The 244379-nt window shown below is 38.9% G+C and overlaps 5 protein-coding genes across 15 annotated transcripts in view; 3 read left to right on the top strand and 2 right to left on the bottom strand.

The window, feature by feature from the left end:
- Positions 1–1834: 1834 nt before the first annotated feature.
- Positions 1835–25981, top strand: LOC116518611. Of its 4 annotated transcripts, none has more exons than XM_032232126.1 (12): positions 1835–1914; positions 3505–3587; positions 11974–12049; positions 13685–13816; positions 15980–16103; positions 17935–17995; positions 18083–18129; positions 18863–18938; positions 19339–19440; positions 19967–20815; positions 24213–24308; positions 25454–25981. In XM_032232126.1, the coding sequence occupies exons 2-12, from the start codon at positions 3559–3561 to the stop codon at positions 25764–25766; spliced, it is 1905 nt and encodes a 634-aa protein (XP_032088017.1). In that variant the 5' UTR covers positions 1835–1914; positions 3505–3558; the 3' UTR covers positions 25767–25981. The 4 variants fall into 4 exon arrangements, with proteins under 4 accessions (XP_032088017.1, XP_032088018.1, XP_032088016.1 ...); XM_032232127.1 differs by lacking the exon at positions 1835–1914 and adding an exon at positions 2972–3008; XM_032232125.1 differs by lacking the exon at positions 1835–1914 and adding an exon at positions 3136–3321 and having other exon boundaries at positions 19970–20815.
- Positions 25982–31561: 5580 nt separating this feature from the next.
- Positions 31562–106852, top strand: BTAF1 (B-TFIID TATA-box binding protein associated factor 1). Of its 2 annotated transcripts, none has more exons than XM_032231657.1 (38): positions 31562–31845; positions 50263–50386; positions 52380–52494; positions 53377–53523; positions 54339–54487; positions 55297–55433; positions 57711–57822; positions 58699–58767; positions 61134–61223; positions 62223–62318; positions 62406–62582; positions 64845–64985; positions 65091–65215; positions 68014–68134; positions 69011–69115; positions 70311–70460; positions 77147–77289; positions 77400–77574; positions 79696–79899; positions 84149–84575; positions 87046–87236; positions 88436–88589; positions 88673–88782; positions 89513–89714; positions 90738–90886; positions 91649–91801; positions 92159–92280; positions 92379–92546; positions 93214–93291; positions 93517–93646; positions 95037–95178; positions 95297–95427; positions 97129–97254; positions 99333–99485; positions 100963–101174; positions 103083–103242; positions 103677–103847; positions 105329–106852. In XM_032231657.1, the coding sequence occupies exons 1-38, from the start codon at positions 31832–31834 to the stop codon at positions 105476–105478; spliced, it is 5523 nt and encodes a 1840-aa protein (XP_032087548.1). In that variant the 5' UTR covers positions 31562–31831; the 3' UTR covers positions 105479–106852. The 2 variants fall into 2 exon arrangements, with proteins under 2 accessions (XP_032087548.1, XP_032087546.1); XM_032231655.1 differs by having other exon boundaries at positions 54339–54502.
- A 10956-nt stretch (positions 106853–117808) lies between these two features.
- CPEB3 (cytoplasmic polyadenylation element binding protein 3) lies at positions 117809–201139 on the bottom strand. Of its 6 annotated transcripts, none has more exons than XM_032232068.1 (11): positions 200923–201139; positions 190128–191044; positions 161778–161937; positions 155761–155817; positions 146959–146982; positions 137586–137753; positions 134248–134337; positions 130330–130448; positions 126428–126542; positions 122992–123173; positions 117809–121450 (listed from the first exon to the last, which is right to left on the bottom strand). In XM_032232068.1, the coding sequence occupies exons 2-11, from the start codon at positions 191031–191033 to the stop codon at positions 121223–121225; spliced, it is 2049 nt and encodes a 682-aa protein (XP_032087959.1). In that variant the 5' UTR covers positions 191034–191044; positions 200923–201139; the 3' UTR covers positions 117809–121222. The 6 variants fall into 6 exon arrangements, with proteins under 6 accessions (XP_032087959.1, XP_032087958.1, XP_032087963.1 ...); XM_032232067.1 differs by lacking the exon at positions 200923–201139 and adding an exon at positions 193394–193690; XM_032232072.1 differs by lacking the exon at positions 200923–201139 and adding an exon at positions 191280–191426.
- Positions 201140–201441: 302 nt separating this feature from the next.
- Positions 201442–221897, top strand: MARCHF5 (membrane associated ring-CH-type finger 5). Of its 2 annotated transcripts, XR_004256568.1 has the most exons (7): positions 201442–201810; positions 212608–212810; positions 214011–214141; positions 216165–216348; positions 216705–216871; positions 218599–218786; positions 219913–219999. XR_004256568.1 is itself a non-coding variant. In XM_032232073.1 (6 exons), the coding sequence occupies exons 1-6, from the start codon at positions 201767–201769 to the stop codon at positions 220027–220029; spliced, it is 846 nt and encodes a 281-aa protein (XP_032087964.1). In that variant the 5' UTR covers positions 201446–201766; the 3' UTR covers positions 220030–221897. The 2 variants fall into 2 exon arrangements, 1 of the variants encoding a protein (XP_032087964.1); XM_032232073.1 differs by lacking the exon at positions 218599–218786 and having other exon boundaries at positions 201446–201810; positions 219913–221897.
- Positions 221898–236267: 14370 nt separating this feature from the next.
- LOC116518366 (insulin-degrading enzyme-like) overlaps positions 236268–244379 on the bottom strand; it is a 34203-nt gene continuing 26091 nt past the window's right edge. Inside the window, exons 13-17 of the mRNA XM_032231699.1 lie at positions 243469–243741; positions 242704–242765; positions 242026–242098; positions 240852–240919; positions 236268–238944 (exon numbers count right to left, since the gene is read on the bottom strand). Coding sequence (XP_032087590.1) covers positions 238849–238944; positions 240852–240919; positions 242026–242098; positions 242704–242765; positions 243469–243741 — 572 coding nt within the window. The 3' untranslated portion in view covers positions 236268–238848. The remainder of the gene's footprint in view (positions 238945–240851; positions 240920–242025; positions 242099–242703; positions 242766–243468; positions 243742–244379) is intronic.

Below are 244379 nucleotides of genomic sequence, written 5' to 3'. Positions count from 1 at the left end.
AAGCTGTAAATTTTGCAACTGTTTTTGCATTTCCTCTATATGGAATAATCTAAAGATAAATTTATCTGACTTAGCTTTTGCTGAAAAAGGTATAGATTTAAGTTCCATGTTTTCAATAACATTTATCTAATGAACCAGATAAATCAAAGAGACAGTGGCAGCAGGCTAGTGTCTTGTGGTGGAATCATGCACAGCTGCACCAACAAAGGTAAACCCCCAAAATGCTAGCGTCCCCTGTGCATGCAGTCCCCCACGCATGCACCCCATTCCCCGTGCATGCGCCCTATCCCCTGTGCATGCGTCCTGCCCCACGCATACATGGCAGAGACTCAAGACCAGCTGGCTGGCGGGAGGCACGGGCACATGCATGGTGCAGCTGGGCTGGAGCAACCGCTGGCGTGCCCAGAGAGCGAGCTCTACATGTCACCTGGAGCACGTGTACCCTAGCTTCGCCATTACAGATCTAGCCCCTGTAACGTTTTTGCCTGTTGCTGCTGTTATATATGTTTCTCTCTTCTGGATGTCTGCGATCTGTTTCTTAATTTTTAAGTCATTTGAAGTTGGCTGACCTCTAAAATATACTATGAGTTAGATTTCAACGTAATGCGATTTCACATGTATACTGTTTCTCTTTAATTTCTCTGTAAAAATAGGACAAGCTGAACACATTGACATATAGTAGAAATACACCAAGGGGAGGAGGAGTGGGATAGAAGAAAGACAGGTAGAGAGGGACGGGAGAGAGGATGGGAGGGAGGGTGAGAAGGAAGGGAGGGAGTGTACCGGGAGAGAGAGGAGTGGTAGAGGGGGAGGGGAAGTAGGGTAGAGGGGGATGATGGAGGGAGGATGGAAAGTTGGAGGGTGGTGGAAGAAAGAGGTGTATGGAGAGGGGAAGAGGTATATTGGGTTTGTATTTGAGTTTGAGTTTTATTTTATTTATATTTCTGGGGGTATTGTTGACAAGAGGAATTGCTGTGATTATTGTTTAATGTTATATGGCCCCGGTTATGCACAGTATATATGTGACTGTATGAAAATAAAAAATGGAAAATAAAAACATTTTAACAATAATCTGCTTTTCTCTGTTTGTTTTTAACCCTTCTTTTAAATTTATTTTCTGTAAGCCGCCCGGAGTCCTTCGGGATTGGGCGGCCTATAAATTTAATAAATCCAAATCCAAATCCAATCCTTTGCAGCACTTTTTTCCCCAAAGATTATTATTATTTTAAAAGCACTCCTTTTAAAGGCGAACTTGTTTATTTTTTTTTTTGTTTATCTTGTCTGGCCCCCAATTTATTATCTTTTCTGGGTTTTCTCAAAACACTTAAATGTGTACAAGAAAGTTATTTCCTCAAATGCGCGCAATTATTTTCTGTCGAAATAACCGCATGTGGGAAGGTGAAGAGAGATGAAAAAGTTACAATTCCCCCTCAGAAAACAGGGGCGATTTCTTGTCTTGCTGGCCCTGTATCCCAACAGCCAGCGTCGCTAGCTGCCTGCCTCTTCGCCGAGCTTAAGCGAAACTTAAAATTGAGTCGGTTTCTAGTCCTTTTTTCCTCTCCTCGCATCACCTTCGCCTACATTTTTTTAAAGCTTCTTCCCCCACAAAGCTAAAAGTCCCCTCCTGAGGTAGCTCCCGCCATCTTTGACGTTGGCGCATGCGCACGAGGCTCTCCTTTTCCCCCCCCTGAAGGGGGCGACGCCGCCCTGACTCGAACGTCGTCCCGCGCCGACTCGAGAGCCGCGCGCGTGCGCAGAGGGCCCCCCGCCGTCGCTTTAAAAAACAAAAAACAAAAAACGCCAGTGCGCGCGCGCTGACGTCAGGAGGCGCATGCGCAGTTCCAAAAAAAAGCATCGTGTGAGGGGATTTCGGTTTGCCGGCCCCGGCTTGCAAAACAAACTCCCCGCCTGAGGGTACGAGATGCCGGCTTTCCCTTAACCGGCCCGCGGATTTCGCTCCGCTTCTGGTTCTCCGCAGAAGCTGCGGCTCGGTAGCTTCCCAAATTTCGGGTAGCGGAAAGCTTGCCCGTCGCCTTCACCGCGGTGGGCCCAAAAGCCATCCTCTCTGTGGAGAAGCTGAGGGGACATGAGGGTGTCCCCCTGGCGCCGCCGCCGCCGCAACGGGCAAGGGCTGCTGTAAGGCCTCGCCGTCTCTTTGGAAGTCGGCCGCCCGGCGAGCAGTTTTGCTGCGCCGGCGGCGAGAGACGGGCCCTTTTATGCTCTCCCAATGGTACTTGGTCAAGCCGTAGGACAGCTGCCTTCCCCTCCCCTCATGGCTTGACCCCCCATTGCTCTTGTCTCCCCATCCCGTCGGCTGCTTGGCCCATGAGGGCAAATCAAAGAGGAGGTAGAAGGCCCCTCTTTGGTTGCTGGGCCTGGTTTGCCGAAGTGGTCTCTTCCTTCCACCCCCAAAAAAGTAAAATAAAATAAAATTGGCTGCTTTAAGACGGCGGACCACCTCTCTGAATTCTCCAGCTTGGGAATTCTGGCGGTTAACAGACTTAACTGGGGTTGGGAAGGGACCTTGGAGGTCTTGAAGGGACCTAGTCCTACCTCCCCTCCCTGCTCAAGCAGGAAACCAAGTCTTAGCAATAGCAATAGCAGTTAGACTTATATAGCGCTTCATAGGGCTTTCAGCCCTCTCTAAGCGGTTTACAGAGTCAGCATATCGCCCCCACAGTCTGGGTCCTCATTTTACCCACCTCGGAAGGATGGAAGGATGAGTCAACCTTGAGCAGGTGAGATTTGAACAGCCGAACTGCAGATAACAGTCAGCTGAAGTAGCCTGCAGTGCTGCATTTAACCACTGCGCCACCTCGGCTCTTTTTAAGATAGATGATGATAGATAGATAGATAGAGCATAGCAATAGCAGTTAGACTTATATACCGCTTCATAGGGCTTTCAGCCCTCTCTAAGCGGTTTACAGAGTCAGCATATCGCCCCCCACAGTCTGGGTCCTCATTTCACCCACCTCGGAAGGATGGAAGGCTGAGTCAACCTTGAGCCGGTGAGATTTGAACCGCCAAACTGCAGAGCTGCAGTCAATAGCAATAGCAGTTAGACTTATATACCGCTTCATAGGGCTTTCAGCCCTCTCTAAGCGGTTTACAGAGTCAGCATATCACCCCCAACAATCCAGGTCTTAACTGGCCAAGTTTGGGAGGGAAAAAAACCCCACTGCTTTAAAACAAAACAAGTGCTGGTTCATTCAAAGGAATTTTAAAGCACCCTTGCTGCTGTGCTACTTTTCTCTCACTTTTGCGCCTCTCCAACAATGCCAACCATGAAAGGAAGGACCTTGCAGATGCTAAGCAGCAATGGTGAGAAAAGGCTTGGCCTTTGCCTTTGTTTCAAAAGCTGAGTGTTTCTAAACGAGACTTGGGTTTCTTAAAACAAAGCCGCCTGAAACCCCATCTAATGTGGTCCTTCAGGGCGATCCTGTAAGACTTCAAGAAAGAGATTGGCACCGTGTTAACTGCGCGGTTCTCTCTCATTTGCTGCAGTGCTGCCCATTTTCTCTGCTGGCTCCTGTTCTCTTGTCCGTTCCAGCATTGAGCATGGTAAAGAAGAATACTATCCCTAATGGGTAAGTATCGCACAAGTACTGTCTAGCCTATAGAGAGATAAAAGGGGGAGAGGGCTCTGACAGCCCCACCTGCTTCTCTCTTGTCTCAAAATCATCTTTGTAATCTCTACTGCAAGACAAGGTGAGTATGATAACAGGGGCATGCAGGTTACCATCCCCCCAGGTAAGTATTTTATCCCACATTTTATAATGCTCCATCAGCCTTCAGTATCTCCTATTCCTCCTGTATCCTCAACTTTGGACTTGGAATAAATTAACTCTATAATCACAGTTATGTCAATGGCGTGGCATAGAAGGTTGATATCAAGATTACTTCAGTAGCAATAACAATAGCATTTAGACTTATATACCGCTTCATAGGGCTTTCAGCCCTCTCTAAGCGGTTTACAGAGTCAGCCTATCGCCCCCAACAATCCGGGTCCTCATTTCACCCACCTCAGAAGGATGGAAGGCTGAGTCAACCTTGAGCCGGTGAGATTTGAACTGCTGAACTGCAGATAACAGTCAGCTGAAGTGGCCTGCAGTACTGTACCCTAACCACTGCGCCACCTCGACTCTATACTGCGCCACCTCGGCTCATATCTAGAATAACATGATACCAAGGGATGGCTCAGGTTTATTACATGCTGTTCAGTTTACCTTGGATTAAACAAGAGTGCTTTCTGTAATTTCATAGAACTGGTCTTCACTTGGACATGTGATTTAGTTTTCTTTTTGCAAGATTTTTGTCCCAGTGGCAATTTATTTTATTAATGTCTGATAGTGTTAACTTAGCCTGCAAATATATTACATTATTTCTGTTCTTCTGACATGCAAAATACCTGAATACATTTTAAGCTTAATAAACTGAAAAAGATGTTTAATGAACTTGCTAGTGTGACTATCTTCAATCTTCACTGAAGTTTTGCCGGAAATGATATTATACGACAAAACATAAGTGATATTATCAAGCAGTATTACTTGAAATTAGTTTTATTACTTCCTGAAGCAAAAACGTGTTAAGTTTTATTGCTTAATTATTTCCTGCTTCTCCTCTATTGCCTTCTTACCTTGTCCATTATTATCAATGTTGCTAGTGTTATTTAATTGAATTTTATTAATAATGCAGATTTTTAGAAAATCTCAGTATGGTAATATTGAACATTGAAAGCCGCATTGCTTATTTTCAGAATCAGTTTGAATAGTCAATTAACTGCTGAAAAGATACTTAGTAATTAAAATGGATATAAACTGATCATCTTAATAGTCCCAACATTTAGTAAAATGTTGAATTGGGAATAATAGCTTAACATGAATAGAAATATTGCAAAAACTATTAGCCAAAAATATAAATAAGAAAAAAGTGTAGGATTAGTATTTGTTATGCTATTTATTAAATTTCAAGGTGACCAGATTCTAGAAAGATTATAACTTTAAAAGAACACATGGTATTTAAAAAGTGGTCTGTAAAACCACCTAAATAAAAACCAAAACATTGCTGTGAGTTTCACAAACACTATCGCCCTGGGAACAGATCCAGGTTTTCAGAGACTTACAGAACTTTTGAAGAATAGGAGCTAGATGTATCATTGTGCAGATTCTACTCCAGTGGGCAGGAACTGTGACAAAGAAGGTCTGCTTCCTTGTTCCCACAAGTTACAAATAACAATAGCAACATCTTACTTAAGAGAGCCATATTACAGCCAGTCTGCCTGATTGCATTGAATTGGCAGGAACAGAGAAAGGCACTCCCCCAAATAACCAGGCCCTATTCCATGAACGGTTTTATAAATGACAACCAGCACTTTGAATTGCACCTGGAAGCCAACTGGTAATCAATGAAGTTTGTGAACCAGTGATGACCTGGGTAGAATGCAAGAAGGCTATTACTTGCCTGTGCCACTGCATTTTGAACCAGATAAACCTTCTGGATGGTCTTCAAGGACAGTTCCATGTAGCCTGCATTGCAGTAGTGATCATGAGATAATAAGACATGAGTAACTTTCTGAAGAACTTCACAGTTAAGGCAAGGAGGGTACAGCTATTGCATAAGATGAGCTTAGACAATTATCCTCCTGGGCTTTTTCAGTAGTAGCTTGCAAATCCAGGAGCCCCCCCCCCCAAATATATATATATATTGCATGCTAGTTTCAAATGGGGGAATGCAACCCAAGACTAAAGATGAAAATGCCCCAAACCTAGGGGGCCTAAATAGTCCCAGCCACTCAGTGAGATTAGGATCGAGTCTCAATCTGTTCCTCACTATTGAGTTCCAAAGAGTCTCCCAAGAGTGGTTAGTACAGTGACAACTTCATAATGCAGTCCAAATTGAAGCTGGGAAAGACTGCTATGGAAGGATGTAAACTCTACAACACAGTTCTTACAACTCACACAGCCCAGTGCAAGAGGATACCGTGATTGACAGATCAAGAAGCACAAGGATGGTGACACTATCTTCATTTCAGCTCTGCTAAACATCATCAACAAGTGCAACCAATACTGTCTTAGTACTCTCCCCTGGCCTGAAATCTGATTAGAGTGGGTCCAGATAATCTGCTTCCTCCAGACTTTCTACAACTGCTTCTTATCGCCTTCTTAACCACCTTCATCACAAAGGGAAGGTTGGAAGGTGGATGGTAACTGTCCACAATGTAAAGTCCAGCAATGGCTCCCTAATAAAGGGTATATCCTCTGCCTCCTTCAGCACTGGAGAGACCATCACTGTCATCAGAGAGATTAACTCAGGAAGAACCTAGATTAAAAAAAACAGGTTACTGAATTCACAATCTGGAGGACTTTGTCAAGAGTCACAAAATTAGGGCATATAACATCACATCTGTAAACCAGGCAATGCTAGGGTTAAGGTTTACATAGATCTGTTTAAGTGAATGAGAATGGCATTATCTGTAGATAGCATGAATACTTGTCACCATAGCTCCTGATGTTCCTGGGATGTTTCTCTCCCAGTAAATAATGGATCACTCTAGTCAAGGCAGGCATCTGTAAACACAAAAAGGACAGAGAAATATTGGTTTGCCTCCCTCACCCAAATATGGGCCGTTAATCATGTTTAGTGCAATTAGAACTTTGTTTGCCTCCACCACCTCTGGCACGTCATCTCCAGAGTTCCTAAGGCATCACCACTCGGGCTACAAAGAAGCTACGGATGCAAGGCCTCAGTCACTGGGCTATTATTCCAGGCTGCAACCAAGACTTTGGCTTAGCTGCCTACTGGATCTTCAAGGAAAATCCCAAACTACTCTGTAATCAGAATCCATCCAGTCAACTTGGATGCATCACTGAACAGGCCCTTATCACCCTGGAGTGATTGGCACAGTGAGCAAGAGGGCAACCATGGAGTAATCAATCATTGCCAATGGACTGATAGTAATATCCTCCAACACTAGAGCATAATTGTCCAAGACAAAAACCAACTGTAATGTACAATCCCCACTATTAGTCAGGCCTCACATATTTAGGATTGATGCATCATAGCTTGCAAGCCAAGAGCTCTGGATTCAGTGTCTCCAAGGAGATGAGCTAAAATCCCTGACAACCTCAGGGACTGCGTCCCAACCCCAGCAATGGAATTCAGCAACTCAAGCAAAGATGATGCTGTGCAGCAACGAGGGCTGTTAAGTAACAGTAATTTCTGGAAGCCTTAACTTCAACCAGAAACTCTCACATTTGGTCATTCGCAGAGCAGAGCCTCTTCTGGGCCCACCCAGGTCTTGGTAATATAAACCATGTTGATGCCCTCACCCACAATTAGATTATGGATGAGGGCAGATTAAGTATGGTAACTTGTTCAAAAATAATAGCTGTGATGGTTACTATTGTACATTGAGCTACACATAAGTTCCGCATGGCAATAATTATAACGTGTCAAATTAAGCTCAGTATACATTGCTGATATTCATATGTATCATTTTAGTGCACATTGAAGCTTGGAAATCATTACTGTTTGAGGTTTGTGGTAGCAGCATTTAAAGAGTTAAATTCAGTTGTCTTTTTTATTTATTAATCTCATACTTAGCTGTTCTCTATATTTCTAGTAGATATGTGCAAATAATAGCACATTAGTAAAAAATACACATTGAGGACATGAAATTTTGATGCTATTTTAAAATATATATTTGGTCTTCTGTGAATTGGGTAAATCAGACATCAGTATGCTTTGAATTTTTGATGGTGGATTATTTTCTCAGATTTTAGGATCGCTTGCAAAATTATTATTTTGTCAAAAGCCAATCTTATAAAACATTTCTATGAATGCAGAGGAATTTGCTTGAAGAAATACTTACCAGTTTCTTTTAAAATTTGCTTTTTTTGCAACCAATTCCAAAAATATCTATCTGTGAAAATAAAAATTTAATGATTTCAAATATCTGGCATTGTATATAACATGTTTTTATTGTTTGGCATTGTTATATGAGTTGTTTATGTTAATGATCTGGTATCATCATATGAGGTGCTAATTGTTTTATGAACAACCATTGTTTTGTTGTCATTTTATATAATAACCACACATAGAATCAAATGCATACACATTTTGTCAGACCACCCTTCAGATCTGGAATTTAACTAGCTTCAAGGCTTTGTCTTATTTGTATTTCTGACTTGAGTGTCCAATAATTTTTTTTGATTGTTCTATGTGTTTCTTTATTTCACCAATCAGCTATAGTTAATCAGTTCTGAACAAATGTTTATAAGCACATCCGAAAAATAAGAGTATTAAAATATTTTAAATAATAACTTTTTGTCAGATAATACAGTAGAACCTCTGGTCACGAACACTTCTGACCACGGCCAAATCGGGTTCCGACCAAAAAAATCACATTTTTCCCCAGCCTATTCCCTTCCACACCATTGTTTTGGAAGCACCAAATTTCCAAAATTAGTTTCAGGTCATGACCAAATCAGTTTGCGATCAAATTTATGGAACAAATTATGGTTGTGACCAGAGGTTCTACTGTGGAGAAAAAATGAGGGGAAAATAAATTATATAGTACCTGGTTTCATAGATGTGAATTCTGGGGAATTCTGGGAGTTGAAGTCTGGACATCCTCAAGTTGCCAAGTTTGGGAAACACTGCCATAGGGGTTAGTGGAAGGATCTCTGAAGAAGAGGAAAGGAAACAAACAGGCACCACGACTGGAAATTGGTTCAGGTGTTTCCCAGGTAATTAGCATCAAGATCCCTAAGGGAAAGTTCCCTGGAACTTTTTTTTAAAAAAAGAATTCTGAGACCCACAAAAACATTCCAGAAACTTGTTCAGCTGAAATCATTTTTGCCTCGCCTCTTACAACTTCAAATGTCAAAACTTCAAAAATTCACGAAAACTTTCATATATACAGGTAGTCCTCACAACAGCAGTTTGTTTAGTGACTTCAAAGTTACACCGGTACTGAAAAAAGTGACATAACCATTTTTCACATTTACGACCAACGCGGCATCCTCATGATCATATGATCAAAATTCAGAGACTTGGCAAGTGACTCATATCTATGATGGTTGCAATGTCCCAGGGTCATGTGATTCCCTTTTGCGACCACCTGACAAGAAAAGCCAATAGGGAAGGCAGAATCACTTAACCACGTTACTAATTTAACAACTGCAGTGATCCACTTAACAATTGTGGCAAAGAGGTTAATAAAATGGGGCAAAATTTACTTAAATGTTTCTCTTAGCAACAGAAATTGGGGCTCATTTGTGGTCGTAAGTTGAAAACTACCTGTACATGCTGAGATGACTAGCTCATAATCTCGATCAATCCACAGTCATTTATTCCAGCCATAACCAGTAGAGTTTCTAATTCCAAATTATTTCCAGATATTAGTTTCCAGGCAGATTGGTGCTTTTATTTAAAAATTCAATATTTGTGTTATGCGTATGTGATATTGCAGGATTTCCATATATCTTGATAAAAAAACATTTTGCATTATTATGTTAGTTTGTGGCTGCTGCATAAGATCTCAGTTTGCAATAAACATGCTAGAACAGAATGACTCTTCATTTGATAATGCATGTTTTAATAGGTTTCTAAATTGACCTACTTCTTGCAGTTTCAAATTTTATAAATGTTTTATGTAATAATAGTTTAGACTAATCAAAAGATAATCTTTTTCAGGAAAGAAGTTGTTATATGTAGTATGTTAAATAATTTCTGCAAATCATTCTGTATTTCCTCAAGTTTAATTTAAAGAATGAAATGTACAATATACATATACGTTTCTTAAAATTTATTTAAAATAAGGAGCATCTCCATTCTGTTGAAGCCAATGCTAACAAATGTTATACTAGATTCCACTCCTGGAACATATTTCCTTTCATTGCCTTTGTCCCCATAAAACCCAAAAGAAATGAAATATCGTAGAAATAAATATATGGGCCAGGTGTAGAAGTTGATGAGACCAGGCACAAATCCCTTGTCTTCATTTAAATTGAATGTAATTTTTGTGTATTTAATCTTTTCCCTGATTTGTCCCATTAAAAATTTGAAGTTGGCAGAATTCTTGGTGGGGCTCTGAAAACATTAGCCAAGATTTAGGAGGGCTGCTTGTAGGCCCTGGGTCTCAGATTGTGTATCTCTGTTGTATATCAAGCAAAACGTTAAGGACAAATCTCCTTACAGTACTCTAAACGGGGCTGAAGTTGGTGGAGTTCACAAGTGGTTGGGTCATGTATTAAGATTTCATTAGATCCAGTGCATTTTTCTATTTACAAAGATAAATAAACCATACAGCTATGCTTCCAAAGGCTGATATACGAACCTCACTAGTTTATACCGTGGTCAAACTACCGTTTCCCCCCGAAAATATGATCTACCCCCAAAAGAAGCCCTAGCCTGATTTTCATCCATGCGCCTAATATAAGCCATATCCCCAAAACAAGCCTAGTTAAGTCCCACTCGACGTCTGGTTGTATGAGGTGGAATGAGGCACATGTGTAAAAATCAAGCTGGGGTGGGGGTGGGGGGGGTGGAGCTACCCCATGGGCCCCGCTCCTGCTTAACTTAGGACCACCACAGCCAGGCCTCCCGTACCCCGACACCTGTTGCACTGCTGCCTGACTTCTGCGACCACTCGTGGCCAGACGCCACATGGCTTGTTGCGCAGCCCATGCTAGCTGTCTCTGAACTGTAAAGCTATCTCCAAACTGTTTTTCAGCTGATTAAAACAGTTTCGATCTCTGGATGATTTTTTTTTTTGAATAAATGTTTTAATCCTTTTCTTTTTGGCTAAACTCTGCTAAGTTCACTCCAACCATTTCCACTTGACTGCGCTTTCTCTCACTCTTGCTTCCCGTCTGAGAAGGCAGAAAAGGATGCGAGCCAAGTATACATATGGTATGCTGCTGCTTGCACACACAATGACACACGTCAGGCCTGGCTGCAGTGATCCCAAGGTAAGCGGGTAAGACATCCCCCCAAAATAAGACCTGATTCTTATTCTGAGGCCTAAAAGAAAATAAGATTGGGTCTTATTTTCAGGGAAACGTACTTTTGCTTAAGAAGTGAATGAAACAGTGGTGGGTTTCAAAACTTTTTTGAACCTACCCTTTGGGTGTGGCCTCCTTTGGGGGAGTGGCTTGCAAGCCATGTGACCTGGTGGGAGTGGCTTGCCGCCCATGTGTTTTCTTTCTCTCTCTCTCTCTCTCTCTCTCTTTCCTTCCTTTTGTCTCTCTGTCCTTTTTTTTCCCCTTTTTTTCTTTCATCTCTCACTTTTTCTTTTTCTTTTTTTTTCTTTCTTTCTTCCTTTCTCTTTCTCTCTCTGTGGTGTGTGTATGTGAATGATGGGTTTCAAAAAAATTTGGAACCTCTTCTGTAGGTGTGGCCTGCTTTCCGGGTCCACTGGTGGAACCTCTTCTAACCGGTTCGGTAGGTTTGACGAACCGGTTCTACCGAATAGGTGCGAACTGGTAGGAACCCACCTCTGGAATGAAACCATGTCTAGTTGGGGTGGGAATGTTTGTTTCTTTCATTACTGTCATTTCCTGAAAACTTAAAAAAGACCGTAGTATGTTGAGAATTGTTATTTGGAGTGAAACTCCTTTTGCCCAGCATAATAGCAGTGAGGAGGGGAGGAGAATTGATTAAAGATTTTTGCATACTTGCAAAGAGCTTGGCAACATTAAGAAATGTATGTAAATGATTTTTTTTTTAAATTACCAATTTTAGCAGAAACTGTCATTTTGATTGGAGACTTAAGAGGTGGATGAACTTAAGAGGTGGATGAATCCAGTTCAATGTAGCTTCTATAGATTCAGACTCCCAAGTTCTTTTCCCACAAGTGATTATTTCAGTAATTTGAATTGCTGTATCAGAGCAGAACTGTTTTCTATAAAGCATTGCAGTCGTAATATTTTTAACATTTCTATATTTAAAGATATATTTTCTTTTTATTAGATGGAGGAATGTATCACCAGTTGGAAAACCTATACCAGGAACTCGATTCATTGCTTTTAAAGTACCCTTAAAAGGGGTATGTATAAACACTATTTCTATGAAGTTATATTAACTAAAAAAGAAAATCAGTAAAGTGAGATTCATTTTATATAATCAGTGTTTGACTATAAGTAGAATCTATGCAATAATTCAGATTTAGTTTTAAAGAGATGTTTCAGAGTACATTGGCCAAAAATATAGCACCCGTGTAGTTAAGTTTGAATTTTTGGATAGCTGACTATTAACCTTCCCTTCAAAGGATAAGAGCCTTTTGTGTACTATTAAATAAGACCAATTTCACACAGTGATAGTATGGTCGGCATTTACTTTAATGAAGGAATTATATCTTCCCTCAGTTTTTAAAAATCTAATAAACTTACAAGTACTTGTACACTGTACTTGTACTTTTGATACTAAACAGCTAATCTTCAATTCCATAATTGCACATTTTTCTGTGATCAAATTCATTCAGAATATTGCACAAAATTTCCCCTAATTCACCTCCTGCTTCTTCCATTATTGTCTTACACTGAAACATAACATGCAACTGTCACCACGCTGTCATCAAACAATGGATTTCTACTTTCAAATACACCCACAACGACCTCAGTGACATCAATTCATATTTTTCACATACATTATAAACCTTTCCATTAATAATTAAACCTGTACTTTCATGCACATATTCATCAACTTCACTTCAACACTTCAACAACAGGCTACTTTTATTTAGATCTTATTTACATCTGTATTCTTCCCGATTTTATTTTTACAAACATATTTATTTTTCTTTTTTCTTTCATTTAGTTTGTATATATGTGTGTGTGCGTGCTCGCATATACATACATACACACACAGACACACACACACACACACATGCTGTAAATTTGCTCCTCTTATATTTTTATTCATGTAACTTAGCTTTTGCTTGCTCATTAAACCTAATGAAAAGGTTCACATATGAATTAATTTGAAAACATAATAGGTGGAGCAGACATTTTTTTCCAATTTGGACAGCACTGTTCCTAGTTCTACTATGGATGGTATTCCTCAATAATGGAAAAAAGGGTATTTCTGTTTGCCATATATTTATATGCCTCCCATCTTACTGTTGAAGCAACTCTGTATCTGATAAATAGTAATATTATCTAAGAATATAGAGTTCTAAATTGTGAAATATACTTCAAAAAGATGGAAATGCAAAGATAAAAGATGTTTACTTCACAATTACCTACTCCACCCAGAGACTGCTTCCTTACTCCTCTGTAGAACAACAAGTAACTTCACTTATTCATGGTTAATTCAGAATCATGGCTTTGGACAAATGCTTTCAGAGTCTGCATTTGTTGAGTCTGGAGATGTAAAATATAAAATATTTATTTCATGAAAATATTAAAATATAAAATATGAAATATTTATACAGTATCACCCTGTAGTAAAAGAATACATACAAGTAGAGCAAAAAGAAAAACAACTTCAGTCCTTAAAGGACTGTTAGCTGTACTATTTATTTTTAAATAATTATTTATTTACTTAGCAACTACCTAGTTGTTCTGAATGCTTTTGTTTTGAGTTTTATTTTTATTTTTTAAATTAATGAGTCTAGATTTTTCTATATGCATAAGAATATCTTTCCATTCTGTACTTACTTTCTTTTTTTTCTCCATCCTAGGCAATCAATCATCGACTTACACCGACACAAAAATTTACACCTAAAGATCTCATTGCTGCAGTGAAAGTTTTCAATACGGAGCTTGGTTTAATCATTGATTTAACATATACAACAAGATACTATGATATCAAGGTAATAGTAAATTAGTATTTGCTGGGGATAATAGAAGGAGGGGATGGTGCAATGATCATTGGTGTGGAAAATGGACATAAATCACTTTTTTTTCATTGCTGTTGTAACTTTGAACTAAATGAGTTGTAAGTCAAGGACTTTGTATAGGCTTCTATTGTGAATATGGAAGTATCTGCTGAGTGCATAAATTTGTATTTACAGTAAGGAATTATTCTCAAATGCTAGCTCATCTAGTATATCAATATATTACTATGCATTTTGAAGAACTAAAAATCTTAAAATGTATTCTACTCTTTTTAAATGAAAGTGTTTTTCATAGTTCCTTTGCAATGGAACGTTAGAATTATATGTTTGGTTACTTTAGTGGAATATTAGTTGACAGGGAGATTGGCAGCACAATCCTACATGTGACTCCTCTGAAATTAATCCCACTATTCAGTAGAATCTGGTAAACAGTGTAGAAGTTTTTATAGTATAGAAGATTTATCAAAAATATTCATTGGTTTTAAATCAAACTTAGCTGCTTGATTCCAGATATAATTCAAAATGCTGGTTATTACCTTTAAAGCCTACATGGTTTGAGATTGGATAACTTGAAGGACCATCTTTCCCCAAGGGTTTCCACCTGTCCAATCCAATCCAACGGATTGGGCATGCCGCAGATCCCACCAGCCAAAGAGTGTTGACTAGTGGGAACTGGAAGACGGCCTTTTTCTGCTGTAGCCCCTGACTTATGGAATACTCTCCCCTTGGAGATTAGAATGGTCCCAACACTTTTTTTGGCTTTTCACAAAACTTTAAAATCTTGGCTGTGTAACTGGGCCTGGGGCTTGGAAAGGGTTAAGGGCCCTATTACTCACGCCCTCGTCACCTCAAGACTGGATTACTGTAACACGCTCTACATGGGGCTGCCCCTGAAGAGTGTTCGAAGACTGCAGTTGGTCCAGAATGCAGCTGCGCGAGCGATAATGGGTGTACCCAGATACACCCATGTTACACCTATCCTCCGTGAGCTGCACTGGCTTCCCATTGGTCTCCGGACCCGCTTCAAGGTGTTAGTCGTTACTTTTAAAGCCCTACATGGTATTGGACCTGGCTACCTGAAAGACCGCCTCCTGCCATTCACCTCCCAACGACCAATAAGATCACACAGGTTGGGCCTCCTCCGGGTGCCGTCGACCGGACAATGCCGGCTGGCGGCCCCCCGAGGGAGGGCCTTCTCTGTAGCTGCGCCGGCCTTATGGAACAAGCTACGCGCGGAGATCCAGACCCTTACCACTCTCCCGGCCTTCCGTAAAGCGACCAAGACTTGGCTGTTCCGGCAGGCCTGGGGCTGTTGAGAAATAATCCAGCCCCACGTGATTGAATGGTGATTTTATTTAAAATAATTGTACTTTTATTATTCTATGTCTTTGCTTTTGTTGTGAGCCGCCCAGAGTCCCCAGGGAGTGGGCGGCATACAAATTTTATTAAAGTTACAAAGTTACAAAGTTTACTATGAGTTGATTAAACATCACAGCTGCTATTTGTACTTATTTATTTTACAGATGTTTCATTATAGTCTTTTTGAATCGTTAAAATTATTTTATAGTTTTAGAATTGTAAGCCATCCCAGAGTCACTTAGCTGAGTTGGGCCAAGAAACGTAATAAACAAACAAACAGGGATAATTTGAAGATTGCAGACATCCCTTCCAATGGTCATGGAGGCACTTACGCAATGAAATATCTATTTTTAAGTAACCTCATAAAATGTTACTACTAAAAAAATGTTAAAAAAGTATTTTCAAGTGACATCAGAGTGTGACCATGATAACACTTTTAAAACCAATAAACTAGTCATGCTGTTACATGCCACAATACAACAATTTGGCTTTATTCACAGGTGTTCTCACTACCAGAATTTCTATTAAATATTTTAATGTAGCGAGGAAGAAAAAATTGTAAAGATCTTCATCACAGAAGTTACATTCAGTTTTGTGTCTGGAGGTCAACTTGTACCAAAACAAGCTGAAATTGCGGCAACATACAAAAATAGGATTGTTCACTTAATGCCATTATGCACTTAATTTCTTTTTAAAATGAATATTAAAATACTCGCTAAAAAGATATTTGGTAATCAGTAACTATATTAACTACGGTATTGTTCATCTTTTCATTGCTAGGATTTGCCCAAAAGTATGGAGTATAAGAAACTTTTTACCGTAGGACTTGAAGTCCCAGATGATCCTACTATTCTACAGTTTAAAAAATGGGTCAGAAAATTCCTATGGGAAAATGCAGACAATGGTAAATAATAGCCTTTATCATTTCATTCTAGAGATCTGGAACAATTGGAAGTTGTGTATTTCTTTAGATTCCAACCATCATATAAGAATAATTATCCTTCTATACACATACTAGCTGTTGCCTGTTTCCCAGGTATTAATTTATCCTAATCCTGTATTAGACAGGAAAAGGAATGAATTATATCTGTAGTGTCGCTTGGCTTCCCCCCCTGCCCTCGGCACATACGTGCATGACATTTTGGGCCTAGTACGCCTCCCTGCAGCCTCCTGGGAGCAAAAACGGGGCATGGGGGGCACCCTGCGCTTGTGGGGCAGAGACTCAAAAATCAGCTGGCCAGGGGGATGCGTGCGCACATGTGCAGTGCAACTGAGCAGAGCTCTGCATGCCACCTGCATGCCAGGACACACACACACACACACACACACGCACCAAGGGGTATTAGGGGTGTCTTACCCCCACAGTATTTTTCTCCAGAGAGTAAGTCATCTGTATACCAAGTTTGGTTGAAATTGCTCAAGGCATTCCAGAGTTACGCTGGACACACACAAATTTATATAGAGAGATTATTCTAATTAAAAAACATCAACCATAGCCTGAGATAGATTTCTACATTCTACACAGAAGGTGGAATGGTATGTCTTGCACCCACACTTGGTTACGAAAGGCTGCTACTTTCTACATAATATACAGGTAGTCATCAACTTACGACCTGACAATTACAGTTGTAAATCATAAAGTGGGTCATGACCAACCTGAATGGATGGCTCTTTTTTTGCAGTGGTCTTTAAGCAAACATGGCAGTTGTAAAGCTAACATTGGGGACGTTAAGCAAACCCATTGTACTCTAGGGCAGTGTTTCTCAACCTTGGCAACTTGAAGATGTCCGGACTTCAACTCCCAGAATTCCCCAGCCAGCGAATGCTCTAGGGGATGATTTTTGCCAGTAACCAAGAGTAACACCAGTTTATTGCAAAATGGTCATAAACATGGAGTGGTTCAAATGGCCGTAAATGCGGGCCAGTTGCCAAATGCCCAAAATGTGATCACATGATTGCAAGTTGTAAGTAACTTTTGTGGCATCCATTGTAATTTTGAATAGTCGTTAAGTCAAAGGCTACCCAAACTGCAAGTGGCTCAACAAAGCTGTCATAGACCCGTTAGATCGCACAGGGTCTGCCTCCTCCGGGTTCCGTCTACCAGCCAATGCCATCTGGCTACCACCTGGGGGAGGGCCTTCTCTGTAGCAGCTCCAGCCCTTTGGAATGAACTCCCCGCGGAGATTCGGACCCTCACCTCTCTCCAGGCCTTCCGGAAAGCCGTCAAAACCTGGCTGTGCCGGCAGGCCTGGGGTTGATGGGTTCCCCTCCCCTCTCGACTGGTATGGCTGTATGACTCTTGTGTATTTTAATTACGTGTATTGTGTTTGTATCCCCTTTTCCCCTTTTGAGTTGTTCGCCGCCCTGAGTCCCTCCCGGAGAAGAGCGGCATACAAATAAACTAAATCTAAATCTTAATCTCTGGTGTCAACTTTAATAGCATAAAACACCTGTAGACCAAACAAAAAGCTGGCTTAAAACTTAAGACCACCCCTCTCATAATCTAAGAAGTGTTTAGTTCTATCAGTTTTGCCTCTTCTTGATCACACTTAGCAGGAGAGGTCATACAACCTGCTCCCGAATCCCCATTTTTTCCAGTTCTGAATCAACGTTTCAGAGAAATGTAATTTCACGAACCCACTAAAGAGCAATATTTTTTTTTTAAGCCCTATTTTTTATCATGCATTAACATTATACGTTTGCGTTGTTTAATTTTCATTTTGCTTTTCCAATAGAGAAACTCATTGGAGTACACTGCACTAATGGAATCAATAGAACAGGTTACCTTATATGCAGGCAAGTGTCACAACAAACATTAAATTAATCATTATTTTCACTGCAATGAAAGTTGGGTAAGCCATAACTGCATTTGTGTTCCTTTAGATATCTTATTGATGTTGAAGGTTGGGATCCAGAAACAGCAATCCAAGGTATTTGCGTGCCTTTTTAACAGAATCCCAGCTTATGGAATATTGTTTGGTTGAATTAGCTGTTGTAACCGAGATTCAAAAAAACCACTTCCCAAAGTATCACATGTGAACTGAAGAGTTTTCCCCCCTGCTTTCGCTCTCAGGTTCATATCACAAAAATGAACTTCATGGAATTCCAGCAGGAAATTGAAAAATGGAATGCCCTCCCTTCCTATATGTACAAAAGCACATCTATAACAAAGGATAAATGTTTCATATAATGTCTTTAGGTAGTCGGTTATGTTAGTGACTTAATCAATATTGTACAATCTTAGCTTGTGCTTAAGTAGAAAAAATACTTTTTGGGAGGATGAGCTGCACAGAGTCTAGGTCAGTGTTTCTCAACCTTGGTGACTTTAAGTCCTGTGGACTTCAACTCCCAGAATCCCCCAGCCAGCTGGCTGGGGGATTCTGGGAATTGAAGCCCACAGGACTTAAAGTCGCCAAGGTTGAGAAACACTGGTCTAGGTCCTGATTTGCTAACCTCCGCTGACAGGAACATTTATATGAGAAGCATCCTTTTGCCGTTGTGGTTCTGAAAGAGTGATTTCTATATCAGGATATTATCAAAATGTAAAGAAAAACAAGTCAGATTCTTGAATTACGTGCTATTATTGAACTTTTCCTCAATAGCTTGTCCATTTTTCATCAAGAGCCCTGTTTCACATAACTCACGTTCTTGCCATCTGTTTAGCTTTTGGAGAAGCGCGTGGTCACCATATGGATGGTCATATATATCTGACAGATCTTAAAACTCACCCAATGAGAAGGTGAGTCTAGTCCTATTCTCGTAGAATATGTTCCTTTTTCTGTTCCGGCACATTTTAAATAAGCTTCGGTGTTTATTTTTTTTCTGAAATTGATCACAAAAGGTAGAATAATCATTGCCTTTTTAATATTCTATAGATAGACCCCAAATTGAGAAGGTGGAAAACAAATGGTGAATCCTAAAAGATTTAGGTAGTTGATATGCTGATAGAAAATACAAGAGTACAGCCATTTCGGGGAGAGACTATAGAAAAGTATCCTATAATCGTTAGATTTATGCTTATATCCTCCTGAGAACTTCTCCCTTCTTTCACTAGATTAAGTGTAATCACACAATTTTTGTCTTTTTTTCATTGTATCCTCAGCAGAAAATGTGTTATATTCTCTTTTGAAATTCCTTAGCAACCTGGGGATGAATATGTGGGATGCTGATGGAGATATTGTGCCACCGCCAGATGATATAGACAGACATATGGATCGATTTCCAAATGAAGAATATGCTAGGTAACTGTCAAAAATGTATTTGTCATCATATGGTAGGAGAATTGTATAAATCTAACTTGTATAACTTCACATACTTTATTCACCCTGAGGGACAATTATTTTTGAACATGTTAAAAATACTAATGCACTCATTGTCAAGCTTTATTTCGTATTTTCACACTGCTATTAGTAGTGCAGAAAACTGTAAGTAGGCAGTCAAAAGTAAACTTCATTCCTACATTTTTTTGCAGTTTCTTTGGTTAGCTGGAATCCTTACCGACAACCTCACCAGCCTTCTTGCTGTCTCAACCTCAGCAGGAAGCGAGGTTTTCATAGCCAAGTTCAAAGTGCTTTGCAGGGGAGTGAGAATTAGACCCTACGCATAAGTGTATTTACATGTACAATATGGGTCAGAGAAGATGTTCATTAAGGGCAAGCTAAATTCTAAACGATTTTGATAAATTTACATTTGTCCCTTTAGAATTAAGTTTTTGTTAGTGTATATTATCGCTTGATTTTCTTACAAAATAATACTCTTTTTCCCTAGCAGGCCTGGTAAAAGACTAAGAGTTTATGATGATGGCCCCAATGACTTACCGGAACAGATTCGATTGAGAGAGTTTGATTTTATTAATAAGGGTCCTGGGCAACGTCGAAAACCATATCATGCCCACCAGTTTCATGATGACATGCAGTCACCCCAGCCACAAATAAGACCAAGGCATTTCCACGACCACCAGTTTCATGATGACTGCCAAGAAGAAATGGAGATTAAAGATTTAAAATTTAGTACAAGAGAACCAGGGCACAGATTTCAACCTTTTGAAGACCACCAGCTTGATGATGACTTTCCAGGAAATGTATCAGGTGGAGACATTAATATGAACCGTAGTCAAATCCATAGACATTTTGCTGACATTCCTGCTTATAATCATAGACCGACAGAGAGCCAGCTCAATGGAGGCCGAGGCGAAAGACAAAGACCATTTTACAATCGACAGCCTATTGGTTTTCAGCCACCCTCGCAGGACAAAAACCAGTTGTTCCTGAACAAGAGACCTGTGGAAAGACTAAGGCTGTTTCAGAACTGTCCTGTTCGTGATTATATCCACTCACCAGTGGGAGATTTTGAGTACGTGACTAGGGGATGTGGACAAAGAACGATACCTTTCCTTGACCAGCAGCCTCACAGTGAATTACGAAGAAAATTGTCATTAGAAGATTTTGATGATGAAGATTCCAATAGAAGAAGTAGACCATTCCTTGATAACCAGTCATACTGTGATTTCAGTGAGAAGTCACAGCTGAAAGATTTCCAAAACAGGGAACAAAGGCTGAATTTTTTTAATGATCATTCAACTCACATTAATGAGCCATATGAGGACCATTCTGAAAGGTGAGAAGAATTATTGATTAGCTTCAATAATATTATATTATTTGTTCATTTTTTCTTTTAACTAACAAAACTGAAGATCATATAAATCAATAAAACAGGCTTTTAATTGGTTACTAATAGTTTGAATTACGTGTTACACAAAACCAGATGCAATTTTTAAAACGCATTTCTGTAAATCCATTCATACTAGCCAGTTTACATTTTTGATATATGATTATATTAATGGAACTGGCAGCCATCAGTTGCCAAGTGTTTGAATTTGATCACTTGACCATAGGGATGCTGCAACGGTCATAACTATGGAAAACCGTCATGTCACTTTTTTCTGTGCCATTGTAACTTTGAACAAGTCACTAAATGAACTATTGTAAATCAAGGACTACCTGTATACTGTAGATCAGGGGTGTCAAACTCACATCACGGCAGCATCTCATGACGTATCAGGACTTTTCCCTTCCGCTAAATTGGGTGTGGGCGTGCGATGCATCCAATCCGCGACTTTGATACAATTTTTTTCCATCTTCTGATCTGTTTGTTCTGTTTTTGTTTCGATGTTCTGGGTTTTCTGTTCGTTGATCGCTAAGGCATTCTGTATCCTTTCAATTTTGTCCTCCACGTTTTTGATATTTCCTTTCAATTCTCCCATTTCATTTTTCATTTCTTCATGGTTCTTCGATGTCTCTTCATGATTTGTAGCCGTCACTTCTTGGCTTTTCGTCAATGTCTCTGGTATCGTGGCACGACAAAACCGCGCTCCACTAAAGCGCGCCCGATTAAACCGCGTCGCTGACGTCATCAGCAGGGCGACAACAGTGACCGCGGAGAAAGAAGGGCGCTTTAAATAGCGCTTTGAAAGCAAGCCAATTCAAGTTAAGATAAGGGTTAGGTTTAGGGTTAGGTTTAGGTTAAGGATTAGGATTAGGTTTAGGGTTAGGTTAAGGGTTAGGTTTAGGGTTAGGTTTAGGATTAGGTTTAGGGGGGTTAGGTTTAGGTTTAGGGGTTAATTTTAGCTTTAGCGTTCACAGCGTGCTTTTTTCGTCGCACTGTGATGACGTCAGCTATGCGGTTTCATCGAGCGCGCTTTAGTCGAACGCGGTTTTGTGGTGGAACCCTCTTGTATCATCTGGAGCATCAATTGCATACTCTGCATTGTTGGTGCTGGTCCCGTTGTTCCTGCCATCGTTCCGCCTTTCTCCCGCCCCAATGCACTCTCAATTGATCTTTGATTCGAGGAGGGAGTCAAGCTACAAGTACCCTAACAATTAATAGATTAGATTGTGATCAATCAGATTACAAGTACAATTCCTATCAATTAATAATTGTAATGTGTTAAAATTCCATTGTTGAGAATTTCTGAGCCCAGAATCATTGGCTGCGTGTTCAACAAGTTCTCACTTGATGGTGCTGTTTTAATTCTTTTTTTTTTTCCTTAATCACTTTGAGGTCTGCTACGGAAGGTCCTGGGAAGTTAAAATAGATATTACTTTAGCTTTGTTTTGAGTTCTGATGTCAAATTAATTATTTTATGTAAAGATTGTTCTAATAGAATCCAGAGGAACATTTCTGGAAGATGATGGCATATGGGTATGGATAGGATAGATACAGATGGCATAACCGAAGAAATCTTTAAATATGAATGTGCTTTGCTTACAAAACCAACTGTGCCTGGGAATTGGTTTCATTCTAATATCCTGCCAGAGGTTTGAACCCTGCTGTCCTTTAAACGAGCCCGAATGTCTTGGCTCTTTTCCCAGACTTTGGGCAAAGGTGGGATATGGCTTCCCTGTGTGAAGAGTTTTGTGTCTGATCTATGTTCATCTTCCTTTTTTGTTATCTGGGGTTATTCTGTTTCTTTGTGCACCACCAGAATCACTGGAGTGCAAATTACAAAATCTAAATGATTTATAAACAAATAACGAAATGAATGTAAGAATAAATTCAATACTTAGCACAAACTTCAGCATCAAGCAGAGAATGTCTCTTTGGTTGTGTCACATATTCATGGATTTATAAGGAATGCTTGTGATGATGCAGAGATGTGCTAATTGGGGACATGAATTACGATAATTTTTATATGAAGAAAATGCCTTGTTGAGATCCTGTATAATTTGTAGCTAATGATAGGTAAATAGTATGATTGCAACAAGATGTATCCAAAAATTAAGGTATTAAATACCAAGTAAGTTTTGGAATGAATGACTGCAAACTACATCTAAATGTGGAAAAAATTCAGGTAGATGAATTTGTAACCTTTGCTAGAATGTTTTGTAAAGATAGGGAAATGGAGAAATTTTAAGACATGCAATTACTAGTAGAAAAGTGATAGGCACTGTGTTCTCTGTTATGAAAATATTTCCTGAAAACTGTCTAAAACACAAAATTTAAAGGTTGAATGCAATGAGAATAAGTTACTAAAGTTGCATGACAAAACGTGAACAGGAATGAATGGGTACTGAATGAATGTTGATTGATTACTAAATTAAATTACCAGTATGAAAAAAAAACATATTGAGGAAGTTTGATCTTATGGAAGGAAGGAAGGAATTGTGAGCAAAATATATGAAAGAAGACTGAACAAGCCACAGAATAAGTTGTGTTGGATGAAATTAATATTTTTTAAAGGTGGGAAGTTTATTAATTTGACTTTTCTCCCAGGTGTAGTACTTTATAAGTAACTTGGCAGCATACATACATACATACATACATCTTCCTATTTTCCCCACAACCACTGAAAGACTGACTGGCTCAAAGTCAGCCACACAACTTTCACGCTTAAAGTGGGACTATTGTTTTTCATTACTTCTAGCCAATGCCTTAACCACTACACCAAACTGCCTTTCTGGATCAAAGTTTAAAGAATAAATGACAGTGTATACAGCTGTATATAAATATTATGGAAGCAAATAAGTCTAGAGATCTAAGATGATATTGGCATAAATTAGAGGTACTAACTTTCCTTTTCATTTCTTATCTCATTTCTTTGCCTTGTATTTTCTTACTTCCCAACCACAACTGCAGTGATTCACTTAACAACTGTGGCAAGAAAGGTCATAAAACGGGGCAAAACTGTCTCATTTAGCAACAGAAATTTTGGACTCAATTGTGGTTGTAAATTGTGGATTACCTGTATAGTATCACACCTATTTTTTCTTCATTACATAAATTCTTTAAGAATTTATTCTTTTGGGTCCTTGGATTTCTCTAAGCTTGATGGTCTGCTTGTAGAAATGTCATTACCCAAATAGGTAACATAATCAAAGCTAGTGAATGTGGGATATGCTCCCTTTTTATAGAGTAGCTTCTCAGCCAGTGTGGTGGAGATGTGATTTTTCCCCCTTGGTAGTTTATTGATTAGAGTATTATATTCTGCTGAAAAGGTTTATTCTTTTCCTTTCAGAAGCTATCGTTTTCCTTCTCATGAGTACTACACAGAATCTCCCTTACTTCGGAAAGATTATGGCCCCGATAAAGATAATTATAGTAGAACTTGCAGGTAAAATTGTGATTATCAAAATTTATTATTATTTTGGTTCACTAACTAATTAAAATTGGTTCCAGGTATGCTATTTAAAGGCCTAATGTAGCCCAGTCCTGAAAAATGACATGCATCGTATGATCATAAAACTGTATATAGTTTTTCAACTTTAACAAGAAGACAGTCTTTTAAGAAGACAATACATCATTTGAAAGGTTTATTTCTGGTTATATGAAAACCTTAGCTAACATTCAACTGTTGAGTTCCGTTTTGATGTATTCTTAATTTAATCCGAGAGTGCAATATTTATTCCTAAAAGAAGTGTGATCACAAAAAATGCATAACCCCATAACTTAAATTCTAGCAACGCAGTCATATTCATATCGGCATTTCATAATTAGCACTTCCCATTCCATTTTTTGCAGAGGCCACTAAGCAAATCATCATGTGAGTCTGGGATCATTAAGTCAATCCATTGTTCACTATGAGCCAGTTTTGCCGAAAGTAGGAATTAAACAGGTTTTTTTTTTTAGCAAAAAGTTGTAAATTGCAGCCATGTGACATTGAGATGCTGCAAAAGGCCATAAATGCAGACTGGTTGCCAAGCACCCAAAGTTATGTGATTGGGGGGGGGGGGGGGAGCAGCTGTCAGAATTTAAGAACCGGATCATAATTAACTAACTCTTGGAACAGTCACTAAACAACTGGTTGAAAATTGTGAAATACTTGTAAATTGACAGTTCTGTTTGAGTAGATTTAAGGAATGTTTTCCAAGACATACTGTACATGAAACACATGTCCCATGTTATTAAAAAGATTAAGAATCCTTCTAGAGAGGATACGGGGCAAATTGGAATCTTTCCATACTTGAGCATCTGTCCCATCACATATTTCAGTAAAACAGCTTGAAATTAGAAAGCCAATGACAAAGGATTATCACACAGAACCTGTAATTAGTATAATTTGAAAAAAAAGGCATTTTCTACATTTATTCTGAAAGACTCTTTCTCTAAAGAATATCCAGTGAAATCATGTACATTCTGATATGTTTCTTTGAATTAGGTATTTGTTGTTTCAATAAAGTAAAACCAATGTTTGTATGTCTCCTTGCTACAAATTACTTTGCTCACAACATTTGATTAATAATTGTTTTCATATTATAGATCTGATTGCCCTGACGATTACAGGAAAATCCATCCTTCGGAGGTAATTAACAGAGGAGGAAAAGCTAGATTTGTTCCATATTCTTCTCACCCAACCCTTCACTCTTCATCTTCACATCAGGAACTGAGTTCAATCTCATTGTGCAGTGGAAGGGAATATGAGTGTGAAATTAAGAGAGAGGTGAGCCAGGGGAAAAGATTACCGGTTGTAACAATTGATTATAATTATGGCTTGCCTTTAGACTATGCTTCTGAAGAGGAACACAGAGCTCATTATTATTCACATGCAACAGAGCACTACATTTTGAAATAAATTGGATGTGTACTTGCATGCATTATTTTATAAACAACTTCCTGTATATTGACAAAATTACTTCTGAAGTTAAAAAAAAGCTTCATTATCATTCAACATTACAAAAAGTATCTGTAACAAGTCTAGTTCTGTTTTTTTTATATTTAAATGATAAATAATTGGCGAAAACAATGCCTTTTATGTAAAATCAAAGTAGGTTCTCACTCATGAGATTGAACAACCGTAACCATGAATAACTGCAAATTATTCTCCCTGCTTTCCTCAACATGACATGTATGAAATGTTTCAGCTAAAATGTAAGAAAACAATTGAATTACTGATTTTAATAGAACGTTGCTCTAAAATAAAGAAGGTTTTGAAAGGAATGGAAAATATATAAAGATTTAAAAAAATCAGTTCTAGTTAATGTGGTTTATTCTTTTGATAATCTAGTTTTTTCAATATTTCTTTTGGAAAATGTGCATGTAAATATTGTTTCAGGGGGGAAAAAACTGTCACACTAGAAAAGACAATAAACTTGAGATTTGTGTTCAGTTATTATATCTATATTATATCAAGAAGATTTCACTTTTTAGTTGAGGGACCAGATCATTAGAAATCAGCTCCTTCCTTCCTTCACTCCACTCCATACACCCCTGGCCCATGCATGCTTTTACAACATTCTGAATTGCTGAATTCAGAGTTTACTTGTCAGTTTTTAAGCACAGTAAAAATAACATATTACCATTCTAATTTCTCAGGAGGTGATAAATTAATTAGTTTCTTGGATATTAGGAAAAAAAAATCTCAATATCGTGTTTCACATCCCAGCCACACGTAGGGTGCATATGGAATGTGTGATTTGAAATGTCTGCTCTGCAAATATTATTCTACAGGGGCACTGTTTATTCCCCCTGCACTACAAGGGAATTCAACTCAAGGGTGGGCACAATTATTATTTAGCTCTTATTTGCATCCATATTCTTATTTTGCCCCTTTGGAAAGAATTCAAATTTAGGACTGTAATTCAAGTCCCATAATGCATCTCAAATGTGATCCTTCGTCACAATGCTGGAATCACCATGTAAATTCAGGGCCTTGGTACACATTTTCACATATCAGGTTTAAACTGTTCTTTTCCTTAGCAGGTCTAACTTCCTAGGTTCTTTCTGATAATTTTATCTCCTCATGAAACAAGACAATGCGTGAAAAAACTGAACACTTAAGTTTTTAATTCAAATGCTTACGGTAGGAACAGGTAGTCCTAGACCTATGATTCAATTGAGCCCAGAATTTATATTGCTAAGTGAGAAATTTGTTAAGTGAGTTTTGCTTCATTTTATGACTTTTCTTGCCACCTTTCTCCGGTTCTGCCGAATAGGTGCGAAGTGGCAGGAACCTACCTCTGGTGCTGATAAATAAACAAACAAATAAATAAATAAAGGGAAGCAATATGCTCCTTCCCATATTTGAGCATACCAGGTGCTTTGACATCACACACACACACACAAAATATATATGCTTCTCTTTGGCTCATACACTTAAAAGCCATGCTCACAGACTTAGTAAGCAAGGCACAATTTAAAGTGCGCGTATGTTTTATGTAAGTCCTATTCATGCATGAAAAGCTGGGGCAGCTTTTCCATGAAGCCCGGATCCGCCCCACGTGAACAAAAGATTAAAAAAAAGTGAACATGCCTTTGTCATCAGGCAGATAAGAAATAAACTTGACTGCTGAATAAACAGGATCAGAGATTACGCATCGAATTCAGCTCTTTCCCCCAAAGCCGTTGTTTTCAAAAAGAGAAAATAAATCGACAGACGTGAGCTTTGCAGCATAGATTAAACAAACATTCTAGATTAATATAGTTCACCGAGGCAACATCAAGCTACAGGGTTGGGTTGATTCTGTTTGAATAATTACAATTAGCCGCTCTTGTTTTTTTGTTATAACATCCTCTCTGTGCCATGTGTTCAAGTCACAGATGTCAACTTCCTTGTGAACACTTCTGTATAAGGGATCACTTTCCATTCTATAACTGATTTTTATTTTTGATTTAGAAACTTCTATATTAAAAGGGAAATGAGAGCGCTGGAAAAACCTTTGTGAGTAATCCATTTTCCATGAATGTTTCTGGGCCTCATCTATAGAATCCAGGAATTCCTACGTAGGAAATATAACGGGGAGGAGGAGGAGGAGCACGCTTTTTTTTTCTATTTTCCTACTTAGGAAAAAAAAAATACAGTGGAACTGAACAGTAGAAAATATTTTGGGGAATCCTAACGGGTAAAACTGAACAATCTCATTTTCTTTTGCAAGCAAAAGGGGGGTGGGTGGTGCCTAATCGTATCCAATGCAGAAAATGCATAATGCAGTATGTGATTTCAATCCAAAAAGGAAGTGGATAAAACTTTGTCTTTGTGGAGAGGGAAGGTGAGATCAAAAGACACACGTCATGACATTGCCATGTGATCTTGGGTGACTAATTCGACATCAGGACTCGGGAATTAAAAGGACGGAGTTTGAGCGAATGGCATCAATGCAGGCATGGCGTTGTTTCTTCATCACTGTGGTTGTCTGAGAACGTCTATTGGCAAAGTTTAAAAAGTGCCAAAAAGAAAAAGGCCACAATTTCATCAAGAGTTATTTGATGGTGTAGGAAGTTAGCACCCATCCCTCCCTCTTCTAGAAAAAATGAAATATTTTAGGAAATACTAAAAAGGCAGAACCTTATATTTCCCCGGATGAGAAAAGGAGAAACATGTTTTTTAAAGACAAAGCAGCTCACTGCAGCTTCCTGCCCCCCCCTCCACCTTTGTCAATGGGCCATTAAGGCTTGAGCCGGTCTATTCTACATAACAAAGGTAGGGTTAACCCTCTACCCATCTCACCACACGGCACATGGGAAGATTACATCAGACAGCAAGGCAAACTAACTTGGGTCTCAGGACAGCCTACGAAGTTAGCTAAGACCCTCTGCTCCTGGGAGTCTGACAACCGAGAGTACATTTCTTAACACAGGGACAGGAACAGGAAGTGGGGCCCCGTAGGTCCGTTTTTCACCCTCTGGAGCCTTCAGGGAAGCTCCTGAGGCCTCCGGAGGGCGTCAAGGGGGGGGGGAGGCTGTTTTCGCCCTCCTCAGGCTCCTAGAAAGCCTCGATTGACCCTTGTGGGAAAAATCATATATAATCTCTAACTAGAAATAACCAACAGTGTAATGGGTGAATTGTGCAGTTTGTGTTATTGTGTATGTGTTTAATGTTTGCAACAATAGTGAATTGGTGTAGTTCAAACTAGAGGTAAGGATGGTAACTTTTTGAAGAAAAGGTTAATTTATCAATTTTAGTTAGAAAGTACAAGATGATGCAGATTTTCTTCAGTACTATTTTGCTTGTGGTGAATTGAACTATTAAAGATAGGTTTCTAATTAATAATGGTTTTTTTGCCAGCTTCTATACTAGTTTAAGTTTTTGCATATGGCGGTTTAAATATAAGAGCCGAGGTGGCGCAGTAGTTAGGGTCCAGTACTGCAGACCACTTCAGCTGACTGTTATCTGCAGTTCGGCAGTTCAAATCTCACCGGCTCAGGGTTGACTCAGCCTTCAATCCTTCTGAGGTGGGTGAAATGAGGACCCAGACTGTGGGGGCGATATGCTGACTCTGTAAACCGCTTAGAGAGGGCTGAAAGCCCTATGAAGCGGTATATAAGTCTAACTGCTATTGCTATTGCTATTATAGTGCAGTACTGCAGGCCACTTCAGCTGACTGTTGTCTGCAGTTCGGCGGTTCTAATCTCACCGGCTCAGGGTTGACTCAGCCTTCCATCCTTCCGAGGTGGGTGAAATGAGGACCCAGACTGTGGGGGCGATATGCTGACTCTGTAAACCGCTTAGAGAGGGCTGAAAGCCCTATGAAGCGGTATATAAGTCTAACTGCTATTGCTATTGCTATTATAGTGCAGTACTGCAGGCCACTTCAGCTGACTGTTGTCTGCAGTTCGGCGGTTCTAATCTCACCGGCTCAGGGTTGACTCAGCCTTCCATCCTTCCGAGGTGGGTGAAATGAGGACCCAGACTGTGGGGGCGATATGCTGACTCTGTAAACCGCTTAGAGAGGGTGGTTTGCCCTATGAAGCGGTATATAAGTCTGCTATTGCTATTGCTAATATTACATGTATTAAAATGATAAATTGATAGTACGCCATGGCATTCCCCACTTCACAAAAGGATATTTAATATTTAATGGTTCAGGCAATAAGAATGCAAATGCATTAGTCACTCTCTACAGAAACTGCTTAACGATTAACCATTAAACTTGAGGTTCTATTACTTAAAAATTTGGCCAGACATTTTAATGATGCACATCTGGACTACCTAATAAAGTTCTGTCTGCTTTCTATTTCTGAAACTCCTGCGTACAGTATTAGTATGCCTACAGTAGTGAATTGACCCAGAAAAATAGATTTGTATGAAAAGTGAGTTTCAGGCATGGGAACAGAATATTAAAGAAGCACAAGAAAAAGAAGCAAGGCAAATTCCCAATAGAATCAATTGCCAATTTTAGGATTCATACATTGCAGAGAAATGTACTGCACTGTGTGAACCCATGGAATTAGCAACAAAATCCGTGTTTTTGCCTAGCAGAGCTGTCAAAGACTACCAGATGGCAGCAAATGGATGTGGCTGCAATGTACTGCTTGCAATTCAGATTTAGCTAGCTCCTCTTGCTCAGTTGCAAAATCCAATTCGTGGGATTTAAACATAATTCAGCATAACGTGCAACCCAGGGACCCTATCTTCGTGTAAACTCCCATTCAATTAACCCTGGATCGGCTGTGCAAATGCAGACAATGATCTGGTGCGGGTGGCGCTTGTCAAATGCAGCTTTTTTCCGAGTCCCTCTTGGAAGGCATCCTTTGCATCATTCAGATTTGGGTAAAGTAGCCCAGAAGTGTTTCTAAATTGCACGGTTTGTCTGCACAGTCCTTTAAAAAATATGTGTTAGCTTGCTATATAAAATTGCAGACGAATATATAGAAACGCGCCACCCTTATTTCTTTCGAAAACAAGAAACGTCAATTTCTTGAGAAGTTGGCCTCAAAAGACTTCGAATTACCGCAAAGAGTTTTTTACTCCGCTTCCCTTTATGGATGGGCAGAAGAAGAACCATGGACACTTAAGTCAGTGTTTCTCAACCTTGGCCACTTGAAGATGTCCGGACTTCAACTCCCAGAATTCCCCAGCCAGCATTCGCTGGCTGGGGAATTCTGGGAGTTGAAGTCCGGACATCTTCAAGTGGCCAAGGTTGAGAAACACTGACTTAAGTGCCGATGCTGCAATGGACGCTGGGAGATGTAGTTCTCCAACTCCCCACTCAGGCAAATGCGTTTGATCATCCCAACCTTACGAAAAAGGGTCTTTCCTATTACACAGGCTCGTAGGGGGGGGGGTTAAGGTGTTATTTTCCTCTTGGTTTAAGGCGTTTATCACTTCACTGTATAAATTAAGCGCACTGTGCGGCCGGAAAAATGATTCCTTTTCTCCTTTCCTGAGGCTGAAGAAACCCGACAAGCCCGCGTGACTTCATCATCTTTCCATTCAACCTGGTGCACTTGGTACGGCCCTCTCCCCGTAATGGCGGCAAAGCGCCTCCTCCTCCTCCTCCTCTTCTTCCAACTCCTCAACGGACTTTTGTGAACTCTTAATGGTAGATTCCTATTCAGCGCCCGCCCCCGCTCTTTCCTTCCAACGGCGCCTCCTATTGGCTGCCGCCCGGCGCCCATGCCAATCAGGAAGCGGCTTCCATGGAGGAAGGGAATAAATACAAGATGGCTGCTCGTATAAAACCAGGCGTCGGGCTTCTCCCTGGTGATGGAGGAATAGAGGCTTTAATCCGCGCGGCCCGTCTTTGTAGGTCGCTGCTACTCGGAAGGGCGGCCGAAGAGGGGAGGCCGACCGCTGGGTACAGCCGGCTCTGGTCGCCCCCCTCGGCTTGCGGGGGCCGCGGCGTGCTTTCCTCAGGATAGGCCGGGTCTCCTCAGACTCTCCCTTGCTGGGCCGGGCTGTAGCTCCATCTCCTCCCGGCTATGGCGGTCTCCAGGTTGGTGTCAGAGAATAATGGACTTGAGGGGAATTGGGGAGTCGCCTAAGGGGGGCCTCAGGACCGTCGGCGAGTGGGGTAGGCCTCGTGGGGGGGGGGAGGCTCCTCATGGAGGTGGCAGCCCGGCTTTCCTCACGCCTTGAGTAGCCGGGAAATGGGTTTTTTTTTTAAATTAAAATAAAAAACGGGCTTGGGGGCCCTGCGCTTTTATTTCATCCCTTTGAAGGACCTCCTAACTTTGGGGGAAAAGGGTCTTCTAGGGGGGGAAAAAAGGACTGAAAATGGGATGGCTGGTTGTGGGGGGGGGGACTGTTCATTGTCATCGTCGTTGCCCCTATCTCGAATGCTATGATCGTTGCGCGCTTTTTTAAACTATGTATTGTTTTGTGTTTGAATGTGAATTTGTGGTTTTTTTTTTTTTTTTTTAGCATTTTATTGGAATTTATAGGCCGCCCTTTTCCCTGAGGGGGACTCAGGGCGGCTTACAATCAAAAAAAAGGGGGGTGTGTGTGTGCAAAAACAAAAAAACAGTAGGTGAATAAAATAAAGACAATAAAAACACAACTTGCATTCAACATTCAACACTTGGATTTGTGTTTATTTGTACGCCGCCCTTTTCCCTGGGGGGGGGGGGGACGACTCAGGGCGGCTCACAATCAAAAGGAAGGGGGGGGGGAAACAGACTTTTGCCTATAGACAGGACATGATTAAATGTTGTTGTCAAATTGTCTGTATCCCCCCCCCCTTCCCTTGTTTTTGAGTTGTGAGTCCCCCTTTGGGGGGGGGGGAAGGGCGGCATACAAATGAAATAAAACAAATTTAAAGCTGGTGGTGGTGGTCTTGTGTGTATGTCCCATCCTGGTTTGGTGAGAATACGGTGGGAAACGACAAACGACGGTGGTCCGGATTTTAAGGGTGGGCAATCTGTATTAAAATGTTTTTATTTTTCATTTTTCATACACTCACATATATACTGTGCATAGCCCGGGGCCATACAACATTAAACAATAATCACAGCAATTCCTCTTGTCAACAATACCCCCAGAAATATAAATAAAATAAGACTCAAACTCAAATAGAAACCCAATATACCTCTTCCACTCTCCGTACACCTCTTTTCTTTAAGGGTGGCAATCTATTTCCCCCCATACACACACATATAGGTGAGAATTATCTTTTTTTTCGGTCTCATCGAGTTGTGTTGAACTGAACTGGATTCCCTTGGGATCTTATTTTTCTTTTAAATTTATTTATTTATTTTCAAAACAAACATATATTGTAAAAAGTGCATCAGCTGGTTACAAAAAGCTTTTGTGCACCTTCCACCGTCATCAAATATAATTCGTATTCATTCAAATACCTTAACTCGGATATTTACTATATTAACATCATTCATACCTCCGCTTTTATTTGACTACAGTTATTTAAACATCCTTCATCCTTAAGTATACCAAGATTCAATACATAGCCACATGCTGGCATTTCATTTACTTATTTGCAAAATCCTCCATTAACATGAAGTCCTCATATCCTGTTTTAGCTAAACACCCATAATATTTAATACCAAAGTTTTCTAATCCTCCATGTATATAATTTATTATCATTATCCTTTCTTTATTTAACTATGTCCTATATCATAACATTTTCCCCCTATTAGTTAAAACTTAACTGTATCTAGTTTTGTTTTTTTATTATAATGATTATTGTTATTAATAATCTTTATATATAAGTCCAAAAATATTTCTAACCTTCCCTTCTCATATCCAGTCATTACTTATCATAACAGCTCAACATTGTATACATTACTATCATTATCAATTTTTATTTGACTATACCTATTACCAATGGATCTAACTATGTCCTATATCATAACATTTTCCCCCTATTAGTTAAAACTTAACTGTATATAGTTTTGTTTTTTATTATAATTATAGTTATTAATAATCTTTATATATAGTCCAAAAATATTTCTAACCTTCCCTTCTCATATCCAATTATTACTTATCATTACTTGGAATCTTTTTCCTGCTGCAGAATGTGGTGGTTCATCTCTCTCTCTCTCAGCTGCTGAAGTTTCAGTTTCATTCGGTTTGCTTATGCCTCTTTTTTGAGATTCCCAAGCCAACAATGTTTTTATACAAATGAAGATTATTATTATTATTAGTAGTAGTATTATTAGTATTATTATTATTTTGCCACTTGTGTTAACTCCTGCTGCTCTTCCTATACTTTCCATTTATATTTATATTTCCATTTTGTTTGCTGGTTGTAACTGTCCATACTATAAGTTCAGAGGGGAATCTGAACTGCTTTCTGCTTTGATACATCCCTTAATGTGAGTTGACTTAGCTGGCAAATAAGGATACCGTGAAGCTGATCACGGAGGAAGGATAATTGTGTCTTCATTTGTGAAAGACAAAAATTGGGAGTCTTGCAGCGCGTACATCAGTTTAGCCATTCCTTGCATCTGATTAAAAGAGAGCTGTAGCTCAGACATGCTCGCGCCTTCTAATGAAGCATGTCAGTTGGAAAATAGTCTTACCAGACTCCTTTTGATATATAAATCTGGTAAATATGCCTGGATCCAGGCAGCAATGTCAGCTCCAGGGCAGCTTCAGTGTTGCAATTTAGGTTCTAATATAAAACCAATATTTTGTTCTGTCACATGAGCATCTGAGCATCATATCTCAGGTAGAATCTTTGTCCTCGGTCCTCATTTACTTACAGTCTGCTCTGAACATTGGTGTGCTCCTGCTTGATTACATATGCTTTAAAAAAATATGCTCTAGCAAACCCCCTGTTTGAAAATAGGATTTTTTTTTCCTGATTAGTTATGTTGAACCATAAGGCTGTTTTCATAGCTTTCCTTCATAGAGTTAATTAATGAAGTTTGTTTCTGGTCATTTAAATTCTTCTTATGCTATATTTTTGTATGATCATTAGCTGACAGTTATGAGTTCCAGGTTTTTTTTTACATTCATTATTATGCGGTTGTTGTAGCTTACAACAGAGACATAACTTCAGAAAATTCATAGCTGAATGGCATTAAGTTGTTAAATTCAATCTCCTAGTTTCCTCACTTACTCATAAAAAGAGGGAAGATCATTTTGAAGCCTGTAGTGTCCTTAATTGCTAATATAGACAGGAAAATGGGCTGCACTATGTGGGTTGCACTATCAATTGCCCTTGTCTGTTTCAATAACCGAAAGTGAAAATAGTGATGACTTGAGATAGGCTAAGGCAGTGGTTCCCAAACTTGGCAACTTTAAGACTGGTGGACTTCAACTCCCAGAATTCTCCAGCCAGCTCTGCTTGAAATCCACAAGTCTTAAAGTTGCCAAGTTTGGGAACCACTGGGCTAAGGGTACATCATGCAGGTTTGAGTTAACTAAAAGAAAACATTCTTAGCATTTTAATATTATGGATACAGAGACTATATTTCATTAAAGGTTTGTGTTGACTAAACCAGAGCAGGTTCTGTTGAAGATAATTTTCAAGGTAGAATGACTGCAATTACACATTTTTGTCTTAAGCCTTTTCACTTGTGTAATATTTCATAATGAATAATAGGTTGGCTGAAGTTCTTTTACTTGCTTACAAAGTAACAACTTGTGTTGAATACTGTGTTTGGTGTAATAAAGCAGAATATTTCATTATAAATTTTAATGCGAGAATCCATAGTGCAAAATTCTGAACACCTTTACAAACACTTCATGTGTTATTGTATTCAAACTTATAAAAAGCAAGATTTAAAACTACTACAAATGAATGTAGCAAAAAGGAATTAAAGAGCTAAAATGTAAGAAAAGCAAAGAAATAGAAAAGGAAAAGTGACCTTTGATTTTTCACAGTATTACGATTGTATTTCAACCTCTCTCAAGTCATATCATGATTCTCTTCTTCCTGTAAAACCATTAATCACCAATTCATTGTTTTTTGTTTTTATGCAAAAAGTTTGTAACAGGTTTCCAGTCACCAATAAATGTCGACAATGCTTTTTCTCTAAACAAGTCAGTTTATTTTAGCAAGCTTTGCCAATTTTTCATAGTAGTTATTGTTGAATCTTTCAGTTTTTGTGTATATGATAATCTTGCGAAAGTAATGCTGAAATAATCTTCCATGATTTCTAACTATCAATCCTAAAAGGAAAAGATCTAGCAGCAATTGAAGATTAATCTTTAAAAACCTCTGTATTAGTATATGTATTTGAATTTTAGTTCAAATTAGTTGAATTTTTAAATGTAAGTTCTTTATTGATTTTTTTATTTTTTGACTGTTAATTTTTTTATTTTTTTACTTTACTGATACAGACATTATGTCTGTAAGCCCCTTAATGACGAGATGTGTGGCATACAAGTCTCATAAATTCAAAAAATATTTTAGCTTCTTTTTATATATCCACCAAGCATGACAGACTGTCCTTATTTTTCATATTTCCAATATTAATTTGAACTGCCTTTATAGAGAGCCAGCTTTGTATAGTGTATAGCACAAGCTAGCAACCAGGAGACTCTGAGTTCTAATCCTGCCTTTAGGGATGAAAGCCACCTTGGTGACTTCAATCCAGTCACTCTCAGCCCATGACTTTAACCTTAACAAAAAGCCATTGGTCAATTCCTGTCACAACCAAATGACCAATGTTCATTTGATCCAAAAAAGCAAACTCTGCAGTTGCAGGAAAAATGCTTGGGCGGGGGGGGGGGGGGGCGCATTTATATATTCTATATGTTCTCTGGAATATACCTCTTGTTATAAAAAATTATCTTTAAGATCATGATGATAATGTTATCCATTCAGCCATGGCTGACTCTTGGCAATTCTGTGGCCTAGATCTCTCATTTGCCTTTAATTCTTTAAAATTAAAAATTATCAAGATCATAATATAATGTAAAATTTATTCTGTAAACCCTATATTTTCTTGTTTTAATTTTAAATTCCCCTTGATGGTTTTTCTATCATTCCCAGTATATGAACCATCTTTGCCTCTGTTTCTCTTTTATGATATGCTTCTTGAGTTGAGATCCACAAAGATGTTTTGGGGCACTATCTGGGTTAAAATATTACATATTTTCATTATGGAATATCTAATAAAATGATTTTAAAGTCCCCTTGATTTTACTTTAGTGTGCCATAAATATCCATGTCATACAAACCTCAGGTCATAATGTTCTAACTCAAAGTCTCTTGTTTCTCAGCAACATCCATTCTTTCATCCAGCTGCAAAATACAGTTTCAAATCCGGTAAACCCAGTCTTCCTCTTTCCTTGGTATTTTGTAATATAATTAACTTGTGGGTTTTTTCCCCCCTTGCTATATAAATTTAGATATATCTTTTTGAATGGTGTGTCAGTTGTCAAAACATATTGTCTGAAACAAAAACGTTCTTGGCAAAACATTCATTTTTATCCGAGATTCTCTATAACAGTTTTAATTTCTCCCATCTTAAAATCTCCTTAATTTCATTATATTACAAGTTTGTTCATTCTATAATTGTTTATAGTTACATTCAAATATTTTACTTTTTTCACTCTTAAAACCAATTTCTCCATCAGTTCTATTCAATCTTCTAATTTTATATTGCCTGTTAATATTTCATCTGATTATTATTCTTAAAAGCTGCTAAGTCCTTTAATTTTCCCATTAATGCTTCTATTTTCTCTGTTGGATCATCCAAAACTAATATCAGGTCATCTGCAAATGCCCTTAACGTGTACGTTTCTTTTTAAATCTTAACTCTCTTGATTCTCTCTTTAAAATTTAACTTTCTTGATTCTCTTGATATGTCTCTATTGCATACGTCAAGAATTAAAATAAACAAGAATGGAGACAGCTGGCATCGTTCCTTGACTCTTTTTAAATCTCCTTATAAGATTTTTTATTTTTTGATTACATTTGTATAGCCGTCCATGTCACCAGAAAGTGTATTTAACAATGAAATAAAACAATAATATAAAAATAGTCATTGCAAAAGTAATCATAAAATATGAACAATCATTAGTTACCATATTAAAATATACAGTATCACAAACATACATGATAGTAAGTATGCACATCAGCCACAGTGTGGGTGTCACCTTAAAAAGTTGCTGGTTTTCTGGAACCCCTAAGCTTCATCATGTAACCAAGTCTTGAGGGACTTCCTAAATATCAACAGGGATGGAGTTAATCTAGTTTAGGTGGGTGAGAGATTACCCATAAGGCAGGTGGCACAGCAGAGAAGATCCACCGCCTGGTACCCATCGAACATAGTCCCTTGTGATGCTACCCGCACGCAGCATGCTTTTCCTGTCTGATTTAATGGGATGGGCAGATGTAATCAGGGAGAGGCAGTCCAGTGCCATGGAGGGCCTTAAAAGTCAAAACTGGCACCTTAAATTACACTTAGAAACAAACTGGCAGCCAGTGGAACAGAGGTGGAACATGTGCCATTCTAGAGGGACACATAAACTGCCTGCGCTGCTGTTGAAGTTTCCGAATATTCTTCAATGCAGCCCATTAGTAATTCAATCTGGACCTGACTAGAGCACAGGTGACTGTGAGTAGAGCCCCCGATCTAGAAAAGTTGCATCTGGCACACAACAGGAAACTCTGAAAGGCCCTCTAGCCATGAATGTCACTTGACGTGTGGTGTAGTGTCCCTGTACGCCATAAGAATTTACAGAGGACAAAATCTCTCTCTCTCTCTCTGTCTCTCTTTCTCTCTCTCTCTCTCTCTCTCTCTCTCACACACACACACACACACCTGTAGAGTTTCAGCTGATGCCATACCCAAACCCTAACTGGGCATATCTCCAAAAGGATCAACTTCCCCCTTTCTGATCCAACCAGGTCTGGTGATGCATGCCAAATTGGTCTTCTCAACAGTGATTACATTACTAATGAGGAAGGCCTTATTACAGACCATCCTGGCATTTAGAAGCAATAGCCAGAACTCCTCCTGAAGGTCTGCTTTCTGGGCCGTAAGGCTGAAACCGATAAGCTAGAAGGTCATAAGACAATGGTCTCGTATTTCCCAGGAATGGTCCATTCCTCGTCTCCCTCTGTATCTCCTCTTGCCCATCACAACCATAACGTCCACATACACCCCATGGCAACTCTACCCCATCAACACCAGGAACGTCTCCTCTTCATTTACCTCTGGCAGGGGAAGCTGGACATCCCAGGGCCACCTTAGCTTCAGTATCTCTCAGTGCCATCAGGTTACCCAGCTATTGCTCACCCCCACTTACCAAAGTACATATATTGGTGCACACTAACTCTTGTAGGAACCCTCACCTGATTCCCCCACTACCTGGTAGAGCAGCGGGTCTGAACCTTCCTGATGCCGCGACCCTTTAATACAGTTTCTCATGTTATTTTATGTTTTCTGTACTTTTTCGAAAATATGTGTTTTCCGATGGTCTTAGGCGGCCCCTGTGAAAGGGTTGTTCGACCCCCCCAAAGGGGTCCCAACTCACAGGTTGAGAACCACTGTGGTAGAGGATTCCCTTCCATTCACTAATTACCAGTCCCACTCTCTGGGCTCTCACCCAAGAGGAGGAGTCAATTTTTCTTAGTTCTCCATTAACAACACCCAGCCTATGGGAAACCATAGCCGGTCACAAGCCCGGATAAATGGGGAGTGTTGGTTCCCGTGGCGACAGAACCGTGAAACAAGCTGAGAATCCAATGGCAGGACAACACACGGATAAACAACTCTGTAATCCGTGACGTTCTGTCTTTGGCCTTCACAATGCAACGGTCACTGCCTTGTGGACGTTGACATTTACGAAGATTAAGTCCAAGTAAGTCCATTAACAACTATTTGTACTTTTTGTGAAGTATAAATCCATCTTACCATTTAATGAAATTATCTCCAAGGTTCCTGTGCTCCAGAACTCAAAACAAGAAATTCAATTCAAATTGACAGAGACCTTCTCTGCACTTAAGTATATCACTGCAGCTTTGTTTTTTTCCTTATGTAGCGTTGAGTACTACAAAGTATTCCAAATTTTTCTAATAACTCATAATTGTCTTGTCAAAACTGATACCGGTCTTTTAAGAGTAAAGTTCTATAAAATTCAACCTTCCTGGCAAAATAACTTATAGCCTTTGTTAAATAAGGATGTTGGACAATAATTTATTATTAAAGTCAAATCTCTTAAGTTTCTCTTAAGTATTAATCCTATACTAGCTTCTTCCCAGCTATCAATCTGTTGAATAATATCACTTGTTCTAAAGGTTGTAAAAACCTATCCTCAAAACATTTATAGTAAGAAGCTAGCAGCCATCTGGACCAGGTGCCTTTCCTGTTTCACACTATTAAATAGTTTCACACAGATCCCTCATTGTTATAGGTCCATTCAAAATTTGATTCTCTATAATCATAATTTTTGTTTATGCAAGTATTCATCCTATTTTTCCAAGAATATTTCTTGACCTTTGTATGTAGTATAATACTGATGAAACACATTTTGTATATTTGCCTTATGTGTTATTACAGGCTTTCCTTGTTGTAACTTTAATGCCGCCTTCTTTTTTCAACGTATATATCACCCATTTCCCTATTTGCAAATTCAACCTTTCTTTGTTTTTGCATAGTTCATCTTTATTTCCATCTTTCTCACTATTAACAAGCTATAGATAATTGCCTCTTTAAAAGCTTAGTTTGATGAGTAATAGTTGTTATCCTTGGAGATTATTAAATTATTCTTCCTTTTTGTATTTCACACATAATCATTTGTATTTTATCTTGCCTTTCTTTTTTGAATCTACTGTTACATTGTATAAAATATCCTCTTGCAAAATCTTTACTGCATCCCAAGCCATTCATTCTTCTGTACCTTTATTGAGATTGTTATCAAGAAAATCCTTTTCATTTTTTTTTACAATCCTCCACTACCGTATCTTTTGGTAACAACATCTCATTTAGTCTCTACCTAAAAGATCCATTCTTCCTTTTAAAAGTTGAAGTCACTGGATTGTGATCCGAAAGTCTTTGGTAGCATGTCCAGTTTTTAAACTTTAATAGCCAAAATCTTAAAAATCCAAACCATATCCGTTCTTGAAAAGGGTATTTTGCCTTTCAAAAAAACAAGTGCATTATTTTGATCCACAATTTTTATACCTCTACTTATCAAAAAGCTCTAATTTATCCATTAAATAATAAACAAATCTATTTTCCCCAAAGTTCTTCTTCTTTTTTTTTTGGTAGACAAACCATTCTGCTCTCCCAGAAGGCAACCATTTTCATATGAAAAATCCATTCATTTGTCCATAAGTCCTTTATAAAATGCTGTTTTATTTTCATTTGGTATATAAATTCCTAGTATCAAAATCTTGGCACCCTGAGATTAATTTGTGCTCTCACATATCAGCCATGATCATCAATTGTTGTTTTGGATTGATTTTATTTCATTCCTGCTGAAATAAATTCTTCACTCAGATTTTTGCGACTCATGTTTTGTATCTCCCCCCCCCCAATACATGTGTCTTGTAAGCAATCACATCCTGTTTCGTCTTTTTAAAATGTTTTTTTTTCTTTTTTCAGAAGCAATTGTTCCATTTATATTGCACGATAAGCATTTATAATCTAAAGTTAGGCTAAGGCTTAGAAAAATCAATACCTTTAGAATCCAGAATTGACTCCTTTTCTGTGGCTTTCCCAAAGGTGTTTTTTCAGAAGGCAACTGGACTTTCTTGTTTTTTCTTTGAAGATGTTTCGCTTCTCATCCAAGAAGATACTTGAGCATCCAAGAAGCTTCTTGAGCATCCAAGAAGCTTCTTCTCATCCAAGAAGCTTCTACTGAGCCGAGGTGGCGCAGTGGTTAAATGCAGCACTGCAGGCTACTTCAGCTGACTGCAGTTCAGCTGTTCAAATCTCACCGGCTCAAAGGTTGACTTAGCCTTCCATCCTTCCGAGGTGGGCAAAATGAGGACCCGGATTGTTGTTGGGGGCGATATGCTGACTCTGTAAACCGCTTAGAGAGGGCTGAAAGCCCTATGAAGCGGTATATAAGTCTAACTGCTATTGCTATTGCTATTCTTCAGCTCTGTCAGGATAGTGGGGAATGTAAGGATTTATATTCCTTGCAGACAGCTGGTCATTTGCATCATTTTAGAGGGTCATTGAAGCACCTGAGTCCTCCGGGATTGGGCGGCCTATAAATAAAATTAAACTCAAACATTAAACTCAAATCTGAGGTTTACTTGTGTCCTATGGGTCACCTGAGTAGTGCTCTTGATTCCTGTAGTCTGCAATTTTTTCTCTGGAAATCCACTCCTATTCCCACACCATTCAAAGTGTGTTCATCCCAAATTGTATAGCTAAAAGTCTTTAGCGATTATCAGTTTTCCAGATCACAGTTGTCCCAAAGGTGCTTTTTCAGGAGGCAACTGGACTTACTTGTTTTTCTTTGAAAACGTTTCGCTTCTCATCCAAGATAGTCACTGTTCTGTCAGAGCTGAAGAAGCTTCTTTGTACAAAATGCCTTTGTAAACAGTAAAAAATAATTAGGTTAACCTTCCCATAAAGGTCTAATGATTATAATCATTAGACCTTTATGAGAATGCTGATTGTTTATTATTAAGGACAGTAGGTAATTGATGGACTTTTAACAAAATAATGTAAGGATAAAATAAGCTAAACTATGGGACTGTAACTAGAGGGAGCAAATTGGGACCCAAAGTGTTTCAGAGAGGCAAAAGCAAAACAAAAAAATAGGAATCCATTTACTTTCACTGTTGTAATTGACATACTTTCACTTTCTTGAAACCACAAGAAAAACTGCCAAATTAGGAGAAGGACAGAAAGGTTCACTAGAACAACTAGAGGATTTCACCAGATTTGTTGCAGAAAATGTTTGAGGAATTTGGCAACCCTTGCTTACAGTTCCAATGTTTTTTTTAAAAAAGGACATGGATTTGCAGGAATAAACAAGATATGAAAGAAGTAGTTAAGAAAATTGGAGAAGGTTGGACAATTGGCTGGAGAATAAAACAAATACTGACAAAGTAATAGTTTTGAAAAGTAAGCCAGAGTTATAAATAGAGAGAAAGATTTGGACAACTTGGCATTACATTACTGGAAATGAGAAAGGAATTTTGTTTAAGACTACAGAAGAACAAGGAATGTATATTATACAAAGGTTTGTTAACTCTTAATTTTACACATTGGCATTGAGATGGAAATTGATAAGTTTAAGAATTAATACATTTACTTAAGGAAATTCCAATCTCTCCATGCACTGGGTAGCTTCAAATAATAGGAAATAGGAAAATAAAAGGAATGTAAACAGGAGGGGTAAAATAATAAAACAGTAAAACGATGACAAAGGAACATAAGGAGAATAATACATCAATATGATAACCAGAAAAATGGATGGGTGGAGAGCAGAGAGCAAGGGGGAGGGAAGGGGAGTCGGGCATTAATCCAGCAGTCACCTCCAGGATGTGTTTCCCCTACTTGGTCCCCAGGCAAACTGACAGCCATGTCTCTAGGCTCTTGAGGAAGGATAGGAGCGTGTGTGTGGGATCTTACCTTAGAGGGCATGATGTGCCAAAGGACAGGTGTTGCAGAAGAGAAGGGTTTTCTTACGGATCTTGAGAGTTGTAGTTCTTTGACTGATGGGGCCCAAAGTAGGCTCTCCCTGCCAGCATGAGTAGGACAGGCTTGTCCTCGTCCCGTGCTGATGAACCTATGGCACGCGTGCCACAGGTGCCACGCAGAACCCTCTGCGGGCATGCATGCTGTCGCTCCAGTCAGCTCCACCGTGCATGTCCATGCGCCTCCCGCTTGCCAGCTCATTTTTGGGTCTCTGCCACACATGTGCGAGGGGGGTGCCGCATCCCCCCTCTGTGGCCTGTGTTTGGTCCCAAGAGCCTGCAGGGAGGTTTACTAGGACCAAAATGGGGTGCGGGGGGGCATGGTGTTCCCCCCACTGCCTGTTTTTGCTCCCAGTAGGCTGCAGGAAGGCCTACTAAGCCCAAAAGAAGGTGCGGGGGGAGGGGGGTCATGCTGCATGCACGGGCGATCACATGTGCGGGCGAACACACGTGCATGCGTGGGGGTCATGCGTGCAGGTGCAGGGGGATCATGGGGAGTCACACATGCATGCACAGGGTACGGGGGGACTATGGGAGGGTCTTGGGTGCGTGTGCAGGAAGCAGGAACCTGGTGGATGTCGCAAAAGGTTAACCATCACTGTTATAGCAGGACAAGTCAGGTAGCCTGGACCAATGCCATTCTCTAAAGGTAATAACCAACACCTTGAACTGCACTCGGAAGCATACTGATAGCCAATTAAGCTGAGGAGCAGAGGTGTAATATGGGCCATCCTAAGAGACCCAAAGACTGCTTTCAATTCAGCCTCTAGGACAGGTGTCAACCTCGTGGCATCACATGATGTGTCACAACGGCTGCCAGTTTGACACTCCTGGCCTATAGGCATTGCAAGAGGGCAGAGACAGCATCACTTGGGTCACCAAATATAGAGATGCAGAGCTATATCATCAGCATATTGATGACACCTCAACCCATGGTGATGGACAATTAGCACACTCTGTTAGAGCAGTGTTTCTCAACCTTGGCAACTTGAAGATGTCTGGACTTCAACTCTCAGAATTCCCCAGCCAGCGAATGCTGGCTGAGGAATTCTGGGAGTTGAAGTCCGGACATCTTCAAGTTGCCAAGGTTGAGAAACACTGTGTTAGAGAAAGGGTTTTTTGCTGATAATCTTAAACCTTTATAAACATTTGTCATCAAAATAAAGTTATGCAGTTCTCATAGGTAGTGATAGGTACAAGTAATTGTTAATCTATGTATGTTACAAAATAGTTGCAATTATGGTCCATTTGAATAAAATTGAGTTTTATGGGACCTTTGGGTTGGATAACATTAATCCTATGATCAGAAAGGGTAGCACATGAAAGAGGAACTATAATAAGGAAAGGTTTAAAGAAGAAATAGTTGAGATAAGAAAATATAATGCTACAATTATAAAAAATATAATGTTACAAGCAAAAATTTAAATTTATAAATAAGAATAGAAATGGTTGTGAACTTATAGCTAAAGAGTGGAATAAGATAGGAGCTTAAATTTTGTCTGATAGAAAAGTTTTGTGTGAGAAAAATAAATGCAGTTTGGTGTTTATGTTTTGTACTATGTTAAGAAAAGTAACCTGATTTCTATGGAATTAATCAGAAATAAATTGCTTTTTTTAGGTTCTACTTCCTATGCAAACTGCCTAAGTTATTAAAATAGCATCATAATTGTTAAGAACTTGAATAAAAAAGTCAGTTTAAAATGGGATTGATTTTGCAAATTTGAACAACATAACCCTGAAGTCAGTTCAAATGCTAGAGATTTTAATGCTTTTCAAAGCTATTTTATTAATGCTATTGTTTTATTAAGTGATTCACAAGCCTTTATAAAATCTTAACGTCTTTGTGATTGCCTCTTCAAAAGCCTTTCAAAGGTTATTATAGTCAGACACATCACACTTAACTATTATTTGTTCTGCCCCGTAGTCAAGTAACATACTTTCTATATACTGTTAGATTTTTAAATTTTAGTTTGATAGCATAATAAGTTTGGGCAACATAGTAGGTAGCTAATTGTTCATATATACATAATAACAGGGAAATTAGTTCTCCATAGTGAGGGGAGGAGTATCCAGGATGGGTTGACCTTATCCTCTCGTTGATGTCTGGGGAGCCAGACGGTGCCTTGAAGGTGGAGGAGAAGAAGGCGGACCTCACCTAGCAGAAGGGTCATCAAGCCGCGTAGTAGTACTAATCTCTTTTGTAGTACAGCTTGTCTTCACTGAAGGAATGATATTTAAGCGTGATCCCGGAAGTTGTTTTAGCTCCCCTACAAAATTCTGGTACCTGCCCACCCACACTTAGCACCACAGGAATACTTCCAACTTCCTCCACCCCTAATCTTCCCCCGTCTCCTCCCTTTTGACCACCCTTGCACAGTAGCACATAATTCCTTGGAGGGGGTAGCATTGGGATTGAAATAGGGGCCTGGGAGCCTCTGCAGTCTCAGCTGGCTACTTTGGGGCCTGGAATGGGACAACTCACCACAGCCAACTCACCATGGGGCAGCTTGTTGCAGGACAATTCAACAATTCAATTTAATCATTCAAAATATATATATTTTTTAAATTCTTTGTCATTCACATTTTATTTGTCCCTCCCTTGGCATCCTTTCTTTAGTGTAACTCTCGTCCTGCGGTGAGTTATTCCATGGCAAGGGCAGATTGCCCCACAGGGAGTTGGCTGCGGCGAGTTGTCTGAGACCCAAACCAGCCTTAGCACTGCTGCTAAGGGGTGCCATCTCAAGCTCAGCGCTGCAGCCAACTACCCCAGCAGTGACAGTGCAAAGACATAATGCTTTCCCCTTCAGTCAGCCTTTTTCGCCCTGCTCTCTGATGGCCTTGCTATCCTTTTAAGAGCCGAGGTGGCGCAGTGTTAGGGTGCAGTACTGCAGGCCACTTCAGCTGACTGCTATCTGCAGTTCAGCGGTTCTAATCTCACCGGCTCAAGGTTAACTCAGCCTTCCATCCTTCTGAGGTGGGTGAAATGAGGACCCAGACTGTGGGGGCGATGTGCTGACTCTGTAAACCGCTTAGAGAGGGCTGAAAGCCCTATGAAGTGGTGTATAAGTCTAACTGCTATTGCTATTGCTAATACAGGACTGCAAGTCCAACAGAGGTGGCAAACTTATAAGATGCCCAAAAGAGCAGAAATGGGGGGGGGGGGGAATAGGTGTGTAGGTGGGGATTAAAGAGGAGGCCACCAGTCACCTTTACCTTTTACTCCCAGTTCAGGGCAGGAAGGGACCAAGTCAATGGTAGTCTAATAGCTGGTGGGATTCAGTTAATGACAGCAACTGGGAGTTTTGGGGTTGCTATCGCTAAGCAATATTTTGTAATATGCTTTATAACCACATCAGTTAACGGTGGAAATTCTGGTTCTCATTACTGTTGTAATTCAAGAATTACTTTTATGGAGCTTAAAATAAGATTCAACTGTTTGTTTCTATAAGTCCAACCAAAAGCCTTCTGGCTAAAAATCTATATGGTGTTCCTCTGTGATGCCTTTTTTTTTTTTAAAAGAATTTGGGATTAGAGCATCCAAGCAGTGGAGTATTTAGCTTTGTCTCCTGTTGCACTCCTTCGTTTCTTTTAGGGAAGCAGAAATCTTTGGTAAAATTGCAAGTCATGCTGGTATTGAATGTGTATAATTCTTCAAAATATTACTTTATAAATATTTTCATCTGCTCCTTTAAGCCTTTTCTGCTCTTGTAAATTTAGACCTTTTATTGTACAATGAAATTCAAGTTATAATAATACTTAATGGAAACATTTTTATAATGTAAGCAAGTAAGGATCACTACTTGGAAAATAAGCACCCTTTGATAAATGTAACCAAAAAACAAGTCTTTATTCCAATACACAGGCACAAACTGTTCCCCATAATAAGCAGTTGGCAGGTGATACGATAGATAGAGAATACAGCTGTCCAAATCTTCCCAAACACTTGCTTCAGAATGTAGAATAGTACATATGAAGAATTTCTGTTTAAACAGTTGAAGTAGCCACGTATTTTTTCTGGGCTAATAGTTTATGGATGCATTTTTAATACATTTAATTTGTTTAAAATATTTGTTTATTAATTGTTTGCCTTTCATTGAGCAGTTCAAGGCAGCATACACAGTTTTCCCTCCTATATGACTGGGTCTTTATTGCTTCCCTAAAATAAAAGTGATTGTGTGGTCTGTTGTTTAATACAGCGTTTCATTGTTCGTTGAGATTGTGGATTGGATTGACATAATAGGCCTATTGTAAACATTTGAATAATGCATATTTCAGCATCTTATCTTTTAAAACTACGTGATTCTAAATTGCACATGCTTCTGTTTCTTCTGTAATAAATATTTAATTTTATTTGTATCCATTCTATAAGATCTACTCTTAAGCAGTATGTAGAATCTAGTTTCTGGGTTTAATTTTTCCTCTACATTTTTTTCTTGTGTGGCCACAAGAAATTTTTTTATAAAGAACTCGGTATCTAATTTGCCTACTTTTCCATTAAAAAAAAAACCTATTATGACATGATTTAAAGATAGTACGTCTGAAATTTGTCCTTAAGTATATATTTTCAATTTCTGTTGGGATTATAGTACTGTATACTTCAATGGATGTATGAATATGAGATATAATATTTATGCAATGAGATTTCAAGTTACATGAATGTTGAGTTTCTTATAAAAATGCAATAACACTGAAGTAATAACTAGTATACGAAACCAAGGACCAATATATTTTAATAATATGAATTCAAAAGGCTCTCAAAAGTCTGTTAAAAAAGAATATATATTGCCAACCCCTGTTTTAGTATATAATTGTTATGGTATGTTTTTTTCCGGTGTCTGGAACAAGCAAACTGTAATCCTTCCTCACTTCTTATTTCCGTTCATGACTTGTTAATGTATGTAAGATTCTTTTTAACTTCCTTGGTAGCAAAGAGGAACTGAGCATCTCCTACCAAAAAACCATCCCAATCTTAAAATATGTCAGAGCCAAAAATGGGAAATATTTACCCCTATTTAAAAGTAAATAGATTCCACAGGAAGGATTTAAAGAATTTGGAGGAGGAACAGTAATTACAGTAATTGCATTTCTTTTTGTAAGAAATGCAAAAGAATATTGAATGCAAAACTAAAGTAAGCTTTTAGTCTGCAGAAATTACATCACATAGGTAATTGATTCTTGAAATTTGAAACTGACAAACAACATTAGTACCCATTTAATTTTTAATTCTTACATAATTTTTGCTCTATGTAAGCTTTTATTAGTCCAACCTGTTAAAAAAGACTAGAAAAAAATGGGGAAAGAGAAACAGTATTCAAGTTTTTTAACTTCTAAAGCTTAGAAAACTGGAAAGGTTCAATTTATTGCACACTCCTCTGCATCTATGCATTTTACTTCTATATGAAAAGGTCAGGCCAAATTTGTCTTGAAAACTTTAGAAAGGAAATACGTGAAATAATAAAATATATCCCACAGACCTTCAACATGTAATAGCACCTGGCTAAACATGTCTTGAGTTCAGAAGCGAAACAGGCTTGGGTTTGGTTAGTATTGTGTTGGGCAGAACTTGGAGAATTCCATGCTTGTAACTGACTGGAAAGTAATAGGTAGGTAGGCAGGCAGGCAGGCAGGCAGGCAGGCAGGCAGACAGACAGATGATAGATAGATAGATAGATAGATAGATAGATAGATAGATAGATAGATAGATAGATAGATAGATAGATAGATCCACCTCAAAGTAAGAACAGGAAACTATAGGTGGTCCTTGAACAATGAGGACAATTGGGATGAATTTCCATTGTTGAATGGCACATTGTAATATTGCCACCTTTACATCATGTAATTCCTATTTGTGACCTCCTGTCAGCTTCTCCATGGACTTTGCTTGTTGGAAGCTGGTAGTGAATGACCACAAATGACTACAGGATGCTGCACTATTGTGATTGTAAGCCAGTGGCTGAGTGCCTGGGATCATAGTCACTTGACCAAGGAAGTTTTTACAACTTTTCTCGCCACCTTTGTTAAGTGAACCACTGCAGTGGCTAAATTAGTAACACGGTTGTTAAGTGAATCTGGTTCCCCATCGACTTTGCTAGTCAGAAAGTCACAAAAGAGACTCGCATAACCCCAGGACACAGCAAACGTCATAAATGTGAGTCAGTTGCTAAATGTCCGAATGTAAATCACGTGACCATGGGGATGCTGCAATGGTCATAAGTGTAAAATGGTCATAAGTCACATTTTTCAGTGGCATTGTAACTTCAAGCGGTCAGTAAACGAACTATCTGTAGCGGCAAGTATTGTCTTATTTATCCCCTTTCCCTGTTTTATTGTAAGCCGCCCGGAGTCCTTCGGGAGTGGGCGGCATGCAAAACCAATAAATGAAATGATAAATGATAATGAGGGATGGAAGGATTAGCTAACCTCAAGTCCTGCTGCCCACTGGGAATAGCACTTGTCAATTGCATGTGTCCCAGTATCAACTTTAGATATTAGATCTCGTTATTGCAAATAAAACATTTCCTCTAAAGCTATTTCTGTGCAATAAGCTGGAAAGAGAGATGAAATAATAGAAAATGTGCTCTATTGTATACCGCCACTTGATGATTAAACATGGAACAACAAAAAAATGCCCTTTGACTTGAAATACCGTGAGCTTTTTTTCTCACAACCTTTCAAAACGATACTTGTATGAAACATAAGAAAAACAACAACTGGAATTCTTTCAAACTCTGGTTGGCAGTTGTGGTAGATTAATTAAACATGATTGTATTTTTGTTTTAAGATCGATGAGACAGAACATATATTTTATAGAGTTTATCTTGCCCCTCCTCTCAGGCTCGATCGCCTCTTTATCTTATTGGACACTGGAACAACACCCGTAACAAGGAAAGCAGCCGCCCAGCAACTTGGGGAAGTCGTCAAGCTTCACCCACACGAATTGAATAATCTCCTGGCTAAGGTAAATGCTTCGGACGTTATTATAAGCAATATAATATTGGTGCTGACCGAGCTGGTTTGATGTGGTGGTTTGTCCTGGTAGCATTGAGAATTGGACATGATTGAACAGAGGAAAAACAGTGTTGGGTTTATTCCTCCCTCTCAAAGGCCAAATTGTATTTTCTGTAGCATTCTATCACTGAAAGAGCGTTCTAAGCATCGAGATCTTAATGAAAGTATTTATACATTGGCCTTATTTATTAGATTGCCGAATTTCTGTAATTTGAGGGCTGTGTTAGGCCTTGTGAGGGCTTGAGAGACTGCCTGCTGCCAATTACCTCCCACAGACCCATTAGATCTCACAGGGTTGGCCTCCTCCGGGTGCCATCTACCAGCCAATGCCACCTGGCTATTACCCGGGGGAGGGCCTTCTCTGTGGCAGCTCCGGCCCTCTGGAATGAACTCCCCACAGGGATTCGGACTCTCACCTCTCTCCAGGCCTTCCGAAAAGCCGTCAAAACCTAGCTTTGCCGGCAGGCCTGGGGGGTGAGTTGCCTCCCCTCTCGATATGTATGGCTGTGCGACTGTTGTCTACTTTTATTATTTGTATTTTGTCTTTTATGTTCCCCCTTTTTTTCCCCCTTGAATTGTTCGCCGCTCTGAGTCCTCCCGGAGAAGGGCGGCATACAAATAATACAATACAATACAATACGATGTTCTAAAATGGATGGGATTAGTGTCTGTTGGGGAGCTAGATTCAGAAAAACCAAAGGATCATGTGGGTGCTTTAAGCAAATATTATGGCATTATTTTCTCCATAAATGTTTCTCAAAATATGGAACATTCTGCCCCATCCATTTGAGAGCGGGGGGGAGGAGACATAATTTTTTAGACACCATGCATATTTGTCTTGGAACTGATATTGAATGTGCTGAAATTTACCTAGAAATTTTTATTGGGCTACTGTGTTTTCATTTTTGAGTCATTTCTATTGCTAATCAATAGTAGTATCTGTGTTCTTAAACAACAGTGATTCTTCTTTGGTGGTACATCTATAAATCATTAAAAGATTAAGTTGATCAAAATGGTTTTTGGCAAAAAGTAATATGAAATGCAGAAAGCCATATTATAATTGATGATAATCATGAAATGTTTAGGTTTCTGTAGAGACTTTTGTACAAATAATTAGAAAAATGTCTTATTAAATTTAGTAATCAATATTGACACTTCCAATCTAGCATTTTATATCCCATTTCCGGAGGGGGGGATGACTCCAAAAATAAGACCTAGCATGGTTACCTGTGTTCCTAATTATAAGCCCTATCCCCAAAATAAGCCCTACTTAAGAGCTTGCACAGCTGGCCATCTGCCCATTCCATCTGGTTGCTTGCAATGTCGCAGCCATGAGGCAAGGCAGAGGTGTGGTGGAGCTGCCCCACGCACCCCACACCTCCTTACCTCAGGGCCCCCGTAGCCAGTCCATCCATGCCCCGATTCCTGCCTTGTGGTGGCAGCACTGGCAGCCATGTGCAGCAGGAGCTCATGTGGCTATTGGCCCACTTCTTCTGCTTGCTCACAGCTACCATGGAGCAAGAGGCCAAGCAGTGTGTTGGTGCCGTGGCCATGTGGTGGGACAGGTGTTCGGGAGCGGGTGGACTGGCTGCGTGGGGTTGCGAGGGGCAGCTCCAGCCACCCTGCCTTATGGCGGCAGCCACACGGTTTGTTCATCCCTTCCACGAACAAGCCGAAGAAGTGAGCCTCCCGTACATTGGGGGTGGGGTGGGGGGGGAATAACACTCCCGAAAAATAAGACCAAGAGCTTATTTTGGGGGCCAAACATGGATAATGCCAACTTATGGGAGATATTTAAAAGTGGTTTGCTGTATATTTATTGACCCTTTTTTAACTTATTAGCTTTTTGTTCTTCAGAAATTCCACCAATATTAGTCAGGAATTAAATGAAGTGCATTTAAGATAAGAAATGTGAATAACCCTTTCTAAAAAATTTCTTCAAGGTATTGGTACACTTAAGGAGTACAAACTGGGATTCCCGCATTGCAGCTGGACAAGCTGTGGAAGCCATAGTAAAAAATATACCGGAATGGAATCCGACCCCACAACCAAAGCAAGGTGCTTTAAAGAGAGCTATACAAAATTCTGCTTATTTATGTATATACTGTGCATATGGATTTCAACTTCGAGAATTTTCCTAGACCTTGCTTGTAACATTTCTTTAGCTATGTAACATGCTTGCAAGTCAATGAAGAACACAATACAAGGGACCTCTTCTCTTCTATATAATAAGGGAGCTTTTTTCACTCTGGGGCAAATTGGGAATATGGAGAAAATACTATAGATCAGTGTTTCTCAACCTTGGTAACTTGAAGATGTCCGGACTTCAACTCCCAGAATTCTGGGAGTTGAAGTCCAGACATCTTCAAGTTGCCAAGGTTGAGAAACACTGCTATAGATGCTTTCTCACAGAATGACTGACCTAATGCAGGTGGCTAAATTCAGCCTCTGTTTATCAGAAAATAAATCACTAAGGTTGTTCCCTCAAGCCTCCTCTAAGCTCTCCTGATGCTCTGCACCATCTTGATATGCCTTTCTATTTTTTTTTCTGAGCAAGTGGGCATGCTCTCCCCCCCCCCAAAAAAAAAGCATTATGATACAACCTGACGCTTTCATTTTCTAAGAACACCTTGGGTGTTACGTGAGTCCCTAAAGCTTTATTGGGAGCACAAGTGCAGTGCTTTGCTGTCTTTCTATTTACTTTAAAAAATTTAATCAATGAAATCAATTGGGCAGGAAGTGTAAGCAAGTTCCAAAAATGTTCTTTGGGCATAACGTATTGGGTAACTAGGAGTTATATGATAGGAGCATTATCTCTTTCTTTGCTGTGCTTGCATATTTAGTTCTTTACAATGTTGGTAAAATAGAAAACGCCCGAATTATGTTTGGTCCATGCCCTTTACTCTGATCCCATTCTAAGTTTTGTTCACTTTTATCTAGAACGTGGCTGTGAAAATCAGGTGGAAGACGCCGCTACTTCTGATCGGTTGCGTTTTGACAAATTTGATATTTGTCGACTTTTAAAGCATGGTGCTTCTCTTCTTGGATCTGCTGGCGCTGAATTTGAAGTTCAGGATGATACATCTGGTATTTGTTCCCTTAATACTACAAGTTGTCCTGTATACTTAGCAATACTCTTTTTTTCATGTATTTGTCAAAAAAAAAACAATCTGTTCTTGTGATTAAATATATTTATTTACGTCCTCCTACAGCTAACTGAATCATTATCTCATCTTTAATAACTCAGATATTAATTATTGTGACAACAGAGACGGAATGCTACATGTTCTGTATAAAAACCTTTCTGTCATTGGAAGGAGACTTTTATTTCATAGAAGATAAGAGTCCAGTGTTTCTCAACCTTGGCAACTTGAAGTTGTCCGGACAACTTCAAGTTGCCAAGGTTGAGAAACACTGAGATAGATTCTAAACATAATCTTCTGCCTATATCTTTGAATTAATTAGTTGGGTACATTTTGCAAGTTTAGATGCACATGAATTGGCGAAGAAGCTTTTTCAGATCCGTTTTTCTGTAGTAGGTAAGCTATCGAAAGTTAACAATGGAATAAGACCTTGAAAATGTTGCCTGGAAAATATAACCTAGCAGCAAAGTAAATTATTGTGCAGATGTTCCATAATAGCACTTTTAAAGAGATAAGAGTCTTCCTTTTCAAACTGTTCTAACAATAAAAGCTGAACATAGTTTTCAAACCAAACATAACAATAATCGGGAGCTCTTTGGTGTGCTTTGCACGAAATTCCTTTCTTGTAAAGATCACTGGAGGGAACTAAGCCATTAAGGGTTATTTGGGGGCTTTTAGATTTAAGATGTGATCAGAACTTTTCATTTCAGGAAAATATAGATTTGCTTTGTTAGAACATAGGCTGTTATCCTTTTTAAGGTGAAGTGGATCCTAAAGAAAGAATAGCCCGACAGAGGAAATTGCTTCAAAAGAAACTTGGCCTCGATATGGGAGATGCGATTGGAATGAATACAGAAGATTTGTTCAATGATGAGGATTTGGACTACACACCTGCTTCATCAATTCTGGTACAGAAACAACCTGTAGGTAAAACTTCAGGTTATTTGACTACCTGGACGTACGCAGTGGATTTTATTTTTTATTTTTTTGTTTCGTTTGCACGATGCCAATAAATGCTGTTTTAGAAAGGCCAATCACGATTATCATTAGAAATGATTTTGCAGATTGAGGGATATCTGTTCTCCTTTTGAAGAACAGGTTGGGTGGGATCAAAGCACTGTTACAAGCTTTAGTCCAAGGGTAATTTTGAGTTGAGTTTGAGTTTAATTTTATTTATAGGCCGCCCAATCCCGGAGGACTCCGGGCGGCTTACAACGAGGGGAAAAAGAAAAGCAATAAAGAAAATAAGAATAAAAATAGACAAGTTAAAAAACAACACAGATACATTCGTTTCGGTCGGGGCTGGACCTCAATAATGAGGTCAGCAGCCCCAGGCCTGCAAGAATAGCCAGGTCTTGACAGCTTTTCTGAAGGCCATGAGAGTGGGTGAGGTCCGGATTTCAGGGGATAGTTCGTTCCAAAGGGTCGGAGCAGCCACAGAGAAGGCTCTCCTCTGGAGAGCCGCCAGCTGACATTGTCTGGCTGACGGCATCTGAAGGAGGCCCACCCTGTGGGATCTCACCGGCCGTTGGGAGGAGTAATTTTGCATCTCAAGCTCCTATTCTTCTAAAAAACTGTACAACTTCTTTGGTGGCACAGCAAGTTTGGGAGAAATATGAGTAACTGCGGCAAATGATGGAGTGGAGGGAAAGGTTTTTTTTTTTCATGAACAGAATGAAATTCTGCTGTTCTCAGATTTGTCTATGAACTTTTTCAGACTCTCCAAGCTGCGGAATTGATAGATTCGGAATTTCGAGCTGGAATGAGTAGCAGGCAAAAGAATAAGGCTAAAAGAATGGCCAAGTTGTTTGCAAAACAAAGATCGAAAGACGCAGTAGAGACCAATGAGAAAAGGTACTGTAAATGGAATTTCAAAAATTCAAGAGTTGGACAAGATCTTAGAAGCTGTCTAGTTGAACCTCCTTAAGTCAAAACGCATCAGGGGGAAACATTGTTTAATCTTTTCCTGACAAACATAACCAGGGACATATGATTCTGTGTCCAGAGTTACAACTGTTGCAGCAATGCTAGACTCACATGATTGTGATCTGGTCACTTGACAACCCCATTTGCACCTATGACAGGTTGCTAAGTGCCCCGTGATCATGTGACTTGCATTTGCAATCTTCCCTGCCATCTTTTCCCAAAATTGGGAAACCAGAAGTGAAGTTCACAAGCCACTGCTGCCTGCTAAAACAATCTATTTTGTCTTTTTTTAAAACAAATACTATGTCTTAATTTCTAAATGTTTTTTTTAAAAATCACAAACATTTTTTATTTGTATTTATAAAATAAATATCTAAAAATAAAAACGTAAATCCTTATTATTTTAAAATTTATTAAAGACAGCTTCCTCTGGTCTTCTGAGAGATGGCTGAAAAAGGGTCCATCCCGAAATCCAGCAGGATTTTTAACATATATGGGGCATTTGCAGCCATTCTGCCAGAGACAAGAGAACTCCCTCTCGTTTCTGGGGATTGGCTATAAATGCCGCGTGCTGCTGGAAATGTTCTCTGTCAAAATCCTGCTTGGATCTTTTTAAGCCAGCTTTTTTTTTTTTTTTTTTTACTTCGGTCAGTCTAAATGACCCGGGAGATCATTTTAACAACCACAGCTGGGATTGCGATTGTTGAGTGAATCAGTCACATGGACACCTTACTTAACAACCAGTTCACTCACCAACTGAAGATTCCAGCCTCGGTTATGATTATAAGTCAAGGACTATCTGTTCTTCATTTTGTGTCTTTAAAAAATATATATTATGGAAAACTGTCTTGTATATTTACTTTCATTGTTCTCAATTCCACGTGTTGCCCTGCATCTTATTGTTCTGTTTTAGTCAACATGGTAAAATTCTTGATCTGTTCTCAATTTGCCTTTTTTTCTCTGGCCCTTTTTCCCCTGATACTGGACAGCCACTTGTTTGTAGTTCTATATTCTTTTTTGTTTCAAAGTTTTATTTTTTCTTACAAATGTTGACATATTTTATAAACAAAGTATTGTCTGGGTCTTTTTTTTTACAGCCTCTCATATGCATAATCCATTTTACATCATAGTTCTGTTTCCAATTTCAGCCATATTATTATCTTTCCATATTTTTCATCTTATACTTATTTTCCTCTTAATACGTAAGCAATATCACTAATTGCCCCTTCAAAGTTAAACCAAATTATCATTTCATATTTCATCTGTTGGTCTATTTTACTATAAGCAACATATATCCTCTCATTCAATTTTAACATAGAGAGCATTTAATTTAATTAATTATCCACAATTAACAATGTTACTATAATTTCCTTATATCTTAATTAACTACATAACATTAACAATGTTACTATTCCCTTTAATCTACTAATAATATAGCTCTTCTTTCTCTTCATCCTCTAACCATTTTCTCTTGGGCTCTCAAAGATTCCACTTCTTATTAGTTTTCTTCTGTAGTTTTCTTCTACATTCTAAGGGTCTCCTGCTTGAGCGGAGGGTTGGACTAGAAGACCTTCAAGGTCCCTTCCAACTCTTGTTATTCTGTAAATAGTATATACATCCAGTCACTGCATTTAATAGTCATTCCATTAACGAAGCAACCTCCTATTCTGTGTATGTTTTTAGCATAATGAATCATCCATCATAACCTGAATCCTTAGTTTCCAATAGTGTTGTTTAATTTTCTGCAGTAAAATATTAAGAGTATAATGATAAATCATAAATTGAGTAAAGCAGCATGTAAGAATTATTAGTCTTGTTGCTGCCCTTATTGCGATAGTTCTCCTTTTTCAGTTTTTAGAAATTTCTGATGTTGGAATATTCTCAGTAATTATATCTGATTAATCCATATTCTGGCATTTGCTAATTATAATTTAATGTCTTTATAAAAGATACCTTCCCTAATATGAACCATTTTAATAGCATCATAGCAAATTTGTTTGGAGTATAAATACAGACAGTGTAATACAGGGTTGTTCAACCTTGGCCACTTTTAAGATTTCTGGAGTTTAATTCCCAGATTTTCCTAGCCAGGAGAATTCTGGGAGTTGAAGTTCACAAGTCTTAGAGTTGCCAAGATTGGACCCCCTGGTGTAATGTGATCATCATTATGGAAGTATTTGAGAAATATTTCAATATCTTTTCTAGCAATGACAGCACTGATGGTGAACCAGAGGAAAAAAGAAGAAAAATTGGAAATGTTATCATCAGTCAACCTGCAACTGACTCCAAACTTTTAGTTGATAATGTTCCAGAAGAGGTACAGGAATTCTTCATAATGGATTTAATTGACAGAAAATCTATCCTCCTTACTTGAAATGAAATATTTTCTTTTTAAAACATGTAACGCTCTCCATTAAATCCCACTCATTGTAGACATTACATTTCTCTTTAAAAGCAATAGTAATCAAAGCCAAACAGAAATTTTAAGATGCTGAAGTGTGGAATGCAAGCTTTCTCAGTTTGAATGGCTCATCTTAATACCATGCCAGTTCAGATCCTTTAAAGCTTGCTTAGCAACCATTTGAAGTTATGCTGGATCCCCCAAAAGATACTTACAACTCAGTTCTGGAGTTCTGCTTGACGGGGACACACACACACACACACACACACACACACACACACACACCTGGTTGCATGATCACATTTTGGGTGCTTGACAACTACTTCTCATTTATGACCATTTGCAGAGTCCCACAAACATATAAGTAAAATTTTCAGCTTTTTCCCCCCCAGTCACAAGTATTAACTTCTGTTGTGAAACAGTTGTAAAATTAGTCACATGGTGACCTGCTTAATGACTGCCGTAACTTAACCACCCTAATTTCAGGCTCAATTACAACGTAAGTGAAGGGCTGCCTTTTTGGGGCTCAGGAAGGAAAGTGGGGAGCAGACAGATCTTGCTTCAATTTTCCACTTGAGGTAGGAATAGGTTGGGACTAGAGAAGGATTTTTAAATCCAAAGCATATCATAAATCCTTACATTAATTACTTTCATTTTTGAATAGAATTGCTTTTTTCCAAATTATGCTCAGAAGATTATACCAAATGTAAATGATAATACATCACTCTTCCAGCTCAATGTTTAAAGCATAGCTTCAATTACAATCATAAGTCATATTTTTTTTCCCTTTAGAGTAATGAATGGCCTTTGGAAAGTTTTTGTGAAGAAGTGTGTAATGATCTCTTTGATCCATCCTGGGAGGTAAGTGTTTCTTTCTGTCCTTGATAATAACTGTATTGTAAGGAAGAGATGATTTTACAGTATGATTGCATTCAGGCTACTAGACGAAGCCCATAAAAAGATGTTGTCAGCACCTCTTCATTGAGTAATTAGGAAAGAAAACCACGAGACTCCATAGGTAGAAATCAAGTGTACTTTTACTAATTATAAATGATTAGAAGCATAGCAAAGCGAAGACTGATTATTTAGGCGCGAAAGCGATTGATATATAATATAACCCATTCCCCACCCCTTGGCATTCCCGTTACAGTCCAATCATAATTCTCCTAAGTGTCAGGTGTGAGATAACTTCGAAAGGCATCACCAAGATGGAATGTCGGTGCCGTTAGCCTTGGCGGGAACCTCCTCCGCATGCGTAGTCCGACAGGCAGCAGAACTCCAGAATCTTCCTCCAGCACAATTAGTAACCCCTCCCAAATACCATGCCCCCCCTCCCCGTTTCATGGCAGCCGAAGCAGCAGCAAAGCAGAGGCTGACAGATGTAAACTTCCTCCCAGAGGAAGACTTTCCTGAGAACAGGCACACGTATCCCTTCTTTTAGCACCACAGCTGGGAAACAACAGCCTATAACAGTGATGGCGAACCTTTTCAGCACTGAGTACCGAAAACGGAGCACACGTGTACACATGCGGCACCAAGTGCCAAAAAGGGAGCTCTTCGCATGTGCTCATCTGAAAAAGGAGCTGCCCGCGGGCATGTGCGCGCCGTAAAATTAACATCTAGTTTCCGGCGTGCACCTACATGCTGGACAGTAACTCTTCTGGTTACTGACATGCTTGCACACATGATGATCGCCTGGCCGGCGTGCATTCTCATGCTGGAAAGCAGAAGGCCAGCTCTTCCCATTTCCAACACTGCTGCGTGCACAAAGGCCAGCTGATCGTCATGTGCACCAGAAGAGGAACGGGGGCCGCCACGCATGCCAGGCAACATGGCTTTGCGTGCCACAGGTTTGCCATCACGGAGCTATAACTTGTTTATACTCACTGCCTCATCAATCAATAATATAGAAATACTTGATCAAATCTAATTTAAAGTAGGTGGGGATTGTTGTTTTGCTCCTTTGCATATTTATTGTAGGGTGAGTTATCCCCTTAATAAACCTAGGCATATGTTTATAAACATAGGTATCCCTTTCTAATTACGATGACCATAGAATGCCAAATGTGCATAATTATGTTAAACATATTTTCCCTTTAGTATCTGCATTGCATTGTTTAATGTGAGTACTTAAGGGGAGGACATTAAAAAGCAACAGCAGTTAGACTTATATACCGCTTCATAGGGCTTTCAGCCCTCTCTAAGCGGTTTACAGAGTCAGCATATTGCCCCCAACAACAATCCGGGTCCTCATTTTACCCACCTCGGAAGGATGGAAGGCTGAGTCAACCTTGAGCCGGTGAGATTTGAACCGCCGAACTGCAGATAGCAGTCAGCTGAAGTGGCCTGCAGTACTGCACCCTAACCACTGCGCCACCTCGGCTCAAGAAACTATGGAACAGCAGGAAATGTGCATTGGCTAATTAGACAGCTTTAGATAAGAAAAGGATTTATAATTTGAGAAGAAATACAAAATAGTCTTCTAATTCTATCTCATAAAGTCTCAAAAAATTACTGCAAATCAGGTCACATGGAAGGTAAGATTTTGGGTAGGGATAATCAGTGTTCTCTCGATATCATAGCAAACTCTGGTTAGATGCTGCCAGAGCAGAAAGAAAGAGATGGGGTTGTATATATGTATATTTATATATGTTTGTGTTGTATTTGTGCTGGTAAATAAATAAAGGGAGACTAGTATAGATCTATTTCAAGCTATTTAGCTCTCATCAGCTAGCCATATCTTACTGGGATTCAAACCTGGGCTGTATTGCATATTAGGCAGATGTGTTAACCACTAAGCCACAAGGTTCTCCTCCTTTATCAGCTGAGCCAGGGAAATAGGTATGTATTTAGTGTCACAACCCCTGGTATGCCCAAATATGGGAGGAAGCCTACTGCTTCCTTTCTCTGTCTATCGGCTCATCACAAGAGACCATCCAGACAGAAACCCAATATTTTTACTGTTGCCTTTGTTACATTTCTGTTGTATTTGTGCTGATAAATAAATAAAGGGAGACTAGTAGATCTAGATCTATTTCAAGCTATTTAGCTCTCATCAGCTAGCCATACCCTTACTGGGATTCGAACCTGGGCTGTATTACATATCAGGCAGATATGTTAACCACTTATATATGTTTGTATAAACATTGTGTGATGAAAAATTCTCTTCTTATAATTCCAGAATCTTAATATATTTGGGGGTGGGGGGGGCATCGGTGTTTTTTTAGATCCGTCATGGTGCAGGTGTTGGACTGAGAGAGGTACTGAAAGCGCATGGGGAAAGTGGCGGTAAAATGGGAGACAGCACTGTAGAAGAGGTGAGCTCGAAACAGAATTTGTTCACTCATAGCGCGATGTCTTCAACTTTCCAAAAAAGTAAATAGGACATCTTGTTGCATGCTTAAGCTCTGGGCATCAAACCCAACATTCCATTGTGCTTGTTAAGATCTTTATTGTTAGTGGAAAACAACGTATAGGTTTGTTCTGATCTTCAGAATGTTTCTGTATTAATGGAGTTTTTCATAAGGTGATTGAACTTGATACAGATTCTGTATCTATTACTTGGTTTTATACATGAAGTACAATGTGTTGGAGAATCAATTCTGTCACTGTATATATTGGGAGGTGAGCAGATGGTAAAAGTTTTATGCTTTCCTTTCATGTATTTTAGTAAACAGGTTTTAGGAAACAAGTTCAGATAGAAGCTAGCATGGCAATGTGAAAGCTGTACATAGAAGACCTTTTCCTCTTTGTTCTTTTTCTTTTAATTTGGGAAATATAGTTCTTTAACTAGCATGCTATCTAGTCTTCACCAGAATTGCACTAATTCTCTAGCACTGTTCATCGATGGAATTTTTAAAGTATCTTTTCTTATAGCAATAGCAGTTAGACTTATATACCGCTTCATAAGGCTTTCAGCCCTCTAAGCTGTTTACAGAGTCAGCATATCGCCCCCACAGTCTGGGTCCTCATTTCACCCCCCTCGGAAGGATGGAAGGCTGAGTCAACCTTGAGCCAGTGAGATTAGAACCGCTGAACTGCAGATAACAGTCAGCTGAAGTGGCCTGCAGTACTGCACCCTAACCACTGCGCCACCTCGACTCTGATATAGTATAAACGCCCGTATCTTTTTAAATAAATAAAATTTCCCAGGAACAGAGTAATCTTTTATGGTGCACCTTATAATAAAGCAGTCTAATAGAAAACCACAGAATTTTATTTTCCCTGCTTCATTATTGGTTACCTCTAACAATGCTTTCATACCAAGGGGAAATATTTTAATTTCTCATCCATTTAAAATCTCTTTTGATAAACAGATGATTCAACAACACCAAGATTGGCTGGAAGATCTGGCTATCAGGCTTCTTTGTGTATTTGCTTTAGACAGATTTGGTGATTTTGTTTCAGATGAAGTAAGTATGCGCCTTCAACGTTTCTACGCATATCCTAATTTTTTTTTTAATCGCACCTATAAGAGTGTTGTTTTCCTCTAACCTCAGGTAGTGGCACCTGTGCGAGAAACCTGTGCTCAAACTTTGGGAGTTGTGCTGAAACACATGAATGAGAGTGGAGTCCATAAAACTGTTGCTATCCTGCTAAAATTACTTACACAGGAGCAGTGGGAAGTCAGGCATGGAGGCCTCCTAGGGATAAAGTATGCTTTAGCCGTTCGTCAGGTAACTATTAAAAGTTTCTTCAAACTTTTGTTGCTTTGCCCCTGTCTCGAATGGTATGACTGTTGTGTGTTTTAAATTATGCATTGTTTTGTGTCGTTTTAAGTTTGTATCCCCCCTTCCCTGGTTTGAGTTGTGAGTCGCCCTGAGTCCCCTTCGGGGGGAAAGGGCAGCATATAAATAAAATAAACATTCAAACATACATGCTTGACTTTTGCAGTTCTGTGAAAGGAACCCATTTTTTAAAAAAAATACATGTGAATTTCTTGATAGCAGATAAATGCTAATGCGAAACATTGGACATGGAAGCTTTAAACTTGCACCATCAAAACTGAAGTAACAAAACTTAAATTATAGGTAGTCTTTGACTTATAATTGGTTGCTTATGACCAAAGTTATAACCCACATGAAAAGGGGGACTTGTGGCCCAGATCTGAAGTTCTGGCGATTTGAGAGGCGTTTGTGGTCATGTGACCACACTTCAGGCCCTCAGTAACAGCTGGCATTTATTTGCAGTAGCCCATGGTCACGACCTCATTTTACACCAGTTTTGCCCAAAAGCAGCATGAACTTTGGTTTTCAGCAAAATCCCACCATAGCAAACAGTGGATTCACTTAATAACTACCACAAAAGTCGTAAAATGTGACCATTACAATTTACAACCGTAACTCAAGGACTACCTATAATGGTTCTGAGTAATATGGGGGAAAAAGAAAGCGTGAAATTAAAGAGTGAGATCCTAGGAGGAATATATCAAAATAGGGTGAGGAGGTACTGAAAAACATCATTATTCTGTATGTAATAATTATTTTAACGTGTGGCTGTTGTCCATGGAAGGACATGTTCCATTGACTATTGAGATCAGCAACACATGTAAAGCTTTATAAATCATAAGCCATCCTATGAATTTGTTTGCAAACAAAAAACCCTGAAATCATCCATTTGCAGGAACATTTTACCGTCACGTGTGAGAATTAGAACAGTTTACTTTCCATGTATATTTTCACTCTTAAAATCCTTTTCAAAATTTCTTTTTAAATTATGAAAAAGACTATAATTGGCCTAAAATGTTCGTTTGGGATGTATAAGAGGAAGAAAAAAGAAAATGTGGACCTTCTACTGCGATCCTTTCACTTAGTTTTGAAAACAAAAACATGACCACTTTTTGCTGTTAAATTTTAGAGATACAATGTGAGGAGCTTGGGGGTCATATGTGGAGTGTCCTAAACGTTTCTTTATTTCACAGAGGGGAATAATTATGGTGAAAATCTATTTTACTTGAGAGCTTCAGTTTGTTTTAAAATTTTCTCTCTAATATTCCAGATGATCCCATAAATCATTTCTAACCATATATTAATGGTTGCTTCATTAATAATAATAAATAAACAGGTCCAACTGCACAATTTGCACAATCATGTATTTGCACAATCATGTATCTCTAGAGGAAGTGTTCTTGTTAAGAGCTCAAGTAACTATGGAACAGCAGGAAATGTGCATTGGCTAATCAGACAGCTTTAGATAAGAAGAAGGTTTATAATTTGAGAAGAAATACAAAATAGTCTTCTAATTCTATCTCATAAAGTCTCAAACTGATTCCATATTTGAGGAATAGTTTACACAAAAACAGAAAAAGTTCCCTATTTGTTTTCCTATTGCAACTTTCATCTCCCTCGCATTCTTCACTTCTAGGATATTTGCTTTAAATTCTTAGGCTGATGCAACAACTGGTTTGCTTTCTTCTTTTTTTTTCAGCTGATGCTCTAATATTTTGTCTTGCTATCAGGCACAGAGCAAGTTTTTAGACTGGCATAATCTGAGTTTTCTTTTTTTCAAGTCTTTATTTTTCAGTTTCCACTTTACTGCCACAACTAATCTACTGTAAACCTAGTTGACATGCATTTGTCAAGGAGTGGAAAGGAAGGAGGGTATTTTTTTAATGAATAAGCTACTGCCTATATATATATAGATCTTTCAAACTGTATTTTGAGGTGGTTCCCCCTGTCTGTACCCCCTTCCCTGATTGAATCGTGAGCCGCCCTGAGTCCCCTTCGGGGAAAAGGGCGGCATATAAATGTAATAAATCCAAATCCAATCCAATCCAGTTTACTCTTAATGATTGGCCTATCAGTTTTAAGATGCTGGTTTCATTCTTGAACAGAAAGATATGAGCATGAAAGAGGACACGATTGGAAAATAATTCTCCCCACAGGCTCAAAATCTCTTTTACCCTTGGATCCTAAGCTTAACAGATCTTATTTTTATAGGATCTAATTGAAACATTACTACCTAAAGTCTTGCCTGCAATCACTGAAGGACTACAAGATTTGGATGATGACGTTAGAGCCGTTGCCGCAGCATCTCTGGTGCCAGTTGTAGAGAGCCTTGTCCATCTCCAGCCGGAGAAAGTAAGTAGAAAGGCTAATATTTCTGTACTTGTTGGCTCTGGAGAACGTCCCAGTTGTGCCATATTTGACCTCATTGCATTTTTCATTGCTCTGCTCATATTCTAGGTACCTTTTATTCTTAATATACTGTGGGATGCCCTTCTAGATTTAGATGACCTGACAGCTTCCACAAACAGCATCATGACCCTTCTTTCATCCCTTTTAACTTACTCTCAGGTCCAAAGATGCAGGTAATCTGTGTAATTTTTCTAGTTGAATATCCTTGTTTTATTTTGCTCACCAGCGTTATTTATTGTTCAGCTGTCAAAATGGATCTTGGTATATTTTTAATGCACTTTGCATAGGCCTGTATTACCTTAGCTGTTTTGAATTGTGTGATAGAAACAATAATGATAATACATCACTATACATGATGGTGGCGCAGTGGTTAAATGCAGCACTGCAGGCTACTTCAGCTGACTGCAGTTCTGCAGTTCGGCTGTTCAAATCTCACCGGCTCAGGGTTGACTCAGCCTTCCATCCTTCCGAGGTGGGTAAAATGAGGACCCGGATTGTTGTTGTGGGCAATATGCTGACTCTGTAAACCGCTTAGAGAGGGCTAAAAGCCCTATGAAGCGGTATATAAGTCTAACTGCTATTGCTATGTGTATAATACATGATGTCATGCGTTCAGTCTCTCCTCCACTTCATCTTCCTATACTCGGCATAACCCACGATCATCCAAAAGTATTTAAAATGTAATGTTTTTCTTTTAAATTACGTGGATTCTTTGGGAATGTTTTGGGCCTTGCTGGCATCTCAGAAACCCTTAAAAACCTGGCTGTGGTCCTGAGGGGGGAGATCAGGAGGTTAAGGAGTCTCATCACAGAAATGTTATGGTGTTGCCCTCAGCTGCGATTCAGCATATATCTTTTTGTTTGAGGAAGGTTGCATTGTCAATGGTTCATTTTTTTTCAGTCACTTTTTTTATTTTGTCAGTTGCTCAGAGTCACTGAAAATTGATTCAGTAAAAAAAAATAATAATAATAATAATAGACATGTATTGCACCATGATATAAACTTTTGAGTACTGAGGGCTTGTTCAACAGAATGATTCAATAGCAATAGCAGTTAGCAATAGCAGTTAGACTTATATACCGCTTCATAGGGCTTTCAGCCCTCTCTAAGCGGTTTACAGAGTCAGCATATTGCCCCCAACAACAATCCGGGTCCTCATTTTACCCACCTCGGAAGGATGGAAGGCTGAGTCAACCTTGAGCCTGGTGAGATTTGAACAGCTGAACTGCAGAACTGAAGTAGCCTGTAGTGCTGCATTTAACCACTGCGCCACCTCGGCTCCCTCAAGACGGTAACCCTGCTGCTAGCTCTAAGATCAAGATAATTTCTGGAGGACATTTTGTGGTGGAGAGATAGAATCCTTTCTTCCACTACAGGGAGAAAGCGGCACATGTATATAAAAAAGTGAAACTCCACAAAATGCTAGGAAGCATAGAATTTTTCCTCACAATCATTTCACACAAACACACACACCAACATGAGATAAGTTACCTCCATTTTTCATTTCCTCCCTAAAGGTCAATTACTTTTGTGACTACTTAATACATGCAATTTTATCTGGCGTATTGGGGGAGGGGGAGGGGGGATTCACCCTTAAATGCGTCTCCCAACTTTTTATATCTGAGTTAAACACAAGCTCTCCGCTTAGTAATTTCATTCTTCATAAACATTGGGAATCCAACTTGAACACTTCTTTTTCTCCTGTAAATCTCTGCCCTATCAAGTTTTGTTCAATTAAATGTGCAATCCAATTATTTTTACATTTTTCGGAATGTTTTTCTTTAAAAACTTACCGTGGCTAAATGGAATGGGTGCAAAATTTTATTCATACTGTTTTGAACACAGTTCCTGTGATCTGCAGTTGCTCTATTCTCTATATCTTTGAACAATATAATAAGTACTCCCATTTTGGTTTTACATAAAAATGTACTCATTGTTAATTAGATATCCTGCCTTTCATCCAGACATTCAAGGTAAAATAGCACTCTAGTCCAGTTTTTCCTCCAGAACAACCAATGTGTGGGATGAGAGCGATCCCCAAATCAAAAAAGCTTTCATGACTGAAAGTATGGACTGTCGTCACTTATAAAGCCCTTTATGGTATTGGACCTGGGTACTTGAGAGACCGCCTGCTGCCAATTACCTCCCAAAAACCCATTAGATCACACAGAGCAGGCCTCCTCCGGGTTCCGTCTACTAGCCAATGTCATCTGGCTACTACCCGGGGGAGGGCCTTCTCTGTGGCGGCTCCAGCCCTTTGGAACGAGCTCCCCGCAGAGATTCGGACCCTCACCTCTCTCCAGGCCTTCCGAAAAGCCGTTAAAACCTGGCTGTGTCGGCAGGCCTGGGGTCGATGAGTTCCCTTCCCCTCTCGAATCGTGTGGCTGTTGGTTGATTTAAATTCCCTGTACTTTTTGTTGTAGTTCTTGTGTTTCTCTTCCCCTCCTTGGGTTTGTGCGCTGCCCTGAGTCCGCCCAGGAAAAGGGCAGCATATAAATAAAATGAACCTTGAACCTGAAGGTGAATTAGGACCTAGTTCTCCTGTGTGCTGCTTGGAGAATCTAAGCATGGGTTCAACTTCAGTTTGTCTGCCCGGTGACTGGGTTAATTTTAGAGTCCTTTTAGCCATGCTTCCCCTCTTGACCTTCAGTTTATCAACTCAGTCAAGCCCATCAGCATGAATTTTGACTCCTTTCCTTTACATTTCTATACATTTTTAAAGTAGGTTTTTTTTTGGCGGGGGGGACCTTCCCAAGGCATAAAATAGGCTTTTAAAAATAATAATAGGGTAAATGTTTGAATTGCTTATTGGCAGTTGGGTAGATATTAGTAGGCTACATAAGCTGACTTGTATCACCATAATGATAATGTTTTCAACCTGAAAATATGAATATGCATTGCAAAATGTATTGACTAATTTATGGACTCATATATATTTTTTTATCTTTATTGCTCCTCCACCATGTTTCAGTATTCAGCAGTCACTCACGGTTCTGGTACCACGTGTGTGGCCATTTCTTCATCACACAATAGCTTCTGTCCGAAAAGCTGCATTAGAAACTTTGTTTACTCTGTTGTGTACACAAGATCAGGTGAGTAGTTGCTATCATTAGAGTAGTGGCTGTCAACCTTTTGGGCACCATGGACCGGTTGCATGGAGAAAGGTTTTTCCGCGGACTGGAGGTGGTGTGGATTTGCATGCTGCCTGCATGTCACGGATGGGGTTTCGCTTGTTTGCACGGGCCAGTTGTTGGCATGCAGCGGGTCAGTGCTGGATCCGGGATTGGGACCCTTGCATTACAGTACAAGGGCAAAGAAAGTTTGGTTGCACTTGATTCATCCTTCGAGACCGCCTACTGCCACATACCTCCCAGCGGCCAGTAAGATCCCACAGGGTGGGCCTCCTTCAGATGCCGTCAGCCAGACAGTGTCGGCTGGCGGGCCCCCGGAGGAGAGCCTTCTCTGTGGCTGCTCCGACCCTTTGGAATCAGCTACCCCCAGAAATCCGGACCTTACCCACTCTCATGGCCTTCAGGAAAGTTGTAAAAACCTGGCTGTTCCGGCAGGCCTGGGGCTGCTGACCTCACTGTTGAGGTCCAGCCCCCGATCATAACGAATGTATGTGGTGTTGTGATTTTAAACTGTCTTTTTTTTCTCTCTTTTTTGTAAGCCGCCCGGAGTCCTTCGGGATTGGGTGGCATATAAATTTTGATAATAAATAAATAATAAATAATAAATAAATAATTCATGATTATGTAGAAATCCCATTTTTCACTTTTGTTTTTCTCTATAGCACATTCAAAGCATTTTTCATTATTACAACAATCCCAGTATTTAAAAATACAACTAATGTAGTGCAGATGAGTCATTTAAACTTGCCGTATTGCAGTATGGTAATTCTGACCTGTTTCGTTAAAGCAATTTGCTGATAATTAAAATAATTTTTATGTATTCCTTTTTGTTGTTAGACTTCTGCAAGCTGGCTAACTCCCATTTTGCAAGACATGTTAAGACATATCTTTCAGTTCTGTATTTTGGAAAGTAACCAAGAAATTTTAGAATTAATACATAAGGTATGTGTCCCATTAGGCCTTACATTTGCATTACCTTATTAATAAATCTGTGTATCTTTTCTGATGGTTGAGTTTTAGCCTTAATTGTTTGATTTTATGAGCACCATGCATGAAATGAACTGAAATTGGAAGGGTCTGTATATAGTTTGTTCACTGAAGAACAAATAATATTCTACAATAATTTTACAACATGCATTGAATAACAAGTATGTTTTTCCCCTCTTTATTATAAATCTTAGTACATTTTCCTATTTCCACATTGAAGCTTCTGTTATTTGTTTAAAAATTAACAACATTTAAATGGCTTAGAATATTGAGAATAAAAAAGTGAAAGAAAAAATATCCATTCAATGTTAATTATAATTTAGGATGATGGTATTACAGATATAACTCTTAGCTTTTCTATACAAAGTTGACTATTACATTGAAAAAGAATTGCTACGACTCATATCAAAATAATTGTTGTATGCTAGAGCAGGGGTGTGAAACTCGATTTCGCTGAGGGTTGTGTTTGATCTAGGGGGGCGGCGGGGCATTGCCATGTTGGGTGTGGTCAGCTCAACGTCACTCATCGAGACTCTGTTTTGAGCCATGACAGCCTCTTGCAGCCCTCGGCCAGCGAAAACAGAACTCGGGGAGGCCACACGTGACCCTCCCGGTTCTGTTTTAGTCCACGACAGCCTCTTGCAACCCCCCAAAACAGAGCTCAGAGAGGACTTGTGTGGCCCTCCCAAGCTCCATTTTCACTGGCAGAGGCACCACAGGCCGGTCCTTCGCTGTTTTCACAGCGGACCCACGAGCCAGATCCGAGCCACAAGAGCTGAGGTGGCGCAGTGGTTAGAGTGCAGTACTGCAGGCCACTTCAGCTGACTGTTATCTGCAATTCAGCGGTTCTAATCTCACCGGCTCAGGGTTGACTCAGCCTTCCATCCTTCCGAGGTGGGTAAAATGAGGACCCGGATTGTTATTGGGGGCGATATGCTGACTCTGTAAACCGCTTAGAGAGGGCTGAAAGCCCTATGAAGCGGTATATAACTGCTATTGCTATCTAAGCACCTCACAGGCCGGATCTGGCCCGCAGGCCTTGAGGTTGACATCCCTTTGCTAGAGGTTCTGTTCATAAGCTACTGACTGATTAAGAATAGTAAGTATCTTTAAATTGATTATGTATGCTTTCTTTCTTTCTCTTCAATAGGTGTGGCTTGAATTGTTGAGCAAAGCTTCCTTACAGTATGTGGTAGCTGCCGCATGTCCATGGATGGGAGCTTGGCTCTGCCTGATGATGCAGCCTTCTCATTTGCCTATTGATTTAAATATGTTGCTGGAGGTGAAAGCCAAACTGAAGGTTAGACTTGAGGAAACAAAGTATTGCTTTAACTAGTATATGCCTGTTTGAATGGGATATTTGGCTTCGTTGTAGAGATCCCCAATTTTGCACCGAAGAGTCCCGTATGACAGTATTTCACTAACAGAGAAAAAATACCATTTTCCTTTCCAAGGCCTAAGGTAGTTGTTTTTCAAACTTGGAAACTTTCAGATTTGTGGACAATTCTGGGAGCTGAAGTCCACCTGTCTTTAAAGTTGCCAAGTTTGAAAAAAACATGGGTCTGATGCTTGGACGTGTAAGAGACCGCCTGCTGCCAATTACCTCCCAAAGACCCATTAGATCACACAGAGCGGGCCTCCTCCGGGTTCCGTCTACCAGCCAATGTCATCTGGCTACTACCCGGGGGAGGGCCTTCTCTGTGGCAGCTCCGGCCCTTTGGAGCGAACTCCCCGCAGAGATTCGGACCCTCACCTCTCTCCAGGCCTTCCGGAAAGCCGTTAAAACCTGGCTGTGTCGGCAGGCCTGGGGTCGATGAGTTCCCTTCCCCTCTCGAATCGTGTGGCTGTTGGTTGTTTTAAATTCCCTGTATTTTTTGTTGTAGTTCTTGTGTTTTCCCCTTCCCCTCCTTTGGGTTTGTGCGCCGCCCTGAGTCCCACCGGGAATAGGTATAAGCGTCTAGGACAGGGGTGTCAAACCCGCAGCCCGCGGGCCAAATGCACCACGCACTGGCCATGCCCACTCCTGTTTTAGTGAAGGGGAAATTGTGATACATTCACGTGATGACAATGTCTTGACGTGAGTTTGACACCCCTGTTCCGGGAGCTACACTACCTGGTTTTGTTTCCTCTACATTTCTTTAAATTGTTGACATTATATTGAATGACTTATTTTTTATTTATTTGCTGCTGTTATTTGTATTCATTGCAAGCACATATCTTTTTAAAATACTAAGGTTTTCAAATTGTGCTGGACAACTTTCAAATATTTTTATCTACCAGAAGAAAATACAGTGTCTTTCATTGTGTGCCAAGTGTTTTTTTCCTCTTTAGGTCTAACAATGTGCAATCACAGAGAATAAGACTAAGTCTCTTGTACTTTTGAAAATTGAACATTATTTTCCCTTCACAGCATAGCAGAGCGTAAAGAAACAAGTATCTTGTCCATAGATAATACATCTTATGAAAAGCTTCTTTTCAAAGGCACTCCATGTTTTTTTTCCCCCCTTCATCTTTTGGGCTACTCTGTTCTGTCTGAGAGTCAGTCACATTCTAGAAAACCAAGTGTTTTCTTCTTCCTTTGTGTCAAGTTAATGTCTGAAGGCTGCCTGTTGCAAGCGACTTAAGAGTTTGGAGAAAGATGGAGGACAAAGAACAAACAGAATTGTCTTTTGTTTATTTTGCTTCTAGCTTGTTAGACTGTAGCTAGTTTCCTCCTTTTTCAAAAAATAAATGGCTTGAGATGAGAATGAAGTTTAGGAACTTATTTACTAGGAAGTATTGGAAGTGAGGGGAAAGAATGAGAAAAAACGAGAATTAATATTTGAAAAGAAACAATCCCTAAATTTGGGGTATTTTGCCAATTCAGGTTTTTTTTAGAAAACCTTTCTATTTTCCATGTTGTATTTAATCCATGTTGAGAGAGCCGAGGTGGTTAGGGTGCAGTACTGCAGGCCACTTCAGCTGACTGTTCAGCGGTTCAAATCTCACCGGCTCAAGGTTGACTCAGCCTTCCATCCTTCCGAGGTGGGTAAAATGAAGACCCAGACTGTGGGGGCGATATGCTGACTCTGTAAACCGCTTAGAGAGGGCTGAAAGCCCTATGAAGCGGTATATAAGTCTAACTGCTATTGCTATGCTATATCTATCTATCTATCTATCTATCTATCTATCTATCTATCTATCTATCTATCTATCTATCTATCTTCTGTATCTATCTTATCTATTATCTATCCATCCAAGGCTTAAGGTTGACTCAGCCTTCCATCCTTCCGAGGTGGGTGAAATGAGGACCCAGACTGTGGGGGAAATATATGCTGACTCTGTAAACCGCTTAGAGAGGGCTAAAAGCCCTATGAAGCGGTATATAAGTCTAATTGCTATTGCTAACCACATTTTTGGTTAGAAGTAAACATACATGTGTGCATATGTATACAATATACACAAAATTTACAATAAGCACAAACAAACAAAAAATAATAATGAAATAATTGAAATAAAAAGCCAAATCCTATGAGACTGCACACCTCCTGACTTCCCTGTGGAGACTCGCAACCACCTGTTTCTCTCCTTCCTTCCCATCAGCCTGCCCAGTTCCATCATGGCAGCCAATCTTGATAGTCCTTCCTCTCCCACCAGTCTTCACTGCCTTAGGCACTTCCTCTCAGAAATACAGATTTTTTTCCCCCCTAAACATTTCATATCCCCTGTTGCCCACCTGGGAGTTTTTTCATGCAAGTCCAATGAATTTTGAGTAACTCTGCTTCATTTATATGACTGAATTCAACAACATCCTTGATAAACACATTGATCTAATAGGAGAGAAGTAATATACTTTATCATATATGCATCCTGCCTTTTATTTAGGATCTCAAAGTATACACGATGTTCCATCCTGTTTTTTTTTCCTATGAAATAGGCTCAGCTAAGAGAAATTGACAGGTCCAAAGTCAGCCAGTGAGCTCCTGTTGCTGATAATAGATTGGAATCAGGATGTCCTGCTTCTAATCCAACAGATGAATCACAGCCCTCCATTGGTTCTTAGTAATATACTCTTCCTCCTGCGTTCTTGCCACAGTTATATAAATTGATCGCAATACCCTGTAGGATGTAGGAATAAAATTTGACCCACTGTTTCTATTTTTTGACGCACCCAATGGGAAGCATTTTGATGACTAGAACACTACTGACCTTCCCCTCCGGTAGAATCCAAGATCAAAGGATTGAACAACAACAATAAATAAGTGTACATTTGACTTACACCTGTAAGGATAAATGGCTGACCATTTGCAAGCCTCTTTTATCTAAACTCTTGTCAGGAGAAAAGGCACATTCTGATCAGTCATATATCTGATCTCTGTCCTCTGATGATTATCCCAGCTCTGTATAGGCGAAATGAAATCGAAACCTTGAAAGAAAATGGCAGTTGTATATTTCTCCCCCCACCCCCCCACCCCAGGATAAATTAAAACCACCACAGAGGTTAGAAATGCCAGGGGTTGGTTGAAAAAAAAACTTAGTTTATGTGAGTAACTTAAAGAATATAGGTAGTTTTCTGATCTCAGTGGATGGCATTCCCAAGTTCATGGAGGTTTGAAATACAACAGGGTATGTAAAATTGCTTGTATAAATATGGGCTGGAGAGTTTGCCTAACCAAATAAACACATTTGTAAAGAGAAAAATGTTTGGCACTAAATTCCTTGGTGGGAGGGCAACTAGAATGCAATAGCTACTTATTGTTCAGGACAAGCGTTATACCTGCCTTTCTGTGGCAGCTTTAACTTGCATTTCACATTTTTGGAATATACGTTTCTTTGGTCTGCCAGGTTTATCAGTGGAATTGCATCATCTGGATACAGGAGTGTGCCTAGCTCACTTAAACATTCTTTTTTTGTCAGTGTTATTTGTATAAAAAAATTAAACAGAAGAGAAGTTAATGCATAGCCTTGCTTAACCTTTCGGAGTTGAGATCTGATTAGATAATTTACATAATATCTAAAGTGCCTGGAGATATTTTTGTACAACATCTTAATCCATAGCAACTGTCATGCTGCACCAAGACTGTTATCTGAACTGGAAGACTAGTAGGCAAGAGAATCAAGGATATGCAGCTCTTTAATAAGCCAATTTATTATTACAGATAACAAAGAAGCCCCAATAAAGCAGAAAAGCAGCAACTATAAGCTTTGTCAATCTTAAAATTCAAATATTCTCTCCTGTGTATCCTAAGAGACCGAGAGAGGGTGACTTGCCAGTGGGAAGGGCAGATGACATTGGTTAATTGGTTGAAGAGCCGAGGTGGCGTAGTGGTTAGGGTGCAGTACTGCAGGCCACTTCAGCTGACTGTTATCTGCAGTTCGGCGGTTCTAATCTCACCGGCTCAAGGTTGACTCAGCCTTCCATCCTTCCGAGGTGGGTGAAATGAGGACCCAGACTGGGGGGGCGATATGCTGACTCTGTAAACCGCTTAGAGAGGGCTGAAAGCCCTATGAAGCGGTATATAAGTCAAACTGCTATTGTTATTGCTAATGGCTTGACCTTATCTGGTACCGCCGCTAACCGAAGCCCATCAAGAATATCCATTTTCTTTTGCAATCCAAATCTATGCGCAGAGGCCCCTTGTGTGGTATTTGACTATTTTATAAGGTACTTGCCATATGCCAAATAAATAATACATAAAACCGTTAACCTCCTGCCCTAAAACCGGCTTATTTCTCTGTCATAATGCACCATTTTTTTTCCATTATCCCAGCCTATTCACTAGATTCTTAGATTTATGTTTTGCATCTAGCTGACTTGTAGTAAGTAGCAAGCAGATGGGCTAATAATTAGCAGATTCCATTTCTTTCCATTCCATTACTTCAGATTGGTTAGGATTGTGACTACATAGCCCTTAACTTCATAGAGTTTGCACTATCTGATCTATGTGAGTAGAGGCTCCTTGTAGAAGACCACTAGGCTGCATGTATTTTAAATAGTTTAGGGAAATCAAATAATAATTTGGCTTCCCATTTTGCAGCTACCCAGCTAAGGGGCCAGTCTGATGGATTATCTCTGTTGACCTCAAGAGCTAACTGCTACAATGGCCTGCTTTAAGTCACTGCCTAAAAGTATTCTGGGAAATCTATAGGAGGAATAGGTTTTCATGTGTCTTCAGGGCAGAAAAGGAAAGGGAGGAGAAAGAGGATGGGAAACCTTACCCACACTGTTTACATAGGTCATAGGATAAGTTAAGTACACTGACATATAGTGGAAATACACCAAGGGGAGGAGGAGTGGGATAGAAGAAAGACAGGTACAGAGGGATGGGAGAGAGGATGGGAGGGAAGGTGAGAAGGAAGGGAGGGAGTGGATCGGGAGAGAGGAGTGGTAGAGGGGGAGGGGAAGTAGGGTAGAGGGGGATGATGGAGGGAAGATAGAAAGTTGGAGGGGTGTGGAAGAAAGAGGTGTATGGAGAGGGGAAGAGGTATATTGGGTTTGTATTTTGGGGGGGGGTATTGTTGACAAGAGGAATTGCTGCAATGATTGTTTAATGTTGTATGGCGCCGGCTATGCACAGTATATATGTGAGTGTATGACAATGGAAAATAAAAACTTTTAAATGTAAAAATCTATTTCTGTATATCTTTAGAAAGCGTATGCCATTAATTACCATGTAATTTCCCTCCTGATGGTCCTTGTTTATCCAATCAGAAGCTTTCTCTGCTTGCCCCTTGGTTGAGTTGGCTGAGGAGTGTTTACATTTCTTTGCTATCTTGTAATACCATTGGGTGCACCCACCACTCTGAGATGGTGCTACCAAAAATTCAGGCTGACGACACAATTTGGTCCAGTTTTTGGTTAGTTACAAAGATTTATTTATTATTTTATTTATTTATTTAAAACTTTTATATGCCGCCCAATCCCAAAGGACTCCGGGCAGCTTACAAACAGAATATTTAAAAAAAACACATAAAAACAATACAATTTAAAACAACAATCATCCATCATAAATTCATTCTAGTCGGGGCCGGACCTCAATAGTGAGGTCAACAATCCCAGGCCTGCCGGAACAGCCTAGTTTTTACGGCTTTCCTGAAGGCCATCAGAGTGGGTATGGTCCGGATTTCCGGGGGGGAGGGAGCTGGTTCCAAAGAGTCGGAGCAGCCACCGAGAAGGCTCTCCTCCGAGATGAGACTTAAGAATGGTTTGAATTGAGATACCCCCTGGCCCCCTTATCACTTTCCTCTGAAATTAACTGCAATTATACTATATTTTCTAAATTATATAACATATAGTATTTTCATTACTATATTTCAATACTATATTTTCATTAGGTTACATAGATTTTACTCAAATGCATATCCAAGTTAAAAATCTTAGCATTTGTTAAATTTTAAGCTTCAAACAGGAAGGAAAATAGGTTTGTTCTTTAGCCGTGGGATTAAACAGTTAAAAAAAATCAAGCATCACAGCTTTTATTTGGAGTCTGAAGCATTTGCAATTATTAAGAAGGAAATAATAAATGCCTCAAATGGGCAAATGAAGCTTCACCTCTCTTTATACTGTGAAAATGGAAAGAAAATCCATATTTGCCTTTTGTCTGATAATGTTCTTGTGCCTGAATTTCTTTCTCCATTGTGCGCATCAGGACAGCATATAAGTGCCTTTTAGCCGGCAATTGCAGTTGAATAACAAGTGCTGTTTTATAATTTCAGAGCATTAGAACAGAGGTGGGAATTGGAGACGGCTAATGTTACATGCCTATTGCTCTTACAGATCTGCAGGCGTACGCTTGGGTTTGAAATTATCCTCTCCAAAATCAGAGGCAACGAAAATGTTTATATTATATTTAATTTAGGACCCTGTGCTATATTCCTGCATAGGTTTCATCCGGGGTTGAAATGCGCATTTCAAATATTACTGTCCCAAATATAAAAAGAAAAGCTGTGCATAAAATATATAAAAATGTAGATCCTGTCTTAATAGCAGATGTGTTGTTTCCGCAGGAAAAGTCAGGAGGGAAGCTGCGTCCAAGTCAACCCCAGACCAAAGAAGTGGTCCAGGAATATATAGCCGGTGCCGAAAGCGTCACTGAAGATCCAGCAACCAGAGATTTTGTGGTTATGAGAGCTCGAATGATGGCCGCAAAGTCAGTTTATTCTTGAAAACCTTTTATGTTAAACAAGGCAGAGCTTATAGTAAAGATACAGGATTCGAATTAAACACTGTAACCCAACTAACAGAAATGTGTCATTCCAGGTTGCTTGGGGGCCTCTGCTGCTGCATTTGCGATCCCAGCGTGAATGCTGCTTCCCAAGAAATCAAGCCAGCAGAATCACTTGCCCAACTCTTGCTTTTCCACCTGAATTCCAAGTCGGCTTTGCAGAGGTTTAGCGTTGCATTAGTAATCTGTGAGTGGGCTGCCTTGCAGAAGGTAGGAGAACCAGTACAACGGTTAAAAACGCATACCGTATTTTTCAGACTATAAAACGCACCGCAGTATAAGACGCAGCATGATTTTGAAGAGGTAAATTTTTTTTTTAAAGTTTTTTGCACTCTGCGGGCCTCCCAAAACCTCTGCATGCTTCATTTTTTTTTTAAACAAAAAGGAGGGGGGGGAAGCAGAGCTTTAGGAGGCTTGTAGAGTGCTCCTGGGGGATTGGGGGGGGGGGGGAACAAGCAAAAAAATGGCCCTTTTTTGTAAAAAAAAAGGGGGGGGTGCATGCAGAGCTTTGGGAGGCTGGTAGAGTGCTGTTGGGGGGGGGGCAAAAACAGCCCATTTTTTGCTCATTTTTGCGCCCCCCCCGAGCACTTTGCAAGCCTCCCAAACCCTCTGTGCGCCCATTTTTGCAAAGGGGGCAGAGTGTCAGCTCCTCTCCATTAACTAATTAGGAAAGAAAGACCACGAGACTCCATAAGTAGAAATCAAATGTACTTTTACTAATTAGGAATGGTTAAAGGCAAAGTGCAGCGAAGTCTGAATAATTAGGCGCGAAAGCAATTGATATATAGAATAGCCCATTCCCCACCCCTTGGCATCATACCCCCAGTCCAATCATAAGTCTTCCAAGTGTCAGGTGTGAGATAACTTCAAAAGGCATCACGAAGATGGAATGTCGGTGCCGTTAGTCCTGGCGGGAAACACCCACGCATGCGTAGTCCGTTCAGTCGGTGAACTCCAGAACCTTCCTCCAGCACAATGAATAACCCCTCCCAAATACCATGCCCTCCCTCCCCGTTTCATGGCAGCTGAAGCGATAGCAAAGCAGAAGCTGACACAGAGTTTCAGTAGGCCAAATATGCTGTATTCAGTGTATAAGATGCACTTAGTTTTTCACCCTCTTTTTTGAGGGAAAAAGGTTTGTCTTATACTCCAAAAAATACGGTATTCTCCAACTTAAACCATTTCTGTCTCTGTTTAATAAAGCTTATGATTTTCAGATATAACACCTTTTCCTATCAGCGGATAACAGTCCATATGCAAGATAATTTTGAAATTGACTGGAATTGACAGAACTCTTTAATTCATGGTGTCTCTGGAGATTCTCAGTCATCCTGGTCATGGTTGTCCCAAAGGTGCTTTTTCAAGAGGCAACTGGATTTTCTGTTTTTTTTTCTTTTGAAGACATTTCGCTTCTCATCCAAGAAGCTTCTTCGGCTCTGTAATTCATGATCTTAGTTTTAGAGGCTGAAAATACCCAGTCTGCTAAGAATACGCATAGCAGCATTTAAATTTTTTGTGTGTGAATAGACTTTTCTGCCACGTTACCACGTGCTTTCAAAACTTGCTTGAGATTTAAAAGCCAGCAGGTGGCTATTTGAAACATTGCTGCTTTTTGGGGTACATAGCTGGTCGTCCTGTTTTTTTTTTTTTTTAATTTAGATGTAGATTAATATTAAGTATTCAGCTCCATAACATTTATCGCATTTGCACTTTTATTTTAAATCATGAAACCAAATAAACACCAGTTCAACCGCTTAGAGGTTTTTCAGCGTGGCACGACAAAACCGCGCCCGATTAAACCGCGTCCCTGACGTCATCAACAGGGCGACAACAGCGAGCGCGGAGAAAGAAGGGCGCTTCAAATAGCGCTTTGAAAGCAAGCCGATTCAAGTTAAGGTAAGGGTTAGGGTTAGGTTTAGGGTTAGGTTTAGGGTTAGGTTTAGGGTTAGGTTAAGGGTTAGGTTTAGGGTTAGGTTAAGGGTTAGGATAAGCGTTAGGTTTAGGGTTAGGTTAAGGGTTAGGATTAGGTTAAGGGTTAGGTTTAGGTTAAGGGTTAGGTTTAGGTTAAGGGTTAGGTTTAGGGTTAGGTTTAGGGTTAGGTTAAGGGTTAGGTTTAGGGGTTAATTTTAGGTTTAGCGTTTACAGCGTGCTTCTGTCTCCGCGCTGTTGTCGCCCTGTGATGACGTCAGCTACGCGGTTTCGTCGAGCGCGCTTTAGTCGAACGCGGTTTCGTGGTGGAACCGTTTTTCAGTACTTGTAATAAGTTAATCCCCTGTGCACCGTTAAGATCGTTTTCATTAAAAATGTGAAATTTTGGTGGTTTTTTTGCAGGAAAACAAAATAGTGGCCGATGCTGTCCTGTCCCGCTTACTTGGAGTTCTCTCTGAGCATCTTTATTATGATGAAATTGCGGTTCCCTTCACCCGGATGCAGAATGAATGTAAACAACTTATCTCTTCATTCAACGATGCAAACATTGATATTCCCAGCAAAGCAAACTGCAGCGTATTTACCATAGATCAAGCTAATGAATTGGTGAGTAGATTAAATTAAAAATAAAGATCCGCATTCACACTTCCATTGAAACCACTGTGGTGGCAAAGCGTTCCCCAATCACTTTTTAAAATAGGTCTGTCTGTCAGGACAGCCTCCCTCAGTAACCACTCAACTCCATTTTGCAGAATTAAGAGTACTTTTACTGGCCATGAGTAGATAGCAGCTAAGCAAAGCAGGATCTGAGGCAAAAGCGCGCGTAAGCATAGATATCAATATGTGACCCAACTCCCTCCCCCCCTGGTAACCCCATCCCGTAGTCCAATCCGCACATCCCTCAGGTGTCATGTGGGTGTCATCTTCGAAAAGCGTCATCAGGTTGGTATGCCGGACAGTTGGCCTTGGCGGGTAAATCCACTATTTGCAGCATGCGTAGTAGATGGTGAGAACAAAACTCCCTTTTTACAATCACTCCTGTACTTAAAACTTCCCCTCTCAAATACCACGCCTCCCCCTCCCCGTTTCAATGGCGGCCGAAAGCAAGTAGCGAAGCAGAGGCAGACACTGTCAATCCTCCAAAATAGGTAGGATGTTTTTGCATACAGGTAGACCTCAGCTGACAGCCACAGTTCAGGGCTGCAATTTGGGTCACTAAGTGTTGCAGTTGTAAAGCAACATGTCGGTGTGGCCACATTATTTTGCAATCCCGACAATTAGCTGTCCTTAAGTAAATTTTATTGGTCATTAGTTAAGGGCTCACCCCAGTCCAAGTCATTCCAGTCTTGGTCCCTCACAGACCTGATTCCTGGTAAGGTAAGGGGCTAACTAACCCACCTGCCTGTCTCCCCCACCCCCATTTCTACCCTTTTGTGCCCCCCCTCTTCACCCTATCTTGTGGTTCATCAAGCAGCTCCAGAACTGTATGGCCTCTTTTCCTTTTAACCTATGATGAAAAACATCTGTTTCTACCTTGGAAATGAGAAGGGAAACTTTGAGATGCAAAGTGATCTCCTACAGGGGATGTGACTATCAGCCATAATGAAAGTCCTGATTTTGATAGCAATGATACAGATGAGCAAAATAAGATGCGGTCTATTTTTAGTACAGATGATCCAGTTGATAGTTACAGCCTCTCTTAAAGAGTGAAAAGAGGACAGGCAAGCAAGCAGTTACTTTTAAAAAAAAAATAAGCTACTGCAGCTATTGATGCTTCTGTTATAAAATCATTTTTCATGTAGAAATGTAAGAGTGGACCTAAGAAGTTCAGATTGTGACTATTCTGCTTTAAAATATGGTTATGGAGCCTGTATTCCATTCCTGAGTGAGGAATTAAAGGGGGAATGTTCTCAATTACAAATAGTGTAGGACACTAACATTCTGCTGTGTAAATTTTCCATTCGTATTTTATGTTTATGTCTAATAGTGTAAGGAATGCCCAAGGAGTGGTTGGTGGATTGCAGAAATAATCTAGGTGGCACTCAGAAGTGTGTGTTCTTAGATCTTACTCTAAATATTAAATATAATACTAGCATACCTATAAAATCAATAATCTTCTCTGAATCCAAAGGTTTTTTTTTCTTTTAGAGTTTCTTTGATATAAAATTTTATAGGATATAGAACAACAACAAAAAAAACTGTGAAACAATCCTACTTTAAAGAGTTGCAGTTAAGTGCTACATTCATACATCACCAGTTCCAAAGCTTCTTTCTGAAGCACTGTGCAGCCCAGGGAAAAATCTTGACCAGTGTATTGAGCAGTTTATATCCCCACTGAAATTGTCAAATCACACGAGTACGTAGAGGATTCATTTGGTTCCCAGGAGGCTTTTTGGAAGTTTCATGAGTCTCTGGCCATTAGCCCAGTCAAAGTCTTAAGTCAACACTCAGAGTGAGGGGAAGATTGGATTGCCTTCTCCCAGTATGCCAATTCTCAAGCTGGTTTTCAAGAAGTTCCAGGAGATGACGTGACATAAGAGGTTTCTGGAGGGGCATTGAAAAAAAGAAGAGTAAATCTCTCTGGAGATACGTAAAAGCCCATTATACATAGTGATGATAAGTGGCATTATCATTATCACTACTCTTCACAAGAGCCACACTTAAGTATTTGGTTAGCTCATTAGAGTCAGAATAACCATCTGAATCTTGATGTCACTCACTGTTGCGTTTCAAAGAAGGTTACTCCAGGATCCTTACACTTACAAAAATGCACCTGTTTCCTCAAGTTGATTGTCTTTCTTATCAATCGTGAAGCAATTTTGTCTTCACACCTGATATCCATATGATTTCTCTGCATGCTCAAATTATCTTTGGACAATATGCTCCATTTAACTATAAATGTGTAGCTTTCCTCTCAGCTCTTCTGGATGCATGAGATTAAATGCATTTATGAGTTTAAAAAATATTAAATGCTAATTAATTCCTCTCTCCTTGTTGCCATTTCTTGCAACAAATTATTTTTGGTAGGACTGGGATGCTGATGGTGCAACTGTCCTGGGTCTTACTTTATGTCTTAATGGCTTTGAATACAGAGTGAACGGATACTGGAAGCTGGGAGGCCACTAGGGTGTTTTTTAATTATCTTTATTACATCCCTAAGAAAGAAATTATCACAACTACCGATGGATGCAACTCAATATCTTCTCATAAGAGAATAATAATAAAACATTATATGCAAATCTTGGTGGAAAGAACAAACTTCATGATGATAAATGCGACATGGAGTCTGGACATTCTTAGCTGTAGGACATACCTTCAAATAGTAATAGCAACAGCTAGGAGTTTCATTCTCTTCCTAGATATGTCAGTCAACTAATCCTAAAATAGCTGCTTTATAATTCCTGGTTGGGAAGAATCTGAAGATCTGTAGACAAGCAGGACAGTGAGTTAAAATGTCAAATGTAAGATAAAGAATATTTTTATAGCATGAATCACAGATTCATCTTCAGTATTTGAGCCAAATACAAAGATGATCCTGGTAAGGAATATTATTCTAGTTTTCCATTATCATTATAAAGGGCAAGGGCCGGATTCTTGCTCATGAAAATGCCCCCCTGCGTGGCAGTATGAAGGACGTTATAAGAATATCCAGTTATTTACCATAGCTGACAAATATGGTTCAGTTTCTAAGATACTCATCATACCTTTCCCAGCATGTGAACTGTTGAGATTTCAAAAGCTTTGGGTTCGGTAAGATGTTACAGAAGGCTGTGCAATGAACCGAGAAAAACATATGTTGTTAATGTAACAAAATTCTTTTAAATTCCAAAATTACAAACACCAAGGCTGAGCTAAACCTGTATTGATTTGCAGTTTTTCACTTTATTGGGGACACCCCCTGTTTCACAGGTTCTCCTTTCTCCATGCCTGGTTTTAGTCTGCCTTGATGTGGAGGAGAGAAAAACCCAGGGTCTTGCTTGGGGGGAGGGGGATGTCCTCAGTTTTAATACTCATCGCATTTCTATTTAAATTCCATATGAAATTGCTGAACAAAGTCATCCATCCACATGGTGGTGTGATATATCATCGATATATAAAGGATACCCAGCTGTATATCACAATTCTAGGCCAAAGAGGCCGGGTGTTGTTATTGTTTAACAACTTTTCCTGATGCCTGGAGGCTGTTGCAAGACACAAGTAGCTTTAGATTCAAGGACTTTCCATCTCTCTGGATTTTCCAAATTTAGTTACTTAACGGGGTTGCACTTTCCATACAGCACTCGCATGTAGTTTAAGAGTAATTTGTTAACTTGTTTTGCTTTTCCTTTGTATAATAGTTTTTGACTATTTGTACTTTATAAATTGAATTACAACGGTTGCAAGCCAGAAGTCATTTGATTAGGGGGGCGAAAGAAAGGGTGTATGGAGGGTCGAAGAGGTACATTGGGTTTCTATTTTGGGGGGTATTATTGACAAGAGGAATGGCTGTGTTTATTGTTTAATGTTATATGGCCCCGGTTATGCACAGTATATATGTGACTGTACAAAAATGAAAATGGAAAAAATAAAAACACATTTACAGAAGTCACTTGATTAAATAAAATTTTTAAAATGGTGATTTAAAAAAAAAATCTGGAGCATTGCATGAATGTGTAAATATTCTTCCTACAATTCTTTTTAATCTGGTAAGTGTAGTTTTATTTTGTGTTTTTCGTGTTCATTTTTGATTACTCTGAGCACAGAGACCAACATCTATAAAAATAAACATGGGTTTGTCCCAGCTTCCAGTGATTTTAAAAGCCTCCAATGTCACAAAATAGTAATTATTATTTTTTTTTACTTTTTTAAAATTAAGGTTACTACTGTTTTCAATGAAGCTACGTCGTCTCCAAACCTGAACCCCCAAGTTTTACAGCAATTAGATGGCAAGCGGCAGCAAGTTCAAATGACAGTCACAGAAACGAACCTGGAATGGCAAACGCTACAGCTGAGAGTGCACACATTCACTGCTTGCGCTGTGGTCAATTTGGAGCAGCTTCCAGAAAAAATAAACCCGGTTATAAAGCCTTTGATGGAGGCTGTGAAGAAAGAAGAAAACACGCTGGTACAAAATTACTCAGCTTTATGCATAGCGAAACTGCTTCAGCAATGCATCGCAAGATCTCCCTGCCCCAATTCGAAAATCATTAAAAACCTCTGCACCTCGCTGTGCGTGGATCCGCACCTGACTCCTTTAGCGTCGTGCCCTGCACAGCCACAGAGCAGCCATGAAAACTCAAAAGGTACGTTGACCAACTGCTAGCCCTTCCGTTTGCTGCATGGAACCATCTTCACGGGATCGGCATACTTATCAGGAAGTCTTCCAAGGAGTTGGTTAGGGCCTTTAAAGCTCTCCATGGCAGGGTTACTCGATGAAGCGTCTTATCCCTCAAGGAAGGCCCGTCCTATTCGTGCTGGCAGAGGAGGCCTACTGCCAATCCCATTGGTAAAGGAATTCAGTCTGGTGGGATCCAGGAGGAGAGTTCTCCTCTGCCGTAGCACTGGCCTCTGGAACATCCTGCCTCCTAGGGTGGGATCTGCCCCCACCCTCCTGTCCTTCCCTAAGGGCCTGAAGGCCTGCTCTGCCAGTTGGCCTGGGGACCGACCCCATGGGGGAGTTATTGGACTAAGAACTTCCCCATGCATATCCTGCCCGCTACCTGCCCATCTTGTATTTTCATTATTTTTATTGCTTCAGTGATTTAGTATTATTATATTTACATTTTTTATAATGTGTTCTACTGTTGTAAACCTTCCAGAGTAGCCTCATAGAGCAGTGTTTCTCAACCTTGGCAACTTGAAGATGTCTGGACTTCAACTCCCAGAATTCCCCAGCCAGCGAATGCTGGCTGGGGAATTCTGGGAGTTGAAGTCCGGACATCTTCAAGTTGCCAAGGTTGAGAAACACTGTCATAGAGGGATGGGTGGCAAAAAAAATTAAAAACAAACTTACTTATTTACTTACTTTCTTACTACCTTCCTCCCCCTCCCTTCCTTCCTTCCTTCCTTCCTTCCTTCCTTCCTTCCTTCCTTCCTTTCTTCCTTCCTTCCTTCCTTCCTTCCTTTCTTTTTTCCCTCCCAACTTCAGCTATTTGAAGATGTGTAGATTTCAACTCCAGAAATTGCCGGCTGGGGAATTCTGGGAATTGAAGTCCACACATTTTCAAGTCGCCAAAGTTGGGAAACACTGCTATAGAAATTGAAACAAGTTCAGATGATGTCATCTTACTGTAAATTCGTTATTGCATTTTATGCTTTCTGAAGCATTTTTAGTGATGTATGATTTTTTAAAAAAATCTCTGATGAATTCTCACCATTTTATTCCAGCTGCTATGGAGAAGAACCTCACTTTATAATTGCTTATGGAGTTTTTTCTGTATGATTAGGCTCCATTCACCAATACAATACAATAGCAGAGTTGGAAGGGACCTTGGAGGTATTCTAGTCCAACCCCCTGCCTAGGCAGGAAACCCTATACCGTTTCAGACAAATGGCTACCCAACATCTTCTTAAAGACTTCCAGTGTTGGGGCATTCACAACTTCTGGAGGCAACTTCTGTTCCATTGATTAATTGTTCTAACTGTCAGGAAATTTCTCCTCAGTTCTAAGTTGCTTCTCTCCTCCTCCTCCTCCTCCATCTTGCTAAGCTGGGAGTTGTGGCATAAGTTGAGATTATTTTGCTATCTGAGCCAAAACCTGAAAAATCACATTGTTCCTTAGCACAATCTGTGAATCTAGGATAAGATTACAATATCACAGACGTTCGGCAAGTTTGGTTAAGTAATTTGTCCTTTCAACATATTGGTTCATCATCATAACACTTTCATATAATGTATGTCTTCAGCATTTAGAAGTGTCACTTTAAAATATGCTTCATGTTCCTCAAACATTCACTGAGTTCTTCTGGAATATTATTGGCTTTTGTGAACCACCATTCACTATAGGATTTGAATTTGAAACTGCTTACTTTTACTCAGACTCCCAGAAAAATAATCATTATTTTCCAGATCCATCATCCTGTGAAATGAAAGCCTTTACATGTTGAGGCCTTTTCTAATCCCTGTGACTTCATTATTAACTCCTCTCTGATAGAAGCAGCAAAGATGGTGACAAAAAAGTGGGAGAAGTAAAGCCAAAGAGAGAAAAAAATAATAATACATTACTGTACTTATTTGTACCTCCCACATTTTACCCAGAAATACGCCTTAGTTTATTTAATCTCTCTACCACATCCCATCGTAAAGGATTAGATTGAGCTATAATAATTCATCCAGTGACTTTAACAAGCAGAAACTTGAATTTGTGTGTCTCTTTTGTTGCAGCAGTCTTAATTATTGTTCCATACTAATTTGCTAAGTTTCATAAGTGTTTCCTAATTCTATGTCTGTCTCAGAATAATTCAGATTGATCTTTCTCTCTCTCTCTCTTCATTCATTCATTCATCTGTTCATCTCACAAAACAAGTGACTCTGTGCCATGTACATTTCCCTTGTTATCCTGCCAGCGTGTTGCTCTGAATTTCAAACCAAATATTCTAGTGATCATAATCCCTTAGAATTTCAAGTTTGGGTTGTTGTTTTTAAAGAATTAATATTAGGGATTGATTTTTCTCTCTTAATTTCCTTTTCCATTACAATTTGGGAGAAGGGAGCACGTTTGTGACCATCCCTGCTGCTTCCATCAGAATTTTTTTAATTGCCACCTTTTTATAGGGTCTAATTCTGAAAGAGATGGGATGCATCATACAGTCACCAAGCACCGAGGTATAATTACGCTATATAGGCACCAAAAAGCTGCATTTGCCATCACAAGCCGACGGGGTCCAACACCGAAAGCCACCAAAGCCCAAATCGGAGATTTGCCTGCAAGCACGAGTGGAAATGTAACAACAGAGCTCGATGAAGTGGGTACAAAGTTTAATTTTCAGTTTTGCAAACATTACACGGTTCGCTGGCTGGGGAATTCTGGGAGTTGAAGTCCGGACATCTTCAAGTTGCCAAGGTTGAGAAACACTGTCCTATTTTCTTTCCTTGGTCATAACATTCTTCCCTCCCACTCCCTCTTTTCTTTCTTTCTTTTAATGGAAACGAGGGAAGCTTTTGTCCATGCTTAGACTGACCTCCTTCTGGCCTTCTTTTCACACTTTCATTGCTTCTGAGAAAACGAGACACGTTGATTTCTTAGACTTGTAGGATCAATTTTACAAAAGAACAAGAAAGGCAAGAATGGAAGGAAAGAACAAGGTTGCTAGCCAATATTGTTGTGTTTCTTTTTTTAATCCTGCTAGCCCCTTCACAAAGAATCATCTGTATGTGTTATTCCCAGCTTGACAACTTGAAATCTTGGAAATTAAATGTACCTTTTTTTAAATAAAAAAAGCATTGTGATTTGAAGCAATTATAGTTCTTTTACTGATCCCTTTTCTCATCATTGTTGAATTTCCATTATAAAAACATCCCTACATTTCGCTGAATTTTACATTGAGTTTGAAACATTTCAATTAATTTTAAATTACTCGTGTGTGAGTTAAAAACAATGGGAAACAAAATTTTAGCCGTCATCCTGATATTGATTATACCATATTAATCTACTAAGATATGTTATGCAGTAGAGGTCAGTTTTAAAGTTGAGAGAATTGATCACTGACTTTTATGCTCCCCCCATGTTGGTCCTTTTTTTGGATCAATATTTGATATTTTGTAGTTTAGGTTTAGGTTTATTCGATTTATATGCCGCCCTTCTCCCAAGGACTCAGGACGGCGTGCAACATTAAAAGAAACATATAATAAAAAAGTTAAAAAGAAATTAAACAGGATATCCCAAACCCAATTAAAATTGACAATGACACTTTTTTTTAAAAAAAGAATTCAAATTAAAATTAGCAGTAATCAATAATTTGATTTGTTTTGTTCAGGCCAGGCTGGCTTGCTGGAAAAGCCAACTTTTTAGTAGTATACTTCCCACTTCAATTTCTCTTTATCTATTTGATAGATGGAAACTCTGGGAGAGCACCCTATTTTTTTCCTGGAGTAACTGCATTAGATACTAACATGCTATTTTATTTGCCTTTATTTGCTTTTAAATTATCTTATTAAATTCTAGGCTCAGAAGCCCTACATTGTACAGCGGAGAGGAGCAGAATTTACTTTATCCACTATAGCGAAGCATTTTGGAGATGAAATGGCAGTAGGCTTGCCACATCTTTGGGATACTATGGTTGGGTCCTTAAAGAACAGTATCGATATAAATAACTTTGGTAGGTGTATTTCTTAAGGCTTGGCTAATTTAAAATTTCAATGAAAAAAAAATATATATATCTAATACTAGTTTCTGTAATAGATCGAAAGTTACTCTTGGAGAAAGGAGATGGACCAGCTCAGGAATTGGTGAATTCTCTACAGGTTTTTGAAATAACTGCAGCTTCTATGGATATTCGGCTTCGCACTCTGGTACTAAATTTTGTTTAGAAATAGTTAGCATTTTCACTGGGGTTCAATAATATTTGTTTTTGCTTTTTCTTAAATTTGGAATAATGGTTAGAACTGCCAACTGCAATTAAAATGTTATGATTTTTATGTAAACTCACAGGATTCTTTTTTTTCCCCGCCATGTATGTGTGTACATTCGAATTAAACTGTGATGTTTCTCTCTCATACATAATGTGTGTTTGTGTGGGTATATGCATATTGCATAATGATTATCTTTTGAGAGCTGAATGCAACAAAATTTATTTTTAATGTATGTTGATTAGTACGTTTAAAGTGACAATAGCATTTTTATTCTATTTTTACATTTAAATTGACCCTATTTTCTTTTTTGAAAGAGATTTCTAAGAGTTGTTCTAATACTTGTTCTAAGAGCTTAAAAGGCAACCATTCTTGAAGCTATTTTAAAAGCCGTTCTTCCTAGCATAATAATGTTTGGACCACATCTTTAAAAATAAGGCTCTAGATAACTGTGTTGCGCACCATCATATGCCTGTGTCTGTTTCTGATTGTTCAAACACACTTTGACATTTCCCTGTCCTTGTTCCATGGCAGGTAGATAAATCATGTATTCAGCATCGTGAATAACTCACACTAACAATGAACTAAAATAGCTTCGTCTTTTGATAGAGTATCTTCAGTAACCTTTGCTGTACCTGTGACTGATCCATGAGTTTGTTTGTTTTTTCCCCAGTTAATACAGCACTTGCCTTATCTTTGTATGTGCCTTCAACACCCCAGCACTGCAGTGAGGCACATGGCTGCCCGTTGTGTGGGTGTAATGAGCAAAATAGCTACCGTGGAAACCATTCATATTTTTCTAGAAAAGGTTCTTCCTTGGCTGGGAGCGATAGATGATAGTACCAAGCAAGAAGGCGCAATTGAAGCTCTCGGCGGTATCCTTGCTAAATTCTTTTTGTGGTCTGCCTCTGTGGGAAAGGCTAGCTTTGTCTAAATAAAACCTAATTCTGAAATTGGCTGCTTGAAAGCAATAACCTTCCAAGGTGGATAAAAGAAAGGAATGTTCTCCTTTTATCTTGATTAAGTAGATAAACCGCAGAGCTCAGCAGGGGAGGTGCCTCTCCTTGGTCAACTGGAACCCAGAGGGGCAAAAGTTTGTGGGGTGGGGAGGGAAATGATAGAATAGTTTCTTTTTTTCTTCTTTTTTTTTAATATAATCACACATTTTATTAAGATGTACAATAAACTCTATTATTCAATTTTTAAAATGTGATTATTGAATGTTATCTGCTAGAAATTGCTATGGGTGCAACTGAAGGAGTTCTGTTTTATGTTTTGTACGCCAGGATTCTCATAATTCGTACAATTCAGAGTTAAAAGGCAGAACTTAAACCTAATAATTGAGAACAGAAAAATCAAATCGAAGAAACCAAATCTAGCGGATAAGGAAAACGTGGGGACTTAAAGAAATGACAGGAATATGAAAAGATCCTCTGAATGATATTCCTGTTGTTGTTGTTTTTTTAAATTTTATTTTATTTTTGTTACATAGACAACATAATCACATAACAATAGAAAAAAAGGAAAAGGGAAAAGGAAAAAAGGGGGGGGGAACCCATCATCCCATACAGTATGTCATTTGATTACAGGTGCATCCCTACTACGTTTCCCCCCATACACACACCCCGTATCTCTCTGTTATATATTTAATAGACACCACAATAACCTAGGGTTTAAAAAAAATAAATAAAGGAAAAGACCCAAAAAAGGGGAAGAAAAAAGGGGGGGGGGAAAGCCATCATCACATGCAGCATGTCGTTTGGTTACAAGTGTTTTAACATCTGCATCTTCAAGTATTATTTACCGTCTCAAATGTTTCATCTGATAGAATCGTTTCTGGTGTAAAAAAAAAGTTTCTATTGCTAATAAGAAAGAAATCCTTAACAACGAATCTGCAGCTATAATGGAGCAATTAGATGTTGGAATTATTCCCTATATAGTCCTGCTTGTGGTTCCTGTCCTGGGCAGAATGAGTGATCAGACAGACAGTGTCCGTTTCATGGCTACTCAATGCTTTGCAACTCTGATTAGATTAATGCCGCTTGAGGTAAGTCAAGACCCCCTTTCCTCTTGTGTCTCAAGATGGGTCACCTTTCTTTGTCCCCTGAATTGGTGCTTGAGCTGCAGGAAGGACTTATAGCCACAGCTGGAACCAGAATTTCCACTGCTGAGCAAGGCATTAAGTGAGTTGCACCCAAGTTTACAGCCACGGTTAAGCAAATTGCTGCAGTTGTTAAGCGACTCACGTGATTGTTACGCGAACCCGGCTTTTCCCCCGCTGACTTTGCTTGTCGGAAGCCAACCAAGAAGGTTGCAAAATGGTGATCACATGACCATGGGGATGCTACAGTTCTGCATTGTTTAAAGAATATGTTTTCTATATAAAGCTTTATTTCATTTAGAGCAGTGTTTCTCAACCTTGGTGACTTTAAGTCCTGTGGACTTCAACTCCCAGAGTCCCCCAGCCAGCACAGCTGGCTGGGGGATTCTGGGAGTTGAAGTCCACAGGACTTAAAGTCGCCAAGGTTGAGAAACACTGATTTAGAGTTATCATTTTGTCAGTTCTCCATCATTGCTTGGCCTTTCAGAACACCCCTTTTTTCATTCTAAATTACAAGCTATTCTGATAGTAAATTACTATGCAAGTTTGCTTAAATATTTGACTAACGTCAAGGTTTGCATTTTGCAAACTCTTAAAACGGTGTGACTTTAATTTGCCTTTTTAGCAGAAACCAGATCCTAATAGATACACCATCTTGGCCAAACCAAGTATTCAATTTTGAACTTGTACTTCTATCTTTTCTTTCAGGCTGGTATTCCAGATCCCCCAAATATGTCTGAAGATTTAATTAAAATAAAAGCCAAAGAGCGCCATTTCTTGGAACAATTATTGGATGGGAAAAAACTAGAAAATTATAAAATCCCAGTACCAATTAAAGCAGAACTCAGAAAATATCAGCAAGTAAGTTTTGATTTGTTAAATAGTTTGAGGCCTTGGGTTCTCATCTGGTTTTTTTTTTTTTAATGTATCCTCTATTATAAAACTTCTTCAGATACGTAAGATGAAATAATCCATTTGAAGAAGGGTGCTTTAGATTGGCAAGTAAGCTGTTCACATTTCATTGGTGTTTTTGAAATTTTTTACTACTCAACTCATTTTTCAGTTTTGCCGCGTTTTAAATTGTCAAAATCATATAACTTGGAAACCGCTTCAGTGGTCTTTATTGAGAGGGAAAGGCATATGTAAATATAACAGTAAATAAAAGAAGACCAGCTCTTTCAGCTCCCACATTATTAGGATCTCTGTCATATCTTACAGGAAGGTGTGAACTGGTTAGCTTTTCTCAACAAATACAAACTTCACGGTATCCTGTGTGATGATATGGGCTTGGGAAAAACCCTGCAGTCCATCTGCATTCTTGCAGGAGATCACTTTCTCAGGTAGACAACATAGTTACTCCTGCTCAGTATTTCTCCAAATGTTTTTTTTTCCGGTACAATAAGTGAACGAATGAATATTCTTCTACTGTTCTCCAAAGGGCCCAAGAATACGCAAGAACTAAGATGGCTGATAGCATTCCACTCCCATCCTTGGTGGTGTGCCCGCCCACCCTGACAGGTCATTGGGTGGATGAAGTGGGCAAATTTTGTTCCAAGGAGTTTTTGAATCCTTTGCACTATACTGGCCCTCCAACGGAACGGGCAAGGTAAGTGACGCATTTAAAAATGTTACGTTTGGTGGTTTGAACCGTTTCCTTTTTTCTTGGAATTATTTGAATTTTTAAAATCTTTTTTGTAGCTGGTAGGGTTGACACGGGACAAGGTGGCTCAGTGGCTAAGATGCTGAGCTTGTCGATGAGAAAGGTCGGCAGTTCAGCGGTTCGAATCCCTAGTGCTGTATAATGGAGTGAACACCCGTTACCTGTCCCATTTTCTGCCACCCTAGCAGTTCTTTATTGTAGCTTGTAGGGTTGATAGGATGCGGTGACTCGGTGGCTAAGACAGTGAGCTTGTTGATCAGAAAGTTCGGCGGTTCAAATCCCTAGTGCTGCATAACAGAGTGAGCTCCCGTTACTTGTCCCAGTTTCCGCCAACCTAGCAGTTCGAAAGCATGTAAAAATGCAAGTAGAAAAAATAGGAACCACTTTTGGTGGGAAGGTAACAGCGTTCCGTGCGCCTTTGGCGTTTAGTCATGCTAGCCACATGACTATGGAGATGTCTTCGGACAGCGCTGGCTCTTCAGCTTTCGAAACGGAGATGAGCACTGCCCCCTAGAGTTAGGAACAACTAGCATATGTGCGACGGGAATCTTTACCTTTAGGGTTTTATGCTGTAATATAAAAGCTTAATTCCTTTATGTTTTGTCTCTCTCAGATTACAACACCATGTAAAAAGACACAACCTAATTGTAGCTTCTTATGATGTTGTGAGAAATGACATTGATTTTTTCAGGTGAGAGCTATTTTTAAAAAAAATTATGTGTTTCATATGCTTTGAAATAAGCCTGTCAAACTGGCGGCCCACGGGGCGGGTATGGCCAGAACAGGCCACACCCATCCCAGCTCCGTGAAGGCAAAAAAACATTGTGATACATCACAGTATGGCCCGTGATGCAAGCGGGTTGGACACCCCTGCTTTAAAGCAACTAAAACCAATTAATGGCATCTTCTTTCCTAGAAATATTAAATTCAATTACTGTATTCTTGATGAAGGACATGTCATCAAAAATGGGAAAACGAAGCTATCAAAAGCTATAAAGCAGCTGGCTGCCAACTACCGAATAATTCTCTCTGGGACACCAATCCAGGTAATTCATGTCCAAGAGGGCTCATGGTACTGGAGAAACAGATTTTTCAGTTTCTAAAAACTACTTGTTTAGTTCAGCCGAGGGGATATATTGAGGGGCGAGATTAAAGACCTTGGAATCACTTAGTGTAAGTCAGGAGTGTCCAACAACGTTTAAGACTTGTGGACTTCAACTCCCAGAACTCTGGGTGTTGAAGTCCACAAGTCTTAAAGTCGCCAAGGTTGGAGACCCCCTGATGTAAGCCTCCCTCATGAGAGGATGCTGGATATCCAATTTGTCAATTTTGTCAATTTTAATAGATTTGTAGGCCGCCCAATCCCGAAGGACTCCTGGCAGCTTACATAAAAGCAGTTTAAAAATATTTAAAAAAAAGATTTAAAAATACAAGACAGAAACTTAAAAACAAAACACAACACACACTCAGTTTTAATGGGGCTGAAGTTCAATCAAGATCAACAGCCCCAGGCCTGCCGGAACAGCCAGGTCTAAACAGACTTACGGAAGGCCGAGAGAGTGGGGAGGGTCCGGATCTCAGAGGGTAGATCGTTCCAAAGGGCCGGGGCAGCAACAGAGAAGGCTCTCCCCCGAGGAGCCGCCAGACAGCACTGCGTAGCCGACGGTACCCGGAGAAGGCCCGCCCTGTGAGATCTTATTGGGCGCTGGGAGGTATGTTGCAGGAGGCGGTCACGGAGATATCCAGGTCCTAGGCCATGTAGGGCATCCACATGTTTGACTGCCAAATTCTAGGCATGGTGTTGATTACTAAGTATCGCTGTGCAAAGCATGTCGGCATGAATGAGACACCCTTCCTCAAGAGCTGGTAGAGGTGTTTGGGAAGTTTTTCCCAGCTCTGCATGTTGCACTAAGAGTCCTGGGCCTCCTCAGTGGAACAACTGTCACTTATGCATTCAGGCAGCGAGGGAAATCTTTGAAATAGTTGTACCAATTTTTCCCCAGAGATTGTGGTGGCCTTTAAATTTTTGTGGAGGGGTGCCATTGCTATTTCTGCAGAGTGCACCTTTCGGATGCTTTGATTTTACAGTTTGAATTTATATGGACTCGTTTTTTCATGCGTGTCTCATAGCAATAGCAGTTAGACTTATATACCGCTTCATAGGGCTTTCAGCCCTCTCTAAGCGGTTTTACAGAGTCAGCATATCACCCCCAACAATCCGGGTCCTCATTTCACCCACCTCGGAAGGATGGAAGGCTGAGTCAACCCTGAGCTGGTGAGATTAGAACCGCTGAACTCATGCCAGAACATTTGTGGAATCAAGTGGGCAGTCACCATGAATTTCTCTATTTTGCTATAAATTCGCTATAATTTTTACTGCAAATGGCCAGCTTGCTATTGTTTACATTTTTCCCCTATCTTATCTTTTTCTTTCAGAACAATGTCTTAGAATTGTGGTCACTCTTTGATTTCCTTATGCCGGGATTTTTGGGCACCGAGCGTCAGTTTGCAGCTCGTTATGGCAAACCCATATTAGCAAGTAGAGACGCCCGGAGCTCTAGCCGAGAACAGGAGGCAGGTAAGAAACACCGCTTAGTAAAATTCCTTTCCTTTTGGAGGAACTCATGACTCCTACTCTGGGGTTCAGTGGAAGAATGTTAAATGTTTCACTCACATTTTCTTACGGGCCTTTGCAGGTGTCCTTGCAATGGAGGCCTTACACAGGCAAGTCCTGCCCTTTTTATTACGAAGGATGAAGGAGGACGTCTTGCAAGATCTTCCACCAAAAATCATTCAAGACTATTACTGTATTCTCAGCACCCTCCAGGCAAGTTACTTAATTTGAATCACAATTGACATTTAGAACAAGAAGAGAAGAATCATTTGGGGGGGGGGGGGTTTCCCAAATCCTTTGCTTGCTCTAAATGGATTTTTTCACCATATGGTTGAAAGTGTGCCGGGAAACTATTTACCCCTGAAGTAAAAATCTGCTATATTTATTGATTTAAAAGGTAAAAAGTTTGCCCTGACCATTCGTGTCCGGCTTTAGGGGGTTGGTTTGAGTTTGAGTTTCGTTTTATTTATATGCCGCCCTATTCCCCTGCGGGACTCAGGGCGGCACACAAACCCGAAGGAGGGGAAGGGAAAAACACAAAAACTACAAAATACAGGGCATTTAAAAACAACCAACAGACACACGATTCGAGAGGGGAAGGGAACTCATCGACCCCAGGCCTGCCAACACAGCCAGGTTTTAACGGCTTTTTGGAAGGCCTGGAGAGAGGTGAGGGTCCGACTCTCTGCGGGGAGCTCGTTCCAAAGGGCCGGAGCCGCCACAGAGAAGGCCCTCCCCCGGGTAGTAGCCAGATGGCATTGGCTGGTAGACGGAACCCGGAGGAGGCCTGCCCTGTGTGATCTAATGGGTCTTAGGGAGGTAATTGGCAGCAGGCGGTCTCTCAAGTACCCAGGTGCTCATCTCCGTTTCCTTGCCAAGGAGCCACTGTTATCTGAAGACGCTTTCGTGGTCACGTGTCAAGGCACACGGAATACAAACCCAGCATCTTAACTCCTAGGCTATTGTGCCCCTATTTATTGAAGCAGTTGCCTCCAAAGATAGATTGAATCCAGTATATTTTTCTGACAAAGGGAGGAGGCTGTGATTTTTGTCCCTTCTTTTTGCAGCCCCATATCTCATTTAAGAGTTTAATTGGGAAAATGGAGAAATGTATGAAATAGAGATAGGTACCAGCAGCGAAAGTGATGCCTTTTGTAAAGGCAGCTTCTCTTGCTGTTGGAAAATTGAAGTGGTGACTTCCCTGCATTGGCTTTTCCCTTGGAAATACAGTAGTGTTTTGATTGAAACTTGATTTCACTCAATCCTACGTGTAAGTAACCTGTAGGATACAATAGAATCATTTAGCAGTTTTAATTTAGCTTATTAGAGCCACTATAATGTTGATGTAGCATTTGGTTGCTAAACTAGGATTTGACATTTTCCTAGTGGGGAGGATACAGCCAGTTTAGCTTTTTAAAAGACTCATCCGGTGACAGTTCATCTTTTTTTTATGCAAACCGAAAATGCTTCTTGTAAAAAAAAAATGGTCTGATTGAGCAGGTCTCTTTAAAGTGGTGTTTTTTGGGGTAGTAATAATAATAATTTTACATTCCCTGCAAATAAATTAAAAGCAAAGTGTAAAGAGATTATTAACCCATAGTATGCAAGTATTTCAAAGAGTAGAGATTGCTGCAAGTGTTAAAATATCAATTTGACCTTCCCTGTGTACAGCTTTAGGGGGTGCCCGTAATGTTGTTATCCCTTCCTTTCCCTCAAGAAACCCCCTGTGGGCGGAGGGAGAGTGACTGGGCCAAAGGCCCCCAAACGCCCTTTTGGTAGCACTCCCTCTGCCTGAGGGAGAAGGGGAACTCGTGATCTCCTGCGTTTTAGTCCAGCCGTCCTTTAATCACTACACCAACCAGGCTCCCAATTGCTGTAACTGTAAATAATACGTACATTTGTTTCTTTTGATAGGTTCAGCTTTATGAAGATTTTGCAAAGTCTCGTGCCAAATGTGATGTCGATGAAACAGTTTCATCAGCTTCGCTCACCGAAGAGACTGAAAAGCCAAAGCTTAAAGCTACAGGACACGTATTTCAGGTTGGAAATGCATTTTGCTACCTCATGAGATGCAAAACCCTGAACTCCAGCCTCTCAGCACAGACGCATTTCCCTACTTAGCGCCCCTTTGCAGAGAAACATAGCTGATCTAAATTGCATCCTGGCCCTAACAGTGCAGGTGGGGAGGCTTTGTAAGCTAGCTCAGTGTTTCTCAACCTTGGCGACTTTAAGTCCCGTGGACTTCAACGCCCAGAATCCCCCAGCCAGCATAGCTGGCTGGGGGATTCTGGGAGTTGAAGTCCATGGGACTTAAAGTCGCCAAGGTTGAGAAACACTGAGCTAGACGTTCCTCAAGTTGGATCATTAAGCCCTGTAAATTAAATATAACCCTATTTTACCTTGCTAGCTAAACCAGGGGAGGTTCAGTGAGACGAGGATCTGCTTATCCAAGCATGTGACAAGAGACTCCGGTAGATTGACCAGGTTGGACCATTGAAAGGCCAAACGGTCATGAAGCATCATAGAATGTGAAGATCAGGACAAGGCGCAGAAGGCTTCCTGGTGTCCTGACTCTGCCTTGTTACCGGACTCAGGTGGGAATTGAGAAGAGAGGATGAGGCTGACTCTGCACAACTCCCTCTCACTTAAATCCAAATTACACGTTAGTCCCAGCAATAGCAATAGCAGTTAGACTTATATACCGCTTCATAGGGCTTTCAGCCCTCTCTAAGCGGTTTACAGAGTCAGCATATCGCCCCCAACAACAATCTGGGTCCTCATTTCACCCACCTCGGAAGGATGGAAGGCTGAGTCAACGGTGAGATTAGAACCGCCGAACTGCAGATAGCAGTCAGCTGAAGTGGCCTGCAGTACTGCACCCTAACCATTGCACCACCTCGGCACCATTAGATATTGTATTTATGCACTGATCCTGTGAAGTGTTCCCTTGAGCCACCAATACCATTAAGGGGGACTAACTTTTAGATCAGAGACTGCAAGGTATCACATCCTTTGGATGGAGATGAGGTCTCCCCTTGAATGGCAATGAGTCTTCTAAACTCTTGGGGATGGTCTGGCTCCATAAGAGAAGGAAGTAAAAGAGGAAGCTGAGTGTCCACCTTCTAAAATTCAGAAAAGGCAATAACAGGTTTGAACTAAAGCTTCGAAGTTTGATCATAAATTATTTAACGTCTCCGTTTTAATACCAACGGGTGCTGATTTTGCTATTATTTCCACAGCGTGGGATTTCGGAGACATGCGGCTCTTGATTTCAAAAGATGATTATCAAGATAAAGAGAGCTATTTTCATGAGATCCCCCCCCCCCCCCGGTTCAGCGCAAACTGAACCGGCCTCATGAAAATAGCTTGAAACCCTCCACATTGAATGAAAAAGGCTTGACAAAACATATTAAAAGGAATGTAAAATTGAAGGTTTAAAGATAAAATATATTTATAAATGTGAGCTTTCATAGCACCTATGAAGGGGAAAAAAGAAAAGCATCTTTTGATAGAATACTTCAAAAAGACATACTTAAACAAGAGGTTTTTTGCAAGTGTGTGTAAGTGTAAAATTCCTTAGAACTGCAGAACCAACCAAACAGGATAATAAACCTGTTTGAAAAGAGCTCTTAGGAAAGATTCCCTACGAAATTGCTCAGCAACAAAATATCCAAAAATATTTTTGTTATCTATGAAAGCCATAAACACATCTGCGTATAGTAGTTTGTATCCTTAGAAAAAGAATCATATGGGATTAAGAAACATTTTTGATAAAGGGGTAAAAGAGCTCACTGGAATTTCAAAGATTCTGGGCCACTTAACAAGCTCAAATACAGGATGGAAAATAATGCCATGAACAATAATTTACTACCTCTGCTAAAACAACCCCTTTCACTTAAAACTTCCAACAGCCTTTCTCTTTCTCAGTGTGAACACTAGTTAATGATTAAAATCAGTTGTGGCTGGCAATTGACAAACCAGCCATCTCCTCTCGTTTCTTTGCAGAGGGTTTCACATTTAACAGCCGCCTCCTGTGTTCTGCCATGTAGGAAGTCAATATATCTTTGAAAATCTTTATGCTCATTTGATTTCTTGTTTTGTGGCTTGTTTCTAAAAAGGCATTGCAGTATTTAAGGAAATTGTGCAATCACCCAGCACTAGTTTTAACCGCTCATCACCCAGAACATAAAAGGATCACGGAGAAGCTTGCAGCGGAGAATTCTTCTCTCCGGGACATCCAGCATGCGCCTAAACTCTCTGCTTTAAAACAGGTGGACAAATCTTTGATTGTGCATTTGATTTATTAGACAATAACTCTTCCACATGTATTCAGAAAGACACTTCTGCTAGCTTCTAGAACAGGCGCATCAAACTTGCGTTGTCACGTGACGTATCGTGACCTTTCCCCCTCCCCCTTCGGTAAACCGGGCACGGCCAGCGGGTGACACATCCGGGCCCTTGGACCCAGGAGTTTGACAGCCCTGTTCTAGAACCTTCACCGTGTACTAATTAATTGGTGGTTAAAAAAGAATATCTAGAAATGTTAAGAAGATGAAACCGTGGAGAAGGCAACATGAAGCATACAAAGTACATTTTTGTATGTGTAGCATTATGTGTAACTAACAGAAAACTTTGTTGCCATCTTAAGTTTAAAGGTTCTTTTTTTAAATGAGTCAAACTCCTTGGGCTACCAGGAGATTAAGAGTCTCATTCCGGTTTTGCCATAACTTTGTAGTAAATTTTTAGTTATTTAAAAATAGCAGCTAGGTTTCAGTTATTGGTGTTCACCAAATTTGAAGTGGTAATTTATTATTTGGTATAATTCTCAGCTAGTATTTAGTATCAAAAAAATGCCAGAATTTGAGCCTGCTGTATAAGATTCAGTGCAACTCTTATTTCACAATTTGGTGTAGTAGAATATAAAGATGTCACTTTTTATTTTTTTCATTTAGTCCAGTATTATTATTATTGTTTAGTTTCAGGTTTCTTTTTATCCCGCCTTTATTATTTTTATAAATAACCTAAGGCAATGAACATACTTAATACTGCTCCTTCCTCTTATTTTTTCCCCCCCTACATCTAACAACTCTGTGAGGTGGGTTGGGCTGAGAGGGACAGACTGGCCCAAGGTCACACAGCTGGATTTCATTTAAACTGTGTCTCTGGAACCTCCGAAGCTGAGATTTTTTTCAAATCTCCTGGTCCTTAAATAGCAAGAATGTGAAGGGGGAAAAAATGCTCTCATTAAGCTACTATTCCACAGTCACAATGTAACTTCAAATGAATTGTAATAGTTCAGATCTTGGACTGAGGCCAAGTGCCAAATGTGTGACGTTGAGTCCATTTCCCTGTAAGCCAGGGGTGTCAAACTCAAAGCCCTTAGGCCGGATCTCGCCTGCAGGGTGCTTAGATCTGGCCCACAGGGCCACCCAGCAAGATCGGTCCGCAGGGCCTTTGCCAGCAAAAACACAGCCCGGAAGGGCCGTGTTTGGGCTGCAGGACGTCAAGCTGTCCATGCCCAGCCCAGACACATCCACTCCCCCCCCAAAGGTCAAACTGATGTGGCCCTCAATGAAATTGAGTTTGACACCATTGCTGTAATCCAAACCAACCTCAAAATGAGATAGAAATACAATAATCAGTACGTGAAAGTTTCTTGGGTGCTCTTTTGGGGAAAAGGCCTCGAGAAGCTGGCTGAACTGATGGTTTCTTTCTTGTTGGTTTGTTGTTGTTGTTTTGGTCTTCAAGCTATTACTCGACTGTGGCTTAGGAAATGGCGGCTCTTCAGAGAGCGGCACCGAAACGATAGTTGCCCAACACCGAATTCTCATCTTCTGCCAACTGAAGAGCATGCTGGACATAGTAGAACATGACCTTCTGAAGCCTCACTTGCCCTCTGTGACCTACCTGCGATTAGATGGCAGCATCCCGGCTGGTCAGAGACACTCAATCGTCTCACGGTAAAGCCAACATTGTTTGTTTCAATCTATTCAAAGCCGTGTTCCCCCAGCCCTCTTTTTGGCTGACATAGATGTGGTTTTGCTGTTAACCTTAAAGTGTTCACCTCACCTGGCCCCTGTATGTGAGTTCCCCTTGCCCATCAGCATATGTTCCATATGCCCCCTGGTATCTAATTGGGAAATCTTTCCTCTCCACTATCTAATGTAAAGGTATGTATAAATGGGGCCATTCGTGCGGAATGTAGATAAGACAAGTCTATGCTCGGTACGACCCTGAATCTCAGGGACATCCAGATCAGTGGTGGGTTGCTCATCCTGTTCCAACCAGTATGGTTGGGACGGGTCTGGCGGCGTCCTCGTTCACACGTGCAGTTCACGCATGCGTCTTAGCGCCTGCGTGATGCTCCAGCTGCTCGCGGAGAATCGCGCAGGCACTGTATGTGCCAGCGTGGAAGCGCAGAAGCCTTCAAAGACCGGTAAGGAGGGTGGGCGGGTGGGCCCTTCGACGTTCCCGGAAATTACTTACTTCCGGGTTCACCGACCAACTGGTCCGCGGGGACCACCACGAACCGGTTGAAACCCAGCCCTGATCCAGATCTGTGGCTTCTTTGACTCCATGTTTGAGATGTAGAGGTATTTCTTTCCCAAGAAGGGGAAAAATGCTGATTAATGAAGAAAGAACAACACATTCTTCGTTAAGGAGAAGAAAAAAAACAAATCCCCTCCTTGTCAGAAGGAAATCCTGCTGTGATCCTTCCCAGGGTGAGAAAACAGCCAGCAATGCTCTATCATTGAAGCCTGCTGCTTTGCTCTCTGTAGTAACCCCTCATCACAACCAAGATTTTCACAGTGCAATAGCTGTCTTTGAAAAAACGAAAGCTCGTCCAATGGAGGTAGACAAGTTGAGGCAGGGGAAAAAAATGTCATGTCCTCATGTTTTCCTACTGAGAGGACTCGGCTGAAATTTCATGAAGCTGACATTTAATTAAAAGTGAAAGATTGTCTTTAGCCACCCGTGTACGATGGCGGCACAAATCTTTGGATGGCAGTTTCCAAACAGCTGAACGTGTTTTATATCATTGCTCCTAATCTGCAATGGATTTGAGCATCCCTGGGTGAAATGTCTTTTTGGATAACTTTTCCGTCTCCGAAGTGGGGCGTGGGAGGAGTCACAGCTGGGTATTGTCACGGCCCATCTGCCCGGAGACTGAGGCCACACCTCTACCCCTCCTCTGACTCCCCAGATTAACTTCAGTCTTCAACCCAGAAGGAGCTAAATACCTGGCTCTCCTCGGCGCGAATTTTTTTCCTTTTTTTCCCCTTTTCCTTTTTTCCTTTTTTCCCCCTTTTGAGTTTTTACCTTCGGAAACTTTTTCCTTTGGACGAACTTCGTCTTGTGCGCTCTGCGATCGGCCTGGCACAGGAGTCAGAGAGCAGAACTTGTAAATGTTCCTTATTGAAACTTCAAAAATCTTCACTGGTGCCAGTTGATTTCTTTAAAAGTCTAATTACTACATTTGGGGGCAGGGGTGATTCCTGGGGAGGGAAATGGTAACCTTTCTTCCCACCCGACCAAAATTCTCCTATTCTTAATCTTCTGGATAGTTTTCTGGCTATCTTCCATATATGAAAGTGTCCAATTAATTCTTCACTTATTTCAATAAACCCGTTAATCTTTCATTTCGCAAGGGGAGCTGTTGTTAGAAACGATGCACCGCAAAACGAGTGATTCAATTTCACCTTTTGTATTTGTAGGACGATATAATAACAGCAACCCGATAGAACATCAGTATTTTAGATTAGATTGGCTACAACTTAAGCATTGTAGCCAGCAACAGTAGGATGGAAGTAGAGAAGTGACATCTTCATTCCAGCTGCCGTCATTGTTGGGTTTATTTTAATTGACAGGTTCAACAATGACCCGTCCATAGATGTGTTGTTGCTTACTACTCACGTTGGTGGACTGGGCCTTAACCTGACTGGAGCTGATACCGTGGTATTCGTTGAACACGATTGGAATCCAATGAAAGACCTCCAGGCGATGGATCGGGCACATCGTATTGGCCAGGTAAAAAAAGATTAACCCAGATCGTTGAAGATAAGCTGACATTTCTGAAACCAATGCCGTATACATGGTGAATCATTTAGGCTTTTGGTTTTTCTGTTTTTGTTTCTTTTAATTTGTTACCAAAATACTATTTAATTTGATTTATAACATTATGTTATAAAATACTAAATCAAACCTGAAAGGTTTTAGAGTAAAGACAGGAACTGTATTTTACAAATTAAATGATGAGTCTGAAAAAAACATTTCATTTAAGCACGGTTTGTGTTCTTACTGCTCTTACATTCAAGGCTTGTGAAATGTCACGTGTGCATCATTTATTTAATTGTTCTTTGTTCCTCTAATTGGACGCCTTGTTTTGCTGTGCGATTATTTTTTAAATAGCTGCCATATGTGTACGTTTCCACTAAACCCCATAAATATTAACTATGTTGCAGAAACGTGTTGTTAATGTTTATCGCTTGATAACGAGGGGAACCTTGGAGGAAAAAATAATGGGCCTTCAAAAATTCAAAATGAATATTGCAAATACAGTGATCAGTCAAGAGAACGCCAGTCTTCAGAGCATGGGAACAGACCAGCTTCTTGACCTCTTCACTCTGGATAAGGTAAGATACAGATTTATGGGGCATCATGGGGCCCTCTATAACCTGTGCATGAAACTTGGGGAAGATCATCCATCAAGATGGGCTCCCATATCATCAATATGGAAATATACCCAGATACACATCTTGAGCCGAGGTGGCGCAGTGGTTAGGGTGCAGTACTGCAGGCCACTTCAGCTGACTGCTATCTGCAGTTCGGTGGTTCAAATCTCACCGGCTCAGGGTTGACTCAGCCTTCCATCCTTCTGAGGTGGGTAAAATGAGGACCCAGACTGTGGGGGCGATATGCTGACTCTGTAAACCGCTTAGAGAGGGCTGAAAGCCCTATGAAGCGGTAGATAAGTCTAACTGCTATTGCTATAGGGGGGGCGGGGAGAGGAGAAGGGATTATATAGATCTGGAGTTATTCCCTTTAGCCTTGGCTGCACTTTCCCATTTGAGACGGCTTTGCAATCTGGGAGTTGTCGCTGCACAGCTGCTTGTTACATGCCATTTGCCTCGAGGTTTTTTTTGTTTGTTTGGCAGCTGGCCAAATGGCTGCACATGCTTTAGTGACCTCTGGCTGGACTGTCGCAGTGTGCTCTACATAGGTCTACCCTTGAAGACCATTTGGAAGTTGCAGCTGTAGCAGCATGGATAGCCTCAGTATGAGACATCTCTGTGTTCGAAACTGTAGGTGCTAGCAATTATCTCCCATGTGCAATCCATGGTGCTGGTCATCCTGCCCATCCCAAGATATTGGGTAGAGTTGATGCACTTGCAGCCCCGTCAATTAAACCATACGTTGGAAAGGAGGGCGTGTGCCTTATCTGTTGTACTGCTTGCCCCCCCCCCCCTTGAAGATCCATGGTTCCCATCCTCTTGATGTTCCAAATGTTGTTAAAAACCTGCCTGGCCAGCACGTGACACCCCCGGCCCATGGACCATGTTCTTCTAGGGTAGTGGTTCCCAAACTTGGCAACTTTAAGACTTGTGGACTTCAACTCCCAGAATTCTCCAGCCAGCAGAGTTGAAGTCCACAAGTCTTAAAGTTGCCAAGTTTGGGAACCACTGTTCTAGGGGTAGAATAGTTAGGCTCGGTTTGTGTTTTTGTAAGATATAGAGTGTGTTCTGTCTGGACATACGGTTTCTTCTGTTCTTGATATTTTTACTCTTAAAAAATATAAGCTGCCCAGAGTCTCCCTGAAGTTAAGCAAATATAAAAACCTAACGAGTCGAATAAAATAACGTTCCTAATAGATCTAAAAATGAGCAGCAAATAATGAGAGGTATTTTGCTTCTGACCACATTCACTTAATCATTTAAGTTCCCTCTCCATTGAAGTTTAAATGATTCCATTGAAATGCTCAAGTTTTAAATTATCAATGTGTTGCATAAGTAATGATTTCCAATATTTTCATGTTGTTGCCACACCGAGAACATATGCACAGATTTTAACACGTGTTTTCTTTTTTCCTCCACGTTGTTCCTCCAAATCTTTTAAGGATGGAAAAACTGAAAAATCAGATGGTGCCACTTCTGTTTCTGGGAAAACCACCATGAAGTCAGTCCTTGAAAATCTTGGAGAACTCTGGGATCAAGAACAGTATGATTCAGAATATAGCCTGGAAAAGTTTATGCACTCACTCAAATAACCATCCTTATGGTTTTTGGGTTTTTTCAGCTGATATTCAGCATATTTCAAAACATTTATAGTGGACTTCCCGCATCACATGGAAAAAACAAAACGAAGACTGATGTTCTGCATAAAGCCAACATATTCTGTTGGGATAGTTAAGTCTTAAATACTTACATCGTTAAAATTCTAAATTGCAATTTAGCTTTCCAGAATAATTATAAATTCTTATAGTTTTGCATATGTTGCTAAGTATTACACCTTCATTCAAAATAGGTTCGCCATTTCCCTTTTCCTGAACCTTTCAAAATTTCTGCAGTTTTGAGTATTTTGTTACTTTAAACGTAGCTTATTTTAATGGTACACTGTAGGAATGTTCGGTTTAGCTATTCTGAATAATTTGTTCACTTCAGGTTGCACATTGACATAATAACAGCAAAGCGTACTGGAAGACACTGAGGATTTAATTGAGCTTTGCAAAAGCTACAGTTCCCACCTTTATATATTTAAGTATGTGGTGCTCTTCGGTCTTCTGACATTTTGAGAGCAGTTGACTTTTTAATAAAATTACCGAAAATGGCTAACAGGCCATTTCTACATCCTGTTTAGAGGGTGCTATTTTTATTAGTGTTTGTGGGTGTATATAATGGCAAGAGCCTAGTCAGCTCAGAGATCTAAAGTATGCAGTAGGTTTCGATGTTATATTTTTTTGTAAGAGAGCAAATATATAAATAGAGCTTTTCCAGCAGTAATTCTTATAAAATAAAGAATCCACGCTGGAAAAATAACCCAAATGCACTAGTGCACGATCCTCTTAAATAAAAAAGGGCAAGGTTTTATTTAGGGATATAGCTTAAAAAACACCCCTTAGAAATAACCTGCATCCAAGAGAATAAAATGTTGAACTGAAATCATGTAATAATACAGATTTAAACAGGCTGTAATAAAGGAGAGTAAAAATAACTGTTGTACATTTTTTTTAAAAACGTATTCTTAAAGGGAGTCAGTGGTGACATGTCTTATGTATAGATGTCTGTACCAAATGCATACACCGTTTTCTAAATATTTTAAGACAAACCTACATAAACACTTTAATAAATAAGTATATGTATAGATGTCATATCTAAGGTTTGAGCATGCGTGCACTTCGGCTTCAGGGCTTGAAGAGCTGTGAGGCCTTTGAAATGTTTAAGTCATTGTTTTATAAACATTTCAAGAGGAAAAAGCAACAATAAAAAGGCTTATGGAGCAATATTGTTTTTCAGCACTCAGATATGAATGATGAACCTGTGTCATATTTCAGCAGATATACAAACTGCCATACTGTAACATTAAACTAGCATTCCTTGGCAAAAAAAAAAAGAAAATAAAAAGGCAAATTGGCATTAATTGATCTTTTATACATTTTGTGACATTTTTCTTCCTGCATCCTGGGTTTATAAATGTTATACGTCCATGGAAGGAAACAAAAACACATTGTCTCTCATTGATAAATAGCTTGTGCATGTTTCCATAGCAGGGAACACTTTTACAACTTGAGCGATCCAACTTTTCTACTCCCATGTTGTATGGAACAGTGCAGTAGGATAAAAATGCATCTAAGTTTAGGTGCCATTAGTAGTAGCAGCGGTGGGTTTTAATGTTGTATTATGCTTTTAATATTTTAATGCTTACAGAATGTTAAAATGTTTAAATATAGTAGCTGGAGCAGTGGGGTTGTGCAGTGAGCCAGAACACACAGTTGTAACTGATTGGTTGAAGAGTGCGGGCTCCCGTGTGAGGCGATCTGTGCTGTGATTGGCTGCTGTGGGTGTGGAGGGGGCGTTTCCCTTTTTCCCCGGCTCTTTCTTCCGCGTGCTCCGTGATTTACCTCATGGTGTTCCTGCTTTGTTGATTTACCTCAGTGGTTCCAAAACTTGGCAACTTTAAGACTTGTGGACTTCAACTCCCAGAATTCTCCAGCCAGCCACTGATTTACCTGATGATACACTGTTTGCTTGACTATTATAATTGTTGTATTATAATACTTTGCTTAAAGAAAAATTACGTTGCAGGAAACGCGAGATACGTTTTGCTTGACTTTGTATCCATAGTTCTGTTAATCAGGATTTTACCACTTCTTGTTTTTGGAGGAACTGATCTTCCACGATGGGCTAGAAAGAGGCCTTCCGTTTTGCATTGCCATCATTGGTGAGGGCTGGCAAGTTACAACACAAACCTCCAGCTGACACTTTCTACACAACCTACCGTTGTTTGAAGTTGGCCAATATGTGGGTAGTAATTTTCTAGTTCTTAACCAGAGTGGCTGAAAGCTGTAGCCTCTTGTACGTGAATAACCAGTTCTGTTACTTATAATTTGCACATCATTAATATTCAAAATGGAATATCTGTCTCCCTATAAAAAGAGGTATTGTTATGTTGCCTTATTCAATGGACGGAGATGTATAATTCTAAACCGTTCACAGTCATTTGCAGCTGTTCTCAATTAATAACTCTTTTTGGTAGCTTTCTCGGTTTCTGTTTTTTCAGTTGCAAAAACTTTTTCTCTGTGTGTCTGTGTGCCTCCTCTACCTCTTTATCCCAAATTGTCATCTAAACTCCACCTTCAAGGCAGGAAACGAAGACAAATACAATGACGCAGGGCATACTTGAGAAGAGGCATTAAGGCGGCTAAATAGAAATGCAAACGAAAGGTAGAGAAGTATCTGGAAGTTAATAGCTCAGTAGAGGAGCTCAACAGCTTCTTCGCCCGCTTTGAGGTCAAAAGACCAGTCTCTGTTGCTCTAGACCAAAGGTCCTCTAACCTCCAGCCACTCACCCTGGATGAACATCAAGTGAGAGCTGAGCTGAAGGCTGTAAATCCCAACAAAGCCGCAGGTCCTGTCGGGGTGTTGGGGGAAAGTGGTAGAAACCTGTGCTGACCAATTAACGGGGGTCCTGACAAGGATTTTTAGCCTCTCCCTGCAACAGGCTAGAGTCCCATCATGCTTGAAAGCAGCCACAATTATCCCATTTCCGAAGAAAGCAGCCATAAAAAGCTTGAATGACTATAGACCCATTGCACTGACGTCTATAGTGATGAAGTGCTTTGAGAGACTGGTCCTACAACACCTCAGGTCCTGCTTCCACCAAATGTTGATCAACACCAGTTTGCTTATAGGTCAATAGGGGACGCCATCACCACTGCTCTACGTTTTGCACTGAGCCACCTTGAGAAATCTTGGAATTGTGTCAGAATGCTTTTTATAGTCTACAGCTCGGCCTTTAACACCATCTTACCAGGAATTCTCATTGAAAAGTTGACTGACCTGAATTTCCCACCCCTCACTTGTGAATGGATCAAAGACTTCCTGACAAGATCGTCCACGAACAGTAAAGGTTGGGTCCTTTACATCTTCCATGCTGAAGCTCAACACAGGCTCCCCTCAGGTCTGTGTGCTCAGCCCAATACCTGTACTCGCTGTATACATATGACTGCATATCCTCTGCACTCTACCCACTGCGCCACCTCGGCTAGATGAATCTTTAAGAATGTTTTGAACTTTCTTAAGGCAGCGGGAACTATAGAGCTCTTCCAAGGAGGGGAGAGCCAGTGGTTCTACCACAAAACCGCGGAGGACAAAATCGTGCTTGACGAAAGCGCGCATTTGACGTCATCACAGCACGACGAAAACATCGCGCTGTGATTGAAAAATGTAAAAAAAAAGCGAAAACCTTACCCTAACCCCCCTAAACCTAACCCTAAATCTAACCCTAAACCTAACCGTTAACGTAATGCTAAACCTAACCCTAACCCTTACCTTTATGTGAATTGGCTTGCTTTAATTTTAATTTTATTTCAATTTTTAATTTTTTCCGTCGCGCTGTGATGACGTCACATGCGCGCTTTCGTCGAGCGCGATTTTGTCCTCCGCGGTTTTGACGGGTCACGGAGCCAGTTTGGTATAGTGGTTAAATGCATTAGGCAGGAAACCAGGAGAGAGTTAAGTTCTACTTTCTCTCAGCCTTAAGAGACAACAGCTAACTAATTCTAAAAATCCTTGCGAAGAAAACCTCAGTGACCTGTCTTGGCCCTCTCCTCAAATTGGTCACAATTGAACAGAAGAAAAGGCAGCAATTAAAGCCGCTGGATTAAAGCGATAGCATGAAGCCTCCAAAGGTGGAAAGCCATTACCACTTTACTCATCTTTCCCAGAAAGTGAATACAGTAGTTGAGACTGGCTTGCAATCAACAGCATCCCCAAGAATTTGAAATTGCGAAAACTCTGGGCTGCAAACTCTTCCCCTCCCATATATCCGGCTGCTCGTAATTAAATGATTCTCTCTGAAGACAGTTTCTTCAGTTGAAGTGCAATCATGGCTGCTTTGGGGAGAAGAGAAACATTTCCAATTACACAAGATTAGATCAGACACTGATTGCTTCCTATAATTATCGGACCAGGAGAGGACAGGTTTGTGTAAAAGCCTGATAGATCTTGGATGCAAAGATTGCCACCCTATTAACGCTCGGCCAAGATCCCTGAGATTTATAAACCAGAAATAATCCAACATAAAAGTGGAATTTGTAATGTTGATGCCTATAACCTACCCTTAATGCTGATACCTAATTTGAGGCAGATCCAATTGACTGCAAGGAAAGATGCAAACTGTTTACTACAACACTGTTCTGTCTCTCACCCGCCTATCCATCCAACATCTCAACGAGGAAAATGTTTCTCCAAGCAGAAAAATGATGGTGGTTTTTTTTTTGATAGCTAGGAAAGCAGATACACCCAAAGGGTTTCATACAGAAGGTAAGTGGTGGCAACTTCAGGAAAGGATGACAAAAGTGGCATTGCTCCATTTTAAAAGAGCCGAGGTGGCGCAGTGGTTAGGGTGCAGTTCTGCAGGCCACTTCAGCTGAGTATTATCTGCAGTTCGGCTGTTCTAATCTCACCGGCTCAAGGTTGACTCAGCCTTCCATCCTTCCGAGGTGGGTGAAATGAGGACCCAGACTGTGGGGGCGATATGCTGACTCTGTAAACCACTTAGAGAGGGCTGAAAGCCCTATGAAGCGGTATATAAGTCTAACTGCTATTGCTATTTTGGTGCCAAAGCAGACCTGCATGTTTAACTACGGCTTGGTGGAACCAGTGTGATGTGGAGAAACTCTGATCACAAATATAAGATGCAGTGCAAATTCTCATCTTGCAAACCAGGTTCACTTAACAACAGTGTTACTAATTTAACAACTGCAGTGATTCACTTAACAAATATGGCAAGGAAAGTCGTAAAATGGGACAAACTCACTTAGCAACTTAAATTTGGGGCTCAACTGTGATCATAACTTGAGGACTATCTGTATTACACATACATCCCTAAGATGTAGGTGGAATCTGCAGTATGTGGGCTAAATCTAAACATTTACTCTGAGTACAGGTAGTCCTCATCTTGTGACCATAATTGAGTCAGGAATTAAGATTGAAAGTTTTGCCGATCATTAAGAAGATCACCATGGGACCACAACCAATTTTACCACCTTTTTTGCAGCAATTGTTGCCCTGATTATCAAGCTGGTTGTTAAGCAAACATTATTATCCACATTTCTGTTTGCCAGAAATAGGAAGAAAAAGCGAATTTCTTGCGGGGGAAAAAAACCCATTTGTAAATGGTGATTTTGTGACTTCGGGATGCTGCAAAACCACCTTAAATGTGAGTCAGTTATCCAAAGCAATAAAACAGGAATTAAATAAGAATTGCCAAAGCTGGAACTTTAAAGGCAGTTTGTAAGTAGCAATGGGGAGGTTGGTGATTATTTTGGTCATTAAGCAACTTGCCATGTTGAGGAGATCAGTATAGATCAAGGGTGTCAAACTTGATTTCATTGAGGACCACATCAGGGTTGTGGTTGACCTCGGGCGGTAGGGGGCGTGGCCAGAGTGGGCGTGGCCAGCTCGACGTCAATTGTGTCGGGAGCCCCTGTGGTGGCCCAAGCACTCTGCCAGCAAAAACGGGCTCACGAGCTCCGTTTCCAGCTGCAACAGCCTCCTGCAACCCTCTGCCAGCGAAAACGGAGCTCAGGAGGCCCACATGCAGCCCTCCCGAGCTCTGTTTTCACTGGCAGAGACCCTGGGGTGGTCCTTTGCTGTTTTCAGGGCATCCCACAGGCCACATAATAATATCTATCCTTGAGTACTCCCCTCTATCTCAAGCCTATTCAACTAGTTATCCCTAAAGCAGTGTTTCGCAAGCCTGGAAGCATGAAGATGTGTGGACTTCAACTCCCAGAATTCTGGCTTGGCAACTGGAGAATTCAGGGAATTGAATTCTTCCACATCTTCATGCTTCCCAAGTTTGAGCAAGATTGCTTTTGGTAACTGCAGTTCACTCTGTGTAGGTGTGCGTTAGTTGCAGGACCTATATACAGCAATGGTGGGATTCACTTACCTTCGCTACCAGTTTGCAAATGTGAGCACACTCACGCATTCGCAGAAGGTTGTGCGTTACTTTGGGGCGGGTGGGTGGAGCCTCCAGCAGCCGCTACTACTGGTTGACCTGAACCGGTAAGAGCTGGCTGAACACCCCCTCTGATATACAGTACATTCTCTTACCTACAACTGATGTTCTGTGTGTGCATATAAATATAAATAAAAATAAATGCGAATTCCATGCTCCCTTTAGTTTGCCTACCAGATTGCTCCCCATTAAAGTCAATCTATTTTAAAGCACCTTAATGGGATGGCATCCATTAGAACGGAATAGTCTTCTGTTTAAATGATTTATTGGTTAAGAATGCTATAGACCAGTGTTTCTCAACCTTGGCGACTTTAAGTCCTGTGGACTTCAACTCCCAGAATCCCCCAGCCAGCAGAGCTGGCTGGGGAATTCTGGGAGTTGAAGTCCATAGGACTTAAAGTCGCTAAGGCCGAGAAACACTGCTATAGACATTTAAGATCTAATGTACCGTATTTTCCTACCAGTCCCTTGAGCTGTAGTCAGCTACTTTAATTGAGTGGATAACAACTGTGCCTTTTTAAATATATTACGTGAAACAGAACAGGAAGTCCTTACGACCACAGTTTCCCTTCCTAAGCAAACTAGTTGTTAAGTCACACATGGTTTTACAACTATGGTTAAGCAAATTACTACTGTTGCTAAGCAAATCTGGCTTTTGTAAGTTTGGTCACTATGCAGAGAGTTGTAAGTTGAGTACTACCTGTATTTTCATAATAAATAGCTGAATTATTCCCCCACCCCCCAAATAGGCAATCTTTTTTCTCCTGCTGCCCAAACAGCTGATTATGCCACTAAAGATGGTTCTTTGAAGGAGCCGAGGTGGCGCAGTGGTTAAATGCAGCACTGCAGGCTACTTCAGCTGACTGCCGTTCTGCAGTTCGGCTGTTCAAATCTCACCGGCTCAGGGTTGACTCAGCCTTCCATCCTTCCCAGGTGGGTAAAATGAGGACCCGGATTGTTGTTGGGGGGGCGATATGCTGACTCTGTAAACCGCTTAGAGAGGGCTGAAAGCCCTATGAAGCGCTATATAAGTCTAACTGCTGTTGCTATTGGCTTAAGCTCCCTGGATTCCAATGGGAGCACTAGGAATGACCCAGAACAATCCTTGGACGATAGTGTACCGTCAAGAGGTGGCACGACGGCCATTCCTCAAGTCAAGCTTTGCAAAACCGACAGTCTGACATTAGCGGGGAGCGGGGAGGGAAGAGAATTGGAATGAAAGGAGTAGATGGGGAGGAAGGGAAGGGAAACCAAAGCACACCGGCCGAGAAATGAGGAACATCTAACCAAGGTCATCCATCCGAAGCAGAAACGGAAGGCTCGCTACTCAATAATATACCAGCACCTAATTGGTCATTTGTTGGTACTATGGGGGGTGGCTTTTGTGAGAACCAGCTTTGCTATTCTTCTGTAACCATTGAAAGTACTCCGTAAAGTATATTCTTGGCAAAACAATGGCCCAAAAGTCTTTCTTCACTGGATGAATGAATGGGATCTTGATGACCGTAATTGTCAGTAGGAGTGATTGAGTCTCTCTTATCATCTCTTCCCTTCAACTATTCATTTTGCCAAGCACCCCTGGTTTTAATTGCACTCTACAAAGCTTTTCTTACTTTTTTTAAATCTACATTTGAACTGACTGGTTGAAGGCTAATCTATTCTATAACCTCCTTGCTGGATTTTTATAGTTTTCCTGCTTTCTTAACTGTTTACTTTGGAATTCGGAGCCATTTTCGCTCTTTCACAGCAAGGAAGCCAGTGGTGAGAAAACTCAACTCTCTGATTTACATCTCTATTCCATTTGATTTACATCTATATTGGATTTTACTATAAGGGTTTTTGTTTTTATTCGTTTTTCAAAAGCGATGGTCTTTTTTAACGTTTGATGGGGAAATTCCTTTTTCTTTCTTTTCTTTTCTTTCCCATTCTCGGCGAACATTCGCTGGCTGGGGAATTCTGGGAGTTGAAGTCCGGACATCTTCAAGTTGCCAAGGTTGAGAAACACTGTGCTAGGCAGATTATCAATTAAAACAACTAGAAAAGACAATTTCTCATTCGGTCACTGTCTTCCTTCGTTTCTACATTATTTTAAAATATAATCACTACAATTTGACCTACACACAAGTATCTTAAGTTCAGAATAGTTGAAGAGAGTTGAGATATTGTTTTTCAACTATAGGAATTGGTAGACAAAAGATTCACAACCTTTTCTCGCTGTTATCACCTCAATGGTCCCATTTATTAATTTTCTTTATAACTCTTGCTTTTAGGCAGAGGGCTGGCAATTTGCTACTGAAGAAGCCCTGTGATCTCAGTGATAAAAGTATAACACAAGGAGCTATGAAACAAATTCCAAAGAGGAAATAAAAGTTGTGTTATGAAATTTTGCTGAGGAAGAACAGAATGCTGTTTCTCAGCAATTGCAAAACCGCAGTATGAATCTTTCTCCTCTTCCAACAAACACACTTGGTTTTTGCCTCAATGTACAGAATTCATCTGACCCCCAGAAATGACGACAAAATGATTGTAATCTTGACAGTGAGAGACAATCTCTTAGGATCCTACTAAGTCAGTGGTTCCCAAACTTGGCAACTTTAAGACTTCAACTCCCAGAATTCTCCAGCCAGCTAGCCATACCCTTACTGGGATTAGAACCTGTGCTGTATTGCATTTCAGGCAGATGTCTTAACCATTAAGCCACAAGGTTCTTCTCCTTATCAGCTGAGCCAGGGAATAGGTATGTATTTAGAGCAGTGGTTCCCAAACTTGACAACTTTAAGACTTGTGGATTTCAACTCCCAGAATTTTCCAGCCAGTTCTCTTAAAGTTGCCAAGTTTGGGAACCACTGTACTAAGTAGATACTATGCCTCTTGCACTTGTGCACCTATGCTTTGGCGTCAAATGCGCTGGATGAATTCTGGCGATATGTAAAACGAGAATGAAAACACTACTTAAATGTGTGCTCTGTTAAAGTATAACGTGTAGCCCGACGTGGCACGACATAACCACGAACGTCAAAAGCGCGCCGACAACACCGCAGCGCTAAAACCGCGATGTCAAAAGCGCGCCCACAACAGCGCGCCGACAGAAGCGCAATTTAACTTAAGGTAAGGTTTAGGGTTAGGTTTAGGGTTATGTTACAGCGCGCTTCTGTCAGCGCGCTGTTGTCGCGCTGTTGTCGCGCGGTTTTGACGGTGCAGTTTTGTCACCGCGCTTTAGTCACACTACTTACTTTAGTCTACCGTGGTTTTGTGGTGGAACCGTAGCCCGAAGGTGTGTGTTCTTTAAATTTCCAATTTCTAATTCGGTTGTATCTCCCCTGTTGCTTTTGTTTTAATATTCAAAGGATGACAAGTTTCCGTACTTCATACAACTAGATTTAATAAGTTATTACAGAAAAAAAAATTAATTCCAAACTACAAAGTTGAAGCAGTTGTAAGCAATAGCAGCGTGGAGCTTCATGTTTTAGTCACAGTTCCATACAAAGCATTAGTCCAAGCCAAAAAAAGTAAAAAATAAAAGGTTAAAAGCCTTTTAGGGTTACTAGCAAAACCAGTTTAAAGAGAAACATGTAATAAAAGATATGGTACACTGGAAATTAGTCAGTTGAAAAAAAAAAACGAACAAGTACAGAGATCTTAGCTGTGAACACTCATCTCCATTATTTTAGACAGCAGATTACAAACACCTAATACTTTATACCCCAACAGAACAACATCCAGAAATAAACCGGCAAAAAAATAAAATAAAAAATAAAAGCAGAAATGATTTTCCTGTATTAGCACCCTGGATATCTATTTGTTGCTAAACAACGTTAAATAAATTTAAAATGTGCAGAATAAAATAACAGCTCTTGCTCTTCTCCTGTTCAGGAGTAAAATCATAGCATGAATATTAGAACAGATTCTATGGTTAAAGACAGAAACACTACAACAGTAGAAATTAAGAGAACTTTTTCAGTGGGGAAAAAAAAGGAATGCTGACATTATACAAACTGGTGTAAAAAGCAGCTCTACACAAAAAGGCAGGTTTAACAAAATAGTTTTTAAAAAAACCAATCTGTGACTAATCTTTCACTCGTATCTTGCAAGTAGAGATGTCACAATACTGAAATATTAACGTAGGAGATTTTTCTCCCAGTAAAGCACTGTATTTTTTTGTACTACTCTAACAAAGATAATGAAATCTGTAATAACTGCATATTTGTAATACGGTTGTCTTTTAACCCTGCTTTCCTACAAGGCAAGTGTGTAGGCAGGAGTGTAAGCACACACTCAACCTCATCCCATTCTTGCAGGGGGAAAAAAAATTCTCCTTCACTTCTACTGTATTATGCTTTTACAATTTGTGTATAATTCCAACCATAGAACCTAGAGTCTAAATGTTACTATTTGAAATTGCCTGTACATTACTTACAAAGAACTCACAAAAGGCCAACTCCAGATGTTTCCATAAGAGATCGTGGGGAACAGCTTCCCTTCAGCTGAAGTCCTCATAAAAACAGATAGAATCTGACCATGGATGTATCTGGAGAAGGCCGTTGTATTGTCTGTTTATGTAACACCATTGTGAGTTTGCAGGATCTAAAGCAAGGTTTTTTCAAACTTGGCAACTTGAAGATGTCTGGACTTCAACTCCCAGAATTCCCCAGCCAAGCTAGCTGGGGATTTCTGGGAGTTGAAGTCCACATACAGTATTTTCAAGTTGTCAAGTCTGAGAAACATTGATCTAAAGCAGTGTTTCTCAACCTTGGCAACTTGAAGATGTCTGGACTTCAACTCCCAGAATCCCCCAGCCAGCATTCGCTGGCTGGGGAATTCTGGGAGTTGAAGTCCAGACATCTTCAAGTTGCCAAGGTTGAGGAACTCTGATCTAAAGGAAGGGATAACGGTATCCAGCTTCCACGCAGAGGTTTTGCTAGTATTTCAGTAAATGGTAGGACAGGCAGAGGTGGAGATGAACTACAAAAAATGATGCAGTGTTATTTTGTTTAATAGCAGCAACGGATGCTGTACTTATGCTATAAGAGGCCTAACACAAGAAAGGGAGAAATATACAAGCAGCTTGAAAAAAAGTGCTCAGATCAGGTAATAAGGATTCCTATACATGCGTTGGGTAGCGCTAACTATGAGAAACTTACACTGTATGGGTTACACTGTTAACATTATGGAGATACTATACAATTTCCTCCATTTGTTCTGAATTACCATGTCAAGAGGCGCAGGGAAACGCAGCGTGAAGGACAGGTTTAATAAATAAATAAAAAGCGTGGCAGATCACCGAGAAGCCATTTGGGAGAGATTTAAAAGGGAATAATAGTTCAAAATAAAAAAGGATGGATGGATGGTTGGGTGCGGAGGAAGGGACTTAGCCAAGCCTTAATGCTGCGTAGTTCCATTGCTATTTTTCACCCGTTCACCCATTGTGCCCATGGTAATAATGGTGAGGATGCTAAACAGCCGAGATCGTAGACCTGCTATTTCTACAGATTGGAGTGAATTACAACAGCAACGGTGTTTTATTTAACATTGGTGTTGTACGAATCTAGACAGCGAACTGGTACTGTGACATCCCTATTGTCTTCCTAAATCATTCTGATAAAGGAAAAAGCTTCTAAAAAAGTATCACATCATTTCCCTGCTTCATTCTGTAATTTTATTGCCCAATTATTCATTACAGTTTTTTCAATCATTTCACATATCCAACCATTTTCACACCATTGTAAACCACATCAGCAAGTTAATACATAAAGCTTTGCATTTCAAAAAACTAGACACTTTAGTAACAATATTACAAAGGTTTTTTTTTAGCTTCAAAAATAACTGAAAATGAAAAAAATAAACTTTTAAAGAATTAGCATCATAAAATTAATTTATTCCAAGTAAAAATACAAAATAATATTAATGACATTGACCAGATATGAAAGCCTCTCCCACAAACGACTATATTAATGGTTGAGAAAGCATTCCTTAAAGAAAATCCGAAATAAAAATGAAAAATATGTCAATGTTTAAATTTCTCTTAGCAAAAAATCTTTCTAAAAATAACAATGAAAATCTGTCTCAGTACAAAGGCTACGTTACTATTGAAAAAATACCAGCATGAAGAAAAAGGTACATATTTGACAGTAGAAAAATGATCTTCGTGAATCACAATGTCTAAAGTTTGCAATGAAAATAAATTTGCAATAAAGATTTATGCCTTTTTTCTTTTCTTTTTCTTTTTTATACAAAGAGTACAAACAGTATTGCACATAACAACAAATAAGTCGAGGTTAAGTTGCTTTCAAAAAGAAAACCGACTAGTTCAAGTCTCGCACGGAGGGAAGGCCACGCGTGGGCCGGTGGTACCCAGGGGGGGGCTCCTTCATCCAGTTGTAGTTCAGAACACTTTTGTTTTAAAAAATAACTTCTTTTCTTGGAAGGACCCTCTTAGAATAACGGGGTAAGATATATTAACAACCTGGGGGGTGGGGGGGGGCACATTCATTTACAAAACAAAAGGGGACCTTGTTATAATTTAATAAACTAAAAATTATCTTTAAAAAAATACAAACAGAAGAACTCTCACAATTCTGGTCAGTCGTGCATAATCGCTTGATTATAAATATACAAATTAAGGGCAAAACAGGTTTTCCACCTTCTGTTCACAACTTCCAGCACCAAAGCAGTTGTTTTTTTTTTTAAATCTCCTCGCTGTACTCATTTTAATCTCATTGTTTTACATAACTTCCCCCCTTTTCTCCTTTCTTCCCAGCTATGTTTGTATGTGGAAAAGGGACATTTCTTCATCAATGTTTAATTGTTTCACATAATTAGGTAGACTTCGGTAGGATAGCTATGATCTTCAAACACAGTTATAAAGCTCTAACTTCTTCATTTTCAAAAACGCAAATAAGCATGAAAAAAATAAAGTTACCCATCTGTTAAATCATTTCCTCACAGAATTAAATTAATATATATTTTTTTCTGAATAAACTTACTTAGAAAATATTTTCTTTCCTATATTTCAAAATTGAGGTATTGCAAAAGATCATGTCAGTCAGAAAGCATGCCTTTTTTTTCTTTTAAAAAACAATAATCTGCCAACTATTGAAAACTGTCTAGTTACAAAAAGTAGTGCATAACAAATCTTGTATAGATGAAAAAAAGAAAGGGAAAATAAGAAGAAAACCCCAAACAAACCGAAATAGATTGCTGGGCTAGATAAAGCAATATCAGAAAAATGCCCAGGAGAAATTGCAAAAGGGATACCAAGAAGAATGAATATTTTTAAACCAGTAAAAAACTATTTTTTTTTTCAACAGAGAAATATTTTCTCCCCCTCCCACCCGCAAGCCAATAATTCCAACCGAATACAAAAAGAAAATGTAGAAAGTTACAACATCAACAAGGCCATCACAACACTCAAAATGGGGACATTTCAACACCTACTCGGCGGCGCCATATCCAGTCAAGACTGTCCCCAGACTTCCAAAACTAGGGATGGGGTGGGGGGCAGAGAACAAACCCACAGAAAACCCAGAAAAATAATGTACACATTCTCACATTTTCATAAATAGCACACCAATATGTGTTTATGTGTTTGCCTTGTAGCCCCATATTATATGCTAAAAAAATGTCCACTGTTCAGGTTAGATTTCAAATATATTCAAGCTTCACAGGATACATCCAGGATTTAAGAAATTAAATATCATACCCAAGTTAATTTTTGTACGCAGACATTTCTTTAGCACCGCTATTCCCAATCAAAAACGTGCCCCCGTTTTATCAGACGCAATCTAAGCTGGTAGTTTACATATGCTGGCGTGAGCTCTTTGGTTCCCTGGACATGGAGCCGCAGCTACATAAATAGTGCCAGCCTTTATGAGATAGGAACTAAGAGCTCAACACTTCTTTTGTGAGTGTGCATATGTACTTGTGTCTATGGTTGAACTTTCAAGAGAGTGTGAATGGTAGACATAGAGGCTTAAACAGTTAAGTTTGATCACAGTACTAGACATAATCACTTTACTATATATAAAATAAATTGCACAATATAGAGCAGAGCACCGCAAAGTACTTCGTCTATCATTCACAAATCTGTTTTAAGGATATTTCTACAGCTATTCTTTTTTTAAAAAAATATCTTGTTGTAATATAGGTGATACGGCTACGGGCTGATTTTAATTTCAGAAGCATCTATATAGACTTAGTCATGCCTTCCTCCAGTCAGTAACCTGTGCGTATGTGTCTGTGTGTGTGCGTGTGTGTGTTTTAAATTATTTTATTGAGTACTTTGTAGCCTACATAGAATCTTAATTGGTACGCTGTGGGCAGGTTTTTGTATTCGACATCTATAAAAAAAAATTATTGCATGCGTCAACCTGGTTATAAACATGCAGTCAAAACCATTGACCATCCTTGGAAGCTTTCTGAATGCTCCACTGATCTTCTTTTCAGCAGCCATCACTGTTTTAAATCACACACTTATCTTTTTTTCAACGATATACCCTAGCTTGAATAGAGTAATGTGGTATTAGTAATACCCTCTTAATAGCAGCAAAAGCTATTGCAGCATACATTTACATAACACTAAAAGGCCTAAACAAATAGGAAACCCTCAGCAAAACAGAAACGGGGTGTGGGAGGTGGGGGGTGGGGTGGAGAAAATGCGATCCGGCTTATGAGGTATCATCCTTATCAGTAAAAATAGAGAGCAACTAAATATCGTTTAGGGTTATTCCTACTCTGAATGATTGCTGAATATCCATTGTAAGTTTTTGCTACATCTGCCACCTCCTTGCGAGTGTTACCTTTGGTAAATCATGTGCTAGGGGGCAAATCAAAGTTTCTGAAAATAAGTGCATGCTCCAGTTTTAAAATAAAAGTACATAATTTAAAAATAAAAAAGTCTTAATCACATATACACCAACCCAATGGAGGCTGATGAACCATAGATAGCAGTCTACTCATTGTTAGCCGTGACAAGTCTCCGGTAAGAAATTAAGGTACCAAGCAGATGTTTGTGTGAATCAAAGTGCAAAATCAGTACAGTTACACTCTGCTAGGCTTGTATTATACTGGACGTAGCGTTCAGTAATGTGACTGTAAATAATCATAATCATCATCATTATAATCATAACCATCATCATAATAAAAAGACCCATCTCTTCATTAAAGTCAAGGATGAATGCACAGATTTCCAGAACACCAAAAGCCCTGAGGCAGCACTCCGTTCCCCCTTCAATCCAGTTGGCTCCAGTACTGCTGGCCTTCGGCCCGGGCCTCAGCTCCAACGGAAGGGCACGTGGCGGGGCCGGTCGCCTCCTTCCTTCACGAGCGGCTTGTGGAACTCCCGTCCAGCCCGAGAATGAATGCTCGCCCAACAGTATTCACAGTAATACTGCAAGCAGGTAACATTGGCACAAAAGAACGGGGCAAATTTTCCGCCACAGCGAGTACCCTGGCATTCATCACACATCTGATCATCAAGCACGTATGGCTTTACTTCCACCTGTAAAAAGAGGCGGGTACAGAGTCGGTCAGAGTCGGCATTTGGGAATGAGCCTGGCACGTCAGAATTGAGCAGAACGCCATACAACCTCTAGCGCAACCTCTCACAAAGTAGAGAAGAGCCAGAACACCCAAGCTTTAACGCAATGAGAAAGGGCTTTTCAGCTTTCAGACATCACATATATTGAACAGGAGTGGTAATTTTAATTGGTATATCTTGTCCTATCGTGCTGTTGCAAATTTAAAAAGCTGTATCAGAAAAAAAATAACTAACTTCACTCTTCTCATAAATTGTAAGCCTGTTTATGGCACAGAACTGTAGACATAATCTGGTGGAGATGGCAGTGGTGGAAATACAGTAGTGTCAGCTGATGCTACACTTTAACACAGCCCATTGAGTGAAAGAGGGAGGCTTTTCATTTAGAAGATATAAAAATATAAATATAAAAATATAAATTATATCTTCATTTAGAAGATATAAAAATAGACATGGAAAAAGGGAGAGTTATCAGGGTCATATATTATTGCAATTATCTCTTGCAGATCAAGAAGAATGAATGGGTAAGAGTTCCTTGTTATCAGTCCTGCAGCAAATCTCTTGGTATCAAAATTCTAGTTATTGATTCCAGCAATTTGAGCTCAGGATCACAGCTACATTTCCGTATTTCACAGCATTTGTAGGAAAGCTTGGTTTTTGTTACGTAAATTACCAAAGAAATTCTGCCTTTAATTTAATCATTGATAAAATATTACTGTCATTTCTTTTCCTATTACAAGGAATGTTTAGCATCTCTTTTTTGTCAAGTTTTAACGTCACTAGAGATTTAGAACAGAAAGGCCTATACAGGTATTCCTCACTCACTATTCCTCACTGACCACAATTGGGATTGGCAACTCTTTTGCTAAGTGGCGCAGTTGTTGTGTGATGGCATGGACTGTGCTGATTTATGACATCAGTTTCCGCTATGGTCTTTAATTGAATCACTGTGGTTCCTTAAGCACAATGTTATGTGACCATAACATGTGACCTCTTCCAGCTTCTCCATTGATTTTGCTTATTGGAAGTTGGTTGTGAGGGTCACAACAGGCAATCACATGACTGTGGGACCCTGTGAGCATCATAAATGCAGGGAAGTTGCCAAATGCTGTGATGGCCACTAATCTGAGGACCGATTGTAAGACTAATTTTTACTGCCATCATAAATTCAAAGAGATGCTGAACAAATAATCGGGAAGGGCGAATCAGGCATATATGAGTATGTTCCACATTAAAATATAATTAACCTTAATTTTCTAGTAGAAGTTCTATCTTTCTCACACTGCTTTATTTTTCTTGTAAACATATTAGACACTCTGATCAAAACATGTACTCCTACCTATTCTAACACACTTTTGAAAAATGTACTAATTTATATTATAGCAACTGTAAAGCAACTTTCAGCGACATAATCCTGGATTATAGATCAATGAATGGTCCAACTTCACCAGGCATCTGTGCAACTTGTCCGCAGAGTTAAGCCAACCAAAGGATGCTTCACTCACCCGTTTATCGATGTCATTGTGCTGGAGCTGGACAAAGCGTGCACTAATAGCGGCAATATAGCTCTGCTGATTGGAGAAAGCCACTCTGCCAGCACCTTTGGGGTACTTCAACTCTGGGTCTGTATCAATGCCAGCATAGCAGACTCCTCCATACAAACGATCCATAATCATAGCTAGTTCAACTATAAGAGATTGAGATTGAGATTTATTAGATTTATATGCCGCCTTTCTCCCAAGGACTCAGGACGGCGTGCAACAATTAAAAGAAACACATGATATAAAAGTTTAAAAAAAATTAAATGGAATATCCCAAACCCAATTAAAATTGACAATACATTTTTAAAAAAAGAGAGAGAGAACATGAATATGGTAAAATGGCCATAAATTTAATCTTCAGAATCTCCGGCAATTCTATACTGTTACTATTTTTACTTATTTCTTAGGACGCGAATCCCTCAATTGTCTTCCATTAACTACAAAACATTGAGAGCAGTGGGGAGGGGCAAAAGGAGTTAGAAAGACCTTCCTCAAATTGAACATGGAGTCAACCCTCAAAAAATCTAATAAAGGACACCTCTCACCTATCACACAAGAGACAAATTTATACAGAAAAATTTGATTAGCCATAAGAAAAGAATGCCATTATCAGCACACTATTATAACTTAAAAAAACCAGTTACACTGCAATTTTAACCATTAAAAGTAATAATAGGTAATATTTCAAAGTATTTTCTAGAGTGTATGTTTACTTGAGATAATGCAAATATCAAATATACTTTGGATACCAATTATCCAAAGGAAGAGATTATTACCACCACTTCAAAAATCCTCTCCCTAAACTTAAAATTGAAACCATCAGATACATGCCATATCAATAAAAATAGAATAGATACATCAAAATCAGTATTCCGTATTTTAAAAAATCTTGAGTTGATTTTAAGTAATCAAATGGAACTAGAGTAAAGCAATCTTGATATCAGCTATGGTTAAAAAGACCTATTTAAAGTAGAAGAAAGAATTAAAGGTACGTCTGAGAAAGCAATATAAAAGGATCTAAACATTATTAAAATTATTTAGGACAAAATGTAAAAGAAACAGATAGAAATAAAGTAGCAAACAAGGCCACTAATTAAACGTATTACAAATATTGAGGCAAAAGCTAAAGTATTGGCCAATGCATAAGAACAGTTTCTCTTTTGGAACATGTTGCTTTTATTACTGGATTATAGTTTAAAAAAATCACATTTCAGTGAGTCTATCAATAGTTAGAGAGTAGTAGATGGTTGTATACAGCACATAATCTAAAGAAATAGATATAATTAATTATTTGAAAGAAGTCTCAGTTCAACCTGTTTTAGAATAACAGTAGAGGTAATTCTCAATTACTGACCACAGTTGTGACTGGCAATCTCATTGCCAAGTGATGTGGTCATAATGTAAAAGTCATGTGACCATACCAGATTTACAATGTCAGTTCATCAGTTCCAGCTGTAGTTATTAAGTGAATCACCACAGGCTGTTAAGCACATTACTGGACAGTGTATTGACTTCCTTTTAGCTTTCCTAATGAAGGTGACAAATGACCATGTGTCAATGGGACACTGTGACCATTGCACATGCATGCCAGTTGTCTAAGTGCCCAAATTACAATCACATGACCACAGAGAGGTTGTAATGGCTACAAGTTTGAGAACAGATTGTTTGGTGTGCTTGTAAACTTCGAATGGTCACTGAATGGATGGGGGATAAGGGAGGAATATCTGTAGTCATTCCCAAAGACAGGAGGTATCATACAGGCATTTCCTGATATACATCTATCCAATTAATGAACCAATATGATAAAATATGCATGTCAATATTGGTCAATAGATTATGATTGGTTACTATATTAATCTGGATTAAATTGGATTTATCAAAAGTAAGTAAATTGGAAATCCAATTCTTAATCCAATATTCAAAATTCTTAATCCAATATTCTTAATATTCCACGTGGAATTTTTTAAAAAAAGGGCTTTTTATTCTAGATGCTTACGAAGTCTGCAATATGGGCAGTAGGTATAGTAATAGTCACGCCTTTTTAAAAAGGTTTTAAAGTGTAAAAAAATGCAAAATTCCAATGTGATTTTTATTCCCAAGAATGTCTCTGGGGCCACCAAATGTCTCTAAAAACGCTCTAAGAGAGAATACAAGCTAGTAAGTGAAATATATATACTTTGGAATTGGACTATGGGCATCTGAAAAAGTGAGGACTATTTGTTTCTTATATCAGTGGTTCCCAAACTTGGCAACTTTAAGACTTGTGGACTTCAACTCCCAGAATTCTCTAGCCAGCAGAGCCCACAAGTCTTAAAGTTGCCAAGTTTGGGAACCACTGTCTTATATCATTATACAAATGACAATTTACATTCTTATACAAGACATCATGGGACAATTATATAGTCTCATCACTTGTACAATGATGTCATAATACATATGCTTATTTTAATGTCTTTAGGGCCTATTACAGATGCTGCTGAACCTGTTACATTCCCTGGCAGGCATTTTGTAAATGGAAATCCCTTTCCTAAGAAGTCGTTTTGTGAATGCATGTCAAAATTCTAAATGAAGCCATCAGTCCAAAAAATTTGGGGATTTGAGACATATACTAAAGAACTTGCACTTTGCAAATTTGAAGTGAATTCTCAAATACGTACCAAGAATTACCAGGATTTTTATTTAAAATAATCTGATATTTCCAGAGAAAGACTTTAAATATTAACTATATATTATGAGAACTGTGGTAATTATTTCTCTTTCATTTTAAAAAACCCCAAAGGGTTATTCAAATGCGTCTCCATATCATTTTTGAATATTCAAATGTATTGCTTTACCCCAGAGGAAAGTCTTTGAGACTCTCACAGTTCTCTCAACTTATCCAGTTTAAGAAAATTACTTTTAAGTTGAAAACTCATCATGACAAACAAAAGGGATTAGTACTTTTATGGAAATAGCCACTCTTCACTTGAAATGACAGTGCTTTCAGGGTGTTAAAAAAAAATACTCCCTCTTGAATTTAACATAGTTGCCTATTGTAACTAGAAGGACTTCTTTGGTGAAGAAACCCCAAAGCCTGTTTATAAGGATAAAGAGGTAGGATTGCAATGTTCACTTATTCTCTCTCCTGAGGTTCAATCCCTGGTAATAACTATTTGAGAATATCTTCCAATCATCCTGAGGAAAATTTGAAATATAGGAGAGAGAGAGAACAGTATCAAGGAAAAACCACTTGCGAAATTATCCAGTTGGCTCCATTCATTCGCAATTTAGAATAGAAAATATACAAAAAGGAGAGAAGTAGAACTCACTCGTTTGAAATACTCTAAATAAAACTAGGCAGATTATTTTATCAAGCTTCAAGCAGTTTTTCAGTCAGCTGGCTTTTTATACTTTTACTCACCAGCTCGGAGGGGTCGTGGAACTCCTCCCACAAAAATAGTTTTTCTGGGGTCTAAAGGTTGAGAACCATCCATTACAAAGTCACTGTCGCTTAAATTCCAAGGTCGAATTTGTACCTGAAATATTCCAAAAATCAACTTCCTTTTAATCTGCCTTTTGAAAATTAATCAAAGACCAACAACTTTTATGCAATGTTTTAACTATCTACACGTTATCAAAATCAACTTATGGGCTGAATGTTTTAGAAGTCCTCTTTACAAAAACATGTTTTCCATGAAAACCTGCAGTAAAACCATTAATAACATCTACACTGTGGTTTGACCTTAGTTTCATGACTATATTAACTAAGGAACACCAAAAACATATTAGCCCTTGCCAATATAGCAAGATTAGTCTCATACATTGGTTGCCTACCATAGAAAATGATAAATTTCTATAGACCATCTTGGAATCTCTTCAATCTTACTTTTACAGTATCAATATCAACTTGTTTTGCAAGTAGGAAAAATTAGTCAAAGCTTAGTGTAAGAGGCTCATTTCTGAATGGCATAGCAACATAGAATATTAGGATAAGCAGAAAGACATGCAGCTTACTATTTTATTCATTTATGAACAATTTTGATGAAAAAACACAGAACTTCAGATTCAGGTGCAGAACAAAGAATATGATAGTTCATAAACTATTCGACATATGTCTTAACAAAATACTCAACAACTTAGTTTGTATCACAGAAAACTTTTTCTATCCTCTCAATCTTGATTCACTCAATTTTTCCTTTTATATGAGAATAAAGTCCAGGCTATTTTGTATTTTACATAATTGTTCAGTTTCTATAATAACCTTTTGTTTAAGTTATCTATTTTTGCTATTAAAATCTAGGAAGCAATAAAATCTTAAATACAAAAATATTCACATAAAATGATTCACATATATTACTGACCACAATTAGTCTGTCAACTCTGACATTAAATGATGTAGTTGTAAAATGAAAAATTACATAACCATGACCGTCTTATGATGGTGGTTTGGGAGTTCCCTCTGCAGTCATTGAGAAAACCACCATGGATCGTTAAATTTGACATCATGTAACCATGGCTTGCAACTTCCTCCTGGCTTCCCCAATGACTCTGCTTGTGAGGAGCTGGTTGTAAAGGTTGCAAATTGTTATCATGGGGACTGTGAGATGCTGCAACTATCTAAACGTATACCAGTGCCATCTTAAGAGGATCAGTTGTAAGTCTCTTTAGTCAGTCCTGTTGTAACTTCAAACGGCTGATGAATGAATGGTTGGTAAGCAAGGACTTCGTGTATATGCATGTAGGATCTTATTCTAGAATAAATGATACTAGACAATCTAAGAGCAGGGGTGGTTTATGGAATTGGAGGGCCAGTTGTATCCCTACACAAAGTCCTAAATTGCTTGTAGATTCCTGAAAAATGTGATGCTAAATCTATATATTCAAACTGGAACAGACACAGAATCTGAACTAAAAATTAAAAATACCCTGTTTCCCTGAAAATAAGCCCTTCCCGGAGAATAAGCCCAATTGGGCTTTTGAGCGCATGAGCTAAAATAAGCCCTCACCCGAAAATAAGCCTTCCCTGAAAATATTGCAACATAGCAGCAGCCAGGAGGTGACCATGCTTGCTGCCTCCTGCACCTAAAAAATAATAAGACCTCCTTGAAAATAAGGCCTTGAAGCACTTATTTCAGGGGTCAAAGGAAAATAAGACCAAGGCTTATTTTCGGGGAAACACCGTAGAATATATTGGATTTTAAAAAAAATCAACTTAAAATAAAATCCTGCCTAAGAGAATGTGTTGATCCAATCAACCCATTTTCTAACACTGCACTACACTACACATAAGACTCCATCTGTCTGTTCAAAACCCCCATCAAACTGGATCTGCTGTCTGGCTAATAAATAATTACCCATCTAAAAACCCTATTGGCCTGTCTCTTTGGGTCAAGAGGATGTAGTGGGTGGGTATAGTTTTTCTGTGCTTTCATATCCTCACTGTGTCATTGTCCACTTGAGCCTGCCTCTCTGCTACACTCCTCCCAGTCTCGGGACCAATGCAGCTCGCTATCTTCCACCTCCCTTGAACCGATTAGGTAGAAAAGTAAGTGAGGTAAGGTAAGGCAACATAAGGTAAGGTAGATGGAAGGAAGGAAGGAAGAGCAGATAAGCTTCTACTCAGCTGTCAGGAGCATAAAGATTCTGGTTGCTGATGAACTTGTAAACAGGAAAGTGATAAAGCAGTTCTCCTTTTCATGCTTCTCAAATTAAACATGCACAACTAAATAAATGCCTGTTATGATTTCAATAGATAACATATTAAGGTTTAAATATTTCCTTTAAAATGTCCTTCTATAAGAAGTATTATGAAACAGAAAGACACCGGGATTACAGAAACACATTCCTAATTTCATTTTATATAAAGGGGTAAAAATTTTTTTGAACAATTGCCTCTATCACATATTAAATTCCTTTCAATAAGGAGAAGATTTTTAAAATAATTTTAAAAAGTAATTTATTTACTTTTGGGGGCACGGGGGGGGGGGGGGAGAAAAAATGTAAAAACTCTTTATGATCCAACCCTTGAAAGACAGAGGATATTCAAACAATATCCTCTGCAATCAAAAATATAGTTTTTGCTACTTAATAACATTTTGAAAGCTAAAGGAAAGTTGGGTGAAAAAAGAATGCATTTATTTACTTACAGATCTGTCTGAATGGAAAGCATTTAATTTGTTCATTTAAGCGTTTAGCTAGCTGAATGCAGATAAGCTCTTGAATATTTTGTACTGAACGTTTTCAAAAGTACCAAAAAAAATCTGATAAATCTTATACGTGAAATAAGTAGATATTACATATCTTACAGCTAATACCGTTTTATTTACTGTTTATTTATATGGAATATTATTATTGTTATTACTTCTCAACTGAATGTAATATAATACAGGCAAGAGCATGCTATAGGATGCTTCTATGCTAGTTATTATGATTTCATGTCATTGTATATTATGAAATACATTGCTCTCTTTCTGTCATACCAGAGGTGGGTTGCCGAACTGGTAGTGGCGGCAGCAGGAAGCCCCGCCCACCCTCCCGGATGCTTTTGTGCAGGCTCAGAAGCGTTGCACGCACGTGCATGCACAAGCGAACCAGTAGTAAACTGGTTAGCCACTCACCACTGTTTCACACATACATTGTACGTGTGTGTGTGTGTGTGTGTGTGTGTGTGTGTGTGATAGAGAGAGAAAGAGAGAGAGAGAAAGAAAGAGGGAAATTGTCTTAGTTATTTGCTTGTTTGTTAGGTATGTATATTTATATTTTTGTTTGCTCAAGAAAAACAATAACATTTTAGTCATCATTCTATATAACAGGATTGGGCGGCATATAAATTTTATTAATAAATAAATAAACAATCCAAATGTATGGTATCTCCCCAATTCTCTTGGGTTGAAAGTAACATAATCTGAAGCTTAAGTCAGCAGAATGTTGCATTGCTTACTGACCCTGATCATAATGAGTTTAAATAGATAACGTTGAATGAGCAAAATCAGCACTGATGTAATTTTTTTGTCTTCTTGCATCTTAATTACAACTGTTTTGTTGGGATGAAGAATTTTAAAACACAGCCAAAGACAAGGACAGAGTGTTTTAGGATTTCCAGTGTACATAAAATGAACACAATGGACAATGGATGTAATGATTATATTTGAATACAAAGATGACCTTCAACGTTACCTTGAAGGTTACCGGTACCACTTTAAGATTAAGCAAACTCAGGATGATAGTCCCAAAACTGCCCTCATCAAGCTGAACAGGCAATTCCTTTTCAGAACATTTTGTTTTAATTATTGAAAGAAATGGCTACGTTATAATTTTACTTACTGGTTTGTCCTTAATAGTGGGACTTGATACACATAAATAAAGTTTACCATCTTCTTCTAGACAGGCGTCTATCAGAGCTTGAACAGAGCTTTCTTCCTGGAACAGCAGAAAAGCGTAACCTTGGAGGAAAAGAATAAAGTTAGTAAATACAAATTATAAAAAACACAGCACAAACTAACTACAGATGTAACATTAAGGCTGTAAAATAACACAGTATTTTTACAACGTCTTCAAAAACACAGTGTCCCTGGACCCCAAACCATAACATTACAGGTAGTCCTTGTTTAGCAAACACAACTGGGACTGGCAACTTAGTGGTTAAGGAAGCGGTCGCTAAGTGAAAACACAATTGTGTTTCTGATCTTACTTCAGCTTATCTTCGCTTTATAGACTTGCAAAGATGGAAAATGCAAGGAATGATCATAATTTTATATTTTTTATCACCATTGTAACTGTGAACAGTTGCTAAATGAGGCAGTTTTAACTAATTGCTAAACAGGGACTACATGTAGTTATTTTTTCACGTTTTTACAATTCACCTATGACTACCCTGCCAATAAGCAATCATGAGGTATCAAACGTTTAATTGAAATCAACATATAGCATGTCTATAGCATTCCTATAATTAAGAAAAATTGTTCAACCAATAATTAAATAACGTGAGTCTGGCAAGGCATGCTCTTGGCAAATCCATGCTGACTTCATATATTTATTGCATTATTTTCAGGTTCTTATACATGAATGTGTTTATTAATTGCTCTAGGATTTTCTAAAGGTATCTATATAAGATTGAATGATCTATAGATTGCTGGATCTTCTTTTCATATTTTCAGACAGAGACAAGATTTGTTCTCTGCTCATTTGCTACTTAATTATTTTTTTCATAATTACTCAAGGATCATATATAAAAATTATAGCCAACTCCTTTGGTATTCTAGGATACAGTTTTTCTAGCCTAGTTTTTTTAAACTATTCACTTCATAGTAGTAGCTTTCACAATTATCTATGTATCAAATATTTTCTTATTAAAGACAACTGAACCAAATTAGGAATTGGATAGTTCTGTGGTTTAGCTTTAGTTTTAAAAAGTCATCTGTGTACAACCATTTATATAATTCATAGCATTCCAATGTTCTATTTATAATTGTAAGTTAAAAGCTATGATTATGAGATTGGCCATAATTTATTTTCCTTTAAGAATGTATTTATGTATATTTCATTTGTGGTGTTTTTAGTAACATAATATTTACATAATAATAGAAATGATATTCTGTGAACTATATAATCGTTAGAATAATAGAAATTATATATAACATATTTAACAGAGTAAATAGCATAATTAATGCATGTTATAAATTCATAATAATTAACTAGCACTATAATCTGCTGGTTAAATATACAAAAAAGTCATTGTTTCCTTAGTAATCTTATAAGTAGGAAAGCCTGATTTGAGATCATGCACAATAACAATATCCCAAGGGCAATATCAATAAATTTGATGGATTAATAAACAGGAGGTTGTTTGGGAACTAAAGGTTAAAATTTGAGCATCTGGAGATGTCTGGAAAAATCAAAAGATGTTAATTGTTTCAATAGATTAGAAAAAACATCAGCATTCTTATGGCATCCAGCAACTCAATAGCAGAATAAATAATTATATTCTAATTATAAACCGCCCGTAAGAATGTGAAACATGGAAAGGAAGCAGAGATTTGATTACTACAGTAATGCAGGCAATATTATTATTTGGCAGCTACTGTATATATTTATATGAGGAACTGATGCAATTGAGGTGAAGAAGCCAAAAGAATAAGGGTAGAAACACCAGAATACACCAGAGCTTTCAAAGCCCATTTTGAAGAGTGAATATGCTTAATGACCCCATGGTTCACTTAATGACAACATGATTTGCTTAGCGTCTACGGTGACTCATTCTATGGTCATTATAAAAACAGTCATAAAATCAAGTCAGGACATGTGCTGGCCCCACTTAATGACTGTAATGAATTACAATGGAAATTCCAGGCTCAATTGTGGAGACATGTTTTATGAACTTTAAAATGGACACCTAGCACTGAGAATTTTACTGAGGTATTACATACATAGTGGACTTCTTAGTTGAGCTAATCTCCCATCTAATGATGAGATCTTGCAATTCTGGGAATTCTAACAGAGTTTCTAATCATTATGCTCTAAGGTGTCTGCTAAAATTCTGACAGCTCAGAAGTCAGTTATAAATAATCTGGAACAGTTGTGACAAAGTGTTTATCACTTTCAGGCAGACATTCATGGGCAACTGGCAGGCACTTGGAAAGCTGTTTTTCGTATTAGTGCCCTGGCAAAAAATAGAAAAGACTATATCCTTGCCTCCTGCTAAAATATATTTCACTCAAGAATGTTTTTAATAAACACAAGGGAGCACTGATTTAATCTTCCAAAATGCAGGATGCCTTGAGACCTCAGTAATTCTTTATTGGAGTTCTCCATTCCTAAGCCAAAGACGTTAGATTATATTAGATGGTATGAAGAAATTCAGTAATGCTATAACCAGAAAGGAAAAAATTGCACTAAAACAATTCTTCACCAAAGCACAGAAATTCCACTTTGCATATAGAAGTGAAATGTGATAAAATTTTAATATGTTGGAAAAATTTATGAAATGCTGCTGCTAGGAGCAAAGAATATTCCCTCGTTATTCTTGTATGTTCCTATGCTTCTAAAAGATAAAAATGCGGAACATTAGTGTTTTAGGGAATAGAGAAACCGCTGGCTTTCTCCTCTTCCTGGCACCTGAGCAAAATCTCTGTTAGATTATAATCTCTAGCACAAACAGAAAAGGTTAAACTGTTAATGAAAAGACAATACTGAAACTAATCCACGAATAATTAGTAATCAGCTGGTTAATTAGGAACTGAATGCATATTAGACCTCTGATAAAATTAAAAGGTTAGCATACTACAAAATGAATTTACAGGTTATTATATCAATAGCTTCATTTAAATAATCAAGGTAGTTTAACTTTCTCATCCATAGATATTTTATACCAGTGGAGAAATTCATTTTTTTTTTACTATCGGTTCTGTGGGCGTGGCTTGGTGGGTGTGGCAAAGGACGGATACTGCAAAAATATCCATTCCCACCCCACTCTGGGACCAGCCAGAGATGGTATTTACCAGTTCTCTCAACTATTCAAAATTTCCGCTACCGGTTCTCCAGAACCTGTCAGAACCTGTTGAATTTCACCCGTTTTATAGTTATTGAAAGAGATAATTTCATTCTTCATCACAAGTAAATGCACTAGCATTTGCAAGAAAATTTTAAAGAAAGAGTGCTCTAAACATTAAAAAGGTACTGGGATAAATGCAGTTGTTTTTAATAGTAATTATTATGTACTAGGTTTTTGACAATTATTTTGACATTATTTTGATAAGGAAGTGTTTGGATATTTAAAAAAGTACAAAAACATTTGTATCCTTCACTCTGTGCTCTAATTACATTGTTTCTACAATAGGGAAGAACAGTCAGAATTGTACTTAGATGCAATTCTAGGATTGTGGAAAATGGTACAATTATGATTAAAAAGTGAGGTATTGATTGTCCTATCATGAATGTAATACCAATGTGTGTGAAATTACCAACCCAGTCTGGATAGGTATTATACAAAAGATTCAAATAACTCCTATGTTGCAGGATATCCAGAAAAATGGTTATGAAACCACAGAAAACACAGTATTATTATGGCCAGAATTTTACTATAGACATGCAACGGCATATTCAACCTTAGAACAGAAATAGTAACAAAAGTTATAGATGACAAGGAAGATGAAGCCAATATTTCAAACATTGAACAAAGTAGTTATAAATGTATTTATACATGGAGAAGAATATTTTCCTGCTTCACGAAACTGAAATAATTACCTTTAGGTGGAAAATATGACTTGCTTTCAGCTTTGTGAGGCCAGTCCACCACAAGAGGTCCAAACCTACGAAAGCTAGCAGTGATTTCATCTACAACAAAAGAATAATTAAGATTCATCAGAAATAAAAATGAATGACAAAACCAGTGGTGGGTTTCAAAGATTTTTGGAACCTACTCTGTGGGTGTGGCCTGCTTTGTGGGAGTGGCTTGCCAACCATGTGACTGCGTGGGGGTGGCTTGCCGGCCATGTGACCAGATGGGAGTGGCCAAGATGATGTCAGCATTCCCAGTCAAGATAGAGGTATAAATTACCCAGAAAAGAAAGAGGCATCCATACACCTGAATTTAACTTCAAAGCAGTGGCAACAACTTAAATTCATTAAATAATAATGTTTGTTAGGGCTATGCACTGTTTTTGAATATATAGGAATGTAAAGCCCACAGCATTTACTTGGTACTTTTTAAAGCAGCGGCACCTTTTTCCTGGATTCATGAAATATCTACTTTAAAGAGCTGTGGGTGGGGTACTAAATTTACAGTCTTGTATTCTCTTCAGTACTTTGTTTGGAACAGAATCCAAAGTACCACGCAGTCCTAGCATTTGTACTAAAGCTAGGCAAGTTATTTTACAGGGCTCTGAGCACTCCTCCAGATCTGGTCAATGAAGCAGATGTTCCAAAGGACTCCCACAACTCTCCAATGTTTTGAAATCCCACCAAATGATACAAGCCTATTTCATCCTTTCTTCTATATGGCAATCGGGCTGGTTTTACGTATGGTTCACAGGTGGTCTATTTTCCTAGTACTTAGAGGGCCAAGAATTGCCTTTCCTAGATTGCAGCTTTAGCTTCCTTGAATGTTAACACACCTTCAGGCCATTCAGATATAGACTAGCTCTGATCCTGGAACCATATCACATGCTTTATATATTAATATCATATTCAATGTAATCATTATTGCTAAAAAAACAGGCAACAGAGTAGTTTGTAACAAAACATGGGCAAGAAACAAGAAGTTGATTTATCACCACCACCCCTATTTTAGCTTATTTCTGTCTTATCTAATATTTTCCTGCAATTCTTTCATAATCCAGACTACTAAAAAGAGTTCTACATAATGATACTTTTAAAATAAGTTTGATGTCCAACAGATTTCCTACTTATTAATATGAACAGGTTCTACCCTGTTGCTTAAAAAAATAAATTTATAAATATATCCCCAATAAAAAAGAATAGTATGTTGGAATACTACTGAAAAACTCAGCCAAATGGGAAAATCCAAAGAAAAACATATTGGACTTCCTGCTAAGAAGTAACAATTTATATATAGTATGCACAATTCTTTTAGTTAAATTATTGCTGAACAATTTATAATAATTGTATCAAAGTATTATTCTATTGCCACTACTACCCTACTTCCTAGATGTTCACTATTCTCTCCCCCCCCCACCAATACTATAATGCTAGTATACTGCTCATATGCGATGTAGATGTAGCTCTAGCTATGGAAAAACTGTATTGCTATCTCAACTGGTTCAATATGAATAAAAGTAACACCAGAAAAATAAAAATAAAAATTATATTCCCTGTCCTATGGAGAAATTACTAATTAGGACTATAAATCAATTAAAACTATTTTGATCCAAATTCTATGTTGTTATTATTATACAAGCAATCCTCGACTTACAAACATTCACTTAGGGACTATTCAACAGTTACAATGGAACTGAAAAAAGTGCCTTATCACCATTTCTCGCACTTATGACCATGGCAGAATCCCAACAGTCATGTGATCAAAATTCGGATGTCCGACAGTTGGCATATATTTACGACCGTTGCAGTGTCCTGGGGTCAGGTAATCATTTTCTGCAACCTTCTCACAAGCAAAGTAAATGGAGAAGCCAGATTTACACTCGGGCCCTTGTGACCTCTAGGCTGGAATACTGCAATGCGCTCTACATGGGGCAGCCCTTGAAGAGCATCCGGCGACTTCAGCTAGTCCAGAACGCAGCCGCGCGAGTGATTGTGGGTACACCTTGGTTCACCCACATAACACCTATCCTCCGCGAGCTGCGCTGGCTACCTGTCGATCTCCGGGTGCGCTTCAAGGTGCTACTTGTCACTCATAAAGCCCTTCATGGTAGTGGATCTGCGTACTTGAGAGACCGCCTTCTGCCAATTACCTCCCTGCGACCAATTAGATCACATAGACTAGGCCTCCTCCGAGTTCCATCTGCCAGTCAGTGCCGACTGGCAACTACAAGGAGGAGAGCCTTCTCAGTAGTAGCTCCGACCCTTTGGAACAATCTCCCCGTGGAGATTCGTACCCTCACCACCGTCCAGGCCTTCCGCACAGCCCTTAAGACCTGGCTAGCCCGTCAGGCCTGGGGACAAAGATAACTGCCCCCACCCGAATGATGAATGAATGTTGCTCATTATTTTACTTTATGTTTTGTATGTGTTATTGTTTGTATATCCCTTCCCCTCATTTTATGTAAGCCGCCCTGAGTCCCCTCAGGGAAAAGGGCGGCCTATAAGTGTTAATAAATACTCAAATACTCAAATACTCAAATACTTAACGGTGTTACTAATTTAACAACTGCAGTGATTCACTTAACTGCAATAATTTTATAACAAAACTTGTAAAATAGGGCAAAACTCACTTAACAACTGTCTCACTTAGGAACAGAAATTTTGGAGTCAATTGTGGTTATAGGTTGAGAACTACCTATACTAGAAGAATTAGAGGTACTGTATCATCATCACTAAATTATTCTATCAGGCAATGATATTTTTTTTCTGCCTAAGGAATTCACTACTGTCTTGGTATATTTAGAAATAGTAAGTAATAGGATTTAGGGAATTTACTGGACTAAAGTCTAAACTGCCAAAGTTTAATTGTCACTGGGATAGTGCTATCAACATTATCTTATCTTCTTCTGTCTCCTCCATTTCTCTGTTTGTATAGGCAATAGACAAGGGGAAGAAAGTAGAAGTAGTCAAGATGAATAGATATGTCTGTGTGTGTGTGTGTGTGTGTGTGTGATTGTGTGTGTACATATATACTGTGTTTATGTATATGACTGAATGTATACACATATACACGGGTTTATTTGTTTTTAAATGAGTCTCAATAGTTTTTACACTTTTTTATACTTCCATCCGTTTGCATGTACAAAAGTTCTTCAATTGATAAAATCCATGCTCTGAGGATTTAAGAGCTCACTGTGTTAATCTGGTTTTTAAAGAAATAGCCACTATATTGCTGAGCCCTACCTCTCAGTAATTTTTAAATGGCAAAAGACCCTCATGCCCTTCCTCCCGCCATTCCACTGTACCTTCATCAATGTCAGGGGGCAGCCCTCCAACAAACACCTTCCTAGAATAGCGTTCGACTCTTTCACCATTCTGACAGCGGGTTGGGGAGTTGAGACCTGATGATAAAGACTGGTCACCATGACTGTCATCCAAAAAGCCATCTTCAAAAGGAAATAGTGAAGATCGACCTGTGAAATAGGTTACAGTAGCTTAAAAATCAGACACTTACACATCTGATTCAAAGATGCATAGACACACTCCATTAATAAATCTACATAGCTTAAAATGCAAATCATGTTTTCCTTCAATATTTAAATTTTTTTCACCATCATATTCTACATACAAATATATTTTGAAGTAAATTAGGACAGTTTGAATTCTGGATCTTCACTCAAAGAGAAATTGTTATTAGTTTCTGAGGATAGGCTACAAGCTCAGAAGTTCATAATATTCATGATAACTAATCAAGTAGAGATAAATTCACATGCTATACCTCCAATCAATTTGTGTTTACTTGTGGTTTGGCATACTCACCAGTCCTAAATATGGAAAACCATAATTCTAATGCAAGCATTGTCTAGAAACTTTTCTAGGAATGTCTGACTTGAACACTTGCCCAGAGGATATTATTAAGAACCTATTCTCTCCTGATCAACATATACTTGAAAACTGAAGTGAATTCAAAAGTTAATTTTAATCACCTTGGAAAGGAAGAGTTATCAGGAACTAGTAACATATTTTGCTTACTGAACCAACATTCCACAAAATCATCTTATAATTCACAAGTTTCTCCCTCCTAACACAGTCATTTTCATTAGAACATAAGCCTAAAAGCAGATCTGTCACATTTAATGTTCTTTATCTAATACTCAGATTATAAAGATTATAAAAGTCTAATATGAAATATTAATATTTTCCATCATTTATAATATCCATGACTCACACAGCATCCATAAATCTTGCTCACTGTTGTACAATATGTTTTAAGTGTAACTAATTTAAGTCAAAACCTGAAAAATTCTGTACATTTCTCTTTTTAATTAAGGTACTTGTTTCAAAGTAAATTTGACCACATGATAAACTTTCTTTCCTGAAACCAACAGAGTAAAATACAAGCGCAAGCAAATAATGCCGAGTTCTTCTTCTAATTCGCTTTTTCTCTTTGTGTGTCTATGTATCCATGCATATATTTATGCAAATATGATGGTCTGCAATATATTATAGGTGATAGCATCTAGAAATCTTGGCTTATATTGAGAAAGCTAAGCAAGATGACAATATTTGGAAATATTTGGAAACTAGAAACCCCAGGACTTAGACCAGGCATGTCAAACTCAATTTCATTGAGGTTCGCATCAGGACTGTGGGTGACCTCAGGGGGGGCAGGCATGGCCAACTGGGTGGGCATGGCCAGCTTGCCATTACGCACTGGGCATGGTTGACTGGGTGAGTGTGGTCAGCTGGGTAGGCGCAGTCAGTTTGATGCCACTCCCCAAACTGCTGGCACGTTTCCTCTTTACATTGAGTAGACCGGCTGAAGCCACTGGCCCGATGTTTCCTCTTTGTATTGGGTGGACTGGGATGAAGTGATGCAGGTAGATTGGGCCAAAGCAACAGGGCCGGCTCTGTATATTTTCCAGGCCGGCCCCATAGGCTGGATCTGACCACATCGTAGGCTGGATCCAGCCCGTGGGCCTTGAATTGACACCCCTGGTTTAGACTAAACAGTGAAAGCTACATCAAATCAATTCAACATTATTGTCAAGAAAAGAACTCTTAGTATCTTTCTATAGCTACTAGCTCAGCTCAAATGAGATTTACATTTTTGGCAAGGAATGTTTTTTTCTTCCACTATTGGGCCCTGAAATCCATATTTGGCTCTGAATTGTAAAAATCCTTTTCAAAGGATCCATGTCTCTCCTAAAAAAAAGAGAGAGATAGGATGCAGAAGATCACCCAGTTTGGCGAAATTCTCCATTGCATAACCAGCACCCACATTTCATCCCAGGTTCAAGAAAACTCCTGGGGAGGAATGTGGGGGCTAGTTATGCAGTGAAGAATTGCTCAAAACCAGGTGACTTTCTGCATCATCTCATTTGTTTAGGAGAGACACTGATTTTCTTGAAAAAGGTTTTTCAGTTAACCTTTTTGGTGACTGCTGGCTGCTATGTAAGAATGGGGCAGGAAACTCCTTCAACAAACCTCTTTATGTTAAATTATATTAGATTCCAAATTTGCACCACAGTATTCCAGCCCCTATTCTCATGTCACTTTTGCTTAGAAGAAATTGTCCTAAACACCTAGAAAGTTGTTGGATACAACATTGGTTAATTCAACTTCCACATTCAAGTTCTATGCATATTTGCAAGTTTCTTTGCAAGTTCAAGTTTCTTTCAAGATAAAAGTCTTGTTCTGAAAAAGTAGTACTGCATTCTCTTATCATCCCACTAGTTAATAGTGGCTCAAGATACTAATATTCATTTTTAGTAACTATTATAATGTTAGCATAAGTAATATTATGAACAGAACATTTTATAAATGATAAGAAGAAACATTTCAAAACAAACCAATGTATGTAAGTCTGGGCCAGTTGGCTCTAGTGGTTAGGGTGCTGGCCTAGAAACTGGGGGATTGTGAGTTCTAGTGCTGCCTTAGTCATGAAAAACTAGCTGTGTGACTTTGGGTCAGTCACTCTCTCTTACCCACCCCCCTCACTGAATAATTGTTATGGAGAAAATAGGAAGAGGAAAGTGCATTAGGTGTGTTTATTGCTTTGAGGTTGAGGTTTGAGGTTTATTCGATTTATATGCCGCCCTTCTCCCGAGGACTCAGGGCGGCGTACAACATTAAAAGAAACACATACTACAAAAGTTAAAAAGAAATTACATAGGATATCCCCAAACCCAATTAAAATTGACAATGACATTTTTTAAAAAAAGAATTAAAATTAACAGTGATCAATAATTTGTTTTGTTTTGTTCAGGCCAGGCTGGCTTGCTGGAAAAGTCAACTTTTTAGGGCGCGTCGGAAGGACCGGAGGTCGGGGATTATATAGAAGCTCCGGGGGCAGCTCATTCCAGAGGGAAGGGGCTCCCACAGAGAAGGCTCTCCCTTTGAGTTACTTATAAAAAATAAATAAAAGGGTTAAGCATTTTTTTAAATAGCTCATATACTAAGTTCTTTATATATACTAACATGTTTACATGACCTAATCGTGGTACTAGGATCTTTCGCCTGATGCCCGCTTACAGAAATAAATTTTGCTTCTTCCACAAAAGATCAAAGCTTGTTTTTGTTACCAAAAGGAGTCCAACTGGTAGAGAAGAAAACAAGACTTCTAAATTAGATTATTTAAAGGAAACATTCGGGTGATTATTCATTGTGTTTATTTATGGGTATGTCTGCAAAACACAAATCTGCAATAAGTATATTTTTTTGGAATAGGAGCAACCCAATAAATTGCCCTAGTTAATCATTTGAGTAATGGCATAATCGTTTTCAGCAGAACACAACTGAACTATTTCATGAGCCACTGCTGCAGCCATTCAGTACAAATTTTTCAAAACATTTGACTTGAACTTCCTAACTGAATTTCTCAATATTTTCAGAAGTTTGCTTAACATTTGTTTTTTTAAGACATGCAGTGATGTTATTATTCTACAGCTAAGTGTTCATTAGTATGTGTTCGTGTCCATATGTATTCTCTTATGTCTGTGTAGCCAGTTTGATATATAGTGGCTTGGTACCATAGTGGTTAAAGTGTCACCCTTTGACACAGAAAGCAGGGTTTCAAATTCTGGCTTGTACCTACTATACCAGTAAGGATCTTTGGGCAAAGAGCCTCTAACACAGTGTTTCTCAACCTTGGCAACTTGAAGATGTCCGGACTTCAACTCCTAGAATTCCCCAGCCAGCGAATGCTGGCTGGGGAATTCTGGAAGTTGAAGTCCGGACATCTTTCAAGTTGCCAAGGTTGAGAAACACTGCTCTAACACTTCAAACTACCTACCTCAGATATGAGAGTGACATGAAGTAAAAGAGTCATTACAGCTCAGATGTTGCTCAGAGTCACAAGATTTGTGCCAAACATTGGAGAACGAGGGAAATCTGAATATAAAAGGGCTACTAGAATAAACGAAACAATAGAAGCTGAAACTGATGAATGCTACAACAATAGTAGGCCTAATGAGAGTGGATATGTGAAATGTATGAGATGGAAAGAAGGCTATATTCAAACTAACTAAACAGCTAGTTACCCATCACTTAAAATATAGTGAAGAGGAAGCTGCTTTTACAACTGGAGACAGACCTCCCTACTCATTACATCCCAGACTCAACAAGACCCAGGAGAACAACTGGATCGGCAGCCAATGCCTGAAGTGGAATGTCGCTGCGCCCCCACCCTTGTATGGTAACAAGTAGTCCTCCACTTACAACAGTTCTATTAGTGACCGTTCGACGTTACGGCACTGAAATAAGTGACTTAGGACCAATTTTCACACTTACAATTGTTGCAGCATCCCCAAGGCCATGTGTTCCAAATTCAGAAGCTTAGCAACTGGTTCGCATTTATGACAATTGCAGTGCCCTGTGGTCATGTGATCGATCACCTTTTGTGATCTTCTGACAAAGTCAATCGGGAATCCAGATTCACTTAACAACGTTACTAACTTAATAACTGCACTGATTCATTTAAGAACTGTGGCCAGAAATATAATAAGGCGGGGCAAAACTCACTTAACAAATGTCTCACTTAGCAACATCAATGTTGGGGTGAATTGTGGTCCTAAGTCAAGGACTACCTGTACAGAGCACAGTATCTGATATGAAGCATAAAATGATTGTCAACCCCTTAAGACCAACAGCTCAGTGGAGAAGGGCCATCGAATAGAACTTGCCAACACAGCCTTCACAACAATCCCCACCATCATGATATTCAAATCAAAGAACTGATATATGCTACAGCCCCTGTAATCCTGGAGATGCTTGGCTACACAAGCAAGAAGATCTGTAGTACATACCCTCCCTGGAAAATGAGGTTGAAGGCTAAGATCAAGTTAGAGAGAAGTTATGGGTGGGGTGTGGTGCATGCGGTGAGGGGTGGTGTGGCGGGTGTGGTGTGAATGATTAAAGAATAAACGATTAAACGATTGTCTACTGAAAAAAATGCAAGGGCATGATTCCATCTAAAACCCTAGACTCTAAACCAAGGCCCACAACACTGGCTACAAGGCTAAGGGGACATGTTAGAGAAACAGAGGCCAAGAAGATAAAGGTCCTGTTCTCCAAAGAACCATCCAAGGTGTCCTCCCAATTGCAGTGCAACAACACAGCAATAGCGGAGCTACTAACACCAGATACTGAATAGTACTGGAAGAATATAGCAGAGAAAGAGGAGTTACATTAACACCAGTGAGGTGGATTCAGGACCTGAGAGCAGACCACAGAAATCCCCCAGAATAGGAACCAGTCACTATCACAGTAGCAGCCTCTAAAAGTGGATCAAGAACATGAAGAGTTGGACAGCACCTGGCCCAAAGCTGATCCACACCTACAGGCTAAAGAGATTGACAGCAATGAATGAATACCTAAGCGGCACAGGTGAACCAGTTATTAAGAGATGGCTTCCACCCAGACTGGTCAACGCAAGGAAGGACAGTACTGATCGTGAAAAATCCTCGTAAGAGCCAGTTTGATGTAGTGGTTAAGGTATCAAGCTAGAAACTAAAAGAGTGTGGTTTTAGTCCAATATTAGGTAAATATGATGACTTTGAGCTGGATGACTTTGAGCCAGTCACTCTGTCTCAACCCTGGGAAGGAAGCAATTGCAAATCACTTCTGAAAAATCTTGCCAAGAAAATTGCAGGAATTGTCAAAGCAGTCACCAGAATTTTATTTTATTTTTTTTAAACCTGACTCGAAGTGACCAAACCAAATTGCCTTCTTTCCTTTAGGATATAAAGCAATAATTGTAGAAAAACATTCCTAAACAGTCATGGCCTAACTTTCACTTGGTTACAGGACAGACAGGTTCCAGCTATTTTAAATTATATCTCTTTTTTTTGCCCAGTACAATAAGTTAGAATTATCCAATAATCTAGAAGGCTTGAGATAAAGAATCTACAATGGATAGCCTTAACCATCTTGTAATCATTTTAAATTCTTTTTTAATGTTAGTATACTTTTAGTAGGTTTGAGAGTCATTAGTTCTTTGCATAGAATATTTCTCAGTTTCCTGAATCAACTAATATTTAATTTCTCTTGGCAACATTGTAGATCATTTCTACAAACATGGTCCACAATGTTTAGTTTAGCTTCACAATTCTTGTTGAGTCACATTAGCCAAATACTAAAATAATTTTGGTTCATATTTACCAATTAAAATAAAAAAAAATTAGGACAGTTGTCCACATAACAATAGGAGGGAAAACAAGATTTAAATCTAAACGACTCTTATCTAAATTCACTTATAAGTCAGTGTTTCTCAACCTTGGCAACTTGAAGATGTCCGGACTTCAACTCCCAGAATTCCCCAGCCAGCATTAGCTAGTAAGACCCCAAAATGGATGGAATGGATAATAGATACTATTATCATCTTCACAATTATTTTAATCATCTGTATGTATTACACTTATTTCTGCTAGTATCAACATTATGTCAGTACTTCTCATTATCAGCAAGCTATCATCATTATCATCAGAGGTGGTGCAGTGGTTAGAGTGCAGTACTGCAGCCACTTCAGCTGACTGTTATATGCAGTTCAGTGGTTCAAATCTCACCGGCTCAAGGTTGACTCAGCCTTCCATCCTTCCGAGGTGGGTGAAATGAGGACCCAGACTCTGGGGGCGATATGTTGACTCTGTAAACCGCTTAGAGAGGGCTGAAAGCCCTATGGAGCGGTATATAAGTCTAACTGCTATTGCTATTGCTATTGCTATCAGCAGTATTAATACTCATTTAAAAATCATAGCAGTATATATTTCTCTGTTTGTAACACTGTCTTATTGAAAGGAAGCACAACAAACTGGTTGCAAATTAGATTATTTGATTTTTGGAGGATACCCTTTAAACATTAAGGGCTTTAATTACTGAGAGAGATTTTTAAACACATAACTTCAAGGTATTTGAATTCAGCAGCAAATTGCAAATGGATCTTGACAAGTTCCAAGATGTTAATCCTGACTGGTTTATTTGATGAGTCAAATCTAGTTACGGTACTTGCTTAGAATAAAAAATTATCCCAACTAAGCTGAACGATATGAAGTGACCACCATTATGTTCCATTGAGAAAAAATAAGCCCATTGGTGCTGGTGCTTTCCAGATGCTTTGGACACAACTCCTAAAATCCATTATCCTGGCTATCCTGGAAAGTGCTAGTGGGAGATGGAACACAAAATGAAAGAGTTTTAAGAGTGCCGGCTTGCCTCTCTTTCCTCTATCACTTCGCAACACTGGCAATGTTTACCTTGGCCAGATGAGAGTGGCACGGCTTATACTACTGTTCTAGAATCTACAGGAGGAGACTGGTAATAAGAGCAACGGAACGAAGACATGCCAGGCTCACAAAGTCGGGAAAGCTTTGGCTTTAGCACCAAGCTCATGAAGATGAGAAAAAGAACAGCTTCAGATCTTGCCCTTGAACTCTGACAAAGGGGCAGCATGTCATCAAGCAAGGAAACCAAACAGCATGGCAATCTCATGCTATAGTGGAACTAATATACCATAAACATTATACTGACCGATTGCCAACTGATGCAAAGGATTGCTAAGTGGGAGATGGGCGAGGGAAAAATTAAGGGAAGACCCACCCACCCCATTTCCTTTCACCTGATTAAAAAAAAGGTAAACTTTAATGGTGCTTCAGCCTGCAGTCATAAAAAACAATGGAGCAGAAAGGTAAAACTGGTAATAATGTGAGATATGGAATCAACATTATTTATTATCCAATTTTAAAATTATAAACTTTGTCCTGTATAGTTGCAGAATGCATACATTGGGCCGTGCATAATATGAAGAAACTATATTTTAAAGAATAGTTCTGAAATTACACTTCTACGAGAAATTTTTGCTTTGTAATTTAAAATTTTAATTCAACCTCTGTTCCAGGTTTGTTAAAAAGAAAACGTAAGCTGGATTTAAGTGTCTCAAAATATCTTTAGATCCAAATATTATAAGCCCCTTAGATGTACTAGATCTGAGTTTTAATTTAAAATAAAACAAGTTAAAGATTTTTAAAATATCCCTCATTCACATGTATTTGTGTTGAGATAATATATTTTAATACATTTTAATATACCGTATTTTTCAGAGTATAAGACACACCTTTTTCCCTCAAAAAAGAGGGTGATAATCTGGGTGCGACTTATACACTAAATACAGCATTTTTGGCCTCCCAAAACCCTGCCCCCTTTGCAAAAATGGCTGTGCATAGCCTTTAGGAGACTTCCAGAGTGCTCCTGGGGGCTGGGGAGGGCAAAAATGAGTTTAAAAAGGGCCGTTTTCTGCTCATCCCCCCCCCCCCCGAAGCCCCAAGGAGCACTCTATAAGCCTCCTAAAGACTATTCATGCCCTTTTTTTGACAAAAAAATGGGCCGTTTTGGGGAGGTCTGCAGAGCGCAAAAACTTTTTTTTCCAATTTGCCTCGTCAAAATCTCGGTGCGTCTTATACTCCGAAAAATACAGTAACTTGGAATTGTAGTGACAAAAAAGATATTTTCCCCACTCCAGTCATGACAGGGATCAGGAGTTTTGCTAGCGGCATTTGCCTTTTGAGCAAAATCTATGATTTCATATTAATATGGGTTGTATTTTTACCATCTACATTGAATAGATTTTTTTAAAAAATTGATAAATGAAAATAGGCAATGCTCCATCCTCTGAAACCACGTTGATCTATTTCATATCTCTTAGTGAGGTCGAAGACTGCTAATAAAATAATCTGCTGTTTGACTTTAAGCTTGCCCAAGCATATGTCAGGATATTTCTTGTAAGCATTTATTTCAGATTCCTGGGATAGTCTATTTAAACACATTTTTTATTTTATTTAAACACAGGGAGCATAAAGCTTATCCACATTTTATCAGGTTTTAAAAATAAAGAACAACTGCATGCTTACTACTGGAATATATTAATATTGCATTTTCTTTTCTTTAAGCAGATAAAGCCTTTCTACACCTACCAGTTTTAGCTTTTAATAGCAGTGGAGTTCTCTTTCAATACTCTCATTTCATTATGTTCATGTAATTGCAAAGCTACTGAGCAGGATAAAGACCAGTATCATTGTTATGGGATGAGAAAAGCAATTCTTGTTCTTTGACAAAAATATACAGCTATTTATTCTGTAATTTGTTGTTCTCATGACCATATCTGAAGCATTCAAAAGAAAAATTTACCTCGTCTCCGCCCATAGCTCCTGGCTGCATGTAAATAAAAAAAATACAATAGGTATTGGCATAATAGGAATTATTATATTGATAATTTTCTGCAAATCTAAACTTTGAACAAAATAATTCCTCACGTAGATGAGAGTACTATTCTTTATAAAAAACAAAAACAAAATCTCAAGCAATTATTTAATTGAAATCATTTAAAAAAATCATTTTGTTTAATAAATCAATTTATATAGCATTCTTTAGATCAAGTCGTATTAATCTAAATGGCTAAATATAAAACTGAAAATGCAGTAGATGAAATATATAGCAGTCACTATCAAAACTAATATTCTTACAATCTTAGTTATACAACTTCAGTCTGAAATTCCAATTTTATCAAACACTCAAAGCGATTTTGTGTACTGGCAAATAGAATATAATCTGAGAATATAAAAATTGAACCATTATATTAAAGAAAATACAGGTTGCTCAAATATAACTGTAACTATTAAACAGAGGTGGGTTGCTGCCAATTTGGCCTGGATCAGGTGAACCGGCAGTAGCAGTGGCGGGAGGCTCTGTCCACCTGCCTGTACGCTTCTGCGCATGCGCAGAAGCATTGCTCGCAAGTGCGCGTGGCGTTACACCCAAACTGGTAGTAAAAAAAATTAGCAACCCACCTCTGCTATTAAAGCACATCTATACTTCAGTTCTTATCTCACTAAAACAGTAAATGGTCATATTTCCCTTTTCTGAAATGAAGAATTCAATAATTCTTTGCCTTTTTTGTATGTTCTGCTACTTCTTCCATTGAATGAGCTAGTAGAGGCTGGGTAAGAAATATGCATTCAGTTTCTGAATCAAAAAAGATTTTAGGTACAGGACATTGTGAAACTCAACCAAATAAATCATTCTTTCTAGAAAGCTAACATAGTGGACATTTAAACCTTTATAGCAATTGGTAATATTTTGATCTTCCTCTATTTGCCAGCAAAATCATTTTAGTTTTTTTCTATAAACTGCTCATTGTGGCATTACTATTTAGAGCTTTCTAATGGTTTCAAACTGCTAATTTCATGTAGATTAGTACTGTAAAATGCATTTCAAATTCAAAACAAACATATAAATATCACTGAATTCTAGAAAAAAGTATATAATGCTAAATGAATCTATTATTCCATATATAGTTTATAAAATAAAAAAGAATGCTAAAGACTGAAAAATAACGTAGGCAGCTTTGAAATTATATTAACTCTTGAGAAGGAAGAGTCATAAAGCAAATCTTCCACTTTCAAAGAAATAGAAAAAAATTGTATGTATTTCTGTCAGGGTTAATTTAAATACTGCAACATTTCCGTCATTTTGAAGGAAAAACAGCGCCAGGAAAAATGGAGCCAAATTCACAGAAATTAATGCAAAAGGATTAGATACAAAGACATAAATAACACTTTTAAAAGCTGTTGTAGAACAGGCAACTAAATACCAACACCAAATACTGAAACGCAAATAAGGAAAATGCTAATTAAAAACTAACCATTTATTTACCGTATCTCTATACTAGGGAAATACTTCACTCCTTTCCTTCTACTATGTATTAGAATGGGTGAAAATATTTGATATTTAAGTTGCATTATGGCAAAATACATAATTGATTTTAGTCTATGCCTAATATAGGTAGTCCTCAACTTACGACCACAATTGAATCCAAAATTTATTTTACTGAGTGAGAAATTTGTTAAGAGAGTTTTGCCCCGTTTTACGACTTTTCTTGCCACATTTGTTAAGTGAATCACAGCAGTTGTTAAATTAGTATCAGGGTTGTTAAGTGAATCTGGTTTCTGCATTGACTTTGCTTGTTGGAAGGTTGCAAAAGCGGATCACATGACCCTGGGACCCTGCAACAGTCACAAATATGAATCAGTTGTAAGCATTTGAATGTAAATCACCATAACCATGGGATTGCTGCAATGTTTATAAGGGTGAGAAATGGTCATAAGTTACTTTTTTCAGTGCTGTTGTAACTTGAAAGGTCACCAAGTGAACTATTGTAACTCGAGAACTACCTGTATTTCAGCTTTATTTAAGTAACTAATCAATCCAGAATTAATAAATGTAATTAGCATGCAAAAGGAGAAAACCTAATAAAGCAAATTTAATGTAGCATCTGTGAATTCTTTGTGTGGAGATGACATGAAAGACTCTGCATGGCTTTTCAAGAACTTCATTGAAGAGGTACATGCCCATCCATGTAAAATTCAGTATGTGAGGAAACACGTTAAACCGTACATAATGACTTTTGACATGTTGAGACTCCTCCCCAAGATGGCTGCTGAACAGGAAGGAGATTTTTCTCCCTTGCTGAGGATCCGCCGATTTTGCTGCCTAAGCGGACTCTCTGGCAATGCTGCTCCCTGGACTTGAATGGGAGAAATTAGGAAGCCAAGATGACTTTGGGATGGCCATGAACCCATTTGGGAAGGGGAGTCTTGAAGATTCCAGTTCCCTCTGGGAGCAATTGGAAAGTTGCGGGCATCCCTCTTCCTGTCGCATTTCGGGTTTGTTTACGCAATGGGTTTACTTTGCTTTATATCTTTAAAAGTAGAGCTGGCAGCTGAACGCTGATTTACTTCAACCCCCCTGCTGGACTTTTAATTCTTCTCTTGTTTCTTTTTCCCTTTGATTTATGCTGTTCTAAATAAATTTCGCTTTCTGTATGGAAACATGGTGTACTTATTGGTGGTGAAGTGCTTTCATTTGATTTACATTAATTTTGGACTCTCACCAAAGGGCTTTTATATCTTTTTAATTCGCAAAGTACTTGGAATTTATTTCTACTTAATTTTTCTTTTAATTTTGGATTGAAATATCCAACATTCTGCTTCAGTTTCTTTGTTCTCTGGTTAAGCTTCACAAAGCAATAATGTTTGCGATTACAGACAAACAATGGCTGAAATCTGAGAAAAGACCTTCTGGCAAGATACAATTTTTAGTTGAAAGCTTTTATGACAGTTTTATGAGATGGTAATGTTCATGGAAAATATTTGGAGAACTAACTGAGTTGAGTTCATACATCTCCCTGAACTTCAAGTCTGCATTTGTTTACAAGAGCAGAATCATGACATGGAGAACTGATAAATTATTTTTCTAAGAAGGACTGCGGAAGTCTGGGGCAGTCTGGATTTATTACTCTTAATTGCAAACCTTTTTTTATTTGGACTGTTGGGGAAGATAGACTAATTGCGGAGACTGAATATATTATATTTAACTAGACAACAAGTGATAAGAAATGGTATCAAGAAACAAACGTAGATATTTAATCCAGTCTGAATGGTTCCACCACAAAACCGTGGTAGACTAAAGCGCGCTCGACGAAAGCGCGTACGTGACGTCATCACAGCGCGACAAAAACAGCACGCTGTGAGTGGTAAACTTAAAATTAACGCGTAAATCTAAACCTAACCCCCCCAAACCTAACCCTAAACCTAACCCTAAGCCTAACCCTTAACCTAACCCTAAACCTAACCCTAAACCTAACCCTAAACCTAACGCTAACCCTTAACCTAACCCTAAACCTAACCCTAACCCTAACCCTAACGCTTAACGTAACCCTAACCCTAACCCTAACCCTAACCCTAACCCTAACCCTTACCTTTATGTGAATCGGCTTGCTTTAAAAGCGCTTTTTAAAGCGCCCTTTTTCTTTCTTGTCGCGCTGCTGATGACGTCACGTACGCGCTTTAATCGGGCGCGCTTTAGTGGACCGCGGTTTTGACGTGCCACGGTCTGAATTACTTTAATTTTTGGAATGATTTTCAATAGATAAGACGCCATGGTAATCAGTCTTGTTTTAATGTCCATACTCATGATGGCAAACCTGTGGCACACGTGCCGGAAGTAGCATGCGAGTCATCGTCCATTGCTCTTCCAGGTTCCAGCACACTGGCCAGCTGGTCTTCACATGCGCAGGAGCACCGGAAACCGGAAGAGCAGCTGCTCTTCCAGTTTCCGGCACTCCCTCGTGTGTGAAGACCAGCTGGCCGGCGTGCTAGAACCATGAAGAGCAATGGTCGATGGCTCATGTGCCCAAAGATGCGGAGAGGGAAACTCGACTGTCACTTTCTAGGGGAACAGAGCTGTCGGACAGGACGGGTGGGGTGGAGCTTCCCTCTCTCCCCCCCAGCAGGCTTCTTGCGCGGCTCCAGCCCACCAGTTTGCAGCACTGATGTGCATCTGCGGTCCAGAGTGGCTGGCCAACTCGGGCGTGCCAGAAGAGCAGTAGCAGCAGAGGCAGCCGCAGGGCGAAGGGCAGGAGTGATCAGCTGGCCGCCATAGCCTGCCCCCTTCCAATAATGCTGGGCCGTCAGTGACGTCTCCATGCATGAGGAGCTGCGCTCTCCTCCGCCATCCTGGGGCAGCTCTCCTCCCCAATGGTGGCTCCTCCTCCTTCTCCAGCATCTCAGCAGGAAGTGGCAGCGTGAGAACTGCCTCCGCCCCCTCAGCCAGCTGGTCTTCGCACACCCATGTGCGCCAGAAACAGGAAGACCAGGTGGCTGACACGCATGCGTGCGCCGGAAAGCAGAAGATCATCTTCCCAGTGTGCGCATGCAGATGGCTGCTCTTCCAGTTTCCAGCATGTAGGCGCATGTGAGTGCACGCGCGCTCCCGTTTCAGCACTTGGTGCCGAAAAGGTTCGCCAACACTGGCCTATACCTACCTGCTAATATTTAAAGGTGTTAGGGCTACATTACAAAACTACCATAAAATCAAAGGAAAAAATATAGCTATTTTAAAGGGTTCATGATAAATGCTATACTCATACCCATGTGCTCTGAAGTACTTCGTAGAATTAAATGCAACGTGTTGTACACGTAATAATGTTCTTAATAGTGTTTAAGTTCTCAAAATATGTTCTCTGTATTTAAACATATTTATTTAATTATCACTGCTTCCAAACAGCTAAGTTGTTTTCTTTTCTGTAAGTAAATAATTTTTCATCCATATCTATTTGTAAAATACCTATAATTTTTCTTAAGCTATTACCCACATGATAAATGCAAACATGATCGTTTGACCCAATTATCTCCTCCTTTTTCTGAATATCAATGTTGTAAACTGACCACTCCTCAAATAAGAAAATTAATAAACCATAGGACAGGTCTTCTCTGTTTATCTAATTCAGAGCAGTAAAGCACTGTCCAATGCTAAAGAGATAGCTGTTAGTGGTTTTTTTTTTTTTTAAATACTGGGAGAGATGATACCAAGAAATGGTATCTTGCTGGGTCCTAATTATTTCCCAGAGGTTTGGACGACATTATATTTTAAAAGACTATCAGTTACTAGAGTTAGTTTACAGGAATATAATCTAGAATAAAGTGCAAAAGCAAATAGCATAATTATGAGATTATATTGATTGGACATTGCTTCCTAAGTGGCTAGCAGAATCATACAAAGAACACATAAATGCATTTAATGCACTGTCGGAAGAGAAAATATAATTGCATCTTTCATTAATAATCAAATAAGAGCAACGTATACCCTATACTAATCCAATTTAACTCAACAGTTGATTATGATCAACATTTCCACTGTGCTAACTAACATGAATACATCCATATTCACTAGCTGTGTATTAATGTCAAGGCGCATAATAATGGGATTTCCAATAATTCATTAAGTTCACATTTGCAATGTAATAGAGTTCCTATGCATTATTAATTATAACATGAATGTTTATGGAATAAAAAATAAAACTGCCAACAATCAGAAATTTGTAGAGATTCATAAACTCTTGGGAGACAGATCTGACAGGTAATCGTATCAACAACAACAACATAATCTATTTAGGTTGTTTGTGCATAACTCCGTCTGACTTTAATCATATTGCTACTCTTCTTCAGAACGAATTAGACTGTTTATGCAAATAGATAAGAAAATCGATGCTGAGTTTAAAAAAAAATAATCACATTATCCTTGAATTTTTTAAAAACATATTCAACAAAATAATTGTAATTGCTCCCCACACTTAGTAACACAATTTTATTACTAGTAATAAAATAAGCAGATATTGCCTGCCAAAGAAAGGAAGTCAATCAAACATTCAACTCTGAATGTTTCAGAAAATGTTTAAATGTATATACTAAAATGTATATATATTGAAACATTTGCACTTAGCAATAATTGCAAACCAAATAAACCTCATTGGCTATAATACTGCACCAAAAGACTGAACATCATCTGGGAAGAGGACAGGTGGGATCTGATGGACGTCAAAGTTACTGTCCTGTATGAAACTCAGAGCATCTAGGAGAACATCAGTAAGATGGCATCCATAGAAGAGCTGCTTGAGAGAATGCATGGGTAACAGCAGTCATGTTGATGAAGAACAGCCATAGGCAAGACACTGAATTCCGGCGGTGGGTTCCGGCAGGCACTACTGCCAGTTCGCTCATGGGTGCACTGCACGCGCATGTGCAGTACAATAAAAATTGTTCTGCGCATATGCAGAAGAAAAAACCAAGATGGCGATGCTTATGGTGCTGCCCGACGAACCGGTCTGGGGGCATGGCAGGCCTGGGTCGCTGCCGGTTCCAGCAACCCAGGCCGCCAAACCGCTACCGGTTCAGCCGAACTGATAGGAACCCACCACTGACTGAATGGGACTTTACCATTGACAGATAGTGCAGGTGGGTGCAGTGGGAAATCCTATAAGGGGCTGGAGAGGGCTGGATAGCAGCACAAGAATAGGCAGTAAGTACCAGATCCATAGAAGGAGGAGTATATACCTCAATGGACAGGATCCAAGGTGCAGACTATCCGGAGAGACCTCAGGGACAGTCCAACAACCCTATCAATAAGTGGTAGGGTATTTCACTGAATGGCACAACCAGTTGGCGTTGTGTACAGGAACAACTGCACTGTGTATGGATTAATTTAGAACAGGGATTCCACAGAAGCTCATGGAGAACAGTAGGGCTAAGATCCTGATTTCTAGATCCCAATTTCCAGATCCAGATGGACAGGGAGGTACTGGCCAATCAACCAGACATCGGAGTAAGAGACAGGAATCAGAAAGTAGCCGTGATGGATGGTGATAGAGGTAATAGTGCCAAGTGAGAGCAACATGAGGAATTAGAGAGGATATGGAAAGTAAAAATTAGTAGTCCCAGTAATGGTCGGATCACTTGGGTCTGTAACTCCTAAGAGGCTCCGAAAACCTGAAAGGTCTTTACCATACATAGTTTGCTCCAATATACTGTACAGCTTTTTACAATCACAATACAGATACTCCTCGACTTACAACTACAATTGAGCCCAACATTACTGCTGCTAAGTGAAACATTTTTTAAATTAGTTTTGCCTCATTTTATGACCTTTCTTGCTGCAGTTGTTAAGCACTGTAGTTGCTAAATTAGTAACATAGTTGTGAAGTGAATCTGGCTTCCCCATTGACTCTGCTTGTCTGAAGGTTGCAAAAGATGATCACATAACCCCGGAACCCTGCAACAGTGCTAAATATCAGTCATTTGCCAAGTGTTTGAATTTTGATCATGTGACCATGGGGATGTCACAATAATCCTAAATAAGCCTAAATGTTAAAAGCAGTCATAAATCACGATTTTCAGTGCCATTGTAACAGTCACTAAACAAAGTGTTGTAAATCAAGAACTACCATATTTTTTGGAGTATAAGACATACCTTTTTTCTTCAAAAAAGAAGCTGAAAATCTGGGTGTGTCTTATACATCGAATGCAGCATTTTTTTGCCTCCTGACGCCCCGCCCCTTCACCAAAATGGCCATGCATAGCCTCATGGAGGCTTTCAGAGAGCTCCTGGGGCCTGGAGGGGGCAGAAATGAGCAAAAGATGGGCCGTTCCCCCCCCCCCAGCCCCCAGCAGCACTCTATAAGCCTCCATAAGGCTATGCATGCAATTGTTTTGACAAAAAGGGCCCATTTTCGCAAAAAAGGGCTGTTTTTTGCTCGTTTTTGGCCCTCCCCCCAGGAACACTCTGCAAGCCCCCCCCCCAAAGCTATTCATGCCTTTTTTTTAAAAAAATGGGCCCGTTTTTGCAAAACACGGGCCGTTTTGGGGAAGTTTGAAGAGTGCAAAACCTTTTTTTTTTCCTTTTGGAAAGCTCTTTAACTGATTAATGAGAATTACATTGATCAAGTGCTGTGCCAGCAGAAACAAAGTTTTAGGTCTGCCGGTTGTCAGGATTTCCTTCTCCAGCACATGGATAAATACACCTGAAACATATACCTACCTACCTACCTTCTCTCCCTACCTACCTACTGTATTTCTCTCTCTCTCTCTCTCCCTCTCTCTCCCTACCTACTGTATTTCTCTCTCTCTCTCTATTTCTCTCTCTCTATCCCTTTATCTACCTACCTAACTACTCCCTCCCTCCCTACCTACTGTATTTTTCTATCTCTCTCTTTTTCTCTCCCTCTATCCCTTTATCTACCTAACTAATCTCTCTCTCTCCCTACATACCTACTGTATTTCTCTCTCTTCCTCTCTCTCTCTCTCTCCCTCTCTCTCCCTACCTACTTTTTTTAAAATTTGCCTCTTCAAAACCTTCGTGCGTCTTATACTCCGGTGCATCTTATACTCCTAAAAATACAGTACCTGTATTGCAATCAACTTTCTTCAAAGAGAAATCCCTTTAGTTTGGAATAATATGATAGACTTTTGAATGATGTCCAGAGCCTTTTATATTATCTATTTGAACTCCCTTTTTTGTAATCAAAATGGACACATAAATGCAAAAGCATATTGAATATACAAGTTGTGCAAAATGCAGTAAAGTAAGATATAAACTTACTATTGAGTGTCATAATATTATCTGTTCCCGGATGATGAAAATTTATGCCCATACGACCTAAAAAAAGTTAAACAAAAATTTAATACTAGAATTCATTTTTTTAAAAAAACTAGAGTTTCTTAATCAAACAGATATGAATAGTGTTAATCATCTCAAAATGTGTTCCATCTCTTCTTCAATAAAAGATATATAATAATAACTACTATATGCTATGTTCATTTTAAAGGTAAAAGATAACAAATCATCTGAGAAAAAAATGAACTTAAACATGTCAATCTCTTTTCATTGGTTTCTTTATAATGGAAATAGTTCATTTCTAATTCTTGTAATTTGATTTTTAGATTAACAGAAAATGCACTTTTCAATTAATTAACTCTAACAAGAAACAGTACCTAACGTTAAATATTGTATCTCGGAGGAAAAATAAAAACGTTATTCGCTCATATCCAGCCCATTGACTCAATAGGGAAATCTGGGAAGAAATACTAGCAGCTTCTTGTTGTCAAAACAAACACTTTAGTGTTTCTTTAACTGATTACTGAGAGCATTAGTAGAAATAACTTGCTTATGCTTCTTCAAGAAAAGCGAAAGCCTATTTTATATCTGTACTGTAGTTTGGATTCTCATTAACTCGTGAGTATATGAAATCTGCTTCCGGAACCTACTACAAGCCTCTTTAATTCATTCAAGACTGTCTTGTGGTAAAGACAATGGAAATATCAAACATTGAGTCTCTGATCTGACATATATCTTGAAAGCACCTTTATTCCGTTATTCAATTTGAGTCCTATCTCTCCATCTATATTGCAAGAATGTGAATAGTCAAGTACCTTGCACATTGTTATAAGGATATAAACACGGTAATCTATATGAAGCCCTAGAAACTTCCAAAATCTTTAAGCACCTTCTTTTAAACAAGGGTAGGAAGCCTCTAATTCATAATAGGGCTTCAACCAGGTGCGCATACTCAATTCAGGAAGGCTCCTCTTCCCCCAAACCCAAACTCTTCCTTTAAATGTATGAAGGGCTGAAGAAGATTCTTCACTTTTTTGCCACATGGCAAAAGGTACTACTTCCTCCATGTAAAAAATGAAATGTATGTTGTGAATTATACACAAGTACAGTACGATGAGAAATAATCAGCTTTTAAAATCAGTAAAACTGTTTTTTTAGCATCTTATAATACAAAATATACCATAAACCATAGCCTTTACAATAAGAACTGTAGGTAAAGCTGAGTGAGAAGAATCTTTGTGTTTTAAAAAACAAAAAGGAAGAACGAAACAATAAAAATCTCCATAAGAGCTGATACTTGTTATATTCTAAGTAGAACAGTTTTAGAACATCCGGCACTTCACAAGAATTAATGGAAGCAGTGATTTATTTCACACTGTTTAAAATTTAATGTTGTCCTATTCTTTTCCCCAGAATGATTTAAGCAAAATAATATAAATGTAAGCTCAATAGCAGTGGCTAATCTCTTCAGCAGGAATTATTATCCCCTATTGCAAATACCAATGATAGCCCACAAGTTTATTATTTAGCTTCAGTCAAGAGACCCGAAGCAAGATTATCATCTTCTGAACAGGAGGATCTAAGTGTGTTACAAAAAATGTACTCAGTTTTGCCCCTGCCAAAAACAGTATCCGGGACTTAACCTAGCAGTTTTGGTATTTCTGTAAAAGATACCAAGACAATCTTCTACTTGGCCAAGGGAGAAGCAACAAGCAAATCCTTTCTAAACTTCAGATAAGAGTCCAGAAGATCCCATTTGGCACTTAAAATTCTGCCAAAATAACTGTCAAATAACCAAATAATTGCAGCAAATGGTTGGTATATGAGTTGGTATATAGAGGTGAGGCTTGTAATTATGGCACTAAACACTTTTAAAAATACTTTTTTCTTGCTTTGCTAAAGTCAGGTACAAAAATAGAACCAAATCTGTGACATCTGAAGTGCGTGTGTGCCTGTTGTGTTCATTCAGTCACTCTACCAGGGACCGGCTAGCCGCCTGACATTTTGTCACCTGCTTTTTGGCTTTCTATTTTTAAGTTACACTTAACAACTGTCTTCTCAGAAAATCAAAACTGCCAAGATATGTATAATGTATATACGTGTGTGTGTGTGTGTGTGTGTGTGTGTGTGTGCGCATATATGCATGGAACCATACACATATTGTATATGTGATTGCAATGTAAAGAGATTTAACCTAAAAAGTGTCATGATTTTAAGCTTTTCACTCAAATTAAAGCTGAAATACATTACAGAAACAATTTCATTCAATAGTACTAGTAATGATAGAGAGTTTCAAAAGTATCTCACGGATGCAGAAAACTGAATGCATTCTATTTTATTTCAGCTATACCCAAGACTAATAATTCAAAACTAATAATTTTTAAGTAAGATAAGAGCTATAAACTAAATGAAACCATTACAGACACAATTGGTTTTCTGGTTGAAATCCTTAGATTCAAAATAATTAACTAACTAAGGATCCTTATTCAGTTTTCTGATCAATTGCATAACCTCTATATTCGAATCTTTTTGGTTTAGATGTTCTCTATTTTACTCTCTAGTCTAGACAGAGTGAGTATGAGATAAAACACTCCTATAAGGGTCTACTCTATTTTCCTATTTGTTTAAGTATAGTACACACAGACGTTTCTGTACTCTCTTTGCCTCTCTATGGTAGATCTACAGGTGGTTCTGGAGGCTATTCTGAATCATCCCAGAATGCCAAGCAAATGTTCAATTACAAATATGAAATGTCAGTTTTTATGTATAATATTTTAACATTCTCAGAACTGAAAATTAAGATGGTAAGATATGGCAAAGAAGAAAGGAAAAAGAAAATGACAGAAATACTGTATGGGGTAGTCCACTTAACCTAGTCAATGGTGGGAATATATTTCATTTTTGCTCTCAAGCCAAATGTAGTTAGCAGTTTTCTTTTTGTCATCTAGTAAATATACACTCTTACACAATTCCCATAGTGAGAAAACAAATTACAGCTTCACAGGAGCTTTTAACAGTTGCAATATTTCATTCAATATTGACCAACAGTATTTTTCAATATTACAGGTAATACTTGATTAACAATGACAATGGGTAGTGCTGGGTGTTTCCATTGCTAAGTAATACAGTTGCAAGCGAGATGTCACGTGATCATACTGCTTAGCGATGGAAATTAATTAAGCCACTCTCCGCTTACCTCACTCTCTCAGCAGAAAAGAGCAGGTTTTGCCGGATCCGAGCCAGCCGGCGATCCGGCGCCTCTGCGAGGAGGCTGCGATGCCCGCCGCCTCCTTCACACGCAGCAGCAATGGAATTTCAAGTTTGAAGGAAATTTTAAATAATGTAGAAAGAAGCCAATTAGCCAAATTATCAAATCTAATATTCTAGGGAAATAGTCTCACGCGAGCTAAGAAAAAAGTCAGCCTATTTGGGCCATAGACTGAGAGGAATTGGGCAAAAGGAGCAGAGGCATGGCTGCAAAAATTTATTTCAGTCCATGGACCAATCAGGATTGACGGTAGCCCGATGGCAGCACCTCCCGCTCTACATCATTGAGAATCCCAGCATTTCCTATTGCCAGCATTAAGCAAGAATCATTAAGTAAGCCCCCAGGAGGCCAGTAAGTGGCTGTTGCAGGCAGGGGGAAATGATGATCAAATAATGCTATCGTAAGGACAGGCTAGTTGTCAAGGGCCAGACTGCAACCACATGACCACATGAGTGCTGGGAACTGTGGGAACTTTGAGGACTGATTAATACTTGTGCAGCACTATCGTAACAGTTGCTGGATGAGTGTGATTATTAAACGGCTACTTTAGACCAGTGTTTCTCAACCTTGACAACTTGAAGTCCTGTGGACTTCACCTCCCAGAATCCCCCAGCCAGCATAGCTGGCTGGGGAATTCTGGGAGTTGAAGTCCACAGGACTTCAAGTTGCCAAGGTTGAGAAACACTGCTTTAGACAATACATTTAATTACTGATTGGCAGATAAAGACAAACAATAAATCACTCTTTGCTAAATTTCATAGCCAGCCTTTATCTTTTGTAACAACATCCCTCATTGTCACAAAGGTGCTTTTTCAAGAGGCAACTGGACTTTGTTTTTTCTTCGAAGACTTTTCGCTTCTCAGCCTACAACCATGACCTGGAGAATCTCTATAGACAACATCCCTCATTCTATGCCATCAGTTTAAAGATGTATACAGCTATTGCAGAGGGCTTGGTCAAAACTTTCACAAAATTGTATGTGATAATTTTAAATAGGTCAATTAATTGCTGGGCTAATTCCAAGCTTTCTTTGTTATCTTATCTTAGGATAGAATTTAATCCACTATGTATCCAGGCTTGCAAATGTCAGTTGACCTGAAAGTGACCACTTCCCTGTTACCTTGTCTTTGAAAATATTTTATAGGCTGTTTATAACTTCTTGCCAGATTGCAACAGTGGCTGATGACCTTTGCCCAATGGACATCACAGCAAGCCAATAATAATTAACTTTACTGGAGGGAAACCAGTCAAGTCACTTTATTCAGTAATAGTGGATAGTAAGTTTAAAATTTCAGCTTGTACAAAATATAAGTAACAAGATCATTTGGTATGTAATTTAAAAACCATAATACCCCTTGAAATATTGACATTGGTTAATAATCTAAAATATCAGAAATATCTTTCGGCTCCTAAGAAGGCTAATCTAGCCTCTTTTTGATGTCCTTAATTGAAGACATTATTCTGCCAGGTTTTTAATAATTTCATTCTCCAATTTTATTCTGGTAATACTTTGCTGTTCAACTATTTTAGTATACATATTTAAGCTTTTTATTGTTCTCATTTCTACAATTCCCCTCTCTTAAACAGATGTTTGAGACAGTAGAAGAATATTCTAAATATATACATGCATATATTAGAAAGTAGCTGACTAAACAGCTAAGTAATGTTTAATTTTAAGAACCTTTGCACAATGCTCAATTACCTCTCAAATTTTTAAAGACTCTGAAATAATTCCATTTTCCAATAAATGAAAAAGAATAAGTATGAATTTATCAAACATATTTAAAATGAAAAATCTTTCACTGGCTTTCAAACAATCAATTCAAGATGCATAGAATTAAAAAGGGTTAGAAGTGAATTGCATATTTAGACATATGACCTTAGCTGACCTGCACTTGGAATAGAGCTTTTGGACAGTCTTGCAAATTAAGTGTTTTTCCTTTAACTGTATATCACTAATGCAAGGACTAATAACATTTTTCAATTCTAGAGGAATGAACATTATTTGATTTGTTGTAATTGTTTGATTTGACTTTGTACACCACCCAGAAAGAAGTTACATATGTTAGGTTTTAGTTAGTAAATGTTTCTGGACCGTTTATGGCTCTCCTTGGTTGGATTATACTTAAGAAATATACTGAATTAGGAATTGGAGCTGATTATTTTTTTTTTCTAATTTTAAGATTGTTCTTATTCATGTGCCAGGTTGCATACTTACTGAGTTCTTAAAACTAAAAAGGAAAGCTGTAGAAAAAGGGCCTGCCCTTTCATGAGAAATTATGCCTTGATTCTCGTAGTTAATTGTAATAGTTGTTTATTTTGGAAGTTATATATGTCAAAAGCCTCTGGCATCCTGCCCATCTAACAAGATTTAAAATGCACATGCTACCAGTTTGTTACACACACTCCTTTCAAAACAAAACAAAACAGGTGCTTTAACTTTATGTTTATTTCTTTGACTGTAAATCTAAAATAGATGATCCAAGATATGTTTTTGGAGGAAAAGGGCCAATCTATAAACTATGATTTGACATTTAACTGCATCATTAATCCAACTGTATACTTACTTTTCATCTCAAGTTAACTGAGATTCTAAAATCAAGGAGTAGCTTTAAACACTTAGCCATGTATTTACTAGCAAAAAAAAAAAAGCAATAACGCATCAAAATGTTATAGCAGAAAAAAAGGTTGATTTTCTTTTAAGGTTAAGTATGAACATATGAATATTCCTAACCTGTAAAATGATTCCTCCACATTATATCAGCGAAACTCATTGGTGGGCCACTGGGAGGGTAGTGTTTACCTTTAAGAGGCTCATGATCAGTCCTTATCATATCCATTAATGAGTTTTCCAAAGAGTGCAAGTTAAAAGTATCATAGGGCCGATTCCGGTCCTAGGAAAAAAACAAAACAAAACAAAAAAAGGACTGTTACAAAATTGTCACTAAACAATGCAATCATTTAACACTTATTCCATTCATCACAAATTATTGTAAGATTAGCAAAAATATACAAAGCTCAAGTTAATAATTCTTTTAACAAATGTTAAGAACAGGAGGACCATACTTATCCTTCACCAGAAATGCAATGTTTTCTAACAAATAAATTATTTTAACATGTTAGCACAAATGTACTTTTTCACTATCTAACTGCATTCTGAATCAAAGGCATTCATATATCCTATTTTCTCACATGCTTAGCATGATCTATTAAAGTGTACAGTGGATAAAAGTTAAACAACTGACATATAAATCGTATGATATTGTCAACTGATCTAGAATGGGATGAAGGCGATTACTCCCAATTAAATGAGTTTGTGTCAAGATCCATGTATTTGAATTTCAAGTTTATTGCAACTGTATTTCTCCCTCTTCAAAATCATGCAATTATAGAGGTTCTTTCAAGCATAAAAACATTTTAGAGGAAGAGAAACAGTGGGATGCAAGAGTTAATTTTTGTGAATGGAATATTGCTTGCAATTTTCTGTATCCAAATCACAGTTTACAGTAAAACCCGTTACTTTTAAAAAAATATATAATTTAATGCTTCTATGAAGATTATAAGAATAGCGTATGGAAAAAGATACTTTACCAAGATGAATTTTATATTTCAAAGTATGTTCATAAACAGAAATCAAGACACAAAGTAGGCAAGGAAATAAAATAAGTTTAATTTAAAATATAACCTACAAAAAATACCATTTGCACCTAAGGAAAGGCTCTGCCCCTTCTCCTTGCAACGTAAGGCAATTATTTTAATCATACTGCTGTTTCTATGAAGATTACAAGAAGTTTAATACTGTACAGAAAGAGATACTTAACCAAAATTAATTTTACATTTCAATGTATGTTGCTAAACAGAAGCCAAGATAAAAGGTAACCAAGCGATGAAATCATCTTTAATTTCAAATGTATCCTGAAAATAATACTGTTTGCATCCAAGGAAAGCTCTACACATTTAGCTTGCAAAATAAAGCAATTATTTTGATACAAAACCCTTGGGTAGAGTCAAATTGTGCAAACAACTTGGGAGCAGATAAATGCACAGAAGCACAACAGAAGAATAAGCAGTATGCAGCAGCTCTTGAAAACCTTTGCCAAAAATATTTTATTTTTTTTAGTGCAAGCACAAAGTGTACACATAATTAACATTCAAGGGACATTTATACTTTATTAAAAAATAAATAAAATAAAAAGTTAATAACTTTTGGGCTCCAAATTTCTTTCTTTTTGCTAAATTTTCATCTTCCAGAAGAAAAGACAACACTAGGCTCCATTTACCAAATTCAACTTGAAAAAATAAGTATAATTGGAGGAACCATCTGATTTACACAACAACCTACACACATACGCATATAATTATCATTTGAGAGGAATTTATTTCCACAAATTATATTCAAACATGTAGCTGATCTGAACTTATTTACTGTTGGAAAGGAATATACATGGAATTATTCCTTTTATCATATTTCCAATACTTGTTCTGTATATTTGCCTATTCCCCACAAATCTGAACTGTCTGATCACGGGAATGTCATTTTTCCTGCATTTAAATTCCCAATTAAAGGAGTGCTGGTGCCACAAAACCCAAGTTTTAACAGCAATATCAAAGTACTTGTAGGCAAGTACTCAGAGCTTGCTACTGATACAAACAGAATAGTTTTTATAGTGATCATTAAAATGCCTAGCAAATGCCTGCCAGGATTAAGACGGAGCTTGTTCGTATAAACAAACATTATATACAGATTATGAAGCTAACTACGTAACTGACTAGAAATGAAGAATGTACAATGGTTTGGATGTGATCTGAAAGCGGTATCTCTGAGTGTAAACAAAACACTTATTTGCAGAATCCAATCTGGGATGGTCACAAAGACCAGAGGTTTAGTCTTCTGAGCTTTTGGCCTCGTGCTGGAGTCCATTCCTCAAGAAACGTCTCTCTGGCAGAATGTGTTATAATAAATATGGTTATTTTAATAAATCACTTATTTGTGATTCATTAAAATAACCATATTTATTCTCAGGTCTCCGTGCATTTAGAAACATTATTTAGAGTTGGACCAAAGCATTGCCCAGCCATGTTAAAAACCGACTAGAAAAATTAAGATTATATTTGCTGATATAGGTTTAGTCAAGATCCACCATACCAGGACACTTATGGTTGAGGAACAGTTTTTTGTGAATGGGAAGCCTCATGGAGGTCCACTGTTTCATGGCTAAAACCAGACATTTTAGTGCCTCAGCTATACCCAAAGTAGGTTTACCTAAATGTACAATGCATGTAATGCTAACATGAAACACTGAAGCTACTTTCAGAGAAGTACAAAATTTTCAATAAAAGAGAAGTTTACATTGTCTGTTTAGAACTTTAAAAGAACTTTAAAAGTTTAAAACTGTAGCAGAAAAATACTTCCTGTGAGTTTCCCAGTCCAGACATTATATAATATATGGACTATTGCTTGAAATCCAAGCTACACAGTATGTTTTCTCCTGGAAGTGACCAAGTCACCCGTAAAATACTTTGTGATTGTTACAAACAAAATAACAAAGAAAAAAAAGCTAAAACCAATAGTTTCACCATGAAAGAATGTATCCTTTTAGTATATTTACAGAACTATATACATGAATATACAAAAGATAAAATATGAATATATTTTAAACATTCTGTTTGGTAGTTTTTTATTCAACATAATGATAACCTCATTCATAAATCAATTTTCTACCAATTAACTTTTTAGTGCCTTCCATAAAAGTACAACAGCCAATAATGAAGTTCATTGTTAAAAAGAAATGAATAAAGTTCTATAGGACAAACATTTAATTGTACGAATGGCAAATTCTGCAAACATCACTGCTTAAATTCTACAAGTGAATTCATGCATAATACAAGCCCCTTTAACCAACCACCTAATTTAAATTTGCCTGAGCTATTCCTCCCTTGGGAAAGAGGTCAAGATAGCACCACAAAGACTGGAAGATCTTCTTCTAATTCTTCTCCTATTCTTGTCATTTCAGCCCATAAAACTGTGAAACAACCAATCCAACCATAGGAGTGACATTGAACTGGCCAGACCCACACTGGCCTCCCAAAGTCAAACACAACTCTGATGCAGCCCTCAACGAAATCGAGTTTGACACCCCTGTCTTAGAATATACCATACTAACTCTTTTGCATAATCAATTTTTTTCTACAAGGAGCAATCAGACGCCTCAAGATGTTCCCAGACTATTATGTTTTTCCTCAGGACACGTTGTTATAACTGGTTGTTGTAACTTCAAAAAACTACTTACCAGATGGTTTTGAAGTTATGATCACTGCAGCATTCCCATGGGCATGTGAACCAAATTGGGGTGTGTATCAATCCACTCGCCCTTATGATGTACTGCAAGGTACTACAGGGGTGCCCACGTTTATCTTCTCCATCCTCTACAAATGGGTCCCCACAGGCCTTGGGCCTGTTTCCCACCCCACTAGGTCCCATGCCCTCCTCACTATTCTCCATCACCGATCAGTCACTTATTTTACTGTAAATATCCTTCTTGAAGTTCTGGAACTTGCAGGAGAACAGGCTGCGGCACCCTAGGCTGCGTGGCTTCATCCCAGAGCCAGGTACAATATTGGAGCAGCCAAAACTCATTGCAGGTGCCTCCAGGACAGAGAAATGCCTGTACACTCCAGGATTTGTGCTTAACAATTGGTGATAGATATATCAAAGGAAATTCCCTAATCACTTTGACATAGAAGTTGACTTTATAGTTTAACGCCATTCTTTAAAACATTTTTTTTCCTTATCTATGGCAATCTATTAGTAACTAGGGATTACACTTAAAAGTAATCCTTGATTATTGACTGCCTTTTTTTATCAATGTTCAAAGTTATAATGGTGTAAAAAAAATAGCTTGCATTTATAACAATTGCAGCATGATCACAATTTGTGCGTTTTGCAACTGACAAGCAGTCACTAGAAAGGAGGAAGTAAACTAAAGTACAGTGATGTTCCGCTTAACGATTACAATTGCTTAAATGATCAAATGGGAACTGAAGACAGAAGCCCCTAAGAGTCATACAATTTTCCAGAGGGTTTTTAAACATAAAATGGACACAGAATTTGAATATGTGCAAGTTAAAAGGAAAAAAAAATTGGTGCTCTAAATTCACCCCTCTCCTTTTTTCCTTTGCTTTATACATAGGCTAAATGGTCTTCCTAAGGTCCCCTCTTATTAATTAATCTCCTTCGGCAACTACATCCAAGCTTTACAGCTACCGTACCTTAAAAAGCACAGGAGACCAAGTTAACAGTCTGGTAATAGGTAACTGTACCTCAGCTGATCGAAGAGAAAGAGATTAAGCCAGTGTAATTTCAAGGTCTACTGACTAAAAAAATTGTACTCATTTATTAAATTTATCAGGCATCTCGACAGAATCTAGATATCAGAGGTAATTAAAGACTCCTTTGTTGGAATGTGCTCATATAAACCCTCTGAATAGGGCCTTTAAGAAAACTAACCTTGAAACTTATAACCGATCCTCAAAGATGTGGACATTGCATCCTCCTCCTAGTCAAAGGATCATGATCTGGCCACTCATATGCCTAGCTTGCAATTATGATGTTGCAATGAGCTATGGTCATAGGATCACAATTTGCAAACTTCCCTGTTGGCTTTCCACAAGCAAAGTGAAAGCTGTCAGGAACACTGCAAGTCACACTAATAAATTTTGACTTTGTGTTGGACAAAAATAAAAGCTCATTATTCTTACTCCTTTGACTATGCGCCTAGACCTATACAACTGACTGAGCATTTGCCAATCACATATAAATTATTGTTATATTTAGCTCAGCACCCGGGTTTAGGTAAAAACCTACTCATCTTCTTTTTCCTGAATCACTTAAAACATTTATAAATACTTCCTATTCTGCAAATTAAATCCAGGCCAAATTATTTTGATGATAATCAAAACTATCCTATATAGATATAGATACACAGAGAGATAGAGATAATTTGCAGGATTTCAATATTTAAATACTATGAACTAGTTTGTTGATAAAAAATATTTACCGTAAATCATTCTAACACCACCAGTCAATTGTTACAGTCTATGGCCAGCTTATATTGCAATTTCTTGAAGTATAATTACAGGAAAGGTAGAAGATACTAGTATAATGCCTGGTTTAGCAATGGTTCAAAGGTATGAGGTGCAAAAAGTAACTTTGCAACAAGCCCTTGCATATATGATTACTGCAGTGTTCCCTTATTCATATGACTGACGTTCAGGCACTTCGCAAACAGCAGTTTTTTTTTACAACTGTCAGAGTTTCCTGCGGTTATATATATATATACAATTTGCAAGCTTCACAGCCAGCTTCTGACAAGCAGAATCAATGAAGAATCCAAGTCAAAGTCACACAATGTCTCCCTTCACAGACACATCACTTAGCAATGGATTTGCCAGTCCCAATTGTAGTTGTTAAGTGAGGGCTACTTATATGACTCCTCAAATCTTCCGCAAGAAGCTTCAGAACCTGCAGGACTGTATACAGTGAATCTTGTTTCAAGATAATTAAACAACTGTATCTTTTCCCAGGCTTAGGCAATCACTTTGAACGTGTGTGTGTGTGTGTGTGTGTGTGTGTGTGTAAATAATAAACTTTTAATTTACTATAACTATCCAAGCTCAGAAATACTCAATTTATGTGTGCAGGTAGTCTTTGACTTATAATCATTAGTTAGTGACAGTTCGAAATTACAACACTGAAAGATGTGGCTAAAGACGCAGCAAGAATTATTTGGTGAACGTCAATATTTATCATGCTTGAATTCACAGATCTCTAGAATAAAAAGTGACATCAAGATAGAAAGGTTTTTAAGACGATAGGATTTGAAATGCTTATACAGATCCAAGATAGGTCTGTGTGTGTCAAGACACACACATATACTGTCTACAGACATTGTTATTAAAATCTTATACAGAGATACAACAAGTAAGACTATGGAAGAGTGGATGGAGATAGAATTTACTCTAAGCTATAATTAAGAGAAAAAAATTGTTCTAATTGTTTTACAGTTTGTACATAGCTCCAATCCATAATTACAAAAATAAATAAATCATATAATACTAAGTGCTTGAAATGTGATACAAAGGAATATTTTGTCATAAAGATTTTTTTATGTAAAAAAAAATCAAAAGTACTAGAAATAAATACATAGGGTTTTTAAAAAAATCAAAACAAAGTTTGAATTGAATTTTTTCTACTAGGAACTTTTCCAGAACAAATGTTTTTTTTTTAAAAATATTAAGATACATGCTGAAGGCCACACAGGGAAATTTAGCCCAACATCTGGAAAGTGACAATTAGCTGACAATATCATACTCAGAAACCAAACTAAGGGAATACCTACTAATGGCAAAAGTAAAAGGATAGCTCCAGCAGTGAGATTCACTTCCCTTCCCTTCTGGTTCGCAAATGTGAGCACGCCCCACGTGAACACGTTTTTATATTGTCTTTTAATGTATTGTTCATTTTATTGTAACTTGGTCTTGGCATTTATAATAAAAAAGATACCCAACTATATTAAACCGTATTAATTTTATAAAATAGCTAAAATAAATAGAAAAGGTGAGCTCTTTCTTTAAAAACATCTTACTGCTAAAATAATAATATCAGAGAAGAAAGATAAACAGAGATACTGCTATGATTTGCATATTTGATATTCCACATTTTCTTTCACATTTATATACAATAAGGGATAAAAGAGTGATCAGAGTGTGAATTACAAGAAATTAGTCAGTGAAATCCTAATGATTCGGAAAACTAAGTGCTAAGTGATGCTGCTGTGTGACATCATGACATCACTACTTAGCAATGATTATCTCAGTAATCCTCATTGCCATTGTTAATTGAGTTCCATTGGTTGTTAGCGGAGAATCTACCATGATCTAAGGCATTCCCGAATTGTCTCTCTTAGTCCCAGTCTCAGTTTTTCCGAAGTAAGGGACAGCTTCCCCTTCAACTCTCCCAACCCCTATCTCCCCATCTATTACCACGCCTAGCAGAGAAGCAAGCAGTCCCAGAATCATAGCAGCTCAGGGCCTTCCCAACGTGTCATGGCTCTGGGGCTGCAAGAAGCCCTCGAGCCACAACACAACATGAAAAATTCTACCCTTCTGAGAGAGCCCAGCATTGCAGCACAAAGCAGCCCCTTTGGAAGCCCTCATAGCATGGTGTGAAGCCATAGCCCAGCAGGCACAGCACAATGCAATCCCCAGATGCCCCCAGAAAGTTCCACTACAACAATATAAAGACATTGTTCTGGACACCTTTGCCACCCTGCACTCTGCCACCCCAGCTGACCTTTGCTATCTTCTTGCCCCTGATGCTCCAGCTGCTGAGGCTTGCTCACCTGACCCTTCCTTCATGGGGCAACTGCTGGCCACATAAAGCCAGATTTCCCAAGTCTTTTGAGGAAATTCCCGTGCATGACATGGCAAAAAAAAGCCACATGCAGCCAGCAGCTACCTCACAAAGAACCAGGCTGGACACGCTTGGTAAGCAGTGGGAGCAAGAAGACAGTCAAGGTCAGCTAGGGAGGCAGGCAGGGGGCCAAAAGGGCATAGATGAGAGAGATAGGCAGATGGAGGGGGAGTTGAACCACCCCTGCGGTCCTAAGTGCAAGCCAGCTTCCAAGCAACTAATAATTAGGCTACATGATTATAGGAGTGCTGCATTAACCACATCTGGAGACTAGTTGTAAGTCTCTTTGTTCAATGCCGCTGTAACTTTTGTCATTGAACAAATAATCATGTCAACCTGTATGTAAAGGTGAAGTTTTAGACATACTCATTTACTCAAACATAGGTTGAGCTATGGAGATAAGGAATCAATTAGATTTGGACAAAATTATTTTTACAGTTAAGATTTATATAGAGAATAGATTTCTCTCTTATGGAGTACCTGATTTGATTTTAAAAAATTTTTTATCAAATTCCTCTAATTCTTTTAAAATGTTTTCTTTTTTTTTTTTCATTTACAATCAGAACTCTGGAGACAGGATCAATTGTTTTGAAGCTAACATCTGCAAAACCAAACTGGTAGAAGAAAAATTAAGCATCCTTATAACTATTCTCCAATCTATGACCTAATTTAGATAAGAGAAGTAGAACGTTAGATTTATGTGCAAGGAAACCGGGGACAAAAATGCAGATTACACCCGTACCTTAAAGTTGAACTGAACTTCAACTGACTCTTTCAATGAATTTAAGGTTTGGTACAAAATGTTTTGTGGCGAAAGACATGCTGTTTCCTCTTCAACAAACTTTGACATTAATCATGTCAAAGTTTAATACCTGTATCTCATCTTTTTTTAGATCACCAGAATAAGACTTTTCAATTGAATCACATTCTTAAAAAAATATTCTCATAATCACAAGTTAAATGAGCGATTTGAGTGAAAAGCTGCATACATCTCTTGTAGAATTAATTTCTGAATTGGATTTCAGAATTTAGTTATATACTGGATTTAATGACATTGCTTTTTAATTTGTCTATTAATTCCAGTCCTACTACTGTACTTGTAGCACAATTCATATTTTACTCATTGATAAAATCCCATTATATTAAGTGTACGTTGAATTTTAACTTTTTTTATACATCGTGGTCCCTTTCTTAAATCTTTTTCAATGGCAATCCACATAAATACTTCATAATTTTAGATTTCCAATAGTGAATTGCTGACATTTCTGCTTTGTTTGCCTTAATTTTACACTACTGTATATTGATAGCAATTAAAAAATACATGTATGTTAAAGTAAAATGTTTGTTTTCCAAATTTAAACAAATTGCCATTTTTTAAATATGCTCTTTATACCTAACTGATTCTGGTTTTCATAATCTATTGTGTGTGTTGTTCTATACAATACTGCTTTCAAAAAAAGGCAAGTATCTTGAAGTTTAGCCTCTTAATTCTCTTCAGTGTGTAGAGTGTACAGCTCACTTATTCTTCACAATACACTCATCAACACATGGCCTTAAAATTTCTGTTGATGTATATATATTCCATTGATGGTGCTTTTCACTTTTCTAATGTCCTAACATTAATAATTTTGGTACAGAGAACTGTGCATATTTATCTTCATCTTGCACAGAGTGGATATGATATATATCATGATTTAAATCACTAGTAAAAAGGCTTAATTTAAATCAACTCAATCGAAATCATGATTTTTAAAGAGCAACTGCCATCTCTATCCTACAGCAGTTTCTCCTCTAACCTGTTGTTGACTCACTAACAGTCCCATTCACTTTAATGGGACAGCTAGTGAGGTAGCAGTGACACAACAAGGTGAGGGATGTAGCGGATAGCAGGTGAGCGAATGCCTGCTAACAGGCGCTGCCATGATGGATCTGAAATGACAGGTGCTCTTTAAATGTAAGGATTCATTCTTGCTGGTAGTTATAATCTTTAATATTATTATTTGCAAACAAAATGAAGGTTTCCTATTTAGCTTGCAGAGTTTGGATTCATTGAGTTTACAAAAAATGTAAATATTTCAGAATATTACAGCCTCATGCTACATAACTAAGCTCCATTTCATGCTGAATAAACTAAATTATTAATGCATCTTAAATAGAAAACTATCAAAAGCATTTTATTAAAATAAATTTGATAAAAATAAAAACAATCCAATTTAAATTTAAAAAATCAAATTTTTAATTATTATTTTAATCGATTTTTATCCACCCTGATCTTGCAACACTGGTTTGGCATTTCTCCCCCCCCACTAAGAAGGCCTGTTCCTCTCTAACTGGAGTATCAATGTTTTTAAATAGAATTTTTAAGAAAAGTCTGTGTATAACTAAGCTTTTTATGAAAAATATACAAAGTGCACTTGCATTGTAAATGTTACAATCAATGTGTGAAATCAGGCATTTTATAGAATGCCTAGGAAATCTATAAATTCCAAAAATGGGACATTAAAGTATGGAAGAATATTTCACACATTTCCTAGGTATTTTATGCAATACTAAAAGGTAAACCAGCAAAGTATAAAACACTCCACTAAAATGCCATCCTAGCCATTTTTGTTGCAACAAATAGATTAAATACTGGTCCTTTTCTTCTTGCTTTTTTCAGTTAAGAAAGTCCTGTACTTTATTTTACATTTCTTCTTTCATTTTTACAATTCTTTTTTAATACTCTGCCTAAATAAGTCTTGTCATTCTGCACAATGTCTAGGTATTATATACAATGCCTAGGAAAAGGATATTGAATATTAAAATAACCCAGACATTTCATACTTTGCCTAAAAATGTCACATTCTATAGATTTCCTAGGCATTCTGTACAACGCCAGCTTTTCACATATTGCCTGGGACATACATGTAACTTCTCTGTGATATCTGTTTATTGGGTGTGACAAGTTGAAATGAAGTTTAAATCAATTTTCTCTACCTTTTCCTTTGAGGGAATTAAATCGTGGAATATTTTTCAAGCTGTTCAAATTATCGTCACTTTCCTTCACTTTTACAATAAATATATTTCACAGAACAATCACATGTCTGTTCATGAGACCCATTTACTTCAAAGATAGTTATTCCTAATTAAATTCAACTTACTGCCTGATTCATATGCCAAAAGAGAGAAGGTCAAGTATCTGTAATTGAAACATGACAGAAGAAGAGGATAAGCATATGTTTGCCTTTATTTACAGATACGGTTAAATGATGGTTTTTTGATGGACAGAAAAAGGACTGTGGGCTTTATTTGATTTTAGAAAAAACAGTGGTGTCAAAATTAAAAATTGTAAAAAAAAAAAAAGGCAGCTTCTATACCAATCTGCATGGATAAAAAGGAGGAGAAATGAAGAACAGGAGACCAGAGAACATTTTCCTAAGATCCCCATAAGAAATCTGTTTGAAACGATCTAGAAAATACATGTATACAATTGTTTGCAGAAGTATGGACACATTTACTTCTGCAGATTTCAGACAGGTTCTGAAAAAGTTTGATTTACTGGGTCAGTGGTCTTCCAATCAGTCTAAGCCTGGTTCCTAACAGTGTAGCTCAGCTTGTAGTGTCTTTCCAAATGGGTTATGTATCAGCTTTCAATATCTCTTCCACCACATATCAGAAATTTTGTTAGCATTTATCTCTAGTCAGACTGAAAGTGTTTCTTTCTCTTTTGCTGGGGTATTAAGAAACTACTTCTCTGTTGTCAGATATCTATTTTTTGGAGACAGCTCCTTATATAGGAAATTACAGGTGACATTTACCCGTTCTAACTTGAAGTATTTCCCTAGCATAACTTTTTGTCACTTCTCCTAACCAACCATTATGTGAATATATTGTCCCATGTTTGCCCAATTTTATGCCTCTAAATACACCATCGGTCATCTTTGTGACTGTAAATTGTATCATTTCTTTTCTTTTAGCTCTACGGGTCGACTTATGACCACAATTGAGCATAAAATTTATGTTGCTAAGTGAGAAATTTGTTAAGTGAGTTTTGCCCCACATTATGGCCATATTTGTTAACTGAATCGCTGCAGTTGTTAAATTAATAACATGGTGGCTAAATGAATCTGGCTTCCCCCATTGGCTTTGCTTCTCAGAAGGTTGCAAAAGGTGATGAACATGATCCCAGGACACTGCAAACCATCTTAAATACGAGTCAGTTGTCAAGCATCGTAAATCACGTGACCACGGGGATGCTGCGACAGTCAGTGCTGTTGTAACTTCGAACAGTCACTAAATGAACTGCTGGAAGTTGAGGATTACCTGTATGTATGGATACATACATAATACAGGTAGTCCTTGACTTAAAAGTATTATTTTAGTAACCGTTCAAGGTTACAACAAGCACTGGAAAAAGTGACTTATCACCATTTTATGACCGTTGGAGCATCCCCATGGTCATGTGATCAAAATTCAGGTGCTTGGCAACAGCTAACACTACTAGAGAAGATGCACATGCAACCACAAGACTCCTCCACACAGGTTCTGCGGACTCCCCAAAATACACAAGAACAGGATCCTCTTGCCCCCGATTGTGTCTGTACTTGGAACTCTGATGTACAAACTAGCAAAACGCCTGTGGAGGAAACTCAAGAAACCTCAACCCATTCAATAAACTCCCCAGAACAATTTCCCCAATGCGTCAAACACGCCAAAATCAATAAGGAAGAAGTCATGGTCTCCTTTGACGTCATTGCTCTCTTCATTTCTATTTGCATCGAACTGGCTAAACAAACCATACACCATCTACTCACTAAACACTGTACCCACAAAGATGATGCCACCACCGAACACTCCATTTGCACCATTATGAAACTCCTGGATTTATGCTTCCACACTTATACTTCATGTTCAACTGAAAAATCTATAAGCAAGTACAAGGTATCACCCACATCAGGCCTAACAGCAGAAGCAGTCATACGACGACTCAAATCCATAGCTCTGCCCACCATCCAACCAAAATTCTGGACACGCTACATCGATGACAGCTTCATCATCATCAAACATTCCCAAATTGAAAAAAACACACTACGTACTCAATAACATATTTCCTGGGATCAAAATCACATGTGAAGAGGAAAGCGACCACAGACTCTCATTCCTCGACATCAACATAAGGAGGCTAGTAGACAATGAAGAACTGGAAACCCACGTTTACCACAAAACCACACATATGGACCAGATCAGTGGTGGGATTCAAATAATTTAACAGCCCTTATGCTGAGGGCTCCCTTTTCGGTGCCCCCGTTGAACCCAATCCTCGTTGAGGACAAGAATGAGAAGAAGGTGATGCCCAAGGCCACAAAGAAGTCGGAGCAAGGAGCACAGAGGTGTGGCGCCAGTTTTAACTCTGTGTCGAGGCCAATTGGACATGATAATACCCAATCCTGGCTAATCCTGCAAATTCCTCCAGAAAATAACCCAAGCAGGAGACCCCACACATAAAGGTTAATCCAGGTCAAACAAACAGGCATCTATACTACACTTAACCAAAGTGGAAGATGCTGCATGAGGATGATCATTTTAACGACAACAGCAAAGATAGCAAATAATACTGTGCAGCAGAAGGAAATGTTAAATCACTCCTGTGTTTTCCAGAGATGGGAAAAATAAAAAATATGTGCTAGATTATGGGTGCCTCAGGTGGATGACACTCAACATGCTACTGAGAAAGAGCTGAGAATTTTTGTGACTACTAATTGTGTTTATGATGTGGCTAAGATAAAGCCTTTGAGAATTTCACTGCCGATGTTGCCATACAGGAAAAGAAAAACTGAAAGTGCAAAGAAAGAATTGCAGTAGGATTATGCAATTTTTAATAAATACAAAGACAGGAAGGCTCAACAAAGTGAAATGAAACTACTGCACATTGATATTTTAGGCATAAGCAAATTGAGATGGACTGGGAATGGACACTTTCAGTCAGAAGGTCACATTGTTTACTATTCAGAACATAACAAACGAAGAAGAAAATTTGATCTAGTGGTTATAGCACCAGGCTAAAATGCTGGAGACTGTGAGTTCAAGTTACACCTCAGTCATGAAAGCCAGCTAGCTTGTCTCTCTTTCTCGGCCCAACCCACCTTACAGGGTTGTTGTGTGGAAAATAGGACGTAGAAGGTGTGTTGGATATATTCACTGCCTTGAGTTATTTGTAAAGAAAGCGAGTTGGCGGGCTGGTGCTTTCTTTCTTTTGCCCAGAGGTGGCAGCCCGCCTGAGCTGCCCGCCTCTGGGCAAAAGAAAGAAAGTGCCAGCCCGCCTGCTCGCTTTCTTTTGCCCGCCTCTATGTCCACTGCGAAAGAAAGCGAGCTGGCGGGCTGGCACTTTCTTTCGCCCATCTGTCAGAGCTCAGCGGGCTAAAGAAAGAAAGCGCTTTAGACAGTGGGGTGTCGGGGGAGAAGACTGCCTCACCAGCCATAAACCTCACCGCACGTCACTGAATGCAGTATAGTAGAGATGTCAACATCCAAGATCCCTTGGAACAGGGCTGTCAAACTCCCAGCCCACGGCCAAGATGCGTCATGTGCCGGCCATGCCTACACCTTGTTTAGTAAAGGAGAAAAAAGTCCAGATACGTCATTTATACGCTGTGATGACATGAGTTTCAACCCCTGCCTTAGAATATATTCCCCATTTAAAAGAACCTGTGGTACTGGAAGATGAAGTTAAAAGAATACTCTGGTCATTACCAGGTTCAAAGGCCATAGGAAGTGATGGAATAATAATACAATACAATACAATACAATACAATACAATACAATACAATACAATACAATACAATACAATACAATACAATACAATACAATAGCAAAGTTGGAAGGGACCTTGGAGGTCTTCTAGTCCAACCCCCTACCTAGGCAGGAAACCCTACACCATTTCAGACAAATGGCTATCTAACATCTTCTTAAAGACTTCCAGTGTTGGAGCATTCACAACTTCTGGAGGCAACTTCTGTTCCACTGATTCATTATTCTGTCAGGAAATCTCTCCTCAGTTCTAAGTTGCTTCTCTCCTTGATTAATTTCCACCCATTGCTTCTTGTTCTGCCCTCAGGTGCTTTGGAGCATAGTTTGACTCCCTCTTCTTTGTGGCAACCCCTGAGATATTGGAAGACTGCTATCATGTCTCCCCTAGTCCTTCTTTTAATTAAACTAGACATACCCAGTTCCTGCAACCGTTCTTCATATGTTTTAGCCTCCAGTCCCCTAATCCTCTTTGTTGCTCTTCTCTGCACTCTTTCTAGAGTCTCCACATCTTTTCTACATCGTGGTGACCAAAACTGAATGCAGTATTCCAAGTGTGGCCTTACCAAGGCCTTATAAAGTGGTATTAACACTTCACGTGATCTTGATTCTATCCCTCTGTTTATGCAGCCTGAAGAACAATCAGACAAGATTCTAACTAAGCTATGTCAGCAAATCTGGAGAATAACATAGCAGACAACAGATTGGGAAAGGTCAATCTATTTTCCAATACCAAAAAAGGGAAACTTTAGAGAATATGCAAAGTATTCTTAATTTCACATGCTATCAAACTAAAACTTCGGATCATCCAGCATGGATTAGATGTCAACATCCAAGAAAATGCCATCTGTTCAAGCTGGCTTTAGAGAAAGCTGAGGAAAATGAAACATTACTGCTGATGCACACTGGGTAACTGAGGAAGAAAAAAAAATCTACCCCCAAATAGTCCCTATGTACATTACTAATTATAAAAAGGCTATTCATTGTACCAGTCATGTCAAATGGGAATCCCACAACTTATCACTGCCCTCGTGGAAAACCTAATACAGGTTAAGAAGCCATAGGACTGATAGAACAGACAAAAGAGCTATAACTCACCCCTTATTCAGTCAGCCCACATGCCAGATATATTTGAAGGGAAACTGGATTGCAAGAAGATGAGTATCATTTTAAAATGACTAGATTCCAATTATCATCTTTTGCACACATTACATGTGTGTTATATAAAGCCCTGATGCAGTGAAAGGAAAGAGGCAGCAAAATGGATATGTTTACTTAAAGTGACAATGGGTAACACTATGGGAGACCTGAAAAACTAGGTTAGATATAGATTATCATGGAGAACATTTATGTAGTTGTTAAGAGCTGACACTAAATGGATGGCACATAATCAATGAATTAATCAACCAGTATAAAAGTTGGATGCTACATTAGGTCCTTGGTATTCTGAAAACCAAATTTCAATACAGGCGGTCCTTACTTATCAAACATAATTGGGACTAGCAATTCTGTCATAAGTAATGAGATTGTTAAGTGAAACATCACATGATCACACCCAACTTACAATGTGAGTTCCAGCTGCGATTAAGTGCAACATCATTGCACTTAATCACTAGACCGATTAGATCCCACAGATTAGGCCTCCTCCGAATTCCATCCGCCGGCCAGTGTCGACTGGCGACTACCCGGAGGAGAGCCTTCTCTGTGGCTGCTCCGACCCTTTGGAACGAACTCCCCGTGGAGATTCGAACCCTCACCACCCTCCAGGCCTTCCGCAAAGCCGTTAAAACCTGGCTGTTCCGACAGGCTTGGGGCTAAAGAGCTGTTGCCCCCGTCTCGAATGGTATGACTGTTGTGTGTTTTTAAATTATGTATTGTTATGTTTCGTTTGTTATTTTCTGTCTGTACCCCCCTTCCCTGATTTGATTTGTTAGCCGCCCTGAGTCCCCTTCGGGGGAAAAGGGCAGCATATAAATATAATAAAATGAAAATGAAATGAAATGAATGACTGTCACTTGCAACTTCCTTCATGTTTCCCCATTGACTTTGTTTGTCAGAAGCTGTCTGTGAAGGTCACAAATGGCAATCATGCAACCGTAAATGCATACCTGTTACTAAGCTCTCAAATTGCAATTAAATGGCTACAGTTATGCCACATGGGCTATAAGTTCAAAGATTGTAAGTAATCTTTTCCAACACTGTCATAACATCCAATGGCTGCTGAACAAAAATTGATAAGTGAGAATGACCGTTGGCTTACCGTTCAGGTCGTTCTCTAGGCGCTGCGGGAGTGTCCAAGCACGGGTTAACTTCAGCTTGCTGCCCAAGGATGGAGTTTAAGTTTCTTGTAGCTCTGCCTCTTGCTCCCCTCAGAGGCTCAGTTCTAAAAAACGAAGATAAGTCCCAAGTGATCTGTATATGGCGATGATCCATGTCCCCCAATGATGGAAATGACCCCGCGAGCACACATTCAGGGTGGGGTTGGACACTCCCGCAGCGCCTAGAGAACGGCCATTTAGGTAAGCCAACGGTCATTCTCCTAGGTGCTGCTTGGAGTGTCCAAGCACGGGACATGCCAAAGCTATGCCGTCCCAGGGAGGGAAGAGGAATTGTTCAAGGCCGCGGGGTTTGCGCTGATTCTTTGTAGAACTCTTCTCCCAAATGAGGCCTCAGCCGAGGCAAAAACATCAAGCCTGTAATTTTTCACAAATGGAGATGGGCTGGACCACGTAGCGGCCCGACATATCTCTTCAATGGGTGCTTGCGTGGCCCATGCAGCCGAAGTCACGGCGCTCCTCGTTGAGTGAGCTGTAATGTGAGGGGGGACCGGCCTAGCTTGTTGTTCGTAGGCCAGCTTGATACATGCTCTTATCCAGCGCCCTATGGTGGAACAGGTGACTTTCTTGCCCGTGGAGACGGGTTGGAAGGACACAAAAAACGCCTCCGACTTGCGGAAAGGAGCTGTTCGCTTCATGTAGATACTGACCGCCCAACGAACATCAAGCTTATGCCACACGTGCTCCCTTGGGTGTCTGGGACACAGGCAAAAGTCCGGGAAAACCACCTCCTGTGTTCTATGGAAGACGCTGTTGACTTTCGGCAGAAACACCGGGTCCAGTCTAAGGACGACGCTGTCTATGATGCAAAGGTCTCCTCTGACTGAGAGGGCCGCCATCTCGGAAATTCTACGTGCTGAGGTGATGGCAATGAGAAAGGCCGTCTTTAGAGTCAGGTGATGCAGACCAACAGTTTGAAGCAGCTCGAAGGGAGCTGCAGACAGAGACTGCAAAACGACAAACAAGTCCCAAGTCGGATATCTGTGGATTGTAGGAGGATAGAGGTTGGTAGCTTCCTTAAGGAAGCTACGAACTTGTGGATGTCTGCTAAGTGGCAATTGCGAGTCCGTGGACAGGATGATGGCCAAGGCGGCCGTTTGTCGCCTAAGGGTGTTGGGTGCCAGGCCTTTGTCCAAGCCCTCCTGCAGGAAGTCCAGGATTTGTGGGATGGTGGCAGAGGAAGCGATGACTTGACTGTCCAGACACCAGTGTGAGAAAGATGACCAAGTTGCCTCGTAGATCCTGACAGTGGAGGGACGCCTGGATGCGTGAATGGTGCGAATGTCCTTGTCAGAGAATTTGCTGAGCCTCAAAATGTCCCCCTCAAGTGACAAGCGGCCAGTTGTAGCCACTGGGGCTCTGGATGTTGAACGGCCCCCTGGCTGAGGGAGATCTGTTCCTGAGGTATGCGCCAATGCTGAGTCACTGACAAGCTGACAAGGTCGGCAAACCAGGACCTCCTTGGCCAGTGTGGAGCCACAAGCAACACCTCCGCTCTCTCTGTCAGAATTTTCCTGATTACCAGAGGAATTGGAGGGAGAGGCGGTAAAGCATACAACAGACTCAGTGGCCAGCAGGACTGAAGAGCATCTGTCCCTTCCGCCCAGGGGCAATGGAATCTGTTGAAGTACCGGGGAAGATGCGTGTTGGGAAGAGGTCGACCTTCGAGAAGCCGAACCTCTGTGACAGCTGACGGAGTAACGCTGGGTGGAGATGCCACTATGAGCTCTGGATGGTGGTTCTGTTCAGCCAGTCTGCCGTCACGTTGTCCTCCCCTGATATGTGGTCCGCCCATAGCGAGGTTAGGTACCTCTCCACCCAACGGCCCAGAGCATCCGCCTCTGTCATCAGGGCCAGAGATCGCATGCCGCCCTGATGGTTGATGTATGCCTTTGTGGCAATGTTGTCGGTTAGAATTAGCACATCGCGGCCTTTGACCCAACGGTGGAAGTGGCATAAGGCTAGTCTGGTGGCCCGGAGCTCCAGCCAGTTTATGTTGTGGCCGAGCTCCGCCTGCAACCACCTGCCCTGGACAATCTGAGTCTGGAGGTGAGCGCCCCAACGGAAGAGGCTGGCGTCGAGGGCGTCCGTCTGCCACCACCTGAGAGAGCGTAGTACCTTCGGAGGAAGATGCACCACCCTCCTGGAGTTGCTGGCCTTGCGTCTTTGGAGCGGCAGTAGGAACCACTGGAGTTCTCACGTATGCAGTCGTGGCCACGGAACCACTGAGATGCATGACACCTGTTTCCCCAGCAGCTGGGAGAGGGAGACAACAGACATTGACCCCATTGAACAGATTGTCCTCACGAGGGACCTGATGCTGTCCACTCTCACCTGCATGAGGAAGACCTTGCAGTCTCTGGAGTTGATCACCATGCCGAGATGTTGGAAGTTGGGGTCAGATGGCTCTTGGTGAGGTTGACTGAGAACCCATGGTGTTGCAGGACTTGGATGGTGATGTTGAGATCCCTCTGGGCCTGCCCCGTGGATGACGAGTGGATGAGGATGTCGTCCAGGTAACATTCCAGTCTTACTGGGAGAGATCGGAGATGCGCAGCAATGGCAGCTAGTAGTTTGGTGAAGGTTTGCGGGGCCAATGAGAGGCCGAAGGGAAGCGCTCTGTACTGGAAGTGTTGGTTGGCAAACTGGAACCTCAGGAACTTGTGATGTACTGGATGGATTGGAATGTGCAGGTACGCCTCCTTCAGGTCTATAGAGGTCAAGAGATCGTCCTGCCTGACGCAGCCCAGAATGGTCTGAAGGGACTGCATCTTGAAGCGCTTGTACGCCAGATGCTTGTTGAGTTTCTTGAGGTCCAGTATTGCCCTTACTCCCCCGGAGGATTTGGGGACCAGAAACAGGATGGAATAGAACCCCTTGCCTTCCTCTCCCCTGGGAACCCTTTCTATCGCCATTATCTAGAGCTGGAACTTGTGGGCCAACCTGGGAGTGGGACAACGGACAAAGGTCCTTGGGAGGAAGGAGAGGAATTCCATGGTCAACCTGTGACAGACTGTATTCAGAATCCAAGTGTCCGTCGTGGTCTCCTCCCACTGGGCAGCATAAAGTTGGAGGCGGCCGCCTATGGGAGGGTCCCAGTGATGGTCACTTTGTCTTCCGAAAGGAGCGGTTGGAAAAAACCCCCGTGGAATGGTCTACGGTTGCCCTGTTGTCTGTTCTTGTCCCTATAGGAGGGTTTATCCTGGGGATAATCTTGGCATTGGGCGTAAGGCCGACTGGATCCCACAGCAGAGGTGGAGGGCTCTGCACTCCGAAAGGACTGTCTGCAAAAGGGCTGACCCCTATGGTCCGGTTTCTGGTGACCGCAGGCAAGATCTTACGTTTATCCTTGGATTCGATTAAAAAGGAGTCCAAGGCCTCCCCAAACAGCTTTCCCCCTTTGAAGATAGCGGAAGCGAGCTTCCACTTCGCCTTCACATCCGCCTGCCAGTGGCGGAGCCACATCAGATGGTGCGAAGTTACATTAGAGGCAAGGGCTCTGGAAAAGAGTTTAGTGGCACTGAGTGAGGCGTCAGCCGAGTACTCAACGGCCGCTATTATATTATTAACATCCTGCCTCGCCCTAGTATCCCCTGCTGAGAAGCCGGACAACAGCTTGTGGAGCCAGAACAGTGCTGCCTTGCTAAAGTACGAAGAGGAAGAGGAAGCCATCATGGCCCATGCAGTGGCCAGGTGAGTCTTGTGGGAAGCTGTCGCCGCCCTCTTGTCCTCTGCTGTTAGGCCTTCCAGTAAGTCTGCTGGGAGAGCAGAATTAGAAGTGAGAGAAACAATGGGGTCATCCACTTGAGGGAGCTTCAACAGTTCCTCCAGGGGACCCTCCATGGTGTAAAGCTTCTTATCTGTCCCACTGGGGTTTGCCATGGAGCCCGGTTGGGCCCATTGGCGCTGTATGATGTCCAGAAACAGCTGTGGAGCAGGAACCAGATCCAGGGGTGGGGGAACCTCCTTAAATAGTCCCGCGCCTGGATCTTGCAGTCCAATTGCCTCCTTGGACCCCTGATCAGAGGAGGGCTTATCTGCCGGAGCTGGGAGACCCTTTTGGGGGGCCACGGCTCAATCCTTGGTAAGGATAGCCCTGAACATGGAGGGCTTAAAGAGGCCTGAGTTCGCAGGTGGCTCAGGTGCGGGATTTTCGTCCTCTGAGAGGTCCGGAGCATCCTACTCCGCCTTCTCTCCATTGGACACCTCACTGATCCCAGTGGGAGTCGGGGAAGCCTCCCTAGCTGGAGGTTCCTGAGATCTTACAGTTCGACTCTTGCTGGGATTAGCAGTGGCAATAGGCAATTTAGAGGCCAACTGCTGAATGCCATCAGAAATGCCCTGTGAGATAGCACGTGCCACCACAACTTGCATGGCCTTTGACAATTGAGATTCCTGAATCTGAGGGAGGTCTGGTCCGGCCTCAGAAGGGGCCAGGGACTCCTCCCCAGCAAGGGAGTCCACTCCTCAAGGGAATCCTCAGCCAGGGAATGGCAGGGGGACCCAAGAGAAGCCCTGGATGGGTTGGGAGAGAACCAGAAATCCTCCTCAGCTGGCAGAGAGGGGTATCCCTCTCGCTGGGAGGGGGAGGGGAGGTCCTGCCCCCTCCTACCTGGGTGTGGGGGCTACTGGCTGCTGCTGCTGCGCTGACTGGGCCTTCTGGAACTGTTTCTCAAGGGCCTTCTGGCGTCTTTCAGCCATTTTTTCAGCTGCCTTAGAGGCCTTCTTAACCCTGGGGTGTTTCCCTTTAGCTGGGCACCCCACCCCAAAAACACACAAAATTAAATTTAAGGAGCTACACTACACTACCTAGAGGGTCCAGCCTGCTGCACAAGGACTGGATCTCCCCCCAAAAATGTCCTGTAGGGCGACTGAGTTTTTTAAAACTGAGCCTCTGAGGGGAGCAAGAGGCGGAGCTACAAGAAACTTAAACTCAGTCCTTGGGCAGCAAGCTGAAGTTAACCCATGCTTGGATACTCCAAGCAGCGCCTAGGAGAATACAATATATATTTTCAAGTAAGTGATGTAGCAATAGCAATAGCAATAGCAGTAGACTTATATACCGCTTCATAGGGCTTTCAGCCCTCTCTAAGCGGTTTACAGAGAGTCAGCATATTGCCCCCAACAATCTGGGTCCTCATTTTACCCACCTCGGAAGGATGGAAGGCTGAGTCAACCCTGAGCCGGTGAGATTTGAACCGCTGAACTGCTGATCTAGCAGTAGCCTGCAGTGCTGCATTTAACCACTGCGCCACCTTGGCTCTAATGTAGATCATCCCATCACTTTCAACAATTGCCAGCAACTATCAAAGGATATTTTGATGTTAGAATCAATTGTTGAACATAATATATATGGAACATATAACACTTATTACTAGGAGAATATGATTGAAGAAGTAATATAACCTAAAGATGTTAATCCCACTTCTATATAACAAAAGCAAACTGTTATCCTATAAGTTTTGGATTTTGTATACTGTCGAAGATTTTTGAACTGTTCCCTTGTGAGTCTAATCAAAGAAACTGAAGAATGCTCAAAGTAAAAAAAATTATTACCTATTTTTGAAAAGTTAATATATGGCTTCCACCATTTTTCAAAAATCTATAGAAGAGAACTGAATTTATGTGTTGTTGCAAAAGGCGTCTTAAGTTCCAGGATATCCTGCTAATAACTCAAGCAGGATCTTCCATAAGCAACAATAGAACAATGCTATCTTGTAGACTAACTATTAAGCAAGCTGGGACTTAAACACAATTAAATAAGATGAGAAAAATGAGAAATAGCAATAGCAATAGCAGTAGACTTATATACCGCTTCATAGGGCTTTCAGGCCTCTCTAAGCGGTTTACAGAGAGTCAGCATATTGCCCCCAACAATCTGGGTCCTCATTTTACCCACCTCGGAAGGATGGAAGGCTGAGTCAACCCTGAGCCGGTGAGATTTGAACCGCTGACCTGCTGATCTAGCAGTAGCCTGCAGTGCTGCATTTAACCACTGCGCCACCTTGGCTCTTTTTTAAGACCAGTCAAGGTTAGCAGTGGGGTGGAACTTAGAAGGGTTAGTGAAACTAACAGTAATAATTTCTGGTAACCCACTACTTTCGGACCAGCCAAATAATAGTTTGATATTAAAGAAGAAACAAGCTATATAACAGATAATTTGAATAATGTCGATAAAATGTTCCTTAGTGCTTACAGCTGATAAATTAAAATATTTTGTACATTCTACCCCTTAAGAGCACATTATATAAATAGATGTACAGAGTAGATCGTCTTTTTTCAAGTATGCCACTTATTCCCTCATGCATATCTGTAACAAGAACGACTTGCTTTCTAAGACTGAACTGATCTACATGCATATTACGCAGCGGTGATTAAATATAGTACATTAATTAATTAAGTAATTAATGTCCAGAATTAATGGAAGAAGTTTTTCTGTATTTTTACATGCTCTTATTTCTTTCGACGGTTTGGATGATAGTGCAATAGGTATGTGACATGATATTGTCACATATTGACAATTTTGTGTCTTTTAAAAAGTTACACATCTTACAGTAGGTAAAAATGTATTCTTTATATCTTACCAAACTACTAATTTCACAAAGTGTAAAAATGTTTACAGTTCCAACATGATTATAAGACAACATACTGGTTTAAAATTATATATTCCCAGACAGCACCAAAAAGCAGTAATAAATTGCTTAATTGTTCTTTCAAAATGTTGATCATATACTGAAAACAATCATTGTAACATTAGGTGTTCTTAACCGTGACCCGTCAAAACCGCGGTCCACAAAAGCGCGCTCGACGAAAGCGCGCATTTGACGTCATCACAGCGCGATGAAAAAAATTAAAAATTGAAATAAAAATAAAATTAAAGCAAGCCAATTCACATAAAGGTAAGGGTTAGGTTTAGGGTTAGGGTTAGGTTAAGAGCGTTAGGGTTACGTTTAGCGTTAGGTTAAGGGTTAGCGTTAGGTTTAGCGTTACGTTAAGGGTTAGGTTTAGGGTTAGATTTAGGGTTAGGTTAAGGGTTAGGTTTAGGGTTAGGTTTAGGGTTAGGTTTGGGGGGGTTAGGGTAAGGTTTTTGCTTTATTTTTACATTTATCGATCACAGCGCGATGTTTTCGTCGCGCTGTGATGATGTCACGTACGCGCTTTCGTCGAGCGCGATTTTGTCGTCCGCGGTTTTGTGGTGGAACCGTTCTTAACAGTACTCAAAGCTCTCAGGTCAAGGAGCCCTACTATTAAATCTTAATTTTCAATTGTAAGGGCTTACAACAATAAAACCAAAAAACTTTGATAAAATATTCTCACGTCCAAATTTCAGAACCATGGTTTCTTGGATTGTCAGAGAAATAGAAATGACAACTAAACAACTACTAAATAAATATACAGCTTCTCTGAATTTATATTCAGTATACAAAACATTCATGATCATTAGATTCTGTGTGGAGCATGTGTTCAAAATGAAATGTTCTTCCAAAAAACGGCCAAATTGTCAGTGAAAAATATTGGGACGTTTAGAATAAGCAAGAAATAACCAAATACTTCAAATAATTATAAAAGGAAAAAATCAACAGAAATGTAGTTTTGAAGATAACATACATCCTAATCTTGAAAAATCTAAGTATATGGTTTGGCAAAAACACAATGGTCCTGTTTCTACAGTAATATCAAAAGAACAAATATCAGCTGCTGTTAGAAGACAAACTCATTAGAAAATAATTCTTTGGCAGGGTAGAAAGAAAGGGCGAAAGGAAATAATCTTCCATAATAAACCTACAGTATCCATTCCTTCTATTACAAATATATGTTCACTTGAAAATCTCTGAAAAGTAAGTTTGCTTTTAGTTAAATGTAGCATTTAGTTCCTAAAAAAAAGGAGTGTGGGTTATTTTTGCATTCTTTTTATCATAAATTCCTTCAGTTTGGGGCTTATATTCCAAAGCACACTATAGCAGGGCTGTCAAACTCCCAGCCCATGGGCTGGATACGTCGCATGCTGAGCACACCCGGTTAGCCAAGGGGGAAAAAAAGTTCTGATATGTCACGTGACATTGCTGTGACGTGAGTTTGACACCCCTGCTTTACAGCAATAGCAGACTTATATACCGCTTCATGGTGCTTTACTGTCCTCTCTAAGCAGTTTACAGAATCACCATATTGCCCACAACAATCTGAGTCCTCATTTTACTGACCTTGGATGGAAGGCTGTTCAGGAAAGTGCTATACCTTACCTTATACCAACAATATAATTTAGAATACCAATGCTTTTTATCTATCTTAGCATAAATGCTTCCAAATGCCAATATGTTGTATATTGTTAGATGCATATATTGAGTCTTCAGAGGAAGAAATGGTGAACTGAAGATGGCTCTACTAAAAGCAGAATCTACAACTACAGTAGAACAAAGAGCCGGCGAGCACAACAGCTCTTCAAAATTATTCTTTAAACAGGGGGAAGATTCAGGCTCCTTATGAAGAGACCAGAAGACAGTGGTATCTGGTGAATTAAATAGTCTGCCTAAACTGCAGTCAGAGCCATTTCTAATCATGATTGGGAATTGCTTGTTAATTACTCTTTAGATATTAGGAACCTTTGAATTGACAAAGGTTTTTTTAGACTTTAGCAAAAGAAATTACTTTAAGGACTTTAAAAAAATCATTTTTGGAATAAACAGCAAAAGAGTAATTATAATATTAATTTTGGAAAATTACAAATGGAGTAAGGGTCTGGAGGGATTTGAAAAAAGATTTTGAAATTAATTATAAAACCCTTTGCATGGGAAAATACTTTTCTTTTGAATTCTTAAAGATAACTGGGACATTGAACATTGGACACTAGAGGGAACCAGAAAGAACTAAAGATTACAATTAAATTCACACTTAAATGTGAATTACTGATAAAGAATGAAGCAGAATACTTTAACCAGAGAATATTTATGAGCAATGGACCCAGAACTTAATTTTAAATCTGTCTCCCATTATTGAATGTTTAAAGGATGATATGAAAGAAGAACAAGTTTTACTGGACAATAAGGAAAAAGATATACAGGGTATACAAATGAAACCAATTGATGTCCTAATTAAAAGGGATATACAAATAAAAAATCAAAAGAATGACCTGAATAACAATTCCATATTAGAATTACAAGAGACATTTATTAAAAGTTTTGAAGAGATTTGTAAAAATGCACAAAGAAATTACTAAAAAAAAATCAAATTCCAGGACTGCATTTGAAGGGATTAAAGATTGAGATTGTTAAAACTAAAAGGAAGGAATATAAAGTTGGATTGTCTGATCAAGGTTAAAATACATATGTTACTCTCTCTGGTAACTCTTAATAGACCTTTGTTAATAAGGACTGAATGAAGAGGCTTTAAGGATCTGTTTATTATAAGGGACATAAGGGGAAAAAAGACATTTGTTGAATTTTAAGAGGCAACTATAAGTTACTAAAATTGTGCATATTTATGATGAAGGGGAAAGTCATTTCTTTATATATCTTTTCTTTTTACTATATTTTTTCTATTTTTCTATTCTATATTTTTCCTGCATTTCCTTTTTGGTTCTTTTAGTTTTTATTAGTTTATATCTTTTTAACTGTAAGGTTTACTAACATTTCTCTAAATATATTCACATAATTATTTTATCATTTCATATATTAAGAAGCATATACAAGTAGTCCTTGACTCACAACAGTCCATTCAAAGTTACAATGGCACTGAAAAAAGGGACGTGACCTTTTGTCACACCTATGACCATTGCAGCAACCTCATGTGATCAAAATTTACCTGCCGGGCAACTGATTCATATTTATGACGGTTGCAATGTCCCAAGGTCATGTGATTTTCTCACAAGCAGAGTTAATGGGGAAGTCAAATTCACTTAACTGGGTTACTAATTTAACTGCAGAGATTTGCTTAACAACCAGCATATAAGATTGTAAAATGGGACAACTCACATAACAAATGTCTCAGTTAGCAACATACATTTTGGGCTTAATTGTGGTCATACATTGAGGACTATCTTACTGTAATTATGAATTTTAGAATGCAACATTGGAATACAATTGTAAAAAATAGCAAGAGTTTAAAACATCTCTGTCTGGATTTATCTATCCTTTAGTTTTAAGAGTGAAATACTAAGTACCAGAAATATGCCCCTCCCTTAACACTGCAGAACCAATAAAAATTATTAACTATTTTGTTCAAACAGAGTGAAGTATCAAATGGAGGTCTAAAGGCAGCAGTTCTCTAAATAAAATGACACAGCATTAGTAAGTTAATATTCTGTACCACTGAATATATTGTATTTTTTATAATAGTTTATATTGCATGTATTGAAAAGTGTAGTGCAAAACCAAAATTAGTTAATTTCACTGCATAAAGAATCTAATAAACTGTACATTTACTTATAATGGCTTATAGGTAAAATACATTATAATACAGAAAAGCTTTTATCTTAATAAATTGATTTGGATATGATAACTGAATAATTGGCCCACATGCTTTAAGATAACATTTAATACCAACTAAAGTTCCATTCTACATTAAAATTGCAAAGCTTCAATTTTACTCAGTCTCAATTGTTGCAATTGATCTGTCTTGACCTCTTAGATAACAAAACCATTGCAAGACACTGCCGCTTTAAATATTTCAAGGCTTATATAGCTAGTAAATAGGCCCCATTGCAATATGGCTGTGAAGGTCATGTCCTATTGTATCTTTCCTCCGATATTGAGTATGAAAGAATCAAAATGTTTACTCCACACAAATATTTTAATGTGTCTTAATCTCTGTATTGCCATTATACATGATCTTGTTAATGGTAAATGGTATTCAGGTCAATGCACACCCAAGCCTCTTCCTGAATCTATTTAAATCCACACCCTGGACATATGATGATGATTACATTTTAGCAATTTCAGCATGTTGTTTGCATTCATATGCCTACTTTTGCAAACACAATCCTGTTGAACCTCATTTCTCAGCATTAGCGAGGCAGAGCAGTTTTAAGCAAAAAGGGATTGGCCCTTTAATGTGGAAAGGATAATTAAACGGATTCCTCAAGTGTTGTTGGATTTTTGGTCGTACTATTTAATTTACAATATGAAACCACCCAGACAAGATCTAAACCTTTGGCATTTTGGAAGAACACTATTGTAGTTAAAATGCATAAAATGGGAAGCAAATAATATTAAGGAAAAGAGCTAGGACCAAAATGCAAATATTTTTAAAACTGAAAATCAAATAGAAACAAGGAGCCTAGAAATAATCTAATTTGTTTTTGGATCCCTAACATATGCGAATGCTGTCTACAAGCATTAGGTTTAATGATAGGAAGAAAGACCTAATGCTGGCATAAACTGCAATGACAAAAAAACCCATTTAATTTTACCCAGGATTAAATTATAAGACAAATGCTAAAATATCTCTTGCCCATTCCTCCCCTTCCCCCTTTTCTGCACACACCAAGAAAGGACTTTACCTGAAAAGGCAACAGATTATTGCCATTGTCTGTCCTGAAGGCGTTGTCTTCCATCCAGGATTTTGGAGCTAGAGGAGCCGCCCGGGGAAATTTCGGTGGGGCAATAACATTGGTAGAAAAAGGCTTTTTCAGAGGTGAGATGGGGTTGAGTGGGGATGGCACTCCAACGCCAACTCCCACGCCAACTCCCACGCCGACTGCCCTTCGAGGGTCCCTGCCAGCTTGCAGCCCACCCCAAGGGTTGGAAGGCGTACTCCAAGCTGCATTTTGATGGTTATTCCAGCTGGAAGGAGAAGAGGTGGCGGCGGTGGAAGAGGAGGAAGGTTTGCTGGTCATGATGGGCTGATGGCTGTAAGCAGCGTTTCTCTGGGCAAAAGGCGCCTGGTTAGGGCTGACCGGCGACCTCCTTTGCTGCTGTTGCTGCTGTGCTTGCTGCTGTGCTTGCTGCTGCTGTTGGTGGTGCTGAGTCTGAGCTAGGCCAATCTGGGGGGAGAAAGTGCCTCCAAAAACGGGGTTGACATGGTGGGGGAAATTTTGGAAAAGCATCGTCCCATTCACTGGGGTAATCCCTTGGAAAAAGCTATCCTCCACTGCGTTTGTGGTCCCTGTAGACCAAGTGCTTCCGAAGGAGGGAGACAAGGACGTGCCGGCGGCTGGAGGCTCCTGCTGAGGCTGGTGGAAACTTAAACCCGGCAAGATGGGGGACTCCATTTGCATCTTCTCTTTGCTGTTTGGGGCAGGAGCCGCTGCTGAGCCGATGCTGGTCACTGGGTTGTCCTCCGGTTTGGGTGTCTCTGACGTGATGGGGGTAGAAGGAGCTTCTGCTGCGTTCGGATCCTGCCGCTGCTGCTGCTGCTGCTGCTGAGGCTGGACTTTGCTTTTGTCCATCAGTAAATCATCCTGCATGGTTTGCGCAGCTGAAACGAGGAGAAAAAGGGGGGGGGAGAGAGAGCGTTAGCATTCATAAAGCTGCTTTTAGCCTGGCTAAAAATTCCGCTGCTAGGATCAAGCCGCCGCAAACTGCAAGGCACAGCGGTACTACTAATACGTAATCCCCACCCACCCCCCTCTCTCTCTTTAGGGGTAAAAAACGGTTTGAATCGGCGCGATTAGCCCCCGCCGCCTCTAGAAAGACATTTGAAGAGGCTTCACCCTTTCCGATGCCTCGCTTCCTTTCAGTGCAAAGGGAAAAAAATGTGCTTATAGGGCAGAGATATACAGCAATTTCGCCACGTCTCTTTCTCTGATACCGGAACTCAGAGCTCTCGCCCTGCAATGAGAAACTGATTCTGGTTCCTGTTTTTCCGTCCACCCTCCTCCTCCTCCTCCTCCTCCTCCCCTGTTATTTGCATACGTCAATAAATACTGCTGCGTCCTTCAGCAAGGTTAAAAAGACAGCAGCCTTTACTCTTCTCCACCCCTTTCCTATGAATAGACTTTTAAAGGAGACGGATACCCGTTTTGATTAATCAACAAAAAGGGTTCAGCCAACTCATTCGAAACAGTTCACCATTCGCGATCTAAAGCGTAAACGACGAGACATTTTGCTCTTTAAATTACGGGAGAGGGGAGGGAAGGAAAGTACCCTACATAACAAAATATTCAGTTTAGCTTGCTTTAAACAACCATTTTGGGTAAAACCGGCTTAATAACTAGTTTGTTTTCCATTCGCTTCTCTATTCCTTTGAATATAACACGATGTAATCTATTGGTAAATTTTAAAGAATTCAACGTTGTGATTGCGAGTAAAGTTAACTGATTTCAGTTACACGCCTTTATAACACGAATGCATTCGTACGATTAACCCGTCTTTAGAAATATTTTATTTGGGCTTAAAAATACTGAAATACTGGGACCCTCAAAATTGATAAAAAAATATTCAACAGCTGTAACGATTACCCAAAGGAAAATTGCAGGATTAGAGCATGCATATATTATTTAAAATACCGTCCGTTGTAAATAACTAGACTTTCAGAAATATACAAGTATCATTGCTTTCATTCATGTTAATATCCTTCCCCCAAAAATTATTACTGGGCAGTTTAAAATTTAATAAATACACAAATAATTATAAAAAAAAAACATTCATTGGCTTTTATAGCAAGAAAGCTATGAGAAAAAGTAAAATAGACTAAAAGCAGTCATCCATCTAACATACTGAACTTTATAAACCGATTTAGTTAGTAATACAGCATTCAAAATCTAGTCCTGTGTCCTGGCTTGCTGGCTTCCTCGCTTCCTCCCTTCCCTCCCTCCCTCCTCTTTTACCCAGTGTTGAAATCACTGTTTTTTTCTTGCTATTTAACTGCATAGAAGTAATCAAGGCGTCATAACAGCAGCTGCTCAGAGGACTTAAGAGAATTAGGAACATAGTAATTTTCTTTCTCACGTCTCTCCTGTTCCAGGGATTCATAAATTTATCATTCCTCTTCAAACAGGCAGTTAATCAAGTAAGAACAGCCAGCAGCATATATTGTACGGGTATTATTAATCCACAGCAGGATAGTTCACGGAAATAATTCTCTTCACTACTGATCTACACACGAGCTAAAAATAACGTGTTGCAGAAGGGTGCACATAGAGAGTCTTCTAAGCTAAATTCAGAACCCCCCAAAAGGAGTAAACTAGCGCATCTTTGCACGCAGTTCTGACGCTGCTGTAGGGGGGGTGCAGGCAAACCTTTAAAGCAGCACTGCAGCAAGCCATAATATCAAAGCCTTTGTGTAGTTTTCTATTAGCTGCACTCGGATCAAATTTATCAAAAGCTGTAGGGTAGACAAAATACACACAAAATATCCCATGCAAAAGGGGGGGGATGGGGATATTACTCTGCATCAGGTTTTAAAATGCTTGTTTATGAAAACATTTCTATAAATAAGGATATAATTTAAAAAATATGTCTTCCAATGTAGATGATAAGCCACACTATAACAGCTGATTTAAATACCACTGTGAACTTCATATTGCACTAAAATTCACACCTTTTCCTCTCAAGGTCAAAATCCACTTTTAGTTAATGTAGGCAAGTCTGAACCAGGAAAAAAAAAAGGACGTTACTCTAAAAGCAAAAAAAGCAGGTAGCCAAACACCCAGTTGTAGGTTAATATCCAGAGTCCCCTGATTTCTCCACCCCCTTTTTCTCCCACTGAATATATTTGTATCAATTCAAAGTATACTACGGAAAAAATAATAATATCCCCTCCGTACTTCATTTGCATGCAAATAACCCCAATGCAGTCAAGGCAAAGGCGCCCAGAACGGTTTACCTTTTGAGCGTTCTGTATTTAAAGATCAATGAAAGGTAGGGACAGTGTGTGTCTATTTCCTTCTTTCGGGTTTGGTATAGGATAAATAGAAATTGCTCTCTGGCAAGAGCACTTTGACAACTGTGAGCCTAGGGCGCATGCGCGCGAGTGGGATTGTGGGGGTTGAAGTCTCCTGCGAAAGGGCTCTTTCGAACAGAGGCAGGCTGGGAGGATTACTGTAGTACACTATTCAAAGCAGCGACGCACGCTTCCTAAGAGGAACTACGGTGATATGGATTTTCAACAAAGAAAACTGGCCTAACAGGTACGCTTGGAAATAGTTACTTAATCATATATGAATAATTGATCTTAATTTAGACATGGATCAAAACGCTAACGTTTCCTTGTTTTTTTTAGAGATTTGTATGGTATCTGAATTAAAATCAACCGGGTAATAGCTTCCCAAAGTGAGTTGTTATAACCTTAGACCTTAACTAAGCACTGGATTTCATTCCATTAAAATGGCTTAATATATTTATCAACATATTCAGATCTATTGTGTCCCTCCTTCTCCCTGCTTTACAAATATTTTTTTTAAATCATTACCTATTACATTCTTGCATACACCCATGGATTTTTAAAAACCTTTATCCCTTACAGTTTACAATGAAGGTTAGCCCTTCTCTTCAGGCAATGTGCACACGCACACATTCATACACAAACTCTTATGTGACCTTAAATTAAAATCTATCATGGATAATATGACAATTTGATTTCTCTTTTCACAAACTGACTTTACATGTAGAAACTCTGTTAAAACAAATGAGAAATATGAGTACTATACTATACTATATTTTTACAACATTCTTTATGATGGGAAACTTCTCGTTAGTAACTGTAAATAAAGAAATTATAATTTTTAAGAAACATACAAGAACTGACTGAAGATAGATTTTAACTTTCATCAAAAGAGTAATATCCTTTTTATGAAATAATTGACTTACTTAACAATAATCATATATCTTCAAGTCAAATATAACAAGGATAAGAATGAGCAAATATATAAATCAGTATTTTCCAAAACATTGCATCTGGCATTTTCCTACTAAAAATTCTTAAAACTCCAGCATGCTAGAATTACAAATCACTTCAATTAACAGGATGGATTAACTTTTAAATGCTAAGTTAATGCAGAGAAATACCTATTTTTCCAGTTACTGCCAGTAGCATTTTGTCTGACAAAATTACATGGGGAAGAGATAAAAGATCTAAGCATTCCATCATAAAGTAGCTTATAAGGTTGCTAAGATAAAAAGGAGCTTTTTTATTTTCATAATAATTTCTGGATTTTTAAATTACATTGGAATTTAAATATCTGAATCATCTGTTTTAATTACACCTGAGCAAAGGAATTCTATCCATATTTATTCAGATGTGGTTTAAGGGGTCTTTCTCCCAATAAAATCATTATACTTTAGCCTCCCTTTTGTTCTTTTTGAGGGAAGCAGTTGGATCTTTAATCTAATGCTGAGAGTGGAGTAGAAGTCTGGATGTGTGGAAAAATAAATACAATAGAGATTCATTTTACTGGACAGTTGGCATTTAAGGGCGAGAGCAAATTATATTCATTCCTAGTCTTAGGCAATCTGAGAGCATTCTGTAATCGATACACAGATAGCGTCAACTGAATGAAATGTATTTTTATTAACAATGGCATGTTAAAACCAAATACCGTCAATTTCCTTTTCCAGACTAAATTACTAAAAGAAGACAAACAGAACAAAAATTCTATTTGTTGAAAGCCAGCTTATTCTCTGAAGACGGCACCCTGAAATATCACATTGTTATTTGATCTGTACTAGTTTCCATTTTAGTTTCTAGTCCAATTTCAATGTATATTTAAAGATGGCAAGTATAATTTCTCCCACATATATTCATAGTACTCAATTATTTCATTCAGCATTATGTTTTGCCCCAAATTCTTTCTACTGACTCACTTCGGGAAGTCTTCAAAAGGAGTGAGGTTGTTCTATTTCTGATACCAACATTGTAAATTGTTTACTACTTAGTTGAAGTAATATGTTTTTTTGATTTTATATATGAGTCTAGGGTATGACTTTTTGGGAAGGGCTTTTGGGTGATTATTTTCTCTTTTCTTTTATTTTTAATGTCAAAAAGCCTTGCTTTTGCTAATTTGATGCATTTTCTTTGTCTTTTTATTTATTGTTCTAACCCCATGTATTGGGAATATAAGTGTACCCTGGTTTCCTTTGAAGTGAGACATGTGTCCTACAATTAACAACAATAAACAATTATGATAAACAAAATTTCTTAGAATTAGTCATATGTAAACCACATCAATACATACTGTGGATGGCCCAGCTAGATGGCAGCACCTAGCCAGCAGTGGCTAATATCAGAAAGCTAAACAGAGTTGGATCTTGTTATTACTTGGAATGCCAGGCCTGTAGGCTAGATTAAGAAGTCAAAGCATTATGAAAAAAGGTAATGGTAAATTGCTTTGGTATTGCTGCCAAAGAAAGCTATGCGAACTTATTGACGAATTCATTAAGATCAAAGGAGATATCAAATTCAAGCAGAAATGTTTCCTTTATATAAAATGTATTACCCAAGGTGGCAAGCTAAAATATAGAAATATGGCTTCGGAGGAAAAAGAGAAACTGTTTAAAATAATCCACAATAAAAATGAGCAACAATCACAAATGTCCAAACCATGGTATAAAAATATTTGGGGAAAGCAATTGGGAAAAATTGGGGAGGGTGGGGAATGGTTTTTTCTTATTTTTTATATAATCTATTTTCATTTTCATTCTATAATTGTATTTTCCTTTCAAACTTTCCCTGTAATGTTTATTTTATCAATATATTCCTTTCTCTTTTCTTCTTTTTGCATTTTTGTTGCTTTAGCCAATTAATAAAAAATAAAATCAGGGTGAAAATTCATTTATACTATAGATGAGGAAATATTAATAGATATAAAACATGGCTCAAATATCTAATGAATAACATGTTTTCTTTTATTTATTTATTTATTTATTTATTATTTATTTATTAGACTTATATACCGCTTCATGGGGCTTTCAGCCCTCTCTAAGCGGTTTACAAATTTTTAGCAAATTGAGTCAGCAAATTGCCCCCACAGTCAACCTTGAGCCAGTGAGATTTGAACCACTGAACTGCAGATAACAGTCAGCTGAAGTGGCCTGCAGTACTGCACCCTAACCACTGCGCCACCTCGGCTCTTTTAATAGGAAAAAGAGGAAAGGCCCAACATAAAATATGAATGAGTAAAGCATTCTAGATAGACTCCACTAAAACCTTAATTAGATTAAATTGCTAAAAGAATTTTTGTATTACAAGGTCATTAATATATATTTGGAAACAAAATATTTGCTTTTTCATTATTCTCTGAACAAGGAAAGCAATGTAAAATGTGTTAGGTGGGAAAAACATACTAGTATATATATTTGCAGATAAAATACCAAAAATGTATTTTGTAAATTACTTCAAGATAGAGAAAAATTAATGTCATTTGAAGTATCTTTTATGAACTTTTGATTATTGTCAAAGCCTTAATAGACACATTCTTGAAAATAACAGGAGTCAAATGTGACTTGGAAGAGTTTTTATGTTGTAAGAGGGCATGAAAATAAACAATTTCATGTAAGGGCAAAGTTTTCAAATGTAGAACAAGAGCAAGGAATATTTTTATTTAAAGTTACAGTATTTTGAAACAGAAACAGCAAAATAAGGAGAATGTACCCTGTACAATGTACAAGCATTTACCGGTACGTGTTATTAGAGCAGAAGATACAGTGACATCTACTCATTCTTTACCCAGGGCTTCTTCTATCTATTCATTTCTATATCCAGAGTACTAAGAACTGGTAGAATTCAACATTTGTCTCATTACATAATGATAGGCTGTTCAGAAGTTAAACATAGTCCAAAGACTTGCACAAGAACTATCACTTCAAAGTCAATATTGATTCTGTATTTCTATAAGTGGTGCCTTCAAAAAGGTCAGAAATAGTATAAAAGATAGGTAAATTTTGTCTTTCAAGTTAAATAGTCATATGTTTCTTAAAGACAATATGTTACACCCAAAACTGAAAGGAAAGGTAAATGAACAGGAGAGATTTGAGAAAAAAGGCAGGATCAGTTTGCTGTTATATTTAAAACAGTATAATACTATCCCTCAATCCACAACTTGATGTAGGTTCATGATTCCCTTAAGGAAAATGATGAGGCTGTGAATAACAGAATTAGAAATACAACATAACTGAAGTATCATGTTGAAAAAAAACTGGTACACACTGATTCTTATGTTGTAAAATTAATATGGAACTGATATCAAATGCTACGGGTACTTTTTCATATAAAATTTAGCATGCAGATTTCTATATTAAACATAACAACATTTTGTATTTATATCCGATTCACATATTGATACGGAAATAACCAGTTCCCTAAAAATAAAACATCCCATTATTAAAATAGCCTGTACAAATCATTATATACCTACTATGTGTTTTGTTAGTGTTTATCAGGTAAACAGGTTAGCAAATGATATGTATTTAAAATTGGTAGGAGAAAAATTGCTAGTTCTTGACAAATAAATGATCTTTATCTCTACATAAAAGAATTACTTCTCTCTCTTTGGGAGAGCCAAAATAATTAAATTAGGCCATTAAATTAGTTTTAAATTTGTAGTTTAGAAATGAGAGGACCCATTTCAAAACAAGCTGTAATTTTTGATTACAATTTTTAAGGATATGAAATTTGTTCAATCCCTATTATCAGTTAAACCAAAGCCATATGTAGTCTTTTAAACCAGATGGATCTATTTAATCTATATTAAAACAACAACAAAGCTAAAGTAAAATTAGCACTATATGGTTTACATTCCTAGAAGAATACCCAACCCCAGCTGTTTACAACGTACCAAAAAAACCACTTGCCAAACATATTTTAGCAAAGCCCATTGAGGGAACTTAGCCTATGTAGTTACATCGTGGTTTCACCTGTTACTTCAGCCTCAAAATGGGTTAATGGGGTAAACTCTGATTCAGTTAACCATGGATAAGTGTGTGAACTAAGCCATTGGTTAGTTTTCTTACAAAGAGCTTGAGAGGTATACTGTACCATGTTTCGATAGAAGAGAATATTTGTAGGTGATATTTGAAAATGAGGAGTCCTTCTCTGAGCTTGGTTGAGTTTTTTTGCAGACATTTCCTTATCCAAAATAGGTAACATCAGTTTGGGGAATGAAACATATGCAAGAAAACAACCAAGCTCAGAGAGCACCAAGGACGTCCTCCATGTCCTACGTTTTATCTACATCACCCTGATATAATTTGAAGAAGATCTGACATTCTAGATAACAGCTGGAAGGGTATATATATATACATCTTCTTCCTGCCGCATTTCATGTATCTCTGTAAACAGGCAGATTAAAGAAAACAGGTCAATTTCCATTCAGCTCTCCCTTCAGGAGTAGACATGATATTTTAAACCAGATGGATCTATTTAATCTATATTAAAACAACAATAAAGCTAAAGTAAAATTAGCACTATATGGTTTACATTCCTAGAAGAAAACCCAACCCCAGCTGTTTACAACGAACCAAAAAAACCACTTGCCAAACATATTTTAGCAAAGCCCATTGAGGGAACTTAGCCTTAGATCTGACATTCTAGATAACAGCTGGAAGTTGAACACCTTGCCTAGGGTACATATATATCTTCTTCCTGCCCCATTTCATGTATCTCTGTAAACATGCAGATTAAAGAAAACAGGTCAATTTCCATCAAGCTCTCCCTTCAGGAGTAGACATGATATTTTAAGAGGTTATACCCCACACCGAAACACTAACCCACCCCAAGATTATGGCAGGGTTTCTTTCCTCAATTCAGCATGACTTTCAATAGCCTCGCTGGGAAGAAAGGGGAAGGTATTATTATTATTATTATTATTATTATTATTATTATTATTATTATACAATTGTATCATAGCGGCCAGTTGTTTCGCCGGATTTGGCATTGGCTACTAGTCGGGCCCCACCCAGGGGCCTAGGACGTCGTAACGTATTTTCGTAATATGCGTGCAGATCCAAGCAGTGCGCCTTTTTTGCATTTGACTGATGGTGATTTTGTCAATTTTTAACTGTTTCAAATGTAATTCCAGTGCTTTTGGAATAGCACCCAGTGTGCCAATTACCACTGGAATTACCACTGCTGGTTTGTGCCATAGTCGTTGAATTTCGATTTTTAAGTCCTGGTATCTTGTGATTTTTTCATGTTCCTTCTCGGCGACCCTGCTATCACCTGGTATTGCGATGTCTATGATTGTCACCTTGTTTTTCTCAACCAGTGTGATGTCTGGTGTATTATGCGCCAGTATTTTGTCGGTTTGTATGCGGAAATCCCACAAGATCTTGACCATCTGATTTTCGGTGACTTATTATTATTATTATTATTATTATTAATTATTATTATACAATTGTATCACAGCGGCCAGTTGTTTCGCCGGATTTGGCATTGGTTACTAGTCGGGCCCCACCCAGGGGCCTAATTATTATTATTATTATTATTATTATTATTATTATTAATTATTATTATACAATTGTATCACAGCGGCCAGTTGTTTCGCCGGATTTGGCATTGGTTACTAGTTGGGCCCCACCCAGGGGCCTAATTATTATTATTATTATTATTATTATTATTATTAATTATTATTGTACAATTGTATCTCAGCGGCCAGTTGTTTCGCCGGTTTTGGCATTGGTTACTAGTCGGGCCCCACCCAGGGACCTTCTTCTTCTTCTTCTTCTTATTATTATTATTATTATTATTATACAATTGTATCTCAGCGGCCAGTTGTTTTGCCAGATTTGGCATTGGTTACTAGTCAGGCCTCACCCAGGGGCCTAATTATTATTATTATTATTATTATTATTATTATTATTATTATTATTATACAATTGTATCTCAGCGGCCAGTTGTTTCGCCGGATTTGGCATTGGTTACTAGTCGGGCCCCACCCAGGGACCTTATTATTATTATTATTATTATTATTATTATTATTATTTAAATTTATAGGCCGCCCAATCCCGAAGGTATTATTATTATTATTACCCTATCCTCAAAAGAGAGCAGTTTGCCTCATCCACATGAGGCTCCTTTTGCTCCCCACATTCTGTTTCTGGGCTACTGACAGCTACCCCTTTTATTGGCCGAGTTTGGCATTAAAAATAAAAAGGATAGTGGAAACAGGACGACGACATAGAAGACAAAACCTGTAAGAAAAAAGGCAACCGGGGTGAGGGGGGAGAAGGGCGGCGGCGGCGGGGGGGGGGGAGCTGTAATTCACATTATAACACCCCTTATAACTACGAATCGGTCCCCTTTTTTTTTCTTTCCCCCCACCCACCCACCCCACCCCCAAAGACGAAAGGGGGGGGGGGGGGAAGCCAACCCGCCAGAGAGAGAAACGGACAAGGGGGGACGGGGGGACGAGAGGTGCTGACCTTTCCCTCAGCGAGCGTAGCCATCTCGCCGCGTCCGCAGCCGAAGGCGAAAAAAAAAAACGACAAACCGCCTCGCGCTCACACACAACACGCACACACACACACACCCACCCAGCTGCGGCGGCGGCGGCGGGGGGGGGGTCGCGCGGGGGGGGTGTGGGGTGGTAGGAGAGCAACCGTAACGCGCGCGCCGTTAGAAGGAGGAGGAGGGCGGTGTGTGAGAGGAAAAGGTGGTGGTGGTGGTGGGGGGGGGGATTTAAATCCCCTCACGGGTAGCAAGGGAGCGGGAGAACTACATCTCCCATGGTGACTTGAGCGCCCGCTGACTGCCAAGGGGAGGAGGAGGAGGAGGAGGAGGAGGAGGAAGAGAAAGGAGGCGGGGCGAGGGGGTGGGGGCGGAGGGAAGAGAAAGGAGGCGGGAGCGCAGCGGCGGCTCCTCTGTGAGGTAAGAAGCCGGGCGCGTGCGCAGTGGCCTCCTCGCGCCCTCCCTCCCCCCCCCTCTGGTCTCTTCTCGCCGATCGGGCGTTGATTTCCGCCTCTCCCCTCCCCCCCCCCACCCTCTCTCTTGTTTTCTCCGTTGTTTTTTTTCCTCCTTGTCTGTCTCGCGCGCAAGCGCACGCGCGCGCTCGCCAGGTGTGAGGCGGCGCTTTTTTCCCCCCCTCAGGGGCGTCTTTTTGTCGCCGTGAGGCGCGTGTCCGGCCACTCCGGGTTGTGGGTTTTTTTTTTTTTTTGGTACCACACACTACCACCACACACCTCTCCCCTGACAGGCCTCCGGGGGGGCCTTTCCTTTCTGGCGCCTGTTTTAGCCGAGGCCCCCCGGGTTTCCCGCCCCCGGGGAGTTATGTCGGAACAGGCGGGCTTAGTAGTGTCGCAGACCCTGGACAGGTAAGGAGAAAGAGAGCGAAGAGTGGCGGTCGGTGGGTGGGGGGGAGAGTAAGGGGGGGGGGCGACTCGGGGGTCACCTGCTGAGGTGCGTCAAGGGGGGCAGAGAGACACGGGTGGGGGGGGGGGAAGCCTCTGGGAATGCTGAGGGATAAATAAAAGAGAGGCCGGTGGGATGAAGGGCCCGTGTAGAAATAAGAGGATACTGTTTATTTAGGAGGAAGCGAGGGGGAAAAAAAAAGGTTTGTGGGGGTTGAAATTTGTTGCGGCTGAGGCGTCTTCCAAGAGCAGAAATAAATGACACCTCTGGTATATTCCCCCCCCCCCGTATATTCCAGTTGAAATTGAGTATATTTCAGTTGAAATTGAGTATATTCCAGTTGAAATTGAGTATATTTCAGTTGAAATTGAGTATATTTCAATTTATTCCAGTTGAAATCGAGTATATTCCATTTGAAATCGAGTATATTTCAGTTGAAATTGAGTATATTTCAATTTATTCCAGTTGAAATTGAGTATATTCCAGTTGAAATTGAGTATATTCCATTTGAAATTGAGTATATTCCAGTTGAAATCGATTATATTCCAGTTGAAATTGAGTATATTCCAGTTGAAATTGAGTATATTCCAGTTGAAATTGAGTATATTCCAGTTGAAATTGAGTATATTCCAGTTGAAATTGAGTATATTCCAGTTGAAATTGAGTATATTCCAGTTGAAATTGAGTATATTCCAGTTGAAATTGATTATATTCCAGTTGAAATTGAGTATATTCCAGTTGAAATTGAGTATATTCCAGTTGAAATTGAGTATATTCCAGTTGAAATTGAGTATATTCCAGTTGAAATTGATTATATTCCACTTGAAATTGAGTATATTCCAGTTGAAATTGATTATATTCCAGTTGAAATTGAGTATATTCCAGTTGAAATTGATTATATTCCAGTTGAAATTGATTATATTCCAGTTGAAATTGAGTATATTCCAGTTGAAATTGAGTATATTTCAATTTATTCCAGTTGAAATTGAGTATATTCCAGTTGAAATTGAGTATATTCCAGTTGAAATTGAGTACATTCCAGTTGAAATTGAGTATATGCCAGTTGAAATTGAGTATATTCCAGTTGAAATTGAGTATATTCCAGTTGAAATTGATTATATTCCAGTTGAAATTGAGTATATTCCAGTTGAAATTGAGTATATTCCAGTTGAAATTGAGTATATTCCAGTTGAAATTGAGTATATTCCAGTTCAGTGTTTCTCAACCTTGGCCACTTGAAGATGTCCGGACTTCGACTCCCATAATTCCCCAGCGGCCACTTGAAGATGTCCGGACTTCAACTCCCAGAATTCCCCAGCCAGCATTCGCTGGCTGGGGAATTCTGGGAGTTGAAGTCCTTACATCTTCAAGTTGCCACTGTTTGAGAAACACTGTTCCAGTTGAAATTGAGTTGATGTAGCAGCTGAAAAGTTGTAACATTATTGATTCGTTAATGGCATTGACTTGATTTTATGAATGCATTCATATAATGTTCTGAATAATGTGTGTATAATAATCTGATTATTGTCTGCTCTCAGTTTAGCTTTTTTTTTTAAATAAACAACAACATCCCAGATAGGTGAATCAGGAAGTTAGTGGAATTGAACTGAATTTGGATGCTGTACAGAATAAGGAGCTTTATGTGGAAACCCCCCCCCTCCCTTCTTTTTAGCAATAGCAGTTAGACTTATATACCGCTTCATAGGATTTTCAGCCCTCTCTCTAAGCGGTTTACAGAGTCAGCATATTGCCCCCACAATCTGGGTCCTCATTTCACCCACCTCGGAAGGATGGAAGGCTGAGTCGACCTTGAGCCGGTGAGATTAGAACCGGTGAACTGCAGCTAGCAGTCAGCTGAAGTGGCCTGCAGTACTGCACCCTACCCACTGCGCCACCTCGGCTTTTTGCCATATCCTTCAGCATTCATGCTCCAGAGGCTTAATATGATGACATCAACGTACAGGATCTTGCTTGTTTTGTGATCACTGGTAAAAAAAAACATTTGGACTGAAAACGTTGCAGATACAACAATTACAGATTTAGATTGATTTAAGCATGGCTGTAGGCCTAGGCATCAGGTGTCAGTACAAAGAGATGCAAAACAAATTAATGTTAAGTCAATTTGTATAGAATTTACTTTCACCGAGTTTAATGAAGGAATCAAGTTAGTGGTCTCTAACTTTAGTACTACCGTGGCAGGCGAAGCTGTTTGCTGAGAAACTGGGAGAGTGTTATCTGATAGAAAAAGACAGCTTAATCCTTAGCAGAACTAAAATACTAAGAACCTGATAAGGCTTTTCCCCCAACTCCTATACAAATGAATTCAAGGTAGAGTGAATTATATAACGAGATACATTTTGTGGCATATACAAAATCTTTGTGCCAATGGGATTTGGTGGAATCCTGCAAAACCAGTATTGTATGCATCAAATGATTGGGTCAGTTGTATGAACTTACTTACATTAGATATCTGGCTCTTCTGTTAGTCTGTTCAATCTATCATTATCATGGAGTAAATTTTATGGCGGCTTCCCTCTTCAATGTATAAAAATAATCTTTCTTGATCAGAAAGGATATCATTGGAATAAACTAAAGAACTATGATTTCCATGCTTTTGATATCTCACTGCTTCAGAGGATTGATTAATTAAAAATCTATTTTCTTTCAGTAGGATCAACTCTGGTAGGAGAGAGAATCATGTTCCAAAGTGGTATATAAAATCTAGGACTCAATTTTTATTATTTATTGATAGAAGTATACAAAAATCCTTAAAGTTTCATTTCCAGCCATGATGCTGCATTAAACAATATCAGATATCCTAAAAAAAACCCTTAATGGGACAATGTTAGATTTTGAGGTGGTGGATGTGTGTAAATGACTGTTATTTAATGTACTGGTTTACAGAAAGCAATATAATACAATAATTAAAATATCTACCACATATTGAAATATTTATTTAATATTTTGATATTCAAGGTCTCACAGTTTTGGATTTGTCACCTCCACTTTACTTTTCAAACAATCATATGAAGTAGATCTAGGGATGTATGGTTGGTTGAGGATCACCAGTTAATTTTGTGGCCAAATAAGAATATGAGACTTCCCACATCTAGTTTAATTTTGTGTGCCATGATTCTCAAGGTCTAATAGAATCTAACATTTGTAAATCTATAGAATAACAAAATATGAAGACATAAATCAATATCAATGTATTCAATGTTATCATAAGAACACTGTCATCACCCTCCAATTCCCAAAACCTTTGTACGCATCCTTTTTTCATTTGTCATTCAGATGCTTCATGAGCATTTGTTCCATTTGTAGACAAATTAGATTAAAACATAGCTTCAATTGATATAGTATCTCTGGGATACAATACAATGTTATGTTTTTATTATGGTGATTTATATCTTTTTCCCATATGGCATTCAAGGTAAGATACTTTCCATTAATCCTCAAGTCATTTGAAAAAACATAAGACATCACCAGACCCCTTTCTGAGCCATTCTAATGTTAGGTAGGAAATGTTTACAGAGCAATTCTATGTTACTGCTTTGCATTGATATTGTAATAGCATTATAGTTTACGTGTATGTGTGTGCGCATATACACTTAGCAGAGTAGTCATGAGGGTATTGGAAATAATATTTGAAGGCTATGTTGTTTCTCTTCTACAAAGATCAGAATAGTACTGGCATTGGTATTCCCTTTGACACCTTATTAAATGAAAATTAGATTTTAAAGCAACAAATTAGGAAGTATTGATACTTTTGAGAGTCAGTGTTTGAAAAAAATAGATAGTTATTGTGGAAAGCCTAGTGAAAAAATGAAAGAGCCCAGATTACTCACTGAAATCATAAATGACCTGGCTTAAATGATATACTTTGGATACATTGTATGTAGGTCTCTGGAGAAATGTTCCAATGCTGTGGTGATGAGTGCATTGTAGGAAATTCTGAAGAGCCAGATGTATGTGGATGACAAGAATTGAATACCAGCTTGATGCCACATAGCCAGTCAAACTACATCTGTATCTCTCTTTTTCCCCAATTCAGCAAAATGTGGACCGAAATTATACAAAGGGGTTTGGAACTCTTGTTTGTTTTTCAAAAACAAAACAGGAACAAAGTTAGAAGTCATCCCCTCCCCCCCCCCTTCCACACACACACCAATAAAGATAAAGGTTGAAAATAGATTGGATTAGATTCAGCTGGGAGTGGACCAAAAAAAAAAAGGTCACCATATGGGAAATGACACAGAACACACATGCACATAGATGCAACACGTTTCTACTTAACAAAACAAAATTGAGACATGTCCTATGGCTACTTTGGTAAATTAATTGGAAAAGATTCCAAAAAACACGCTCTGCATATTTTTTCCCTTTGCATTTTTTCGTCCCAAAGGAATTTTGGGTCAATTATGTAAAAAGGCTTAGAACTCTTCTGTCTGTTGTCCAGAAGGATAACTGCCTGAAAACAGAACATCATGGGACCAAATTTGGGGTGACAGAAGAAGCCAAAAAAGAAAGACCAGGCTTGAGGACCCGGATTGTTGTTGGGGGCGATATGCTGACTCTGTAAACCGCTTAGAGAGGGCTGAAAGCCCTATGAAGCGGGATATAAGTCTAACTGCTATTGCTATTGATTTAACCAGAGGTAAAGATAAAACCTTACCCAGTGCATTCCAGTGGGAGAGGCCATTGGGTGGCATCCGAAAGGGTTCCGGCTGCTCTATTTGTTGCACTCTTCCTTTCCAGTTATGTGAATTTTAAAAGCTATGCACTGCATGTTTTCCCTAGGAAAAGTCGTAATGTGTACCAGATACACGTTTGCAGACACTTAAGCTTTATTTTATTCTATAGAATTTCCTCGTATAGCAGTACTATATTAAAGGTGCATTGTCATTCTCTGCCGTTAACAGCAAAGAATCATTCTTCGTCTGTTTCTATCAATGTTTGTAGAGGCTGAGCAGTACTTCGCAGTATTTGCACAGTGTTACGTAACAGAGGCAGAAACATAGTGACTTTCTATTTAGAATTGAGGGGCTAGTGAGCTGTATCCCTAATCTGACAGATAATTAAGACTATTAAATATATTGTCATCAAGTCATGATAATTCAAGTCACTTTATTGTAGGATAGTAGATGTTTGTATTCTATTTTAAAATGTAAGGGATTGTATCTGCTTTTATGTAGTTTTTTATGTGCTTAGATTAATGTTAAGATATTATTTTCAACTGTGCATTATTTTTAAAGCTAATTACCACATAACTACTATACACCATACAAAAATAATTTTGAAACCTTTTTTGTTCTTTAAACATAGCCACTATTTTGAAAAGTAATGTAAAGAAATCATTTCAAATGCTGTGGCATCCATATGAAAATACTCAGAATACAGTTTTTAGAATGATTGTTTTAGATACAGTAGCACATTGCTGTCTGTTCTGAGAAAGAAAATAAATGTTCTAAGCTTTTTACATAACAGGTGAAAGAAGACTCTGCTGTCAATAGCATTTAGAATCTTTGGTTCACATGTTTATTAAAAGAAGATCACCTTCCCCAAAGCAGGATTAATTTAAGAAGGCATTTTATCTCACCTTTATTTTTCTGGTGAAGTTACTGACAAGATAAATTAATAACTGTGATAGGTGTTGGGGAAGAGTGGCTGATTAGTGTTACTGACAGAGAATGACAAAGCACATTTTAGTTTGGTGCTACAATATGAAGCTTTGTAGAATCTTTAAATAGAATTGAGACTAAGTGCTTAAATTGCTGCTTAAGATTGTTCACATAATGGCTTTTCAATTCTAAAAACTGAAATTTACTATCTTGTAGATTAAAATATACTTGAAAGTATAATTCAATATGTTTAACAGGATCTTTTAAAATATCTTCACACTGTTCGGGAACCAACAGTATGCCTTGTACCTGCTGTGCTTCAGTTTAAAGCTGTATTCTTATTCTTGAAAACCAAGACATGTGTTTTAATGCTTTGAATATACCCTAAAAAAATAGTGAAATGCTTAATTTCAGATAAACTGAAATACTGGCTCATTAAAATGTTGCAATTATTTTTAGATGCAATTATTTTTCTTCTTTACAGTCTAATTCTATTTTTAGTTAGAACAACTGGGATATAAATGACAGTCAAATACAAATGAATCATATTCAAAATTCACAAAAATTCTAACAATTGAAAGTTTTGAAATTTCTTGCTTTATTTATATAACATTGAGTGTTGCTGAGGCTTTTGTGTTACTATTTTATTATTTGTCTATTTTAAAAAGGGATAGGAAACTCTTCGCCTTCAAAAGAAAGCTAGTAATACTACTAAACCTCTACTCACTAACAACTCAGGCAGTGCTTGGACCAATAGACTGAGAGGAAACTGCGCTAGAAAGGCAGAAAGGAGCATTTAAGACAGTGTTTCTCAACCTTGGCAACTTGAAGATGTCCGGACTTCAACTCCCAGAATTCCCCAGCCAGCATTCACTTGCTAAGGTTGAGAAACACTGATTTAAGAAGTTTTACTCTCAGTCTTGGACCAGTCAGGCTTTGAGAATACCCACATGTGGGTATTCTTCCACTGGAAAAATAAATTTATGTCCAACAATATATTTTGGATTGTTACATCTTGCATAGAAATGCTATGAACCGTACAAATCCATTCTTTCTTCATCTAACATAAAAATGAAAGGTAATAATTGTGTTGACACCTTGAAAATGGTTGCTGGATTTGTAAAAAGACTGCCTATATTCTTGTTTTATCCTAACTTATCACACACAGGGCTAACAAAACTGTCAGCGTAAATCTCACACTAGCTGAAAAGTGTGATTCTGACTCTGATTTATATAAATCTCTTTCTGTAAAATTTGAACACAAGTAATAGCCACCATTGTAGCAATAGAATACTAGAAAATAAAAATATGATCAGTTTGCCTTTTATTAATATTGATTGGAAGAAAAATAATTTAGACCACTTCTTGAAGTTTATAATCATTCAGTGAAATACCTTTGACTGATATGTGAGTGGAGAAAATGGAAAAAGTTGTCTTTTGCCTATATATATTTTGTGTAAAAAGCAATAGATACATAGAATTTTTAAAGGTCTGATTTTTCCCCAATGCTAATATAATAAACCATATCCAAGAACTTTAAAACATGAAAGGTTATTGTACCTTTCTTAAGAGATAGTAAGGACCAGAAGCTGATTTTTAGACTCTGTTTTGTTTGACATGGCAAACTGTTTCTATTTTAGGTTGTTGTCTGATTCCGTACTAGCTAAAAGTAATGTTTTATTCATTACAAGAAATGGAAAATTTGGCAAGAACTAAGATTCTTATGTCAGTGGTTTTATTTAGCTTTCTCCTATATCAATGACAAGATAAATTATCAGAAAGCAATCCTTTACCATTATGGTATTTATTCATATTGTGCTAAAGGTTTAAGACTATAAAAGTAATTATACAATTGTTTTGCAGTTCATCCATTGTTTGTGGTGCTGTATGTATTATTTAAACATTTGATAAGTACATATAATGATCCACTGATGCTTTTCTTTTTGATCTCATTCAAATGAACATTAACCCTCTTAGTCTGTTGAGTTGCTTCAAGAATATTCCAATATGTGTTTTTCCTCCACTTTATATTAAGTAGCCTAAGATAATGAATATGTCCTTTTCCCCTTGATTACAATAATTAATAATTATAGTTATATAACTATAACTATATGACGTTGATAAAAATATTACCTGTTTAGGTTTATGTTTAAGACTCCATTATTTTGTCATTGATCCAAGAGGGTCTTAATAGTCTCACTGAAAACTAGAGCACAAGTAACAAACTAGATCACGTCATGTGACATATCGTGACGCATTGCAATGTTTATTGCCTTTTCGGAGCTGGGATGAGCATGGCCAGTACATGACATATCTGGCCCGCGAGCCACCAGTTTGACACCTCTGCTGTAGAAAGATGGCATTGCTCATTAATTATCAAAATCATGTTGCTTTCCAATAGTACCAGGAGTGCAAGGTGACATATATGACATAGAGCAAGTGAATTTTTTTTAATTATCTAAGTTCTTTTTTCAGGCTTCTAAAAGAAAAGTGCTTATGTTTATTATTCCTTTTCTGTGACACAAAAGAAGTGCTGTTGCAGCACTTTTACTTCATTAAATGCATGGAAGCAACGTTGTTCCTGTTGCCATCAAATGATTTGCTGCAGAATTAGTTACACAGTTATTGTACGATGTGCCCTTAAGTGCTTATGCCAACTTCAAAAAGCACAACACAATTTCTTAAGATGTTTTTTTTTTTAAACCCTGGATATTTTCCTAATGCAAGCTTGAGACTAGAGCCAAGCTGCTCAGAATTGAAGCCAATGTTTGGCTAGTAATTTTATTTGTTCAGATAGGGTTTAACTTGGCTCCTCTCCTTAATATCGTTTGACAATTATAGGCCTAAGTGATGGACGAGTATTATATGTAATCCGCCTCCCACCCAAACATCTATTATTCTTAGAATTTGAGAAGGCTAAAGCTGTTATTAAAACAGTGGATTTGAGTTTCAGAGCAATTTAAGTTAAAATTTAATAAAGTTAAACATATTAAGTTTATTAAATTGAAACTGATAAATTAATCAAAGAATCAGAGATGCTTTCCAGCTGCTTACTTATATTCATGTGACCCAAGTTTCACTGGGTATTCTTTAGTTCCCTCTTCAATGTTTTCTACTCGGCATTTCTAGAGGGCAGATAGCATAATACCTTAGATCCCCAGAAGCCATGTCCATGTGCACCAAGCGAGATTCGGCCCCATCTCGTCTCTTCAGCCTGAGACATAAAATCAGGATCTCCACACTATCCAATTTAGCCTTAAGTGGCAATGTACAACTCAGTATTATCAATTGTATAGTATTATCCATGTATTAATGATATTCCAAATCTATATTTGACCAATTTCACACAGTTATTAAATAATATGGGAGGGAAGAAGAAAGCCCTGTCATATGACACTCGGCTTTGCTGAATCATGGACTCAACTATTGCTCACAGTTACTAGTGGGGAATGCCTACTCTGATAAGACTAGAGCCATTATAAAACCCTCTTTCTCTCAGGGGATCCAGGGAGACATTATATTTGATAGTACTGAATATTGCCAAAAGTTCTCAAAATATAGGAGCTCTAAAAAGATACATATTCTGACAAATGTCATCCCCCAGAGCAACCAATGCCTTATGTGTCCTACATTCTTGCCAAATGACTGCATGAGGAGCAACTCATCTCACTTCCTGGCTACCTTTTCAAAGTACAATTAGTACTTGAATTACGACAAAAATTGGAACCAGAATCTTGATCGTTGAGCAAAGCGGTCTAAGTGAAATGCCCATCCGACTGCTTCATTCAGTGACTACAATCCTGATGCTGCCAGTTGCACTTGTTAAATAATCTCCAGAGTCATTACGCAGATTGAGAAAAGTTTCCTGCCAAGTTCCAACTATCTTCCATACACGAAAGGGAATTATTCCAAAAAGCTCCAGGATCATATCTTTGGGATTAGACCTCCATTTCCCCTCTCCTCAGTAGGCAACCGTTTTGCTCTCAAAAGGCTGCCTGGAGAAGGGGCAGAATCTCGGGTCCACATAGACCTGAGATTTCCTCCCAGTTGAAATTTTCTCCCAGGAGCTAGTTCTTGCTTTCAAAGGGCTGCCAGGATAGAATCTCGGTTTCATGGCAGGTACCAGCGGCTTGCAACCTTCCCTGATGGCTTCCCCCATTGACTTTCTGGGAAATGAGCAGAGAAGATTGCAAACGACATTCACATGATTGCAGGGTGCTTGGCAACTAATTGTAAATATGAACTGGTTGCCGAACCCTCAGATCATGGTCATATTACCATAGGGTTGGTAGTGCAATGTTTTATGAAGGGCTTTATGGGTCGCAAGTCATCCATTCCATACCCGCTGTAATCCCAAAGCATTGTTAAAACAATTGTAAGTCAAGGACTACCTGTATGGCCATTAATTTGGATTCCAGAAGGGAGTCACTGGCAGATGCTGAAAAAAGTATCTTGCACTCAATATTGTTGCCTTAGCTTTGTTATTTATTTGCTTGTTCGTTTGCTTAGCTGCCCACTCATTTTCAGTCACTTGAGACGGGTTACAAATAATAAAAAACATAATATAAAGAAGTAAAAACAATACCCCCCCCCCACCTCACCCTTCCCTACAATAGCAAGCAGCCACTTGACGGACTCCATCCCATTCTGGCTCATTGGCAAAACCAGGTCTTTTAGGATCTTGCGAAAGAGTGCCAGAGTGGCAGTCTAATCTTTACAGTGATGATGTTCCAAAGGGAAGGTACCACCATGGAGAAGGCCCTTCTAGTCCCACCAGATGTATCTTCTTAGGAGATGCTTTCTGCTCTGGTGGGTTGGGTGGATGTAATTTGGATGTTATAAACATCACGGTCCGTAACATCAGGGATGAGACACTCATCCTGTGGTAGATCGATTCTGCCAAAGAAGAAGTGTAGTTGATGAAGATTCTTGCTGAAACTCAGATTTCCAAATACTAGTCAAAGATGTGATCCTTTCGTTTGGTATTTTTATTGTTGTTGTTCTTGGATGAATAAAACATTAAAATGCTTCTAGGTTAAATTTTGGCTAGTGACTTTTTTTTAAGAAGAAAGTTTAGAGACTGTTGAGGATATTTTGCTCTTGTTTGTAACTGAGATAAGACTTGTGTTTGAATTACAGGAGTTGCTGGGTTTGTTTTGCTACTGATGAGGATGACAGAACAGCGGAATGGGTGAGACCGTGCAGATGTAGAGGGTCCACGAAATGGGTTCACCAAACATGTCTACAGCGTTGGGTGGACGAAAAACAAAGAGGAAACAGCACAGCTCGAGTTGCCTGTCCGCAGTGCAATGCAGAATACTTGATAGTGTTTCCAAAGCTAGGTAAGGCACATGTATTGACTGAAATAGGTTTTTCCTCCCAAGATTTTAAGTAAGAGTCTCTCATAGTTGAACATTTGGATATGGTGTGGGAAGCTTTAAGGTTTTCCATTAACACTTAATATTTATTGTTTTATCCTACATGAGATCTTCAAGTGTGGTTTATGGCATCAGGGAAGAATTATTATTAGACAACAAGTCAGTAATGGTATGGTATAAATGTCTTAAGTATAAAAAGTTCAGTGACACAGAGATATCTGTTTCTAGTCCATATAAACATTACATGAATTTTTCTTACAAATCATTTTGCTTAAAATTACATCCTTAATATGCAACTATGCTGAAGAAAAAAAATCACATAGAAAACTGCCAATTTTAATACATGTAAAATTATTATGGTTGATCACACTGCTAGCAGATGTCTGGATTTGGTATTTTTATTCACCCCTCAAATATTTTCCCCAAGACCGGGGAAAGGAAGATATCGCTTGATGGTGTAAAAGATAATGTCACAGAATGTAAGCTGTTCCAAGTAGAACTGCCTTTTGTAATTGACTTTATTATCATCATTATCCCAAATCAATCCATTGCAGGAAATTCTCTTCATTGAAGGTTATGCATGATAATTATCAGATTTGTCACATGGCAGTTCAAAAGGATAAAATTCTCTATCCTTTTTAAATTTTGTTTCAATGCTCTTTTTACTACAATAATTATTTTAACATCTGTAGGATGTGTTCTTTAATATTTGTAGGTGATTGTAATTGTGATTTTGCTGGGCATCTCCACACTAAAAGCATTTTCACCGCTTCCCCCAACATTTCTTTTATCCTTGGAAACAAAATTAGAATGATAAGGATAAAAATAAAATTAAGGAGAAAAACTAGGGTGGAACAATATACCACATATTAACTTGTTTTTCAGATCATGATGCAAGAAGTTAGGTTACTAGTTTAGTGTTTTCAATTTCTCCCATTTTCAGATTAAATTGTTTAAGAATACGTGCATTGCAGATGAACAATTGGTTACTTGGAAAAGGCACAATAATGGATTAAAAGTCTGAATATATTATACTTCTGAAGAAAGAAACAATTTTATACCATTATACAATTTAACTAATAAAACATAACTTTCATTTGCCAGTTGCTCCTTTGTCAACTTATGATGGTTGCTACAGAATCTCATTTCTTCTTTGCATTATAGGTCCAGTTGTTTATGTCTTGGACTTAGCAGATCGTCTTATCTCAAAAGCCTGTCCATTTGCTGCAGCTGGAATAATGGTGGGCTCTATCTACTGGACAGCTGTCACCTATGGAGCTGTAACAGTGATGCAGGTTCAGATAATGTTGTAAATATTAAATTACTGTAGTTGAGCTGGGAACTGCTAAAGATTTGCTGAAGACGCCCTTGAGGGAGGGTAAGAAAGAGAATTCCAAGGCAGGATTGGAAAACCCAATTTACCACACCTAGATCCACATTATGTTTCCTTCATCCTTGTGGGGGGGTTTGCTCCTTACATTTGTCATTATGATTCTACGGGGAGTTTTCAATTTACAGTTGGTCAACTAATGACCGTTCAAAATAACGATGGGCCTGAAGTTTTTTGGTCCATAAAGCACTTTTGGATTTGGATATCATAAAACATTATGCCACGCTGTCTTCCCATAGTTACATGATTGCATTTTGGGCACTTTGCAATTCATTACAAGCAATTGAGAGCCGAGGTGGCGCAGTGGTTAGGGTGCAGTACTGCAGGCCACTTCAGCTGACTGCAGTTCGGCTGTTCAAATCTCACCGGCTCAAGGTTGACTCAGCCTTCCATCCTTCCGAGGTGGGTGAAATGAGGACCCAGACTGTGGGGGCGATATGCTGACTCTGTAAACCGCTTAGAGGGGGCTGAAAGCCCTATGAAGCGGTATATAAGTCTAACTGCTATTGCTATTACTAATTGCAACATCCCACAGACAAATGAATGCATTTTGCAACATTTTTTGCCAGCAAAAAACATGTATTCAGAATAATGGTTTCACACTTAAAACCACATAGTTTGCTTATTAGCCATAATGTTTTGCTTAATGACTGCTACAAAAAAATGATGTAAAATGGGGTCCGGTCATGTGAATGCCTCAACTTAAATGCAGTGATTTATGACTGGAAATCCAGTCCCATAAGACGAATATTAACCTGTATTACTTCAGCAGCTGGTAAAGACATTTGTGACAAAGGAAGTGGCAATTGCTCACTGATCTTGACTAATCTTTAAAAATCTAATCTGGATATGAGACCACCTATAGAAATAAAAGACTCCTATAAATAACATTTGAGAGCCATTCCATTGTTTGGCCCTCTAAAAAAAAATCCACAAAACAAGGCAGTGTCAAACCTCTATATACTGTTGTTATGAAATCATATGGACATGTTCATGTGTTATTAGGAGTCAAGCTTGACACAGAGATATTTTATATTATCGTATACGAAGGCATTTGTAATTCAGGTTTATCAAACATGAAGCCATTTGTAATTACAGTACATATTTCAAGCAAGTACAACCCAGTTTCTTCATATAGCTAATGTCATTAAAATATTCCTACTAAGAGCAGAACTCTATAACTAAAAAGATTCAGGCTTAATGAGCACTTTTCCAATTTGAATGCCTTAAATAGTTATCTAGATTGATAAGATTCAGATACCAGATTGGTTATATTCACAGAGCATACTTTGGTGGACAAAGCTACTGCTGGTGTACTGTCGATTGTATTGTTAATATCCTTGTGCTAAAAGGAAGTGAGAGGTCACTTTCGTTATGTTTGTTTGATGTACATTTTTGTCACTTTTTAATTTGTTACTTCCCTTCTCTTTCCCTTTTATGTTAGTTTGTATATTAATATTGGATGTTGAAATCTAATAAAGATACAATTGCAAAAAAAAAATTATGCTGCCGACACAACTTATTAAGATCACGTTGCAATAAATTATAAAACTAGATCTAAATAAATACTTTACAAATAATAAAAATAGATAATTAGTCTTAAATGGTGCTAAATAAGGTTTATCCACCTGTCAGTTTCCAATTTTTTTGCTGGCTGGGTAGAGGTGTCCCAGTATAATAGTATAGTATAATGCTATTTGTATTCCCTGGAAGTGGTATTTGGTATTTTCCAGCTCTTCCGTAATATTTTCTGAATAGATTTGTTCAACTGAAACTATTCTTCTTGCATAATTGAAAAGGGCCAGATCGGGTTAATAACACACTTGATAAAAATTCTTTGAGTAATCCTTTATAAAATGATTTATGTGTTAGCAAAAATGAGGTGCTTGTAATAGTTAGGTAGTAATGTTTAGTTTTCCTTTGCTCAGGTTGTGGGTCATAAAGAGGGCCTCGATGTCATGGAGAGGGCAGATCCATTATTCCTGTTAATTGGACTTCCAACCATCCCAGTTATGCTTATATTGGGAAAGATGATCCGCTGGGAAGACTATGTGCTTAGATTGTGGCGAAAGTACTCTAACAAACTGCAGATACTGAACAGCATATTTCCAGGTAATGCTACAAAATTTTAATATCTGGGCTTGATTTCAGTGAGAAAGAATGAAATGGTAGAGCAAATTTCTCTGTCGTTAAGGAAAAGCCTGTCTAGCACAGTTTTTGCTGCTTCTGGTTGAATTCTATCTCAATTGACGAGGTATGTTGAAAAAAACCAAAATATATACAATAAACTTATTTTGTATAGCATTATTAAAATTCATACTTTGTTTAATGGAATTTAGTACAAAAATGTAGTATAAAGAATTCTGAATATGAATAAAATTAAAATACTGCATTGAAAAGTTTGTTGCATAAAAATGTATAATGTATATTATCCTAATATTTAGTTAGGAAATGGTATTTTTCTTCAGGGATTGGATGTCCTGTTCCTCGTATTCCAGCTGAGGCTAACCCTTTAGCAGATCATGTCTCCGCCACTCGTATCCTATGTGGAGCTCTTGTCTTTCCCACAATCGCCACAATAGTGGGAAAATTGATGTTCAGCAGTGTTAATTCTAATCTTCAAAGAACAATTTTGGTAAGATGAAGTTTCCTTGTAGAAGTAAACCTGCAAGATTATAGAAACATTTCTATAATCTCTTTAAACATTTCTATAATCTCTTTAAACATTTGTCATCTCTTTACATAATTGTTTTTATACCCCTTCTGCTAAATAATACTCTGTATAATAAATACCTAAATTCTCATATTAAAACTGTAAAGAACTGCGTGTAAATATGGATGGTCAGAATGTTCAATGAGCAAGAAGAGGCTGGCAGTTCCCTAATCCAAATGCAGGAGGTGGCTACCAATGTTTACATTCTTGGGCAGAGGTAGAAGACCTGGTTCACATCCTATTTGATTGTACCTGTATAAGAGGATGAGAGACAGGTACCTTGGTCTCTATAGCAAAGGAATGACCCATTGGTATCCCCATATCAAAACAACTTACCTTACGTGTGGCTAGAATCTGAAAATAACATTTAACACAGCACAGTACTTAAGCAAAATGGTTTGGTTGAGATGTGCATATGTGGGACTGATTGGGGTAGATTGTAGGGGTGACATCGAAATAAAATTTTATCACATTTTATATCTTAAATTATTGTATTTTATTCTAATTTCATTTTAGACTGTATTTTATTCCAAATTGATTTTCGATCATATTTTGTCCAATTCCATTTTAAATTGCTTTTATAAAATTTTAGTAATAATTTGTTTGTGGAACTCTGCCCTTTGATATGGCCTAGGGACTAATCAATAAAATACATAAATAAATAGAGTACATTCTTGGACAATGGCAGATGAACACAAGTGGTTCTTAAGTGGTTTTGATAATGGCTTTTGTCTTGCAATTTTATTTTTGTAAGAATTTTACTTGGATGTTATTGGCAGCAGTTATGCACTTGTAAGCTGTAGGGTAAATAAAGATGGGGTAGACATTTTGTAAATAAACAAGATGGAGGGGGTAAAAATAGGTATCCAGGTTTCCAAAGCCACCCTATTTAACCTGCAGAGATTATTGGATAGGAACCCTACCTCCTGGTACTGGATAATGGTTACCCAACAATGGTGGTTCCAGGTATATGGACAATTACTGAGAATTCTGGAGTTGAGGTCCACTCACCTTCAATTTGCCAAACTGAACTAGATGCAGTTCCTTATTCCTAATTCATTGTTTTGACTAAACAATAGATAGGAAAGTCAGCTTATATAGAGTTGTGCATGTAGAACCAAGGCTCAGATTCACAGATTAGTGTCTTCTAGATCATAATGGCCAGAACTATGTGTCATCAAGGTTCAAAATACTTTATATATAAATGCATAAATTTACAACAGCAGCTTCTGTGCTGCTTGTTATCACTTAAATTACAGTATTCAAAAGTTATTCTTTTATATAATTGCTTTTTCATCAGCTAACTAAATCAAGGCTGCATATAAGCTAGCTAACTGTGGATATCAAGGTTACATGAATTACTGTAATTAGAAATATGACATCCAAATATTATTATGTAACGGAATTAAATTTTTATTACTGCTACAGGAAGATAAAGGGGAGCTTTAAATATATGTTATAAGAGAACTGGAAATAAAATATGTTACTGAAAAACATGGCAAATGAGCAAATGAACATTTCACCCCATCTATTCAATGAAGCCTTGGTCCATCAATTAGGGAATGTATGAGAAAGAAATTTGGGCAACACATATAGAATTCTCATTAAAATACAGACTAATAAATTAAGAATACAGTTTTCTTATTTAGTTTCCAGGATTCTGTAATCTAATCCCTTCCTGGCATTAAATCTTATTAATAAGACTGAATCTTGCTTCGTGGTGCTGTTAGCAGCTTGACACACACGGAACTTGATGATGTGGAGAAATGCAGCACTTGCTACTGAGAAACAGGGAGGATAGCTGCTGAAGAATTTTGTCAAAGGCTTAACCCAAAAGGTGGGATTAAGAGAGTATAAAATGAATAGCATCGCTTATGAGGCAGCAAAGGAAAGAAAAAGCTGTCTCTTTTGAAGGGCGAGCAGTAAGAGAGCTTTTGGAATATAAAATCTGAGATTAGTGGGGAAATAAGGCCCCTGGACAGCTTAGAAGTGCAGGAAGATTCGACTGAATCCAAGATTAGGCAAAAAGCCACTGTTCAGATTTAAGGTTGAATATTGAAGTGTTCTGAAAACAAATCTGGGAGCAGAGTATTACAAAAAGATCAAAATGGAGGAGATGACATTTGACAGAGATGAAGATATTCAATAAACTGGTGAGGTGACAATGGCTTTTTTTTTTTTTTTTTTTTTGGCAACACTATTCTGGATCAAGCATTTTTAGTTTTGCTAAAAGATGGAAAATGAAACTTCAAAGAATAAAAATATAAATACATTCCATTATGCTCTTGTTCAGCAAAATAAGTGGTAACATTTGGATGAGAGAGAGACACGAAATAAAGTTGAAAGAAGTGTTGAAACTGCTGATTTTGAGGGGATGCTGAACTTCCAAGCAGGGAGGTCATGAAAGAAATTGACAAATGTGAAGTGAGAAAATGAGATATGGGGGGGGCAATCATACGCATGAAGTTGCTACCCAGAATTATAGCATAATATTACCCAGGGATTGAGAAATTAGAATCCAAATCTGATTCTCAAGGTTATTTGAACTGGGGGGGGGGGGAGGATTACAGAAAGAACACCTCCCTCCCATTGAATGAATTAAGAAAACCCTTCTAAAGTAATGTGTAAAATCAGCATGAAATATTTTTTTATAAGAGAAACATTTCAGAATAACATTATGATAGGACATTGGTTTCCAAAGTTGGCAACTTTAAGACTTGTGGACTTCAACTCCCAGAGCTGGCTGAAGAATTCTGGGAGTTGAAGTCCACAAGTCTTAAAGTTGCCAAGTTTGGGAACCACTGTGATAGGGAATGGCATGTTTCCAGTATTTATATAAAACTGCTTTAATTAACCTAACTTCAATGCATATTACAATGCAATGTGTATAAAAAGCCACATTAAAAAAAAAGATTGAATTTTATCTGGTAGGCCTTGAATAATTGTTCCCTTTTTATTTTTAGGGTGGAATTGCTTTTGTTGCTATAAAAGGAGCTTTCAAAGTCTACTTCAAACAGCAGCAATATCTGCGACAAGCTCATCGGAAAATTTTAAACTACCCTGAGCAAGAAGGAGCATAAATGACTACAATACGCCTGTCAAGACTCTTACAATCTCATTTCCTATATTCTGCAACGATTCTATTAGTTAGCTACAGGAGCCGAGATTGGATGAGATGCTGCTGCATTTTGTATCTCTCCCCTTTCCACATAGACTAATAAAAGACTATAATGTCAAGGTGAATCCTACTTAGTTGTTAAGCTTAAGAATGTAATTTGTTTCCATTAATGTATTTTTCTTTGTGGCAGGAGACATCTGAATCCATTTCTTGTGGGGATATATTGCCTTTTGGGGGTTTTCTGAAACAGCCAAACACTTATGAAGTCAATAAATTATGTGCAGACTGTTTTGAAATATCTTTTGTATGCTCATTGCAGTAAATTCATAACTCTTTGCTAGTCAGCAACCACCTGTCGAAGTAGCCGACGTTTCTAGAATGTTAAAAATTGAACATGCTTGTTCTTAATAAGCACTTGGAATATTAACGTAATATTTTTTTTTATTTAAAAGTTTCATCTGATGGTTTACCTTTGCATTGTAAGTTGTACTACATACAACTGAGTCGCGTTTGCCTGCTGTGAAATGAAAACAGTGAATCACAATCTGCTTGTAACCAAGTTGCAATATTGGAGTTATTGCTTTGTACCAATGTACTATGGAATCCCAGTCAAACGATGGATATTATTAGTCCAAGATAAATATAAAAGTTAAGGTTCAAAACCAGGACGGATAACATGCAGCTATATGTAGAAGTATTCTGCATATACTTCCAAAAGTATTCAGGAAATTATAAACATAATACAAATTGTATTTACTAGTAGGGCTTTTTAAAATAGAAATTGTTTTCATATTTTACTCCTATGACATCTGGTACTTTACTGGTTTTGTTTTGAGAATGCATTTTCTAAGTCTTTTTGATTTTGAGGGAATCTCCCAGCAAATACTTGGAGTAGTGGTACTAGTTCTACATACGCACACAGGGAAGCCCTTCTCTAGTAAACAAAATGGGTTTCTTAGAACATAAAAGACTTGAGATTTAGGAATGGTACTTGAGCAATCTTTTTCTCGACAAAAGAAATAAGCATATCAGTGTGAAGTCGTATTTATCTATGTAATCAATTCCAATTCCTGGGATTACTGGTGGCATTTGTGTCGGCAGCATTAGAGAACTAGATAATGCTAGATTCAACAGAGTAATATTCACTGTAAATGGTAGAAACCTATTCTTTTTAAGAATTGCTAAATAATTCTTCATCAGAAATGAAAGAAAATGGGCTTCATGTTCGTTTGCAATAATGTATGCTAACAAAGTACGATTTTTCTGAAGTGAGCATTATTTTAACTATAGAAATGTACTATTTTAAAATGTATAAAATGTATATTATGACCAACTAGTATTCCAGTATTAAAGTACGTGAAGAAATATAAAGTGTAGAATACTAGTTGTATCTTCTAACTATTGAGAAGAAATACAAGGTTAATTCAGTTGGACTCTGGAATTATTACACCCAGAGAGCGCGAGAGAGCTGCATTTGCAAACTGCTGGATTTCTTCATGGATTTCCAGTCCTATAAATACTTCGTAAAATTCTTTTGAGGAAAAGTCTTGTGGGTGTTATTTCTGGTATAGGCGCTTTGTTACCTGCTGGGTTTTTTTTAAAAGATAACACATAGTCTCATAATGTCACCTGGTGCAGTGTGTGGATTTGAAATTTATTCTGTGATTAAACTCCATAAGACTATTCTGTACCTTCTGATTCAAATGTACTGTGAATAATGTGGAATTATTTTCAATTCAGTAGCAAAACCATTATTCTGTTGTGCTGTTTAATGTTTCTGTTGTTGTGATCACATATTGAATTAGATTGAATAAATTTTTTTACATTTAATTGGAGGGCATTAAATATTTTTAACAACAAAAATAGAATCTCGACGGCCATAATTAACTCTGCTAATAAATAATCTACAACAGGTTCTCTCAGAACTATTTTGCTATTCACTTTTATTTTTATGACACAACGTTCAGAAGGTTGAGATGCAAATATTCAGAATTATTTTGAATATTTTGCCTTTTATTGTTCAGTGCAGATCAGGGGTGAAATTCAGCAGGTTCTGATAAGTTCTGGAGAACTGGTAGTGGAAATTTTGAGTAGTTCGGAGAACTGGCAAATACCACCTCTGGCTGACAGTGGGAATGGGGATTTTGCAGTATCCTTTCCCCTGCCACGCCCACCAAGCCACGCCCACAGAACCCGTAGTAAAAAAAATGTATTTCACCACTGGTACAGATTCTGGGAAGAGGTTACTATTTTACTTAATTTTGATAATGAGTTTTCCATTGTTCTCTTCCCCATTTTTTAGCTTAATAGTGCATGTCTAAAGTGAGCAAGCCTTCCATGTTCTGCTTCAGCATGCCATAAACCCATCAATTGCTTGGAGCTGACCTGTTTACTTGAATGGAGGAACCAGCTTTTTTCATACATGAAGGTGAGGAAAACAGGGTTCGGTATATAATCTTCCACCAAGTGGAATTGGCCAATAACAAATTGCTGAGTTTGAAATTGCTTTCTAATTCTTAGCAATTGCTAAGAATTAGATCTTGCTTGTTTGCTATAAGTATTATTGAGTAGTTCAGTTACATGAAGAAAGCATTATGATTCTTTTTTAATTGAGGATAACATACTGACACAGGTGGCTTTTTGGAAAAAAAATGCTTTTGCCAGTTTTATCTAAATACAAATGACTACAGTATTTGTATTTAATTTTGAGGTTTTCACTGCTTCCGTGTATCCAGCTTTTACACAGATATGTGGGGCACAACATATCAGTGATGAAACAATTTAACTTCCATTTGTTTAACTGAAGTTTCCCCTCCCCGCCCCCTCCTGAAAATTCCATAATGAACAATGAAAACAATACAATGCAATTTTGGGAAAGATGGGTTTATTGTAACAATATAACTAAAAGGTTCTTCACACCTCCCCTGGATTCTGTCTGCACCTCCCCAAGGGAAGTACACCTTAGTTCTGAAACCCCTCATTTATCAAATGCAATTTTATGTGAACCTTTGCTTTACTTGCTTTGATGTTATCTCTTATAAGAGGGATATTGTAAGCTTCCCAGTATACTCTAAATGGTATAATCAGAAAATGTTAATCACCAAGTAACGAATTAAATTTATAGCGAAAGCAAAACATGAACACTGGAACATGCCTGGTATGCGTCATCTGACTTCGCCTGCTGTTGTAGTTAAGTCAACACTAGTTTTAATTAAGATCCTCTGTAAATAATTGAGAGCAGTTATGCACATTCATCCTGACTGCATTATGAAGGGACTATACACTGTCAAGGCAACATTATTGTAAAGTAATAATCGTTTCGATAGAACAGCAGGAAGGCGTTAGCAAAACAATTTTTACGAGCGGTTCTACGCCTTGCTGCATCAAAATGTTTAGATTGCTGTTTTTAATCTGTCGCTTAATTAAAGGCTTCTTAAGAGAGTAGAAGGATCTAAACAGATGCCTTCTGCTGGTGCTTTTGTTCAGTAAGCCTTTGGAAGGCATTGCCTTAAATTTCTGTCCTCATAGCACGGAGCAGGGATAGGCCCTAGTGATGCACAGGATATTAAATGTGTTCCTAGAGACCTACCTTGGCATCTCTGGATTCCCTCCTACACTAGTTTCAATATTGTTTTAGATTCTTAAAACCAATAATTGGGCAACAGGGCAAACTCAGATGCTGACATCTTAATTTCTAGACAGTCCCCGACATATCCCCCAATATAATTGTTTAAAATAATGGTGGAAGAGCCCAACTTGTTTTGGAGTGTCGTGTCTGAAAGAAAAAAATAGCAATAGCAATAGCAGTTAGACTTATATACCGCTTCATAAGGCTTTCAGCCCACTCTAAGCAATAGCAATAGCAATAGCAGTTAGACTTATATACCGCTTCATAGGGCTTTCAGCCCTCTCTAAGCGGTTTACAGAGTCAGCATATTGCCCCCAACAATCCGGGTCCTCATTTCACCCACCTCGGAAGGATGGAAGGCTGAGTCAACCCTGAGCCGGTGAGATTTGAACAGCCGAACTGCTGAACTGCAGTCAGCTGAAGTAGCCTGCAGTGCTGCATTTAACCACTGCGCCACCTCGGCTCAATACAAAAGAGAAGTTGGATACTAGTTTTCCTGAAGGTGATGAAAGAATCTCACCTGCTTACCATCTGCTTAATGTGTAATTGGGGCACAGCCTGCCTGTACAGTCAGCACTTTTATGAGAACTCTAAATACGACATGGGTGTTTCCCCACAAACTACCAAATATTCCATTTTGGGACAAGCAATATCCAAACTGCAAATGGCAAAACAAATCATAGACAGGAGGGAAAAGGAGAAAACTCGTGGTTAAATAAATCCAGATTCTACTATCCTTTGAGATTTGACCTTCATTCATTCTGTATTAATCAAATTATATCCAGCTACGTCTTTTGTATTGGTTATTTCTCCATTGGCTGCATTTATTCCGCACCCATTAATCTTGATTCCTCTTATTGTTTGACATGCATGTCTTTAGTTACATTGTACATTACATGTGTTGCAAATATTGCACGAGAATCCTCAAGGGGAAAACAACTCAAGAAGCATGGGAAATTTTGAAAAACGGGATTACAAAAGCCCAGTCTAGCACAATACCAATGAAGAAGAAAAATAACAGCTCCCAAAAGAAACCAGCATGGCTGCATAAAGAACTCTCTGACAAATTGAAAGACAAAAAGGATAAATATAAAAACTGGAAAGAGGGAGACATAACTAAGGCAGAATATCAGCAAATAGCCCGAGCCTGTAAAGATGAAGTGAGGAAAGCTAAGGCTCACAATGAAGAAAGGCTTGCCACAAAAGTAAAAAATAACAAAAAAAGCTTCTTCTAACATGTTAAAAACAAGAAAAAAGGTTAAGGAAACAATTGGTCCATTGCTGGGAGAAAGTGGCAAAAAGGTGACAAGCAACAGGGAGAAAGCAGAACTATTTAACTCAATTTTTTTTGCATCTGTCTTTACACAAAGGGATAAAACAGTCCAACCTATCAAAAACAGCACCACAAAAATCAGATTAGGAACACAAGTTGAAATAGGGAAGAAAACGGTGAGTGAGCACCTGTTTACCCTAGACGAGTTCAAATCACCAGGACCGGACAGATTACACGCAGGGTTTTGAAGGAACTGGCAGATGAGATCTCAGAACCACTGAACTATATCTTTCAGAGATCCTGGAGCACCGGGGAACTGCCAGAGGACTGGAAAAGAGCTGATGTGGTTCCCATCTTCAAAAAAGGAAAAAAAAAATAGATCCAGGAAACTATAGACCTATCAGCCTGACCTCAATACCAGGAAAGATTCTGGAAAAGATAATCAAACAATGAATTAGCGAACACCAAGAAGTAAACAAAGTAATAGCCAAAAGCCAACATGGGTTTGTCAAAAACAGATCATGCCAGACTAATCTTATTGCATTCTTTGACAAAGTGACCAAATTAGTGGACCAGAGGAATGCCACCGATATAGTTTACTTGGACTTCAGTAAGGCATTTGATAAGGTAGACCATAACCTACTACTAGATAAAGTAGAAGAATGTGGGTTGGACAGCATCCCCACCAGATGGATTCGTAACTGGCTGACCAACCGCACTCAATGTGGAGTCCTCAATGGAACTTCATCTACATGGAGGGAAGTATGCAGTGGAGTACCCCAAGGCTCTGTTTGGGATGATTTGGATGAGGGAATAAATGGGGAACTCATCAAATTTGCAGATGACACCAATCTGGCAGGAATAGCCAACACTCCAGAAGACAGGCTTAAGATACAGAAGGATCTTGACAAACCTGAACATTGGGCACTATCTAATAAAATGAAATTCAATGGTGAACTGGGTATGTCTAGTTTAATGAAAAGAAGACATGATAGCAGTCTTCCAATATCTCAGGGGTTGCCACAAAGAAGAGGGAGTCAAACTATTCTCCAAGGCATCTGAGGGCAGAACAGTTACTGATCAACAAAATCACTTTCCATCAGTTCTAAAGGTTTTGTTCAGTAGCAGTTGATGCTAGAAGATTGTTACATCAATACATCAATACCAGCTGCTTAAATTCCAGAAAATAAATCCGTATTGAACATAGAAACAATTATTACATGCACATGGCAAAACCATGGCACAAAGGCTTATCAAAATTTAGATACACCCACTTGTCAAATCAAGAATTGAATATCTCCATAGTCTGGTTTCATGTACAACACATGGACCTACGACAGTTATCTTCACATTTGATTATAACAGCTTGATATTATTTTTTTGTTGGGTGACAAAAATCAGTGTGGGTTAAACCCGTGCTGATTTACCATTCAGGACCAAGTTTATTGATACTGTGTGGTGTGCAGTATACTTAAAGAAGATTAACAATGTGGCTAGGGGAAAGCTAAGATAATGTGCTGTTCACCCTATGACTGCAGCAATGGCTATTTCACAAGTAGAAGACAATTTAAACCCCACATTGAACATATAATTACTGAAAGATGTGTGGGAAGTCAGGGGTTTGCACAACATGAAAAAGTCATTTGTTTTGAACAAAACAACTGCATTTCAGGAATTCATTTGGAGCCAACCAGAACTGAACTGAATACTTGGTTCCAGATTTGGGACAAAATAAAATCCAGGCAGGATGAATAAGCAAAGAACTAACATCATATCAACCCCTTCCCTTCTCTCAACAATCGCTGGCGTGGTTTATCCATTATCTCACCTGCTCTTGAAGCTTCTGCTTCCTCTGTCCCTCCTTTCAATCACTACCACCAATGTCAAAGTGTAGCACATACCAACTGCTCTCCATTTCCTATCTCCTGCCTTGGATCCATACACTCTGAAACCCAAACCAGATCTTTGATACACACAAAGGATTGTGCATGAATTCTACATTTCTGTTTGGAAATAACTTGTCTCCATTTTTATTAAATACGTCAGATGTTGTTGCAGGGCAATTCCTGTCAGCCCCCCGTCATCCTAACTAATGGGGTGGCGTGCTAGAAATTGATTTTCAACATCTTGATTTATACCTTGGGCAGTTACTCAATGAGACTCTTGCAGTAGTGCCTCAATTAAATTTGCAGAAGGAAAAGCTACAGCATTTAACAGATTAAACAAAGAGCTACGTATGTGGTGCTCAAGTAAAGTAAGACCAACATTTGCTTAGCTTCCTACCAGAGGTGGGTTCCTACCAGTTCGCACCTATTCGGTAGAACCGGTTCATCAAATCTACTGAACCGGTTAGAAGGGGTTCCACTAGTGGACCCAGAAAGCAGGCCACACCTACAGATGAGGTTCCAAAAAATTTTGAAACTCACCACTGGCAAGGATCTTGTAACTTGACAGCTTTTAAGACTTGCATGCTTTGATGCCAGAGTTTCTGAATAGCTACTTGGACCGATCTAAGTACTAATTCATAATTTCATATCTGGTCACATGGGCGGCAAGCCACTCCCATTCGGTCACATGGGTGGCAAGCCACTCCCACGAAGGAGGCCACACCCACAGAGTAGGTTCCAACAATTTTTGAAACCCACCACTGCTTCCTACCTTCTACTGTTTTCATGGGTTTTTTTTGGCCAAAGCTCTGTTGCTTCCTTGCATCTAAAGTGATTTTCAAGAATATCTGGCCACTCTCTCTGTTCCTATGAAGTAGATGTCCTCTGCATTGAGAATGCCTTCATAGCAATAGAGTTATTTAATGCAGTGAATATGATATAGGCCTGGCCCTTCTTACTGAGGGAACTGATGCAGTCATTTCACAATGCATTGCATCGAAGGCAACCCCCCCCCCCCCTGCCCCTATTGGAGTGGTGCTCATGGGGCAGCTGAGTCTCCACCAGTGACGCCCAGGCAGGGGAGGCCGGGCCTCACCACTCTCATCATGAAAAGAACAAAAAAATGTAGGTTTTTCTGTGGGTTCTGCAGCGTCCAAAATCTCAGAATGGGCATGCTTTTGACAATATATGTTGTCGTTGTGCCACCCAAAATGCCCTATCTTCTTTGACATGCATGTCATAGGTTCGCCGTCACTGGTGTAACCCAATGTGTTTCAAACTTACTATGTTAACATGTGTGGATTCTCTAGCCAGCATGCTGGGTGAGTTGAAAGTCCATACATCTTAACGTTGCCAAGTTTCTTAAAAAGGTGTAACCTACCTCACAGGATTAATATTATAAGAAAAGGTAGGAGAGAGTATCACATATGCTGCCTTGGCTCTCTTGAGAAAGTTGATATATAAATCAATAGTGTATTTACTGCTATATAACCATCAGGGGTGGGTTGCTAATCCCGTTCCAACTGGTTCAGTTGGAACGGGGCCGGCGGCGTCCTCATGCTCGCGCGCAGTTCATGCATGCATCTTAGCGCCTGTGCGATGCTCCAGCTGCTCGCGGAGACTCACGCAGGCGCTGTATGTGCCATCCAGCTGCTCGCAGAGAATCGCGCAGGCGCTGTATGTGCCATGCGCCTGCGTGGAAGCGCAGAAGCCTTCAAAGACCGGTAAGGAGCGCGGGTGGGCCCTTCACCGTTACTTCCGGGTTCGCCGACAACCAGTTTGCGGGGACCGTCGCGAACTGGTTGAAACCCACCCGATAACCATGCAGAATTGCCACATGCAATTTACAAAACATTTTCAGATATGATGGTCTTTATTATTTTCAATAATAGCATTCTTAAAACTGTCCATGGGAAAATTTTATACATGCTGATCTGTTAAAATAATATCTCTTTGATATGCGGTGTGATATTGAGAGATAATCAATAGAATTTATCTTATTTAAATATTAGCTTTTCATTCCCCCCCCCCCTAGTAAGCTGGTAATAGATATACAATTATTACTCAGGGGTGAAATCCAGCAGGTTCTGGAGAACCAGTAGCAGGAATTTTGAGTAGTTCGGAGAACCAGCAGTGAAAATTTTGAGTAGTTTGGAGAACCGGCAAATGCCACCTCTGGTTGACCCCAGAGTAGGGTGGGAATGGAGATTTTACAGTATCCTTCCCCTGCCATGCCCACCAAGCCACGTCCACCAAGCCACACCCACATAACCAGTAGTAAAAAAAATTGAATTTCACCACTGCTGTTACTCCAATCAAGATTTTCACAGCATTTCGGAGCATTATTTGCTGGAGAGATAAACTTATTTCAGAGACAGCATCTCGCTTGATGATTAAAGTACCTTTGCAAGTGTAATCTACGTTTTCTTTGCATTAGGGCTAAGGAATTTTAGCCTTCCTGAGATTATCAGCCCAAAATTACTGACCATTGGGCTGTGCTGGTTGAGACTAATGAAAACTAGAGTCCAATATCATTTTTGGAGCGATGAAAGGTTTCCACCTTCTCCTATACCAGGAACAGACGAACAAATAAGCACCAGGCATTTTGGAATACAATTCTCCTCCTCCCTGACTAGTGGTTATACCAGTTTGGGTGTGGGATATAATTGCATCCAATTCACAGCAGGAAGTATATACTAGTTCCAATAAACATTTCTTATAAACAATTCCTTAGAGGGAGAAAATATTTTTATTAGTGAAATAAATCACATAATCCGCTTGCAGAGTTTTGCCTAAAAAATCAGTCCTGGGTGGGCAGATTTCTCCTGATCCCCAGAATAAGGCTGGTATTTTCCCTAAAACAATGTTACTTTTCAATAATAAAACTAAGCCGCTTATGCTTTATTTCCTAGTACTTCTATAACCCCAGTGATAATGGGTGGTGTCAAAAACAAACCATTAATAAACCACAGATTTGAACCCAGGTTAGAAACCAGCCGGGATTTAACTATGCAGTGTTCATTTAGTGCTCGTGGGGTGTGTTGCATCTGATGCTACCACACCAAACTAATCATATGTCATCATCAAGATTAGGCATTTAAAGTTTAATTAAGAGGAGCAAGCCTGGTGATTATCAATTAGAATTTAATAGAAGAAGACAGCTGAGCTACATCCAAGCTACGTAAGCAGGAGACTCATCGTACGTATGGCTTTTTTTTAATCTGCAGAAGTCATACTGAGCAATTGTCGACCTCAGCAAGAGCCCCCAGTTGTCAGCTGGACAACTGATAAACTCCACACTTTAGCCTCTGAAAATGAGGGAGAGTGGTGAGGAGGAAGAAGGTAGTTCGATACCTCTAACGCAGGGGTGTCAAACTTAAGTTGTCATGGTGGCATCACGTGACGTATTGGGACTCCCCCCCCCCCCACTCGCTAAACCGGGTGTGGCTAGCGCGTGACGCATCTGGCCTGCGGGGGGCCACGAGTTTGACAGCCCTGCTCTAATGCAAAGCACTTCTCTCCAATAGTGTGTAGCCTGTTCCTTTTTCGGCATCTTGTTACTTTGAGAATTTGCACAGGCAGACAAGTACATAATCTGAAACCAGTGGTGGGTTTCAAAAATTTTTCGAACCTACTCTGTGGGTTTGGCCTCCTTTGTGGGAGTGGCTTGCCAGCCATGTGATCGGATGGGAGTGGCTTGCCAGCCATGTGTTTTCTTTCTTTCTTTCTTTCCTTCCTTCCTTCTCTCTCCTTCCTTTTGTCTTTATGTCTCTTTCCTTTTTTTCTTTCATCTCTCACTTTTTCTTTCTTTTTTTCTTTCTTCCTTCCTTTCTCTCTCTGTGTGAGTCTGTGTGTGTGTGTGTATGTGTCAGTGGTGGGTTTCAAAAAATTTTGGAACCTCTTCTATAGGTGTGGCCTGCTTTCTGGGGGAACCTCTTCTAACCGGTTCGGTAGATTTGACGAACCGGTTCTACCGAACAGGTGCGAAGTGGTAGGAACCCACCTCTGTCTGAAACCCTTCTGACACTCAATGGAATCAAGATCATTATGGGAACATTATAGTCCCTTCGGGTGAATTGACACTAGAACATTCAGAATTCTTGCTAGTATGGGAGAAGGTGATTTATTTTATATATATATATATATATATATATATATATATATATATATATATATATATATATATATATATATATATATATATATATATATATATATATATGATAGATAGATAGATAGATGATAGATAGATAGATAGATAGATAGATAGATAGATAGATAGATAGATAGATAGATAGAGACAGACAATGAGAGATAGATAGGTAGGTAGGTAGGTAGGTAGGTAGATAGATAGATATAGAGATAGAGATATATTTTACAGAGGCTCACTTACCTGGAAAGAATGATTGTTAGTCATTTATTTAGGTCAAGATGTGAAGGGTTTACATTCCAGCAGTCTGACAATCTTCATTTTATTGCCTTGCTTTGAAAACCCAGCCCCTTAATCGTACTGACAGCTTTCCAATCAGACGGAAGATTTAAGAAAAAATGAGGAGTGGGATGCGGTGTGTCAAGCTAGAGGGGGTTTGAAGGTGTTGGTGAGGGGGGTAACATCCTTCAAATAGAAGTTGAGTGAAATTTGGGTCTTCTTCTGGAATTGTTGGCTCCTGCTCAAAAAGCCATGGCTGAAGGCGGCCTTCGCATAAAGTCATCCTCCCTTCCAAATAAAATGAAACAAACTCTTGACACATCAAATTGCAGCTCATATTCCCTGTTTAACTGTAACCTTTGGTTTATAGCAGGGGTAGTCAACCTTTTTATACCTACCGCCCACTTTTGTATCTCTGTTAGTAGTAAAATTTTCTAACCGCCCACCGGTTCCACAGTCATGGTGATTTATAAAGTAGGGAAGTCAATTAAATTTAAAAAAAGGAAAGTGCTTCAGTATCGGACAAAACCCCGTACCGCCCACCATGAAAGCTGGAACGCCCACAAGTGGGCGGTAAGGACCAGGTTGACTACCACTGGTTTATAGGTAGTCCTTGGCTTAACATTTATTTAGGGACTGTTCGAAATTACAAAGGCACTGGAAAAAAAATGAGTGTTTTCCACACAACTGTTACAGCATCTCCAGGGTCACATGATTGGGGGATTTATGATGGTTGCAGTGTCTGGGGGGGGTCATGTGATCGCCTTTTGCAATCTCCCCAACAAGCAAAGTCAAGAGGCGAGGCAGATACAACCATGTTATTAACTCAACAACTGCAGTGATTCACTTAACAATGGTGTAAACCCTTGCTTAGTCGTAGAAATTTTGGGGCTCAATTGTGGACATAAATCAAGGATTATCTGTATTTGCATGGACATATACTGTATACCTTTATCTGGAGGGGACAGGTGTCGTCATGATGTTATTTTGTTTAATCCCGAAATTTCTTGGCTTTGACACACTTCAAGTCCAAAGGGAAAAAAATGCATATTTTTAAAAATAACTGGAATATTGAATTTTGAATTTGAATTGAATTTTATTATTTGTATGCTGCCCTTCTCCGGGAGGACTCAGGGGGGGGGCGAACAATTCAAAAGGGGAATAAAAGGATTAACGACTTCCTTTAATACATGTGTAGTGTGAGCCCAGTCAAAATTCCACCCCCAAAATGTATGTTTTGGAAAGCAGCTAATAGCAATTGTTAAAATATTATTATTTAAAGCTGGCATAATTAGAAAAACCTTAGCATCACCTCCTGTATTCCTAAAATGGCCTCCTCAATCCAGCAAATCAGACCGACAACCACGTTATTAATCAAAACAATCTTAAGAAATCCAGACAAGGTATTCAGATTGTTTATTATTAAGAGAATGACAAGCACTCCGCCATACTGTGTCAACATGCACCCAGGTTTTAAATCAACTTTTTAAAAACAGCACTTGCAAAAATTACAGTTGTTTTAGTCATTATTTATGATTACATACATTTTGTTAATGAGCACTAGAACTGATTTAACACTATAAACTAAAGTAATCTGTTATTGCTTGTCGACACTGCAGCTTTGTATCTACTAGAGAGAATTCACTGAATGCCTGAGTTATCAAACTGCATTGTATTATCAAATGCAAACTATAAAATGCTGGAGAACACTTAAATATACCTGCTAGTGAATATCATCTATTCCTACTACAAGGGCGTGCCAAGTTCGTTATCTTTCTAACGTAGCCCTAAATCTCGCCATTGCCATTTTATCATACCTTTGGCTGGAGCCCAGATCACGTGGCTTCCCAGATATAACTAAAACTATAATTCTCAGGAACATAACTGTATTCAGCAGGGTCAAAGGTGAGGGATAAAAGCAGCAGAGTTTATGTAGAGATGTTATTAATTTCTTTATTTCTCAATAGATTTGTAGACTGTGTTTGTTAAAAATCTATACCGTGTACGGGTTCTGGGAAGTTGGGGGGGGGGGAAGGAGGAGTGGGGTCAGGGTGGAGGGTGGAGGGATATATATTAGGCTAGACACAATGTGTTAGATCTCAATGCAATGTGACTTCACATGTATACTGTTTTTCTCTAATTTCTCTGTAAAAATAGGATAAGTTAAGTATATTGACATATAGTGGAAATGCACCAAGGGGAGGAGGAGTAGGAAAGAAGAAAGATGGGTAGAGAGGGATGGGAGAGAGGGTGGGGGGGAAGGTGAAAAGGAAGGGGGGGAGTGGATCTGGAGAGAGGAGTGGTAGAGGGGGAGGGGAAGTAGGGTAGAGGGGGATGATGGAGGGAAGATAGAAAGTTGGAGGGTGGTGGAAGAAAGAGGTGTATGGAGAATGGAAGAGGTATATTGGGCTTTTATTTTCTGGGGCATTGTCGACAAGAGGAATTGATGCAATTACTGTTTAATACTGTATGGTGTATACATGTGAGTGTATGAAAATGAAAATAAAATATATTTTAAAAAAAAGAAGAAGCAGGGTTTAGTAATGTTTTGAAGGGGAACATGGTCTTCCATTCTACAATTGAGCAAAAATCCAATAAATGGATATAGATCGAGTGACAGAGGTTGCTTTCGAGAATCCCTCAACTTATAACCTCCTGCAAAATTAAAGATGATTTTTAAAAAGGGGACTTTGATTAGGCAGAAATGGTGGCTGATGAGAGACAAACTAGCCAATTGTTGTACGTCCACTGACCCCCCCCCCCCCTTTGCATTTAGGGATCAATCTCTCGTGCGTTCCTGCCCAAGATTCCAGATTGAGTACTTCCAAATATAAGATTCAGTCTGAAAAATGGGCCAATATTATGTCAGAAAAAGATGTTTTATCCACGTTGTAACCCCAATATTTAGTGTTGTAATAAAGATCATCCCCTATATTTAACTTGGATGCAAGCCATGTTATATTTGTGACATACATGAATTTCTATGCTTTTTTCATGCTCGTAACTTCTGGTATAAAGAGAGTAAACATGTATGACTATGGAAGTAATAACTACAGTGTTTTAAAATATTCGCGACCCATTAGGAATGACACTTTATTCTAAAATCTTATTTTCATTGCAGGAGTAACTGACAGTTCTTGGCCTCTCTGCAAGCTTAAATATCCCTCCCACATCCGTTTTAAATTTATAGTACAGGCAGTTCTTGGTTAAAAACTATGGCAAGAAAGGTCGTAAACTGGGCCAAAACTCACTTAACAACTATCTTGCGTAGCAATGAAAATTTTGGGCCCAATTGTGGTCATAAGTTGAAGACTATCTGTATGAATTTCTACCTTTAAAAAAAAACCCTCATATAACACAGATAAATTTTAACTAATTTTACAAATAGATATAGCAGTAGAAATGGGATATTGGGCAACGACAAAGAGAAACTTTGTTAGGCAAATGTAGAGACTATAGAGGTGAAGGTAAATTACAAATAATCCTTGACTTACGACGACAATTGGGACCAGGATATTGGTCACTAAGTGATGCAGTTGTAAACTGAGACATCATATGACATCATCGCTTAGCAATTACAATCCTGGCAATTATCCTCTTTCCAAGTCATTCTATCCTTGGTTCCTTAGAGACTGTCTAAAATCTTTTCCATTTTAGCCACCTGCACCCTTGTCATCACCATATTAATTTTATTGATTTGATCTTTATCCCACCTTTAGTTTTTTAATTTTAGTGAAATAGTAATCGCGTATTTAAAAAAAAAACCTGCTCACTGATGTTTGAAATGTAGCTCCTGCCCAAGATGCTTGAGGATCAACTGTGGCCTTTGGCCTGGAAAAAAATGGTACCCCCAGTCTAAAAAGGATCCAGTTTCTGGAATACTGGCCTAGATCCTTAATAAAACTTGGAACTAAAACATCTGTCTGACATTGACCTGGGATATGATGTCTGAAGAGTCTTCCTTGCAGAGAGAGTGAAGGCTTCTGGTAGAACTTACAAGGGGGTGAGAGAGATGTGCTGTATCTCCTAATGGCTGATGGGCTTCCTGAGTGGGTGTTTATTGAGTGGTGAATATCTGAACTACGTCAAATATTTTTGATCTGCCCAGCAACCCCAGAACTACACAACTCGCAGGCTGTATGCTACAATCCGGGTAGCTGGAGCTGTGCCCATTAAGGGCCAGTTGGTCTCGCCACCCTGCATTCCAAGACTCCTTACACCCTGTGCCTTGCCACTCCAGCTGACCTTCACCTCTCCGTTTCTGGACTGGGTGGAACTAAAAGGGCAGAAAAAAAACACAAAGTGGCCCTTTCCTTTTCATCATGCTCTTGGGCTTTGCAACTTAAAAAAAAGGGGGGGGGGGAATCTCAAAGCAATAGCAATAGCAGTTAGACTTATATACCGCTTCATAGGGCTTTCAGCAGATGAGAATCACCAAAACAGGCCCAATTATAGGTGTTGTCTTTTCATTGCAATATAGAACTCAGGAGGGCAGTAAATTGGTCATTCTTGTCTTAAAATGTGACTAGAACTAGTCCCAGTAACAAGAAAATTGTACAAATTTGTACAGTCATTCTAGGACAGGCTCCTACCACTCTCCAGTTGTGATAGGATGATGATTGTCAGAATTTTCACTAAGTATTACCAAACTCCCTGGGACTCCCAAGAGTAATCCTGCAATGTAAAGATACCCGAAGATACTAAATTGGGAAGAAAACTATATCAAAAGAGAAATCTTTATACGGATTTTACCATAAATGTTGTTGCATGTTTTTTCATGCTTTGTGAGTAAAAATAATTTGATACAATTATGTTTAGCATTATTTGTTGGATAACTGGATAACTATTCTTCTACAGATTTCATGGGGGTTCCACAAGACGACATGGATCTTGAAGGCTATATCCAGCCCCACTTAGATGGAATGGGTGATGTGAATTTTAATGCTGTATTTTAATTTTATTTCTACTTTTTAAATTGAAATGTTTCTTGTCTGTTGTGAGCCGCCCAGAGTCCCCTGGGAGTGGGCAGCATACAAATTCTAATAAACTTGAAACTATAGCTGTGTGGATACCCTTGTTCTAATAAGCAGCAAACAGAATTGTGTTCGCATTCACATTCCAAATGACCTCTTGCCAATAGACTTCAGAGCACTGATAAACCCTCTATGTAGCTTCAACAAACTGCCATTTGTTACAGGGGGAAGGGAGCACCTGACAGATGCCATCAGATCAGCTTATAGTTTGTTTTGATGTTAAGTAACAATGCTCTGATCTTGTACCTTCTTGTACCTTCAAAGAAGAATCTTTGAAGCTTACAGTTAAAATGCTCCTATCTTGTCTACTAGTTGAAATGTACATCTTCTTGAGTAACAAAATGATGAACCTCCGAGGCATTCAAGTCTATGGTGTAAGAATATGCTGTCATTTTCAGATTAACCCATCAAGGTGAAATATAATAATTATATAGCACTTCAGTTAAGTCTATGTACTCTCTTTAGTTATTTTTCTACATTAGTGTAAACTGCTCTATTGTTTCTTCCGGAAGATGTCACGTACATTTTACAATAAATAAGGCATCAGTGGAATTAATCATAACGAAAGCATATAAGTGGCGTAACTCTAATGATACACACATTCTAGTCTCATCTTTTAAAGCCTTTAATATTTGAGTGTTAAGAGCCTCGTGTCTAATGACCTAATACTGAAATCAGGGGAATGAACTTGGAAACTTAGCATGAACTGCAATAACATACTGCCCTTGGAAATACAAATGCCATTTCACTCTCCAGCCCCAAATTAGCACCTGATCTTTCTCCATCTGCTTTTGCTGGCAAAACTACTCAAAAACTACTGCTTCATTAATATTTTTTTTAGTTTGACAATTAAAATATTCATTCCATTTATACTTGTTTCCGTTTTGTTTTGCAGAATCGCCTCCCCTTCTTTCCTCAAAATCAATCGGCAAATGGTTGCTACTTTGAATCATAAATAACAAATTATACAGTGCTATTACAAGTAGTCTCTGACAAAGGACCACAATGGACGCTGCCTATTACGGTCACTTGCTGTGACAGTCGTAAAGCAGGCCACAGGCCTAATGTTACTCTTTCTATGGCAGTAGTTAAGAGAAGGCTGTGGTCATTAAGGAAACCAGGGTTTCTTATGGCCAGTTTTACAACAGAGTATTGTAAAACGCAGCCGCGTGACCACGGGATGCTGTAAACGCAGCATGTTGTCCGACATCTGCAGTTCAGTCACATGACTTGTGATGGGGGCCTGACTGCCAGGACTTCAAACTTGGGTGGTAACTTCTCTTTCTCGGGACAGCTTAACTTTTGAACGGTCAATTAAGCGACAGGTTGCAAGTCAAAGATGACTGAAGTGCTACATAAAAGTGATGCAGGCTAAGATTTTAGGCTGCATTTAAAATACTGAGATCTCTTGAGCAGACGAATGTGCACGAACTCTGTAATTGTGTATTAATTCCCACTTTCTATTCCTAGAAAGAACTCTGTGTGGCATGGGAGGGAGGGAGGGAGAGAGAGAGAGAGAGAGGGAGAGAAGGAGAGAAGGAGAGAGAGAGAGAGGCTGATCGTGCTAGGTGACCACACTTGACCTTCATACAGTATGCAGGGAATCTAGGCAAATATTAAAATTGTGAGTTTCTGATAAAGGAGGAGTGTTTGCCTACATTACAATTTACATAACTACCAAGAATTATTGATGGCCTTTTAAGAAGATACAGTACACCCAAATCTCGTTCGACTTGTCCTAAAACAGTACATGACAAATGGAAGGGGAAAAAAAAATAGCCATAGTAATTTTATTTAGAAGTCAAAGAAACATTATCAGTGCAACCTTAAGAAAACGTAAAATTTATAAAGATAAAGTAACGCTCTTGGCAAAAAAAACATGGCTACCCAAGTGTTTCCAGCATTTTACTAGTCTGTATATAAAATCTTCTCAAACAGATATAAAGATTAAAACTATTTTGACTTTTCTAATAACGCTTCCAAGATATTTGTTAATTTTTTTCTCCCCTTTTCCACTGATTTTTACATAGAATCTAAATGGCTGCTTCCAAGAATCTTTTATTTTTTAAATGGTATCACTCCATGCTTCCCTTAAAAACATCAATATGGCCTTTTAATAATATTTTCTTTCTTGTACAGTAAAATATGCTTCCAAAACAGTTGATCTTTGTTTAAAAAAGTAATGATTTGCAAGTGGAAGATCAGACTGGTATGGAAACTTCTTCACAATCCATGCAAACTAAACTTTTAAAGGGCCACATTATTGTAAAATATACCATTTACCTACACAGATCTTCATATATACCACTTAATTTTAGTTTCTGGTAGTGGCTCTATGACAAACATATAACACACGACTAGAGCATACTTGCTTAAACTTGCTGTATCCCTATTGCAGCATTGATGCTGGATGAACCTAGAAGGAATCAGGAATCCTGGGACACTCGTCCTCAAGGACAAGGTCTTTGTCCATTATGAAAAGCCACTGAAGGCGCATTAATCCTCTTCCAGTTCTTCATCCAGCAAGGTTCTTCACAGTTTTGCGGCCATGAAATTGATATGAGGTTTCACCAGAGGGAAAAGTGGTAGGCTGCGTTTGAACTCAGTCATGTTTTCAATCACAATCGGCTGTAAAGGAAACATTTTTACAAAGATAGCCATTGAGAACCAAGCATGCTCCGACTGATAATGTTGCACAAGACAGGCAGAATGACTGAAAGCTGAAAAAGGCACAGGTTTTAACTGCAAAACTGTCATTAAAAAGCCAATCCAGAAATCAGAATTCAAATTCTTCTGAAATAGGATGGTGTATTCTATTGTATAAAGGTTCAACGCAACACTAAGGTGAAAACTGCAGTCAAAAACACTCTATGTGCCAATGTGAGTGAAATTAAGTTCTATGTAAAATGTACAATATTACTACCAAAAGATGGATTTGAGTCAACCAGGAAATCAGCTCAAGAGAAATTGCTGACAGTTTAGAATGGCCAACGGAGAAGCTGACTATCAGCATTTGAATGAATTAACAAGCAAATGCTAAAAAAAGGGATTTTAAACAAGCTGAAATCCAAAAATGCTCAATTAAGGCAAACATAAATTATCTATTGCATTAAACTCACTGTACTGTCATACACTTAGTTACCTAATCAGTGTAAATATGTGGACTGGTTCTGCTTGTTTTTTAGCTGCTTCTACGTTTGGGTGATCGACTTTTCTCAAGATTGTCTGGTAGGAACGGATTTTTGTGCTTCTTGTAAATTTATGCTTGTTGTTTAGCGATATCATCTAATCAACTTGCTTTCTATCATCCTCTTTTTGATTATTTCCATTTTTCCATGGTTCTCTCCAATGATTCTTGCCTGCCCGAATGAAGCGGTCACTTCATCTGATACTGAATACTGAATCTTTGGGGGCCTCCCTTTCCACAGCAGGGACAGAATCAAACAGGGTGTGTGGGAATCGGCAAGATATCTAAATGACCTGATCTCTCCAAAACAAAGAATAGCTTTCTTCAGAGCCAGATTTAACATTCTTCCTTCAGCACTCCCCCAGGGCAGGTATAAGAGAACACCTATAGCAGAACGGGTTCGTATATGTGGCAAAGGAGAAGTGGAAGATAATTCACATGTTCCATTACACTGCGAGCTATACGGAGCTTGTAGGTCTGCATATATTCTCCCCTTATTAAAGAGATTGCCAGGGAGGGCAGACAATTTCTATCTAGGCTTCCTCCTCCAGGACACTAACCCGGTTCCCACGTATGCAGTGGCAAAGTTCTGTGCTGCTGCAATGTCCATAAGAAAAAAATTGGCTACAGAAGTATAGTACCATCTTGTACCAATTATCTGGACATTCCACTAACAATCTCTGGACCATAATGTTATTATCCACTTTTAATGTACATACCTTTAATTATATTTTAATGTTAGTATTTTTAATATAGTGTAAAGGCAAATGTACATTGCTCGCTTTGACCGTAATAAAGATCTTACTTACTTACTTTGGGGACCTCAAGATTTCTAAGGTCTATTCACAATTTGTAATGGTCTATGTAATCAAAAGCCTCTATATCCATGATGGCGAACCCAAGGAGCGTGTGCCACAGGTGGCATGTGGAGCCATTTCTGAGGGCATGTGAGGTGTTGCCCTGTTAGCTCCAACACACATGCGCGTGCTGGCCAGCTGATTTTCGGCTGTTTTTTTGCCCTCCGGAGGCTTCAGGGAAGCTTCCTGAAGCCTCTAGAGCAGTGTTTCTCAACCTTGGCAACTTGAAGATGTCCGGACTTCAACTCCCAGAATTCCCCAGCCAGCGAAGCTGTCTGGGGAATTCTAGGAGTTGGAAGTCCGGACATCTTCAAGTTGCCAAGGTTGAGAAACACTGCTCTAGAGGGCGAAAAACCGCCCAACGCGCAAACCGGAAGTTCAGGAAATGCAACTGTTTAATAATTCAAACATTATTTAGAACTGCACAAACCAGATGGCATTTTGAGCATTTCTCTTTTAGAAATAGTTATGAAAATATCCTTTTTTTTTACCTGTGGCAGTGGTGGTGCTGGTGTTAGACTTATGTCATTTTGGCTTGGAAATTCTCCTACAACAGGACCTGTTTAATGATAATATTAATAATAAACATTTTAAAGACTACTAAAGAACTCCATAACATATATTTAAAAGATAAAAGGTATGCGTTGCTTCCTTCTACTTGAAAATTTGCAGATTTTTATCAAAATAACAGTCACTAAGGATGGTTGCCTGCTTAAACTCATACGATGCAAGTGCCTGAGGGCAATGTGTAATATAGGAGAATATCTTTCAAAAGGAGACAAACACAAATCTTTCGCTACTGAACCTGTTGATAACAGGATACTGTGGACAAAAGGGTGCCTGGATATTTCTAGTTCTGAATTGTGACCAGATTGTGGCAGAACTTAAGGAAAGGATTTTGTAATCAAATTCCAAACTGAATTTCTAGTTAGAGCTGGAAACTTCAAGAAAACCTTTTTCTGCCAGCCGCTCACAGTTCAGAGATGTGCCAGGGCATTCATGCTAATGTAATTTCACAATTCAACGTGAGTACTTTACAAACAGTAATGTTGAATCGCTATTTCCTATTCTGACTTCTACAGAAGGACTCTACAGCACTCGCCACTGATAACCACAAACTCAGCTACAACAGATCACAGCTGGTCTAACTTGGGCAATAACCAATTCTACAAAATATGGTTGCTACTTTCACCTTATAATTATTTCCATGTATGTAAATGGATTGTAAGTGGTATATTTCAATGCAATTGGTTCTTTCGCTGTGACATTTATAATTTAAGTGTCATTCATGTAAATCAATGAATATATTTCTATTCATCCATTAAAGTCACATGACAGCATGACAACATGACAGGAGCCGAGGTGGCGCGGTGGTTAAATGCAGCACTGCAGGCTACTTCAGCTGACTGCAGTTCTGCAGTTTGGCGGTTCAAATCTCACCGGATCAGGGTTGACTCAGCCTTCCATCCTTCCGAGGTGGGTGAAATGAGGACCCAGACTGTGGGGGCAATGTGCTGACTCTGTAAACCTCTTAGAGAGGGCTGAAAGCCCTATGAAGCGGTATATAAGTCTACTGCTATTGCTATTGCTCTGCAATACAACAATCTTTAGGGGACAACTTGAATAGAGGCCATTTGTGAGGAAATACATGCATTTAGTACTTACAGGAATTCATTTCCCTTGCTAGTACATGGACCGATATTTTGTGCCTTCTTTGGGCATCTACTGCCAACAATTCCTAGGTGCAAATAAATTAGGGTTAATTATTCCTGTAAAAATCAAGAAAAAAATCCATCTTTGCAATGAGAAGAAATCATGGAAATGAGCTAAACAAACCATACCCTGCAGCAAAGGGTTTTCGAGAAATATTAATGCTAAATCAAATCAAATCAAATTTATTTAACTACGGTAAATGACCAACCAGGTAAAAAAGAAAAAGGAAATAATGACTGAATACGATTAAAGCAGTATAACAGTAACATAAAACATTTTTAAAATAGACTTAAAACCAGAGAATGAATAAAATAATAATGTGTAAAACGTAAGATAAAATAATGGGATAAAATACAAATAACAGAGTGAAGATGCTCGGTCCAAAATTAGGACATATTATGTCTTCTTATGGAAACTTCTGCAGAAAGAAATTTAGCAATTCTACTGCTAACGGTGGGGTTTGGGTCTATGAGTAGGACCCAGACAGCCTTTCCCCCATTGAACAATCCTAGGCTTTTGTCATATGATCTTAAATTGCCACAATCTTTATAAAACTGCCAAGTACATTATATCTTAGCATTACAAATATGTCTTTTAATAATAATTTAACCAGAACCTAGATCAACTTACCTTATAAAACTGCACTATATTATCCTTAGTAAGGGTTTTGAGATATGCCACTTCAATGTTATCTGGACAACAAAGTTAACAAATTTAGTATACACAAAATATGTAAGTTTGATGTGTGCAATGTCAGGTTTCCATGTCTAACGAATCTTTTAAAATCTTCCAACCTGGTTCCCCTTGCCCTCACTGCTGGCAGAGAATGTAATGTTTTAAATGGATAACCTTGCTTTTTAACACTTCAGTCTAACTGTTCAGTCTATCTGAGGTTACCGAATCTGGCAATAAAACATCTGCAAGAAAACCACTGAGCTCAGACAGAACCAAGGACCCCAGAGTTAAGCCCTGGGCTACAAGTATTCCATCGGTAATACTTCAGTCTATCCACATTATCTACGCCCTGCATGGTTTTATAAACCTCAATCCTGTCACTCTTTTATCCTTCATTCCACACTAAACAACCTCAATTGCAGTATGGAAGCTGTAGGCCATTAAATATTTTTAATCATCCCCTCCTGCATGATTTCTGTAATAATTCAGAATTGTACAAAATGTTCAAAGGGTAAAATAGTAACATTTCACACCATTTCACAGTGCTTTACAGCCCTCTCTAAGCAGTTTACAGTGCCACCACGGCTCATATTCCAGTGTTGAGACTGTCACTAATTTTAAAACTATAATAGGAATTATCATGGAAGGTGAGATTTCAGTTGATCTCCAATATTCTTGCTTCCAATTGGCTCATGGTAAGCTCAGTTTTTTTATTCTTACCTCTATCAAAGTTATATTGCTGGGAAATGATTTCATCCCAATACTTTGCACACTCGGCAGATAGTTTCTTTGGTTTGTCAAGGCGGCGAATGGCTAAAGCCTGGATGTGTTTCTGGAAAGCTTCTTCAGACATATCTTCTATGGATTTCTCCATGGTTTTTAAAAAGGCTTCCACCCTGCTTTCTAAGTAGTGTGGCGGCTTTTCTGATTGGATGATGAACCGCAGACCTTGGACACCATTAGCCCTCCGGGGACCACTGAACACAATGTAACCTGGGGGGGGGGGGGAGTCAACACATCAGCAATTATTTATTTATTTTATTTATTAGTTAGACTTATATACCGCTTCATTGGGCTTTCAGCCCTCTCTAAGCGGTTTACAAAGTCAGCATATTTGCCCCCAACAATCCGGGTCCTCATTTCACCCACCTCGGAAGGATGGAAGGCTGAGTCAACCTTGAGCCGGTGAGATTGAACCGCCGAACTGCAGATAACAGTCAGCTGAAGTGGCCTGCAGTGCTGCACCCTAACCACTGCGCCACCTCGGCTCATCTCATCATCTCATTGCAATCTCTTACCATTCTTTTGTCAAGAAAAAAAAGGCTTCAATTTCTTTTTTTGCATCCTGACCTTTAATTAAAATTTTAATTTAACATTGAATTTGAACATAACTTTTTAAAATAGCTATTGAAGTCAAACTGTTAACTGGACTTCTGGTGAGATAGTGGCACGGGAGATTGCATTTATGTTAAGTTCCAACTGATAATTTTAAAATTTATTCTATATATATTGGTAGGAGTTGGTTTTTTTTTAATGAAGCACACAGCATCATTATCAGCTGTGGTTTGACTGTGACAAGCTAAATTTACTGCAGAAGTATGAGTTTGGAGGCAAACCAATATGGTACTTCT

Source organism: Thamnophis elegans, chromosome 15 (assembly GCF_009769535.1).
Source record: "Thamnophis elegans isolate rThaEle1 chromosome 15, rThaEle1.pri, whole genome shotgun sequence".
In the NCBI taxonomy this organism is placed as follows: domain Eukaryota; kingdom Metazoa; phylum Chordata; class Lepidosauria; order Squamata; family Colubridae; genus Thamnophis; species Thamnophis elegans.
Note: the sequence above shows the minus strand (reverse complement) of the source record. Positions and strands in the feature narration are given on the sequence as shown.

What these genes read in the sequence shown, in the direction of transcription:
- LOC116518611 (XM_032232123.1), top strand. An exon ending in TCCAGAAACAGCAATCCAAG is followed by an intron (nt 18,130 to 18,862) that starts GTATTTGCGTGC and finishes CCATCTGTTTAG; the next exon opens with CTTTTGGAGAAGCGCGTGGT. An exon ending in AATTATAGTAGAACTTGCAG is followed by an intron (nt 24,309 to 25,453) that starts GTAAAATTGTGA and finishes TTCATATTATAG; the next exon opens with ATCTGATTGCCCTGACGATT.
- BTAF1 (XM_032231655.1), top strand. An exon ending in GTGATTTTGTTTCAGATGAA is followed by an intron (nt 62,319 to 62,405) that starts GTAAGTATGCGC and finishes CTCTAACCTCAG; the next exon opens with GTAGTGGCACCTGTGCGAGA. An exon ending in ACCTCTTCACTCTGGATAAG is followed by an intron (nt 103,848 to 105,328) that starts GTAAGATACAGA and finishes AAATCTTTTAAG; the next exon opens with GATGGAAAAACTGAAAAATC.
- CPEB3 (XM_032232068.1), bottom strand. Translation starts at nt 191,033, where the DNA reads ATGCAGGATGATTTACTGATGGACAAAAGCAAAGTCCAGCCTCAGCAG. An exon ending in GCCCCCTGACATTGATGAAG is followed by an intron (nt 134,338 to 137,585) that starts GTACAGTGGAAT and finishes CTTTTGTTGTAG; the next exon opens with ATGAAATCACTGCTAGCTTT. An exon ending in GTCATATTTTCCACCTAAAG is followed by an intron (nt 130,449 to 134,247) that starts GTAATTATTTCA and finishes TTTTCCTCCAAG; the next exon opens with GTTACGCTTTTCTGCTGTTC.
- MARCHF5 (XM_032232073.1), top strand. Translation starts at nt 201,767, where the DNA reads ATGTCGGAACAGGCGGGCTTAGTAGTGTCGCAGACCCTGGACAG. An exon ending in GTGTCGCAGACCCTGGACAG is followed by an intron (nt 201,811 to 212,607) that starts GTAAGGAGAAAG and finishes TTTGAATTACAG; the next exon opens with GAGTTGCTGGGTTTGTTTTG. An exon ending in GATAGTGTTTCCAAAGCTAG is followed by an intron (nt 212,811 to 214,010) that starts GTAAGGCACATG and finishes TTTGCATTATAG; the next exon opens with GTCCAGTTGTTTATGTCTTG.